The sequence below is a fragment of the Pangasianodon hypophthalmus genome, chromosome 5, assembly GCF_027358585.1.
Source record: "Pangasianodon hypophthalmus isolate fPanHyp1 chromosome 5, fPanHyp1.pri, whole genome shotgun sequence".
In the NCBI taxonomy this organism is placed as follows: domain Eukaryota; kingdom Metazoa; phylum Chordata; class Actinopteri; order Siluriformes; family Pangasiidae; genus Pangasianodon; species Pangasianodon hypophthalmus.
The window spans coordinates 1241002-1507500 of record NC_069714.1 but is presented as its reverse complement, the minus strand read 5'-3'; the positions used below and the strand labels follow the sequence as shown (position 1 = coordinate 1507500).

At 42.6% G+C, this 266499-nt stretch overlaps 8 protein-coding genes, 2 long non-coding RNA genes, 32 other non-coding genes and 4 pseudogenes across 46 annotated transcripts; 6 read left to right on the top strand and 40 right to left on the bottom strand.

Moving 5' to 3' along the window:
- Positions 1–730: 730 nt before the first annotated feature.
- On the bottom strand, positions 731–10675 carry itm2bb (integral membrane protein 2Bb). The gene is made up of 6 exons (XM_026911022.3): positions 10461–10675; positions 5036–5167; positions 3440–3655; positions 2650–2760; positions 2149–2299; positions 731–858 (listed from the first exon to the last, which is right to left on the bottom strand). The coding sequence occupies exons 1-6, from the start codon at positions 10539–10541 to the stop codon at positions 770–772; spliced, it is 780 nt and encodes a 259-aa protein (XP_026766823.1). The 5' UTR covers positions 10542–10675; the 3' UTR covers positions 731–769.
- Positions 10676–28302: 17627 nt separating this feature from the next.
- Positions 28303–45034, top strand: lcp1 (lymphocyte cytosolic protein 1 (L-plastin)). The gene is made up of 16 exons (XM_026911023.3): positions 28303–28498; positions 34112–34183; positions 35436–35599; positions 36236–36359; positions 36845–36977; positions 38863–38944; positions 40018–40183; positions 40488–40630; positions 40777–40872; positions 41435–41630; positions 42011–42089; positions 42168–42282; positions 43032–43165; positions 43351–43471; positions 43823–43947; positions 44599–45034. The coding sequence occupies exons 2-16, from the start codon at positions 34117–34119 to the stop codon at positions 44729–44731; spliced, it is 1878 nt and encodes a 625-aa protein (XP_026766824.3). The 5' UTR covers positions 28303–28498; positions 34112–34116; the 3' UTR covers positions 44732–45034.
- Positions 45035–47451: 2417 nt separating this feature from the next.
- Positions 47452–56285, bottom strand: cnot11 (CCR4-NOT transcription complex, subunit 11). The gene is made up of 7 exons (XM_026911003.3): positions 55646–56285; positions 53984–54148; positions 53632–53784; positions 51106–51311; positions 50674–50876; positions 49154–49250; positions 47452–48303 (listed from the first exon to the last, which is right to left on the bottom strand). The coding sequence occupies exons 1-7, from the start codon at positions 55959–55961 to the stop codon at positions 48106–48108; spliced, it is 1338 nt and encodes a 445-aa protein (XP_026766804.1). The 5' UTR covers positions 55962–56285; the 3' UTR covers positions 47452–48105.
- Positions 56286–56490: 205 nt separating this feature from the next.
- Positions 56491–60667, top strand: rpl31 (ribosomal protein L31). The gene is made up of 5 exons (XM_034304297.2): positions 56491–56542; positions 56835–56941; positions 59628–59753; positions 59957–60069; positions 60594–60667. The coding sequence occupies exons 2-5, from the start codon at positions 56835–56837 to the stop codon at positions 60623–60625; spliced, it is 378 nt and encodes a 125-aa protein (XP_034160188.1). The 5' UTR covers positions 56491–56542; the 3' UTR covers positions 60626–60667.
- Positions 60668–61519: 852 nt separating this feature from the next.
- Positions 61520–61601, bottom strand: trnas-aga (transfer RNA serine (anticodon AGA)). Its single transcript has one exon. It is a non-coding gene; the product is annotated as a tRNA-Ser (tRNA).
- Positions 61602–61795: 194 nt separating this feature from the next.
- On the bottom strand, positions 61796–61878 carry trnal-cag (transfer RNA leucine (anticodon CAG)). Its single transcript has one exon. It is a non-coding gene; the product is annotated as a tRNA-Leu (tRNA).
- A 1684-nt stretch (positions 61879–63562) lies between these two features.
- trnas-aga (transfer RNA serine (anticodon AGA)) lies at positions 63563–63644 on the bottom strand. The gene has a single exon. It is a non-coding gene; the product is annotated as a tRNA-Ser (tRNA).
- A 196-nt stretch (positions 63645–63840) lies between these two features.
- Positions 63841–63923, bottom strand: trnal-cag (transfer RNA leucine (anticodon CAG)). The gene has a single exon. It is a non-coding gene; the product is annotated as a tRNA-Leu (tRNA).
- A 1714-nt stretch (positions 63924–65637) lies between these two features.
- Positions 65638–65719, bottom strand: trnas-aga (transfer RNA serine (anticodon AGA)). Its single transcript has one exon. It is a non-coding gene; the product is annotated as a tRNA-Ser (tRNA).
- A 196-nt stretch (positions 65720–65915) lies between these two features.
- On the bottom strand, positions 65916–65998 carry trnal-cag (transfer RNA leucine (anticodon CAG)). The gene has a single exon. It is a non-coding gene; the product is annotated as a tRNA-Leu (tRNA).
- A 1714-nt stretch (positions 65999–67712) lies between these two features.
- On the bottom strand, positions 67713–67794 carry trnas-aga (transfer RNA serine (anticodon AGA)). Its single transcript has one exon. It is a non-coding gene; the product is annotated as a tRNA-Ser (tRNA).
- A 196-nt stretch (positions 67795–67990) lies between these two features.
- On the bottom strand, positions 67991–68073 carry trnal-cag (transfer RNA leucine (anticodon CAG)). Its single transcript has one exon. It is a non-coding gene; the product is annotated as a tRNA-Leu (tRNA).
- Positions 68074–69787: 1714 nt separating this feature from the next.
- trnas-aga (transfer RNA serine (anticodon AGA)) lies at positions 69788–69869 on the bottom strand. The gene has a single exon. It is a non-coding gene; the product is annotated as a tRNA-Ser (tRNA).
- Positions 69870–70065: 196 nt separating this feature from the next.
- Positions 70066–70148, bottom strand: trnal-cag (transfer RNA leucine (anticodon CAG)). Its single transcript has one exon. It is a non-coding gene; the product is annotated as a tRNA-Leu (tRNA).
- A 1714-nt stretch (positions 70149–71862) lies between these two features.
- Positions 71863–71944, bottom strand: trnas-aga (transfer RNA serine (anticodon AGA)). Its single transcript has one exon. It is a non-coding gene; the product is annotated as a tRNA-Ser (tRNA).
- Positions 71945–72140: 196 nt separating this feature from the next.
- On the bottom strand, positions 72141–72223 carry trnal-cag (transfer RNA leucine (anticodon CAG)). The gene has a single exon. It is a non-coding gene; the product is annotated as a tRNA-Leu (tRNA).
- A 1714-nt stretch (positions 72224–73937) lies between these two features.
- trnas-aga (transfer RNA serine (anticodon AGA)) lies at positions 73938–74019 on the bottom strand. The gene has a single exon. It is a non-coding gene; the product is annotated as a tRNA-Ser (tRNA).
- A 196-nt stretch (positions 74020–74215) lies between these two features.
- On the bottom strand, positions 74216–74298 carry trnal-cag (transfer RNA leucine (anticodon CAG)). Its single transcript has one exon. It is a non-coding gene; the product is annotated as a tRNA-Leu (tRNA).
- A 1714-nt stretch (positions 74299–76012) lies between these two features.
- On the bottom strand, positions 76013–76094 carry trnas-aga (transfer RNA serine (anticodon AGA)). Its single transcript has one exon. It is a non-coding gene; the product is annotated as a tRNA-Ser (tRNA).
- A 196-nt stretch (positions 76095–76290) lies between these two features.
- Positions 76291–76373, bottom strand: trnal-cag (transfer RNA leucine (anticodon CAG)). The gene has a single exon. It is a non-coding gene; the product is annotated as a tRNA-Leu (tRNA).
- A 1714-nt stretch (positions 76374–78087) lies between these two features.
- Positions 78088–78169, bottom strand: trnas-aga (transfer RNA serine (anticodon AGA)). The gene has a single exon. It is a non-coding gene; the product is annotated as a tRNA-Ser (tRNA).
- Positions 78170–78365: 196 nt separating this feature from the next.
- On the bottom strand, positions 78366–78448 carry trnal-cag (transfer RNA leucine (anticodon CAG)). The gene has a single exon. It is a non-coding gene; the product is annotated as a tRNA-Leu (tRNA).
- Positions 78449–80162: 1714 nt separating this feature from the next.
- trnas-aga (transfer RNA serine (anticodon AGA)) lies at positions 80163–80244 on the bottom strand. The gene has a single exon. It is a non-coding gene; the product is annotated as a tRNA-Ser (tRNA).
- A 196-nt stretch (positions 80245–80440) lies between these two features.
- trnal-cag (transfer RNA leucine (anticodon CAG)) lies at positions 80441–80523 on the bottom strand. Its single transcript has one exon. It is a non-coding gene; the product is annotated as a tRNA-Leu (tRNA).
- A 1714-nt stretch (positions 80524–82237) lies between these two features.
- On the bottom strand, positions 82238–82319 carry trnas-aga (transfer RNA serine (anticodon AGA)). The gene has a single exon. It is a non-coding gene; the product is annotated as a tRNA-Ser (tRNA).
- Positions 82320–82515: 196 nt separating this feature from the next.
- trnal-cag (transfer RNA leucine (anticodon CAG)) lies at positions 82516–82598 on the bottom strand. Its single transcript has one exon. It is a non-coding gene; the product is annotated as a tRNA-Leu (tRNA).
- Positions 82599–84312: 1714 nt separating this feature from the next.
- Positions 84313–84394, bottom strand: trnas-aga (transfer RNA serine (anticodon AGA)). Its single transcript has one exon. It is a non-coding gene; the product is annotated as a tRNA-Ser (tRNA).
- A 196-nt stretch (positions 84395–84590) lies between these two features.
- On the bottom strand, positions 84591–84673 carry trnal-cag (transfer RNA leucine (anticodon CAG)). Its single transcript has one exon. It is a non-coding gene; the product is annotated as a tRNA-Leu (tRNA).
- Positions 84674–86387: 1714 nt separating this feature from the next.
- trnas-aga (transfer RNA serine (anticodon AGA)) lies at positions 86388–86469 on the bottom strand. Its single transcript has one exon. It is a non-coding gene; the product is annotated as a tRNA-Ser (tRNA).
- A 196-nt stretch (positions 86470–86665) lies between these two features.
- On the bottom strand, positions 86666–86748 carry trnal-cag (transfer RNA leucine (anticodon CAG)). Its single transcript has one exon. It is a non-coding gene; the product is annotated as a tRNA-Leu (tRNA).
- A 1714-nt stretch (positions 86749–88462) lies between these two features.
- On the bottom strand, positions 88463–88544 carry trnas-aga (transfer RNA serine (anticodon AGA)). Its single transcript has one exon. It is a non-coding gene; the product is annotated as a tRNA-Ser (tRNA).
- A 196-nt stretch (positions 88545–88740) lies between these two features.
- trnal-cag (transfer RNA leucine (anticodon CAG)) lies at positions 88741–88823 on the bottom strand. The gene has a single exon. It is a non-coding gene; the product is annotated as a tRNA-Leu (tRNA).
- A 1714-nt stretch (positions 88824–90537) lies between these two features.
- On the bottom strand, positions 90538–90619 carry trnas-aga (transfer RNA serine (anticodon AGA)). The gene has a single exon. It is a non-coding gene; the product is annotated as a tRNA-Ser (tRNA).
- A 196-nt stretch (positions 90620–90815) lies between these two features.
- trnal-cag (transfer RNA leucine (anticodon CAG)) lies at positions 90816–90898 on the bottom strand. The gene has a single exon. It is a non-coding gene; the product is annotated as a tRNA-Leu (tRNA).
- Positions 90899–92713: 1815 nt separating this feature from the next.
- On the bottom strand, positions 92714–113447 carry LOC113524355 (TBC1 domain family member 8). Its single transcript, XM_034304259.2, has 20 exons — positions 112584–113447; positions 108717–108827; positions 108454–108572; positions 107973–108201; positions 106786–107008; positions 106120–106327; positions 105163–105339; positions 104946–105071; positions 104684–104810; positions 104339–104547; positions 101956–102073; positions 101157–101442; positions 100591–100696; positions 100324–100422; positions 98262–98330; positions 97923–98139; positions 97626–97691; positions 97338–97424; positions 95065–95165; positions 92714–94740 (listed from the first exon to the last, which is right to left on the bottom strand). Exons 1-20 carry the CDS (start codon positions 112708–112710, stop codon positions 94372–94374), a joined length of 3174 nt encoding a protein of 1057 aa, XP_034160150.1. The 5' UTR covers positions 112711–113447; the 3' UTR covers positions 92714–94371.
- A 5097-nt stretch (positions 113448–118544) lies between these two features.
- On the top strand, positions 118545–136018 carry LOC113524329 (leucine-rich repeat flightless-interacting protein 1-like). Of its 4 annotated transcripts, XM_053233841.1 has the most exons (15): positions 118546–118766; positions 118981–119073; positions 119298–119390; positions 119559–119738; positions 120850–120942; positions 121146–121238; positions 121410–121589; positions 122010–122093; positions 122296–122388; positions 122664–122807; positions 123026–123118; positions 123286–124500; positions 124895–124971; positions 125110–125262; positions 134558–136018. In XM_053233841.1, the coding sequence occupies exons 1-12, from the start codon at positions 118677–118679 to the stop codon at positions 123328–123330; spliced, it is 1281 nt and encodes a 426-aa protein (XP_053089816.1). In that variant the 5' UTR covers positions 118546–118676; the 3' UTR covers positions 123331–124500; positions 124895–124971; positions 125110–125262; positions 134558–136018. The 4 variants fall into 4 exon arrangements, with proteins under 4 accessions (XP_053089818.1, XP_053089816.1, XP_053089817.1 ...); XM_053233842.1 differs by having other exon boundaries at positions 123286–124971; positions 135074–136018; XM_053233840.1 differs by having other exon boundaries at positions 123286–124971.
- Positions 127358–137359, bottom strand: LOC113524323 (histone-lysine N-methyltransferase PRDM9). Of its 2 annotated transcripts, none has more exons than XM_026910525.3 (7): positions 137119–137359; positions 136645–136729; positions 136371–136527; positions 134166–134437; positions 133069–133136; positions 132713–132903; positions 127358–130137 (listed from the first exon to the last, which is right to left on the bottom strand). In XM_026910525.3, the coding sequence occupies exons 2-7, from the start codon at positions 136717–136719 to the stop codon at positions 129035–129037; spliced, it is 1866 nt and encodes a 621-aa protein (XP_026766326.3). In that variant the 5' UTR covers positions 136720–136729; positions 137119–137359; the 3' UTR covers positions 127358–129034. The 2 variants fall into 2 exon arrangements, with proteins under 2 accessions (XP_026766326.3, XP_026766327.3); XM_026910526.3 differs by having other exon boundaries at positions 137162–137358.
- A 1810-nt stretch (positions 137360–139169) lies between these two features.
- trnas-aga (transfer RNA serine (anticodon AGA)) lies at positions 139170–139251 on the bottom strand. The gene has a single exon. It is a non-coding gene; the product is annotated as a tRNA-Ser (tRNA).
- A 4742-nt stretch (positions 139252–143993) lies between these two features.
- Positions 143994–144075, bottom strand: trnas-aga (transfer RNA serine (anticodon AGA)). The gene has a single exon. It is a non-coding gene; the product is annotated as a tRNA-Ser (tRNA).
- Positions 144076–154042: 9967 nt separating this feature from the next.
- Positions 154043–155343, top strand: LOC113524356 (uncharacterized; annotated as a pseudogene).
- Positions 155344–184597: 29254 nt separating this feature from the next.
- Positions 184598–186222, bottom strand: LOC113524351 (uncharacterized). Its single transcript, XM_034304284.2, has 4 exons — positions 185855–186222; positions 185682–185759; positions 185407–185535; positions 184598–185320 (listed from the first exon to the last, which is right to left on the bottom strand). Exons 2-4 carry the CDS (start codon positions 185740–185742, stop codon positions 185088–185090), a joined length of 423 nt encoding a protein of 140 aa, XP_034160175.2. The 5' UTR covers positions 185743–185759; positions 185855–186222; the 3' UTR covers positions 184598–185087.
- A 66-nt stretch (positions 186223–186288) lies between these two features.
- On the bottom strand, positions 186289–195336 carry LOC128318303 (uncharacterized). Its single transcript, XR_008301755.1, has 5 exons — positions 195250–195336; positions 193938–194307; positions 186581–186775; positions 186456–186500; positions 186289–186375 (listed from the first exon to the last, which is right to left on the bottom strand). It is a non-coding gene; the product is annotated as an uncharacterized LOC128318303 (long non-coding RNA).
- On the top strand, positions 187162–189883 carry LOC113524342 (uncharacterized; annotated as a pseudogene).
- Positions 195337–195340: 4 nt separating the features above from the next.
- On the bottom strand, positions 195341–197400 carry LOC128317006 (uncharacterized). The gene is made up of 5 exons (XR_008301754.1): positions 197159–197400; positions 195838–197046; positions 195607–195752; positions 195469–195516; positions 195341–195359 (listed from the first exon to the last, which is right to left on the bottom strand). It is a non-coding gene; the product is annotated as an uncharacterized LOC128317006 (long non-coding RNA).
- A 32598-nt stretch (positions 197401–229998) lies between these two features.
- On the top strand, positions 229999–251152 carry LOC128318409 (uncharacterized; annotated as a pseudogene).
- Positions 251153–255968: 4816 nt separating this feature from the next.
- LOC128318301 (uncharacterized) lies at positions 255969–257160 on the bottom strand (annotated as a pseudogene).
- Between the last annotated feature and the right edge of the window lie 9339 nt (positions 257161–266499).

Below are 266499 nucleotides of genomic sequence, written 5' to 3'. Positions count from 1 at the left end.
TCAACACACCATGAAGACAGTTTAAGACTTTATTATTATTATTATTATTGTTATTATTATTAATATTATTAATATTATTATTATTACTACTACAGAAAGGCTGTTATATAAATTAGCATTACACTTACTCTGGTTCATCTACACACATTTTGTTTTTCTGATTATGAAGGTTATATTAAGATTAGGCGAGAAGTCTAGAAATAATTTTCCTTCAATTTTATTATTCTCAACTGTTAAAGCCACAGGCACAACATGGTTCAGTGGTATAAAAATGACTTTAATTTTTACCTTCATGCCAGAATATCCTTTGTTAATTTGAAAATATACACATACATTCGATCTAGATCTGAATTTATTCGAATATAGATTTCTAAAAGGCTCATCTTTTTTCTAATTCATATCGAAAATATGAAATGTGTTACTGAATATCATCCAATACCAAGAGAACAAATCAACAATAAAAAAAAAAATGAACTACATAAAGATTATATCAACCAGATGAAACATGCACACACACACACACACACACTCTCTCCACACACACACACACACTCATTATTTTATAACATGATACCCATGAACAAGAATTAGAGAAGCTTATCGCATAATGGAAACTGAAGCAATCATTACATGATCCACAGCATGAACATGATTTTATGTGCAACAGGAAAAACTGAAAATGAAACAAAAATATCCCTTTCTTTCGCTTGTTTTTTTTTTTCTCTCTCTCTCTCTCTCTCTCTCTCTTTCAATCTTATTTTCTTTCTCATCACAGCTCACAGATCAGGGTCTCCATGGCGAAGTGGTTCTCGAAATGCCGGATCTTGCGACAGTTCAGAGCTTCACGTTTCTGCAGACCTGTTTATCAGAAACAGAAACAGGATATCATGTGTTTTTGCACGTGTTTCTGTGTGTGTGTGTGTGTGTGTGTGTGTGTGTGTGGGTGTGTGTGGGTGTGTGTGCCAGAAACAGATATGTAAATAACCTTTTTGACTATCATGCTATGATAGAATCTGTCAGTGTTTGCTGTGCTGTACCCTAACACACTGATATCGCTAGTAACACACGTCTCCCCCCGTCGTTTTCTGACACGTTTTGGTCACTAAAACCGTTTTTTCGGAAAAACCAGGTGAGTCAATCAACATCAGGTCACATTCCCCTTACTATTCCTATTCCTATTAAATGTGAAACTAAACCATGTTGAATTAAGGAAGTGGCTCGAAATGCTTAAAAAGAAAAAGTATACATAATGAAACTTTATACAGAGTTGCATTGCTGTCATGCAAGAAAAGAAAATCCCCATTAGCATGTCGTTATACGAGAAAAGGGTCTCATTATTACAAGAAAAAAACGTCTCTTTATTACAAGAAAAATATCCTGTTACAAAGAAAACATCTCGTTAGTACGAGAAAAAAATTGCGTTACTACGAGAAAAATATCCTGTTACTACAAAAACATCTCATCACTAAAACCACCTACTTACGAGAAAAACATTTCTTTATTACAAGAAAAATATCCTGTTACAAAGAAAACATCTCGTTAGTACGAGAAAAAATTGCGTTACTACGAGAAAAATATCCTGTTACAAAGAAAACATCTCGTTAGTACGAGAAAAAAATTGCGTTACTACGAGAAAAATATCCTGTTACTACAAAAACATCTCATCACTAAAACCACCTACTTACGAGAAAAACCTCTCATTAAAAAAAAACATTTCTTTACTACAAGAGAACCATCTTGTGAAGATGAGATAAATACTGTATGTTATAAAAACACATAACTGATCTAGTTTTTTTTTCAAATATAGCCCACATGATTACATAATAAGGTTCTGACAAATGGCGGAGTTGACAGAATTTGTCAAATTTTACATCACACTTGGCTTAAGGTACAACGTCAGTGATCAGGTAGATGATGCTGTCATTAGTGAAGCGTGAAGAAATGCTAGCTGTGAGATCAGACCTCTGAGACACAGCTTGTTTGGCACAAAAAAAAAACAAGACAGCTTATCACCCAAAGCATGGCGAAGCATGGTGGTGGCAGCATCACTCTATGGGGCTGCTTCTATTCAACTGGGACTGGGGCTATAGTCACGATAGAGGGGAACATGGATCATGTGTGTGTGTGTGTGTGTGTGTGTGTTCCTACCCAGTATGGTGTCTCGGCGCTGCAGTCTGTACGTGTCTTTGTTTCGGCACACTTTGTAGATGTAGGAACCCAGGGGCTCGATGTCATCCAGCTTCTCCGTCACAATCATCTGCTCGTGCACCAGATACGTCTGTGGCAGGTAGGTGCCGGCCTGGAAACACACACACACACACACACACACACACACACACACACACACACAGCACAGATTTACACAAGGATTTTCAAGCCCAGTGTCACTACTGCATACATTAAATACAATTATAATGTAAATATAATGAAATGCAAATTTAGTACCTGCCCTCCGGTTTTACATTAATTTACACTCAATATTTATTCTTAAAGCCAAATCCTACACAGAGCATGTCAGCAGTTTGCACATGTACACATCCACCTTCAGAATATTTTTATTTATTAGTAGCTTATTTCTCCGATGTGACTGAGCCATTGCAAGTCCAGGACCTAAAAAGCAAAGTAAATAAACAGTAAATATTCTTTCACCTTGAGCTTGGCCAGCAGATCCATTAAGTCGTGAGGAGGCATGACCACGGACGTGTTCAGGGGAATCACGTAGCATTTATCCAAACTCAAATCCAAATACGCTGTCAGCCTCTGAGAATCACATAACACACACACACACACACACACACATATATATATATATATATATATATATATATATATATATATATATATATATATATATATATATATATATATATATATATATATATATATATATGACCTATTAATTACAGAAAGTTATTATATAATATTAGTATGTATATTATATTATAATTCTTATTGTGATAATTAGGCTAAAGTTTCGTAATATATTATATCTGTCCTGACAAGACACATTTGAAATAAATTATAAAATGGACAACAAGCAACAAGAAGGGGAAAAAAAAAAAAAAAATCATCCTTGGGTATAAATTTTGATAGTTCAAATTCAATTCAATTTACTGTATATATAGTGTTATATATATATGTGTGTGTGTGTATATATATATATATATATATATATACATAATATTTAAAAAATTAACTTAATTTTAAAATTCTATATTTATTTAAAGGGATTGTCTGATTGCTAGGAATTTTAACTTTTATTTACAATCACCTCAATTCATGGCACCGAAAGACACTGTATGTGCTAATAATAATAATAATAATAATAATAGTAGTAGATAAGGAATCAAAACGATTTGAACAGTGTGTTGTGTTGTGTGCCTGTGTGATACATGTGTGTGTGTGTGTGTGTGTGTGTGTGTGTGCGGATGTTCCTCACCCGTTTGAAGTCGTGCACGATGACGGCCGGGTCGCTGTCGCTGAAGTTGGGCACCGGGACGTCGATGAGCTCCACCTCCTCGTCCTGCAGCACTCGCACGATCTCGTCAATCCTACGCAAGCCCACTGCAGGTTCCTCCACCAGGTCATCGTTCTCTTCCTGGATCCTGAAGTTCTCCTCACGGTACTTCACGCCGCACACAAACACCTGCCCTTCCTACACACACACACACACACACACACACAGGAAAGACCACATGACTCAGACATCGGGATTCTTGAGAAGGTACAGGTCAGGTTCATGAACATTGATTATTGCAACTAACTTTTATCTCACGCAGGATTTCATAACAGTTCAGAAAAAGTTATTATTATTATGATGATAAAACATAAGTAAGGAAGAAATAATCAATGACTTAGTGGTATGAGACTCTGATTATTTTCCTATACAAGTGTTTTATTCCTCTTACACCACTGCAACTTGCATTCATTTATTAATGAAGGACGTCATACTTTTTATCCGTTTATAGTCCATCCACAAGACAAGCTAGTTCCTGTTTTCACGTACATTATCGCAGCTATAAACAGTTGTTGTGTTTTTCTCTCTCTCTTGAAGTTAATAAGACAATAAAAAAACAGCTTATCATGTTACCAAGAAAAACCCCAAAGCGTAAATTCCTGAAGACTTTCCCATGGAGGAAAAATGACTGACTGTTACAAAGCACTGACACTGGAGACTCCTTCCATAAATGTGAAATAAACGTCTCTTTACAGAAAACCTCACCACATTAAACAACACACTTTTAATCACTTTATTAATACCCTTAGATTATTAAGTCACTGTGTAAGTTATAACTACGGAAACAATAATGATTAGAATGAGTGCGTTAATGTTCGATTTGGATTTTTTGCACTACTTCTCTTTAAACTGGGTGAAGATGCTTTTCTGCTCACCACAAATGTAAAAAACGCTTATCTGAGTTACTCTAGACTTCCTGTCAGCTCAAACCAGTCTGCTCATTCTCCTCTGATCTCTCTCATCAACAAGGTGTTTCAGCCTGCAGACCCTGCGCAAACAGGATGTTTTTTTTTTTTGCTCTTGACCTTGATTTTATGCATTGTGCTGCTGCCACGTGATTGGCTGATCGGATATCTGCATAAATAAGCACGTGTACAGGTGTTCCTAATAAATTGGAAAGGGAGTGTATAATGTATTAAGCAACAATGCGTTAGGAGTGGCTCCCATTTGAATTGAATACAAAGCAGTACGTAAGGAGAAAACGCTGCTTAGCATTTCATCATGTTAACTGTTGAGTATGTTTTTTTATTCGCAGTTGCTCATTAGATACAAGGACAAGAATGCCGTTTAAAACGTTTAACTCTGGTAGCATATACAGATAACTAGGCAATTTACACTAAATTCACTGCCACGTGTGCAGTAAAGATGCATATTCAAGCCAGGTTTTTTTTCTTTCTTTCTTTCTTTCCTTCTTTCTTTTGTAGATGTAGGCACATTTGTGAAAGACTATAATATACTCTCTATAATATACTGAGAATATCAAACCCATAGGAGAAAAGTCTCATGCAGTGACCTCACCTCCAGCACGTAGTACCTGTACAGGTAAGCTCCGCCCACAACCACACCCGACAGCACGAGGGCCAGTCCCAGGTAGAAGCACCAGCACCACGCCCTTGAAGGCTGGCCCACAACCTGCGCCGCCTCAGGGTCCTAGAGACAAAAACAAACACGTAACATATTCCTGCAGGTCAGGGCTCACTGTGTAGAACAAATTCACACCAGAAAGTCACGGTGAAGTTGCGAAATTTATCTATTCATTCAACAGAATGCGAGAAGTGTGTACAATAAAAGCTTCTAGCGCTTATATAACCCCGTGGCCGAGTGTCTGTCTGCTCCTGGTCCGTGGCTGGAGGCTGAAAAATGGAAGCTTTGTTTGGCAGAACAGTGTGACACACCCGTATGTAAACAGACCCGATCCAAAACAACGGCCAATTATGCGTGTGTGCGGAATCTGCATTAAAGCCTTCAAGTACGTGTTCCTGATCATGTTGCAATAATCTGCAATAATCCATAAAGAAGGCATGCCTGGACATGGGAATGACGACTGAGCCCAGCCTTTACAAAACCCAACCCAATCTTTCATTCTCTCTTTCTCTCTCTCTCTCTCTCTCTCTCTCTAGATCCAGTTTTTAAAATGTCTTTAGAAAAAAAAATGTTTCCATGAACTGCCTGAAGAATCTGTGAACACTTTAACTTATACGCATTTTTTTTTTTAGGTATTCCAAAAAATGTCTTGATTTTCGCTATCATGTGTGCCTCATTATACATATTTGTCCTTCGTTTTGACGTAATAAAACCGGTTACATTCATGGTCCGTTGATTATCTAACACTGTAGATAATACTAGTCTGAATATGTTGTTATATTAGACTTAGATTAAAACCAAACTTCACTTATTTTATAAGCAAAGCAAACAATATGTATCAGTAGGTATTTTCTTGTACTGGATTAATTCAATTCAATTTTATTTGTATAGCGTTTTGACAATATATATTGTAATGTAAATAACTAGAGTTAGATCCTTAATGAACAAACCAGAGGTGACAGTGGCAAGGAAAAACTCCCTGAGACTACATGAGGAAGAAATCCTACGAGGAGTCGAGCGATTATAAATCATAAGGATAGTGCGATTATAAATCATTACCCTTCTACAATGGTATATAATGGTATATAATGGTATATAATGGGTTGAAAGGATGTTCAGTACGAGCAGCAGGGTCTTTATGACTACAGCAGTACACTGTCCAGGTCAGAGTTTCCACTGAAGAACAGATGAGTCTTGGGGTTTTTGGGAAGTATGAATTCTTTGGGTATCTACATGAGACCATCCACAACAGCAGAAAGTCAACTAGGTCGGAGCTTGATTTATTTTAAATCAGCGTATTACTGATGTGTTTATGTATAAAATGGTTTAAATGGAATATGCTTCCCTTCCTTCTTATTTTAAGAATAAGAAGAATAATAAGAAGAATAAGAATGTTCACATCCTGAACATTCTTCTTCTTCTTCTTCTTCTTATTATTATTATTATTATTATTATAATGGTGAGGGAACGACTCTACAGCTGCGATAACACAAGTGAGAACAAGTGAGAACTATCTCGGAAGTCCCACAACATAACATAACTATAAATGGCTAAAAGTGCAATGCATTGTTTATTAATTAATTAACTTAAAAAATTATAAGAGTGGCAAATGTGGTAGTATGCCACGTTGTGTTTTATTCATCATATAAACTTGAAATAAAACATTAAGCTTGACAACAAAACAGCAATCCACTGCCAATGACACTGTAACTAAAGTATTTAATATCTAACATATTAATTACGTGTATAATATTAATCACAGAAATGGCAATTTATTAAAAAAAACCCTCTCACATTGTTTTAAACAAGGTTCTATAGCTTCCTTTTGGTTTCAGTCTTTGTGTTTTTAACATTTTAAGGAAGTAAAGTTGTCATCATGAAAAAAAAATGAATGTCAAGGCATTTTTTTTAGTATTATTATTATTAATAAGGTCTGTATTTCAACTCCTCGTTTTTTTCAGACTGTTAATATTTTTCTTACTACGTACTTAATAGCCATCACCACGTCAGTATTAGCAGCTAAGTAACTTTTGTGTAACGCTGAAAAATTATGTGACTTAAACACAACAGAATAATAATTCAAATTGTTTCACAAAGCAGCTTTACAGAAATAAATACATTCAAATGAAATTAAATCAAAATAAATTGTAAATATGTGAATTTATCCCTATATTTCTAACTATAAATGTATATGAATGTATAACTACATGCTGATTGTGTTTGTCTGTCATACACAGTGTACCAGAGGTGGAAGTGAGTAAGCACAACTGCTTTGTTTTTTGTTCTGAAGTCTGTAAACGTGAGTTTTTGTTTGAGTTTCACTCACAAATTTCAAAAGAAAAATTTTGTCTATAATCAACAAATCAACCCTCATTTGTCTATAATCATATATTTATATATATATATATATATAAAGTCATAAGGTGACTTTTTAGCATCAGGCAGCTTCATGTAGACGTAAACGTCTAATGAATCTAAACTCTAACAACATGCAAGACAACACAAATGAGACCTAATACACAGCGGTGTAATCGATCTGCTGCTACACACACTTTATATTTAAAAGGCAGCTAGCTATGAACTAGTCAGCTAGATTATTATTATTATTATTATTATTATTATTATTATTATTATTATTATTATTACGCTAGATAACACTTGAGTGATTAGCTATAAAGCTGTTTTTAATTATCACTTGGCTGATGTTCTCCCACGTTCTTTGGTTCCTTGGTTCCGTGGTGAAGAGAAGCAGACATCTTTTTATTTTGTGAATCTTTCTTGAAATGATACTTTCATAGGCTACTTTGAGCAAATTGTAGCCTTTTATACTTGAAGCAATTTGAAGCTATACTTCAACGTTTTAAACTTTTTCCCAGAGTACATATTTAGATGATTAATTCCACTTGAAGTTCAAAGTTTTCTACCGAAACAATTACACACACACACACACACACACATATATATATAAACATATGTACACACCCACAAACACACACACACACACTATATATACATATATATATATATACACACACCCACAAACACACACACGCACGCACACAAAAAATCCACCATCATCATTTTCTACTATGTTTCTGATAAACATTGTTCACACTGTATGTGTGTGTGTGGGTGTGTGTGTGTGTGTGTGTGTGTGAGAGAGAGCGAGAAAGAGATACGCATGCAAAAAACTTGCCCTAACAGGTTTTGCATTTCAAAAGCGTCCGGTATTTCAGCGTCGAGTCAGGAAAGCTGCTTTGCGTGTAACTGAAACTGCTGTGTGTGTGTGAACAGCTCTCACAGACGCACGACAACATGGCGGTCTCAGGAACGAATATTTAACAAGTTCCCTTAGGACTAAATACAACTCTCGCTTTTTACGTAAAGACCTGGACACACACACACTCGCACACACTCACACACACTCACACAATCGCATGGAAACAATGTTCTTATACATACAGTAGCTAAAAAATTCCCAATTTATAACATGACTCAATCCAATAACTTCCTGCTGGAATGTGTTAAACATTAACACCCAGATAAGGGAAAGGCAAATCAGACATTCATGCCTTTCTCAACAACTTGTGTGTGTGTGTGTGTGTGTGTGTGTGTGTGTTCGTTCATCTCGTGGTAAGTGATTGACTGATTGAATGATCAACCTAGAATCTTTTTTTTTTGTTTAATTAACAGTCTACTATATAAACAATGCAATAATAAAATCAATAAAATAACAGCTTTTACACCGTATCTAGTAGAACTAAAGTCCAAATGGGTTCTGCTTAGAACCTTTAGAGTACTAGAACCTTTTTTTTTCTAATAACCTAGCACCAAGTCTATAAATTTTTATTAAAAAAAAAAAAAAAAAACAGAATAAGACTAAAAATGTCATAAAAAGTTACGTTTAAAGGCTCATTTAAAAAGGTTACATCTAAAAACATTTAAAAAAAAGTTAAGGTTAGTTTTAAAGGCTCTTGTATAAAAATGTTAGTTTTAAAGGCTCTTGTATAAAAATGTTAGTTTTAAAGGCTCTTATATAAAAATGTTAGTTTTAAAGGCTCTTGTATAAAAATGTTAGTTTTAAAGGCTCTTATATAAGAATGTTAGTTTTAAAGGCTCTTATATAAGAATGTTAGTTTTAAAGGCTCTTATATAAGAATGTTAGTTTTAAAGGCTCTTATATAAAAATGTTAGTTTTAAAGGCTCTTATATAAGAATGTTAGTTTTAAAGGCTCTTATATAAAAATGTTAGTTTTAAAGGCTCTTATACGAAGGGAAGGTTTAAAAGCTCTTTAAAATAAATGTTAGTTTTAAAGGCTCTTATATAAAAATGTTAGTTTTAAATGCTCTTATATAAGAATGTTAGGTTTAAAAGCTCTTTAAAATAAAGGTTAGTTTTAAAGGCTCTTATACGAAGGTATGGTTTAAAAGCTCTTATTAAATAGGTTAGGAATAAAAGTCAAGGTTCTGTGTAGAACCTGAAGGCAGAGTGTTTTCTTTTCAGGAAAGTTCCCCAGAAAGAAACCTTCCTGAAGCTAGAAGGCTCCTTGTGAAGCTTCGCTCTTTAATTATGATATAATGTATAGCGTAATGAATCCCACACCCTGTATGGCGCACTACGTGTTAGATAAGGAGCGTTAACTTTATAGTAATCTTTGATGAACGTTCACGATTAGAGGGTTCCTCAGGGATAATTTCGTGGTTCTTAGCTTCCTGATGGGGTTCTACCTGTCTGAAAGCGTTTAATATTCACAGCTTTATATAGAATTTTTTTTTAAAAGACGCAAATCTTTAAAAAGAGTTCTGGATTTGTTTTTTTTTTTCGCCTTGCAATCAGGAAAAAAAAAAGGTACTAGACTGTACCTTTAATCGTTGCTGGGGTGGAACCCTTATGTTTTGTAAAATACAATAAAGGCACCAAAGATATACGCTTGAAGATATCACCTCATGAACAAGAGAGTGTGTGAGTGTGTGTGTGTGTGTGTGAGTGTGTGTGTGTGTGTGCTATGAGAAGCAAATCCATCTCCCTTCTTGCTATTTTAACTGTATAACAATTCTACAATTAGTGGGGGGAAAAAAAAGCAGAGAAAAGCCTGACAGGCAGCATCCCAAATCACTCCCTACTCCCTACACCCTACACCAGTGCACTACATGGGCTATGAAATGAAAGCACCCTACAGAGAAATCAGACAAGACATGCGGCAGGATCAAAGTACAGCATTAAAGTAAAAGCTTAGCTCTTTCTCCTTCATCCAGAGATCAAAGAGAACAACATGAAAAACATCACGCGTTTGTTTAGTCTGCGTCTGTCTCTGATGTGCGCCGAGGAAAATGTTTGTTGTGGAAACAAAATCGTTACCTTGTCATCGGGAATAAGAGTCTCGCTGTCCTTCTTCACCTCCTTTTGGGCAAGAGCGGAATTAAAGGTCACTTTGACCATGATGGATGATTTATTTAGAAAAGATCAAAGACAAGAAAGAAACCGCGCGTCTCTTCTCCTCTCCTCTTCTCCTCTCCTCTTCTCCAGCCAGCGACAAGCTTCTGCTGTGACGCAGATATGAACACGAGCACACACACACACACACACACACACACACACACACACACACACACGGAAGTTGAAGGTTGTAAGCTTATGACAGGTCAGCAGAGGGCGCATCTCCAACTTTATATAATATTATTTAAATATCTTATTTATTTATTTATTTATTTATTTATTTATTAGAGCCATAAATCCTTCCATTCCTGAACTATTCATCGACACACACACATACACACACATATATGTTCACTTGTTGTTTTTTTTTTTTTTTTTTGGACATATTGAGGGTTTTTTTTAATTATTATTATTATTATTATTATTATTAAACCCATCCACTTCATCACTGCTAATAATTACTACAACTCGATAATAACTAGAATAAATTGGATTATGTCCAATTTAGAGTCGTGATTTCCAAATCAGGGACCTTCGGGCTCTGCTTCAGAGACTCCTGATGGTCCCCGAACCCCAACTTGAATATTAAATAGATTAAGCCCTTTACTCCAGTTAGGATTCTCTGGGGTGTACTTGTCTCGCCATCTTCACCTTTGAAGGATATGTCGATAAATAGAATTCTGTAACCGCTAACTAACCACCAGCAGCATGGCATTTCAAATCTACACTATATGGCTAAAAGTATGTGGACCATCACACCTGTTGAACGTCTCATTCCCGATTTATCCCCCCTGTGTTTGCTGTTATAGTTATCTCCACTCTTCCGCGAAGTCTTTCCACTAGATTTCAGAGCGTGGCTGTGGGGATTTGTGTTCATTCAGCTACAAGAGCATTAGTGAGATCAGGCGCTGATGTTCTGGGGTTCAGTCGGTGTTCCAGTTCATCCCAAAGGTGTTCAGTGGGGTTGAGGTCAGGGCTCTGTGCAGGACACTCGAGTTCTTCCACTCCAACCTTCACACACCATGTCTTCATGGAGCTCGCTTTGTGTACAGGGGAACAGGTTTGAGTCTCTTAGTTCCATCCATACCCCTTATCCTACACAGGGTTGCTGGAGGCTATCCCAGGTAACTCGGGGCACAAGGCGGGAGATACCCTGGACGGGGTGCAGGGCACAATCTCACACACTACAGGCCATAAATACCAATCAGAATACACTGCATGTCTCTGAACTGCGGGCGGAAGCCAGAGTACCTGGAGGAAACCGCTGAAGCGCGGGGATTCCACAGCCTTGGAGGTGTGAGGCAATGGTGCTAACCACTAAGCCACCTTGCCCCCTAGTTCCAGTGAAGGGAAATTGTAATGCTATAACATACAAAGACATTCTGTACAAATGTGTGCTTCCAACTTTGTGGCAACAGTCTGGGAAAGAACCACATACGGGTGTGATGTTCAGGGGTGCACATACTTTTGGCCATATAGTGTACTTAGATAATAATAATAATAAAAAAAATTACATATTAGAAGTAATATTATTTTCCCAGGAAGGTGCATAATATAATCAAGTACTCATAAAATCAAAATTGGTGGGTTTTTTTTTTATTTTTTGCACAAAACTCTTTAGCCTGTAGACACAAATACACAAAGAGTAAAACTGTGTTTTGTAGATATTCAGATTTTAATTGGACTGTTTTTCATTTCTGTTGAAAAAGGTTGAATTTTTTTTTTTTTTTTATGATACTCCTCTAATTTGCATCCAATCACAGGCTCTCGAGAACACATTATACTCTTTGTCTAATTGAAGTGAACTTAAGATAAAGAACGGTAGAATGGTTCCACCAGTTCCTGAAAAAAGAGATAGAGGAATATTTCTCCCGTGTGTCACTATGCCTCTGAAGCGGCCTGTAATATGGGTGCTGACAGAAAAAGGTACAGGATGTACAGAGCCTCCAGAAAGTACTCACTCACACACCTTGTCTCACACACACACACACACCTCCCAGTGATTATTTCTGTTTTTTTGTTGTATTGCAACATCAAATTTAATCGTTTCATAATGGAATTTTTGCTAATAAATTGAAATAAATTATTTAGATCTCCTCAGGATTATTTCAAAAAAAAAAATCTAAAAACTTCCGCAGTGTGAATTGTCCTTTTTGCAGCAATCTACAGCTTTTATTTGTCGCAGACGTGTTTTCAATCCAGAACCAACAGGCTGAAGAACCGTTTCTACCTGCAGGCCATCACGATCCTGAATAAACTGTAATCCAGGCTTTATTCCGTCTTCCTCTCTGTCACTCCTGTCATACCTCCACTACCTCCCACACACCGCTCACCTCACTGACAGCTCAAGGACATTCATGGACAATCTCTTCACATTCACGTTCTCTCACTTTTTGGGGATGTTGCAGTATTTCTAAGGACACTATTATCACTTCACTGCTGCTAAGGACTAAGTCCTGTCTCTGTGCAATATACTGATATATTGATATACTGATCATATTTATTACACACTACACATACTACTACATCCAATTAAATTGTAAATGTAAAAAAAAAATGTAAATGCTACTTTTTACTGCTGCTTCATCTGCTTTTTATACTCTCCTATGTCTATAGAGGACTGTTCAGACACTACAACTGCACATATTCCAGTGTTTACTGTTAGTAGGATCTGTACTTTACTTACGTACTAACTAGGCATGCATACTATACATAATAATATATTCTGCATATTTTGTATATATTGTATTTTTAAATAATCTCTTTAACCCACTTTCCTCTCCTCCTCCGTTTATCTATCTATCTATCTATCTATCTATCTATCTATCTATCTATCTATCTATCTGCATCTCTGTGTTCTATCTATCTATATATATAGATATATATATATTTGTATTGCCAGCTCTAGAGTACCTGAGCCTCATCACAAGCATTTCAATGTACAATTGTCATTAACATTTTGTGCACATGTCTAATAAACCCGAAACTTAAAACCATAAACTTTGCACATTTTGATTTTTGCCATTTTCTTCCATTCCTCAATGCAGATTTTCTCCAACTCTGCCAAACTAGATGGAGAATGTTGGTGGACAGCAGTTGTCAGGTCACAGATTTTCAACTGGGTTTAAATCTCTGCTTTGACTCAGGTTCTCCTTAACAATTTGCTCATATTTGGTTCCATCCATTATTCCTGTGATGGCAACGAGCATTCTAGTTCCTCCTGCTGAAAAGCAACCCCAGAGCATGATGCTACCACCACCATGCTTGATCACAGGTTTGTGCCAGACATTATGCTCTGGCTTTAGACCAATTGGCTCAACTCTAGTCTCATCAGATCACAAAATCTTTTTTCCAAATTAGATTTTCTAACATGGACTTTCTCAGAGATGGCTTCCTTCTGGCCACTCTCACATAGACAGAACTGTGACAAGCCGATTATGTTGTTGAGGTCTGCACAGGTTCTCCTAATTCAGCCAGTGAGCTCTGTAACTCCTTCGGTGTTGTAGCGGTGTTGTTGACACTTCTCTAACACTTGCTCTTCTTGCCAGAGCACTGAGTTTGGCCTGATCTTAGTAGTGTCTGATTTGTACCATTATTTTTTTTCCTACTCTGTTATAATAGATTTCACAGTACTCCTAAGAAGGTTCAAAGCTTTGCCTAGGTTTTAATAACCTTCTCCATCTTTTTTTCCCTCACGAATCTTCATGGGCAGTTCCTTGGTCTTCATGATAGCAGGACTGATCTGAGAAGTCAGAGATATTAATTGTGCAAGCATACAGTTGGACACAGGTGGGATTTAAAATTAAAACTCTTTTTTTAAAATATTTAGTTTTAAACACTAGTCCTGGATGAAATTGCTAAAACTTATCAATTAAGCAGTTTTTAGATTTTTTTTATTTTCAAATAATTCTGAGGAGATCTAAATACTTTATTGCATTGAATGTTGTCGAATGTCCACAAAACATGTTAGTTCATGTTATCACTTACATTATAGAAGCTATAATCCAGGGGTATTAAAGTCGTGGTAGGTGACGAATCAGATTACACTTATATCAAGTGGGCTGGACCCAAAACAATCAGTCCAACAAAAAATCAACAACTTCTCTTAAACGTGTTCATGCAAAATGCAAATCAAAAAACATAAAAGTTGCGATTGCATTAATATTCCCCCCTTCTTGCGAAGAAACCACTAAAATGGTTCATCTGGGAAGAGACATGCTTACAGCGTCACATTTTTAGCTTACTAATCAAGAATTACTTCTCATTAGCACTTTATTTTCAGTAGTGGAGTTTCAGGTCCTGAGTATATTGCTCTATTTTGCCCCCTAGTGCAGGATTACTCCTATATTACTATATAAATTATATAAATTATAAATTATTATATATAGACACTACTATAAATTTGTGACCGTCCACTTATAAGCTTATTTCCTTATAAACTAATAGACAATCAGCTAAGATGACTTTTTACTTTTTAATGCTTAACCATCAATGGTTAGTTCATGGCTACTCAAGATCTAATATAAGACAAATATATTTTATAGCTATTTTATTTTGAACAAAATTGTAGGGATATTCTTCATTTAAAACTAGCATGGGAACGTCTTTTTTTAAATTTAAAAAAATATTTTAGAAATAATATTTACAAATCTAAATAAAATAGCTATACAATTTATATACTACATATAATACTTATATAATAATACATTTTCTAGTGTTTTGTTAAAACTCAGGCTAATCTTAACAATCATGCATTTGCTAACTCTTAGCAATTAATTTTATAGGTAGATTAATTCGAAAAAAGGTTCGGAGACACGATTAACAAATGGGGTTGCGAGAGAAACTCACAATCTTCTCTTTCGTATTACTCATTCATTTTACAAAGTAGTATTCGAAATATTGCTCTAATTACAAAGACGGATTTTGCGTGCTAGTATTTTGAAATGTTACTGAGAGTCGCTTTCAAACAAGCCACATTTACATTTTTTAAATGCATACCAGTCTTCTAGATTTTCTGGATTAGTAAATACTATTGAATGTAAGGTCAGAGTTTTCGATTTGAGACACGACTCATGACAACAATCACGATGACGGCAGAACGTTTTGACAGATCTCGAGAGATCGCTAGTTTGTTAAATGCTGCTGTGCATGAAATTGCTAACCATTTTACAGTTAGACTTGGAAAACACAAACAGGGATGTTTTGACCCTGACGTGGCATCTAACGAATGCAGGTTTTAATCCTCCGGATGTACATAAATAAGGCAGACCAATGTGTGAACAATGGCACTCACATTGCTGCTGCTTTGCATGCGCATTCAGAATACTGCTAAGAATAGACCAGATCCCTCTGCTTCACACCGGGCCACATCACACCTACGTATATCAAAATGGCCTGTCATGTTTTATTCCTTATGTATCTCTGGAAGCTGGATGTGACAGTGGAAAGAGAGGCACTCTTTCTTTCAAACACGCTTCCTGACTTTTTGAAAAACTGTGTCTAGAAATGTGAGTTCACCTTCCCACTAGTCAGTGCAAGGAATAACCCTTTGGTTTTAGGCATGTATGTTCCAGACATAATACAATGTTTAAAAGTTACTGTAGTCCTAAATTATAAATGTGGAATTTAAAAAAAAAAGTAGGGTGGCCAAGAGTTGGGGTAACATTTTATAAATGTATACATTTCTGTGAAAATTCACTGTGGATTAATCCAAAAATAAAGCCAGATATATATAACCAAAGTTTATGAGTGTGACTGCAGTGAGAAAATAAATGCACTGAATCAACATCCATTTTAAATCTTGTCACCAGGAAAGTCTTAGGGTAGACACAAAGGATAAGCTTATATATGTTGCTCTTTGTTTTAAACTCGATTCTTGGCTATATTTAATAAAAAATGAGTTATTCCACCCGTCACTGCATATTATTATTATTATTATTATTATTATTATTATTGTTACAATTACTTTGCATTTCTGTGAATAAGTTTACTAGGTAGCCTACATTCCTGCACCTCCCCACTCCAGGACTCCCAAAAGAAGTGTAATAGAAATACTTTATTTAACAAATATTAATCATTTTTTTTTAAAATGAAGTAAATAAATAAAAACCTAAATACACACATACAGTACATACTGTACATACTGTCACATCCACCAGGGACATCACACCTTCAATACGTCCCTTAAGGTTAGCCTTTGGCACCACACCTTCAATACGTAAGGTTAGCCTTTGGTCTGTGATTGCCATGCGTGTGTTTGACCCTTGTCTTGACGTTGAATACTCTTTGCATTTGCCCTGTTGTATGGAAGTTTTGTGCATCTCTGTGTTCTACCATTGCCTGCCTTCTGGAGTTTGTAATAAATCTCTTGCACTTGGACCATCACACGTCTCCAGAGTCCTCTTTGTTACACATACATCCTCCGATAACATATAATTAATTTCATTTGTTGAATTAAGGCAGCTTGTTACAGCTCCCTGAACCAGTCAGTTCCCCTGCTACATTTATTTTTTAATAGCAGCCACCAATATATTCGCTACAACAGGGAGTTACTTGATTGAATTATCCAGAAGAGTCACTGAAGACCTGATGTCTATCCAGGGCAGGATTATTTCTGTGCTAGTAACTATTTGTGAGCCTGACACAGGGTGCAACAGAAATAGGATGTGCTTTATATCTAGACATCCCCAAGCTGTGTGCGACAAGGTTTCTAGATATTTTGCCCACTTTTCTAGTTCAGTCCACGGCTCCTGTCTCTTGAAAATTAGTCCCCTTTATCTTACAGGACTGTACCCATGTGTTGGCTTAAGGATGTCCCTGTCTTGAGAAGCCCCTTGATCTTATCAAACCCTAGAAGCATCCAGTCGGCTCAGAACCTCTCAAAAATGTGTTGTGTTGTCATCAGGAAGGCTTTCGGCATTATGAAGACCCAGTGGCCATTCGTTTTCTTGCAAGGTTTGGAATTCCACCTCTCCTTCATTGTCAATAGTGGTTGCTTCATGCGCCATCCTCCACAACATATGCCTCCTGGGTGTTGGGGATGATCTTCCACCTGAGGAACCTGAGGTTCAAGACAGCTCAGAACATGAAGAAGGAATCCAAGACACAATATAGTCTAATTACATAGTAATAACAAATTTCATTAACATTTCTAAACCGTTCAGTTTATGCTCAAAATGCAATCTACAGCAATCAAAACACTGTAAACACATCTCAGAATACACTCAATCCACCAAAATTTCAACACTAGTGTTCTTGTAATGAGAATATTTCATCAATCACAGCACAATCAAACAAGAAACAATAACAACTGTTGGCAAAATTAGAAATCGTACTGCAGCCAGCCACTAGAGGGCCTCAGAGACATTTTGGCTTCAATTTTGAATCCCTGTTATGAAGTCCACTTGTATTTACAGTCATCTGTACATTGCTTTGGATCAAAAAACATACAGACAAGTAACATTGAACGTCATCGGAATGACATCCTGTTCTGCCATCTTTGTCAAAACTTTCAGAACTTTGGTCCAGAGCACTGAATTATGGGATTGCCTTGTCCGAGAAGGATACATGTGATGCGGCCTTGAAATCCAGCCAAAATAGGGCACCTCTTAGGGCTGCCTTCTGATTGGGACACACAGTTTGTCTTACATTCTTGACAATAATTCATTCAAATAGTTAGTTTGTGGAGTCATGAGGAAGGATTTCTGCTTTTATGAACAAACAAATCATAATCCATTATTTTATCATTCTATTGATAATTCTAATGTTTCATTTTTCATGTGCTATACTTCGATATGCAAATGATATTCACATGCATATGCAAATGATATTGGGAGGATTCTATGAATATGCAAATGAGTCTACACGTCATCTGGTGCCTTGTAGCGACTTTTTTGCGTATGCATGAGCCACTTTCCCCTGAATAGAGCTGGCAGCACTTTTTCTTCAGTGGGTTCGCAACCCATCAGGAGGAAGAAGAACGAGCTGCAGAAGAGTTTCCTGTGAGCATACTGCTGAACTGTCTACATGAACGTTGCTGCCACAGCGGTAGTTAGAGGTTTAAAAATAAATGCGTCTGTGGTTTTTCTTATTTTGAAGTGGTTAAGCATCTTTGCGCTGCTTTAAAACCCCAGGTCAAGTTCAAATGAAACTTGTTCGTCTAACAGTGAGCATTTTTAGTGTACAGTAGGATATATTATGATACTAAACACACTAACTAGTGTACAATAAAATAGTATATTTTCAGTATTTGCTGCACTGTATATTTTATGTGGTGTAATCTGGGATGCGGGTGGAATAATCGTTTCTGATTGCTCAGAAGGTGTTGATTAATTTTCTATTACAGCGACTCTGGTTGTACTGCAAGGCAAATCCCAGGTTTATATTAACACGCTCATTCTAATCTAATATTGTTAGATAGTTGTTGATATGGTGAGGTTTCCTGTAAGAAGATGATGATCTGAGAATTTTGCACACAACAGTCTCTAGAGTTTACACAAAATGGTGCAAAAAACAAAAAATATCCTGTAAGCGGAGGGTCTGCAGGCTGAAACACTTTGTTGATGACTGGTTTGAGCTGACAGGAAGTCTATAGTAACTCAAATAATCACTCTTTACAACTGCGGAGAGCAGAAAAGCATTTCCCTCTGACCTCTCGTATCAACAAGGCGTTTCCACCCACAGAACTGTCGCTCAAACAGTGTTTTTTGTTTTTCGCACCATTCTGTATAAACTCTAGAGACTATCATTGGTGAAAACCCCAGAAGATTTATGAAACTCTCAAACCAGCCCATCTGGTACCAACAACCATGCCATGGTTAAAGTCGCAGTTACAGAGATCACACTTTTTCTTCATTCTGACGTTTGATGTGAACGTTAACCGAAGCTCTCGACCTGTATCTGCATGAGAAATGCATGCTAACTAGATGAGGTGAGAACGTGTTATTCATCAAAGCTGCGTACAGTCACCTCCGATGGTAAAAGGAGCGTATGCAAATTGGGTAGACAGGCTATTTAAAATCTGATGTTGTGTTTCTTTATTAATTTATTTCAGCATTTTGTTTTTTATTTACATGAAATAAAAATTTGTTCAGCATAGAAATTTGAGAAATCAGGTAATTCAGACCTAATTCAGTTGAGGAAAATGAAAACATAGTTATAAATAAACCACACCTCTGAGTTTTCTACCTCATTTTGACCTTAAAACAACTTGATACAAAAACCCAGAGCACATCTTCATACCTGTCTATATATATCTTATATATGTCTATTAGTGTGCGTTCCCTGTCTTTCATCGCCCGGCCTCGTGGGGTAAATAGGGGGATGCTCTTCAAAAAGCAACCCTGGCGCATGAGCTAGGTTTGAGTTACATGTCTCCAGCAGATTGGACTGTGCCTGTCCATACACCAGATTGACAGCGGTCCACCCTGCGTCCTCGTCTAGGTGTCCCACTGCCAGAAGCGAGGTTTTGATTACCTCCATCAGAGAGGTTGAAAGCTGCATATTGAAGCAATCATACCAATCCTGCTATAAGTAACAGTCACCTCGTGGTTAGGCATATCAAGAGAAAATAAAGATGATTGCCAGACTTGAAAATCATTTATGCGCAATGCAAGGAGAGTGTCTCATAGATGAAATGTCGGCCAACAAATTGACTTTTTGTGAAGGGCACAAACACAATCTGCTACATTAGAAACTCTGTTAGAAGAAGATAATAACTGTATACTGTTTTGTCACCCTTAACAGCATCGCTGAGTGTATTGCCAGCTGTAAGCCAAAATCAGAGGTTTATATTAGTGTGCGTTCTTATTGTTATTATTGTTATAACACCTAATTCACAGGGACGCCACATAATCTCAGCTGTAAATAACTTGCGATAATAAACTTGTCTTATTAACTTCAAGAGAGACAAAAAAAAAGAGAGGCTGGTGAGGGAATGACGCATGCGATAACAGGAACTAACTTGTTTCACAGACTTTCCACAGCTTTAAAATATTACTATATGGATAAAATTGCCACCAGGGGGCCCCATAAGAATGCATATCGCGAACCTGATTGTAGGTAGCAATGATACACAATAATGAGTTCTTTTTTGTAAAAGAAAAGAATTAAACAGGCAATGGCACAACACAAATAGTTGACGTGTGTAAAAAAAATTGCAATTTTACACTACACTTCCATATGTGTAACATTTACAAACACTTACTCAAGTTTTACATTTTTGTAATCTTAACCTTAATGATTTGCCTCATACAGCTATGTCACTTCACTTACCACTGATTCTCACGATCCTAATTTTGAAATGACATGTCACTCCCCCAAATGAGACATCACAGATGTAGCACTTGATCAGTTTAACACTTTATTTCCGTTTACTTATTTATTGTGTGTGTGTGTGTGTGTGCTCTATTTACTTTCTATTCCATTTATAATAAATTAATGTTTCTATTTTTAAAAAAAAATGCATAATGTGATTTTTTTTCTAATTACAAAACAACCTAGAAAATTCTTCAAAATGTTATTTTTGTACTTTTTTTAATAAACTGACAAGAGTAATTGTGTGTGTGTGTGTGTGTGTGTGTGTGTGTGTGTCTTAAGATAAGAAAAACTAAAGAAAGCATCACCTCCACAGGAAACTAAAATCATTAAATGAAAGATTTAGGTAGCAGAGAGTTGAAATAAGTCAGGTAGCTGGTCAGTAAAATGAGCCTGCAGGAACACATACACACACACACACACACACACACACAGATATACACAGACTGATGACTCGGCATTTTTGTGGCTATGTGAAAACAACAAATGAACTCGGACCCCTCTAAAACAGCCCACAAGTGTTTCCACCACTGGTGACTACTCATGTGTAGTGCTGTAAGACAATGAAACGTCTGTGTGTCTATTTGTCTGTCTTTCTGCCCGTTTCAGACCATTTAACACATACAATTCTCCAAGTGACCGAAAAAGAATAAAGAAAGACACTTGTTCATTGTATGAGAGTGAAGTGAAAGAAGAGCATGCAGAAGTGCTGCAGTTCCTCAATTTCTCTATATTTTCCAAAACAATGCCTCTGTGCAGAGACGGAGCTCCCTGTTGAGAATTAAAGTACAATGAACTACAGTAAAGCAGACCTGCACACTGATCTGCTCAGGAAGGCACTTTCCTATCTGTCACACACACACACACCTTGAAGTTGAGGGTGGAGCCACCTTTCTTCAGGCGCTCTACAACTGCAGGTTTAGATGGGCTGATTGGGGCAAGTGAAGGGGAATGTGATCGGCATGAACCCTGGAAGCTCAGAACAACTGAGAGAAAAGCAAGAGACCATCCTTAATAATGTTTTCATGATGTTCACTGACACAACATAGATCTTGCGCATGAATACAGGACAAAAACTTGCTTTTAAGGACTCTGTCCTATTTTGCGTTATTTTGCAACTCAAACTTTTAGTTAATTGTCTAAAGAAAAGAATACCGGACACATTGCATGCTTCCAGCATTTGCAAATCCACAACAGTTTGTCATCTCCCTGATGCCTCACAGACTCTGTCTGCAGTTGCACCGAACCATTGCAGCCAACACACACACACACACACACACACACAAGGCCAAGTTCTAATTCTGTTCAGCAGTATGTTCTGTGTCCCTGCAGCCAGTGTCTCCCTCCAAGTGTCCTTTGAGGCTTATGAATCTTTCCTTGTCCATTCTTTCCTGAGCTCAATAGCTCACTGGCTCATTTTCCTAATTTAGCTCTGTTAAGCTTTTCATTACTTTGCAGGATTTCTGGATATGGATTTATAAGTGGTAACCACTTCTGCTTTTGTTTTGACCTACTCATGAAGAGATGCAGAAAATAGGGCACATATGTACTCGGCACATACACCGATCAGCCATAACATTATGACCACTGACAGGTGAAATGAGTAATATTGATTATCTTGTTACAATAGCACCTGTCAAGGGTTGAGATATTAGGCAGCAAGTGACCAGTTGGTTTTCGAAGTTGATGTGTTGGAAACAGGAAAAATGGGCAAGCTTAAGGATTAGCGAGACTTTGACAACGTCCAAATTGTGATGGCTAGACGACTGGGTCAGAGCATCTCCAAAACAGCAGGTCTTGTGGGGTGTTCCCGGTATGCAGTGGTTAGTACCTACCAAAAGTGGTCCAAGGAAGGACAACTGATGAACCAGTGACAGGGTCATGGGCGTCCAAGGCTCACTGATGCATGTGGGGAGTGAAGGATAGTCTGTCTGGTCCGATCCCACAGAAGAGCTACTGAAGCACAAACTGCTGAAAAGTTAATGCTGGCTATGATAGAAGGGCGTCAGAACACACAGTGCATCGCAGCTTGCTGCGTATGGAGCTGCGTAGCTGCAGATCGGTCAGAGAGCCCATGCTGACCTCTGTCCACCACCGAAAGCTCCTACAATGGGCACAGTCCTGGGGAAGAGATGGCACCAGGATGCAGGGAAAAAGCCGGTGGAGGCAGTGTGATGCTCTGGGCAATGTTCTGCTTGGAAACCTCGGGTCCTGGCCTTCATGTGGATGTTACTTTGACACATACCACCTACCTAAACATTGCTGCAGACCAGGTACACCCCTTCATGGCAACGGTATTCCCTAATGGAAGTGACCTCTTTCGGCAGGATAATGCGCCCTGCCACACTGTAAAAATTGTTCAAGAATGGTTTGAGGAACATGACAAAGAGTTCAAGGTGTTGACTTGGCCTCCAAATTCCCCAGATCTCAATCCAATCGAACATCTGTGCGGTGTGCTGGCCATCAAGTCCAATCCATGGAGGCCTCACCTCGCAACTTACAGGACTTAAAGGATCTGCTGTTAACGTCTTTGTGCCAGATACCACAGCACACCTTCAGGGATCTAGTGGAGTCCATGCCTCAACGGGTCAGGGCTGTTTTGGCAGCAAAAGGGGGACCAACACAATATTAGGCAGGTGGTCATAATGTTATGGCTAATCGCTGTATGTACATATGAGTTGGTGGTATGTTAATTCATGCTATGTGGTAATGAATTAGACTATGGTGTTGATTTGTGTTCTGTGGTGTTGAGTTGGACGATGGTGTTAATTCATCCTGGGTGGTGTGAAATGCAGCTCGACTGGATTCAGGTCAGGTGATTGACTTGGCCACTGCAGAACATTCCCCTTTTTTGCCTTAAAAAAGTCTTCGGTTTCTTTCAAAGTATGCTTCAGGTCTTCGTCCATCTGCAGTGTGAAGCTCCATCCAGTGGGTTTTGAAGCATGTGGCTGAATGTGAGCAGATAATATAGTGCTATACACTTGAGAATTCATCCTGCAGCTTTTCTCAGCCATCACATCAGCATATACAAGGGAACCTCAGGAAGCCTCAGTGTTTGTCTTGTCTTTGTCAGATCGTTGTTTCATGTCTGTTTTCCGTGCAGCACCTGTGGTTTGCTCTGTTCCCGGTTCCTGCTCTCTGGTGGATTTGCCGTTCAGTTTCTGGATTATTGGACTGTTTACCACCCGTTGTCTCTCGGTTGGATTTTCACCCATTGCAGCCAAGTGCTACTGAGGAAGCCTGCCATCACTGCACCCACAACTTTCTGTTTTCAATAACTCTGTTTGTCTGGTTTACACTAAAATAAAGCATCATCTAAATTCGCAATTGAATCCATCTTGTTTTTGATTACAGAACGATCTGACCTTACTATGGATTCAGCGAGTGCCTCTGACGTCAGCGAATTCCTGTCTAACACTGCTGCGCGTTTAGACAGACAAGAGGAGCAGATGGTTGCTACGGGTTGTGCGGTGCAAGCCTTGGTAGCGCAGGTATCCGAGCTTACTGCCCAGCTTCAACATCTGAGGACCGAGCCAGCGACATCACCCACTGCGCAAGCTCCACAGCAGTTACCCCCTCAATAACCGCTCACAACGCAACACGAGCCATGCCTAACACCTCCCGCCTCATACTCTGGTGAGCCTCGTCTCTGTCGAGCCTTTTTAACCAGATGCGCATTGTTTTTCTCTCTCCAAACCCAGACTTTTTCTACCAAGTGGTCTAAGGTGGCTTTGGTGTTGACGCTGCTGTCTGGAAAGGCAGCTTTGTGGGGGACAGCGGTGTGGGAGAACCGACATCCGTGATGTTCCTCATTCCAAGCACTCACAGAGGAGATGAAGAGAGTGTTCAAACGGGCTGTGACGGAATGTGAAGCGGCTCGGATGCTCGGATGCTTTACTTGCTCTCTGCTCCAGAGAGGGAGGCCATGGAGAAATATATTTCTGATTCTTTGGCAGCTGGGTTCATCCGTCATTCCTCTTCCCCTGCAGGTGCCGGGTTCTTTTTTGTGGAGAAAAAGGATGGATCTCTGCGGCCGTGTATTGATTATCGGGGGTTGAACAGCATCACGGTAAGGAATACTTATCCCTTGATGGATGTGGTTTCTGACGGGGTCCCCAGTTTGTTTCCATATTTTGGAGAGAATTTTGTCGGCTACTGGGGGCGAGTGTTAGCCTTTCTTCTGGTTTCCATCCTCAGAGCAACGGGCAGACTGAGCGAGCCAACCAGGATCTTGAGCGGGTGTTACGATGTTTGGTTTTGCAGAACCCATCCTCTTGGAGTCAACAGCTCTCTTGGGTGGAGTATGCACACAATTCATTACCAGTGTCGTCCACGGGCCTCTCTCCGTTTGAGTGTAGCATAGGGTACCAGCCCCCCATTTTTCAGAGTCTGGAATCCGAAGTCGCGGTCTCGTCTGCCCACGCGTTTGTCCAGAAGTGCCACCGCACCTGGAGAACTGCTCGTCAGACGCTTCTCCGGGTGGATGCGCACACCAAGGCTCAGTGATCACCACTGGACGAAGCCTCCCGTCTACGTTGTCGGTAAAAAAGTGTGGCTTTCTAGTAAGAATATTCTGCTCCGATCCCTGTCTAGTAAGTTGGCTCCTAAATTCATTTGCCTGTTCACTGTCACTAAGATTCTTAGCCCAGTAGCATTCCGCCTCATCCAGCGTACAGGAGAATCCATCCCATTTTTCATGTATCCAAATTGATACCCGTTTTTCACTCTCCTATTAATCTGCCGGCCCCTGAACTGTCTGGTTTACACTAAAATAAAGCATCGTCTAAATTCCCAATTGAATCCATCTTGTTTTTCATGACACTTCACTGGCAGTGACAGCACCTTAGACTTCATATTGAGAGTTAATAACACCAGATCAACTCTAGACCCTTTATCTGCTTACTTGTAAGTGAAGGTGTACACGTCGTACTTTGTACACAAGACATACACTTGGCTATGAGTGTTTGCGTATACATATATACTTACATATATTGTATATGTATATTGTATATTATTATATTACATAATTTGTATATTAATACACAATTGTAACACAACACTGAGTGCAGCCCAGGCTTCCTTCACCCCCGACTTCAGTGCCAGACCTCACGAATGCTCTTGTAGCTGAATGAACACAAATCCCCACAGCCACGCTCCAAAATCTAGTGGAAAGCCTTTCCAGAAGAGTGGAGCTTATTATAGGTTATATATATTATATATTATAGGTCGGGAATGAGGAGGCGGGAGGCAGGCTTGGGACAACTCAAATGGGTTTATTATTCTATTTTCCTTACTTTCGCTTTGCAGTGGTTTTATCACTCTAAATCTGGAATGAGATTTTCATCAAGCACGTACGGGTGTGATGGTCACGGTGCACATACTTTTGCTATATAGTGTAGACAAACATGCTTTTTCAGTGAGTTGGTTGAGGGAAAATATATTTTATTCATTTAGAAGAGGGGGGGAATTTGCTGAGGTGTTTTACCAACTTTCAGTGCTGCAATGTCTCACTTCAGACTGAGTAAGAACTTTAACATGATTAATCATTTTGAACTAGATCGCTAAGCTACTTAGTTGAGTCAGACTTGTCAGCGTGGTGTATCTCGACCACTATTGGCTGTTGTGTCGCACAGTGTCACTCCGACTTCCTGTTTTAAAAGGAAACACATCAACATATAGAGTCAAATCACAGCTAAGAAGCTATTTGATGGGGACTTTAGTGAGTTGGGCCAGGTGTATGAAAGTACCTGAACAACCCTAAACACTGGAAATTCAACCGGGGTGGGGAATTCAGGTGGAAGTGAAAGAAGGCACATTAAAATATGGATTGAGTATTAAACATAAACACTGATGTTAGCTCACAGTGTGAAGGGGTGTGTTTAGGGGGAACAGCTGGATGTCTTCAGATGACATTACCTAATAAGTAATATATAAATAACTCAATTAGTAGTAATATAAATAGTATAGCTATAATTGCAGTTATATATTATTGTATAGGCCTGGTCCAAATCCAATCCTGAATTGTTATGGAAAACGTTCTTTATAAACTAGTAATAACTTGAATGCCTGTATTTGGTCAGAAAGATTGGTGTTACATTTTTTTTTTTATGGTTTCAAATTAAATTTCAGATGTTATTTATTTTATCTTCACATTTTTTTTTTATGATGTTGGGAAAGACACTTTGCCCCACTGTGTTTAAATTTGAACACTGAACACCAAACCAGAAACAAAATAAACCGTCAAAAAGTTGACGGGTTGCCAGATTGGCCTCAATTCACTCAGTTTTTTTTCTGTATATAATATTGATATTAATAAACTGAGTTTGAATGAAATTGTGTTGAAATTGTGTTAAATCTTAAGAATGGAAGTAATTATAGCCTACAGTAACATACTGTGCTCCCTGTCCTGGATTTGAGTATTTAGTGCAGAGATAGTACAGGACCTAACCTGAGAAAAACTCAGCTGTGTTAAATTCATATATAAACACTTCAATAAAACACTTGGTGGTGTGTTGTTATAGGAAACTAATCAACGATGGGGTGGTGTGATGCAGCCCGAAGCAATCTTTACTGTTACCACCCCGAGGGTGATTATTTCAACAGCACAAGAGTATTTCAAGAGCATTTTATTCCTCTTATACCACAGCAACATGCCAACGATTACAGTCTTTTAATTATATTATGATTAAATGCTGTGGATGATCCACAAACAAGGTAATTCCTGTAATCACTTACGTATCTGTAAACTCCGAAAGCACAAACGCTTCTGTCCTGGAGACTTTCCCTGGTGGAAAACGTTCATAGTGACTTTCATCATTCTTTAAATAATAAGTTGTTACTATAACTATGTATTAGAAGGAGCGCATTCATATAAACCTAAGGTTAATCAACACATTCTGACCAATCGGACACAAGAATTCAGCAGCGCTGTGGTATATTTGTAACTCAAATGTCTCTACTGCCAGGTTTATAATGAAGTCAACTGATCAGATGGTTGTGAGTTCAAATCCCAAGGCTGGGCCCTTGAGCAAGGCCCTTAACTACTCAGTATAAGTGAGATAGATGCCAGAAATATAAATGGTTATCTGTTACATCCTGAACTGTGCTTTCACTATAGTTTTTCACTATCGAACATTTCTTAAACGCAGGGTCGGGGTTAACTCATAATGACAGTCTGTGTATTGAGGCTTGTTTGTTAGTTCCTGTTTCAAAGAGAGTCACATGGCAAGTACTTTTGAGCAATCATAAATGTGTATGGACACTTTTTTAAAAAAAAATAAAAAAAAAAAAAGTCTAAATGTGATTTTTTTTTTTTTTTTAAATGAAGCTTTTGTTGGACAAAAAGAAACGGTAGACTGCTACAGAAACGTCCTGTGAAACGCTGATGCCCATCAGCAGGGTCTTCAAGCTGTGGCCCAGACGAAATGTCTTCAAACAGTGACATTTTGTGAAAGTGTCACCTTTCCCTAGCAGATTACCTTATAAAGCCATCATGAGCAACGTTCCTGTTTTCGCATGATTGTCACTTCCTTCCTCTCATTTGAATAGATCTGTCGTTCCTCACTGCTCTGCACACTGCTTGTGTAAAGCAGAGTAACAGAGAGAGAGAAAGAGAAAGAGACGGACCTCACGCTTACCTTTCTCAGGTAAGAAATCTGCTGCATCTGTCCATAGATTAATGTGCAGGTGTTTGTGCGTGTATGTGTGGTGTGTGTGCATGTATGAGTGTGTGTGTGTGTGTGTGTGTATGGTGTGGCAAATCTTGAAAGATCATGCATAGCTCAGTAATGGTGCACGGATTATCAATCATTCTGTGTGTTTTGTACATGTACAGTTAACTTTCTCAGCCATTAGATCATCGCGCTCGTCATATTTTACAGCTGCTTTTACTTCTTTTTTTTTACCATGCACTTTTATGTTACTATGACTTCATTCAAAGGTCATAAAGGCCTTGGCCTCGTCACTCATGTGTACTATCATGTGCGCTTACGAACACATCTAACAAGCACACACACACACACACACACACACACTCAGTTGATTTCCAAAATATCTTGACGAGCTACAAACTTCACAGTTTTACATAATGTGTGTGCATGTGCATGTGCGCGCGTGTGTGTATGTGTGCGTGTGTGTGTGTGAGAGAGAGCTGTGTAAAGTAGAAGTTAAAGCTTTTCCGTGCAGTCAAAGTGCAGCAGGAAGTTGCGGTTTTAGCTCTCTGCTCTCTCGACATGCATCTCCTCTCTGATCTTCTTTAGAGCCGTTGCCGTGGAGAAACATTACATACGTTCAAAAGAAACATTACGAACAGACAGAAAAATGACCGAAGATAATAAATAGGGTCAATTTGAGCTTCTCTTAGGGGTGGAATGGTGTGAAAATGTATGACGTATGAGATCCATTCGCTCCAATATAACTTCACGTTAACAAAAAAAAAAATGTTCACTTCCCATGTCAGTAAAGTGTGATGAAAACGAGTGAGAGCGAGTGCACGGGGCACAAACTGCCTCTATTCGGTCGTTTTGAAGCACTCTGTAATCCACATTTCTTCTTTTTTCAGCTCAACATTTCATATTGAAATGTTTTAGACGCTGTTAGAGAGTGTTAGATTACTTTTCCTCACAACACCGTTGCTTTAGTTCCATCATTCTGGACTTTTTTTTTTTTTGGCAACTCAACAGAGCCAGCAGGATTAGCAAACACAATTCACACATTTAGTGAATTTGAGCTGATTGTAAAAAACATGCTGTGACTGTAGGAGAAGGATGTTGTCTAAAAAAAAAAATTAAAAAAAACGAACATGGCACCTCAGTTTTATCGAGCGTATGCAAAGGTCTTGTTTATTATCTGACCATTTATGGATGAATACAAACGTGGCGGTGAAAAGGAAGCAGATTAGCATATGAACACCAAAAAAAGTGCCATAGCATGAGATTTAATCTGCATTTTCACAGAAAAGGAGCCTCTACTAAGTTTAAAGCTCCCATGAAGAGTTAACACGTGTTGTATGGATACAAAAAAAAAAAGGGGGGGGGGGGGGAGGGGTCGATTCGGTGGGATCTGGCAACCCAAATAAGTAACATTTTTGATATTTGAAATGCTTTTTAAATGTAATATTGCTGCACTCACACTTGGCACCTCCACTGCTCATTAACACAGTTGCTATGGAAACAAACCCGGAAGTTGGCCGGAAGTTCTCGCAGCCAAACTGGGCATTAGTCATGAATTGAAACAAAAAAAAATATATATATATATAATTTAAAAAAAAGTGATTAAAGCCATTTAAAGCCCATTAAACAGGTCTTAGTAGCTTTTCCACCAATGCAGGAGTACTACATCAATGTATTATTATTATTATTATTATTATTATTATTATTATTAATATTATTATTATTATTATTATTAATATAAGGCACATTTTCTGAGTTTTTCAGGATGATAAATTAAGTCAACTGGCAGAAAAAAAGCTATTATATTACAGATATTACAGATCTTACCAAAGCAGCAGATTAAGACCAGTAAGGTTTTGGTGAGAGGCCTTTCAAAGGGTTTTGTTTTCCTTCATGTGTCTCCATAAAGTCGAGAAGCAGAACCACAGGCTTTCGCTTCTGCTTTGGCTCTGTGTTCGAAATATTTTGCCACCTTCCTTAAAAGGTGATGGGTTTTTTTTTTAAGGAATTAAACTAAGGACAAGTGACATTTTATCACCATTATATGACAACTGGGCATGTGCTCTTGTGATATGCTCTTATGGTAGGAACAAAACGAACAACATGGCATACATTTTTATCCATTTATAATTGTTACAGTCACGATCATATAATCATGGTAAAATATTAGGCAGTTATCATGATCAGATTAGAATATATTCAAGTTCTTGCAGTTCATGTGCCCATATATGACCGCTGTGTTCTCCACATGGAGGAATAATATCACGTCAGGAAATAGTCAGGAGAAGTCACGAGAGCAGCTGATTTCCTCTTCATGGAATCCTGGAGAAGGAGAAATAAACACAAGAGCCCAGTCTTTTAGCTTTCAGATGTCAAATTTGCCATTCAGTTGGAAAATAACTGAGCAAAGTAGTAGAACTCACCATTTATACTTGCTAAGATTTGTTGGAAAGCTCCATTTCCATGGTTCTCTCACCGCAGCTCCACGGAGCTCTTAAAGCAGAACCCAATCAAATGATCGAATCAAGGCTTCATCAGTGGCTCACTTGGGATTTGAACTGACAACCTTCTGCTCACTGCAAGGATTTCTGCAAAAGTCCAGAGGTCCAAACTACACCATGGAAAAAACACACATTACTCATGACCCCATGGCCAAACACTAAAATAAACTTTGATTATGTCATTGAGTTACGGCTTCAGTTTGCTGAATTTGCCATTTGGTTGGAAAATGAGCTGTTCTCTTATTTCACGAAGAGATGAAGTGCTTGTATTTTGTATAGTCAAATCTCACTTCATGAACTTAGATTTTATACAGTTTATGTTTTTTTTTTTTAGTTGTAGAAGTAACCAGCTAGCAGACAAAACATTACAGTAAATATATATTCTTTCTCAACAAACCAAAGGGATAAATATACAGATGTCACGCTAACGCAAAGACTGAAAGGCATTAAAGTGAAAATGTGCAAAAGATCAATGATTAATATAGACAGAGTGACACACCAGAGTTCACCAGTGCATGTTTCCTGTGGTCTAGTCATGCCATTAAAACAGTATACAGACTATTCTCACATTGCTTTTCTCTGAGAGGAACCGAATGCTACAGTTATTGGATGGAAGGGTCTGCATAAGCGTCAAAAGAAGGTTATTTCTAAAATAAATAAATAAATAAATAAATAAATAGAGCGGTCATCTGACCTTGTGTAGAGTACAAACTTGGCTACTCATATTCTAACAGCACTGATGTTGCTAGAGTTGACTAGTATGTGACGTAATTTCAATTTCAATAGAGTGAAGTTTATTTCGGATGGATTTCTATGGAGTTTATTCGTATTTTTATGGCATATCTCACAGCTGGTGAGGAATTTAAAACACGAATTAAAGCAGATGCTTGTGCACAACTAAAAGACGTCATAAAAGTGTAGTTGTTTGTTCTTTTTTAATTAAGTTTGTTGTATTTTGTTGGTATTTGGGTGAAGTGGCCTATTTATGAACATCCACAAGACCAGGTTGTGAGAAATGGGACTGGACGTATAACACTGCGAAAGCATCGCCTTATCCCTGTCCGTGTTTAGGGAGGTGGCAGTAAATCTGTGGTTTTTTTTTTTTTTTTTTTTTGGACCAAAATAGGTTTGAAAATGCCACTGCGCTGACATATTTCGAATGTCACACAATGGGGTCTGACACCAACGTCACCGCTCCACCTACGCCCACTAATTTATAATCACAGAAGTGGCAAAAGCGTGCAAATGGAAAAGAAAAAAAAAGTCTTGTGTTCAACAAAAAAGCAACACGCTGGCATGAAAATAGAGCCCTTAATTTTCCTTTTGAATTTAAACTATTAACTCTGAGGCAGTTGCTGGCAGATGCTTTGATAGAAGAACACTAAGAACTTTACACTGCATTATATAAGATTATAAAACCTATTTCTAGACATTTTTACTCAATCAGTGTTATCTGCCAATGAAACAAGACTATTTCAAGCTTGAAATTAGCAAAAATTAAGTATAATAATCTTTTTATTTATTATATTTTTTGTAATCTTATAATAGAAAATACTAGATAAATTTGTCCATAGTCAAGATTTTTTCACTTACTGTCATTTTTTTGAAACTTCACATACTGAAACTTAGCATAGAAACATGCAGTATGAGAAATAGAACCACTTTTTTTTTCTACTTCATTCCTCCCTCTTGTAATTACACACTTTTACATCTAGATTTAGTGTAGAATAATGTATAGTAGTCATGATATGCTTAAGATGAATAATAGAATAATAAAATGTGACTTTAAGGCATTAAAGGTGAGAAAATAGAACCAAAGCAAAACCCACTTCAAGCTTCAAAGCTAATAAATCAGAATTGAATCCAGTTATAACTCAGTTGCACAGTTCAAGGCTCAACGCTGTCATCAGCGGGTCTCTTTCAGTCCTGAGATTTAAACTGAACAACATTCTGATCACTAGCGCACAGCTCTAACTGCTAAGATGCCACTTCCTTAAACTGCTGAACGGTCGTTGCATTGCTTGGTAATAAAAAAAAATTCCCCTATGTGAAAATAAGTGCCTTTTTGCAAGACTTGAGAAACTTGTTCGCTGCAAGAAAAGCGGAAACACACACACACACACACACACATTACTCATCATCCCATGACCAACCACTAAACTTCAGCCTTGAATGATGTAATTACATAAGTGCTTCTTGTTTCATACTTAATCTTTCAGATAGGAATGTACACTATATGGCTAAAAGTTTGTGCACCCCTGACTATCACATCCATATGTGCCCCCTTTGCTGTTATAACACTATAAGTTCCACTCTTCCGCGAAGTCTTTCCACTAGATGTTGGAGCGGGGCTGTGGGAATTTTGTTCATTCAGCTACAAGAGCATTAGTGAGGTCAGGCGCCAATGTTGGGTAAGGAGTCTCCAGTTCCAGTTCATCCCAAAGGTGTTCAGTGGGGTTGAGGTCAGGGCTCTGTGCAGGACACTCGAGTTCTTCCACTCCAACCTTCACACACCATGTCTTCATGGAACTCGCTTTGTGCACAGGGGCATTGTCATGCTGGAACAGGTTTGAGTCTCTTAGTTCCAGTGAAGGGAAACTGTAATGCTACAGCATACAAAGACATTCTACACAATTGTGTGGCAGCAGTTTGGGGAAGAACCACATATGGGTGTGATGGTCATATAGGGGGTGCACATACTTTTGGTCATATAGTGTATTTGGAGACCTTGGATGAAGACATGTTTAGCATAAATTAATAAAATCCTCATAAACCTTCAGTTATATATATATATATATATATATATATATATATATATATATATATATATATATATATATAATATAATTTATTTAATATTAAAAATAGAACAAACTATTAATCTATGATAACTATACCTTAATTTTTTCCCTAAAAATACCATTTATGAATGACATTAAAGACATGTTAGATACCCCTGATTTAGCACTAAACTGCCAAACACTCTGCCAGATATTTCATTGGTTTGAATTGACTCATTAAATTTTTTTTTCTCCAGTATGTTACCATTAAAGGACATGTTTTAATATTAACAATTGTTTATTTACAGAAAAGATGGCCAGTACAGGACCAATTTCAGCTGATGAGATAGAGGAGCTGCGGGAAGCCTTCAGCAAAGTCGGTAAGTGAGGACTTACCTACGTACAGCAGACAATTACAGCTCAAACTGTGTGTAGCAGTGTGTAAAGTTTTCATAGTCATTACATATCAGACATTTTCCTTTTTGTAAGAAAAAGGAACTTTCAAGCATTAAAACTGGCATCTTTTTTTTTATAGGTTCCTATAAAGGTTTTTTTTTTATAGGTTCCGTATATCACAGTATCTGCTTAAAAGTTTTCAAAGACGTATCAGTTTCATATGACATGATAGTTCCATCACAATATGTTTAACCTTCAGTAGTTTATTCCAAACACCGAAAGCATTAGAAACCATGCTTTCTCTCGTCTTCACTTCTTTAATGTGTTTGAATCCTGTAGCATAATTAAATAAAATCTGGAAATATGTAGAACTACTTCAGAGTTCCAAATCGCAGTATGCTGTCATATCGAACGCTACAAACTACAGTGTATAAATACAAAAGTATAAATACAAAACTCTCTCCATCTTTCTGAACTGCTGCTCATGTTGCATCACGCTGTGGTGTGACACACTCGGAGGAAAGCGCTATCTGCCCTCTTCCGCATACACAAGCTCATAGACGCCCACTCCATCACATCAGTCTATATATAAGTGCTATATATAAGTGCTATATAAATAAAACTAAATGAATGAAATCAGAGTTCATATCAGGAGCTCATACGCTGCCCAAAAATGTTGCCTACTGATGGTACTGAATATCGATTTAATGATAATCTTGTGCGGTACATCGTATGTAAGGAAACATGTGGGGGCGTGCTGTTATAGGAAAATAATACACCGCAGTGAGGTGTGATCACTTTTACCAATCCAAAGTGGATTATTTTCCAATAACAGCGCATCGTGAACTGCTTTATAGAGCGGAAATTTGTCAATGAATATTTATTTTTTAAATTTTTTTAAAGAACAACACATTGTACTTTTTTATCTACTTGTACAGTAGTTACATTTAACGTGGATCGTCCGTCAAACACATTAGTTCCTGTCAACACTTACGTTATAGTCGCTATAAACAGTCAAACATTCTGAAGACTTGTAGAAAGTTTAGAGTTACAGCTTTACCTCTGACTCTTACAAAGCGCTGACACTGGAGACTCCTTCCATAATTGTTAAAAACGTCACTATATCAACGATTAAGATTTTTCTTTGCTCAATAACAACTCATTTTTAATCTGTTATATATGACTGATTATTGCCACCTGGCTAGTATTGGGTGTGACCTTTAACCTTTCCTCTAGATCTGGACTCTAATGGCTACATCAGCACAGATGAGCTGAACGAGCTGTTTAAAGTGGCTAACCTTCCTCTGCCGGGATACCGAGTTCGCGAAATCGTCCAGGAGCTCAGTCAAACCATGGACCAAGACAAGGACGGCAAGATCACGTTCGACGAGTTTGTAAAGGTAAATGAGGACGAGTTTAAACAATTCCTTTCATACAAGAAAAACGTGGTGTTAAGTCGTATTTCATTAGGATCAGCAGTCAACATCTGAAGTGTTTATTACAAAGCAGAGACAAAGATAGGAAAAATACTTTTCACTGCTAACTTTTTTAAACCAGTCATGTGTAGTAGTATTCACTAGAATTCAGGTAATTTAAGGTTGTTGAGGAAATTAACCTACTAGTAAGTGCTATACTATTCACTAACTACAATGAAACTAATAATGTAAGCTGCATAGGTACAGTTAAGCAGTTTATAAAGACATGTGCTTTAGGATGTTGTATATAGAGACTTACAGAAACTTTGAAATTCACACTCTTGTAGCCTATTTAGTATATTTCTAATAATCTATGACACTACAGTAACACAAACTACACATGAAGAGCAGCAAAATTAAGAAGATATCTGGATTTTGCAGAAGATGTTTAACTATATTCCCAATAAAGCGTTACAAATAATCTCCTCCTGTCGTGAGTGTGTGTGAGAGAATTCTGCTAAAAAGCGCAATATAGCATGTTTTCATACATTTAGATTTGAATAGAGAGAAGTCAAAGGGCTTGGACTGTCTTCTTATTTAAGAAGTTATCCCTCGTTCCAGGTCGTTCACGGACTGAAGAGCTCCGAGGTGGCCAAAACTTTCCGCAAGGCCATCAACAAGAAGGAGGGGATCTGTGCTGTAGCGGGAACCTCAGAGCAGACTGGCACACAGCACTCGTACTCAGGTCTGTGACACACACACACACATACACACACACAGAGCGGTTTAACTGTCTTTGTGGTGTATTTCCTTTGACTTGTGTTTTACTGCAGCAAAACAAACACTATGCTTAACCCTATACTCATAGTCTTTAACCTCATTAACCGTAACCGATACACTCAAAAGGAATTATTTACCTTTTTTAAAAAAAGCACTCATAAAGGTCTGAAAACCTGCGCATGTACACGTACACACACACAGTCTGACCCAACAATAAAATGAATTGCTTTTAAAAAAGGAATAATCCGGTTAATTGAAAACGTAGCAATATATTTTGTATCATGACACGATGGTCTACATGAACTTTAATGCAAATTTACACATTTTTGCATTAAAAATTTTGCCTTGAGCAGACTGTGAGCTCTAGTTTCTGTTTAAATATGAACACCTTTTGTATGTATATTTAAGAATAACTTTCCTGTGTGTGTGTGTTTGTGTGTGTGTGTGCAGAGGAGGAGAAGGTGGCATTTGTAAACTGGGTCAACAAGGCCTTAGAGAAAGACCCCGACTGCAAACACGTCCTCCCCATGGACCCGAGCTCAAATGATCTGTTCACAGCTGTGGGAGATGGCATTGTACTCTGGTACACACACACACACACACACACACACACATGCACACACACACACACAAAATGAATCAAGTTCACATACATAACAAAAGGTGGAGTTTTTAACGTTACCAGGAACAATAACATGTTTCAAAACTTTTAGCTGCTACACTGGGTTTAACGTATTGAGTTGGCAAATCAGCTAAATAGTATTTTAGCTATTTAGAAAACTGGCTAGTTAGAAGATGATGTGATTCAGATGTTGTAGAAAATGGAGTGTGTGTGAATCTCCAGAGAAATTGCTTTAATTTTATTAATTAGGGGGCCAAGCACTGAAGGTAGATTAACCCTATTGTTATTCTATGTTTTTTATTCTTCTTCTTCTTCTGGCTAGGGTGTCTATGGCAGCATAAAACTGTAAAAAGGTGTGAAATTTGACACACTGTTTGGGGAGGTTCTAAGGAACATTCTGACCAAATTTTGTCCAAATGCTGCCAACGCTTTAGTGCCACCACCAGGTCAAATTTGGGCCTAATTTGGAAGTACATTTATGGTCATAACTTTTGAACCATGTGTCCAAAATTTAAAAGCCAGGCATCACTCATCCCTGGGTTAAGATGAGTTCAATGCATCCTATGACAATTTCCGCCTATTAGATTTTCCGCCATCTTGGATTTTGTCAAAAACATTTTTTTTGCTACTCCTCCTACAAATTTTGTCCCATCATCACCAAATTTGGCAAACATCATCCTCAGAGTAAGCCTCACAAAAGTTATCAATAGAATTTTTAATATTCCAAAGGGTTAACCCGTAACATGCCAACGAATCTGATGCCAAAGCCGCCAAACAGGAAGTGAGGCTGTATCTCAGCAACGACTTTGTGCACTGACACAAATCTTGGTAGGCATCTTCAGGACCATGACCCAAGGCTACGCAACAAATTTCATGTAATGTGCTGACAAATGCAAAAAAAAAAAAAAAAGAATGCGAAGGTGTTTATCAGCAATGTATCTACGTATCATCACAAAACTTTCTAAGTATCTTCAGGACCATACCCTGAATGTACCCAAGAGGTTTTGCGACTGTGCCACCTTGTGGTCAAGAACTGTAACAACTTTCAATTTTTTCCTTATATCACTTGAAGAGTTAGTGAGAAATTCACAGTTCATTTTTCCTATAATTCTCTGGGGTATGCACAAGCGAATGCACACCAACATCTGAAATTCAAGTGTATTCCCTGTCGACCATCTCGGATTTTGTTAAAAACTGTTTTTTTGCTACTCCTCCTACAAACTTTCTCCAATCATCACCAAATTAAGCTTCACAAAGAATTTTGAATAGTCCAAAGGCTTTGCCCGTAATGGGCCAACAAATCTGATGGTGAAGCTGCCAAACAGAAAATGCAACAAATTTCATGACCTACTGGTCAAAAGTAACAATAACATGCTAAAAAATGCTTATATCTAACTGCCATTTTTGCTTCTCCTTCTCCAAATTTTGTCCAATCTTCACCATATTTGGCTCACATCACCTTGACACCTGTCTAAACAATGCTGTGCCAATGCCACCCTGCTGCCCATTTGTTCATCTAGTCCTTTCCTCCTACAGTCAGAGAATTCCACCACTGTCTGTGGTCAAAACATACACATCATGAGTGAAACTACAAATCACTCTTGAATCCCTTTGCCTAAAGTTATGGCTCTGCTTTCCTCTGATTGCCTCGGCAACAATTGTAGCATGTCTGTGAATGTGTGGCTCACCGAGTCTGGGTGCTTGGCCCCCGAAAATGCTGCTTGCAGCTTTAATTATTATTATTGTTGTTGTTGTTATTGGTAGTAGTAATATTAGCAGTAGTAATGGTAGTAGAAGGAAATGTTTGTTTATTATTATAATATTAACATATTGGTTCTTTTTACAGTAAAATGATCAACTTGTCTGTCCCCGATACCATCGATGAGAGAACCATCAATAAGAAGAAGCTCACACCTTTCACCATCCAGGTAATGAAATCCTGAGACAAACTTTCTTTGACCTTTAAGAAATCCTCACACAAAATAGAATCCTATCCAACTGTGGGCTTTCTTTATTATTTCTTTAAGCATTGTGATGATGGGGCACAGTGGCTCAGGGGTAAGCACTGATGCCTCGCACTTCTGGGGTTGGGGGTTCAATTCCTACCTCTGCCCTGTGTGCATGGAGTTTGCATGTTCTCCCTGTGCTTCAGGGTTTCCTCCCCCAGTCCAAAGACATGTGTTGTAGGCTGATTGGCATCTCTAAATTGTCCGTAGTGTGTGAACGGGTGTGTGTGATTGTACCCTGTCATGGGTTGGCACACCGTCCAGGGTGTCCCTGTGCCCCGACTCCCCTGGGATAGACTCCAGGCTCCCTGTGACCCTGTGTAGGATAAGCAGCATGGATCAGAGAATGGATGTTGTGATGATATGTCCCTTCTTCACATAAGTTATTTTGCTACTACTAGGAGCACAAGCCAAAAGCTAATGATAACAAGAATTACCTTTAAATCTCACATGGAATCTGAAGACTTTCACTATTAAAAAATTACATCTTAACAAGTGAAAAAAAATTACAATAAACCAAATTAAGTAATAAAAAAAAGTCTAGAAATAGGATTGATAATCCTATATTTGGTTTATCGTAACCTTATAATAGGAAATACAAGATACATTTGATGATATTCAAGTTTTTTTTCCTAGCTAAGATGTCATTTTTTGTATGAGCTGCTGCTTTAATCATAAAGACTATCTTGCCAGAACTCTCATTCACAATAATTTATATTTTCACTGAACATATTTCTTCTACACCTGTATACTGTAATGATTTATAATCCCTCTATCTGGTGTCACCCAGAAGAAAGCGGGTTCCTTCTCCAATCGTTTTTCTTCATCACTGTCGCCTCTGGCTTGCTCATTAGGGATTTAAATTTATATCCAGATTTCTGTAAAGCTGATACAATTGTTAAAACTCTACTGTATGTCTGTGAGTTTCATTTCGTAGACTTTCTGCTCACGGTGTGTGTGTGTGTGTGTGTGTGTGTGTGTGTGTGTGTGTGTAGGAGAATCTAAACCTGGCTCTGAACTCATCTTCGGCTATTGGCTGCCATGTTGTGAATATCGGAGCAGAGGACCTGAAGGAAGGCAGGCAACATCTGGTTCTTGGTCTTCTGTGGCAGATCATCAAAATCGGCCTGTTAGCTGATATCGAGATCAGCAGGAACGAAGGTGCGCACAGCTAAACACACACACACACACACACACACACACACACACACTCCAAAACCAACAAAACACTTATCTATGAGGATTGAACAAACGCCCTATTTAATTAATTAATTAATTATTACAATAATTGCCTATTCTTTTCTGGTAGTTGTGTGATAAACGGAGTAAACTATCTGTCTAACAAACACTAGCTGGTTAGATAGATAATATTAGATAACATTATTCCTGTTAAATGTAATGATAGACTGTATACACAGGTGTCAGCACATGCCTAGTATACATACTATGTTATGTGTGTGTGTAGCCTTGATTGCTTTGCTGAGGGATGGCGAGAATCTAGAGGATCTGATGAAGCTTTCCCCTGAAGAACTGCTCCTGCGATGGGCCAACTACCATCTGGAGCAGGCCGGCTGCCCAAAAATTAACAATTTCAGCTCTGATATTAAGGTAAACACACACACACACAGAGAGAGAGAGAGAAAGATAAGAAAAGGACTTTCTGGTTGGACAAAATATCATCTGGGCTTAAAAAATAGATTATTATTATTAATTTTCTTTTAATAGCTGAAAGTGTGTGTTACTCCTGTTCCCAGGATTCCAAGGCTTACTACAACATCCTGAACCAGGTGGCTCCGAAAGGAGATGAAGAAGGCATCCCTCCCATCCCTATCGACATGTCTGGACTGAGGGTAATGTAATATGAACGTAATAAGAGCCACAAAACCAGATCAAGGATACATCAAATTCAATTCATTCAAATTCAGTTCAATTCATTCAACCTGAGAATGTAAAAAATAAAACAAGCACAAAGAACATGAAACAAATGCGTACAAACACATTATAGAACTTATACAATCGCTGTGTCTGTTTCCTGTTTATTACACTGAAGCATCATGGGGCAGTGCACTAAATCCCTGAATTCACACTCCTGAGTAAAGACTATTAGTGACGATAACTTGTCCAGTTGCTTCAGAAAATACATATAAAAAGGACCGAGATGACTGAAAACCTTTACTGTTTATCTGTGATGTACTGGTATTACGGTATAGCTAGATAATCTGGAAGAAATCTGAAATAGATTAACATCATTACCATCCTGCTATATCACAATAGACGTAAAAAGAAATAACAATGTCAATGTGATGCATCGCATATTTGCTTATAATGACACAAAAGTCAGCTTTAAACCATATTGGTTTCCAGAACCAAATAATCAAACTCTCATCATATGACATTTCTGCTTGTCTACAGGAAAAGGATGACCTGAAAAGAGCAGAGCTCATGCTGGAGCAGGCCGATCGCCTCGGCTGCCGTCAGTTTGTCTCAGCGACTGATGTTGTGCGAGGAAATCCTAAACTTAACCTGGCCTACGTGGCCAACCTTTTCAACAAATATCCTGCTCTGAAGAAGCCAGAGAACCAGGACATTGACTGGAGCTCCATCGAGGGTAAGTTCCTGCCCAAAACTAGCAGCGATGCCAATGTGTTTGATCACTACAAGGCAAAAAATATGACTCTTATGTAGCTGGTAGCGTCGCCGCCTCACAGATCCAGGGTCTCCAGCTTGATCCTGAGCTCGGGTTACTTCCTGTGTGTTCTCCCACCTCCTGTAAACATGGTAGTAGGTCGATTAGTGACTCCAAACTGCCCCTAGATGTGAATCTGTGTGTGTATCTAGGGTGTATTCCTGCTGTGTGCCCTTTGTTTCCAGGATTGGCTCTGGATCCACTGCGATCCTGATCAGGATAAAAGACTTACTGAATAGCATACAGTGTGGTCCATCAGTTATTGATAATTTTGCAATCTTCTCTTTTTTTCTTTTCATCAGGTGAGACCAGGGAGGAACGCACTTTCCGTAACTGGATGAACTCCCTTGGAGTCAATCCTCGTGTCAACCATCTCTATGTGTAAGAACACTCAATTTTCCCACCAACATATCAGCTAAATGATGGAAGGATGGAGGATAAACTGTGTGTGTGTTACAGGGACCTGGCTGATGCTCTGGTCATCTTCCAGCTCTATGAGAAGATCAAAGTTCCTGTAGATTGGGACAGAGTAAACAAACCTCCATATCCCAAACTCGGCAGCAACATGAAGAAGGTGAGCACAGAGTCATCTATAACGAACTGAATTTATAGCCAGAGTTACGTTAGTATCACCCAGAAGAGGATGGGTTTACACTTGTTTCAGCACAATGTTGCTCAAACACTTTATTCAACCAGTTTCTAAATGATAAAAGAAAACCTTTTTGATGTAAAGGTGGCCATTTGTGAATATCAACAATTTAACATGTTTCTTTTGTTAATTAAAGGCATGTTTTTTAAATCTGTGTATTATTAGCCTTAGAGTATGTAGATCGCACCCCATGCAAGTCCCTGTGACCGTGCCGTTACTATAGAAACAATAAAATATCAGACTGAGCACCTTAATGTAAACCTGTGATTTTCAGCTGAACTACTGTCAGAGCTTCTGACCAATCAGAATCAAGAATACAACAGCGCTGTGGTATAAAGCGACATCACGTAGCGGAGTGCACTAAGTGAATAAACATCACATTTTAGATGTTAAGACATGAGAGCAGTGAACACAGTTTCTAAACAGGGTGTTCAATTAAGTAATTTTAGATTAGTCTAAGGATTTCTTAAACAGGTAAAGAGTATTATTTCTTGGTTTTAAATAATACATTCTTGACTAATAAGGATAAATTTAGTAAACTGGTGTATTTGATAACTGATGAGCTCAGTTCATCAAACAAAATGGACTTTTTTAGTTAATTTGATTTGAATTTGTGATTTGTATTACAATTATTGCTCACATACACTGTTTGTTGCTATGGTGTTGATTGGCAGCTGGAGAACTGTAACTACGCAGTGGAACTGGGGAAGAAAGAGGCGAAGTTTTCCCTGGTGGGAATCGCCGGGCAGGACCTGAACGAGGGCAACCGCACACTCACTCTCGCTCTGCTCTGGCAACTCATGAGGAGGTGAGATTTTTCACACTGAGCGAAAACAAGTGTGTGTTCTGCTCAAAATGAGTCTTTCTATTGGAACAATACTACTAATGATTTTCGAACATCAATTTTTATACTAGTCGTCTCCAATGAATCGTCATTGTGGCTCATTTGGTTGTTAAAAATGCAAGCTTTCTCACATTGGCTTGGTTCCTCAGGTACACTCTGAACATCCTGGAAGAGCTTGGAGATGGGCAGAAGGTCAACGATGACACCATTGTCCAGTGGGTGAACAACATGCTCAGGGAAGCCGGAAAGAACACCATCTCAGGTTTCAAGGTAGCAAATCGAACCTGCTTCGTTATTACAAGCGTTGAGAAAAGATGAGTTACTGTGAGGTTTTGTTGGTTTGAACCTAAAATGAGGTTCTGGTTCTTTGAAGCAAAGTTTGGATAATAAGCTAATCAACCTTATGTACAGTTTAGTTGGTTAAAAGTAGAGGTGATTTGAACCTTTCCCTGCAAATGTGAATAAACTAACTGTAAGTAAAGATTTGTCAGTTTAATTTAAAGCTGTGGTGAGACGCACCTTTGAAATCATGTTATTAGCTAATGCTTATTAACAAACATCCCAAGGTTTAGCAAAGCTTTGTGCAAAGTTGTGACGGTTCCTGATCTGTGGTTCCTGCAGGATGGATCCATAAGCAGTAGCTTGCCAGTGCTGGACCTCATCGACGCCATCCAGCCAGGCTCGATTCGCTACGATTTGGTCAAGACTGAAGATCTTACTGATGAAGAGAAACTCAACAACGCAAAGTACGTTCTTATAACCAGTTTTATCAGCCACTGTTTTTATGCAAATCTTGAACTGGTGCTGCTCCATGCCACTGTGATGAGGGCAGTCTGATCAGAGTGGATGTGTTTATCATCATCATGGGAATGGAATGGGAATCGTTCAGTGAGTCATTTGATTCAGCTCACCGATTCTTTCACCTCCCAAATGGCTCATTGCCATTTATTTTTCTAAACTGGACAAAGTTTGCAATAATTTGACCTGTGATTGTTCCTCTTTGCCTAACTTGTCTAGTTAAATAATAGTAAAATCAGCAGAATGCTACAAATCTCCATTGCGAAACCCTGAATTCATGTTATTGTGCCTGCTTTGTCTGTACTTCTTTAAGAAGATTCAACTCCATTTCTACTAACTGATCATTTCCCCTAATACACTGTCTTCAGACGATTACAATGGACCAAATATAACATGATTGTTTATGATAAGTTAGCATTAGATTAGACAATTTAAAAAGATCTTGCCTTTCAATTCTCAACCCTAGCAGTTTTAACTTTAGTTTTTCATTTGTGTTTCATTTGTCTTCCCACAGCTTGAGTTACAAAGTAGGTTAATATTAAAGAATAATCAAATGAAAACATTTATCAAGTTTGACATTTATCCTATGTACGTTTTAGGTATGCCATCTCCATGGCCAGGAAGATCGGAGCTCGAGTTTATGCACTTCCTGAAGATTTAGTGGAAGTCAAGCCCAAAATGGTGATGACGGTTTTCGCCTGCCTCATGGCCCGAGGAATGAAGAGAGTTTAGATCGAGGAGCTAACCGAGGGAAAGAAATTTACATTTGTTGTGTCTGCTTACTATTTTATGAAACTTTTGTGTGGAGATCGCAGGACTGACTGTACCATTCGGTATTCTTTTTCTCGCTAATATTACCTTTGTCCAATGCTAACTTTCTTACATAGCGTAACAGAGATGTATTAGTGACCTTGAGAAGCATAAAAACATTTCATGCACTCCCCATACCAATCACGTAGAGGTGATGTGTTTAATGCACAGGCTGATATTTTTCAGGAAATCAGTAAAAATAAAACTGATAGTTTTCTATTAAAATGTGTGTGACTCTTAATCCTGTGTGTATTGACGCTCAAATACTGCAACTACTGACCAAAAACTAACACAAAGATTAAACAGAGGTTAATACACACTTTTTTTCAGCAACTGGTACCCAGGACTAGTGATGCACTATTTATTTTAAATAACTCTGTAATAGCTTTAGTTTGGGCTTGCTTGGAGTTAGCGTTCTTGTAGGCTAGTTTGAAATGTAAACGGCCATTACGTTCATCTTTACAGACTACTAAAACTTAATGCCCCTCCCATGAACCTCTAGGTCACCAGGAGCTTAATGCTCCCAGTAGGGCCACCCTTGGTATACAGGGGAGTAAGCAGACAAAGGTTCCTAATGACCCCCCGTGGATTAAGTGTACCCTGCAAAACTAGGGTTAAGTAGCGGCTGTTTACATCTGCCTTACATCCACACACAGTAAGGGCTCCATTACCAAACTTCCTGATCAGCGGTGGTTTCTTTCCTACTATGGAGGTCCAACAGGAGATAGGCCTCAGATGGGTGTGGGTATACTCACTAGTCCCAGGCTGAAGGCCTTAGACTTGGGGTTTTCCCAGTGGACAAGAGAGATGCCTCGAGTACATTCTGAGTCTCCAGAAGGAAAACTTGTGCATATGCAGTAAATCGCAGTTAGGAGTATTCAGCCTTCTTGGAAAGAGTAGAGCAAGTGCTGAGTACCTTCTACTGAGTCCATAATGCTCCTGGGGGACTTCAGTGTTCAAGCTGAGAACAATGGTGATGCTCTGAAGGGCATGATTATTAGGAATGGCCTCCTGGATCTGAACTCTATTGGTGAAATGTTATTAAACTTCAGTGCAAGCCAAAGATTGCCAAGTGTACTTGGGACCAGAGTGCCTTGAGCCAAAAGTCAATCTTCGTTTTTGTGATTGTATCATCAGACTTGTCATACACTATATGGCCAAAGGTTTGTGGACACCTGACCAGTCACATCCATATGTGCTTTGTGAACATTCCAGATTTATTCCCGTGTGTTTGCTGTTATAATAAGCTCCACTCTTCTGAGAAGCTTTCCACTAGATTTTGGAGCGTGGCTGTGGGGATTTGTGTTCATTCAGCTACAAGAGCATTAGTGAGGTCAGGCGCTGATGTTGGGATGTCGAGGAGGTCTGGGGTGCAGTCGGTGTTCCAGTTCATCCCAAAGGTGTTCAGTGGGGTTGAGGTCAGGGCTCAAGTTCTCCACTCAAGTTCTTCCACTTCAACCTTCACACACCATGTCTTCATGGAGCTCGCTTTGTGCACAGGTGCATTGTCATGGCATTGACAGGGCATCAGCCAGATTAAACGCAGGAAGGCCTTCAGATGTCTTGGGGACATCTGGCAGAAGGTTCAGGAGAGATGACTTTAACGTTCATTTTTGAAAGGACTTCTTCTGTGTACCAAGCGAGGTCGGGGTCCCTAATCGTAGAGGCAGCTGCAGGAAGCTGGCTGTCACGGTGGTAACCCTAGGATACGCTGGTGGACACCAGCAGTGAGGGAAGCAGTCAAGTTGAAGGAGGCCTTCCACGTGATGCTCACAGAGAGCTCTGTTGATTTACCTGAGAGGTATACGATAGCCAGGAGGGCTGTGCCAAAAGCAGTTGCAGAAGTGAAACCTTGGGCATGGGAGAATTTTGGAGAGGCCATGGAAAAAGTCATATGGGTGGCCTCAACGATGTTCTGGCAAACCGTTTGCCACCTCAGGAGGGGGAGATGAGACCATGCACAAGCTCTGCTAATCAGGTATGGCCCAGACCTCTACTGGGAATACTGCTGAGCAATGAAAGGAGCACTGTGAAGAACTCCTTCACCCAGTGGGCACGTCGTCCATTCGGGGAGGCAGAGGCAGAATAGTCTGGAGTTTTGGAGTCCGTCAATATTGCTAAGGTTTCTATGGCAGTTAGAAACCTTCATAGTAGCAAGGCTGATGGGGTGGATGAGATTCAGTTAGAGGCAATACGCATCTTCTCTAAATAATACTCAGTAATTCTGTTTAAATTGCACCTTTTTTTTGAGTAAAAAGTGCATGTTTACCATCTGATGTGTTTTATTTTTGTAAGGAGTATAACAGTTTCTTACTGTGGGAGGTATTCTATGGTCTATGATCCCCGGATATGACCACCTTGCTGAAATACACTGTAACGCCACATATATGCAAATGTGTAAAAAAAAAAAAAATCATTAAATTTCAAGACAAAGAATGTAGCCTATTGACAGCAAGACGGTTCAAGTCAAGTCAAGTCAATGTTACCATCCATTACAAAACACACATGATTTAGGGTTTTCATTTCACGATTATTTTGCATCCAATATATGGTACAGTAAAATATACAGTGAATTTGAGGGGGGAAAAAAAAGCCTAAATTATGTGTTTATGAGTGCATTCATTAGCAATCTCCAGAGTCACTATTTTGCTTTTTTTTTATTATTTTCTCCCTTTTTTCTTATACATTATAGGTACAACATGGTAGTTCATTGCTGAAGCAGTTTGTACAAGGGTCATGAATTATATAATATCCCTCTCAAAGAAAGGGCTATCGACTTCCTTCCTATTACACAGAGGGTCTAAAGACTCTCTCTTTAAAAAAAAAAAAAAAAAAAAAAAAAAAAAGAAAATACTTGGAAGAATAAGAAGGAGAAGAAAAACAGTACACAAGTGTTGGGTTACAGTTTGTTCATCTTCCATCTCTCTAGCTCCCTTCTTTTCAGTGTCAGTGGCAGGTTAAAACAAAGTCAAGACGAAGGTCAAATCGAGGTCCAGGTTTGGCTGAGAGTAAGTTCTTGGTTGCTTTCAAAGTGATTTTTGTAGGGAGCTAAGCTATACACGTCACAAACAGCACTGAGGCTAATTTAGCACCCTTGTTAGCAGCTTTAGCTTAATGTTTTCTCGGATCTTACTTTCTGGAAATACGGCTGAGATTAGGGCTTTGGGGAAACAAAAAAAAATTTCAGCCTCATCAGGCCTCAATAATGAAGGTCCAGGATCAACCGAGACGGAGATGATTGCCAGTTCACCTGCCACAAGGGCTACGTCAGTCCAGATCAGCATTTTCAGAGAGGACTATTTGGCTGCTTTGCCCTCCGCCGGCGTCTCTCCGTTATCCAGCGTCTTGAGGAGGCGGAAGAGACCGGCGGCCTCGCGGATTCGGCTGAACTCGATGCAGAACGCCTGCACCTCGATGAACAGGTCCTGCACATTGATGATCTTGTTGCGGATCAGCGACTGAAGAAAAACGCACACCAGACGCACTAACCGATTCTGGAGAAGAGAAAGAGAGAGAGAGAGAGAGAGAGAGAGAGAGAGAAAACAAGACTATTATAGACATTTGACCTTGCTTTGACCCTGATCCTGTTTGACAGTATATCGTCTCCACCACCTACAGTCACGGGAAAAAGAAAGTACACCCTCCTTCAATTCTATGTTTTTTATTTATCAGGGCCTAAATAACAATTGTGTGGCCTTACCAACTTCTATAAACAAACAAATAACCTCAACATGTATTAATTTTTCCCAAAAGGTAACACCAACGTCCAGTAACCAGGTGGGAAAAAGTAAGTACACCCTCTAATTCAGTGACATGTAGAACCACCTTTAGCAACAATAACTTGGAGTAAAGGTTTTCTGTAGGAGTTTATCAGTCTCTCACATCGTTTTTGAGAAATTTTGGCCCCCTCTTCTTTACAACATTGTTTCAGTTCATTGATGTTTGAAGGCATTTGTTTACACACAGCTCTCTGAAGATCCTGCCACAGCATCTCAATGGGGTTGAGGTCTGGACTTTGACTTGGTCATTCCAACATCTTGCTGTGTTTTACTTGTTTAGCCTTTCAGATGTCGATTTGCTGGTGTGCTTGGGATCGTCGTCTTTGTTGTCCTGTGGTTTCTGTATGTTGGTTTACTTTTTTGGGAAAAAAAAATGACTACATATTGAAACCTTTTGTGGTTTTTTTGTTGTCACCTGAGGTTGTTTGGTTGTTTACAGAAGGTGGTAAGGACCACACGATTGTTCTTTAGTCCCTGATGAATAAAAACATAGAACTGAAGGAGGGTGTACTTTCTTTTTCCTGTGACTGTAGCAGCAGAGGCACAAAACTAAAGAGTCACTGACCTGCATGTACTTGTCCTTGATTTGCTCGCAGGTCGAGATGCAGTTGGAGATGTACAGGTGGATGAACTCGGGCGGAAGATCCACCGCCGTCGTCAACCTGAAGCACAGACACCACATGACGTCCCAGTTAGACTCAAACTACACAAACAACACACTGAGGGACCGCGATGAGTAACGATAAGACAGTACACAAAATATGCAAAAACAACCCGCAATAAAAATATCACTAATCACGCAGAACTATTCCTCTATTAAAACACAGGATATACACCGATCAGCCATAACATTATGACCACCTGCCTAATATTGTGTTGGTCCCCTTTTTGCTGCCAAAACAGCCCTGACCCATCGAGGCATGGACTCCACTAGATCCCTGAAGATGTGCTGTGGTATCTGGCACAAAGACGTTAACAGCAGATCCTTTAAGTCCTGTAAGTTGTGAGGTGGGGCCTCCATGGATCGGACTTGATGGCCAGCACACCCCACAGATTGAGATCTGGGGAATTTGGAGGCCAAGTCAACACCTTGAACTCTTTGTCATGTTCCTCAAACCATTCCTGAACAATTTTTACAGTGTGGCAGGGAGCATTATCCTGCTGAAAGAGGTCACCGCCATTAGGGAATACCGTTGCCGTGAAGGGATGTACTTGGTCTGGAACAATGTTTAGGTAGGTGGTATGTGTCAAAATAGCATCCACATGAAGGCCAGGACCCAAAGTTTCCCAGCAGAACATTGCCCAGAGCATCACACTGCCTCCGCCAGCTTGCGTTCTTCCCATAGTGCATGCTGGTGCCATCTCTTCCCCAGGTAAGTGATGCACACGCACCCGACCTTCCACATGATGTAAAAGAAAATGTGATTTATCAGAGCAGGCCACGTTCTTCCATTGCTCCATGGTCCAGTTCTGATGCTCACCTGTCCATTGTAGGCACTTTTGGCAGTGGACAGAGGTCAGCATGGGCTCTCTGACTGATCTGTAACTACACAGCTCCATACGCAGCAAGCTGCGATGCACTGTGTGTTCTGACACCTTTCTATCAGAGCCAGCATTAACTTTTCAGCAATTTGTGCTACAATAGCTCTTCTGTGGGATCGGACCAGACGGACCAGCCTTCACTCCCCACGTGCATCAGTGAGCCTTGGGAGCCCGTGACCCTGTCGCTAGTTCACCGGTTTTCCTTCCTTGGACCACTTTTGGTAGGTACTAACCACTGCATACCGGGAACACCCCACAAGACCTGCTGTTTTGGAGATGCTCTGACCCAGTCGTCTAGCCATCACAATTTGGACGTTGTCAAAGTCTCTCTAATCCTTAAGCTTGCCCATTTTTCCTGTTTCCAACACATCAACTTCGAAAACCAAATGGTCACTTGCTGCCTAATATATCTCAACCCTTGACAGGTGCTATTGTAACGAGATAATCAATATTACTCATTTCACCTGTCAGTGGTCATAATGTTATGGCTGATCGGTGTAGTTTCTCTGCTGTACGAGTGCAAACTGTGAGGAAGTCGCGTACCTGTTGACCACCTCCATGGAGTGTAAGGACATGTCCATGTTGACTAGGACAGAGAAGTATTCTGTAATCTGGCTGGAGGACATGAGCTTCAGCAGCATCTCGATGGCCACCAGCGGGTTGTTTTCCACCAGATCAGGCAGTTTCGCAGGAGTGAGGCCGATGTGGTACACCAGCTTCGGGTCTTTCTCCAGCTCAGCTAGCAGCTAAGAAAAGGAGAACGACACGGCAAATCTAATCAGCAAAAAGACACACTCTAACACGTAGCCGAGTCCTTTTTGGTCTATTACTAGTCTTTATATAGTAGTAAAAGAAAAAGAAAAGTAGTATTAGTTTTTGATTAATAAAGAAATATGTCCTTAACTTTGTCTCTGTGTTTAAATTTTTATCCAGTGATACTGATTTCACATCTCAGACGCTAGATAAGTGCGGTACCTGAGTTTGCTGAGGTGCCGAGAGCGGGCTTTTGAAGGCTTTAGCCATGATGCGTTTGGTCTCGAGGCCGGTGGCAGCACGAACGCACATGGAGCGATCCCACTGCACACGGTGCTCCGGCTCAGCCGGACTCAGCCACGCCAGCTCAGCCTCACTCGCCTGGAATAACGGAGGAGCCGGCCGGATCAGCTCGGGACGGAAATGACCTGGACGTGGAGGAAATAATCAATAAACACAGGCTCTCATTAGAGTCCAAGAACTACTGACAAATGGATGCCAATTTGTGATTAGTGCAAGTTTGACCAATCAGTTTCAACTTATTGCTAGCGATGAAGGCTCTGATGTTTCACCTGACTAAAAACCGTAATGCTTTATATTAAGGTTCCCATTAACTAACATTATTTACTTTAACAAAGCATGAACTTCAGCATTAATAAACCTAATGCTGATGTAACTAACTAACTATTTATTCAATTCCGAAATATTGCTCAGAAGACACGAACAGAAATGTAAGCTCAAATGTGGGCTGTTGGTGGCACTAGAGGGTTTAAGCAGCAGACACGGAGGTGAGAAATTTCTCTACCGATTTATTTTTGCTGATTGGGGAATAATAAGTCTGACAAAAGCCTCCATAATCTTAATGAATTCTAAACAAAGTGGACCAGTTGAACTTCTCTGCAATTCATAAGAATGATAACATGCTTGTTTTAACTCGTTTGTTACGTGTTCGTGATGGTCTAAAACGCACTGGCTGGCAACAGACGCATCGTTTGTTTGTTGGTTTGTATTTAAGTTTATTGCCATACAAGCTCCAATGTCTATTTCATACCAATTACTCAACAATCAGACATTAATCAAACATTTCTGTACAACATGACAACTCTATAAAACATTCTTTAAATTTACTTCTGATAAAAATGTTAAAGGTTTTCCTGCATCCATCTTACAAAACGAGTCTTTCAAAGTTTGTCCTGATAAAAGGTGTTGTTTCATGACATTAAAAATAGAGCAGACCAGAAAAATATGTTTTTTAGTCATGAGAGTGTTACAATATAGGCATTTTGGTGATTCTTCGCCCTTCAGTAAATACCCATGGGTCAGTCCGGCATGTCCTATGCGGCACTTTGTGTACGCCACTCGATCATGTCAAGATTTATAAGTGTAGATGTATATATTTCCAACTACGGGGTTTATTTCAAATAATTTATCATCTCGACATTTTTCCCATTCCGCTTGCCATTTGTCTAAAATATAATGACTGATTAAGGGCTTAAGGTCGGAAGTTGGGATTTTGCACTTTCTGATTATTTCCACAAGGTTTTTTTTTTTCTTTTTCAGCCGTGTCTGCTTCTTCATCGCCAAAAACGCCACTATGTCCCAGAATCCAGCAGAATGCTGTACCATGCTGTATTATTATGTGTTACTTTGCTGTAATTGTGTCTTCGTGACTGATTTGCTTTAACTAAAATGTCAGTAATTATTGGATGATGTGTCTTCAAAGATGCTAGTGCTTGAAGGCAGGATTTTGAGTCAGTAAACACTACGAAGTTCCCTTCGTTTGCATTTTCAATTTGTTCTGCTGTAAAAATGCCACTTTGGCCTGGAATACGAATAGTGTTGTGGTTGATTACTGCTGCTGCTGCTGCTGCAGATACCTGACTGTCTACTTTTGATCCATCTGTGTATATAGGATTATAGTAAGGAAAGCGGCTTCTTATGTCAAAGACACATGTGGAAAAGTTTCAGCCTTCTTATTACAATCAGTTCCAGAGTAACGTAGAACTTTTCCAATCTCCATGTGGGAATTGAACAGAAATGAGTCTGATTAAAGTGTCAAGATTTATGTCCAAGTTTCCTATATGAAGGTCTGACCCGGTTTCCAAAGGGTCTGATATAGCTGGGTCTGGCCTTGTACAGATTCTGGGTAGAAGGTTGGTTCTGGTTCTGCGTACTTTAGGGCTAATTTCAGGCATCTAATTTGAAGAGACGCATCGTTTGACCTATCAAAGAATATTTTTTTTTTGTTGTTGTCATGGTCTACAGATGCTACTCGCTATATTTTGTATGATAAGCAGCCTAGGAGGATTTTGAAGAAAGAAAGGAAAAAAAAAAGTAAAATAAAAGGTTACATGTTTACATGTAAAATTCATGAAGCAGATTGAAAAGCAGTAAAATATGAAGACTGAAGCTGTAGTGATGCAGTGATCCAGAGATTTGGACATTTAAATATATATTCATTCAAACTCCAGTCTTCCAATCACAAGCTAAGAACCCAATCACTAAACTTTGCTTTCATTAAATATTTCATTAAGGTCTATAGATTATGTAGCACTATAGATTATGACTTTTTAACAACTCTTACTTGCGATAAAGTCCTCTTATTAAGCTTTACTTGCTCACTGTGACTCCTCTGTCTAACATTTCTTCAAGCAAAGAAATTCCAGTGTAAATACACAGATTGTGAAAGAATTAAAGAACGGAGAATCAGAAAGCCGAGAGATCCACGATAAATGGAAGTGCACTTACTCTCCAGAGGTGGGCGTGGCCCTGTGACCAGCGATTCTGTGATCTGATTGGCTAAAGAGCTGTCAAAGCCTGAGTGGGAGGAGTCAGGGTCGGGGTCGCTGAGGAGGCTGGGGAAACTGGCTTTGCTCTGGGTGGGAAGCTCCGACTGACGCTCTGGATCACACAGACACACACACACACACACACACACACACACACACACACACACACACACACACACACACACTTAGGAAAACATTTTTAGTGTTTTCTGCAACACTGAAAAAAGGCATTTCGTTCAGTCCTGACTAAATCCATCCTCCACTTCACTCTGTCAGCTCTGACAATCTGCTCACGGAAAAACGTTGCTCACCGGCGAGGGCGAGCTGTAGTCCGCTGATGTCGACGCTCTGCGGCGCCGAGCTCACGTCCATGCAGGAGATCTGCCGTGGCGTTTTCTTAAAGAGCTCCCGAGGAGGAGCGAGCATCAGCTGGGAGAGGAAAAACTTCTCAGGCTGAGTGACTGGGGGAAGGAAACCTGGACAAATGGTAAAAACAAACCTGTGACTTTTTTGTGATATGATTTAAAAAAAAAAAGAAAAAAAAAAATCCAGCTACATACGGCTACGTGAAGTGATGCAGGACAAAGCCAACGCAAATGGTGTGACACCAGAAACAAAGCAGTTTTATAACTCTCAGTTACGTCTCTCTGTTTAACTGATCTGAAGTTTTAAAGCAGTGGAGCTCAGTCTTTTTTACTGTGTGTGTGTTACACAATATCAAGTCCACAATCCTGATAAACTGCTACATATCTGTAACACACACTTCTGAGCCTAAACATTATGACCACCTGCCTAATACGCTGTTGGTCCTCAGAGTGCTGCTGAGGCATGAACTGCACAAGACCTCTGAAGGTGTGTGTGGTATCTGGCACCAGGACGTTAGCAGCAGATCCTTTAAGTCCTGTAAGTTGCGAGATGGAGCTTCCATGGATTGGACTTGTTTGTCCAGCACGTCCCACAGATGTTTGCTCGGATTGAGATCTGGGGAATTTGGAGGCCAAGTCAACACCTTGAACTCTTTGTCATGTTCCTCGAACCATTCCTGAACAATGTTTACAGTGTGGCAGGGAGCATTATCCTGCTGAAAGAGGCCACTGCCATTAGGGAACACCGTTGCCATGAAGGAGTGTAACTCCTTGCAGCAATGTTTAGGTAGGTGGTACAAGTCAAAGTAACATCCACATGAAGGCCGAACGTTGCACAGAGCATCACACTGCCTCTGCCAGCTCGCCTTCTTCCCATAGTGCATCCTGGTGCCATCTCTTCCCCAGGTAAGCGACACACACGCACCCATCCGTCCACATGATGTAAAAGAAAACGTGATTCATCAGACCAGGTCACCTTCTTCCATTGCTCCATGGTCCAGTTCTGATGCTCACCTGTCCATTGTAGGTGCTTTGGTGGTGGACAGGGTCAGCATGGGCTCTCTGACCGATCTGCAGCTCCATACGCAGCAAGCTGCACTGCACTGTGTGTTCTGACTCCTTTATATCAGAGCAGCTTTAACTTTGTCAGTAATCTGAGCTACAGTAGCTCTTCTGTGGGATCAGTGCATGCTGGCTGCAACGACGCGGTCTGTGTTAAAGTCGCTCAGGTCGTCACACAGGCCCCTTTCTCCCGTTTCTCCTGCATCCCGACAACCGACTGCTCGCTTACCGTCTGGTAAAATCATCTGGCTCATGTTTACACACACAGTATTGAAGACAATGATAAAACATGCCCATGATGATGACGCTGAGACCTGAGAGGCGCCTGTCACAGTTACACTAATAATAATAACAATAACAATAATAATGATGATGACGATGATAATAAGAGGTACTTCTCATGGTTACGTATTATTATTATTATTATTATTATTATTTATATTATTACCCACTGGAGAGGTGCCTGTCATGGTTACAGTAATAAGGATAATGATGATGTTATTGTGATCTATGATGATTATGATGATGATTTATATCATTACCCACCGGAGAGGTGCCTCTCGTGCTCGTCCTTGCCGGGGCTGAGCAGGTGCGCGAACACGGCGCAGAAGGGGTTGGAGGCGAGCGGCTCGGTGCGGTACATCTCCCACAGCAGGTAGAGCGCGGCGAGGCGCTGAGCGGAACCCGGAAGCAGGTCTGCGTGCTGCAGCAGGAGCACGAGCACGGAACCCACCCGGAAGTGCTCGGCTTTACCGAAGCAGTGGTGGAAGGCGCTCGCGAGGCTCTCAAACGAGCTGCCGGCGCAGGCCTCCTCCGAGAGCAGGCCCAGGAGTGTGGTCAGCTCCTTCGGCGCCAGAGTCATCCCTCTCTCCCTCTCTCTCTCTCTCCTTCTCTCAGACAAACAAACAAACAAACAAACAAACACAGACTCGAGTTTTTCGGCTCACGCGGCGACAACAGCAGCCAGGCTAACGCTAGCTATTTATTTTAATTAGCGACGATTCAGCAAACTTCATCATCACTAAACACTTGACTACGATCTTAATAACGCCTTAGCAACAACGCAAATATCCCCAAAAAATGCCGAAACCAAGCGTTTACTTTCACACCTTAACCTGATCGGCTCAAAAGCAAACAAACGGCTCGCCGTCTCCCACAATCCCTTGCGGCGGCGTGCCGAAATGCCTCATGGGAACTGTCGTTCAATACGATTACATTTTTTTTACATTCTTGTTTTTTTTTAATAAATATACATATTTATATATATGTATATATTATTACATTTATAGTTCAATTGTCAACATGCATTTTTTTGTTACAACGCTATTCGTTTGTTAAAAAATAAATAATAAATATTTCAACCCGGAAGTAAACCGTTCCTAACCCCCTTTTTGTATTACCCACAATCCTTTGCTTCTTCCTTTTCGAAGTTCGTCGAACAGAGTGAGTACTGCTAAGCTGAACCTCGTTCACAAATCCACTTTCATCTGTAATGTTTTAATAAATAAAACTACGCCTTTTTACTCTATACATGTTTATAAGGTGTTTAAAGTGGCGCAGCTTGAAATATTGGTGCTTTTTGATGACGGATTTTTGTGTTAAAGCCGGATGTGTTGGATGCTAGTCAGGGCGCTAGCTAAGCACAGGCTGTAGCGCTTCAGCACTGCGTGTGTGTTTATAGTCAATAATACTGTGTTTTTTTTACTCTTTTTTTTCTTTTTAATAAATAACTCAGATGGCGCCGCTGAAGAAAGGAGGCGAGAAGAAGAAGGGGCGCTCCGCCATTAACGAGGTGGTGACCCGGGAGTACACCATCAACATCCACAAGCGCATCCACGGCATGTGAGTGCGGAGCTACACACATACACTGTCTGTCTGTTTCTCTCTCTATCTATCTGTTTCTCTCTCTATCTGTTTCTCTCTTTTTGTGTCTCTCTCTCTGTCTTTCTCTCTCCATGGGGGCACTAACTTTAGCTCGCCCTGCAGCACACCCTCTGCTGTGTTAGTGCAGGAGCTGAAGATGCAGTTGCAGTGCAGTAAACTCCTGTGTGTGTGTGATCACACTGTGTGTGTGTGTGTGTGTGTGTGTTGCCAGTGATTGTGATGGTGACCTGGAGCTTGGAGCTTCGTTCTCATTGATCCTGTGATAAATTATCACTCGTGTCTCTCTGACGTCACTGTAGAGGCGTTTAATAGGATGAGTTTCGTTACCGTCATCTAAAAACAAAACCTCCTTGATCGTCTCGCGCACTAGTTACGTTACGTTACATTTTTCTATTATTACTTCAAGTAATTCATCTTTCCTTTGCCCCTTTTTCCCCCCTGTTGTGGTAGAACGGTGATGAGACGTTAGAGTTTCTCTCTCTGCTGCCACAGTTCCCCGAACCGCTCTCTTCTTTTCAGTCTCGTATGTTTGGGTTGCGGTTCTTCGTCTCCACTGTATTCATGAGTTTTGTGTAATTCTATACCGTCCCGTGATTGGAGGATTTTAGATTGTGTGTGTGTGTGTGTGTGTGGCAGTAAAATTCTTTTAAAAGGGGTTATTATTTTACACTCTGCGGCAGTAAAATCGGCTCGATTATCGTACGGCGTAAATCCGGCTGTAGGAGTTTTTGTGCTCGGAGCACCGTATGCACCGTATATACACCGCACGCGCGATTTTACAGCGAAGACGAGGCGATCCTGCGCCATCGAGATGTTTAAAAACTTCTGCTGCGATCTGTTTTATTCAGAACTCTGCAAGTTTCTCGGGTCCAGATCTTAAATCTCTCCGGTGCTTCGTCTCGGAAAAAGCCCAGAGTTTGATAAACACACACATAAGATCTGCAGGAGTTTATATTTGAGTTAATGAAGAGAAGTGACGTATAATGCAGATCAACTGCTTTGTTCACGTTTGATCGTGAAAACGATTCATTAGTGGGCCTTTAATTTAGCCTGAAATCAGCGGAAAACAAAGTAGATGATTCCCGAGTTCTGAGTTGGAATTCCGAGGTGAACGATCGCGCCGTTGCACTTCTCCGTGTCGGAGGTCGGATATTTCTGAGTGCAGTAGATTTTCACAGCTGGCCTGTTCTGCGTGTTTATAAATCCAGCTTTTATCTAAATATAAAAGTTCCTAGTTTTGATCATTCCCAGGCGAAGACGGGCGAAATCGTGCGTCTTTGCTACCTCACGTGTGAACGCTCTTGTTGTTAGTTGTGCTTTAAAGAACATTAATTCCCGCTCCGTACGGGGAAACAGTGGCTTCAGCGGCACAAAGCGGTTTATCACTAAAGACACTTCACATCCTAGACACTCCCTGTTTGAACTGTTGCCTTCTGGTTAATTAATGCAAGAACAAATAGACTCAAGCACAGTTTTTATCCAATTGCAATAACTGCTCTGAATGCTGCTAAAAAATAACATACAGTATTTCAATCTGTATCTTGCTGGATCTGTAAAACGGTGGAGGTATGTGTAGGATATAAAAATGTTGAACATGATTCTACATATTGCATGTGTGTGGGTATGCTCATGTGCAGTTTAAGGTATGTTTATTCTTATGTATTCATATTTTTAGGAATTCTAAAGTATTTAAATTATTATATTTTATCATTGTTGTCATATTAAATTATTTAGGCACTGACTGAAGAGCACTTTTAAATTTCGTTGTACCTGTGACAGTGACAATAAAGGCATATTCTATTCTATTCTATTCTATTCTATTCTATTCTTTGGTTTTTTGTGGCCAGAGGTCGGAAATGACGAGTTATCCGAAATCCCACTGGTACCGCTGTCAGGAGGTCGTCGAACGGCATTGTGGGTAACGTAGGAAGCCAACGTGAAAATGGATGAACTTGTCTGAGAAAAAGTGACATGAGGGAGGAAAGTGCTTAATAGTGCCGTTCTGGTATAAAAACAGTAGAACCTGCGGGTTTTTTTTTTTTTTCTCTTTAAATAAAGCATCATCTTGATTACATCAGTAGAGTCCTGAATCACACCGTGCGTTAGTGTGAGTCTCGTGGAGACGTAGTGTGTTAATACCATGATGTGCCGTAACCTCTGAATACTGACATGTGGAATGGGAAAACATGGTTTTTGGGAAAAAAAAAGTTTTTTGCTTTCAGAAATCGCAGATTGCTTTACGGAGTGGAAGGGCAGAGCGTCGTCAGGTTAGGAGCTCAGCACAGCGTGAATGTTTTGGGTTTTAAACACTACAGTTCGCTGATCCCCACACACACACACACACACACACTTCAGCTCGGGAGGGGCAGTTAATTAGCGGGTTACCTGAATCAGGTGTGCTGGAGCAGGGCAGGGTGCTGCAGGGCCGTAGTGGACGGTGTAGGATTTGAGAGGGAGCCGTGGATTAAACAATCAAAGTTACTACGTGAACTCCTGTGTTTACGAAACGGTAGCGTGAAAACGTTGACGCAGACTGTCGATATCTGTTAATCAGGTTTTTCACGCCTCTAGGAGGATCTGTTAAACATCGTCTTGTGTGAGAAGGTGAGATGAGTTGTTCTAAAACTGATCCTCTGTCCTGCAGCTCCTTCAAGAAGCGAGCCCCTCGCGCCATTAAGGAAATCCGCAAGTTCGCCGTGAAGGAGATGGGCACGCCCGACGTTCGCATCGACACCCGCCTGAACAAGGCCGTGTGGGCGAAGGGAGTCAGGTAACACACACACACACACACACACACACACACACACACACACACACACACACACACACACACTGCACCCAGAATAACCTCATCTCGACATCATGCTCCATCAGAGTGGTGGACTACAGGCCTTCCTGTGCTCAGGGAGAGTCACCCAGATATATAACGATGACTTTTTGTTTGACCCTGTGTGTGTGTGTGTGTGTCATCAGGAACGTCCCGTACCGCATGCGTGTGCGTTTGTCCAGGAAGCGCAACGAAGATGAAGATTCACCCAACAAGCTGTACACACTCGTCACGTACGTCCCCGTCACCACGTACAAAGGTGAGCGAGCCGAGCACACGCTGCTGAATTATAACTCGTTTGAACAGAGTCGGGTTTGAGGTCGTGATACAGAAATAACCGCACAGAGCTGGAAAACTCAGTGGAGCGTCTCACAGGGATCAGGGATCATCTCTTTACTGGCTTGTGTAGTCGGATTTCTGCTCTGTAATGATGTGTAGTGTTAAAATCGCTTTGTATTGAATTCTGACCCGAGGTGTCTTCGTGTTCTCGTGCGTGCGTGCGCGTGTGTGTGCGTGCGCGCGCGTGTGTGTGTGTGAGGTTTTTGATGATGTCAGTTGTTCTGAGATGAGCTTTTGTAGGTAACCGTCATGTCAGTCATTTTGTTAATATTTATGGGATTGCAGTTAGTTTGTGTCTTTCGTGACTCCCAGAGTGGAAATTAGTGTCAACAGCAGCAGAGTGAATATGAAGGAAGTTTGTACTGGCTTATAGTTTTTTAAAAAAGAAAAAAAAAGTCAGTTGTCTAAGATTCTCTAATTTGGCTCTTTTCTTGTCTTTTGCAGGTCTCCAGACTGTCAATGTGGATGAAAACTAATGTACACCTCATGACAAATTGTAATAAAATTCTGTAAAGAAATTGGTTTTGCATTGTTTTTTTTTTCCTGGAGAAAAAAAAAGTTGCCACCTCACAGCACTGGCATCTCTAATCTCTATAGCTTCGCGGGTCAGTAGGAGAGTCAACTTTGCACAATAACAATAAAGTAATGAGTACCGAGCCAAAGAAATGAAGTTTGTGCATATCCAGCTTGGGAGGAAACTGAGGTCAGAGTCCACTATGATGTGGTTAAGGGCCCAACAGTAGCAGCTTGACAGTACTGGGGCTTGAAGCCCCAACCTTCTGATCATTAACCTTAACTGTTCATATATCTGTGGGCAGTGCATTATAAGCGACAGCGTTTTATAACAGGGCTTTGACCCAGTCGCTCCAGAAGAGCAGCAGTTTTTTTTAAGGGAGACTTACCACTCTGTTGTTTGTCATAGAAGCATCAGTAACAGCTACCACAGGGATCCTTTTGAAGACTACCCTGAAGTACGTCTGTTACACTGAAAATAGACGGACATTAACTGCTTCCCTGCGTGTCGATGCGTCTCATTCACAGATGTAGAAGTTTTAAACTAACTAGGTCGAGTATGGTTTAGGACCAGCTTTATACCCTGCCTTTATGTTCAGCTTGTGCAACAAGCAGCCGGCTCGTCTGGACCTGAATGAAAATGATCTGATCTCACTTGGTTGGGCTGAAAGACTTTATCTCGGCTTGGCTGAGCAGGACTCGATCTGATCCGATCCGGCCTGGTCAACCAGGACTCACCTGTTTCATGTGAGGGAGGGGTTTCTCCACGCCTTTGTCTTTCTCCTTGCCCAGGTCCTTCAACATCTGCTTCAGCTGCTCTTCGTAGCTTTTAGTGTTTAGGCAAACCAAACGCCAGACGTAGTCGGCAGGATTCGAACCTGCGCGGGGAGACCCCAATGGATTTCTAGTCCATCGCCTTAACCACTCGGCCACGACTACAGGCACTGCCTGCTCTGTAAAACTGTAAATTCGCTGCAATGACCGGTCTTCTCCCATCAGCAGGCAAACAAACTCGAACCCGACCTGAAGCGGCCTAGACTATGCAGGAAGGCTTCAACGGATCTCTTTCAACCTCTTAACACGCGACGATGGACTTCGGTATGGGAAGTCCACCAAAGCGCAGCAAAGGCAAATGTCAGAAGTGGGATTCGAACCCACGCCTCCAGGGGAGACTGCGACCTGAACGCAGCGCCTTAGACCGCTCGGCCATCCTGACACACGGGCCACAAGGCCAGCCGAGTCGCAGACCATGCCCGGGTCAAGGCAGTGTAGTTGGTTCACTGTGCACCCATCTATGGGCGGTGCTGTAAAATCAAGCCAGTGCTGTGAACTGAACCACAGAATCGAATGCAATGACCAGTTTTTACCCATTCAGAATTTATAGGCTTAAAGTTAAGGACCGTGCTCAGGCTTGACGTCAACAACGCTGCAAGGCAGCGTAGTTGGTTCACTGTGGAACCATCTATGGGCAATGCTGCAAAGTGAACCCTAGCACAGACGCTCGGCAACGACCAGTTTTCTCGACCTGAACGCGGTGCCTCAGACCACTCGGGGCTTGAGGCCACGCGCGTCACGGACCACACCCGGGTCTTGTGTTGACCACAAGAGCAGGCAACCAACTTGGTTCACGGTTCAAATACCTATGGGCATTGCATTAAAAGCAACCGCTACAGTGTTGTATAACAGGGCTCTGACCCCTAACCACCAGCATAGGGCGGGGTCCAGGGTAACAACCACCACAGGTCTCCTAGTAGGTGCAGCGTTGGCCGTAAACTACTGTGTAATTCTGTTCGAAAGTGAACAATGCCGCCATGTGCAGAGTGAAAATCCGTTTGGTTTTCTTCCTATTGCGTTAGGACGAGCTCTTCAAATCGGTAGGCGTTCATTGCTCTTATGGAAAAAAGGAGATGCCTTAAATGAATTAAAGACAAGGAATGTGCGGTAACCTGAAATGTGTGGATTTGTGAAATGCGTTTGAATATCTTTAGCCTAGGTAAGCCTTTGGCTTTGAAATGTAGCAGAAATGCAGCTTCTGTAACAGAACACGTAAAACGAAGAGATTAGAAGACTACAAATGGTCTAGTTTGATATCAGCTGCTGATAAACTCTTTCCTGGGGTAGTGCAAAATGTCGTCACCACAACATTTTTTGAATGTTTACCATAAATGTAATTTACGTAGATTTACATTTATATCATCAAATGCAGATTAGGTTTCCGGGCCATACGTATTTGTCTTTGCTATGGATCACTACTGAAATGCTGTTGAATTTGTAGCATGACAAGTTAAACAGCAGAACGGAACAGGCACATACCAGTATAAAATATCTACTAAATACCAGTATAAAAGGAGAGGATCCTTTTGAAGACTACCCTGAAGTACGTCTGTTACACTGAAAATAGACGGACATTAACTGCTTCCCTGCGTGTCGATGCGTCTCATTCACAGATGTAGAAGTTTTAAACTAACTAGGTCGAGCGTATGGTTTAGGACCAGCTTTATACCCTGCCTTTATGTTCAGCTTGTGCAACAAGCAGCCGGCTCGTCTGGACCTGAATGAAAATGATCTGATCTCACTTGGTTGGGCTGAAAGACTTTATCTCGGCTTGGCTGAGCAGGACTCGATCTGATCCGATCCGGCCTGGTCAACCAGGACTCACCTGTTTCATGTGAGGGAGGGGTTTCTCCACGCCTTTGTCTTTCTCCTTGCCCAGGTCCTTCAACATCTGCTTCAGCTGCTCTTCGTAGCTTTTCCCCTCTCCTGAGGAACAATTGCAAAAACCAAACCGATATAATCCCCACCGGTTCTCTGATTTGGCTCTTTTCTTGTCGCCATACAAGCTTCAGAAACAGCTACCACAGGGCAGGGTTCAGCCGCCCTTAGGCAAACCAAACGCCAGACGTAGTCGGCAGGATTCGAACCTGCGCGGGGAGACCCCAATGGATTTCTAGTCCATCGCCTTAACCACTCGGCCACGACTACAGGCGCTGCCTGCTCTGTAAAACTGTAAATTCGCTGCAATGACCGGTCTTCTCCCATCAGCAGGCAAACAGAAACTCGAACCCGACCTGAAGCGGCCTAGACTATGCAGGAAGGCTTCAACGGATCTCTTTCAACCTCTTAACACGCGACGATGGACTTCGGTATGGGAAGTCCACCAAAGCGCAGCAAAGGCAAATGTCAGAAGTGGGATTCGAACCCACGCCTCCAGGGGAGACTGCGACCTGAACGCAGCGCCTTAGACCGCTCGGCCATCCTGACACACGGGCCACAAGGCCAGCCGAGTCGCAGACCATGCCCGGGTCAAGGCAGTGTAGTTGGTTCACTGTGCACCCATCTATGGGCGGTGCTGTAAAATCAAGCCAGTGCTGTGAACTGAACCACAGAATCGAATGCAATGACCAGTTTTTACCCATTCAGAATTTATAGGCTTAAAGTTAAGGACCGTGCTCAGGCTTGACGTCAACAACGCTGCAAGGCAGCGTAGTTGGTTCACTGTGGAACCATCTATGGGCAATGCTGCAAAGTGAACCCTAGCACTGACGCTCGGCAACGACCAGTTTTCTCGACCTGAACGCGGTGCCTCAGACCACTCGGGGCTTGAGGCCACGCGCGTCACGGACCACACCCGGGTCTTGTGTTGACCACAAGAGCAGGCAACCAACTTGGTTCACGGTTCAAATACCTATGGGCATTGCATTAAAAGCAACCGCTACAGTGTTGTATAACAGGGCTCTGACCCCTAACCACCAGCATAGGGCGGGGTCCAGGGTAACAACCACCACAGGTCTCCTAGTAGGTGCAGCGTTGGCCGTAAACTACTGTGTAATTCTGTTCGAAAGTGAACAATGCCGCCATGTGCAGAGTGAAAATCCGTTTGGTTTTCTTCCTATTGCGTTAGGACGAGCTCTTCAAATCGGTAGGCGTTCATTGCTCTTATGGAAAAAAGGAGATGCCCTAAATGAATTAAAGACAAGGAATGTGCGGTAACCTGAAATGTGTGGATTTGTGAAATGCGTTTGAATATCTTTAGCCTAGGTAAGCCTTTGGCTTTGAAATGTAGCAGAAATGCAGCTTCTGTAACAGAACACGTAAAACTGGAAGAGATGAGAAGACTACAAATGGTCTAGTTTGATATCAGCTGCTGATAAACTCTTTCCTGGGGTAGTGCAAAATGTCGTCGAACTGAGATCCCGACAAGGGAGTATACACCACAACATTTTTTGAATGTTTACCATAAATGTAATTTACGTAGATTTACATTTATATCATCAAATGCAGATTAGGTTTCCGGGCCATACGTATTTGTCTTTGCTATGGATCACTACTGAAATGCTGTTGAATTTGTAGCATGACAAGTTAAACAGCAGAACGGAACAGGCACGTACCAGTATAAAATATCTACTAAATACCAGTATAAAAGGAGAGGATCCTTTTGAAGACTACCCTGAAGTACGTCTGTTACACTGAAAATAGACGGACATTAACTGCTTCCCTGCGTGTCGATGCGTCTCATTCACAGATGTAGAAGTTTTAAACTAACTAGGTCGAGCGTATGGTTTAGGACCAGCTTTATACCCTGCCTTTATGTTCAGCTTGTGCAACAAGCAGCCGGCTCGTCTGGACCTGAATGAAAATGATCTGATCTCACTTGGTTGGGCTGAAAGACTTTATCTCGGCTTGGCTGAGCAGGACTCGATCTGATCCGATCCGGCCTGGTCAACCAGGACTCACCTGTTTCATGTGAGGGAGGGGTTTCTCCACGCCTTTGTCTTTCTCCTTGCCCAGGTCCTTCAACATCTGCTTCAGCTGCTCTTCGTAGCTTTTCCCCTCTCCTGAGGAACAATTGCAAAAACCAAACCGATATAATCCCCACCGGTTCTCTGATTTGGCTCTTTTCTTGTCGCCATACAAGCTTCAGAAACAGCTACCACAGGGCAGGGTTCAGCCGCCCTTAGGCAAACCAAACGCCAGACGTAGTCGGCAGGATTCGAACCTGCGCGGGGAGACCCCAATGGATTTCTAGTCCATCGCCTTAACCACTCGGCCACGACTACAGGCGCTGCCTGCTCTGTAAAACTGTAAATTCGCTGCAATGACCGGTCTTCTCCCATCAGCAGGCAAACAGAAACTCGAACCCGACCTGAAGCGGCCTAGACTATGCAGGAAGGCTTCAACGGATCTCTTTCAACCTCTTAACACGCGACGATGGACTTCGGTATGGGAAGTCCACCAAAGCGCAGCAAAGGCAAATGTCAGAAGTGGGATTCGAACCCACGCCTCCAGGGGAGACTGCGACCTGAACGCAGCGCCTTAGACCGCTCGGCCATCCTGACACACGGGCCACAAGGCCAGCCGAGTCGCAGACCATGCCCGGGTCAAGGCAGTGTAGTTGGTTCACTGTGCACCCATCTATGGGCGGTGCTGTAAAATCAAGCCAGTGCTGTGAACTGAACCACAGAATCGAATGCAATGACCAGTTTTTACCCATTCAGAATTTATAGGCTTAAAGTTAAGGACCGTGCTCAGGCTTGACGTCAACAACGCTGCAAGGCAGCGTAGTTGGTTCACTGTGGAACCATCTATGGGCAATGCTGCAAAGTGAACCCTAGCACTGACGCTCGGCAACGACCAGTTTTCTCGACCTGAACGCGGTGCCTCAGACCACTCGGGGCTTGAGGCCACGCGCGTCACGGACCACACCCGGGTCTTGTGTTGACCACAAGAGCAGGCAACCAACTTGGTTCACGGTTCAAATACCTATGGGCATTGCATTAAAAGCAACCGCTACAGTGTTGTATAACAGGGCTCTGACCCCTAACCACCAGCATAGGGCGGGGTCCAGGGTAACAACCACCACAGGTCTCCTAGTAGGTGCAGCGTTGGCCGTAAACTACTGTGTAATTCTGTTCGAAAGTGAACAATGCCGCCATGTGCAGAGTGAAAATCCGTTTGGTTTTCTTCCTATTGCGTTAGGACGAGCTCTTCAAATCGGTAGGCGTTCATTGCTCTTATGGAAAAAAGGAGATGCCCTAAATGAATTAAAGACAAGGAATGTGCGGTAACCTGAAATGTGTGGATTTGTGAAATGCGTTTGAATATCTTTAGCCTAGGTAAGCCTTTGGCTTTGAAATGTAGCAGAAATGCAGCTTCTGTAACAGAACACGTAAAACTGGAAGAGATGAGAAGACTACAAATGGTCTAGTTTGATATCAGCTGCTGATAAACTCTTTCCTGGGGTAGTGCAAAATGTCGTCGAACTGAGATCCCGACAAGGGAGTATACACCACAACATTTTTTGAATGTTTACCATAAATGTAATTTACGTAGATTTACATTTATATCATCAAATGCAGATTAGGTTTCCGGGCCATACGTATTTGTCTTTGCTATGGATCACTACTGAAATGCTGTTGAATTTGTAGCATGACAAGTTAAACAGCAGAACGGAACAGGCACATACCAGTATAAAATATCTACTAAATACCAGTATAAAAGGAGAGGATCCTTTTGAAGACTACCCTGAAGTACGTCTGTTACACTGAAAATAGACGGACATTAACTGCTTCCCTGCGTGTCGATGCGTCTCATTCACAGATGTAGAAGTTTTAAACTAACTAGGTCGAGCGTATGGTTTAGGACCAGCTTTATACCCTGCCTTTATGTTCAGCTTGTGCAACAAGCAGCCGGCTCGTCTGGACCTGAATGAAAATGATCTGATCTCACTTGGTTGGGCTGAAAGACTTTATCTCGGCTTGGCTGAGCAGGACTCGATCTGATCCGATCCGGCCTGGTCAACCAGGACTCACCTGTTTCATGTGAGGGAGGGGTTTCTCCACGCCTTTGTCTTTCTCCTTGCCCAGGTCCTTCAACATCTGCTTCAGCTGCTCTTCGTAGCTTTTCCCCTCTCCTGAGGAACAATTGCAAAAACCAAACCGATATAATCCCCACCGGTTCTCTGATTTGGCTCTTTTCTTGTCGCCATACAAGCTTCAGAAACAGCTACCACAGGGCAGGGTTCAGCCGCCCTTAGGCAAACCAAACGCCAGACGTAGTCGGCAGGATTCGAACCTGCGCGGGGAGACCCCAATGGATTTCTAGTCCATCGCCTTAACCACTCGGCCACGACTACAGGCGCTGCCTGCTCTGTAAAACTGTAAATTCGCTGCAATGACCGGTCTTCTCCCATCAGCAGGCAAACAGAAACTCGAACCCGACCTGAAGCGGCCTAGACTATGCAGGAAGGCTTCAACGGATCTCTTTCAACCTCTTAACACGCGACGATGGACTTCGGTATGGGAAGTCCACCAAAGCGCAGCAAAGGCAAATGTCAGAAGTGGGATTCGAACCCACGCCTCCAGGGGAGACTGCGACCTGAACGCAGCGCCTTAGACCGCTCGGCCATCCTGACACACGGGCCACAAGGCCAGCCGAGTCGCAGACCATGCCCGGGTCAAGGCAGTGTAGTTGGTTCACTGTGCACCCATCTATGGGCGGTGCTGTAAAATCAAGCCAGTGCTGTGAACTGAACCACAGAATCGAATGCAATGACCAGTTTTTACCCATTCAGAATTTATAGGCTTAAAGTTAAGGACCGTGCTCAGGCTTGACGTCAACAACGCTGCAAGGCAGCGTAGTTGGTTCACTGTGGAACCATCTATGGGCAATGCTGCAAAGTGAACCCTAGCACTGACGCTCGGCAACGACCAGTTTTCTCGACCTGAACGCGGTGCCTCAGACCACTCGGGGCTTGAGGCCACGCGCGTCACGGACCACACCCGGGTCTTGTGTTGACCACAAGAGCAGGCAACCAACTTGGTTCACGGTTCAAATACCTATGGGCATTGCATTAAAAGCAACCGCTACAGTGTTGTATAACAGGGCTCTGACCCCTAACCACCAGCATAGGGCGGGGTCCAGGGTAACAACCACCACAGGTCTCCTAGTAGGTGCAGCGTTGGCCGTAAACTACTGTGTAATTCTGTTCGAAAGTGAACAATGCCGCCATGTGCAGAGTGAAAATCCGTTTGGTTTTCTTCCTATTGCGTTAGGACGAGCTCTTCAAATCGGTAGGCGTTCATTGCTCTTATGGAAAAAAGGAGATGCCCTAAATGAATTAAAGACAAGGAATGTGCGGTAACCTGAAATGTGTGGATTTGTGAAATGCGTTTGAATATCTTTAGCCTAGGTAAGCCTTTGGCTTTGAAATGTAGCAGAAATGCAGCTTCTGTAACAGAACACGTAAAACTGGAAGAGATGAGAAGACTACAAATGGTCTAGTTTGATATCAGCTGCTGATAAACTCTTTCCTGGGGTAGTGCAAAATGTCGTCGAACTGAGATCCCGACAAGGGAGTATACACCACAACATTTTTTGAATGTTTACCATAAATGTAATTTACGTAGATTTACATTTATATCATCAAATGCAGATTAGGTTTCCGGGCCATACGTATTTGTCTTTGCTATGGATCACTACTGAAATGCTGTTGAATTTGTAGCATGACAAGTTAAACAGCAGAACGGAACAGGCACATACCAGTATAAAATATCTACTAAATACCAGTATAAAAGGAGAGGATCCTTTTGAAGACTACCCTGAAGTACGTCTGTTACACTGAAAATAGACGGACATTAACTGCTTCCCTGCGTGTCGATGCGTCTCATTCACAGATGTAGAAGTTTTAAACTAACTAGGTCGAGCGTACGGTTTAGGACCAGCTTTATACCCTGCCTTTATGTTCAGCTTGTGCAACAAGCAGCCGGCTCGTCTGGACCTGAATGAAAATGATCTGATCTCACTTGGTTGGGCTGAAAGACTTTATCTCGGCTTGGCTGAGCAGGACTCGATCTGATCCGATCCGGCCTGGTCAACCAGGACTCACCTGTTTCATGTGAGGGAGGGGTTTCTCCACGCCTTTGTCTTTCTCCTTGCCCAGGTCCTTCAACATCTGCTTCAGCTGCTCTTCGTAGCTTTTCCCCTCTCCTGAGGAACAATTGCAAAAACCAAACCGATATAATCCCCACCGGTTCTCTGATTTGGCTCTTTTCTTGTCGCCATACAAGCTTCAGAAACAGCTACCACAGGGCAGGGTTCAGCCGCCCTTAGGCAAACCAAACGCCAGACGTAGTCGGCAGGATTCGAACCTGCGCGGGGAGACCCCAATGGATTTCTAGTCCATCGCCTTAACCACTCGGCCACGACTACAGGCGCTGCCTGCTCTGTAAAACTGTAAATTCGCTGCAATGACCGGTCTTCTCCCATCAGCAGGCAAACAGAAACTCGAACCCGACCTGAAGCGGCCTAGACTATGCAGGAAGGCTTCAACGGATCTCTTTCAACCTCTTAACACGCGACGATGGACTTCGGTATGGGAAGTCCACCAAAGCGCAGCAAAGGCAAATGTCAGAAGTGGGATTCGAACCCACGCCTCCAGGGGAGACTGCGACCTGAACGCAGCGCCTTAGACCGCTCGGCCATCCTGACACACGGGCCACAAGGCCAGCCGAGTCGCAGACCATGCCCGGGTCAAGGCAGTGTAGTTGGTTCACTGTGCACCCATCTATGGGCGGTGCTGTAAAATCAAGCCAGTGCTGTGAACTGAACCACAGAATCGAATGCAATGACCAGTTTTTACCCATTCAGAATTTATAGGCTTAAAGTTAAGGACCGTGCTCAGGCTTGACGTCAACAACGCTGCAAGGCAGCGTAGTTGGTTCACTGTGGAACCATCTATGGGCAATGCTGCAAAGTGAACCCTAGCACTGACGCTCGGCAACGACCAGTTTTCTCGACCTGAACGCGGTGCCTCAGACCACTCGGGGCTTGAGGCCACGCGCGTCACGGACCACACCCGGGTCTTGTGTTGACCACAAGAGCAGGCAACCAACTTGGTTCACGGTTCAAATACCTATGGGCATTGCATTAAAAGCAACCGCTACAGTGTTGTATAACAGGGCTCTGACCCCTAACCACCAGCATAGGGCGGGGTCCAGGGTAACAACCACCACAGGTCTCCTAGTAGGTGCAGCGTTGGCCGTAAACTACTGTGTAATTCTGTTCGAAAGTGAACAATGCCGCCATGTGCAGAGTGAAAATCCGTTTGGTTTTCTTCCTATTGCGTTAGGACGAGCTCTTCAAATCGGTAGGCGTTCATTGCTCTTATGGAAAAAAGGAGATGCCCTAAATGAATTAAAGACAAGGAATGTGCGGTAACCTGAAATGTGTGGATTTGTGAAATGCGTTTGAATATCTTTAGCCTAGGTAAGCCTTTGGCTTTGAAATGTAGCAGAAATGCAGCTTCTGTAACAGAACACGTAAAACTGGAAGAGATGAGAAGACTACAAATGGTCTAGTTTGATATCAGCTGCTGATAAACTCTTTCCTGGGGTAGTGCAAAATGTCGTCGAACTGAGATCCCGACAAGGGAGTATACACCACAACATTTTTTGAATGTTTACCATAAATGTAATTTACGTAGATTTACATTTATATCATCAAATGCAGATTAGGTTTCCGGGCCATACGTATTTGTCTTTGCTATGGATCACTACTGAAATGCTGTTGAATTTGTAGCATGACAAGTTAAACAGCAGAACGGAACAGGCACATACCAGTATAAAATATCTACTAAATACCAGTATAAAAGGAGAGGATCCTTTTGAAGACTACCCTGAAGTACGTCTGTTACACTGAAAATAGACGGACATTAACTGCTTCCCTGCGTGTCGATGCGTCTCATTCACAGATGTAGAAGTTTTAAACTAACTAGGTCGAGCGTATGGTTTAGGACCAGCTTTATACCCTGCCTTTATGTTCAGCTTGTGCAACAAGCAGCCGGCTCGTCTGGACCTGAATGAAAATGATCTGATCTCACTTGGTTGGGCTGAAAGACTTTATCTCGGCTTGGCTGAGCAGGACTCGATCTGATCCGATCCGGCCTGGTCAACCAGGACTCACCTGTTTCATGTGAGGGAGGGGTTTCTCCACGCCTTTGTCTTTCTCCTTGCCCAGGTCCTTCAACATCTGCTTCAGCTGCTCTTCGTAGCTTTTCCCCTCTCCTGAGGAACAATTGCAAAAACCAAACCGATATAATCCCCACCGGTTCTCTGATTTGGCTCTTTTCTTGTCGCCATACAAGCTTCAGAAACAGCTACCACAGGGCAGGGTTCAGCCGCCCTTAGGCAAACCAAACGCCAGACGTAGTCGGCAGGATTCGAACCTGCGCGGGGAGACCCCAATGGATTTCTAGTCCATCGCCTTAACCACTCGGCCACGACTACAGGCGCTGCCTGCTCTGTAAAACTGTAAATTCGCTGCAATGACCGGTCTTCTCCCATCAGCAGGCAAACAGAAACTCGAACCCGACCTGAAGCGGCCTAGACTATGCAGGAAGGCTTCAACGGATCTCTTTCAACCTCTTAACACGCGACGATGGACTTCGGTATGGGAAGTCCACCAAAGCGCAGCAAAGGCAAATGTCAGAAGTGGGATTCGAACCCACGCCTCCAGGGGAGACTGCGACCTGAACGCAGCGCCTTAGACCGCTCGGCCATCCTGACACACGGGCCACAAGGCCAGCCGAGTCGCAGACCATGCCCGGGTCAAGGCAGTGTAGTTGGTTCACTGTGCACCCATCTATGGGCGGTGCTGTAAAATCAAGCCAGTGCTGTGAACTGAACCACAGAATCGAATGCAATGACCAGTTTTTACCCATTCAGAATTTATAGGCTTAAAGTTAAGGACCGTGCTCAGGCTTGACGTCAACAACGCTGCAAGGCAGCGTAGTTGGTTCACTGTGGAACCATCTATGGGCAATGCTGCAAAGTGAACCCTAGCACTGACGCTCGGCAACGACCAGTTTTCTCGACCTGAACGCGGTGCCTCAGACCACTCGGGGCTTGAGGCCACGCGCGTCACGGACCACACCCGGGTCTTGTGTTGACCACAAGAGCAGGCAACCAACTTGGTTCACGGTTCAAATACCTATGGGCATTGCATTAAAAGCAACCGCTACAGTGTTGTATAACAGGGCTCTGACCCCTAACCACCAGCATAGGGCGGGGTCCAGGGTAACAACCACCACAGGTCTCCTAGTAGGTGCAGCGTTGGCCGTAAACTACTGTGTAATTCTGTTCGAAAGTGAACAATGCCGCCATGTGCAGAGTGAAAATCCGTTTGGTTTTCTTCCTATTGCGTTAGGACGAGCTCTTCAAATCGGTAGGCGTTCATTGCTCTTATGGAAAAAAGGAGATGACCTAAATGAATTAAAGACAAGGAATGTGCGGTAACCTGAAATGTGTGGATTTGTGAAATGCGTTTGAATATCTTTAGCCTAGGTAAGCCTTTGGCTTTGAAATGTAGCAGAAATGCAGCTTCTGTAACAGAACACGTAAAACTGGAAGAGATGAGAAGACTACAAATGGTCTAGTTTGATATCAGCTGCTGATAAACTCTTTCCTGGGGTAGTGCAAAATGTCGTCGAACTGAGATCCCGACAAGGGAGTATACACCACAACATTTTTTGAATGTTTACCATAAATGTAATTTACGTAGATTTACATTTATATCATCAAATGCAGATTAGGTTTCCGGGCCATACGTATTTGTCTTTGCTATGGATCACTACTGAAATGCTGTTGAATTTGTAGCATGACAAGTTAAACAGCAGAACGGAACAGGCACATACCAGTATAAAATATCTACTAAATACCAGTATAAAAGGAGAGGATCCTTTTGAAGACTACCCTGAAGTACGTCTGTTACACTGAAAATAGACGGACATTAACTGCTTCCCTGCGTGTCGATGCGTCTCATTCACAGATGTAGAAGTTTTAAACTAACTAGGTCGAGCGTATGGTTTAGGACCAGCTTTATACCCTGCCTTTATGTTCAGCTTGTGCAACAAGCAGCCGGCTCGTCTGGACCTGAATGAAAATGATCTGATCTCACTTGGTTGGGCTGAAAGACTTTATCTCGGCTTGGCTGAGCAGGACTCGATCTGATCCGATCCGGCCTGGTCAACCAGGACTCACCTGTTTCATGTGAGGGAGGGGTTTCTCCACGCCTTTGTCTTTCTCCTTGCCCAGGTCCTTCAACATCTGCTTCAGCTGCTCTTCGTAGCTTTTCCCCTCTCCTGAGGAACAATTGCAAAAACCAAACCGATATAATCCCCACCGGTTCTCTGATTTGGCTCTTTTCTTGTCGCCATACAAGCTTCAGAAACAGCTACCACAGGGCAGGGTTCAGCCACCCTTAGGCAAACCAAACGCCAGACGTAGTCGGCAGGATTCGAACCTGCGCGGGGAGACCCCAATGGATTTCTAGTCCATCGCCTTAACCACTCGGCCACGACTACAGGCGCTGCCTGCTCTGTAAAACTGTAAATTCGCTGCAATGACCGGTCTTCTCCCATCAGCAGGCAAACAGAAACTCGAACCCGACCTGAAGCGGCCTAGACTATGCAGGAAGGCTTCAACGGATCTCTTTCAACCTCTTAACACGCGACGATGGACTTCGGTATGGGAAGTCCACCAAAGCGCAGCAAAGGCAAATGTCAGAAGTGGGATTCGAACCCACGCCTCCAGGGGAGACTGCGACCTGAACGCAGCGCCTTAGACCGCTCGGCCATCCTGACACACGGGCCACAAGGCCAGCCGAGTCGCAGACCATGCCCGGGTCAAGGCAGTGTAGTTGGTTCACTGTGCACCCATCTATGGGCGGTGCTGTAAAATCAAGCCAGTGCTGTGAACTGAACCACAGAATCGAATGCAATGACCAGTTTTTACCCATTCAGAATTTATAGGCTTAAAGTTAAGGACCGTGCTCAGGCTTGACGTCAACAACGCTGCAAGGCAGCGTAGTTGGTTCACTGTGGAACCATCTATGGGCAATGCTGCAAAGTGAACCCTAGCACTGACGCTCGGCAACGACCAGTTTTCTCGACCTGAACGCGGTGCCTCAGACCACTCGGGGCTTGAGGCCACGCGCGTCACGGACCACACCCGGGTCTTGTGTTGACCACAAGAGCAGGCAACCAACTTGGTTCACGGTTCAAATACCTATGGGCATTGCATTAAAAGCAACCGCTACAGTGTTGTATAACAGGGCTCTGACCCCTAACCACCAGCATAGGGCGGGGTCCAGGGTAACAACCACCACAGGTCTCCTAGTAGGTGCAGCGTTGGCCGTAAACTACTGTGTAATTCTGTTCGAAAGTGAACAATGCCGCCATGTGCAGAGTGAAAATCCGTTTGGTTTTCTTCCTATTGCGTTAGGACGAGCTCTTCAAATCGGTAGGCGTTCATTGCTCTTATGGAAAAAAGGAGATGCCCTAAATGAATTAAAGACAAGGAATGTGCGGTAACCTGAAATGTGTGGATTTGTGAAATGCGTTTGAATATCTTTAGCCTAGGTAAGCCTTTGGCTTTGAAATGTAGCAGAAATGCAGCTTCTGTAACAGAACACGTAAAACTGGAAGAGATGAGAAGACTACAAATGGTCTAGTTTGATATCAGCTGCTGATAAACTCTTTCCTGGGGTAGTGCAAAATGTCGTCGAACTGAGATCCCGACAAGGGAGTATACACCACAACATTTTTTGAATGTTTACCATAAATGTAATTTACGTAGATTTACATTTATATCATCAAATGCAGATTAGGTTTCCGGGCCATACGTATTTGTCTTTGCTATGGATCACTACTGAAATGCTGTTGAATTTGTAGCATGACAAGTTAAACAGCAGAACGGAACAGGCACATACCAGTATAAAATATCTACTAAATACCAGTATAAAAGGAGAGGATCCTTTTGAAGACTACCCTGAAGTACGTCTGTTACACTGAAAATAGACGGACATTAACTGCTTCCCTGCGTGTCGATGCGTCTCATTCACAGATGTAGAAGTTTTAAACTAACTAGGTCGAGCGTATGGTTTAGGACCAGCTTTATACCCTGCCTTTATGTTCAGCTTGTGCAACAAGCAGCCGGCTCGTCTGGACCTGAATGAAAATGATCTGATCTCACTTGGTTGGGCTGAAAGACTTTATCTCGGCTTGGCTGAGCAGGACTCGATCTGATCCGATCCGGCCTGGTCAACCAGGACTCACCTGTTTCATGTGAGGGAGGGGTTTCTCCACGCCTTTGTCTTTCTCCTTGCCCAGGTCCTTCAACATCTGCTTCAGCTGCTCTTCGTAGCTTTTCCCCTCTCCTGAGGAACAATTGCAAAAACCAAACCGATATAATCCCCACCGGTTCTCTGATTTGGCTCTTTTCTTGTCGCCATACAAGCTTCAGAAACAGCTACCACAGGGCAGGGTTCAGCCGCCCTTAGGCAAACCAAACGCCAGACGTAGTCGGCAGGATTCGAACCTGCGCGGGGAGACCCCAATGGATTTCTAGTCCATCGCCTTAACCACTCGGCCACGACTACAGGCGCTGCCTGCTCTGTAAAACTGTAAATTCGCTGCAATGACCGGTCTTCTCCCATCAGCAGGCAAACAGAAACTCGAACCCGACCTGAAGCGGCCTAGACTATGCAGGAAGGCTTCAACGGATCTCTTTCAACCTCTTAACACGCGACGATGGACTTCGGTATGGGAAGTCCACCAAAGCGCAGCAAAGGCAAATGTCAGAAGTGGGATTCGAACCCACGCCTCCAGGGGAGACTGCGACCTGAACGCAGCGCCTTAGACCGCTCGGCCATCCTGACACACGGGCCACAAGGCCAGCCGAGTCGCAGACCATGCCCGGGTCAAGGCAGTGTAGTTGGTTCACTGTGCACCCATCTATGGGCGGTGCTGTAAAATCAAGCCAGTGCTGTGAACTGAACCACAGAATCGAATGCAATGACCAGTTTTTACCCATTCAGAATTTATAGGCTTAAAGTTAAGGACCGTGCTCAGGCTTGACGTCAACAACGCTGCAAGGCAGCGTAGTTGGTTCACTGTGGAACCATCTATGGGCAATGCTGCAAAGTGAACCCTAGCACTGACGCTCGGCAACGACCAGTTTTCTCGACCTGAACGCGGTGCCTCAGACCACTCGGGGCTTGAGGCCACGCGCGTCACGGACCACACCCGGGTCTTGTGTTGACCACAAGAGCAGGCAACCAACTTGGTTCACGGTTCAAATACCTATGGGCATTGCATTAAAAGCAACCGCTACAGTGTTGTATAACAGGGCTCTGACCCCTAACCACCAGCATAGGGCGGGGTCCAGGGTAACAACCACCACAGGTCTCCTAGTAGGTGCAGCGTTGGCCGTAAACTACTGTGTAATTCTGTTCGAAAGTGAACAATGCCGCCATGTGCAGAGTGAAAATCCGTTTGGTTTTCTTCCTATTGCGTTAGGACGAGCTCTTCAAATCGGTAGGCGTTCATTGCTCTTATGGAAAAAAGGAGATGCCCTAAATGAATTAAAGACAAGGAATGTGCGGTAACCTGAAATGTGTGGATTTGTGAAATGCGTTTGAATATCTTTAGCCTAGGTAAGCCTTTGGCTTTGAAATGTAGCAGAAATGCAGCTTCTGTAACAGAACACGTAAAACTGGAAGAGATGAGAAGACTACAAATGGTCTAGTTTGATATCAGCTGCTGATAAACTCTTTCCTGGGGTAGTGCAAAATGTCGTCGAACTGAGATCCCGACAAGGGAGTATACACCACAACATTTTTTGAATGTTTACCATAAATGTAATTTACGTAGATTTACATTTATATCATCAAATGCAGATTAGGTTTCCGGGCCATACGTATTTGTCTTTGCTATGGATCACTACTGAAATGCTGTTGAATTTGTAGCATGACAAGTTAAACAGCAGAACGGAACAGGCACATACCAGTATAAAATATCTACTAAATACCAGTATAAAAGGAGAGGATCCTTTTGAAGACTACCCTGAAGTACGTCTGTTACACTGAAAATAGACGGACATTAACTGCTTCCCTGCGTGTCGATGCGTCTCATTCACAGATGTAGAAGTTTTAAACTAACTAGGTCGAGCGTACGGTTTAGGACCAGCTTTATACCCTGCCTTTATGTTCAGCTTGTGCAACAAGCAGCCGGCTCGTCTGGACCTGAATGAAAATGATCTGATCTCACTTGGTTGGGCTGAAAGACTTTATCTCGGCTTGGCTGAGCAGGACTCGATCTGATCCGATCCGGCCTGGTCAACCAGGACTCACCTGTTTCATGTGAGGGAGGGGTTTCTCCACGCCTTTGTCTTTCTCCTTGCCCAGGTCCTTCAACATCTGCTTCAGCTGCTCTTCGTAGCTTTTCCCCTCTCCTGAGGAACAATTGCAAAAACCAAACCGATATAATCCCCACCGGTTCTCTGATTTGGCTCTTTTCTTGTCGCCATACAAGCTTCAGAAACAGCTACCACAGGGCAGGGTTCAGCCGCCCTTAGGCAAACCAAACGCCAGACGTAGTCGGCAGGATTCGAACCTGCGCGGGGAGACCCCAATGGATTTCTAGTCCATCGCCTTAACCACTCGGCCACGACTACAGGCGCTGCCTGCTCTGTAAAACTGTAAATTCGCTGCAATGACCGGTCTTCTCCCATCAGCAGGCAAACAGAAACTCGAACCCGACCTGAAGCGGCCTAGACTATGCAGGAAGGCTTCAACGGATCTCTTTCAACCTCTTAACACGCGACGATGGACTTCGGTATGGGAAGTCCACCAAAGCGCAGCAAAGGCAAATGTCAGAAGTGGGATTCGAACCCACGCCTCCAGGGGAGACTGCGACCTGAACGCAGCGCCTTAGACCGCTCGGCCATCCTGACACACGGGCCACAAGGCCAGCCGAGTCGCAGACCATGCCCGGGTCAAGGCAGTGTAGTTGGTTCACTGTGCACCCATCTATGGGCGGTGCTGTAAAATCAAGCCAGTGCTGTGAACTGAACCACAGAATCGAATGCAATGACCAGTTTTTACCCATTCAGAATTTATAGGCTTAAAGTTAAGGACCGTGCTCAGGCTTGACGTCAACAACGCTGCAAGGCAGCGTAGTTGGTTCACTGTGGAACCATCTATGGGCAATGCTGCAAAGTGAACCCTAGCACTGACGCTCGGCAACGACCAGTTTTCTCGACCTGAACGCGGTGCCTCAGACCACTCGGGGCTTGAGGCCACGCGCGTCACGGACCATACCCGGGTCTTGTGTTGACCACAAGAGCAGGCAACCAACTTGGTTCACGGTTCAAATACCTATGGGCATTGCATTAAAAGCAACCGCTACAGTGTTGTATAACAGGGCTCTGACCCCTAACCACCAGCATAGGGCGGGGTCCAGGGTAACAACCACCACAGGTCTCCTAGTAGGTGCAGCGTTGGCCGTAAACTACTGTGTAATTCTGTTCGAAAGTGAACAATGCCGCCATGTGCAGAGTGAAAATCCGTTTGGTTTTCTTCCTATTGCGTTAGGACGAGCTCTTCAAATCGGTAGGCGTTCATTGCTCTTATGGAAAAAAGGAGATGCCCTAAATGAATTAAAGACAAGGAATGTGCGGTAACCTGAAATGTGTGGATTTGTGAAATGCGTTTGAATATCTTTAGCCTAGGTAAGCCTTTGGCTTTGAAATGTAGCAGAAATGCAGCTTCTGTAACAGAACACGTAAAACTGGAAGAGATGAGAAGACTACAAATGGTCTAGTTTGATATCAGCTGCTGATAAACTCTTTCCTGGGGTAGTGCAAAATGTCGTCGAACTGAGATCCCGACAAGGGAGTATACACCACAACATTTTTTGAATGTTTACCATAAATGTAATTTACGTAGATTTACATTTATATCATCAAATGCAGATTAGGTTTCCGGGCCATACGTATTTGTCTTTGCTATGGATCACTACTGAAATGCTGTTGAATTTGTAGCATGACAAGTTAAACAGCAGAACGGAACAGGCACATACCAGTATAAAATATCTACTAAATACCAGTATAAAAGGAGAGGATCCTTTTGAAGACTACCCTGAAGTACGTCTGTTACACTGAAAATAGACGGACATTAACTGCTTCCCTGCGTGTCGATGCGTCTCATTCACAGATGTAGAAGTTTTAAACTAACTAGGTCGAGCGTACGGTTTAGGACCAGCTTTATACCCTGCCTTTATGTTCAGCTTGTGCAACAAGCAGCCGGCTCGTCTGGACCTGAATGAAAATGATCTGATCTCACTTGGTTGGGCTGAAAGACTTTATCTCGGCTTGGCTGAGCAGGACTCGATCTGATCCGATCCGGCCTGGTCAACCAGGACTCACCTGTTTCATGTGAGGGAGGGGTTTCTCCACGCCTTTGTCTTTCTCCTTGCCCAGGTCCTTCAACATCTGCTTCAGCTGCTCTTCGTAGCTTTTCCCCTCTCCTGAGGAACAATTGCAAAAACCAAACCGATATAATCCCCACCGGTTCTCTGATTTGGCTCTTTTCTTGTCGCCATACAAGCTTCAGAAACAGCTACCACAGGGCAGGGTTCAGCCGCCCTTAGGCAAACCAAACGCCAGACGTAGTCGGCAGGATTCGAACCTGCGCGGGGAGACCCCAATGGATTTCTAGTCCATCGCCTTAACCACTCGGCCACGACTACAGGCGCTGCCTGCTCTGTAAAACTGTAAATTCGCTGCAATGACCGGTCTTCTCCCATCAGCAGGCAAACAGAAACTCGAACCCGACCTGAAGCGGCCTAGACTATGCAGGAAGGCTTCAACGGATCTCTTTCAACCTCTTAACACGCGACGATGGACTTCGGTATGGGAAGTCCACCAAAGCGCAGCAAAGGCAAATGTCAGAAGTGGGATTCGAACCCACGCCTCCAGGGGAGACTGCGACCTGAACGCAGCGCCTTAGACCGCTCGGCCATCCTGACACACGGGCCACAAGGCCAGCCGAGTCGCAGACCATGCCCGGGTCAAGGCAGTGTAGTTGGTTCACTGTGCACCCATCTATGGGCGGTGCTGTAAAATCAAGCCAGTGCTGTGAACTGAACCACAGAATCGAATGCAATGACCAGTTTTTACCCATTCAGAATTTATAGGCTTAAAGTTAAGGACCGTGCTCAGGCTTGACGTCAACAACGCTGCAAGGCAGCGTAGTTGGTTCACTGTGGAACCATCTATGGGCAATGCTGCAAAGTGAACCCTAGCACTGACGCTCGGCAACGACCAGTTTTCTCGACCTGAACGCGGTGCCTCAGACCACTCGGGGCTTGAGGCCACGCGCGTCACGGACCACACCCGGGTCTTGTGTTGACCACAAGAGCAGGCAACCAACTTGGTTCACGGTTCAAATACCTATGGGCATTGCATTAAAAGCAACCGCTACAGTGTTGTATAACAGGGCTCTGACCCCTAACCACCAGCATAGGGCGGGGTCCAGGGTAACAACCACCACAGGTCTCCTAGTAGGTGCAGCGTTGGCCGTAAACTACTGTGTAATTCTGTTCGAAAGTGAACAATGCCGCCATGTGCAGAGTGAAAATCCGTTTGGTTTTCTTCCTATTGCGTTAGGACGAGCTCTTCAAATCGGTAGGCGTTCATTGCTCTTATGGAAAAAAGGAGATGCCCTAAATGAATTAAAGACAAGGAATGTGCGGTAACCTGAAATGTGTGGATTTGTGAAATGCGTTTGAATATCTTTAGCCTAGGTAAGCCTTTGGCTTTGAAATGTAGCAGAAATGCAGCTTCTGTAACAGAACACGTAAAACTGGAAGAGATGAGAAGACTACAAATGGTCTAGTTTGATATCAGCTGCTGATAAACTCTTTCCTGGGGTAGTGCAAAATGTCGTCGAACTGAGATCCCGACAAGGGAGTATACACCACAACATTTTTTGAATGTTTACCATAAATGTAATTTACGTAGATTTACATTTATATCATCAAATGCAGATTAGGTTTCCGGGCCATACGTATTTGTCTTTGCTATGGATCACTACTGAAATGCTGTTGAATTTGTAGCATGACAAGTTAAACAGCAGAACGGAACAGGCACATACCAGTATAAAATATCTACTAAATACCAGTATAAAAGGAGAGGATCCTTTTGAAGACTACCCTGAAGTACGTCTGTTACACTGAAAATAGACGGACATTAACTGCTTCCCTGCGTGTCGATGCGTCTCATTCACAGATGTAGAAGTTTTAAACTAACTAGGTCGAGCGTATGGTTTAGGACCAGCTTTATACCCTGCCTTTATGTTCAGCTTGTGCAACAAGCAGCCGGCTCGTCTGGACCTGAATGAAAATGATCTGATCTCACTTGGTTGGGCTGAAAGACTTTATCTCGGCTTGGCTGAGCAGGACTCGATCTGATCCGATCCGGCCTGGTCAACCAGGACTCACCTGTTTCATGTGAGGGAGGGGTTTCTCCACGCCTTTGTCTTTCTCCTTGCCCAGGTCCTTCAACATCTGCTTCAGCTGCTCTTCGTAGCTTTTCCCCTCTCCTGAGGAACAATTGCAAAAACCAAACCGATATAATCCCCACCGGTTCTCTGATTTGGCTCTTTTCTTGTCGCCATACAAGCTTCAGAAACAGCTACCACAGGGCAGGGTTCAGCCGCCCTTAGGCAAACCAAACGCCAGACGTAGTCGGCAGGATTCGAACCTGCGCGGGGAGACCCCAATGGATTTCTAGTCCATCGCCTTAACCACTCGGCCACGACTACAGGCGCTGCCTGCTCTGTAAAACTGTAAATTCGCTGCAATGACCGGTCTTCTCCCATCAGCAGGCAAACAGAAACTCGAACCCGACCTGAAGCGGCCTAGACTATGCAGGAAGGCTTCAACGGATCTCTTTCAACCTCTTAACACGCGACGATGGACTTCGGTATGGGAAGTCCACCAAAGCGCAGCAAAGGCAAATGTCAGAAGTGGGATTCGAACCCACGCCTCCAGGGGAGACTGCGACCTGAACGCAGCGCCTTAGACCGCTCGGCCATCCTGACACACGGGCCACAAGGCCAGCCGAGTCGCAGACCATGCCCGGGTCAAGGCAGTGTAGTTGGTTCACTGTGCACCCATCTATGGGCGGTGCTGTAAAATCAAGCCAGTGCTGTGAACTGAACCACAGAATCGAATGCAATGACCAGTTTTTACCCATTCAGAATTTATAGGCTTAAAGTTAAGGACCGTGCTCAGGCTTGACGTCAACAACGCTGCAAGGCAGCGTAGTTGGTTCACTGTGGAACCATCTATGGGCAATGCTGCAAAGTGAACCCTAGCACTGACGCTCGGCAACGACCAGTTTTCTCGACCTGAACGCGGTGCCTCAGACCACTCGGGGCTTGAGGCCACGCGCGTCACGGACCACACCCGGGTCTTGTGTTGACCACAAGAGCAGGCAACCAACTTGGTTCACGGTTCAAATACCTATGGGCATTGCATTAAAAGCAACCGCTACAGTGTTGTATAACAGGGCTCTGACCCCTAACCACCAGCATAGGGCGGGGTCCAGGGTAACAACCACCACAGGTCTCCTAGTAGGTGCAGCGTTGGCCGTAAACTACTGTGTAATTCTGTTCGAAAGTGAACAATGCCGCCATGTGCAGAGTGAAAATCCGTTTGGTTTTCTTCCTATTGCGTTAGGACGAGCTCTTCAAATCGGTAGGCGTTCATTGCTCTTATGGAAAAAAGGAGATGCCCTAAATGAATTAAAGACAAGGAATGTGCGGTAACCTGAAATGTGTGGATTTGTGAAATGCGTTTGAATATCTTTAGCCTAGGTAAGCCTTTGGCTTTGAAATGTAGCAGAAATGCAGCTTCTGTAACAGAACACGTAAAACTGGAAGAGATGAGAAGACTACAAATGGTCTAGTTTGATATCAGCTGCTGATAAACTCTTTCCTGGGGTAGTGCAAAATGTCGTCGAACTGAGATCCCGACAAGGGAGTATACACCACAACATTTTTTGAATGTTTACCATAAATGTAATTTACGTAGATTTACATTTATATCATCAAATGCAGATTAGGTTTCCGGGCCATACGTATTTGTCTTTGCTATGGATCACTACTGAAATGCTGTTGAATTTGTAGCATGACAAGTTAAACAGCAGAACGGAACAGGCACATACCAGTATAAAATATCTACTAAATACCAGTATAAAAGGAGAGGATCCTTTTGAAGACTACCCTGAAGTACGTCTGTTACACTGAAAATAGACGGACATTAACTGCTTCCCTGCGTGTCGATGCGTCTCATTCACAGATGTAGAAGTTTTAAACTAACTAGGTCGAGCGTACGGTTTAGGACCAGCTTTATACCCTGCCTTTATGTTCAGCTTGTGCAACAAGCAGCCGGCTCGTCTGGACCTGAATGAAAATGATCTGATCTCACTTGGTTGGGCTGAAAGACTTTATCTCGGCTTGGCTGAGCAGGACTCGATCTGATCCGATCCGGCCTGGTCAACCAGGACTCACCTGTTTCATGTGAGGGAGGGGTTTCTCCACGCCTTTGTCTTTCTCCTTGCCCAGGTCCTTCAACATCTGCTTCAGCTGCTCTTCGTAGCTTTTCCCCTCTCCTGAGGAACAATTGCAAAAACCAAACCGATATAATCCCCACCGGTTCTCTGATTTGGCTCTTTTCTTGTCGCCATACAAGCTTCAGAAACAGCTACCACAGGGCAGGGTTCAGCCGCCCTTAGGCAAACCAAACGCCAGACGTAGTCGGCAGGATTCGAACCTGCGCGGGGAGACCCCAATGGATTTCTAGTCCATCGCCTTAACCACTCGGCCACGACTACAGGCGCTGCCTGCTCTGTAAAACTGTAAATTCGCTGCAATGACCGGTCTTCTCCCATCAGCAGGCAAACAGAAACTCGAACCCGACCTGAAGCGGCCTAGACTATGCAGGAAGGCTTCAACGGATCTCTTTCAACCTCTTAACACGCGACGATGGACTTCGGTATGGGAAGTCCACCAAAGCGCAGCAAAGGCAAATGTCAGAAGTGGGATTCGAACCCACGCCTCCAGGGGAGACTGCGACCTGAACGCAGCGCCTTAGACCGCTCGGCCATCCTGACACACGGGCCACAAGGCCAGCCGAGTCGCAGACCATGCCCGGGTCAAGGCAGTGTAGTTGGTTCACTGTGCACCCATCTATGGGCGGTGCTGTAAAATCAAGCCAGTGCTGTGAACTGAACCACAGAATCGAATGCAATGACCAGTTTTTACCCATTCAGAATTTATAGGCTTAAAGTTAAGGACCGTGCTCAGGCTTGACGTCAACAACGCTGCAAGGCAGCGTAGTTGGTTCACTGTGGAACCATCTATGGGCAATGCTGCAAAGTGAACCCTAGCACTGACGCTCGGCAACGACCAGTTTTCTCGACCTGAACGCGGTGCCTCAGACCACTCGGGGCTTGAGGCCACGCGCGTCACGGACCATACCCGGGTCTTGTGTTGACCACAAGAGCAGGCAACCAACTTGGTTCACGGTTCAAATACCTATGGGCATTGCATTAAAAGCAACCGCTACAGTGTTGTATAACAGGGCTCTGACCCCTAACCACCAGCATAGGGCGGGGTCCAGGGTAACAACCACCACAGGTCTCCTAGTAGGTGCAGCGTTGGCCGTAAACTACTGTGTAATTCTGTTCGAAAGTGAACAATGCCGCCATGTGCAGAGTGAAAATCCGTTTGGTTTTCTTCCTATTGCGTTAGGACGAGCTCTTCAAATCGGTAGGCGTTCATTGCTCTTATGGAAAAAAGGAGATGCCCTAAATGAATTAAAGACAAGGAATGTGCGGTAACCTGAAATGTGTGGATTTGTGAAATGCGTTTGAATATCTTTAGCCTAGGTAAGCCTTTGGCTTTGAAATGTAGCAGAAATGCAGCTTCTGTAACAGAACACGTAAAACTGGAAGAGATGAGAAGACTACAAATGGTCTAGTTTGATATCAGCTGCTGATAAACTCTTTCCTGGGGTAGTGCAAAATGTCGTCGAACTGAGATCCCGACAAGGGAGTATACACCACAACATTTTTTGAATGTTTACCATAAATGTAATTTACGTAGATTTACATTTATATCATCAAATGCAGATTAGGTTTCCGGGCCATACGTATTTGTCTTTGCTATGGATCACTACTGAAATGCTGTTGAATTTGTAGCATGACAAGTTAAACAGCAGAACGGAACAGGCACATACCAGTATAAAATATCTACTAAATACCAGTATAAAAGGAGAGGATCCTTTTGAAGACTACCCTGAAGTACGTCTGTTACACTGAAAATAGACGGACATTAACTGCTTCCCTGCGTGTCGATGCGTCTCATTCACAGATGTAGAAGTTTTAAACTAACTAGGTCGAGCGTACGGTTTAGGACCAGCTTTATACCCTGCCTTTATGTTCAGCTTGTGCAACAAGCAGCCGGCTCGTCTGGACCTGAATGAAAATGATCTGATCTCACTTGGTTGGGCTGAAAGACTTTATCTCGGCTTGGCTGAGCAGGACTCGATCTGATCCGATCCGGCCTGGTCAACCAGGACTCACCTGTTTCATGTGAGGGAGGGGTTTCTCCACGCCTTTGTCTTTCTCCTTGCCCAGGTCCTTCAACATCTGCTTCAGCTGCTCTTCGTAGCTTTTCCCCTCTCCTGAGGAACAATTGCAAAAACCAAACCGATATAATCCCCACCGGTTCTCTGATTTGGCTCTTTTCTTGTCGCCATACAAGCTTCAGAAACAGCTACCACAGGGCAGGGTTCAGCCGCCCTTAGGCAAACCAAACGCCAGACGTAGTCGGCAGGATTCGAACCTGCGCGGGGAGACCCCAATGGATTTCTAGTCCATCGCCTTAACCACTCGGCCACGACTACAGGCGCTGCCTGCTCTGTAAAACTGTAAATTCGCTGCAATGACCGGTCTTCTCCCATCAGCAGGCAAACAGAAACTCGAACCCGACCTGAAGCGGCCTAGACTATGCAGGAAGGCTTCAACGGATCTCTTTCAACCTCTTAACACGCGACGATGGACTTCGGTATGGGAAGTCCACCAAAGCGCAGCAAAGGCAAATGTCAGAAGTGGGATTCGAACCCACGCCTCCAGGGGAGACTGCGACCTGAACGCAGCGCCTTAGACCGCTCGGCCATCCTGACACACGGGCCACAAGGCCAGCCGAGTCGCAGACCATGCCCGGGTCAAGGCAGTGTAGTTGGTTCACTGTGCACCCATCTATGGGCGGTGCTGTAAAATCAAGCCAGTGCTGTGAACTGAACCACAGAATCGAATGCAATGACCAGTTTTTACCCATTCAGAATTTATAGGCTTAAAGTTAAGGACCGTGCTCAGGCTTGACGTCAACAACGCTGCAAGGCAGCGTAGTTGGTTCACTGTGGAACCATCTATGGGCAATGCTGCAAAGTGAACCCTAGCACTGACGCTCGGCAACGACCAGTTTTCTCGACCTGAACGCGGTGCCTCAGACCACTCGGGGCTTGAGGCCACGCGCGTCACGGACCACACCCGGGTCTTGTGTTGACCACAAGAGCAGGCAACCAACTTGGTTCACGGTTCAAATACCTATGGGCATTGCATTAAAAGCAACCGCTACAGTGTTGTATAACAGGGCTCTGACCCCTAACCACCAGCATAGGGCGGGGTCCAGGGTAACAACCACCACAGGTCTCCTAGTAGGTGCAGCGTTGGCCGTAAACTACTGTGTAATTCTGTTCGAAAGTGAACAATGCCGCCATGTGCAGAGTGAAAATCCGTTTGGTTTTCTTCCTATTGCGTTAGGACGAGCTCTTCAAATCGGTAGGCGTTCATTGCTCTTATGGAAAAAAGGAGATGCCCTAAATGAATTAAAGACAAGGAATGTGCGGTAACCTGAAATGTGTGGATTTGTGAAATGCGTTTGAATATCTTTAGCCTAGGTAAGCCTTTGGCTTTGAAATGTAGCAGAAATGCAGCTTCTGTAACAGAACACGTAAAACTGGAAGAGATGAGAAGACTACAAATGGTCTAGTTTGATATCAGCTGCTGATAAACTCTTTCCTGGGGTAGTGCAAAATGTCGTCGAACTGAGATCCCGACAAGGGAGTATACACCACAACATTTTTTGAATGTTTACCATAAATGTAATTTACGTAGATTTACATTTATATCATCAAATGCAGATTAGGTTTCCGGGCCATACGTATTTGTCTTTGCTATGGATCACTACTGAAATGCTGTTGAATTTGTAGCATGACAAGTTAAACAGCAGAACGGAACAGGCACATACCAGTATAAAATATCTACTAAATACCAGTATAAAAGGAGAGGATCCTTTTGAAGACTACCCTGAAGTACGTCTGTTACACTGAAAATAGACGGACATTAACTGCTTCCCTGCGTGTCGATGCGTCTCATTCACAGATGTAGAAGTTTTAAACTAACTAGGTCGAGCGTATGGTTTAGGACCAGCTTTATACCCTGCCTTTATGTTCAGCTTGTGCAACAAGCAGCCGGCTCGTCTGGACCTGAATGAAAATGATCTGATCTCACTTGGTTGGGCTGAAAGACTTTATCTCGGCTTGGCTGAGCAGGACTCGATCTGATCCGATCCGGCCTGGTCAACCAGGACTCACCTGTTTCATGTGAGGGAGGGGTTTCTCCACGCCTTTGTCTTTCTCCTTGCCCAGGTCCTTCAACATCTGCTTCAGCTGCTCTTCGTAGCTTTTCCCCTCTCCTGAGGAACAATTGCAAAAACCAAACCGATATAATCCCCACCGGTTCTCTGATTTGGCTCTTTTCTTGTCGCCATACAAGCTTCAGAAACAGCTACCACAGGGCAGGGTTCAGCCGCCCTTAGGCAAACCAAACGCCAGACGTAGTCGGCAGGATTCGAACCTGCGCGGGGAGACCCCAATGGATTTCTAGTCCATCGCCTTAACCACTCGGCCACGACTACAGGCGCTGCCTGCTCTGTAAAACTGTAAATTCGCTGCAATGACCGGTCTTCTCCCATCAGCAGGCAAACAGAAACTCGAACCCGACCTGAAGCGGCCTAGACTATGCAGGAAGGCTTCAACGGATCTCTTTCAACCTCTTAACACGCGACGATGGACTTCGGTATGGGAAGTCCACCAAAGCGCAGCAAAGGCAAATGTCAGAAGTGGGATTCGAACCCACGCCTCCAGGGGAGACTGCGACCTGAACGCAGCGCCTTAGACCGCTCGGCCATCCTGACACACGGGCCACAAGGCCAGCCGAGTCGCAGACCATGCCCGGGTCAAGGCAGTGTAGTTGGTTCACTGTGCACCCATCTATGGGCGGTGCTGTAAAATCAAGCCAGTGCTGTGAACTGAACCACAGAATCGAATGCAATGACCAGTTTTTACCCATTCAGAATTTATAGGCTTAAAGTTAAGGACCGTGCTCAGGCTTGACGTCAACAACGCTGCAAGGCAGCGTAGTTGGTTCACTGTGGAACCATCTATGGGCAATGCTGCAAAGTGAACCCTAGCACTGACGCTCGGCAACGACCAGTTTTCTCGACCTGAACGCGGTGCCTCAGACCACTCGGGGCTTGAGGCCACGCGCGTCACGGACCACACCCGGGTCTTGTGTTGACCACAAGAGCAGGCAACCAACTTGGTTCACGGTTCAAATACCTATGGGCATTGCATTAAAAGCAACCGCTACAGTGTTGTATAACAGGGCTCTGACCCCTAACCACCAGCATAGGGCGGGGTCCAGGGTAACAACCACCACAGGTCTCCTAGTAGGTGCAGCGTTGGCCGTAAACTACTGTGTAATTCTGTTCGAAAGTGAACAATGCCGCCATGTGCAGAGTGAAAATCCGTTTGGTTTTCTTCCTATTGCGTTAGGACGAGCTCTTCAAATCGGTAGGCGTTCATTGCTCTTATGGAAAAAAGGAGATGCCCTAAATGAATTAAAGACAAGGAATGTGCGGTAACCTGAAATGTGTGGATTTGTGAAATGCGTTTGAATATCTTTAGCCTAGGTAAGCCTTTGGCTTTGAAATGTAGCAGAAATGCAGCTTCTGTAACAGAACACGTAAAACTGGAAGAGATGAGAAGACTACAAATGGTCTAGTTTGATATCAGCTGCTGATAAACTCTTTCCTGGGGTAGTGCAAAATGTCGTCGAACTGAGATCCCGACAAGGGAGTATACACCACAACATTTTTTGAATGTTTACCATAAATGTAATTTACGTAGATTTACATTTATATCATCAAATGCAGATTAGGTTTCCGGGCCATACGTATTTGTCTTTGCTATGGATCACTACTGAAATGCTGTTGAATTTGTAGCATGACAAGTTAAACAGCAGAACGGAACAGGCACATACCAGTATAAAATATCTACTAAATACCAGTATAAAAGGAGAGGATCCTTTTGAAGACTACCCTGAAGTACGTCTGTTACACTGAAAATAGACGGACATTAACTGCTTCCCTGCGTGTCGATGCGTCTCATTCACAGATGTAGAAGTTTTAAACTAACTAGGTCGAGCGTATGGTTTAGGACCAGCTTTATACCCTGCCTTTATGTTCAGCTTGTGCAACAAGCAGCCGGCTCGTCTGGACCTGAATGAAAATGATCTGATCTCACTTGGTTGGGCTGAAAGACTTTATCTCGGCTTGGCTGAGCAGGACTCGATCTGATCCGATCCGGCCTGGTCAACCAGGACTCACCTGTTTCATGTGAGGGAGGGGTTTCTCCACGCCTTTGTCTTTCTCCTTGCCCAGGTCCTTCAACATCTGCTTCAGCTGCTCTTCGTAGCTTTTCCCCTCTCCTGAGGAACAATTGCAAAAACCAAACCGATATAATCCCCACCGGTTCTCTGATTTGGCTCTTTTCTTGTCGCCATACAAGCTTCAGAAACAGCTACCACAGGGCAGGGTTCAGCCGCCCTTAGGCAAACCAAACGCCAGACGTAGTCGGCAGGATTCGAACCTGCGCGGGGAGACCCCAATGGATTTCTAGTCCATCGCCTTAACCACTCGGCCACGACTACAGGCGCTGCCTGCTCTGTAAAACTGTAAATTCGCTGCAATGACCGGTCTTCTCCCATCAGCAGGCAAACAGAAACTCGAACCCGACCTGAAGCGGCCTAGACTATGCAGGAAGGCTTCAACGGATCTCTTTCAACCTCTTAACACGCGACGATGGACTTCGGTATGGGAAGTCCACCAAAGCGCAGCAAAGGCAAATGTCAGAAGTGGGATTCGAACCCACGCCTCCAGGGGAGACTGCGACCTGAACGCAGCGCCTTAGACCGCTCGGCCATCCTGACACACGGGCCACAAGGCCAGCCGAGTCGCAGACCATGCCCGGGTCAAGGCAGTGTAGTTGGTTCACTGTGCACCCATCTATGGGCGGTGCTGTAAAATCAAGCCAGTGCTGTGAACTGAACCACAGAATCGAATGCAATGACCAGTTTTTACCCATTCAGAATTTATAGGCTTAAAGTTAAGGACCGTGCTCAGGCTTGACGTCAACAACGCTGCAAGGCAGCGTAGTTGGTTCACTGTGGAACCATCTATGGGCAATGCTGCAAAGTGAACCCTAGCACTGACGCTCGGCAACGACCAGTTTTCTCGACCTGAACGCGGTGCCTCAGACCACTCGGGGCTTGAGGCCACGCGCGTCACGGACCACACCCGGGTCTTGTGTTGACCACAAGAGCAGGCAACCAACTTGGTTCACGGTTCAAATACCTATGGCCATTGCATTAAAAGCAACCGCTACAGTGTTGTATAACAGGGCTCTGACCCCTAACCACCAGCATAGGGCGGGGTCCATGGGTTTGAATATCTTTAGACTTGGTAAACCTTTGGCTTTGAAATGTAGCAGAAATGCAGCTTCTGTAACAGAACACGTAAAACTGGAAGAGATGAGAAGACTACAAATGGTCTAGTTTGATATCAGCTGCTGATAAACTCTTTCCTGGGGTAGTGCAAAATGTCGTCGAACTGAGATCCCGACAAGGGAGTATACACCACAACATTTTTTGAATGTTTACCATAAATGTAATTTACGTAGATTTACATTTATATCATCAAATGCAGATTAGGTTTCCGGGCCATACGTATTTGTCTTTGCTATGGATCACTACTGAAATGCTGTTGAATTTGTAGCATGACAAGTTAAACAGCAGAACGGAACAGGCACATACCAGTATAAAATATCTACTAAATACCAGTATAAAAGGAGAGGATCCTTTTGAAGACTACCCTGAAGTACGTCTGTTACACTGAAAATAGACGGACATTAACTGCTTCCCTGCGTGTCGATGCGTCTCATTCACAGATGTAGAAGTTTTAAACTAACTAGGTCGAGCGTATGGTTTAGGACCAGCTTTATACCCTGCCTTTATGTTCAGCTTGTGCAACAAGCAGCCGGCTCGTCTGGACCTGAATGAAAATGATCTGATCTCACTTGGTTGGGCTGAAAGACTTTATCTCGGCTTGGCTGAGCAGGACTCGATCTGATCCGATCCGGTCCGATCCGGCCCGGTCAACCAGGACTCACCTGTTTCATATGAGGGAGGGGTTTCTCCATGCCTTTGTCTTTCTCCTTGCCCAAGTCCTTCAACATCTGCTTCAGCTGCTCTTCGTAGCTTTTCCCCTCTCCTGAAAAACAATTGCAAAACCAAACCGATATAATCCAAATCCTCATCAGTTCTCTAATTTGGCTCTTTTCTCTTCTTTTGCAGGTCTCCAGACTGTCAATGTGGATGAAAACTAATGTAATGTGAAGTATGATGCGCTGTTTTATCGGAAGATTTTATGTAAAAAAAAAAAACAAGTAGTAAACATGTTTTGGTGTAAGCATTTATTTTAATATTGGAAATAAAATAAAAATAGTAGATACGAGGGTTAAAAAAACATTGTGTTAAGTATTTAAGATGTGACAACCAATTAAAAAAAAACTAGGATGGTATATGAAACTTTTCTTATATGAAAGAAAAGTTGAAACTATGTACATTCAGCCATGAAAACAGTGTTGAAGGCACAATGTGGAGAAAGTGCAGAGTTTTTTTTTTTTTTTAAAGAATTTCTTTACAAGATAATCATACACAGGAACAGGAGATAATTTACCATTATTGTACAGAATTTTGTAATGCTTCACAGAAACAGTCACTTAGCATTGACATTAAAAAAAAAAGAAAAAAAAAACACTTCATTTTGGACTTGTTTTGAAGATTGTGGAAAAAAATAAACAATCAAAAATAAAAAGACAGCAACTTTTATTTCCTCACATCAGTGGTGTGTGTGCTACATACAAGAGTGTGGTGTTTAATCTTTAAGGCACTGTTTTCTCTTTTTAAGATGCAATTGTCATCACTGACATAAGAACATCACATTTTAAATTCTTTGGCCCCATGGTTTAGTGGTTTATTTAATTAAGGAAAGACCAGCTTCCCTCTAATGGTCCAGAAACAACCAGGTGATGATGCAGATCATTTCCGTCATCACTGGGCCAGTAGGATCCTCTTCATGGTCCTCCAGGGATACCAAGAGGATCAGATACTCTACTTAAATCTCGTTTTAGTCCCTTCCCTGTACAAATCATATTAGCAAGCGATGTGTCACTTACAAACCCCCCCCCCCCCCCCCCCCCACATTCCAATGAGAAACAGTAGTAGCCAGAACGTATAGCCTACAGCCCACTATACGATTTGTACACCGTTGATTCCCACGTATTTAATTAAGGTGTATTCAAAAACCGTGGCCAAGCCTGTTGAGGTACGTTTGTACATACGGGGTTTCACAGTAACTGCCAGGCAAGCGGCAGCTCACCGTACAACCCCTCTTGCCTCCTAACCCTCATACACCCCCCATACACCCTCCCCCGCACCCTCCCAAAAGCTCCTGGTGATAATCGCAATACAGTTTCTACCTTATGCAGGTGAATTGTGCAAGGACTATATCAAAAACATTAAACCCTCTGCAGACTACACATTGTTCCCCCTTCAGGGCTGGCAGATCTCCAGCTGTCGTGTGATCAGGGAGAGCTGGCAGGTCGGTCAGTGGTAATTTGCAAATGACCAACTTGACCAAAAATGGGGTAAAAACAATAAGAGTTCTGAGCAGGAAAAATAGTAATGTATGCAGTGCAGTCGTGCTCCAGTAGCCAGGTCGGGAACCACTGTACAATTAAACCACGACCATCTCTGAATAAAAGGTAAAAGATGTTAAAAGACCAACCCGAGCTGGTCCATATCTCAGCTGGTGCTGTTCAACAACAGCAGCCAAGACTCTTTTAGAATTCAGTATGGAATTTAGAATCATTCTGTGATCTTAGAGATCTAGAAGGACAATACTGATCTAGAATTCTCTCTGATTGTACTTCTTTTCTTTCATAGTTCTAGAACTGAGCTGAATGTGAGGAACTACAGAACTGAGATTGAATCACTGCAGGACTTAAACGACTAATGGTCGATGAACCAATATTATTTCATTCTTTCTTGGAACATCAACTGAGAAAACTAAATTTTTTTTCCCCTATTTCGAAGGACTTTATTGATTCTAATACTTTTATTCCAGCGTACAATCTTTTTTACGTCTTCTGTTTCCTCAGGGATCAGCTGAAACATCATTTTTGTCTCGATATGGCACATACTTTAGCCTCTAGCCTATCCCTGGTGTTTTCTTCTGTCTCACTACAAACCATGGATTGAGCAAAACCCAAGAAAATGGCTACATAATCACAGCTTCCTGTTACTCAAGCATCTACAGAGACCAGTCTAGGAAGGTCCAGGTCTCAGCTGACACTGTGCTGGACCATCAGCAGTCCTGAACGCTGCTGATACTGCTTCTCCTTCGCCGATGCAATCTTCCCACTGAGATCCACTGGAGTCTCCAGGAAGTTTACAAGTACCTGCTCGGTCAGCAGCGAGGCCAAGATCTGCTCAAAACTCACTGTCCAATCAGTTTCTGCATCTGACACGCTTCCTCTCCCAGAAACAGAGGCTGTTTGGTCCGATTCCTTCGGTTCGGCTCCCTTGTGCCGGGCCTCACCAATCTGCAGCACTAAACTGGTGACCACAGCAATGGCTTGGAAGAGTTCGTTTTCCCCGGGGATGCCGTGGAACATGCTGCAGAGCGTCTTGCAAAACTGCACAAACTCTCGCTGTTGGAGAAAGAAAAATGGTCACTTTTCCTTCTGTAAAAAAGCTATGTGGAAGACATTAACTGCTTCCCTGCGTGTCGATGTGTCTCATTCACAGATGTAGAAGTTTTAAACTAACTAGTTTGAGCGTATGGTTTAGGACCAGCTTTATACCCTGCCTTTATGTTCAGCTTGTGCAACAAGCAGCCGGCTCGTCTGGACCTGAATGAAAATGATCTGATCTCACTTGGTTGGGCTGAAAGACTTTATCTCGGCTTGGCTGACCAGGACTCGATCTGATCCGATCCGGTCCGGTCCGATCTGGCCTGGTCAACCAGGACTCACCTGTTTCATGTGAGGGAGGGGTTTCTCCACGCCTTTGTCTTTCTCCTTGCCCAAGTCCTTCAACATCTGCTTCAGCTGCTCTTCGTAGCTTTTCCCCTCTCCTGAAAAACAATTGCAAAACCAAACCGATATAATCCAAATCCTCAACAGCTTTCTCAGAGTAATTGTAATTTATTTGCATTGGATTGGGCGAAGAGCTCCATGACGTTTGTCTCTCCCTTGGGAAGCCTTTAAAATTCAAATAAAAATTTTTTTTTCAAGCTAATAAAAAAAAAAAACACAGATGAGTGCTAAAGCAGGATATGAGGCAGCGGTGCCAAGTCCAGACCTGGAAGTCAGGCACAGTTATTTCTCTGCTCTAACACATCTGCACAGGATTTGTGTGGAGTACCAAGAACGGCTGTGTTTTACTTGTTCACAACTGTCTGTGTTCTGTTCAAAACTGAACTGCTGTTCATTATGATCTGTGTGAGCTGTGAAAGCTCAATGAGGAGACACTCACATATAAATCGAGCATTTACAGGTTTATTTGTACAATAAATATTATTAATTAACTAGCAGCCCTATTTAAAAATTGAATTTTGACACTTGCGGGAAATGGTAGCTCAGTGGATAAGATGTCATAACCTTCTGCTCAGAAGGCCAAGTTCAAATCCCAGCACCACCAAGCTGCCACTGCTGGGCCCTTGGGGAAGTCCCTTAACCCTCAACTGCTCAGCTGCATAAATGAGATAACTGTAAGTTGCTCAAGCTAAGGGTATCTGCCAAATGACAAATGTGAATGTACACTATATTACCAAAAGTATTCGGTCACCTGCCTTGACTCACATATGAACTTAAGTGCCATCCCATTCCTAACCCATATGGTTCAATATGATGTCGGTCCACCTTTTGCAGCTATTACAGCTTCAACTCTTCTGGGAAGGCTGTCCACAAGGTTGAGTAGTATGTTTATATGAATTTTTGACCATTCTTCCAAAAGCGCATTGGTGAGGTCACACACTGATGTTGGTCGAGAAGGCCTGGCTCTCAGTCTCCGCTCTAATTCATCCCAAAGGTGTTCTATCGGGTTCAGGTCAGGACTCTGTGCAGGCCAGTCAAGTTCATCCACACCAGACTCTGTCATCCATGTCTTTATGGACCTTGCTTTGTGCACTGGTGCACAGTCATGTTGGAAGAGGAAGGGGCCCGCTCCAAACTGTTCCCACAAGGTTGGGAGCATGGAATTGTCCAAAATGTTTTGGTATCCTGAAGCATTCAAAGTTCCTTTCACTGGAACTAAGGGGCCAAGCCCAACTCCTGAAAAACAAGCCCACACCATAATTCCTCCTCCACCAAATTTCACACTCGGCACAATGCAGTCCGAAATGTACCGTTCTCCTGGCAACCTCCAAACCCAGACTCGTCCATCAGATTGCCAGATGGAAAAGCGTGATTCACCACTCCAGAGAACGCGTCTCCACTGCTCTAGAGTCCAGTGGCGGCGTGCTTTACACCACTGCATCCGACGCTTTGCATTGCACTTGGTGATGTGTGGCTTGGATGCAGCTGCTCGGCCATGGAAACCCATTCCATGAAGCTCTCTGCGTACTGTACTTGGGCTAATCTGAAGGTCACATGAAGTTTGGAGCTCTGTAGCAATTGACTGTGAAGAAAGTCGACGACCTCTTTGCACTATGTGCTTCAGCATCCGCTGACCCCTCTCCGTCAGTTTACGTGGCTTACCACTTCGTGGCTGAGTTGCTGTTGTTCCCAAACTCTTCCATTTTGTTATGATAAAGCTAACAGTTGACTGTGGAATATTTAGGAGTGAGGAAATTTCACGACTGGATTTGTTGCACAGGTGGCATCCTATGACAGTTCCACGCTGGAATTCACTGAGCTCCTGAGAGCGGCCCATTCTTTCACAATTGTTTGTAAAAACAGTCTGGATGCCTAAGTGCTTGATTTTATACACCTGTGGCCAGGCCAAGTGATTAGGACACCTGATTCTGATCATTTGGATGGGTGACCGAATACTTTTGGTAATATAGTGTACCTTCAGACAACTCTGAACCCTTGAGTTAACATAAACATTATTTTTTTTTTGGAAACAAAATTGTCCAAATCATCCTCTTTTCCAGGAAACTTTGTACTAAAACTCAACATTTACTACTGAAGGTCACCGTGGTTACTCTGGATATATATATATATATATATATATATATATATATATATATATATATATATATATATTTTTTTTTTTACATCAAATTTTACTTAATGTTGGGTACCATTGGGCAGGTTGACGCAGAGAGGTCTGTTGGTGGAAAGGATGGGAGCCTTCACAGGAGAAGGATTGCCTTCGTTCTCAGTCAGGGCTACAAGCAACAAGAACAATGGATGAAAAATGTATTTGCGGTTTTAAGGGCTTTCATTATAAAAATACATTTCTAGTGGGTTCAGTCAATTTATTTGTGTATCTTTTCTATGAGAGACTGAGAAATATGATTTGACAAAAGTTGTATTAATTTAATCTTAGTAACAGACTTGTGATGTACAGCTGGAGTAATTAAACTCACCGGGTGGAATGTGGAGACGATAGAGAAGCCGGACTTTCTCATTCAGCTCTTCACAGTACAGAGTGTCTACACAGAGAAAGAGAGAGAGAGAAAGAGAGAGAGAGAGACAGGAGAGTAAAACCTGTTTATTATGATAATCTCCTTCATTCTCAGTCACATGAAGAAAGAAAAAACAGCGTCTCTGCTGTTGATTGGTTGTGTGATATGATGGAAGGAATAAAACACAATGAAACATGCTATTATAGGAAAATAAGCAGTTATGGGGTGTATTTATATCACACACACACACACACACACCTATCCAGCGGGCAAACTGGCTGAATGTGATGTGGTTTTGTCCATCTTGGTCCAGCAGGTTGAAGGTTCTCTGTGCCATTGTATCTGTGTGTGATCCACACTGCCAAGGCATCAGCAGCTGGTAGAGGCTCTTAAACTGGGCTCGGTCCAGTTGGTACTGTTCAAGAGAGGCAGAACACACTCCGTCTCCCCAGTACAGGTTAATGAAATGTTCCGTCTGAAACACACACACACACACACACACACACACACACACAGTCCATTTATTAAAAGTGATTTTATTTTTTCATACAGGAGACAGGCAAACAATCATTAATTACATGGCAATATCAGACACACCTTAAAGAGGTCGTAGAGTTCTGATAGATTCTCCTGAGAGAGCGAGACACCAGGCGAGACAAGACGCAGCTACGGAAACACAACATCATATAATATATAACACGCAAATAAATAACATAATCATCCTATAATAAAATAATATAGATATTCATAAGGGAGTGAAGAAAAAAAATTTTAAAACCAGGCATGTCTGGTGCAAGTTTGCGCGTGAGAAAATTGCCATTTATCACACAAGTGTAGGCAATGGACGCTGATTAATCCCACACATACTAAATTTCTTTGCTCACGCATGGCCACTCTTATTTACATAAAGGTAAATTAGCGTCGCCATGCGTGAACAAAGAAATACGGTAAACAACTTCCCTGTAAAAAAGCCCAGTATCTCGCTTGTGGCACTTTTTATCAACGTGGAGTACGGCGAAAGAAATGAATATGAAATAAAACAAGCCAGCTTTCTCCAATACAGCTGAAGCTGAAGTGCCTCTGTGCTGTTCTGCACAACGACAGGGGGCCTCATTTATCATTCCTTTATTAAAGTTGTGTGTAAATGTTGGCGTAAACCAAACCGAACTAAAATTTCCAAGAGGCTTACAAAAGTTTTGGAAACGCTGATTTTCTTTGTACTCATGTGCATACTTGTGTGATCACTTGTAAAGTGCAAAGAGCGTTCCTGACACAGCTCACTTTCATTTCATGACACCCGCAAACCTCCAAAAAAAGGTCGAGTGCACAGACCACTGCACGAAATGAGCAATCAGGGTAAAGCTTGAAATGGAAGTCATTTTAATTGACCTCTATGGCAATAAATATATTTAATAATATATAATATTATTAGCAATAAGGGAGTGTATTTGTTTAGGACTTACAGCTCTGCGCAGACAGACCGGCCCGTCCTCTGTTTATACGCCGGCATTTCTTTAGTTATAATTAAATGATTTGTTTTATTTGTCTTAATTTATGGGTTTGTGTTGGCTGGCTTTCTTTATTTTTCATATTCTTTAATTAATGCCAATCATATTAATTATTTTTGACCTACTGAACTAGCATGAGGATGTGTTTTTGATAGAGACTCCAGAGCGCCTCTGTAATGATGGCATCTGCTAAACGCTGTAAACGTAATAAAAATCAGCAATTTCAACTCAACAGTATATTCCATATATAAAAATGCAGGAATCCATGCAAATTATATAATCTGAAGTCGATCAAGTCGAGGATTACATTAGTTAGTCTTCTTATGCGTAAGTTTACACACACTCAGGAGCACGAGTAGGATACAAACGTTTTTCAGAATTTACAGGATTTTCCAAATTTCCAGGAATACCGAATTTTTGTTATGTAAACATTCATATGAACGATTTACGCATAAATCCGTTCGTATCCAGCTTGATGACTGAGGCCCAATGTGTATTCCATTACATTCAAGAAGCTCAAGCATGTGCTACATTACCTGTACATTAACTGCCTCGAAAGTGAGTGATTTAATGCATAATCTATTCTCCAAATTACAATTAGACGACATGTGTTGGCGTGAAAATTGCTCATTACTGTTATTTAATTATTTATTTTTACGATTAATCACATATTATCTTACTACTGCAATTAACTTTTCTTCCTGTTGGTGGTGATGCATGTGTTTGTATGTTTGATCCATGCAATAAGGAATAAAACACCTGAGGACATGTTGTTATAGGAAAATAATCAACGATGGGGTGGTGTGATGAAGTGGATCCCCGAAGCTGATTATTAGATTAATAGATTACCTATTAGAAGAAGCGCATTAATATAAACCTGCGATTTGTCTCCTACTCCTGTCAGAAAGGCTGTTACAGAAAATTGACAAACACCTTCTGACCAATCAGATTCGAGAATTCAACAGCACTGTGGTATGAAGCGTAATAAGAAACAGAAATACTGATCGTACCGCAAACGCTTTATTGAAGGTAAATATTTGAATATTGGCTCCTCAAATGGTTATTTGGAAATATGGTACATAACATCAGTGTGTGTGTGTGTGTGTGTGTGTGTGTGTGTGTGTGTGTGTGTGTGTGTGTGTGTCTCTCACTGTGTTCTCTTTAGAGGTGTCCTCGTGGGCCTGCAGCACTTGGATTCTGTGTCTCGATCTCATCCTTTCCAGCTGCTTTACTGTCAGGTCCCCAAATTTCTACACACACACACACACACACACACACACACTTTAATAATCTGTCTCTTTATATCTGATCAGTAATAAAAACCTTATAAACTTTAAATAAAAAAACAGTAATTTTTTTTTTATAGATGTTAATTTATGGTTGGCACCACACACACACACACACACACACACACACACCTCATATGCATCACTGATGAGAGTACTGATTTGTATGTGTCCTGCAGGCCCCGTCTCTTCAGAACTCACACACGACCCCTCATCGTCTCGGACACGCTCCAGGAAACTAAACACACACACACACACAGTTAAAAATCTGTGATGTGTGAAGTCAGTTATTCTTTACCACTGTAAAACATTAAATTATATTCTTTTAAATTACATGTACATCTTGGAAAAAAGACTGTACTAAAATATAATAAATGTATAAAAAGAAATTCAGGAAATAAATATTTTGTTTTATTTGCTTTATTATCCAAATTTATTGTCAGACTGAATGCTTACATACTAAATTTAACTAAATTTAAAATTTAGTTTAATTGACAAAAAAAAAAAAGGTCGACATAAACATAGACATGCTCCTATATTTGTAATTAAACAAGGATCATAACTATTATGCAATATCAGTGTTGATAAGGATAACAATTAAAATATCACACCATCTCTAGTGCACACTGAGAGCCCAGATGGCTTAAACAGCAAGAGTGATGTTGTGAATAAATATGTGTGTGTGTGTGTGTACATACCTGGTCAGTATCATCAGAGACTGACCATCGTCGGTGCTAGCACAAATTTCATCAACGTTAGCATCAAGCACAGCAAGGCCCAGCTGGAAAATGATTTTGACGCCGTGGCAGAAGAAGCAGTCAAGGATGCGCAGGCCGCTACGGAATGGAACAGCGCTGAGGAACAGAGCGAGGAACCAGGAGAGCGAGAGCGATGAGAGAGCGGAGAGGTCCGGGACGCGCTCGGCCAGGTGCGGCAATCGCTCACGGATCAGCTCCTCAAACACTGAGCGGTCCACCTGAGCACCTGAGACAGAGACAGAGAGAGAGAGAGAGAGAGAGAGAGAGAAAAGAAAACATCCAAATTTCTCTCTCTTTTATAATGAGTCACTTTCCACACGTCTGAACAACAGCCAACATACCCCTACTTTTACCACTACATAAAATTTAATCAGATGCACCTAATCTCACACACACACACACACACACACACAGATTTGTCTTACTATCCTTGTGAGGTCCTTCCACTGACATAATTATTAATGTAGCTAATTAATGCCATGCCTACACCTAAATCTGACTCTGACCTTTAGTAAGAAAATGGAAACCTTTTGGCTCTTTCACGGTTTTTAAATAAAAGCTGCAGTTAAAATAAAAGCTGTTAAACCTCATCACCGCCCCCACCCCAACAAACGCAGGGCACAGCAGAGAAACACACAACCGTGCAACGCTGTACTGGTAACACCGAGCAAAACCACAAATTGAGCAGCTCTGTTATAAATACCTCGACATTGTGCTTTTCACACATACGCACACTCACCAATGACTCTGCGGTTGAAGTAATCGGGCAGCATTCTCTCACACACTGTGACCAGCAGCCAGAACGCTTCTTCCTCTCTCGTGTAGAGCAGCAACACTGATGCTAAAATGTTCATAGACTGGACACACAAGCACATGAGACCAAACCCATAAGAAGCAGAGAACTGAACAAGGTTTCTTGTGGAGTCATGTCTCAATATTATAACTGCAATGTTTTCTTTCAATCACAGTTGAGGTAACCTTTTTTACTCAGCAACATCGCCACTTCGTCCAGTGCACTCAGCAACTGGAGAGTGGAATAAAGGTGAAAAATCACTGCAGCATCTCCTTCCTGTCTGTGACGAGCAAGGTGATACCAATCGTCAGCTAACAGCACACCACAGAGAACATCCTCCAACAGAAGTACATCTAGCATTCAATAAATCCAGAAGAAGCACAGATAGCACACAACAAGGACATCTTCACTGTCTACATAAACGTGACAATGGCTTTCAATACTGTGGGATCCAGCAGTTGTCTGCCAACGGCTAAACAGGTTTAAACATTTTACCCAGTTTAAACATTTTCACGCGACTGCATGGTATGGAAGCAGGAGTCCTCGTAAGTGGGATATAATACAAGGTAAAACAAGATTTCTGCCATTCACAAACTATAATATTCACACATTCGTGTTCTTCTTGCTCATTCACCCTCAGCCATACAAAAGGTCTGTGGTGTACTAGGTCTAATAAGTCTAACTCAAGCTCCTTTCAAGACACCAAAACACTTAGCACTGCATGACTCTATAGTCTACAGTTATAGAAAAGAAATGATTTATAATCGCACTACCTGGAGTGATGAGGATGGGTTCCCTATCTGAAACTGGTTCCTCTGAAGGTTTCTTCCTCATGTTGTCTCAGGGAGTTTTCCCTTGGCACCATCACCTCTGGCTTGCTCGTTAAGAATATATTTTTTTTTTTGTCTAACAACAGTCTTCAACTTCCTCAGTTCACCATAGATTCAGGTTCACTTCTCAAGGTTCTGCTACCTAGGAAGCATCTTGCCTAGTTAATGCAAGGCCTTTATGGCCTTTGATCAGCTGCATTCCAGGATCTTTGAGAATAACACACAAACGTTTACCCAGTTGTGTGGCTCTCTATAGTGCTGAGGCCTGGACACTACATCACTCCTACATCAGGCATATTAAAGCGTCTCACATCTGCTTCCTTCAGAAAATTACAAACCCCACCTGGGCAGACTGCAACCTCTTGACAGCTTACAGGTAACAATAGCTAAAGGACATGTTTACTGGGTTGGATATGTGATCTGAAAGCCAGAAAGACATCTGCCCCAAATCCATCATAGTCATCTACAAAAAACCCAAAGGACAAAAAAGCTCAGCTACAAAGACTGAGATATTCCTTGCTGCAGAACCAAAAGTCCAGCTGGACCGATCCAACTCCTAACCTAACCTTACCCATGAGACGCTGTACAACACAGAACAAAAAAAAACACACACACTTATCCAGCCTGAAACACACACTGTTGATATGGAGCTTTATTAGCTCCTCTGAAATCACCACTCAACCCTTTCATGCATAAATTATTTAACCCTAACTTCTTTTTTTATTATTTACAATTTCAGGTCATATAAATTTTGACTTTTTCTAAATATCACTTTTATTAACAAGTAAATTGGTTGCCCATGTATAGGAATACCAGAAGTAGAAAAAGGGTAATACATTATACTGGAAAAAAAAAATCCTATGTGGTTATAAACAAAATTAACATATTTAATGTTGATGACCAAAATGATAGACGACAACATTTTAAACAAAACATATGAATGTTGACATATTACAAAATGTATACAGTTTAGGACTGTTGTACAGTGCAGTAAAAAAAAAAATAAATAAAAATCTTCAAAAAAAAATTTGCTAAGATGTTTATTAGAGTCTAGCAGAAAATTATTATTATTATTTTTTTAAACAGCCTTAAATCAACTCTTCATAATTTTAGACGCTGCTCATGAAAGGGTTAAACCCAAAACAATCAGACCCGGCATTCACCTGCAGCAGGATGTCGAGTCTGGTCAAGCAGGCTTTATTAAAAAAATAAATAAATAAAAAGCTAGAGTATTATTTTGATAGTATAAACTCTCCTGAGCAGTAGTATGAATGTGTACTTGGGGGGTGGAACAGGTAGAACAGCAGAGTGGAAAAAATGAAAGGCCACCAGACAGATCTGTTTAGGAGTCTAATGGCTCATGGGAATTAACTGCTCATGAACCCACGTTAGACGTGGCCCAGATACGCCGTAGCCTTCTTCCAGATGCTGCAGGGCTTCGTTATACACCGATAGAACAGATATAACCAGAGCCAGACTCTGTGTGTGTGTTTGTTTACCTGGCAGTAGCCGATGCCCGGGTTGCGGAAGGCGTAGGCATTGAGTACGCGGCGCAGCGCCGCGATGCCCGTCTCGCTCTGAAACGCGGCGTGTTCAGGCAATGAGCGCCGCAAGTCTCTCTCGATCTCGTCACTCGTCTGCTCGTTTGTCCTCTCCGCCAGCAAATCAGAGTAAGCGCGTGAGTGGGTGTTCAGAAAGGACCGTGCATCTGGAACACACACACACACACACACACCTTTCTTTATCGCTTCTTTTTCGATTTCCTATCTCACTCACACACTTGCTCCCGCTTTATAGCATTCTTTCTCTCACACACAAATTTTTTACTGGTCTAGCTCTCTTACCTGAAAAGGTGAGCCACATCTCTCCACGCAGCGACTCCGGGATGCCCGCAGCCACCAGTTTTCGCGTTTTCTCAGTGCGGAACATGTGCACGCCGCGGCCGAACTCCTCAAAGTGCTCATCCCACAGCTGAAACACAGAAAGAACATGCAGCAGAGAGTTCAATGGAGAAGAGAATTTTCCAAGATGTAACAAAAAGTAGAATTATAACAAAAAAAGTGTAATAAATGATTCCCTTGGCCCAGGGTTGAGTCTGATACTCACGCTCCTGAGCTCGGAGGATTCTGATTGGCTGGTATGGAATGTGGTGATTAACGCTTCCTCGAGAATAACGGGATGGAGAGTGTCGTCCGTGTCGTAGCAAAATGTATAATATGGAGTGGAGGAAATCTGCATACACAAACAAACAGGCACAATTACACGGAAAAAGTCTTATTTTTGAAATTTGCACGATAACATGATCCACATTGCTCTACCGTACCAGAGGCTTTTTGCCGTTGCTGTGCCAGCGCAGCGCTCGGAGACGGGCATTCAGACTTTCCACCAGCTGGTCTCGTCGCGCCACTTCGATCAGCTGGAAAGCCCGCTTCGAGCGCACGCTGATGATCACAGGGTTCGGCAGCGCGCCAGTGCTCTCTGCTTTCTCCACAGACTGCACCTGAAAGCACATGTAACACCTGTTATAATCCGTTAGAGCTGCAGCCCTTCTAACACATGCATATTAGAAGGAATAAAACACTTGGGGTCATACTGTTATAGGAAACTAATGAACGACAGGGTGAGCAACTGTGTCAAACTGTTTCATTTCTCTTACACATCAGAAACTATGTTGTGGAACATCCAAGAGACAAGTGATTTCCTGTTCTCACTTTCATCTTAGCAGCTATAAACAGATGTTCTCTCACCAGCATCTCATTTCTCTCGCTCGAAGTAGGCAAAAAAAAAAAAAAAAAAAACGCAGCTCGTCATGTTACTGAGAAACCAGAAAGTGTAAACTCCTGTGTCCTGAAGACTTTCCTGTGTACACTGGACACTCCTTCCACAAACGTTACATAAAACTCTCTTCACAGAAAACTTCTCCACTTCAACAACTGGAGCATTTTTTTCACTAAGTAACATCAAGTTTTTTTCAAATACGTTTATTATGAGCCAATTTATGTGGAGCATCTGCACCGTGAATGAGCTGTTACTATAGAAACGATAACGTATTAGAATGAGCACATTACTATAAACCCATCAAGACAGACACATCTTCAGTGCTACTGTCAATTAGACGCCAAGTAAAGACCAAATACACTTTTAATACAAAGTCCCAAGAGATCATAATTACATTTCCATGCAATTACGTTATTAATGCTACAATCTTCTTCAAAAGTATAGAAAAAAGTCGTAGTTTCTCTTATTTCCAGACAGTGATTCGGTCGATTGTTGTCCGTACCTCGGCGAGCGGGATGAGGAGGGTGCAGTTTCCCTCCTGAAGGCTGCTGAAGGCCATGTAATTTTCCGTAACATAGAGATTCCCAGGGGTGTGACATCGGGCGTGAGGCGTCCAAGCTGCGCATCGCATCACTTCCTTTAGCGTCTCAGAACGCGGGAGGCCGAAGAGTGACAGCACGTACTGGCACAGGGCCTGCTGCTCCAGTGCCCTAAAACACACACACACACACACACACACTTACTTTATGGCCTAGATTAGTAAGCATGCCTAGCTTCACTGCAGCCATTTTATAAATATACAAGTGCCACTGTTCACACACAGTTAGGTTAATATAGCTCGACAGTGCGTGCACACACTTGGACCACACATTAGCATACACACTCGCTGGTTGATCTCACGCACTGACGCACTGCAAAGCGGGGAAGACATTTTTACTTCACTCTCTTTCTGTTTACTTATTTCTGTTCCTTCTTCAATCTTTCTCTTCCTTATCTTTACATCCTTCCTTTCCTTTGGAGGAAGTGAAGCAAAAACAGAAGCCGCACACTGAAGTTGCTTGCACAAGTATGTGTGTACGTCTGGTCAGTGTCACATTCTGATACTAAGAGAAACGTGTGTGTGTGTGTGTGTGTATGTGTGTGTGTGTGCGCGTGGGGGTCGTGTTACCGTTTAGTAATGTTGGAATCCGGTTCCATTTTGCCGTTATCAAACAGTCTTCGCAGCGCCATATCGCCCAGCTGAGTCATCACGGTCATCACTTCATCGACATCAAGGAACATGGAGAATTCACGCTGCTTTTGGCGCGTCCGAACTCTGATCGCATCGTTGATGAGACCAAAAGTGGCGCGCTCCAGAGCCGTGACGTCTGCCCACGGGATCAACAGCTTCACTGCACATGAAAGGAATGAAACAAAGTCTGGATTGAGGAGCTGGCAAAGTTTCTTTTCAGATAACAAGTGACCATGGAGCCATACATTTAAAAAAAAAAAAAAAAAAAAAAAAAAAAAGTTATGATAACATTGTAACATACAATAAAACGTTAGAAATCTACTTTGATATAAGTATTCGATACTAGCATTTGCCTAACCTGATTAGACCCCCTGTGTCTGAGGGTTCTGAAGGACGGAATCTAAAAACAGGCCAAATATGGACAAATATACCAATATTATATTATTTTATTCAACCCCTCTGTATATGTTGCGTATAAAGCTGCAACTAATTAGTCGACATAATCGATTGCATCAACTATGAACAATTATCGGTGCGTATTTTTATATTCTTAAGCAATAACGTTGTAACGTGTGCACAGGTGTCTATTCCTGGGTAGAATGTAGTACAGTAGTAAAGCCCTGGGGCAGCAGCAGCGAGGTAAGAAAATAACAAATAAAAAATGTATTAAAGTAAAGATCTCAAAGTTTCTCATTAGCAGAACCAGTCAAAACCAGATTTTTTTTCCAAGAAAAAGGAACACGACGCCTACAGTATAGCTAAGGCAGTTTTAAAGAACACTAAATTCAAACGTACTGTACAGGCATCTTGTTTACATAATACAAAGACAAACTGAGCTATCAGTCCGGATGCAGAAATAAGGTTTAAAGTTTTAAAGTTTTAAAAGGTTTAACGCAAATTTGCAACCCTTAAAAGCATGACCGGGGGCCAGCGGTACTTTCCGTGTGCACCTGCAACAACACGGAAGAAAATGCATATTTCCTCCAACCATAGATAACTAGCGCATTCGGAAAATGCATTAGGGGGAAAAAAAATCATCATTTACGAATGTGTACCATTTACCATACTATTAATAAGTACTACCTACCATTATTGGGAGTATTGAGAGAAACAAGGGTGCTCACCCTCTTTTCCGAGCAGGAACGAGTAGAAAGCCAGGTGATTGGTGGAGAGGTAGATCCAGCCCTGACGTGGCACTCGACCTTTCCAGCAGCAGCAGGAGTAATGAGCCACCAATTTTTCTTTCAGCGGGAGGCCAAATCGCTGCTCAAATCGCACCATGGCCTCGCGGAAACGGGTTGGGTCATCATCCAGCGCTGCCTGGCCAACCAGTACTTCCTCAGCAATCAGGCCCTGAGATTTAACACACACATGCTAGCTCAGTCTTAGCCAATTCTTTAACAGCAAAACAGTAGTGTAATGTCTAAAAAAAACTCAAATTACTGTAAAATCAGATACTAGCTAGCAAACTGGCTAAAACTACCTAGAAGGTTCCACAGTTTGCTGTACATTAGCCATAATGTGTGTGTGTGTGTGTGTGTTGTAGTGAAGGTGACACCTGTAAGTGTATGTTTGTTAAAAATCTGAATCTGAGTGAGAGAGAACCTTGACTTTGCCCTGTGCAAAGCTTGCAGCATCCTGCTTGTTCTCAAATACCGACATGTACGGCAACAAGTTCTGGTCCAGCCATTTCCAGTGTTTCTGAATTTCTTCAGCTGTGGCTCCTGCACACACACACACACACACACACACACACACACACAAACACTTCAGATATACATACACATTATTTAAATTGTGTCCAAATCGTGTAAAAATTATAATATTTTTATTGCAATGATAATATTCATATTAATAAAAATTCGTACCGCTAGCGATGACCCAGCTGCTCTGCGAACCCGGAACTTGTAGAAGGATCCGAAATGGAGCGACTCGTGCGTTTGAGTCCAACACAGTGTCCAGTGCTCCCACCAACATACCTACACACACACACACACACACACACTTTTTCCATAAGGCTCACAAATAAGTAAGTCAGCCAGAAACCATGGGCCGCACCACCCCACTGTTGCGGACAATGACTTTTTACTTCTTTTTCCTCCCGTTTCACTTTGCATTCATGTTACAGGTGGTGCTGAAACTTCGTCAGTATTCAAACCAAAGAAATGGAAAAAAGACTAAATAAAAAAAGCAACCACATGCTACAACTACACTAATCCCTTCAGCTATAGCCACCCGGAAAACAAGACAGACAGAACATCAGACAGAACTTCAGACCGTGAAAAAGACCATGAAACTCAACCTGAGAAAAACCATGAGACAGACAGAACATAAGACAGATCATGAGACAGAACTTCAGACAGACAGACCGTGAGTCAAACAGACTACCAGACAGACGAGCAGATCATGATTCAGAACTTCAGACAGACAGACCGTGAGTCAAACAGACTACCAGACAGACAGACGAGCAGATCATGATCCAGAACTTCAGACAGACAGATCGTGAGTCAAACAGACTACCAGACAGACAGACGAGCAGATCATCAGACAGACACACAGACAGACAAACAATCAGACAGAAAGACAGACCGACTATCAGACAGACCAGCAGATCATCAGATAGACAAATAGATAGACAGGCAGTCAGACTTTCAGACAGGCCATTGGACAGACAGACAATCAGAGTCAGCCAATCAGACAGACACAGAGTCAGAAAAACAGTCAGTCAGACAGGTGTCAGACCTTCAGATAGACAGACAGACAGAGATTCAGGTATACAGTCAGATAGACAGACAGTTAGAAACACAGACAGTCAAACAGGCATCAGACCTTCAGACAGTTAAAGTCAGTCAATCAGAGAGATATTCAGGCATCCATGTAGAGAGATAATTAGCCAGACAGACAAACCATCAGAGACAAATCGCTACACAGTCAGAAAGACAGACAGGCATCAGACCATCAGAAAGACAGAGACAATACCTCAAAAATGTATTACAAAAATGTATATTTTTTGTAAAAAAAAAAAAAAAAAAAAAAAATGAGGCATTAATTATTCAGTCACTCAGTTTAATTACTGATGTCAATACAAATACACAAGGTTTGCAATTCGAAATGTTTGTGCAGTTTCTCTGAAATTTTTCAGAACAAGTGTGACTACATTCCGATAAGATCTCCAGTTTTCTCTGCACCAAAACTGTGTAACTGTATGACTGCATACGTGGGTAAATTATATACACCGCACACACGTGCACGCACACACACACACACACACACACGCCACTGGCTTTATACAAGTTACAAATATAACACATTCAAGCTCTAGCTATATGTTACAGATATTGTAGCTAGCTTCTAAAGAATATGTAAGGAATAAGACACTTGAACAATGGGCTAGTGTGATGTGTCCTGATGTGAAGCGGAGTTACTGTAACCATCCTGACATTGATTACTTTTTAATAAAAGTACATCCTGAAGTGTTTTATTCCTATTATATCACAGTAATTTGCCTCTGTCACTGGTTGGTGTGTGTATCAGGGATCCAATCACGTCACTGACCGTATCACACCACAGGACGCGTGTGTTTTTAGTCAGAAAAAAGATTAAACATGTGGGGAAAAAAAATCGGATTCAGAAGGCCTCTGATCACTTTTGCTCATTCATGACCAGAAGGCACACTAGGTCAGATTTATTGGCTAATAGGAGTCACGCTGTTCGCATGTGGGCTTTCCTAATTTGACATTTCCGCTCTTCAAAGCAATCTAAAATCTTGAAATGTGAGCATTAAACAGCTCCGGGGGTGTGTGTGCATGTGTGTGTGTGTGTGTGTGTGTGTGTTGGGGTTTGGCACGGGACCTTGTTTTCATAATAGGAGCTCAGGTGCCTGTAGCTTATGGATTAAGGAAAAGACGGAAAGGATGAAAATAGACTTATGGCCCCACCTTAACTGAATACTCTATATAAATACAAAACTCTATATAATAATAACAACAACATCAACTGGCACAATGCGGCATTAGCATACAGGCACTGAAAGACCTGCAGGAGCTACAATATCAGGACAACTAAAGATGACCACAGAGATGCTCTGGACCACGACATCTCCAGCAAAGTCCCAAAAAAAAAACCTCTCCATGTCCAAACACCTTTAGATAAGCAAATGCAGAGTATGGAGATGATTCTCCCCCAAGAAAGCCCCATTTCTATGGGTTGGACCCTGATCAAGAAGTAACAACAACAACAGTAACTCTTAGGCGAACATTGTAGACCAAATGGTTAGGAAAGACATTTAAGCCTGAGGTTCCAGGAGAATAAAAGCATTAAGTCCATGATCGTTTCTCGGGGGAAAAAAGAGCTATGGGAGGAGACCAAGAAGAAAAGGGCTCCTGTTTGACTTTTTCCAGAGGTACAAAACTGACATTTAGCTTTTCTGAAAGGAAAAGAAGGAATGAGCAATCGAGAGTGAAAGAAAGAGAAAGAAAGTGAACAACCAGTTCTCTTTTTTACACTTTTTTTGTTCCTACACGCTCTCCCTCGTCATGGAGAAGTGTGTGGACTTTCGGGAATGCAAACGCTGGACAAAAGTCACTTGCTGAGAAAAAAGGGTCTGTAAACATGTAGCATAAAGTGTCACCACATGTCCACCAAACACAGGAACAAAAAAAAGTTTTTTTTTCCCCGTCACAAAACCACAGTCAGCTCAGTCTACTGAGGGTCACGGCTCGCTATCTTAAACAAATACACTTGCCCCTGCCGCAACAGGTGCGAGTCCAGCTGCTGTGTGAGACTGAAACAGGAAGATGGAGAAACTATTTCCCAAATTTGGTTAAAAATAACCGTTAACAGCTTTTGCACGTAGTCTCTGGATTCAGTAGTTGAGTATAAGCTTAACCAATAAATGAGTAAACATTAAATCACATGCTATAGGCAATACATTTTATGGCCTTTTTTTTCCCATCTTTGCAACATACACACTTCCTCCTCACGGGACTGTTTACATTATACAGCTTACCAAGAAGCTCAAAGCAAAGAACGAAAGAAAGAAAACACAGGTTTTCCTTATCTGGAAATATGAGTTTGGAGCTCTCCTTCACACTCTCTCTCTCTCTCACTCTCACACACACACAGCTTTTTTTTTTAGTCTGGAAATGAGGGCAGCTGTTGTGAACATGAAACAGTAGACTTTCAAGAATACAATTCTCAGGATGCAAAACCCCATTGGAGTGCCAAAAAAAAAAAAAACACCTTTTCGCAGTAGAGCCTTTGTTCAGATTCGGCACTGCGTTCTCACATGGATGGATGAACGAACGTGTGTTTAAGTGCGTGTGTGTGTGTGATATTTGCATAGATACACAACTAATCCTGTTCTGCAATTTTATTCCCAAGCCTTTGACACAACAGCCCCTTCTCCTACTCCTTCTCAGCCAAAAAGAAAACAAACAAACAAACAATATATTCATAGACCCCATTCTATTTGTTTTCACCTTTATATATATATATATATAATACATACATACATACATACATATGTGTGTGTGTGATTATATATATAAATATATAATCACACACACACACACACACACACACACATGTATGTATTTATATATATATATATATATATATATATATATATAAAAAGTCTGATAAGCTTCATATCTTCAGTATGCCTGGAGCTGTCATGTCACACAGCTGCATAAATAAAGACCATTTTCAGCAGGTTTAACTGCTTCAAAACCCACCTGTGAATTTGCCCCCGGTGTCTCCATGTCCCCTTCTTCGCTGCAGCAGGAAATAATCATTAGATTTGTCCGTGATCCAGAGATTCAGCGCATTTTTCAGCGAAACCTCGGCCGGATTCAGCCACATCTCTCTCCACACACCAGCGCGCCGGAGGAACCCAGCCGCCTACGTCACGCCCCGATACCGGAAGTAAATTCCCCGCACTCCTTTCACTCGGAGGCATTGTTTACAAACCACTTTTAGGGCATTTCGAGTGATTTGCGCCCAGTTTGACTCCCAGTGTGTGGTGTGGTGAGGGATATAATATATTTTTTTCCCCCGGAAGAGTACCTTGTTTGTTTTTTTGTTTGTTTGTTCGTTTGTTTGCTTGTTTGTTGTTATTGCTGATTCTCGTACAGTCGCGGTCTATAAAATCTCACTGCTTTAAATCTTCCCTAACTACCGATATCAGTCTGCTTATTCCCCGATAATACTCCCTGACCTTACACAGATAAAGCCTCAACTTTGCCTCCATCAGATATTCAGTGCTTCTGTAACTGCCTGGCTAGGATTCATTAGGGTTTAAGGAGTCGACTCCTAAACTCAGGATTCGGCTCCAAACTGATTCAGCTGAAGTTGTTTGGTGAAAGAAAGCAGGAGATTCTGTCTGTCTCTGTCCTGTCTGCCAAACATCTCCAATAAACACAAACAGTCTGACAATATTCTGGAAATCATTCTGGAAAACACTGTCACGAATGCTTAATCATCTTAAATCTGCCTTTTCGAAGGAGATGAGCCGATTTAAACTTTACACGGCTAGATTAAATGGCTTCAGTGTTTGATATTAATTAATGCTTTCTTGTCATTCGTACCAGAAGTCATAGTAGTGCATCATGTCATTTTCTGACCTGTGGGTTTAAGTATTGGGGAAAAATCAATGTTGAACCGACTCTTAGAATCGATTCCCAGACAATCGGAGTCGACACCTAAATTCATGGAAACGAAGCCCAAGAGTTTTAAACAGAACCGAAAGCCCGGATGTGAGGAGGCTCTTGGATTGGTCCAGATAACCAACGGGAGAGAAGACATGTATTATATTATATAAGACATGTATTGTATTATATAAGACATGTATTTTATTTACCTCAGAGAGAAATTTACCTCAGAATAAAATTTACCTCAGAGAGAAATTCTCTTCAGACTGAATTTAGTCACATTAAATATTAAAGACATTTTTCGCTTATTGTTGATGCCATAAATGCTGCTGTATCTGTCTATTTTCCTGATAAACAGCAATTTTATCTGTTCTGCATTTGGATTCTACTGAGTCGGAGGAAGAGAGATCTACAGGATCGCTTAAATCTCTGTCTTGACCCCAGAACCATTTTAACAGGATAGTATTTTATACACTTTTTGGTTGTTATATATATATATATATATATATATATATATATATATATATATATATATATATATATATATATATATATATATATTCTAAGTAAATAATTTACAAACCCATTATGTATTTTCCAGTCTTTAATAAAAAAATCACACAATAAAATAGGTTCTTATTGTGATTTATTTATTGCAACAATAATATAAAATGGATTCCATACTGATACTGTTAAGTCAATGAATTAATACTTTTTTATGCATATATAATTTAATGGGTTTTTTTTAATATATATATTTAATTAGCCCAAATGATAATATTTTCTCCAAGTTTATTGCATACTGGTGGAAAGAAGTAGCTCTATATTGCAGCACTGTATAAATAAGTCTGGATGTGATTTGTTTAGAAATATTTTTAGGTGTTACTGTAGTTATATTACATATAATAGTCATTTTAAGGACAGAAGGAGAGGAGGATAAAATCAATAAAAAAGAAATGATTAAAGAAATAATGAAATAAAAAGTCTGGTCTTGTAAACATCATAAAAAGAGCAGATTTCCATCTTTCATGATTGCTGATGATGATGATGATGATGATGAAGGTTATAGTTATAATTATAACTCCAGTTATAGCTCTAGTTAAGGGTTGTAGAAGGTGATGGTTATATTAGGAGCAACGGTGATGTAGTGAAGTGAAGGCATCTGCGTGTCTTCTGGAGTGTTTCCTGTCACTGTGACGCAACAGAAGAAGCCGCTGGGAAAAGCTGGAGAACAGAAAGGCGGATTTATCTGAGCTCTCTGCCTGACAGGCTGCGTGTAACCGCTGGGTATCAGCGCTGCAATGCAACAGTCAGGGAGTTTAACTCGCTCTCGGGCGGCAGAGCTTCCACTGCGCCCCCTGCTGTATGCGGCTGGAGCTGCAGCCACAGCCGCAGGAGTTTATTATTATATCAAGAAGCGAGGCGATGGAGAGAGAAGAGCAGAGCGCGCGGACACAACTCTCACCGAGGGTACACCATCTCTCTCTCTCTCTCTCTCTCTCTCTCTATCTCTATCTCCATCTCTCTCTCTCTCTCTCTCTCTCTCTCTCTCTCTCTCTCTCTCCATGTCTCTGTTTGTTTCTCAGTCCTCACAGTTCAGTTCCTTCTTTTGTATTTTCATCCAAATCACATTTCCGATATTTCAGCTCAGTATAATTTTTCAGCCCCTCATAAGCATTTGACTGAAGTTTTCTAAAAACAAGGACTTACACCAGGATCAGAAGAACAAAACACTTACAGTGTGAAATCCAGAGTAGAGCAGTAGTACTGATGTTATGTTCTTCCCACTCTGATGAGTGCAGGTTCCTGTGGTATATTTGTGTGTTTGTGTGCTTGTGTTTAGACCCAGTGCAGGTGGTGTGTGCAGATTCTGCTTTGGTGGAGTCAGACATGATGTCTGATGCAGATGTCACACAGACTGACAGCGCTGTCACTGAGGTACTCACCAAACCACAATCACTTACGTCTCTACTTCTACATCTCATCGCTCTGAGTAGAACAGTCTGTTACAGCCATATTTCCAGCACATCCTCTGGGGCAACACCAAAAACAAACATTGTTGTTCTTTCCGTCGTTAGGGGCGGATCATTGGTCCGCATGTTTGATTTTATGCCAGATGCCCTTCCTAATGCAACCCTCCCATTTTATCAGGGCTTAGGACCCACACTGAGAGTACATTCCCAGTGGCTTGGTTAGTTCCCTGCCCCAAGAATCGAACCCATTGCCGCAGCAATGAGAACGCGGGATTCTCAGCCGCTAGACCATATTTTTGACCAGCTATCTAACTAACTTTGATAGCTAAGTATTAAAATACTAGGTAAATACTAGGAGCTAGGTATTAGCTAGGTGTTAGTCGTTGTCCTGGATTACAGTTTAGGTTAAATATGTAATAAGACTCACAAGCTTCAGTTAATGTTCACATCAAACATCAGAATGAAGAAAGTGTGATCTCTGTGACTTTGATTGTGGCATGGATGTTGGTACCAGATGGGCTGGTGTGAATATACCAGAAAGTGCTGATCTTCTGAATTTCACACAAACAGTCTCTAGAGTTTACACAGAATGGTGCGAGAAACAAAAAACACTGAGTGAGCAACAGTTGTGTGTGTGGAAACACCTCTTTGATAAGAGAGGGTCAGAGCGAAATGTCCAGAGCTGCCAGGAGGGATATAGTAACTCAATCACTCTTTAGAACCATGGTGAGCAGAAAAGCATCTCAGCATGCACAAAACATTAAACCTTGTGGTGGATGGGCTACAACAGCAGAAGACATTGGGTTCCACTCCTGGCATCCAACAACAGGAATTTGAGGATATCATGGGCACAGACTCCCCCAAACTTTACAGTTGAAGATTAGATAAAAAAATCACCTGGTCTTTCTCCAGTCTTTCGCAGGAGATCAGCAGTTTCTGAAATACTCAAATCGGCCCATCAGGTACCAACAACCATGCTACAAGTCACAGAGATCACACCTTTTTCTTCATTCTGATGTTTGAGGTGAACATTAATTGAAGCTCTTGACCTGTATCTACATGATTTTATGCATTGTGCTGCTGCCACGTGATTGGCTGGTTGGATAATTGCATGAATGTGCAATTGTACAGGTGTTCCTAATAAAGTGGCCGGTGAGTGTATATCCTGGTTCACTGATACTAATGAAACTACACTGTTTTGTCTAAAGAGATGAGGCTCCATCGCTGCTCCAGTGTTTGTGGTGTCTGGTGTTACAGTCAATTTAACAGCACTGTATGTTTTACTTTGGTTTTAAAATATAGTACAAGCAATTCTACACAATTTTACACATTTATTAAGTACACAGCCCATATCCAACAAACGCAAGCTAGCTTTTTGTCTTTTACACCTGTCTCCAGAAAATCTCAGGCTATTTGCATAACTGATGTGATAGTTCATTCTTCTTTAGTACTGTTTTGTCTCCCTGAATGCTTTGTCAGTCCTCAAAAATATCTGAATGTGTCTGTAAAAGTACACACTCAAAATAGCTCTGACAACATTTGGATGGTGCACTTTCAGGATTCTCTGACCGAGGCTGAGGAGAGGAATCAGAAGGACGTGGGGTCCAGTGCTCCGGTGGACAAGGAGAAGTCCAACCTGGAGGACAGAGTGAGGGAGTTGGAGGAACTGCTCTGTGAGACACACAGAGAGTGTGAGATAAAAACCAAGGTGAGCAAAAAAAGTCTCATATAAGTACCATACATATGAGTACCAAACAATATAGCAAATACTGAGGAAAACATGTCTGCAATATGTTTTAAAAATTGTTAAAAATTCACCTAGATAAAGTTGTAACTGCTGTCAGAAGCAAATGCATTTCTTTCGCATTAAACCTTCCTTTCCCCTTCAGTAAATCTGCTTTTCTCTGACCATTCCTTTAGTTTGAAAAACAGAAAAAAAGTCTCCCTTATCCTTGTAACAAGGGGTCAAAAATAATAAATAGTACAGCTACAGGCTGATTTATACTTCTGCATTAGCGTGTCTTTGCGTTGAGATGCAGAGAGGTGGTTCACGGGTAAACGTAGCATAGCAGACACATGCTAGCGTGCAGTCCTCCCAAGAGTTAACTATGATCATGTTATTGTATAATGGACTTATTAATGGAAAGCTACAATCATGATATGGTGTTACTAACAAATATATAAATTGCAAGGCTTTGTAACAGCTGTAGTTCATTATAATGGCCAGTTTAATCCTGCAGGATCGCACACTTTACTTTTTTTTCTAATGGACTCCCAATTAACACTTCAGAAATGCTTTAAGTGAGAATTCACTTGGTTTATAATTAACCACGGAAGGTTTTTTTTTTCCTCAGCACTTTTCAAAACAAAATGATGTCCTTGTTATCTTCTATTTATTATTCCTACACTGAAACACAGAACTTGCATTGTTTTTCAGGTTTTCTTTGCTGTGTAATTAAGTAAATTCTGTGGTTCTGTGGTTTATGCAACAGTGCCTCCTAGAAGACACACTCTTGTTATGTGCAAGCATGAATACTTCCCTGTGGGAGCATCGGCACGCAGCCTCCTGAAAAGCTCGCAGAGACTCACATGCAGAAGTATAAATCAGGCTTAACCTGTATTTATTGGCACCTTTGCCTGATGTGTAATGTTGGAACAAAATTATACAACTGAATATATCAGGTTTAATTACATCACAGCAGCTGTTTAACACACATTTTCAAAAAGTGGAACTGAAGAGCCTCCCTGTGGATGTGAACATTAATTACTAAAGTTTAAACTTCTTCTGCACCATGGCTGTGTTTTAGGAGTGTGAGCGAGAGCGGGAGGCTCACAGTATCCTGAAGTTGAAGTATGATCAGATGACAGAAACTTTAGCGCACAAGGAGGAATCACTAAAGGTAAATTTTTTTCTCATGTAACGACAACTGCTAGTGTGAAGTGTGTGTGTGTGTGTGTGTGTGTGTGCATGGTTGTGCAGATCCTTGTTTAGTCATGTTTGATGACATTTTGTCCTTTGTCCACAGAACATTTCAGGCAGTTCTGACAAGTGATGAATCAAGTCCTCAAAAGTGTCAGAATTTGTGTGTAGAAGTAAATAAAGCCAACAAGCTTTGGTTGTAAACACTTCCAGGTCTCTCTGGCTGATGCTGAGGAGAAATACAAGCTGGTGATCGAGTCCTGTGCTCAGCTGGAGTCTGACCTGATGTCCCAGGTGAACACACTGAAAGCCTCAGTGCAGCACCATGTGGAAGAACTCCTTGAGACACACAGGAAGTGTGACGAGATAACATCGGTAAGTGAGAATCTTTGCATTAAGCATTTCATTTAGAAATAATGAGAGGATCTGAGATCTTTATGCTTCTTGATGAGTTATACCACATACTATATTTACTTCAACTAAATAAAAATTGTATTTCTAGTTTATTATTGAATGGATGTGGCCCACTGAGGTTGTGAAAAGTAAGTACTAAATTTTAAACCTTTTCTGCTCCATGGCTGTGTTTTAGGAGTATGAGCAGGAGCGAGAGGCCCACAGTATCATGAAGTCACAGTACGAACTGATGAGGGAAACTGTAAAACAGTGCGATGAGTTACTGAAAGTAAGTTTTTCCTCTCACTAAGTCATGACTTCTATAATACTGCTAGAGTAATTTTTATTTAAGATGCAACAAAAAAGTCACTTAAGTCCATGTGGTTTCAAGTCCTTACTTTCTACTTGACCAAAATTCACTTTACTTTGAATTTACTCCTTTTTCACTGAAGTGAAGCAGCCCAGATAATTTAAATAAATTTAAACCTCTTCTGCTCCATGGCTGTGTTTTAGGAGTGTGAGCAAGAGTGCAAAGCTCATAGTATCCTGAAGTCAGAGTACAATCAGATTCAGGAAACTTTAACCCACGATGAGGAGTCACTAAACGTAAGTATTTTTTAAGTGTGTGTGTGTGTGTGTGTGTGTCCATTCTTGTTTAGTCATATGTTCTTGGACATTTGGTCTCTTATCCTCAAAACATTTCAGGCTGTTCTGATGAGTCATTAAAATTGAAGTAAATAAATCCAACAATTTTAACAAAAGCTTTTGTTGTAGAACTTCCAGGTCTCTCTGGCTGAAGCTGAGAGGAAATATGAGAAGGCGATGAACATCAATGCTCAGCTGGTGAACGAGAACTCCAAACTGATATCCGATATAGACTTACTGCAAGGCTCAATGCAGCAGCAAGAGGAAGAGCTCAATGAGGCATACAGGAAGTGTGGCATGATGATGATGGTAAGTGAGAAAATCCTTGCATTAAGCAGTTCCTTTAGAAATAATGTGAATACTAACAGTCAGCCTCATTTATCTTTTTTTTTTTTTGGTAATGATGTAATTGTTTGTGTAAGCCATACCAAACTAAACATTTTGCACCAGATTTACAAAAGTTTCAGAAACGCTGATTTTCTTCATACACGTGTGTATGTTGTTCAACTGTAAAGTGCAAAGAGCGTTCCTGACACAGCTCATTTGCATTGAGTGACACCCACAAAACTCCATAAAAGGTCAAGTGCACAAACAACTGGAAGTATGAAATGAACAATAGGACTAAAGACTGAAAGGCAGAAATGGAAGTAATTTTGACTATTATGTGAACAAAAATATTTATTGATATATATAATTAACAATAATAAGCGTGCGCTAAATGTTCAATCAGTTGAGGCATTTGGGGTTTATTTGGCTCGCTTTCTTTATTTGTCATATTCTTTAATTAACCTCAGTCCCTGACTTAGTGAACTAGCATTAGACTTCAGAGCACTTCTGTAAGTTGGTCTGGATGAGGGCGTCTGCTAAATGCTGTAAACGTAATAAAAATAAGCAGTTTAAACTGATGACATAATCCATAGATAAAAGTGCAGTAATCCATGCAAATTATATAATTTGAAGTCCATCAAGTCAAGGATTACATTAGTTAGTCTACTTATGTGTAAATTTATACACACTCAGGAGCATGAGTAGGATACAAACATTTTTCAGAATTTACAAAGTTTTTATGAATAAATCCATTCATATTCAGCTTGATAAATGAGGCTCAGTGTTAGTGCTGCATGATGAGTTACACCTCATGCTACTGTATATGTTGTTGTTGTTGTTCCTCTTTTGGCTGCTCCCGTTAGGGGTCGTTGGTCCGCGTATTTGATTTGGCACAGTTTTTAAAGCCGGATGTCCTTCCTGACACAACCCACTAGTCCTCCAGGGACCCCGTTCTACTGTACATGTACTTGAACAAAATAAAAATTGTATTTCTATTTTGAGATGCTGGGTTTTTTAAAGGATATGGCCCATTGAAGATATGAAAAGTAAGTACTAAAGTTTAAACCTCTTCTGCTCCACGGCTGTGTTTTAGGAGTATGAGCAGGAGCGGGAAGCTCGCAGTATCATGAAGTCACAGTACGAAGCGATGAAGGAATCTGTAAAATGGTGCGAAAAGTTACTAAACGTAAGTTTTTCTCACTAAGTCATGACTTATATAATACTGCTATAGCAATTTTTATTTAAGATGCAACAAAACAGGTCACTTCAGTTCTCAATTTTTACTTGACCAAAATTCACTTTACTTTGAATTTCCTCCATTTTCACTGATGTGAGGCAGCCCAGTTAGCAGTAAAGCTAAAACATCTTCTGTCCATGGCTGTGTTTTAGGACTTTAAGCAAGAGCAGGAGGCTCACAGTATCCTTAAGTCACAGTATGAAGAGATGACAGAAACTATAACACACAGAGAGGAGTCACTTAAAGTAGGTTTTTCTAAGTGTGTGTTTGTGTGTGTGGCTCGCTTACTCATGTTTTTTGGGACATTTTGTCTCTTATCCCCAAAACATTTTAAGCTGTTCTGACAAGTGAGGAGTCCTCAGAAGTGTCTGAATGTGTGTGTAGAAGTAAATAAAGCCAACACGCTTTTGTTGTAGAACTTGCAGGTCGCTCTGGCTGAAGCTGAGAGGAAATACAAGCAGGCGATGGAGTCCAGTGCTCAGCTAGAGAAAGAGAACACCCACCTGATATCCGACTCGGACATACTGCAAGACTGTGTGCATGAGTTGGAGGAAAAGCTCTTTAAGATCCGGCGCAAGCATGATAAGTTAGCAAAGGTGAGGGAGAAAATCAAGTTGCTGTGGATATTCGCTACTTATTTAGGGTAGACGTTTTAGTCCTAGATTTTATTTTTGGAATCCTGGAATTTGAAAATGTTAAAATGTACGAACACTAGTGTAATGATATGGCATGTCATATCATGTCTTTAATACGAGGTACTCAATTCATTGCATTTGTGTATTGAACAATACATTCAACAGACTGCATATTTGTCCTAAAATACCACTTATATTACACTCCCTTGAGTCACGAAAGCAGGGTTGCCAGGGTTTTACGCCAAAAATACACTAGTTCTAAATGTGTCACAGTGAACTTGTTTTCCACACAAAACGTAGAAAAAGAAGAAAAATGCATAACCACATTTGAATTTTGTTACACCCTTACACTGCATCTGTTTAATACACATTATGTTTTAGGATCGTCAGCAGGCAGGGAAGGCTTACAGCATCCTGCAGTCACAATACGAAGAAACATTAAAACAGCGTGACGAGTTACTAAAGGTAAGCTTTTTCTCTCATTAAGCCATGAATGCTATAGGACAGCTATGCTAATTTTTTAAATGAGATGTAATAAGAAGTCAATGTAGTTTCAAGTCCTCAATTTCTACTTGACCAAAATTCATGTTACCTTGAATTTACTGAAGTGAAGCATCCCAGTTAGCACAAAAATTTAAATCTCTTCTGCTCCATGGCTATGTTTTAGGAGTGTGAGTGTGAGCGGGAGGCTCACAATATCCTGAAGACACAGTACAATCAGTTGAAGCAAACTTTTACCCACAATGAGGAGTCACTGAAGGTAAGTTTATATGCCTCTGCCACTTGGTGGTGGAGGCATTGTGTTTTCCGGGTTGTCCTTCTGTCCGTCCAAAATTCTCATTGCTGCGATGTCTCAAGAATGAGTGATTGAATGTTTGTAGGATTTATATGGAATATATTACAGTTACCAGCAGATGCTCTGATTAGATTTTGGAATTGATCCAAACAAAACATTTCAGGCTGTTCTGACAAGTCCCTGTAGTAGTTAAAAAAAATAATAAAAAATCAAAAAAGCTTTGGTTGTTGAACTTACAGGAGGAGAAATACGAGCCAGTGATGGAGTCCAGTGCTCAGCTGGAGTCTGACCTAATGTCCCAGGTGAACACACTGCAAGCCTCAGTGCAGCAGCTGGAGGAAGAGCTCCTTGAGACACGCAGGAAATGTGACGAGATAACGACAGTAAGTATTAAGCAGTTTCTTAAATAATAATGATAAAAATATTATTATTTGTGCTGCATGATGAGTTACACCACTGGCTGTTTTTACTTAAACAAAATAAAAATTTACATTTCTAGTTTACAATGTTGGGTTTCTTTTTTATTGAATGGATGTGGCCCATTGCAGATGTGAAAAGTATGTACTTGAGTTTTAACCTCTTTTGCTTCATAATGTTTTAGGAGAGGGAGAAAGAGCAGGAGGTTCACAGTTTCCTGAATTTGCAGTACCAAGAGATGAGGGAAACTTTAAAACAGTGCAGTGAGTTACTAAAAGTAAGTTTTTCCTCTCACTAAATCGTGACTGATATAGTACACCATGTGTCTAGTTATGGATCAGAAAAGTAAATACAGTACCTCATTTCACACGTGGATATTTAGAAGCAAATATTCAAGCTTCTATATGATTATCTTACTTACAATTTAAATCTGTATTTTCACAGAACCATCGCATAGCTCTTGGATCTGAGGAGCCTGTGGATCTGTGAACCCCAGGTACCTGCCAGTGGTGGTGTTTAACACCTGGATATCTTCTCATGCATGTGCGCGTATGACCTTTACCACAAAGTCATATGATGATGTACTACTTACTATAACTCGATGTAATAGTCACTATGGTTTCTGTAACCTACTGGCCAAGTGCCTACTAGCATTCTCTTTCACCCCTTCGTGATGTCGGTCCAACCAGCAGCCCCTGCACTTCACTGCCGGGCTCTGTGCAGTTTTCTCAATGTGGGTAGTGGGGGGGACTGGCACCATTTAGGGTGATTCACAGGGCGGATCAAGGGTGCTTGGGTGTTTGTTAGGGCCCTGGGAGCTCAGTTCTAATCACCTGTAACCCCGAGGTGGCCTGTCGGCCTGGGATCAATTCTGAAGCCTGGGTTCACTTCTCCAGGGTCTTGGGCCCAAAGACCAGTCCAGGAACGCAGCGCAAACTGTGTAGGGCCATTTTTTTGGGCAGTCATCACTATGTCTGCACTTGATATTGGGACAGCAGACATCAGAACATAATGGTGAAAGCACCAGCGATGAGATTCAGGGGTCCACCGGAGGCATGCGGTCCAGACTGAGCCCATCAGCTCTTATTAGCTAAGGATCTCACCACGGGGCAACTGTTAGCCTTGAAGCTTAGTGGTATCTGTGAGTTGCTTGATGCTGAACACTTACCAAATGCTGCCAGAGCCAATGATGAAAAGTGTTGCTTGGTTATTGGTTCATTTCCTGGTTAAAAATATTCCGGATGCAGTGGCAGACATACCGTCCTTGTGAGCTTCAGTTGAGCGCCACTCGGGGGGCTCGAACCTAGGGCTATCAGGAGGGCTTTATAGTAGTGGCTGAGCCACTGTTATTCAATGGAGGGAGTACATTCTGATCTATTAGTGCTGTTAGCTTCAGTCGTGTGAGGGGAAATTGGAGGAGAACACCACTCTAATCCCTTAGAGCTGTTGCAGTCAAGTGGGTGGGCCAATGGATGTTATTCGTAGGGGAACAAGAAAAACAATGTTTATGTTAGGTAATAACAGTAAGTACTGCATCATTGTTGTCTTATAACTTTGTGATAAAGGTCTTGGCTTATATGCACAAGAGAATATCCAGGTGTTAATCATACTGCCCCTGGTGGTAAGGAGGGGTGAAATGGAAGTACCACTAACATGCAGGTGCTCACGATAAAGGATGGATGCAATAAACACTCGATTTTATCAAATCTGCACTAGTTTCATCATCTTTGACAGAATTATTGAACTTATTACATTAATTTTTTAATCAGCACATTCTTCTGTTAGACCACTTAATATTACTGCGTTAAATATTTTGGCTTACAAGACAGCTACAAGTTACTATTGATTTCAGCCATCCAAAATTTCTGAAGTTTCACTGCATCGTATGTGAAGTATAGAGAGAGATCCATGATATTGTCCACAATTCCACAACATGGAGGAGTTTATCTCCTTCGTTTTTAAAACTTTCCCTGGAGCACACAGTGTAGTCCTGCTCTTTTACACCATTCCTATAGCACTGTGCCCTGATATGATCGTGCAGTGTGTGTTCCAGCACGAGAGATTGGATCTGATCATGGTTCTCCTACAGAGATCTGTGGTGTGTGAGAGACAATTCAACTATCTGTGCAGGTAAATACATTTACATTGCAGTTTCCACACTGTGTGTGTGTGTGTGTGTGTGTGTGTGTGTGTGGATGGTCTCTGAATCTATGGATAATGTCTCGTTGTGTGTGTGTGTGTGTGTGTGTGTGTGTTTTGTGTGTACAGCCACCACGAATGGCCCATCCACAGGTATGTTTTTCCTGCATGGAGGCAGAGCCCATGGTCGTAGATAATGTCCCATTCAATAAGTATGAGCTGGAGCCGTCTCCTCTAACACAATACATTCTGGAGAGGAAGTCACCACACACCTGCTGGCAGGTAACACACATGTACAATGCACACACACACACACATACCCTCACTGTGTTTCAAATGGTACCCTACACCCTAGCAGCATTCTCTGAATGTCATTCTGCAGGACGTTCCTTTCTGTGTCCATTATGAGCCTTACGGTACTATTTGAACCAGAAGGCAGCTATTGGTTTGTTAGACCAGTTATTCATCTGTCATGGTGCAAAACCCATGGTGATCCCATCTAAGCAGAGATTGGCCTACTGGATGACAGAGGTCATCACCCCAGCCTATGAATGGTAGGATGTCCAGCACATGCCATCTCACAAGAAGCCTTTCATCTTCATGAGCATCACTGAAGGGTGTACCGCTCTAGGACATCTACACTGCAGCTACCTTGGCAACACAGTGTACCTTTTCCAGGTTCTATAATTAGATAATGAGTAAAATTAGGTTTAGTAGGCAAAAGATTGGATCTATTTAATGTACTAATTCTATCTAAACTACCATACCAACACTGAAGAAGGTGTGTATATAATTAGAAGGTATGTTTAGAAGGTGTGTTTTGTAATTACATTCAAAGTTTCCTTTGTTGGTCCTGATCCTTGAAGTGACGTCTAGTCATCTGTTGGAAAAGTATGGTGGAGGATTGCAGAGAAAGAGTCTTTTGACTCCATTCTGCACAGTTCATCTTAGATACTGGAGTCAAGTTGACTTCTCCAGAGATTCCAGATGAAAGTGTGTGACTGTGTGGACAGATATCAGAAGGAATCAAGCCAAAGATCCAGACGTAGCCTTGGTTAAGGCAGCTTATCCAGGGATCATGGACAAAGCTTTATGACTCACTGTGCACAATTTTTCAGATGAATTCACACTGAAGGTCCAAAGTTCTCATGTTTTTTTTTTTGCAATGGTGGAGACTTGACTTGTCTATGTGGGATCAGTCAGCTATAGAGCTGAAAACATTGAACTCTGAAGTTGATCAGAGATCAGATCTGATCAGAGATAAAGTGCTGTTGATTGGTTGTTGTTCAAAGGGAAGTCCTGTTCCAAAGGTCCAAGCATGATTTTTCAATGCCTATGACCTAGTTATTGAGTTCCATGTGCCTTTGATAAAATCAGAGGTATTACAGGTTCATGGAGCCTGCAATTCCACAATCATAAAACCAACACAGGCCAGGAAAAAGGAGGTTATGAGGGTCCTGAGCAATGCCACCTAGAATGTAGTCAGTTATTAACAGGTGCAAGCAGGATGTTGACATATGTGAATAGAGAAACCCATGCCATCATGAGCAGATTAAAAGGAGAGAGAATTACGACTTGGCCAATAAAGCACAGTACAAGTACACTTTCACATACAAATGTAACTTGTTTATCCAGCTTTTCATGGTCACACCACATGATAATTTTTAAGACCCTGGACAAATAATGTTGATGAAAAAGTGCTAAATTTACATAATTCCATGTTCTTATATAAATGTACAGCACTGTGCAAAAGTCATAATTTTGTTTTTAATACAAATTTTGTCATAGATGTTTATTTTATGACTTCTGTCTTATTGAGTCATTAAAGAAATTTTAGATTCCCAAACATTACTTTTCAAACAAAAAATTAAATGTTACAGAAAAAAAATGTCAACCAGGTCCGTAAATATTTGGACAGTGACAATCAGAGGGACTCTGTGTATAAAAAAAAAAAAAAAAAAAAAAAAAAGGTTGTAATTCCTAAACAGTTCATGCAATATTTTTGTTAAACCCCTTGAATTAAAGCCAAAAGTCTACACTTCAATCACATCTTGATTGCTTCATTTCAAATCCACTGTGGTGATTTAAAAAGACAAAATTACAAAAATTGTCACTGTCCAAATACTTGGTGTGGTCAAGCACTGGTTCTTTCAAAGAAGGGTGGAATCAGGAGAGTGAGTGGTAAGGACCTGCACCTGTGGGGGATCTTCCTAGCAAGTGTTGTGTTTCAGTGAGCGGCAATGAGAATAAAATCGGGACCACTTTCCATTCAGAATGCTGTCTGTTGGGTTCTACTACCAATAACAGCTGCTAGGGCGACAGTCAAACTCTCCAGAAGAAATGTGGCAGATTCTCCAAGATGCTTAGTAAAGCAGCCAGTTTCCTTATAAAATTGCATAAAATGTACCTGAGACTATTGATGCAGTTTAAAAAGCAAAGGTGTTTGGGGAAAAAAAGAATTTTGCACAGTACTGTATGTGTATACAACATTCTAAATGTTTGAACAATCACCAAATATATGCTTGATTTTTATATTTTAAAATTTGCACTTTCAAAATCTTTGTCAAAATATAGCCTACATGCCTAGAGATATAGATAGAGATGGAGTGTTGTGTGTAATCTTGTGTAAATCTGAACATTTTAATCCAGCGCAGCATTAACTTCCACTGTTGCATAGTGGACACCCAGTTACCACAGGAACTTACCAATGTTTAGAACTGCAAAATTTTCCAGGTCCATGGCTGCAAAACAAACCCAAACCTTCAAACCTCCTCTACCACCATGCTAGACAGTTGGTATGAGGTGTTTGCGGTGATACGCTGTGTTTGGTTTTCACCAAACATGGTGCTCTGCATGATGGCCAAATATCTCCACTTTGGTCTCCTCAGTCCTAAGGATATTGTTCCAGAACTTTTGTGGTTTGATCAGATGCAATTTTGCAAACCTAAGTTGTGTTATCATATTGTTTTTGGTGAGAGCCACCATTCCCTTGAAAGGCATACTTGTTCAGACTTTTTCTGATTGTGCTTACAGAGGCAAGTAGGTGACATGATGTAGGTCTTGGGGTTTTCTTTATATCTCTGAGCAAACGATCAGAGCTTGGACTGAATTTACTGGGATGCTCACTCCTGGGAAGATTGGCAACTGACTTGAAGGCTCCCCATTTGTAAACAATCCTCCTCACTGTAGAATGGTGAATTTAAAATTGTTTGGAGATAGCCTTATAACCCTTCCCAGATTGAAGAGCAGCAACAATTGATTCTCTGAGGTCATTGCTGATGTCCGTTCTTCTTGGCATGACGTAGAGACACACCTGATTGCTCAAGAAAACCAAACTGCCAAAAGTTCTGCTTTTATAGAGGTATTCACACTTCTTGATGATTAACTAATCCTATGCATTTCATTAGTAACACCCTGCTGCTAATTACTCTCTTAATGAATGTGGAAGTAGGAATGGTGTACTTATTTTCTTCTGCCTGGTTTCTGAATGTCGGTTTACTTTTTGGGGAAAAAAATGACTACATATTGAAATCTGATGTGTTTTTTTTGTTGTCACCTAAGATTTTTTTTTGTTTATAGAAGTAGGGGAGACAATTGTCATTTACGCCCTGATAAAATTAGACATAGAATTGAAGGAGGGTGTACTTTCTTTTTCCCATGACTGTATATACAAATGGGTTTGGACCACAGGCAAAAAAGAGTTTTGGTGGACTGAGATACTGGCACTTTTTCTACTCTGTTTACGTGTATTTTGAGTTTAATGGAACAATCTGGTGTCTCGGGGACCTCTCAGGATGTATGTTCCATTGGCTCTGCTTTAGTGTTGTGCTGCACTATAGTACAGTGACAGTGATGCTTTTAAACCATCTCCACAGTATTTCTGCATTTTATGTTATGGCTATTTAAGGTCAAAAGCAAAGGATAAAATAAGAATAATTAAAAATAACATTAAATATATTGCTTACTACAGAATGTCAAAATAAATGCAAAAATACAGTTTACACAGATTATTTTAAGCCAAAATCTTTTATTTTTACATTTCTATTTTTACATCTTAATTTGACAAATAATTTAAATAATGCAATGGGTCTGTGTTAGTGCACTTGTGTGTCTTGAATGTAAGTGAATAAGTAAAACTCTTCCCACACCGGGAGCAGTGATACGGCTTCTCTCCTGTGTGAATACGCTGGTGGACATGAAGACTACTCTGCTGAGAGAAACTCTTTCCACACTGTGAGCAGTGATACGGCTTCTCTCCTGTATGAATGCGCTGATGTCGTTGGAGATGACTCTGATGATTAAAACACTTCCCACACTGTGAGCAGTAATATGGTTTCTCTCCTGTGTGAATGCGCTGGTGTCGTTGGAAAGTACTCTGATGGGTAAAACTCTTCCCACATTGTGCGCATTGATGCGGCTTCTCTCCGGTGTGAATGCGCTGGTGTAGTTGGAGATTACTTTGAAGGGTAAAACTCTTCCCACACTCTGAGCAGTGAAACGGTTTCTCTCCTGTGTGAACACGCTGATGCACTTGGAGGTTACTCTTTTGAGTGAAACTCTTTCCACACTGTGAGCACTGAAACGGCTTCTCTCCTGTGTGAATGCGTTGGTGTAGTTGGAGATGACTATGATGATTAAAACACTTCCCACACTGTGAGCAGTTATACGGCTTCTCTCCTGTGTGAATGCGCTGGTGCTGTTGGAGATCACTCTTTTGAATAAAACTCTTACCACACTGTGAGCAGCGATACGGCTTCTCTCCTGTGTGAATGCGCTGATGTTTTCGGAGAACACTCTTATGATTAAAACTCTTACCACAATGCGAGCAGCAATACGGCCTCTCTCCAGTGTGACTGCACTGATGTGCTTTGAGAGCACTCTGATTATCAAAACTCTTTCCACACTCTGAGCAGTGGTGAATTTTCTTCTGCATTTCTTTCTGAGAAGTGTTAGAACTAAGAGTACTAGATGAAGTTTGCTGATCACTGGAGCCATTTGTGGTCACCTGAATTTCCTTTTTAATCTCTCCTGATTTTTGCTGTCTCTCATACTCCTCGTAGTGGAAGCTCTGGACGTGTTTGCTGAGATCAGTTTGAGACGTATAGGAAAGTGGACACAAGGAGCAGGAGAAGACTTGCAACAGGCCATTGTTTAATTCTGGAGCAGTGAAAGAAAAAATATATTAGAAATGCATATATATATATATATATATATATATATATATATATATATATATATATATATATATATATATCTATTGTTAGGAACTCCTAACAGGAAAACTGTAATAATGAGCAAGATGACACTCCTAAGCAGTCTCCATATTCTCTAGGTAAAGTAACAACGATACATGTAGCTGATAATCCTATCTGGCAGGATGAAATAAGTAAGTAAGAGGAGGAGTGGGAGGCATTTTTGGTACATATACTGGTGGATTCCAGCAGTGGGGGGTGGAAGGGTATCTGGGTCACAACAGAGTGGCCTGTTTGTGCTTGCCCACAGTTCCCTCTGAAATTGTCAGTAACTGACCCAGTTTTGACAAAATAGTCATAAATGTGGTAAATGGATAATCTCAAAAATGGATCACTGTTGAAATGTTCATGTGTAGTGAACCATCATGGGGGACTGAAAGACTAGCAATTTCATGGTACATATGTTCATAGCAAGTGGCCGTTTAGCCATAGTCTCAAGCAAAAAAAACAAAAAAAAGCTGTAACCATTTTCATTTTGCTGCATCAATATTTTAAGTAGACTAAAATGCTGAGATTTATTTCTCTGTCAGACCGTATTGTTCAGCTGGCTCAGTCTGAAATTAGTTTGCTATTATGTTAACATTAACAGCAGTGTCATATTTAGCAGGTATACCATGTATGTTATGATTGACAAAAGCTAGAACGTTAATCTGGTACACCTGTCCCAGGAATGAGAACCTCAAGAAGCACGTGTGTTCTGGAGCAATAGAAGCTGCATGGCATGAACAACATCTTCATGAAGTTCAACATATTCTAATGGAGGACTTGTACAAAGTAAATCCAAAAAGGGATGGACACTACAATCCTTTTTCAAACAAGAAGATACTTTCAGTAGAATTCCTTGCTCTGAATGATGGGGTCTACTCTCTCGATCGCATCTCTGTGCTGAAGAGGACAAACTTCTTGGATCAGAGCAGCTATTTCTTTAGGGTCTGTGATTGATAAGGCCATGAGCCCCAAGAAGGTCGGGGGCCAACAGCGGAACTATTGTTGGTACCCCTGAGACAAAGATCTAGACCCACTGATCACTATGGCCATTAGGTGAGATTTTCGGTCATGAAACGTCCTGCCAGCAATTCTTGCTCTTCACTGGCAGGCTCTGATTTAGGGCTGCTTTGAATGCTTCAGCCTGTGCCATGCCTTAGACTGTGTGTTAACCATACTGTCAGAGTTTCCCAAATTCTAGCCCTGCAGTTAGAAGGGAGGCTTCCATCAACTCTGGAGCAGAGAGGTCAGCTTCTACCATCTGGAGTAGCTTCTTCCACTAGTTGAGAAGTGCACATCAGATGCATGGTGGTGATATAAGCCCTCACCTGCCAATCGTCTGTACATCTTCACTTGATACTGGGACCTCAGAGCATACCATTTTGTCTGATGAAACCATCAGGAATGTGATGCAGGGGTACACAGGGAGGTTCAGACCAAACTTCTCAGTGTCCAACATATTAGCCAAAGCTCTCAACACAGAGCACTGGCATGTGGAACACAGCTACTGGAAACCTGCCACATGGAACCTAACTGTCCATGTAAAACTTGCACTGAATTACCTAGAATTCTGTGGTGACCAACCACCATTTTAAGTGTGGCTGTCATGACAGATTAGAACCTTGCCAGTTGTGTCTGTGAGCTGCTAAGTGCTGAACCTGGTCCCACACCTGATGCTGCCAGAGATGTTGAGGAAAAGTGCGGCTTGGCTTTTGGTTCATTTTCTGACTGCAAAAAAACTTTCAGATGCAGTGACAGTCATGCTGTCCTCATGTGTCTCAGTCAAGCACCACAAGGAGCTCAGACCTCAGGCGATCAGGGGGATGTGTAGTGACATCTGAGCCTCTGTGTGTGGAGGACATCTGAGCCTCTGTGTGTGGGGGATCAGGGGGATGTGTAATGACATCTGAGCCCATGTCTACATTTTTACACTCTTGGTTTTTTTTTTTCCTCTGTCTGTTGGCTAGCATCGAGCCCTAATGTTTGCATTTTGCAGACTGGCCAGGTTGGATGTGGATGCCTCCAGGAACAATGTCTAGGCCAGCTACCAACCGTTGTGGGATTTGCATAAGCATGGCCCCACATTCGGTGCAGGGGATGCAAATGGTTGTGTCTTGCAAATTATTGATACAGACACATAGGATGTTCGGGGACTGGCTGCATGAGCATAGAACCTGTGTGGTCCCCTTAGATCAATAGCCACAATTCTGCACACTGAGAGCAGTGTATGAGAGGTTTATGGCCCCATGAAAAGGTGAGGCTGACATGTTAGGCAATGTAGGAAGAACCTTTAAGTTTATTAGGGCTGTTAGCTCTGGATGTGTGAAGGAAGGGAGGGGAGCACAACTCCAATCCCATTTGAACCAGTGCACCTAAATGGGCAGCACAATGGATGTTCAGTTGGTGGGAGGGCAAGGAAAAGAGGCACATGCTAAAATCACTAATAATAACAAAAATAAAAAGGTTAGACTTTAATAAAAATGGTTAAACTTTACCATTTGCGTGGCACTTTTTGTTCCTGCGGTAGTCATATGTACGCCCGAGATTTTTGGCATACTCCTCATCATACCACACCAAGAGCTCCTGTCCTGGGTTGATGGGTCGACAGCAACGGTACATAATCCCACCCCGATACTTAAATGCCACAAGATTCTGCTCTTCATCATTACGAGCACAATTCACATACCTAAAAGAATGAAGCAAATTGGAGTTAAAAAAAGTTTAAAAAAGCCCACAGAAGTTAGAGATAGTGAGAAAGCAATGGGAGATTATCAGTGATAAGAAATAAGAAAATAGAGATAAATAAGAAATTCTAAAAACCCAAAGGCCTAACAACAAGGATTTTCCTCACCTCATCCAGTTAGCATGCATTTCTCTCTTGGCATCTATGTATTCTTCACACTGCCCACTTCTGTATATCTGCAAAAAGAATACATGTTTCCTTTTTATCACTTAACTTGTGCATTTTTTCTATGTTCAGTCTAAGCACTTCTGCCTCATAAACCACTTAAGCCTGTTTCTTGTTCTCATTTTAAAAAAATGGCACTCCCACTATCTTTTGGAATACAATATAAGAGTTTAGGGCTGATATAAGAAAAACATTAGCCACCAGTTGAGCTGCGAGTGGCCCTTGAAATTAAAAGTAGGCCTGCCTCAGCTTAGGCCTGGATTACACTACTTTAGGAGATTAGGATGAAACATGAGCTAAACCATGGATGTCAAAAATGTGGATGAATTTGTGGATGCCAAAAATGAAACCTTTTATTGACGTTTATTTTTTTTGAAAGACAAGGGGTGCTTATCCCTGCTAGCCCATTAATACCAGCTGCCCATGGTCTTTTATGGTCTTAAACTGCACAATATACAGTATGACCCCATGGTTATTATTACAGCTTCAAAGTATTCAAAAGTAGCATGTCACTGTGCGAAAATATAGTTAAACTACCTTGCGATATTAAACTGCAGAGTAAGTTAGTATGAGTTATCACTCAAAAATATGCTAAATGAGCATTTTTCCCAATAAAATGAAATCCCAATAAAATTCCCAACTAACATCAGAGCAAGCTAGTATTAAAGTGAACTCCTATGCAAAATGCATAAAGGTTGGCAGGTCTAGTATTTTAATATAATTAGAGTAAACATCACTAGATATTGTGGCAGTGTAAGAACACAGAGGAACAATTAAATCGGTATACTGCACAAGACTCGTCTAGATCAATGTTAAGCTCCTTCTGCTGGATTGAGTTTAGGGTGAATACTTGTTTGAGTGCCAGTATATTATAAGCATTTTGAAGCATCTCAAAGTGTGTAGCAAGTAACACTGCCCCCAACTTCTTCAGTACTATACTGCAAAATGTAAACCCTGAAAAAAAAGAGGAATTACCTTATAATATATAATATAATAATAATAATAATAAATATATATAGAATAAATGTATAATAGCTCACCACCCAACAGTAGCCACTGTTCATAGCTTCCTCTCTGTCTACCAGCTCTCCCTGGTAGGGTCCGAAGTGTGCACCAACTGGAACAGTCTCCCCCTTATTAAACACTCCCAAGCCTGCATCAGGAATACCGGACTTCCGAATCTCTAATCCAGGAGGAAGAGTTTGTCTGGCTCGGTCAGGGACTCCCATGGGAACAGGGGTATCAGTGATGAAGAGTGCCGGACCATGAACCTCACACTTGTTATAGAAGAAGGATTTGCAAACCTCACAGTCTGCAAGGAGAGAAAATGTGATGCCCAAATTAGTTAATAAACTGCAATAAATACAATTTTGTAATAAAAGAAAGTTCATCCTCCTTTAATTCTGTTTATTTATCAGAGCTTAATTTTCAGGGTTCAGCACCTGGCAGTGTGGTGTGCCCACAACAATCTTGCACTCAACATCCAGAAGACCAAAGAGTTTATTGTGGACCACCAGAGGACAAGGAGAGGCCACACACACACACACACACACACACACACACACACACACACACACACCCACACCCACCCATCCACATGGAGGTGGAACGTGTGACCAGATTCAAGTTCCTGGGTGTCTCTTTCTCTGAGGATCTTTCCTGGGCACTCAACACCTCCACCCTGATTAAAAAGGAGCAACAGCACCATTACTTCCTTAGGAAGCTAAGGAAAGCTCACTTATCCCCCCAGATCCTACTGAACTTTCACCGCTGCACTACTGAAAGTGTCTTAACAAACTGCATCACAGTGTGGTACGGCAATTGCCCTGTGTGGCAGCGGGGGTGTGGTCGTGCTTCAGGCAGGTTGAACCAGAAGGTAACATGTAATGCTTCTCACCTGTATGTTATTACCCTGAGATTACTTGTGTGTCTTTTTTTGTGCCTTCAGAGTCTCAAGTCACGAGCTAGAAAAGGAGAGAGAGAGAGAGCCAACCAGCCCAGAGTTGTGTGTGCACGCGTGCACGTGCGTGTGCTTAGAAAATAAAACCGCTGAAAAGGGAACTTAAAAGATAAAGAATAAAGTGCCTTTTGAGTTGTTCCAAGCCTGTCTCCAGCTTCCTGATTCCCTGCTCGAACCTGGCAAGTTTTACACACTGTCTCAGATCAGAAGGCCCTCCAGCGGGTGGAGAAAACTGCCCAATACATCACTGGTATCCTTCCAAAAAGACATATCCCACCCCAGCCATGGTCTGTTTACTCCTCTACCATCTGGGAAACACTACAGGAGTCTTCACAGTCGCACTAGCAGATTCAGGGACAGTTTCTTACCATCAGGTATCAGCTTCCTGGATTCTGAACTCAGGCACTGAATTGTACACCCCATTCTGACCCATGTTTAAAAAAAAAAAAAAAAAAAAAAAAACCTGTACTGTACAATATTAATGCTATTAATGCACTCTTAAATACCATAGTAACTTGCCCTTACACCTCATTCTCACTTGCATCCTTGCATATTACTGATTAATTACTACATGATGCTATCAGTATGGTCACCGGATATATATACACACCTCATTTCTCTGTACAATGCACCTTCTATATTTGTACACCCTGTCATAACTGCATTTCATTGGCTATGTACTTGTACTCTCCACAATGACAATAAAGTTGAATCTAATCTAATCTAAATTACAGTTGTGTGGTCCTCACCTCAGGTGACAACTTACTTTTTCCCCACCTGATTACTGGATGTCGGTTTAGTTTTTGGGGAAAAAAAAAAAGACTACATATTGTTTTTTTGTTGTCACTTGAGGTTATTTGTTAACCACACAATTGTTATTTAGGCCCTGATGAATAAAAATATAGAATTGAATGAGGGTGTACTTTCTATTTCCCATGACTGTGGTGGTGGTAAAGTAATGTTTTTCCCCCAAAAGGTTCCAGATTTCTCAGGAATGTCAAGTAACAACATAAACAAGGATGCCAACATGGTTCGCGAGATAGTCTTAGCAGGCAGAGAGAAAAAAAAACAAGACACAAGACAGAAAAACACTACCATATAATATTACATGTTAATATTAAGCTCTTCTATTAAGCTAATTATATGTCAAGTGGCTGCAAGCTGGTCAAAATGCAGCACCTCTCATGATTACATTGCAAAAATGCTACCATCTCTATTATTTTTTTTTCTCCCCATGCACCATGGTGAGACTGTTACTGAGCTCCAGAGAGGCCTGATGTCTTACAGAGATTGTCTTCATGATCAGCTTCTTCCTCTTTAATGGAGATAACGTCGGGTCTGTTTCTGCGATTGTTTCCACGGTTGGAGATGTTCTGCTCCAGCGTCTCCTCTTTCTTCACACAGACCTCTGTCCCTCCATCTGAAGTCTCCGTTTTCACATCCTTATGACAAATCAACAATAACTCTTAGTCAGATTCAGAGTAGTAACATACAAAAGACAAACCTTATCCTCACGTTATTGATTTCTGAGATTTTTAGTGACATTATTGAAGCTTTACCTGTGAGGGAGCAGGAGCAGGATCAGGAGCCTGAGACTCTCTGGAGGAGCGCTGTCTGCCTCCTGCTGAACTCATTATAGCAGGTCTGAAAAGACATCAACAATAATAATAATAATCATAATAATCATCAAACTATCTTAAATATTTAAATAAAGGAAAATTCGAGGAATATTTGAAGCTGTTCTTACACATGTAAATCTCAAAACATGAACATGTTTATATGTTTGATTTTGATTGCTGTAAGCAGTTCATAAAGCATGACTTAGAACAATTTATGGTTATTTAAATACTTTAAAAACACAGGCCACTTCTACTAAAAACACCTCGCTAAGGCCGAACTACAAATCTCTCGTCACTAGATAAATAGTGCACTACATAGGGTGTACATGTCATTATTTCACGCCTTATGTAGTGCACTTAAACAGTGAAGTGCAGAACCATTTAGGATTCGGCCACAGCTTCTGTTTACCTTACCTCAGGGTTTTAAATCCTCAAACACACACACACACACACTCACACAATGACGAGCTTTTATTTCGAGCTGGATCAAATCCAATTGTGACTCTGTAAAACTCTGTCAGAAATGATTTAATGTAGAAATGATCAGCTCGGTAGCATAACTCAGCTGCTCAGGCGAGAAACCTGCAGCCTCTTTTTGTTCTTCTCTGTTTTCTGGAGGTTGGAGAAGCAGCTACTGGGCGCGTTACTGCCACCACCTGGACTGGAGTGGAGCTGCTGCTGCTCCTTCTTCAAGTTTTATGGCAAACCAACGTTAGGTGCATTCCCTCCACCTACTGGGCTGGAGTGTGGAACATTGATAAGGGAAATAATTAAAAAAAAACAAACAAACAAAAATATCTAAATCTTCTTAAACAGTCCTACTTTCTTTAGATATCTCAGTAATGCACTATATATTTTATACTGATCCGAACCATTATGCAGCAGATTTTAAGTCATCAATTTCCTATTCCCATTTCTCTTAATTCTTCCATTCCCCACAAACTCAACCCTAACAGTCATACCAATGATCTTCTTATCAACATTCTTATGAAAGTCTTCAGTTAATATGAAAACTGAAATGTTACACACTTGTCTTCCCAAATCCGCTTTATTTCAAATGCTCAAAAATTACATGTCAAGAATATTACTTAAGACAATCAATCATTTAACAATTTAAGTAACAGACAATTTAAAAAAGTTACAATCAAACCCAAAATGCTCTGCCTTTCCACTCTGTGATGGTCTGCCCAGATGCTGGACAGCACCATTTTCCCCCTCACCTGGTTGCATTGTGGACCATATCCAGGTCTTACATTGCCTACAAGAGTAGGAGACGCATTAGTTCGCTGTTCAAATACCTATGGGCAGTGCGTTAAAAGCAACCCCTGCAAAGCTATGATTAGTCCGCAAGCACGTGCACACAAAAGTGTGACGTTGGCACCGAACAACCAATTGCATACAACGACATGGATAGAGCGAGATCCATTTATTTCCTGCTCCCCAGTGGAGAAATAATCATGCACAAATACGAAGAATACAAAAATGTATTACAGGTGCCACTGTAACCAGATAATTATGGCTAATCAGTGTATAATTATATATGTTGCTTTTATTTATTAGGGTGAAGCAAATGATGAAGATACACCATCTGTGTGCTCTCAGAGAGTTGTGAACAAGTGCTTCAATCCCTTTACATAAAGTACAGTCAGTCCTGTGTTTGTACAAACTCATACCACTTTCTGTGATTTGATTAATCTACAGAAAGCTTGTAATGACGATATTTATTTGTTTAGGTGGAGCTGGTTATGTGGTAGCACTCGCTCCTTTCTGATAGTGGCTACATTGAGCAGGATAGCACATGCAGCCACTATCTGTGATGGCCACTCTGGTGACACTCGTATGTGACGAAGACACAAGCATGCCTTTAAAATCCCATTTAGCATCCAAGCTTGTGATCGTACATTCAAGATCACAAGTCATCTGCAGATGAAATGTAGAGTAGGTCAGTGTCATGTGTTAACATTACTATTAATTGAAAGTTTCATGTCAAGATTCATCTCACTGAAAAGACAAATCAGCTCACATATACAATAGGCCTACTTGAATAATAAGGCTGTGAGAGGACTTTCTATTCACAAAATAAGCCAAGTAAGTATCAAGGAAAGCCAGGGGATTTTGTCCCTATCCCTAAAAACTCTTTCTCTGCAAAGTGCTCTTCTTACAATTTGCGCCGAGATGTCCACAGGATTACGAAGAAATGGTGAAGCCAAGTTACTATGGCTGATGAACACCGGTAAAAGCCGAGCCACTCTCATATTGCCTAAAACCCAGGGTTGGCACAAACTAAACTGAAACTTACCTGTCTAGCCACCTCCTAAACCGGCATAGTATAGGCCCCAGGAAAGCAGCAGTTTTGAATATGGACTCATACCGGGATTTTGAACTGCTCCATTGTTTGACATGTATGCTTGGGTAACAGACACCACAAACCATGTTTCAGCCACCCTTTGACAAAAGGAATCTGACGTAGTCGGCAGGATTCGAACCTGCGCGGGGAGACCCCAATGGATTTCTAGTCCATCGCCTTAACCACTCGGCCACGACTACAGCAGCTGTCAGGCTCAGCGTGGAACAATGCCTGAACAGTTGGTTCATTGTGAAACCATCTGTGGGCAGTGCTGTAAAATCAAGCCAGTGCTGTAAATGGACTACAATGACCAGTTTTGAACCTGAATGCAGGCAGTGCGTTAAAAGCAAACTCTGCAGTGTTTAACCACAAGTTCTCCAGGAGAACAGCAGTTTTTGTTAAGGACGTACCTGGATTTTGAACTGCTCCACTGTTTGTCATACAAGCTTGGGTAACAGACACTGCAAAAACAGGTTTCAGTCGCCCTTTGACCAAAAAAAAACAAAAAAACATTTTTTTAAAAATTCATACGTAGTCGGCAGGAATCAAACCTGCATAGGGAGACCCCGATGGATTTCAAGTCCATCCGCTTAATCACACTCCAGTGATCAGACTGTCAAACTGTTCAGAACAATTTTTTACAAGTCATGACAATTATTCCTAACAAAAGTCCTAACAATTCCGAATGGTACTCAGGGGAAAATACAGGGCAAAACAGCCATTGCCTGGAACATAGTCACATGACAAAGGATGTGATTAAAATAACAAAAAGAGAAAAAGTGGTCCCCGGACCCATTCATGATCCCGACTGCCCGGAGTGAAGAGAGTTTAAAAAAAAAAAAAAAAAGTGAAAAAATAAGCTGCCAGAGATGGCTTTTTCTGATGAGCGTGAAAACTTGGTACGGAAATTCGGCACGAAAACTTGGTTGGGCGTCTGAGCAGTCAAATACACTTAAAATTTAACAAAATTCCTGTCCTGCCTAGTATTTCATTTAAAGACAACTAATTATGTCTTAAGTGAAGGTAAACAGCTGGAAAAAGTTGGTTGGGTGTCAATATATTGGATTCAAACAGTAAAAGAGAAAACTCCACACTGCTCTTAACCGAATAACTCCTATGTCTGGGGTCAAACTGACCCCAGAGCAACTTCGACATCTCTGATAAATATGCTAATCATATTTTTAAACCTTGAATCTTTCTGACTTTTGCTGAATTTATTAGATGAATTCATAAACATGCACATCTTGTGTTAGAGTTTTTGAAATGCGTGTACACATTTTGACCCAACCTGTGATGTCTGGGGTCATTTTGACCTGTTGATTCTCATGGATTCTGCAGGAACCCAAGAATTCAGAGAACTCATCATGGGGAAGGGCAAATCTATAAAGAACATACACACACACAGTACAGTACAATAGTGCTTTCTGTATGAGCATTGTGATTCTCAGTCTACAAGAATAATTACCACAACATACACTGTGAGTGAAGTGTTAACACAGTGTTTGGATGATGTGAGTGATTTGGAAAAGGAAATGTCAGAAACTGTGGACAGTGTTTTCAATGATCCTGACTACTATACATGTATACAGTATATATGCATTGTTCCTGTTTCTTTATTGTTCTGATATGAGGTGTTTTGGGGAATTAATATATGAAAAACTTTTTTGACTGGTAAAACTGGCCCTAAGTGTAATAAAATGTTATTGTTTTCCTAAATATCTGGTAAATTCATGTGCTTCAAGACTTAACAAATATTAAACACACTGAGAATATAAAAAGCTCAAATAAAATGTTTGTTAATTTTGTACTCAGTTGTGATTTTGCAGGTGTAATATGTGATTTTTCTATTTAGACAGAGCAATTAATTAAATATGCAAATAAAATATTTAAATAGTAGAAGAAATATTTATTTAAAATATTGGTCAGAAGGGACAATGTGAGTAAACAAGAAACCACTGGGGAGGGAGCTGGCCTAGATGACTTGTGTCAAAGCATCGTTAAGCGCTACAAGATGCTGAGGAGCCAGAGCCAGATGTGATTTATGTTGACAGGGATTGCTGCAGTGAGACAGGTGTGTGACCTTCAATCCTTTCCTACCTCAAAAATTGTGGTGATATTTGCTCCATTTTCTGTGTTTTTGTGATTTGTGTAATCATTATATAACTTGTGTTAGGAGTATGTTAGTATTTATCTGTTTCTGTCAAGTGACTTTTTCCGATCATCTGCCATATTTATGACCATCAGCAGGGAAAACTAGTGATGGGGAATACAAAAACACAAACAGAGATTCCAAGAGAACACGATCATTGGATTTGATCCACACCATGTCCCAGAAAACATTCTATCTAAGGGAAACATGTTATTAGGCATTCAGTGGGCAGTCCTTACAGGTGTTGACCTTATACAAAGGCTTAGAGGTGATATTCTCCTCAACTCCAACTATTAGCTACCTCACACTTGCTTATCACTAAATGGTTTTGTAAATTACAAATGTAATTAGTCTACAGACTTACAGAGCTCTAATGAACAGCCCTCTTCAACCAGCTAAGACCATAGCACAGACCCTAACAATCAGTTAGACTTCTACTGCCAGTCAAACTACATGCTGTTTTTATCTGTAGTATTTATCATTGTAAGCTAAATACCATCAATTTAAAAAAACTGACTTGTGCTGTAGCTTGGAATCAACTATTACTATTTGTATTGTATAAAGTGCTATATAAATTGACTTGACTTGAACCATACCAAGCTAATTGATAGAATACTGATCATACATAATATAATCAATGCATCTTTTTATCCACAGGCTGTTCATGACTCATGGCCAGGCTGCCCAGAGCCCTGATGTCAAAAGGGTTTCAGAATGCATTGCCCTCAAGCTTTTTAAAGAATGCAAGGAAGCAAGAAATTGGCCTAAAGACAACAAGGGAAAAACCTTTCCCATTCCCTAGTAAATTGTGAAGACATTCAGTCACATCAAGCAGCTGCTTGAAGACTGCATAAAGCTTCTGGACCGGACCAAACTTGGTGCTAGAAACAATAAACACTGCAGTGTCTTCTTGGTGAGATGGATTTCAGCTTCCTAGGTTTATGTCAATAGTAAAAAACTGAATATATATGTAATATATTGTTATGAGCAATGGTACTTTAGAAATATAAACGTATTGAACTACAAGTTGATTGTATTAAGAAAACTGTATACATTTAAATTCTGATGATTAAAAAAGTAATTTTAAAAAAAACCTTTGCAATTGTGCTTTTCTGAAATTGAAAATATTTGTGTGTTTTTTCCAGACTGCTTGACAGACAGAAGAGAACTGACCAGGACACTTGGCTGCAAGGAGTGGAGCTTCCCCAGCAGGGCAGTTTGGCAAAGGATTCACTGCCAAAAGCTAGAGGGCTCCCATCTTCACCTGTGGAATATGCACATGCTGTCATTGAGTTCCAGGAGCCTGAAAATTGTGAGGGTGAGGCAGTAATTCGACCAACGTAATTGTGTAAGAACAGCCCTCTTTCTGGGACTGCAGGGTCTTCCATTGCACACACAGACACTGGGGTAGGAACTGCAACTAGCTCCAGTCACGCAGCATACGAACATCTTTTTTGGCCTGGGGTCCAGCACTGTCCTGGCCTGGGTTTTCTGACTGGTTGTCCGATCAGCAGGGTCATCAACCATCAGCTCCAACACTGCTGTCTCAGGATTGACAACATGCCTGGAGACTGTGAAAGGCATGAGGGGAGCCAACAAAGGAGTGGCAATCAAAAGAAGGTTACCACTATCAGTGCAAAACATGGTCAGTCGAAAAGCAAACTTACTGGCCATACCCAGGTTAAAGGAAAAAGGTACTGTCCATCATCTGGGCAGACCATCACAGAGTGGAAAGACTCTCTTTAAACGCTATAAATGTTTTAATTTATTTCAAGCTTTCGTTGTAACTTGTAAGCTGTCCGTGTAATTACTGAATGAGGACACTTGAGAAGTCTGCATATTACTCTACCTCACACACACACATACACAAACTATGGACAAGAAGATTCTACTCTATTTTATTCATTATATTCTGTTTTATTATGTATCACTGTTGCACTGTGGGATGAGGCACTAAGGAAAAACATTTCACTACATTAATACATCACATGTATGTATGTATGTATGTATGTATGTGACAGATAAAGAACCTTGAACCTTAATTTTTATGGAAGTAAGTGAATATGTTTAGAGAACAGCTCTTTAAGTGAAAGAATGATCTTTGATAAGTAATAATATAAATGGTATGTCAGTTGGAATAAAGTGTATTTGGAGAAATAAGTGTAAAGTAAGTGTTAGTCTTTCAGTTTTATGAAAGTGTGTACAAAGAATTTTATATTAAGTGAAAAGACATTCGTGTTGACAAATCGGAATATTATTGGTATGTGTTTTGAACTTTTGGGAAAACAAGGTGAAAGAGTGTTGACCTTTCAGTAACTTGTTTCAGTGAAAAGTAGAAAAGTGAATAAAAGAAGTGAAAAGACTTATGAAAGCAATAAATGATTTTCCTTTATTTTTCCCTTCCTTTTGCCCCACCACTAGCAGTCCATTTTGGCCTGTTATATATATATCTTAACATGCAACAATGGACTTCAGTATGAGATCAATACACCATCACTAAAGTCCAGCAAAGGGATAGAATGTCAAATGTGGGATTCAAACCCACACCTCTAGAAGAGATTTCAACCTGAACACAGCACCTTAGAACACTCAGCCATTCTGACATGCTGGCATGGAGGCCAGTTGTGTTGTGATCCTTTCCCAGGTCGTATGTTGCACACATGCAGGTGACACACTTGGTTCTCTGTTCAATTACCTATGGGCAGTGCATTGTCATACAAGCTTGGGTAACAGACACCGCAAACCAGGTTTCAGCAGCCCTTTGACCAAAAAAAAAAAGAAAGAAAACTCTAGCGTAGTCGGCAGGATTCGAACCTGCGCAGGGAGACCCCAATGGATTTCTAGTCCATCGCCTTAACCACTCGGCCACGACTACCACACCTACTAAGTTCACCATTGAACAATACCTGAACATGCTTTGATGCACTTCATTTCAGAAATTACAGGCTTCAGTTAGGGACCGTGCTCAGGTTTTACGCCAACAACACAAGAAGGCAATGTAGTTGGTTCAGTGTGCAACCATCTATGGGCAGTGCTGTAAAATCAAGCCAGAGCTGTAAAATGAACCTTAGAATCAAAGCAATGACCAGTTTTCACCCATCTTCTGGCAAACAGAACCTCAGACCTACTCTTCAGTCTTCTGACCTGTGCTGGGAAACCTCAATGGATTTTTTTTCAATATCTGAACATGCAACAATGGGCAACCCCAAGGTTGCGTGCAGTAACTGAAGGTGAGATCAGTTGTCCAGGGAGATCGCAAGATCCTGACATGGGGATGAATCACCTGGGATGAAGCAGTTCAGTTTTGCTGGGATTAAGTTTCAGCTTATGAGCCATCATCCACCATGAGATGTCTGCCAGACATCTTGAGCCCTGAGCAGAAACATGAATGTCTGAGGGAGGGAAGGAGAGGATGAGTTGATTGTCATCTGTATAGCTGTGATATGAAAACCCATGTGAGAATATAACCACAACAAGAGATCGAGTATAGAGGGAGAACAGAAGAGGACCAAGTACTGAGCCTTGTGGGATCCGAGTGGAGAGTCTTCAGGAAGCAGATGTGGATCCCCTCCATGTCACCTGATATGACCGACCTTCCAGGTAGGAAGCAAAACCACTGCCATGTGGCACCATGAATTCCAAGAATCATGAGGGTGGACAAGAGAGTCTTGTGGTTCACTGTGTCAAACGCTGTTGAAAGGTTGAGAAAGATGTAGACTGATGACAACCCAGTAGACCAAGATGGCGGCGCGTGCACAACGCGAGGCTCAGCGTCTCTTCAGTTTTTGCAAATTGGCAGCGATATTCCTGCTCATTTCGGGTTTGTTCATTCAGAACAGCTTCTCTTTAACATCCTACACCCGACAAGAGCTTTTGGATATTAGATTGCAGTATTCCGACGGTTTTATCAGCAATCTTCGTCTCATCCCTGAGCTCAGAAGAACACCCGACGCTACGCAGGCTACCCGGCCGACCGGAAGCTCTCGAAGGCGGCGCAGAGACCGTAAACAAAGACGGGGGAAGCGTGGAGGTCTAAGAACTAAGCTAAAGCTAACACCACACCGGCTTTCTCTTCCCAGCATTTTCCTCGCTAATGTGCGGTCACTGGCAAGCAAAATGGATGAGTTACGACTTCGAATCACCAACGACAAGAGACTTATGGACTGTAACGTCATGTTATTCACGGAAACATGGTTACACAGCGGAATACCCGACAATGCTATTGAGCTAGCCGGACGCCTCACTCTCAGGGCAGACAGAACAGCAGAACTTTCCGGTAAAACAAAAGGCGGTGGTTTGTGCATTTATGTCAACAAGGCTTGGTGTACAAACTCTGTCATTGTTGGAAGACACTGCTCAGCTAACCTTGAGTTTCTCATGGTGAAGTGTAGACCGTTCTATCTGCTGAGGGAGTTCACTTCAACTATAATAACAGCTGCATATATTCCCCCAGATGCTAATGCTAAGCTTGCCATGAACGAACTGCATGTGGCTATTAGCAAACAACAAACTGCACACCCAGAGGCTGTATTTATTGTGGCGGGTGACTTCAACCACTCCAACCTCAAGATAGTACTTCCCAAATTCTATCAGCATGTCTCCTGCCACACGAGAGGGGATAAAACTTTGGACCATGTCTACACCAATATTGCTGGAGCCTACACAGCAACCCCCCTCCCCCACCTGGGACAATCTGATCATCTCTCTTTGTTCCTCACCCCCAAGTACTCTCCACTCATCGGCCGTGTGAAGCCATCAGTGAGGACCATCAAAGTGTGGCCAGCAGGGGTGGACTCCGTACACCAGGACAGGTTTAAAGACACAGACTGGAGTATGTTTGCCTCTCAGGCTACCTGTGGCTCTCACACAAACATTGACTCTTACTCCCACTCAGTACTGGAATATATCAACACCACAATTGACAGTGTAACAACGGAGAGACAGATCACCACGTACCCCAATCAGAAGCCTTGGATGAACAAGGAAGTGTGGCTCCTGCTGGAGGCCCGTAACAATGCATTCAGATCAGGTGACGCACAGGCCTATAGTACATCCAGAGCGGACCTGAAGAGGGGCATCAAGAAGGCCAAGCTAGACTACAAGCTGAAGGTGGAGGAACACTTTGTCAATTCCGACCCCCGATGCATGTGGCAGGGCATTCAGGCCATCACAGACTATAAGCCCAGTAACTCCACACCGGCAGTCATGAATGTGTCCTTCCTCAACGAGCTAAATGACTTTTACGCCCGCTTTGATAAGAGCAACAAGGAAAAGGCTGCCTATACAGAACCCTCTGATGACCATCAGACCCTCACACTCTCCTCCGCTGACGTCCATAATGCACTGAGCAGAATCAACGCACGCAAGGCTGCTGGCCCTGATGGCATACCTGGACGTGTGCTCAGAGCATGCGCTGAGCAGTTGGCAGGCGTCTTTACAGACATCTTCAACCTGTCCCTTGCCCAGACAGTAGTACCAGCGTGCTTCAAGACCACCTCCATTGTGCCAGTGCCGAAACACTCCTCTCCAGCGTGCCTAAATGACTATCGCCCTGTAGCACTCACACCCATTGTGATGAAGTGTTTTGAGCGACTGGTCCTGGCTCACCTCAAGACTTGCCTGCCCCCCACACTGGACCCTCACCAATTTGTCTATCGAAGCAATAGAAGCACAGAGGATGTCCACAGCACTGCACTGTGTGCTCTCCCACCTGGAGAACAAGAACACATACGCAAGGATGCTGTTTGTTGATTTCAGCTCAGCATTCAATACAGTCATTCCCTCCAAGCTAATCACTAAGCTTGGGGATCTTGGCATCAGTCCCTCCCTCTGCACCTGGATCATGGACTTCCTGACCAACAGACCTCAGAATGTTAGGTCAGGCCACAACTGCTCCACCACCATCACAGTCAACAATGGTGCACCCCAGGGCTGTGTGCTGAGCCCGTTCCTCTACTCCCTGTTCACTCATGACTGCAAGCCTGTGTATGGATCTAACTCCATCATAAAGTTTGCAGATGACACCACGGTGATTGGGCTCATCAGTGACAACGATGAGTCTGACTACAGGGCAGAGGTGGAGCACTTAGCTGCATGGTGCGCTGACAATAACCTGCTTCTCAACACTAGCAAAACCAAGGAGCTCATTGTGGACTTCAGGAAGGAGAAGAGCGTGCCACATGATCCCATCCACATCAATGGCATGGCTGTTGAACGTGTCTCCAGCTTCAAGTTCCTAGGGACCCACATCTCAGAGAACCTGTCCTGGTCAACCAACACCTCCAGCCTGATCAAGAAGGCCCATCAGCGCCTCTTCTTCCTGAGGACACTAAAGAAAAACTGCCTCTCCACTGACATCCTGAGCAACTTCTACCACTGTGCGATTGAAAGCATCCTTACCAACTGTATCACAGTCTAGTATGGGAATTGCTCTGTCGCAGACCAGAAGGCACTGCAGAGGGTGGTGAAAACCGCCCAACGCATCACAAAGACTCCACTACCTGCTATTGAGGTGGTCCAGAACGGCCGGGCGCGCAACATTCTTAAGGACTCCTCCCATCCTGCCCACAGTCTTTTCCAGCTCCTCCCCTCCAGGAGGCGCTACAGGAGCATCAAGACCAAAACCAGCAGGTTTAGGAACAGCTTTTTCCCTACAGCTGTCTCCCTACTAAACTCTGTCCCCCACTGAACTGTATATAACTATATCTAACTGTATATACATATCTGTATATATTGTTCATACCTCATCTCTGTACTTGTACATATTGTTCTTACCAGGTCTTTCAATTGCCCATCTGTACATTAGTATAGCACATCTGTAGATTAGTTCATACTACATCTGCATATTAGCATTAGTATAGCACATCTGTATATTGTACATATTACATCTGTATATTCTTGCACTATCTCTCACTGCCCTTGTCTGTACATAACTGCTCTTAACTGTACATTCTGTTTATTTACTACTGATTATACATACTGTTTATACTGTACATTCCATTTATTTACTACTGTTTATACATACTGTTTATAGTGTACATTCCGTGTATTTACTACTGTTTATACTGTACATACTGCACTTGCTGCTTTTTGCACTACTGATTAGATGCTAAACTGCATTTCGTTACTCTGTATTTATACATGTGTAATGACAATAAAGTTGAATCTAATCTAATCTAATCTAATCTAATCTAATGTAGGAACTTGGAGATCATCAAACTGAAGAAACTGACTGTCTCTCCAACCACACACAGGACAAAGACTTTCCTTTACTCCCAACAGACCTAAGATGGCTCCACCCTGTCTAGGCTAAACGACCATTCAGGGATACTAATGGAAATCGGAATGCAGAAAACCCCAAAAAAGGCTGTAAATTACCCCTCAGTGGAGGTGACCTCGAATTGACCATCCTTAACAGAGGCCTTTTGTTTGGATTAGGGAACTGGCTGAGCTTTATCACACTCTACACCACACTACATCCTGCTGAGGTTGGAATGACCTCTTGTACTCAACTTACTCCATGCCTAAGACTCCTCCCCTTTTTAAGAATGTTCTTTACTTTCTTTGTATCTGCTTTATCTTATTTCAATGTAGTCGCTGGGTTTTGTATTAAGTCTGTATGGGGAACATGCCTTCACACATGCTGTATCAAACAAGAGGGCAAGAGTCTAAGGTTAACTTACAACTCCGCTACGGCAACTTCTCACATGGTGGGAAGTCTGGTGCTACCTCTGAAATCATGTATTCAAACCAGCATTACAGTGCAACCCCACTATTAATGGAATTATATAATATTAAACCTGTGTCATTCTGTAAACACGCCATTATACCCAGTAGCTAATTGTCACCCGTATGTATGTCATGAAGCTGTTGATGATTTGCAATTCTCAGTACCTCATATCATACGTTTATTATAAGTATTAAAGGTAAATAAGACCACATTACAATGGACATTGAGAAGGAGGTGACCCGGGAGGGGCCACTTGCAAATTAGCTGGAGGGCCAGCCAAGCCGCTCTTCAATCATCTCCAAACCGACCTGCGGTTGGTTGAAGACCTTAAGAGAACGGCTCATCTAAACTAGCATAAAAACCACATTCCCAAGCAAGCAAGACACACAGAAACGCAACACCACAAGAACAAAGAACAGAGCCGGAGCAGGAGCTGGAACAGGGAAAGAACCTGCACCAGAAGATTCCAAGACTTGCATCACAGAACATCGCTTGACCCGACCCTTCGCCTATACATCCATCCCCCCTCTCTGGCGACGATCAATAACTTCTCTAACATCCTCCAACTCCGGTCCGACTAGAACCTGCTGACAAACACCAACTACTTCCATTCACCACCTAGGCAAAGCAAGTATTGATACTTCCCAACTTCATTAAGCTGGTGCAGTAAAACTAAAACTCAGGTCAGGGTCTCGTGATTTGTCATGATTATGTCTAAGAACTCAACTCTGATTATTCTCACTGGTTCTTCTCATTGCATATTCCTACATGTAAGAATGTGTATGTCTGTGTGTGTTGGTTGTGTGTAGTAGTTCAGTATATGTGTATAGTAGCTTAGTATAATAATGTCTCGTCTGATGTTTAAAGGCCAGTGTCTTGTGTCTCTGTGCTTCAAATTTATTGCCTTAAACTGCCGATCTTGTTACTGTGCTCTCAATATAGTGTTTCACTATATTTAAGATATTAACTATGTTCAAAAAAAGATGGTGGCATGGCAGTAGCTTGCAGCGGCCTCTCCAGATCCAAAATGGTGCTTTTAGTGTTTTTAGTTTTTAGCAGGACCCTTCGATGTACATGAACACCAAAGACAACTGTGTTCATGTATACGACCGCCAGACACTAGTACAGTACAGAAATCATGCAGCAACCAGTCTGCATGATGTATTTAACAAACTTTGCGACCTCGGCTTACTGCGACCCCGGCTACATAGACCAGGCCCCCAGTCCTCGGCGTTGCCTGATGCCGGTGACCGGGAGAGAGGACATCGGAAGCTGTGCTCGAGGAAGCGGAAGCGCGGTAAGCGGGCGGGTGTCTGCGCTAGGCTAAATGCTAACCCTAGCCGGCCGGCTCTGCCGTCCATTTTTCTATCAAATGTCTGCTCCCTGGACAATAAACTGGACTACATCCGATTCCAGCGGACTACACGGCAAGAGCTCAGAGACTGCTGCGTCCTTGTTTTCACGGAGACGTGGCTCAGCGACAGAGTTCCGGACGCCGCCATCCAGCTAGACGGGCTAGCTGCGTTTCAAGCGGACAGAAATGCAGCTCTGTGCGGTAAGACTCGCGGTGGTGGTGTGTGTGTTTATATCAACACGGAATGGTGCAAGAACTCTGTGCTGGTTTCCAGCGTCTGCTCATCGCTAGTGGAGTTTGTGACTGTAAGGTGTAGACCATTTTATTTACCATGGGAATTCACCACTGTTTTCATTGTTGGAGTGTACATTCCGCCTAGCGTTAATGCTAAGGAGGCGCTATGTGAACTCTATGGGGCTATTAGTGACCTGCAGAATGCTCACCCTGATGGATTATTTATTATCGCTGGAGATTTCAACCATGTGAATCTCAAACCAGTGCTCCCTAAATTTCATCAACATGTGGACTTTGCTACGAGAGGGGTAAACATGCTGGATCTTGTTTACACAAACATACCCGGCTCGTTCCGCGCGGAGCCCCGCCCCCACCTCAGATACTCGGACCACATCTCTGTTATGCTAATTCCAGCATACAGACCACTCGTCAGACGCTCGAAACCGGTTCTGAAACGGGTAAAAACCTGGCCAGAAGGAGCCATCTCTGCTCTTCAGGACTGTTTTGAGTGCACTGACTGGGATATGTTCAGGGAGGCTGCAACCAACGGTGATTCTATTAACTTGGAGGAGTACACATCAGTGACCAGCTACATTGGAAAGTGCATTGATGACGTGACCATCTCCAAGTCCATCACTACACGCTCCAACCAGAAACCATGGATGACTGAAAAGGTGCATGCACTGTTAAATTCCAGAGACTCCGCCTTCAGAGCAAGGGACAAGGCGGCCTTAAGAACAGCAAGGGCCGAACTGTCCCGAGCCATCAGAGAGGCAAAACGCGCACATGCCAAGAAAATCCACAGTCACTTTCAGGACAGCGGAGACACTCGGTGCATGTGGCAGGGCATCCAGGCGATCACAAACTACAAGACAACATCACCTGCTTGTGACAGTGACGCCTCCCTCCCAGATGTGCTAAATGACTTCTATGCCCGGTTTGAAGCACAGAACAACGTGATGGCAAGGAAGACCACACCTCCTACCAACGACCAGGTGATCTGTCTAACCACAGATGAAGTGAGGAACACTCTACACAGAGTCAACCCACGGAAGTCTGCTGGACCAGACATCCCTGGCCGGGTGCTCAGGGAATGTGCAGAACAGCTAGCAGACATTTACTGACATCTTCAACATCTCCCTGAGCAGCACTGTTGTTCCCACATGCTTCAAGATAACGACCATCATCCCAGTGCCTAAGAAGTCTTCGGTGTCCTGCCTCAATGACTACCATCCCGTTGCACTCACACCCATCGCTATGAAGTGCTTCGAGAGGCTTGTCATGAGGCACATCAAATCCCACCTTCCACACTCACTGGACCCACTGCAGTTTGTGTATCGTCCTAACCGTTCAACAGACGATGCCATCACCACTACTCTCCATCCGGCTCTCACCCACTTGGACAACAAAGACACATACGTTTGAATGCTGTTCATTGACTTCAGTTCACCATTCAACACAATCATTCCTCAGCACCTGATCGAGAAGCTGAGCCTACTGGGTTTGAACACCTCCCTTTATAACTGGATCCTGGATTTCCTGACTGGGAGACCTCAGTCAGTCCGGATCGGAAACAGCATCTCCAGCACCACCACCACACTGAGCACTGGAGCCCCTCAGGGCTGCGTACTTAGCCTGCTGCTGTTCACTCTGCTGACTCACGACTGCGCAGCAATGCGCAGCACAAACTACATCAAAGTTCGCAGATGACACGACCGTGGTGGGTCTCATCAGCAAGAACGATGAGTCAGCATATAGAGAGGAGGTGAAACATCTATCAGCCTGGTGTAAAGCCAACAACCTATCTCTGAACGTGGACAAAACTAAAAGAGATGGTTGTTGACTTTAGGAGAGCACAGAGCGACCATTCTCCACTGAACATCGATGGATCCTCTGTGGAGATCGTGAAGAACATCAAATTCCTTGGTGTTCATCTGACGGAGAACCTCAACTGGTCACTGAACACCAGCAAGAAAGCCCATCAGCAAGAAAGCCCAGCAGCGTCTCTACTTCCTAAGTAGGCTGAGGAAAGCCCATCTGCCACCCCCCATCCTGACCATGTTCTACAGAGGGACCATCGAGAGCATCCTGAGCAGCTGCATCACTGCCTGGTTTGGGAATTGCACCATCTCGGATCGCAAGACCCTACAGCAGATAGTGAGGACAGCTGAGATGATCATTGGATTCTCTATCCCCTCTGTCACGGACATTTACACCACACACTGCATCCGAAAGGCCAACAGCATTGTGGACGACCCCACACACCCCTCTCACACACTCTTCACACTACTGCCATCAGGGAAGAGGTTCTGAAGCATTCGGGCTCTCACAACCAGACTGTGCAATAGTTTTTTCCCCTCAAGCCATCAGGCTTCTCAACACACACAACTGAACTGGAACTAAACACACACACACACACACTCAACTTCATACATTCATTAAGTTATTACAAACAAATTGGCTTGTTCTACTGTTTACATTCCACCACTGCTACCGCCGCTGCTCGGTTCTTTTTGCACATCACTGGCACTGCCACTTGTAATACTTGTAAATTTGCACATTGCACTGTATATAGATATATATACACAGTAGGTTACGGGTTGCTGCTATTTTGTGTTTGTGTACTTGTCCTGCACTGTCTCGTGTTGTCTGTTCTGCACTGTTTTGTTTTGAACTGTTTGCACTAGGTTGCACACGATTCACTTTATGTGGCTAGGACAACTTAGTCTAGTCCTCAGCTCTGTGTTTTGTAACTCTATGTTGTGTGAGGTGACAATGTTATGTAGCACCAAGGTTCTGGAGAAACGTTGTCTCATTTCACTGTGTACTGTGTCAGCTATATATAAGTTGAAATGACAATAAAAGTCTCGTGACTTGACTTATTGTCGGTGGCCACGGAGGTAATATCCCATGCACAATTAATAAATACACTTGTTTCAACTTATCGCTGGACAAATAGTTGATCAGCTATTAAAATATTAAGTTTACAAATTTCCCCTTCTGAGCTGACCTGCCAATGTCCTACATATTTTGGTGGAGAATACATCAGCTTAACCTAAATGAGCTAAATTCCTTACAATGCTTTACTGCCAATTAGTTGGAAGCCCAGCCTGTGAGAACCATCAATAAGCCTAGCCAACTGTTCACGGTAAATCATTAACTGATGTGTGTTCTCTCTCCCTCTTTACCCAAGCAAACCATCCACCAGAGTAAATAGCACAATCTGGCCCAGCCTGGTTAAAACTGAGCCACGAGACATACAGCAGGTAATCGTCAGTGTCGTGCGTCTCCCTCGTAGAATTACTCTTGATAAACGATTCAAGGTTGTACAGTCAATCCTAACAGGGATTTCCTTTATTTGTCACACTGATTGTCGCTTCTCACCTTTACCTCCCCTCTCTACTTACAATCATCTTTGACAGTTAACTCCCAACACACACCTAGTCCACACTAAGCATTAAGCTTCTAATTCTGTAAAGGTCGGTGCCAGTCTCCTGTTCTAGTGTCCCATTACAGAGTACCATGATGTCTCGGGCAGTCAACCTCATGGCCCACTGGGAAGCCTTGGAGGCATGGCTGAGCGTCATGACAGTCTCCTACCCAAGGTGGCCGATGAGCTTCGACACCAGAATCAAGGACAGCTAGATGACAGCATAAGAGAGCTCATGGTGCACAACCCCAGTCAGAGCTACAGCCATAAGGAGCTTGCCAAGATCACCAGCTCCCTAGCTCACAACTTCCTCACCCAGCTGAAGCTGAGCAACACCAAGGCCATGCGGCTCAAACAAGAAGTTGAGGATCTCAGGAAGCAGACCAAGGAATTCCAGCAGGACACAAGGCAGACTCAGCAGCGCCTGGAGGAAACTGACAGGAGGGAGCAGGAGGCCAAGGACGAAATAAAGAGGCTCCAAGTGGATTTGGAGGATTTGCAGGTGGATGCTGAGCAACGGGAACAGCGGGCCAGGGCCGCCGGACAAGACCTGGAACAGGAACTCCAACATACTAAAGTGCTCCTGGAGGAGGCCAAGTCCGAGTTCGAAAGGAAGAATTCCAAAATTAAGGCTTTCGAGGGTCATCTGGAAACAGCCAGAGTGGAAACTGAGGCACTGATTCAACAGCTCGAGCAAACAAAGGATGAATTGGATATGGTCAGAGAAGAGCTGAAGTGCACAAGGCCTGCCCTGCAAAGCCTCACCAAGTTTCACCCAGGAACATCCCACCGGCGCTGTGGGGACAACACACCACCGAGCGCACCTAGGCAACACCCCCGGGATAACGCCTAGAGACCTTGATAAAATGGCAAAGAACATTAATAAGTTCACCCCAAGTCCTGAGTGGGGATATGACATCCATGCCTACCTAACAGGACATTGACTTTCATCTTCAGATGATGCCCCAGGTCACCACCAGAGACAGGTTATACCCGCTGAGGATAACATCCAGCCTTGAGGTCCGGAGTTTTAGACCGCCAGCAAGAGCAGGTCAAAGCCGACTACCTACTCCTGCGAAAAGCATTAATAAAGGAGTTTTCTGACCCAGAGTCAGAGCAAGGACTGTTGGCTGCACTCGATCTTCAGCAGGCAAGGCATGAAAACCCCCAGGCCTACTACCACCGACTACACCGAGCCTATTTTGGGGCACGGAATGAACCAGAAATGGAGGAGGATATCAATTTCAAGACCCTCTTCCTCCGAAACCTGCACCCAATTGTGAGCTACCATCTGGGCGTCACGGCATGCCCACACGCCATGACCGCCCAACAACTACGAGACTTAGCCCACAAGGCATACTCCAAACAAAAAAAATAGCCACAGACTAGACCACTAAGTCTGCCACAGTCATGGCTGTTCTCCCACAAAACTCGGTATTGGCATAGGAAGGTGAAGAACATTTCCTGACAACTCACAGATAAGACCAGGTCTGAACCCACACAAAGACCGGAAGAAAACCCCACATCAGAGTCTGAGTAGCTGCTGAGGATACTAAGAGAGTGCATAAAAGTAAATAAATAAATAAATAAATAGAGATATCTCAAGGAAGAACCGAAAGATGAGCCCGACTCAGAATGACTAGACAAGGTTTCAGTGGCCCAAACTAACGCCGGACCACCATTCACTGCAAACACCCCAACACCCAGCAACTGCAACTCTCAGCCTCAGAATGTCACCTGCACTTGTTCCAACTACGCATGTCTCAGCTTTACATGCTAAACTAGCCATACTCGTGCTACCCCACTAGTATCACCACAATTAGCTTCATGTAATGTACACCGCTTCCACCCAGGCAAATAGTCAGGAGACTTCCACGCGAGTTAGATATGATACGCGACCGAGCACACTATCTTGGCCATCTAAAAATAGGAGAAATTTCATAAACATATACAGAGCTAAACTAACCCAGAGTCAGTACCAGCCTCTAGCTCATTAGTTACTTCCCTACAATTATGAGTTAACCCTTTTTGCACTCCTCTGTCACTCATCTGCCTCTGCTTTCCCTCCTTTCCACCACTATTACTTTTCCCACCCTGTTGTGTTTTCACTGTATCTGTGTTTGTATACAAGAGTCAAATGATCACAGGATTGACTCCGTACAGCCAACCCCTATATACCATCTGGAACAAAATTCCACCCTTTCATTCAAATAGTATGGTAAACAAAATCCCAAGTAATTAACCCATCTGAATTGTTAGTCAGTCCCATGCAGCCCTGCACCAGCCATAGACAGTTGTGGAGTTGTCATCTTGTGCCGTGGGTGTTTGTCTCTGCTTCATGTTTTTCAGCGCTCACCAATGTTTTTACTTCGAAACATTGCCAATCAAAGGGGGGAATGTATGAAAACTGAAGATATTGACTGTCTCTCCAACCACACACAGGACAAACAAAGACATTCCTTTACAACAAACAGACCTAAGATGACCCCTCGGTGGAGCTGACCTCGAGTTGACCAACGCTTAAAGCGGCCTTTTGTTTGGATTAAGTGTCTGGTTGAGCTTCTCCCAATCCACACCACGCTACATCCTGCTGAGTTTGAAATGACCTTTTGTACTTAACTGAATCAGCAAAAGAACTCTATGCCCAAGGCTCCTCCACTTTTAAGAATGTTCCTTCTTTCTTTGTGTTCTGTGTATTTCAGCATAGTCTCTGGTTTGTGTATTAAGTTTATATAGGGAACGTGCCCTCACCACATGCTGTATCAAACAGGAGGGCAAGAATCTAAGGTTAACTTACAACTCAGTTACGGCAACTTCTCACATGGTAGGAAGCCTGGCACTACCTCCAAACATATATTAAAACCGACATTATAACGCAACCTTACTGTTAATGAAATTACATATTAGATCTGTGTCACTCTGTAAACACACCATTGTATCCAGAAGCTAATGGTCGCATGTATGTATGTCGTGTTTGGTATCTGCATGTTTGTTTCCATGTGCCGAAGCTGTTGATGGTTTGCAATTCTCAGTATCTCATATCACACAGTTATTATAAGTATTAAAGGCAAATAAGGCCAAGGTACCATGGACATTAAGAAAGTTGTGACCCAGGAGGCGCTCCGTGAACTGTATGGGACTATTAGTGAACTGCAGAATTTACACCCTGACGGACTGTTTATTGTTGCCAGAGATTTAAACCATGCAAATCTCAAGTCATTGCTCCCTAAATTCCATTAGCATGTGGACTTTGCAACAAGAGGGAAGAACATGCTGGATCTTGTTTACGCAAACATCCTCAGCGCATACCAGGCAGAGCCCCGCCCCCACCTTAGGTACTCAGACCACATCTCTATTATGCTCATCCCAGCATATCTGAAGTGAGCCAGGTAATTATGTACACGCCCCCGAGAAATGGCGTAAAACGGCAAGCTTCATCACAGAATTTACTCACTTTTTCTGCGCGTTTGGATGATGGCACGCTACACAGATGAAGAAGCACTACGGCTGGTTCTGGAAAGTGACGAAGAGATTTCTTTCTCCTCAGAGGAAGAGCGCGACTCGGATGATGAACGTTTGCATTTTGAAGAGCGAGTGGACCCAGCGGAGGATATCAATCCTGATGAGTAAGCCCATTATTATTACCTTCATGATTTAAAATGTTAATTTGATTTATTTACTGTATGGTAAAATGCGTGCTATGTGGTAATTGTGTTCCTTTTTTCTATAAATTAGTACTAGTATCAGTGAACTTCTCAATAATGTTAATAAATGTAGTTTGTTTACTTAATGCTTACTTTTTTTATTTCAGACGTCAGAAAAACAGTGCAAAAGAACCTGTGGCAAAGAGAGCCAAAGCAGATAAGCAGCCCACTCTGTCATGGAACACAGAGACTGATGTTGACATGGCTCCACAGGCTCTGAGATTCCTGCCCACAAGGGAACCTGGACCACAGCTAGACCCAAGACCCTGTGAGGCACACACTCCCGTGAGTCTCTTCAAAATGTTTTTTTCTGCAACTGCTGTGTCAACTCTGTCGAAACACCAATGCTCAGGCTGCCAGGGCACGTGCAAAGGGCCATAAATATAAATGGACAGCCGTCAGCATCAGTGAGCTGTACTGCTACATTGGGCTACTCTTCTACATGGCCATGGAGAAGTTGAGGTCCATCAGAGACTACTGGCGGCAGGATAGTGTTTTCTCTTTTCCTTTTCCTGCCACAATCATGTCAAGGGACAGATACTGCACCATTTCATGGAATCTGCACGAGTCACCCAGATGCAGACAAAGACAACGACCGAAAGAGGGGCACAGCTGAAAACGACCGTCTTTTTAGGATCAGACCCCTCATGGACACTATCCGGCATGCATGTAAGGCCATCTATCATCCAAGACAAAATTTGGCAGTGGATGAAAGAATGGTGGCATGCAAAGCAAACACAGGAATGACTTGGTACATGAAAGCCAAACCAACCAGGTGGGGCTTCAAGTTGTTTGTTCTTGCAGACTCATCAAATGGATATACTGTAGATTTTGCTGTGTACACAGGAAAGAACAACTTTCCCAACAGGCCATGGACTGTCATATGATGCTGTGACATCTCTGTTGGACCGTAGAGTTTTGGGCTCTGGGTACCATGTATACATGGATAATTTTTACACTAGTCCCACGCTTCTAACAGACTTGTTTGCTTTGAAGTTTGGTGCATGTGGGACTTACAGAGACAACAGGAAGGATTGCCTAACGGAACGAGAGCTAACTCACTCACCAAAAAATCTGTGAGGGGCTCACAAAGCTATTTTTACACTTATTGGACATTGCTGCCACCAATGCCTTTATTGTACATAAAGAGCTTTATGGCACCATGAGCCACAAGGAGTTTATGGAAGAACTAATTGCAGAGCTCTGTGGTTTGTCACAGAAAATAATACCAAAACGGACCAGTGTTGACCATGTGCCAGTTCCAGAAGCTGAGCAGGCCTCAGATGCCACTGCTAGTCGCCAGATCTGTGTGCTTTGCAAAGCAAAGCATGGTAAGAGGCAGGACACTCCTTGGAAATGCCAGGCATGTGATGTTCACTTGTGTGTTCAGCTGAAAAGGAACTGTTTCCTAGAGTGGCACAAAGATGTATAGCTGTATAGCTGTTCAATTCTGTGGGCTTCAAAGAGTGGGCTTTTACTATATTCTAAATAAACTACAAACAAAAAATATATAAATTTCTTTTGTCCTCACATTCTTTTTCATAGCACTTTCCTCTTAGCCACATTCCTGACTGAAAGGCTCATTATGCAGGTCATTATGCAGGTCTTTGTTTTCTCAGGTGTCAGTCACATTATTATTCGTGATCATTCACGCCCTCTTGCATATGCCCTTTCGAAACAAAAAGTGTCTTAGAAAATTTAAATCAGTATGTTGTTTTCTGTGAATGAGTGAACAAGATGATTATCACATCATTTTGATGCAAAAACTCTAGGCTACAAGATCCAGTTCTCAAAAGTCTTGTGAACCAATGTTCTGTACGTGTTTTATGGCCTTATTTCAGTGACTTAAATTTTTAGTTTTTCACTAACCACGCATAAATGCCGTTTTCTCAAAAACAATCATGTATAAACATGCTGTTCACATATTATTGTAGCCCAGTTTGTGCTGATTACAGTGTTATCAGACTTTAGCCATTAATATGTTTAAAAGCAACTTAAAAAAGCACAAATGTCAGGGCATGTCAAAATGTGTCCAGGGCCGCAAAACACCCCCAGAGGGTTAAATGGGAATAATTTTTATTTTTGGAGAAAATATTCTGTGTAGAGTTTTAAATACGCTGAAGGAGTTGGTTTCATTGACTTCATCAGGCTTCATTTTGATGCTGGTATAATCATTGTAATTGTATGCTCAAACCAAATCCTGTACCATGTCAGCATATTTTCTAGTTTTAAAGGCTGTGAAATATCTCCACATCCTGGTCTTCAATGTTCTGTTGAACCCTTCACAAAATGATGCTTTTGGTCACGTAAGTGAACAATGTCATGTTTTAATTAATGTTTGGGGAGGAAAAAATAAAAAAATAAAAAACACCACACAACCATTCCCAGACAGATTGGTCAGATCAACTAAATCAGCTTGCCATTGTTCAGTGTTTACAGAAGCTGTTTGTTAAATTTTGCAGATACTGGTTTATGTAGTTTATCCTGTTCTGGTAACCTTTTTTTTTTTTTTTATTTCTGCATTAACTCTTACCCATTTTCTCAACAATAGGGTCTGACAGTGTAGAATATAATCAGTCATTCAGTCATTTTGAAGCATCAGGGTGAGAATGACCACAATCAGGTATAAATTGTTTTTTTTGGTTACAAGTCTCAGAAAACCAATGAGATGTGAAAGGTTTTACATTTTTATGCATTGTGTATTCAGTCAGGTAATTTATGACCATCAACATTCTCCTTTTAAAGCACACAATTACATAGGTAAAAATGTATAATACTTGTCTAGTTTTGCACTGAAATGGTTGATCAAACATTAAAAAATTGCTGCACACAAGTGTCTAAAAGATACACAGTATTTATAGCTAACAAAGAATCCCGATGTTTAGTAAATTCTCATACATTAGTCATGAACCTTTCTAGTCTGTAAATAGTTTTTACAGTTTCTTTTTCATCTCCTGGCAATCAAGTGTAGATAATATACATCAGAACTGAAAAACATGGGTGATGGAGCTGACTCGGGTGATCAAGCCTGCATCCATGACAGCTGTCTTACAGATCTTGATCAATTATTCTGTCCAGCAGTTCTGCTGTCACTGCACAGATGAAGACCAGTGTTGTGGTTGTGCACCCATTAATTTCATCATTTGTTGATCAACAGATAAAGTTTCTTTTTCCCAGGGTTTCACCAATGTTTTCGCCATCTTCTAACCCAGAACAGGCCACATCACCATCAGTGGTAGCAACCGAGTTGTAAGACAAAGGTCTGAATTCATGAGCCATACTCAATTACCGATGATTTTGTTGATACATTGGGAAAATGTACAAGTTTTAAGAGGAGAAGGTGGGGTTTCTGATTAACACTGAAAGTGTAGCAAAAGGTAACCTCATGAGACTGTGTAGACTCTTCTCCAACTTTTGGAATAATTCATGAGTCTGCTAAAAAGTGTGTTTGTAGATCATGCCAGCTGGTTCGTTCATATCTCACCTCGTAATTCTGTTTATTATCAAATGCGCAGTCACCTCAGTGATACTTGGTTTTTGGAGAAATTTGTTTTTGCTCATGCTGTAGGTGTGGTGATGTAACTGAAATCCATCCTTATAATGTGGCCAACATTTTTACACCATTTATAAAACTTTTCCAGTCACATTGATCAAAAGAATGCAAACTTTTTTTTTTTTTTTTTTTTTTGAGAGACTGGGGTCCTGGATGGGATTAACAGGAAAGTGGTGAATATGGTACCTTCTACAATCAACCTGTGATGGACAGAATGGTGACCTGGATATCCAAAAGTTGGACAATCCAATTCATCCAAACATGAAGCCCATTCTACAGAGTGCCCATCAGTTCTACAGATGAATGGTTTGGTGCAGTGAGGACTCAGTGAGAGAATGTGTTGAAATTAGTGAGAGGATATTATACATGTCCGATTTCATTGCTATATCATCAGAATGATGTTAGACTTCATCCTATATAGGGTTTTTAATTTGGTCTTCGTCAATTTTCCAAATTATGAATTATTTAACTGATCAGTTGCAAAAACAGGCTTGACTGAAATTTTTGTATGAGAAAAATATGTCATCTGAAAGAGCAGGCTTCAGCTGAAGTTAGCTTCTGTGGCATCAATAATACACATGTTTAGGAATGAAAACAGGCAATCTGAGGAACTGAGGAATTCTAGGCAACAAGGCAGAAGTTATATGATCACCAGCCACATAATCAGAAGTCTTTACTAGAAGCAATGAATAGTGGTCATGAGGACATCACAATTGAGACAAAACAGGTGTGATGCAAATGTAGGGTTGTGGCCTAAAAGAGAAAACTGGATGCCCAGTGAGAGCCCCCAACAGCTTGTTCATTAGACTTATAATTTACTATATCACTGTATAGAGAGATTTTACAGTATTGTTTCTTTTATTAGTAACCTAATAAGAAATTTGTTTCCTTTCTTTACTTGGAATATTTTTCTTTTTACATAAAAATCTTCTCTGTTGTGCATGGAACATTGGTGTTTGCATAGTCAGAAGCACTAAATAAGTCCTGTCTAGTCTTTAAAGAAACAACTTGTACTTAATGTGTCAGTGTTTAGGCTTATCGAAGGGTGCAGTCCTTCAGTGAGAATATTCTAATGATTGTGTATGTTTTGAGGTGTGTGGCTTGATATTTTGAGTGTTATGGTCCTTTGAACAAACATTATAATATTATGAAAATTATCATCACACTTTTGGGAAGTGCATTAGAAGTTTTGAGAACAAGATTAGTGTGTAATGCTTCCCCCTTCATCCATGCCCAAAAAAAAAAAAAAAAAAAAAAAAAAAACTTATGCCACTGTTCCCTAGCGCTTTTATACTCCTCATTCCCAAACATTGCACCTGAGAGCTATTGATGGTTAATTAGAGAGAGCAAGAGCGAGAGAGAGAGAGAGAGAGAGAGAGAGAGAGAGAGAGATGCACACACACACACACACACCAAATAATACTTAACATATATATGGTGTGCACTCATCCTTTAATATTTTAGCCTTAAATTATGTGTATTTTTATGTTTTGGTTCAGAACCCGTACACCAGAGGAGTGGAATAAAATCAGTGTAGGGGTTTAACAGTTATTAGTAGGCCTGGCTGTTCTGAAGTCAGCAGTAATTAGTGGGTAAATCAAATTAAATAGTGTCACCTGGTGAACATTAAGACAGAGTTTAAAGAGTGGGCATTTCAAAACTCATTTAGCCATAAACAGTAAAAGAAAGCAGAAGTTTGATAGGGCTCCTGTTAAGGCTAAAGAAAAAGAAAAAGAAAAAGAAAATCAGCCTATATATAATCATGCAACTTAACTTTTGAAATGTATTTATGTAGTATATTGAAAAACCATCAAAGTACTTTACAGCTGATATAACTGCTTAGAAAAATGGTAAATAAGTAAAAGATAAGCATATAAATAGCATATAAGAATGTAAAAGGATACATAAAATGCAAAACATTTAAAAAAAAAAAAAAAAGAAGAGTAAAATGATTAAAAAAAAAAAACATAAAAGAAGCTCTGAATGCTCAACAATGCTATGTGTGCCTTTAAACAGACTGAATATGATATCATGGACCTCAAATTTGTGATCTAGCTGGATAAAGGTTTTTGCCATGAACCGCTACCACAAGCAATCAAATCTCAGTTACTAATAAATTTCTAACTTGGCATTAGCCGTGTGCACAAATTATTTTAAACTATCTGCTATCAAACCACTGATTATAAAATCTGACCTTGCCCCTTGACAACTGTCAAATTACAGGCCAACATCAAACCTCTAATATCTCTAAGATCCTATGAAAGTTTGTAGCTCGGAACTTAAGCTCATATTTACACATGATTCACATACATGAAATCTTTCAGTCAAGGTTCTTTTTGTGAGTTACAGGATTCTTTTATTGCCACACAAGTGTTGGTGGTAATTTGGTTCACTACAGTTCAATAAACAACACACTAAAAGTGCAAGACAGGACAAGAAAATAAAGCATGCATGAATGAATGAATGCAATTAATGCTGCATACGTGCAAAAATTAGGCAAAGAGTAAATGTGCAAACAAGTTGCAGTAGTACTGATGTGCAACCAGTTAACTGCAGCAGTGACTGTAGTTGAAGTTTACCAGTGTGTATGTGTGTGTGTGTGTGTGTGTGTGTGTGTAATATATTACACACACAGTATATAATGAGTTGAAGAGCATATAAGAGAGAGTTTTCTGATAGCAGAAGGAAAGAAGCTTTTTCTGAAGTGACATCTGATGTCAAGTGTCTGTATCTGGAGGTACAGTATTTTACATAAAGGGATTGCACTGTTGGTAGATCATATCTGTAGGATCCTAAGTTGCACAAGCAGAATACATGTCTCCCCCACCCCCAGAGATTCCAATCAGTGAGCCACAGGAACCAGAAACAATGAATCCTCATTCCTTTAACAAGTGCACCACATTACCTTACAACTCCTGAAAGGACAATGACTTAAAATGATGCACCATGATTTTGAAAACTTGCTGCCTTTTTAATATCAGTACTCATGTGTCATGCCTATATCGACCAGTTCGTTATGATGCTTTTGAATATTTAACAAGTATCATAATGTTAATGAGTGTCTTGACAACAGCAAATATGTGAAGTTTGGGTGTGTGTGTTCATTGGATGATTGTCTGAAAGATGAGAGTAACGAAATTCAGGTAGAATGTTGTTTTATATATATGTATTAACAGTTTGGTCCACGCTCGGACAGAAAAGGCTTGAAATTACATGACTACATAGGTAATGGGTGGAGAACGTCGCTACACCGCGCCCTCAGATCATGCTGACTGGAGCAAGCACTTTAGGGTCAGCCCAGCTATAATGGGTTAAAACCTTCAGATACCATGGAAACAGTGAGTTCTCATCAACACACTACTCCAGGAGAGTTCTTGTAGACCAATAGCTTCAAGAGAGATCTCAGCCTTCAAGATTAGAGAAGTGGTAGCCCAGTGGTTAAGTTGGACCTCTGATTGGAAGGTTGCCAAGCTGCCACTGTTAGGCCCTTGAACAAGGCCCTTAACCCTCAACTGTTCAGTTATATAAATGAGATCATTGTAAGTCACTCTGGATAAGGGCATCTGCCAAATTCTGTAAATGTAAGATTAAAGTCCTCTCTCTCCTCCACTGACTCTGAGCCTCAGCTAAGTCTTCCCTGTAAAATCTCTTCAAACAATGATGCAACAAAGGAATCCCCAGCTAAAGCAACACAAATGCAAGTACCATACCTCCAGACTCTAGTCTAAGCTGGTGCATTTAATAGAGCCTTTCTTAAATTAAATGAAGGTCAAATTAGTATTGATGGTTCACTCAGGTTGTGACCCAAGAACTACATATAGTGGGAAACTAGGGAGCCATTCATTCTCTGTCTAAATCATTCTCACCTCTGTTTGTGTGCGTGTGTGTATTTGTGTTAGATTAGATGTGTGTGTTAGAGTAGATAAATAAAGTCTCGTTGATTGTGAAGAGAAATGTCTTGTGTCTCTGTGCTTACAATTTACTTCCTTAAACTGCCTGAACTTGTTACTGTTCTCATAATTTGGGTTTAACTACAACAGGAGGTAATTACTGGTGGCCATGGAGATAATATCGCTGTCAGACTTAAGATACATTAAGCTGAACTTATCGCTGTACAAACAGTTGATCAGCTGTTGAAATATTAAGTTTGCAAGATTTCCCCCTCCGAGCTGATCAGTTTAATCTAAGTAGCTAAATTCCTACACATCTGATTATTTTTGAGGCCTTGCACACAATGCCTTCCAGCTTCCTGTGTGTAAGTCAGTGTTACTGTACCAGACAGTGATCGAGGATGTCAGGATACTTCAGGTCATTGCTGAGTAGAACTGTATCAGCAGCTGCTTCTTTACTCTGTACCTCTTCAGTATCCTAAGAAAGTAGACATTCTTTTGGGCCTTCATGATGACGGCTGTGATCTACAGGTGCCACATAAGCAAACTGCTAATGATCCAGCCATGTCTCCATTACACAGAGGGCAGAGCATTCTCTACAGCTTCTGGTATTTTGTATTAGAAGCAGAAATTTGTCCATTTTGTTTTTAAGTTAAGTCTGTATTGTGAGCAGCCATGGTCTAAAGGGCTGTTTTCTGAATTTGGACCAAAAGACCACAAGGTGCCAAGGGTCTTGTCTTTGTCATAGCTCAGTTGTGCTTTTTACCAATATTATCTTGACTAATGTTATCTTGCATTGGATACTGAGGTTGCAATTGCATCAGCTGCAGAACCCAGTGCAAATACTGACTGGTGGTGTGAATGTGACAGCTGTCGTCCTACGTGGACCAAAGATTGTGGTATATGTTGCCATGAATGGGATTGTGGATAGTCTCTGCTGGACCAACTAACAGTCAGCTCTGGATCAACTTGTCATGCAACACACAAACTTTGATGCACACACGGACAGTGGGGTTCTGACACACGGACACGGACACACACGGACAGTGGGGTTCTGGAAACTTAGTTTCAAATTCCAAAAATGAACTGAAGCAGGCATCCATATGATTAATTTTGATTTACAACAAATATAGAGATGTTTAGGCTGCTAATAACACCCCTTTGGGTTTCATTATACAGTAAATGATAGGGCAGTGGCTGTGGGAAGACATTTTTGAAGCTGCTCGCCTGACTGCTTGAAGATTGTGGCTGTCTGGTTGATGGCCAGTCATTTCTATTCAATTCAATTCAATTTTATTTGTATAGCGCTTTTAACAATGGACATTGTCACAAAGCAGCTTTACAGAAATAAATGGATTCACAAAAATATATTGTAAATATTTAAATTTATCACTGTGAATTTATCCCTAATGAGCAAGCCAGTGGCGACGGTGGCAAGGAAAAACTCCCCGAGATGATATGAGGAAGAAACCTTGAGAGGAACCAGGCTCAAAAGGGAACCCATCCTCATCTGGGTGCAACGGATAGTGCAATTATAAATAAATCCCTTCTATTGTGTACTATATGGACAAATAGTGCAATTGTGCAACCAATAAATTCATCACAGTATTTGCAAGAGGTCCGGCTGGTTAAAATCTATCCACTGTCCACTGATGGAGTCCTGAGTACGAAGCTGCTCGTGGCAACTGCAGCCCCAAAGCCACTACAGCAATCGCAGTCCCAAGCCATTACAGTACAGCTCCCCATATGTGATCCCCAAGCCATCTCCACAGCCCCCAGGTGGCACCATCCCCAGCAATCCAAACAGTTCTTCAGGCAGTCCATATGGGGCCACCCCCAGCAGCAGCGAGCGAACTCAACCGATGAGAACTCCAACCAGAAGTAGGGCATCAGGATGGGTCAGGCAGCGAGGAGGAGCAGAAGGGGTCAGGATCACTGGCATCACTGGCATCTCAGAAGTAGCATGTGTAGCTCGACAGAGAGTGAGGGAGAGAGAGAGATGGAGAGAAAGGAAGAGATTGTTGGGTGAGCTTTTGTCCTCTAATGGTTAAGCACGATGTACTTTGCATGCAGAGTGCAAGCAGGGACTCCGGCAAGACTAGCTATGACAGCATAACTGAAAGGGAGAGCCAGAAGCTAACACAGACATGAGGGCACCCTGGGACATAAGGCAGCCAGCCACTCCACCGTCGACAAACCTGAGTGAACGTGTGAGAGTGGGGGGGGCGACAGCATCCAAACATCCCATTTCACCACAACACTCTATGCCTGTGAAACCCTCCAGACCTGCCCCTGTACCTAAGAAAACTATTCACAAAAGGCTTGACTAAACAAATATGTTTTCAGCCTAGACTTAAACACTGAGACTGTGTCTGAGCCCCGAACACTAAGTGGAAGGCTGTTCCATAACTGTGGGGCTTTGTATGAGAAAGCTCTACCCCCAGCTGTAGCCCGCATTATTCGAGGTACCAACAAATAGCCTGCATCTTTTGATCTGAGTAGGCGTGACGGATCATAAAAGACCAAAAGTTCGCTCAGGTACTGTGGCGCGAGACCATTTAGTGCTTTATAGGTCAATAGTAGTATTTTATAATCAATACGAAATTTGATTGGGAGCCAATGCAGTGTGGATAAGATAGGGGTGATGTGGTCATATCTTCTGGTTCTAGTAAGGACTCTCGCTGCTGCATTCTGGACTAACTGGAGCTTGTTTATGCATCTACTGGAACATCCAGACAGTAAGGCATTACAATAATCCAACCTAGAGGTAACAAAAGCATGAACTAATTTTTCTGCATCGTGTAGTGACAATATATTTCTTATTTTAGCAATATTTCTGAGATGAAAGAAAGCAATCCTAGTTATATTATCTACATGAGCTTCAAAAAAGAGACTAGAGTCGATAATCACACCAAGGTCTTTTACTGCTGCACATGATGAAACAGAAAGGTCATCCAGAGTTATTATGTAATCAGAAAGCTTACTTCTAGCTGCATGTGGTCCTAGTACAAGTACTTCTGTCTTGTCAGAATTAAGTAAGAGAAAGTTAATAAGCATCCAGTTTCTAATGTCTTTTACACATTCCTCAACTTTATTAAGCTGGTGTCTGTCATCTGGCTTTGCTGAAACATACAACTGTGTGTCATCAGCGTAACAGTGGAAGCTAATACCATGCTTACGAATAATTTTGCCCAGAGGTAGCATATATAAAGAAAAGAGCAGTGGGCCTAAAATAGGAGCCTTGCGGAACACCAAACTTTACCTTAGCATGAGAAGAGAAGTCACCATTTACGTTTACAAACTGATAACGATCAGTCAAATAAGACCTGAGCCAGGAAAGGGCTGTTCCCTTAATGCCTACTACATTTTCTAGTCTATTGAGGAGAATAGCATGATCAATGGTATCAAAAGCTGCACTAAGGTCAAGCAGCACCAGCAAGGAGACACAACCCTGATCAGAGGCCAGTAGTAAGTCATTTACAACTTTTACCAGTGCTGTCTCTGTGCTATGATGAGGCCTAAATCCTGACTGATACATTTCATGAATGTTATTCCTATGTAAGTATGAGCATAGCTGCTGTGCTACAACCTTTTCAAGGACCTTGGAAATAAAGGGGAGGTTTGATATTGGCCTGTAGTTGGACAGTTGACAGGGATTGAGGTCAGGTTTTTTAATCAGGGGCTTGATAACTGCTAATTTAAAAGATTTAGGTACATAGCCAATGCTAAGGGAAGAATTGATTATCTTTAAAAGAGGTTTGATTGTTTCAGGAATTATCTGTTTGAGGAAACGAGTAGGTAAAGGATCTAGCATACAGGTTGATGATTTTGATGATGAAATTAGTGAAATTAGTTCAGTCTCTTCAAGGGGACTAAAGCGTTGTAGTTGTTTATCTAATATTATCATATCATCTACAGGGTTAGTTATAGAACTGTCCGGTTTTAAATTAATAGTCTGAATTTCTAGCCTGATATTTTCAATTTTACCATTGAAAAAATTCATGAAGTCATCGCTGCTATATAATGATTGTGTGCGTGTTTCTATTGTGGTCTTATTCCTAGTTAATTTTGCTACAGTATTAAATAAGAATCTAGGATTATTTCTGTTATCTTCAATTAGGGTGGAGAGATACATTGATCTAGCAGCACTAAGAGCTTTCTTATAGCTCAATAGGCTCTCCTTCCATGCTATTTGAAATACTACCAAGTTAGTTTGACGCCATTTACGTTCTAGTTTTCGAGTGGTCTGTTTTAAAGTTCGTGTGTGATCGCTATACCAGGGTGCTAGCTTTTTCTCCCTAATTATTTTTCTTTTAAGTGGAGCTACCTTATCTAGTGAGTTGCAGAACGTTGATTCTAAACATTCAGTTGCCTGGTCAAGTTCTTCGGGATCAGACGGTGATCCAATCATGGTTGATAAATCTGGGAGATTACTGATAAAACTCTGTGCAGTTGTTGACGTGAACGTACGTTTGACACGGTACGTTTGCAAGGTGCATATACTATGATTAATACACATTTTAAATGAGATGAGGTAATGATCTGAGATAGCTTCAGACTGTGGACATGAGACTATATTTTCTATATTTAATCCGAATGTTAGTATTAAATCAAGAGTGTGACCACCACTATGGGTGGGTCCTATTACATTCTGATTAACCCCTACAGAATCTAGAATGGACACAACTGCTGTTCTCAGAGGGTCATCTGGATTATCAAAATGAATATTAAAGTCTCCAACAATTAATGCCTTGTCTAAAGAAACAACCAGGTTAGAGATGAAATCCGCAAATTCACACAGGAATTCAGAATATGGCCCTGGGGGTCTGTAAATAATAATTACTGGAATCACCTGGGTAGACTTATTTTTAGTGGCTACGTATGTTATGTTAGAATAAAGAACTTCAAATGCGTTGAATTTATGACTAGGTTTTTGTGTGACGGCTAGATTATCATTATAAATGACTGCGACGCCTCCTCCTTTGCCAGTTAGACGGGGCTGATGTATGTAACTGTACCCGGGAGGACTAGCTTCATTTAATGCTACAAACTCGTTTGGTTTAATCCACGTTTCTGTTAAACACAGTACATCAAACTCCTGATCAGTAATGGTTTCATTAACAATAAGCGCTTTAGACGTAAGAGATCTAATATTCAACAGTCCTAGCTTCAGATCAACGGTGCTGGCTATGCATTCGGTATGGTTTAATTTTATGTTAGATTACTAAAACAAACTGTCTGAGTATGTCTAATTTTGTTTAGCTCGGGGAACAGACACAGTCTCAATACGGTGGAACCTAAGTGACGACTCAGTGCAGCTAGCAGACGGTCGGTTTAGCCTGCTTGTCTGCTCCCTGGCCTTGGCCCTGGATTGTCACCGATTAACTAGGCCTGTTCTGAGACTATGTGCTATGCTGCAAGAAATGAGAGCAGCACCTTCCCGAGTGGGATGGACACCGTCCCGCCCTAACAGGCCAGCCTTGCCCTCAAAGTTAGTCCAATTATCTATAAAGCCCACATTGTTTTCGGAGCACCACCTGGACATCCAGCAGTTCAGCGACCATAACCTGCTGTAAGCTACATCGCCATGCCGCATTGGGATGGGGCCAGAGCATACTACAGCATCGGACATCGCCTTCGCTAATTTACACACCTCTACCAAGTTAATCTTAGTAACCTCAGACTGATGAAGGCGTATATCATTAGCTCCTACATGAATAACTATCTTTGAGAACCTGTGCTTGCCTAAGACCCTAAGATTACCTGCTATGTCCGGGACCCTGGCTCCCGGTATACACCTAACTAAAGCTGCTGGTGCCCCTAAAGGCCTAGCTAATTTCACGTGCCGCAAGATAGAGTCACCTATAACCAGAGCTCTTTCAGGTTTCTCAGCGGGTGCTTCACTGAGGAGAGCAAACCTGTTGGACACGTGAAGCGGAGAGGAGTGGTGCTCCTGTGGGCGAGCCTTAGCGTTAGCTTTGGCTTTGCGATTATGCCGCCGAGTCGTCACCCATTCGCCCCGCTGTGAGGGCTCTAATGCCGGAGTTGGGGGATTACTAACTCCGCCTAAGGCATCCAGACTTTCCCCTACAGAAACTACGCTGCTCTCACTCTCACTAACCCTCTCTAGAGACTGGATGCGCACCTCTAATGCAGCAATCTTCTCCGTCAGAGAGCTAACTAACATGCATTTATCACAAATAAAGTTAATACTAACGACGGAGGAAGAGTGACTAAACATCCTGCACTCAACACACTGAACAAGCTGAATGTTAGACATGTTGTTTAACGCACCTTAGTCGAAGATTTGTTGATATTATTGTAGACGGCGTGGATCCGGTGTGAATGGCCTCCGCTCGCTGTCTTAACAAAATACAAAAGCGCACTTCGAGAGAAAAAAAAAAAAATGAAAATACGGTAGAAGAGAACGTGAAAAATACAACAGATGAAAACGATAGCGCGATATTATTGATTTAAAAAAAGAAAGAAACAGTATAGTTAAGACGCCGATGCAGGCAAGAAACTCCCGGCAAAACAATTCGAAAACAGGAAGTGATTTCTAATGGCTAAAATGCACTTGTGAAACTGATGGTATGGAAATCAATGTATTAATCTAATGCTTTCAAATGTAATGTCATACTCTAATCAAATTGGCCAAAGATGTACAACTCTCAAACCAAATTGGAATACTAAACTCAGCAACACTCTCAATGTATAGCAAAAGCAAGATGTGCAACTGAACTTGGTACATTATTCAAACAATACAAAGCTATACAGTATAAATATTGGAGCAGTGCTACAGAGACCATACAGTTTAATCAATGTGACTGGGAAAAGTTAGGTAAACAGGACTGTCTGCATGTTCAGGATGGATTTTTCACCAGAGGCCTACAGGTTTGGACTATGAAGGGGAGGCTGAAGTCGGGGTTTCGCAGAACTGGTGAGCTCGTCAGTGCTTGTTTCAGGTCCTCGAATGCTTTCTCGGCCTCCCGACTCCAGTGCGCCTGATCTGGCTGGCCTTTCCTGGTGAGATCTGACAGGGGAGAGGCAATCGAGGAAAAGTTGGGCACAAATCATCTGTAATACCCAGCGAACTCCAAGAAGGCATGTACCTGCATTTCTTGGGGTTGGCGGTCAGCCCAGACTTCCAGAGCTCCCCCAGGACCTCCTTAACCCTCCGGGGTCTGAGGGCGTTTCGGGCCCTGGAGAAGTTTTGACATGCCCTGACATTTGTGCATTTTCCATTTGCTTATAAAAGTATAAATGGCTAAAGGCTGATTACACTGTAATCAGCACAAACTGGGCTACAATAATATGTGAGCAGCATATATGTACAAGTTTGTATTTTGGAGAAAATAACAGTTGTGTGGTTATTGAAAAAACAAAACAAAAAAAAGTTACTGAAATAAGGCCATAAAACACATTCAAAACATTTGTCCCCAAGACTTTTCAGAACTGGATCTTGTAGCCTAGAGTTTTTTGCTTCAAAATCACGTGAAAATCATCCTGCTCACTCATTCAGAGAAAACAATATATTGATTTAAATTTTATAAGACACTTTTTGTATAGAAAGTCCATATGCAAGGAGGCATGAATGGTCATGCATAATGCAGTGATTCACACCTGAGAAGACAAAGACTCGCCTAAGCTGCATAATGAGCCTTTCAGTCAGGTATGTGACTGAGAGGGAAGTGCTACAAGAAAGAATGTGAGGACAAAAATATTTTTTTTGTAGTTTATTTAGAATATAACCCTGAACAGACGATCATGTTCAGATGTGCCCCTCTTTCTGTCATTCAATGGAGAGGGAGAGGGAACGGGAGGTCCTCTCTCCTGGAGACTTTTCCCAGCACCCCGGAGGTTTGAGAGCGAAAAGTCAAGTTTATGGCTATCTGGATGACTAGAGCCTCAGGCACAGTGCACTGGTTCTACAGGGCCAGTCACTGTGTGGAGAACATGGAGAGAGAAGGGGTATGTTTAAAAAAAAAAACAGTACTTTGTTCTGGATCTTTTCAGCTCAGACTGCGGTGTTTTTCATACCGTGTTGGATGTGCCGCTTGTAACGTGGAGGGAAAAGATGGGTGAGATTGACTATAAAATTACTTCGCTCTTTCGCAGCTGTCGTGAGTGGAACGAAGCCCTGACCAATGGAAAAAAAAATGTGCCATTGTTGAACACGTGCGCACACTCGCATGCAACACGGATCGTATTACGAGGGGTGGGAGAGGGGCTCGGGTTCTACTTCGTTTTATGGTATAAAAGAAGACTTGACCGAGAGAGAGAGAAAGAGAAATATGGAAAACTGCTGCGAATGTGTGCTCAAGAGAATCAGGCCTACCCCAATCGTGTTGAGGGCGAAAGAAGAAGACGGGATGTCCGACCATCCTTCATCTCCGGAGGAGAGTTACACCATTCCTTTGCTGCCGACCCCTCCCCCGACCCCTGAGTTCTCGCAACAGCTTTCACCCCCTCGCTCCGAGGAACCTGTCGTCTTGGGGCACGAGGAGACTGTCGTCTCGGAGCACGCTGGCGAGGATCCTGCGCGGATGGACGTTCAGGACACTCCTTCAAACGAGAACTCACCCTGTGGATCGGATGACCCATTGCGGACGTTCATCAAAGATTCCTGACGCGCCGCTCTCATGCTGGTTGTGGAAGGTCGAGTTTTTCAAATGTCTGGAATCAGCGGTGCTTCATTTACTCAACAAGGCTCTGACCATGTACGCCGAAGCCAAATGCAAATGCTGTCAGATCAGCCATCCTAGCCAGAGACAACACACATGCTTGCTCGACCCAGCCGACGACATCAGAGCGGCTTTCACGGTGTGGTGTGGAAGCTGTGGAACCCACTGTCCATCGAAGCCGTTGAGAAATATATGGACAGCTACGGATTTTACGAGATGCGCGAGGGCGGCGAAATTAGGACAGCAACACAGATTCTTTTGCTGGGGTATAGATCAGGAGGATCGATCTACGAGCGCATCTACCGAATGTACGATGATCTCAAACCTGATGAGGAGAGAATAGAGCGTTTCGCAAAGCTAGTCACCGAGTGCCGATATTCCTGTTTAACTTGATTTTATTCCATGCCATCATATGCATTTATTCAGTGTGTTTTTTGCTGCTACCTCTTTTTACATTTTATTCTATACTATTATATATTCAATTATTCAGTGTGTTTTTTGCTGTGCTGCTAGCTATTATATACGCTTGTAGTTTGATTTTATTGCTGACACCTATATGTATATAGTTTTTGCACGCGTGTGTTTTGATTTTATTCTATACTATTTTATATTCAATTATTCAGTGTGTTTTTTTGCTGCTACTATGCGGTACTCTGCGTCATTCGTCTTGTTTATGATAAAACATTTAATAATGTTTGTGTGTGTGTATATAAAAAAAAAAAAAAAAAAAAGTTGAACAAAAAGTCTGAATAAAGAATCACGCCTTTCTCTGTGTGTATAAAAAAAAGTTGAATAAAAAGTTGTAGTAATGCCGAGCCAACAGTTTTGTATCTTTGTCTTTTGTAGGGAATTTAGCTCATTTAGATTTTGACTTGGTTTGGTCTTATTATGACATAAAGATCATTTAATGTAAACAGTAATATTGATTATCTTGGGGAATTTTATCAAACTAAGTTTGGAGAGGCGTCTTATTCACTCTGGCAAGTCATTACTATCGTGGCCGTCGACAGTAATAACTTCCCTTGAGGACAACCTTTATAGAGCACGGTACTACTGATCGGGCGCCTTAGGAACTCGGATGGTGAGCAGAAAATCACAGCACATCACCACCTTGAACATAGACGAGACTTTATTATACTAATCTACTACAGACACAGGCTAAACTACTACACACATCCTAACTATTGCACACATATCCTAAACTACTACACACAACCAACACGCACACTGACATGCACATTCATACATGTGGGAATATGACATGAGAAGAACCAGTGATAATAATCAGAGAGTTGAGTTCTGAAACATACGCATGACAATTTTACTAGACCCTGACCTGAGTGAGCCATTGTTCTATATCAGCATTAGTCAATGAAAGAGTTTTAGGTTTACTGCACCAGCTTAATGAAGTTGGGAGGTATCAATACTTGCTTTGCCTAGGTGGTGAGTGGAAGGAGTTGGTGTTGGTCAGCAGGTTCTAGTCGGACTGGAGTTGGAGGATGTTAGAGGAGTTGTTGATCGTCACCGGAGAGGGAGGATGGAGTCTGGACGGCTGGGAGAAAGGTCGATTCAAGTGAGGTTCGAGGATGCCGGTCTTGGGACCTTCTGAAGCAGGTTCTCTTCCTGTTCCAGCTCTGTTCGGGTTCTAGATCAGCTCGGGTTCCAGCTTCAGCTCCAGCTCCGGCTCGGTTCTTTTCTTGGTCAAGGCGTTCTGTGTTTGTGTTTCTCTGTGTGTGTTTCTTGCTTGGGCATGCGGTTTTTGTTAGTTTAGATGAGCCGGCCTCTTGAGGTCTTCAACCAACCGCAGGCCGGTTTGGAGATGATTGGAGAGTGGCTTGGCTGGCCCTCCAGCTAATTTGCAAGTGACCCCTCCCAGGTCACCCCCTTCTCAGTGTCCATTGTAATGTGGTCTTATTTACCTTTAACGCTTATAATAAATGTATGATATGAGGTACTGAGAATTGCAAATCATCAACGGCTTTAGCACATGAAGACAAGCATGCAGATATCAAACATGACATACATACGTGTGACCATTAGCTACTGGGTATAATGGCACGTTTACAGAGTGAAACAGGCTTAATGTTATATAATTCCATAAATAGTGGGGTTGTAATATAATGCTGGTTTGAATACGTGATTTGGAGGTAGCACCGGACTTCCCACCATGTGAGAAGTCACCGTGGCTGAGGTGTAGGTTAACCTTAGACTCTTGCCCTCTTGTTTAATACAGCCTGTGTGAATGCATGTTCCCCATACAGATTTAACACAAAACGTAGTGACTACATTGAAATAAAATAAGGCAGATACAGAGAAAGAGAAGAACATTCTTAAAAAGGGGAGGAGTCTTAGGCATGGAGTAAGTTGAGTACAAGAGGTCATTCCAACCTCAGCAGGATGTAGTGTGGTGTAGAGTGTGATAAATCTCAGCCAGTTCCCTAATCCAAACAAAAGGCATCTGTTAAGGGTGGTCAATTCGGTCAGCTCCACGGAGGGGTAATTTACACCCTTTTTTTGGGGTTTTCTGCGTTCCGATGACTGTTATCATCCCTTAATGTTTACGACCTGTCGTTTAGCCTAGACAGGCCGGAGCCATCTTAGGTCCGGTGGGTGTAAAGGAATGTCTTTGTCCTCTGTGTGGTTGGAGAGATAGTCAGTTTCTTTTTAATTTGTTAGTCTCGATTCCTACACTTTATTAACAGTACCTGAAGACATGAAAATAAGCTGCCCAAGCTAACATTTGCTTTTTTCTGTCGCATGCGGCTGCTCGCTCCTCACTCCCTGCGAACATGAAAATCCCCTTACAGCTACCTACTACTGCCATCTAGTGGGTAGGTGAACCACAAATTCGCTTTACTACAAGAGTCGGAATAAAGAATCTCACCTCTCTCTGTGTGTATAAAAAGAATTCGAATCTCAATCCTCGCCTTTTTCTCTCATTTCGGTTCAGCCATGTCTGAGAAACGTGCGATGAAAAAACCGTATTACGATCCGTCCGACCCCGGTAGCTTCGGAGGGGTAGAAAGACTGCGAAGGGCTGTGCGAGACAAAAAGGGGAAGCCGCCGTCTGTGGAAGGGGTAAAAGATTTTTTATCAGAGCAGGACACTTATACTCTACACAAACCAGCCAGAATACATTTTACTAGAAAAAGAGTTTTTGCCCTACGTCCCTTGAACCAATTTCAAGCCGATCTGTGTGATATGCAGGCTTTATTGGATTATAACGATGGGTACAATTATTTATTAACGGTCATAGACGTATTTTCCAAGAAAGCTTACGGCAGAACTCTCAAAAGAAAAACATCCACGGTAAAGGATCTAGAATCCGTTTTCTCCGAAAGCCAGACACCTGTAAAGTTACAGACCGACGCCGGAAAAGAATTTTTTAACAAGGCTTTTGAGGGTTTGATGAAAAAACACGGCATCGTGCATTTTTCCACATCCAGCGAACTCAAAGCTGGATGAATGGGTCGAATTCGACAGGAAGCTGGCCGATTACCCCGCTGATCTACGAGCGGGGTTTTATCACATGTTCTGTTACTGCGACGCCGTTCGCCCTCAACTGATAGGCGACGCTTACGCCCCACTGATGAGGGTGGTCGACGTGTGCGAAGCGTAAGGGGACGTGGTCACGTCGCGTTTCGACCTGCCGTATTATTTACCGGTGAGCAAACGGCACATCGAGAACATAAAGGTCGAGATAAAAACGGATCAGAACCAAGAGGTAGAATTCACCTTCGGGAAGGTCATCGTGATGCTTCACTTTAGACTGAAAACATACGGTGTATAAATATATAAAACCCATCCTTTAACGCGAGTGTCATTCAATCTCAGGCCGGAGAGGACGAAGCTACGTTCAGGGGTGTCGGAGAATGAAATAAAAAATAAAATGGCTCGGGTACTAGCGATGGAAGACCCTTATAGATTCGTCCGTTACTACGAAAATCAGGCCGGAGGCGATTTAGGAGGATTTTACGGAGCCCCTGTAATGTACGGCCGTGGTATCGGCTCGATATTCTCAGAACTGTTTCGTTTCGTATCACTCCTGATGAAAAAAGGGTTCGAGATAGCCAGACCCCATCTTAAAACGGCCACCGCCCGTATCGCTACGGACGCGGTCGGTAGAGTCGTGGGGAAAATGTCGAGCTTTGACGATCGGAAAAAACAAGAGGGGTCAGGGGGCATCGTGGTTTTGTCGCGAAGGGTGAGGAGACGACCTCCGGGGGAGCGCCTATCATCCAGTTCTAATAAACGTTCGACAGGTAAGAAGAAGAAAACAGCTGGCAGAAGCGGTCGCGTGAAGAGGAAACCCTCCCGGAGCTCCGATATATTTTAACCAACGTAGGTGAAATTCAAACAAAAAAAACATGGCTCTCTTGCATCAGAAATCCCCCGAGTGCATGCTGCGCGAGCTGGATCTATTTTCTGCACCTATGACTCAGCTTTCGATTGAGGATACAATATACAACGAAATCTCCCATCGAGTTTTTCATCCCCGGAGATGGGGGAAAAGTATCTGAATCTGAACAACACCATGCTACATCTCTGGGTGAAAATCACCAACGCCGATGGTACGGACCTGGCCGACGGGGCAGCGGTAGGGCTCATCAATTACCCTCTGAATACGATATTCAGTCAATGCGATGTCATTCTGGGGGACCAGTTAATCTCGCAATCGAGTGGCACACATCCCTATCGAGCAGTGATCGAGACTCTGCTCAACTTTTCACGCGATACGCTCGAAAGTCAATTCACAGCGGGTCTATTCTACAAAGACACTTTGGGATCGGTAGATTCTATAATGGTCGTTAACGGCCCGAACAAAGGACTAAACAGGAGAGACGATTTCACGAGCAATTCGAGAGAAGTACATCTGCTCGGTCCTCTTCACGCCGACACATTTTTCTGTGAGAGGCTTTTATTGAACTTGGTCGACCTGAGAGTCAAACTGACATGACGCGTTCTGTCTCATGGGAGAGCGACTCGGGATTCCGGCTGAACGTGCTGGGAGCCTCTCTCTTTGTGAAAAACGACCGTAGCCCCTGCCGTGCGGTTAGCGCATGCAGCGGCCCTGATGAAAGCCGAAGCTCTCTCTCCCCTCTCACGCGTCATCGTGAACACAGGGACAGAGTAGGTTAACTCTAGGATATGTAACCAGGAGAATCTATTTCTCGGAACCACTCCTCCTAAATACGTGGTTTTAGGTATGGTGCACCACGAAGCGTTCACGGGGAGAAGAGATCTGTCCCCATTTAACTTTGTACATAACGACGTAGAATACCTGGCTCTGTGTCAGGACGGCAGACAGATCCCCGCCAAGGCTTTCCAGCCCCAATTTAACAACAGACAATCCGTCAAAGTTTTACATGTTCATATCTACTGGGAGACATCTTAAAGATTTACCTCTGAGTATTAACCGCGACGATTTTAACGCCAACTACGCTCTGTTCGCTTTTAATCTCAACCCGGCCGACGACAGCAATGCGTTGTCAGTCGTATTGAGCGGTAATTTGAGACTGGAGATGAGATTCAGAGTGCCTCTACCAAACACGACCACGCTTATCGTCTACGCTTGTTACGATTCTATTCTAGAAATAGACTCTAAAAGAAAAGTGCTGGTGGATTATTACTAAACGCTAAGAAATCATGGATAATCTTCAGCTAGAGAGTCTTTTACGTCGTCTTCCAGGAAGAGTGTTTTGCGGTGTGTGGGCTTCCGATCACTTACCCTCTCTAAATCATTCCTTCTCTACTCAACACTGGTTGGCTTTTACCCTAGAAAAAGAGGGGGAAGCTACCTTTTTTGATTCTTGCGGATTTCCCCCTGACTTTGCGCATTACCCTTCGAGCATCCTGCAGTTTTTGGAAAAACGCTCCGAAAACATCAAGTACCACACGGATCAATTGCAACATCAGCTGTCTACCGTATGCGGTCATCACTGCGTCTATTATCTTTACCACCGCGCCAGAGGCTTATCTTTCGAACGAGTATTGTCTCTGTACGATGAGGACGTGATAAAAAATGATATTATGGCGTGTGACTTTGTGAAAAAAGGTGGGGTTAACAATAAAAGCGGTTACTGCGGGGGACAGGGTGGTTGTTCTTTATCTGCTTATGAATACAAGTTGTGAAAAATGAAAGACTGTACGCATAATGATTCGATTAATAAACTCTTTATTGATGAAATAATTGTCTCAGTCATTTATTATTATTGCGAATACTCGATCCATCGAGGGGACAGAACGATTCGTTTATCGCTCCTGAGCTTCTTAGAGGTGAGAGGTGCCGAGGGTGTGATCCAACGGCGGGATAACGATACCGAGGTCCTTTTACGATGTGTTTTTAAACCGATAATGGTACCCTCCTTCAGGGAGCGGTATTGTTCACGAGCGTGCGGGTTATTTACTGAAGATAAAGGGACGTTCAGTTCCGATAGAGTATTAAGAAATTGCGCCCAACCAGCGGGAGGGGGTGTTTTTTTTCTTATAGGAGAGAGAAAGATATTTGAATAAATCGATCATATGAGACCCTTTCGCCGTCTCACCCTTATAAACAAATTCCCCCTTCGAATTCCAACCCCTGCCGCTCTCCTTTACTTTCTCGACGATGTACGTGGCGTTCTTGCAATCCTGAGGGGGTAGAGCCATGAGCAAGGGAGCGTTCCTTTTTATACGAGCCGTCACGACGTTTTTGGGACGTACACGGTCGAGTGCTGGTGAGGAAGCAGACCGCTCCTCAACTTGTATCTGTCTGGGCACCTCGGGGTGAGGTCGATTGATTAAATAGCTGTGAGGATCTCTGGTAGCATCTTCGAAACATTCCAGGAAATAACCCTTTTGCGAGGGAAAGATCTGATGGGCTAATACACTCGCCTGTAGTTTATTCCGAGGGTTTTTAAACAATACCAGATAATTACTGTTCAGGCTAATGGTACGGTTGTGTTTACCTCGCTGAAACACGTTTTGAGTCAGCATCATGACGCTCATGTTTCTGTGGTGTCTGTACTGAGTGACCACTTCAGGATGTTCGGACGCTTGAAAGATAACGTTGTCCAGAATGATTAAATGGTTTAAGTCGTGAGGAAACAGGTTTTGATCTTCGAAAGAATCAGGAAGCCCTTTGACAAATTTTATCTTTTTATTCATCTTTTGCAATTCATCATACATAGGCTGGTAAGAAGTGTAGACCCATACAATGTTTTCGGGTACAACATTCATGACACGTTCAGAACATTCCAGTACACTCTTTACAAAACAGGTTTTCCCACAGCCACTAGGGTCAGCTATTATACAAGAGAAAGGACAGATGAACCTGTGTTCAAAATCTGTTTCTTCTCTAACCTCAAGATGTGACATTTTATTTATTTGCCTCTCCAAAAAAATAAAGAAAAAAAAAAAAGAAAAAACAAACAAATAAAAATATAGATTAATATCCGAATGGCAGAGTAGTACCGTCCAGAAAGAGTTGTCTTTTGTTGTATACAACCCGAAACTTTTTCTGAAATGTCGAGTTTTTTAACGAGAAACCCTTTTTATCACGAGTTATCCCGTGCTGAGGGATCTCGATACCGCCCGCCTCCCCTCCCTCCCCGGAGATCCTTAGGTAATCCTCCACCAGATCTCTGACACTGTCAAAGTTGACCCTCTCACAACATTCTAGTGTCTGTGTGATGCCTTTGACCCGCATCACCACTTTTTGTTTTATTCTTTGTCTGATAGGCATAACTCTTGGGCCCTGCTGCCGCAAACTCCTGTATGCTATCTCCGGCCAATTCGTCGGTCAGCTCGCCTAGGTAATTACTCAATTCTAAAGGAGTCTCCCCCTCCTTGACCACATAAATTAAACTATCTGTGTCTGTGTAAAGAACTCTGTCCCTCAACCTTTCCAGGTAGCCGTACAGTTTGAGAAGCGCGTAGGCGGTGGTGAACGCGGCTATGAACACATTACTCCTTTTGCCCGGGGGCTGAACGCAACGGTCGCTGAATCTCCACCTGATCAACGCTCTCTGGTCGTCCAGAACAAAGTAATCGATCACGTATTTACTGGAAAACAGAGCTGAAAAACTTTTCAGGTTCCGAGACTCGGTGCGGAGCAGATCGTCTCTCTGAGCAAACTTCCCCCAAAGACTACTGAGACAGAGCTTAGCCACCTGTCTCTTGACCGGATTCACCTCTATCTTTTCAGGGTCTAATCGGACCCCCAGATGTTCCAGATACTCGCTGACGTACCTCTCCCTGCTGACCCGATCCTTAGCTTCGGGCGGGTAACCGGATGCTTCCTGCTTTCCTTTTAAAAACACGTGTACGTACCTCGTAAACACAGAGTCGCTGCTTTTATCGAAGTGTCATACCTCCGTGATTTTAGCCACTCTGTAGAATTTAACAAAGCCTTGGAGATGGGCTACAGTGACCCACACACCCGTCAATGCTCTGGCGTCATCGTTGTGTGAGCAAGGGTCTCTCTGCATGCATGATTCTGTGAATGTTCGACACGGCGGAAAGATTAATTTACCGTTCTTGCTTTTGTACAGTAAAACAGGGAAAAAGAACCAGCGAGGCGGGTAGACCGTGGCTCTGATGAGACCGAAGTAGTTTCTAGGGTCTCCAAAATCTTTGTGTATGATCATAGGGTGATCTAAGGGGTAAGAGCATGCGCTGTTAACATATGGATACAGAGAGGTAACGTCTACGTAGAGCACCTTTTCCCCGGGTCCCGCTGTGTGTCTCAGCTTAAGAGCGCTCGTTCGACCTCCGTAAAGAGCGGCGCGAGGGACCAGAGGCTCTGAAGGATTAAACGTACGGAGAAACTCTGACACGCTCGCAAGATTTTTTCATCTCGACCAACTCGCGTTCTCTCACCACTGTCACGCGGATGCCGTGTTCGGACTCTAACATCCTCACTCTCTCCTCGCTGTTCAACCACAATTCGCAGAAACCGATGCCTCTCAACGGGCACGTCTCCGCTGGGTCGAAACACGAACAGCTGTGGTAAAAGCACCCGCGATATTCCCACGCGTACTTTTCTCCGTCGATCTCGGCGTAACCGCCTACAAAAAAAGGACCGATCTGCTTTTCCCCCATATTTAGAGTGTGCTGAATAAAGATTTTTTTCTTTCGCCATCACCCATTCTAACCATTGGATGGATGCACCCGAGCATAACCATAGGGGCAGGGTATGGCCAACGTCTTAGGATATAATTTGTGATAAACACTTTCATGCAGGCTGACGCTATGGTGATCGAATCGAACGGGTCCACCCCCGTCTCTCCGAGAAACTGATCGGAGGCGGGTGGGTAGGGTCCTACGTACTCGAGACGTCCGGCTGAGCTGAATTTGAGGAAAATACCCCTTGGTCTGATCGGCGAAACCTAAGGCTTTTGGGAAATCGCTAAGACGCATGTGTAGGAAAGATAGAAAGTCTATGAATTTTAGCTCGTAATGAGGGTCTTCAAAACTGAGAAATTTACTCCCTGTCATGAGAATACACTCAGGCGATAACCCCTCTTTCAGCATACCTTTCAAAACCAGATAGCCGTCGAACACTTTGGCGTTGTGAGCGATAAAAACGTTACATCTGTAGCGCTCATTTCTGGAATACGTAAGAAAACGCACCCATGACCGTAAAACCATTCCTCTTCACCTTTCAATGTTTTTCCACATTTTTTAACGAGCTCGCAGAGACTGACCGACCTACCCATTACGAAGTTCCTCTTACCTTCTTTGCGACGGGCGAAACACGTTGGGGAACGGCACTTTCTGAGACAGTCCGAGCTTTCTACGGGATCGTGCTCTTGCATGGGGCACTCCCTGTCGTTGCATGTTACAATAGCCTCGACAACTATGCGCATAGGAGCAATTAAAACCCTTGTAACAATTACAGATGAATCACGTACCTATAAAGGCTTGAGGTTTATCCCGTAATAATGGTTAACCAGTAAAAACAAAAACAAAGATCGGGAACGGTCGGGGAAATCTGTTTCGAAATGCGAGAGGGTGCTAGACGTTCTGTAAAACACTACGATTTTACGTTCTAAAATATCTTTGAATCTTCGCACGTCGCTAAAGGTGACGGGTGTCTGCTCGTCCAGACCAACGGCTCGTTGCCACTCTCTAGCCTGTCTCTCGCACTGCCCGTCTGTGAAACTGCCGTTACACTTGTGAGCTAGACTGATGGCGAAGCTGAGCTGATCTCCGCGGTCCTCTGTAACGTACAGGTGACGTCTTTTTTTACGTATGATTTCGCAGTCTAATGTTTTATCCAACTTATGTTTTCCACCGCCTCTAGGGTTCCGCGCCACCTGAACAATCAGGTTCGCTCGCCACAACCCCCGTGTTCGACTGTACTATCCGATCGAGCATATCTTCAAAAACGGGTAGAGTATTTTCACCCGTGCCGTCGGCGACTACCGATGCGTGAACTCTTACATTTTCGCTCTCTACACTTAACTGTACCAAGTCCCCCATCCCAGCTACGACTCTCGCGTCATCGACCAATTCCCGAATGAGACCGATCACGTTTTGATAAAACGTAGCAATATCAGGCTCGTCCCCCGGTGTAGGGATTAACACGCGTCCATTTTTATGGCATTAAAATTCTTGTGCGTCAGCTCCATGTTCCTCCTCGTCTTCGACCATCGCGCATCCTCCTCCTCCCACCTGCACCTCTTCTCTATCTGCTCTGGTCCCAACCCCTCCACCCCCTCCTTCTCCCAATTCTCTCCCATCGCCCACGACCCCTCCTTCTGGTCCTTCTTCCTCTATTCCCTCCCCCTCACCCTCTGCACCTCCTTCTACCCCCTCCTCACCATACGGCCCTCTTTCTCCTTCTTCTACATTTATAGAATGAATCGCGGCTTCGATTTCCAGAAATGGATCATCGTGCCTATTTAGACCGAGGATTGCATTTTCTATCGCCTGTAGAGGATCTTGCTGAATCATTGAGGCGTTATCGTATATGTCCTGCCATATGTCTATGCGAAAGGAGGGGCGGATAAGCCGTAGCCCCTCTACGCTTAACCTTAATTCGGCAAGGACCCGCTCTAAAGTCTGATCCATTTTTTTTTTTTAAATATGTATTTGTTTTATAATGTTTATATTTACAGTATTTTATAGTGTTATGTTTTTTGCTTATTTTGTATGCTTTTACTTTTTATTTAGACCCCTCGTTAAATGTCACAACTCAGGGTTAGATGATTTTTTTTTTATTTTTCTTGCACATTTTTATTATATAATTTTCTCCTATCTATAACCCAGCATTCACAACATCAAAAATATTTTCCTGACGCTAACATACATTCAAAAACCTGCATTCACAACGTCAAAATATACCTCGACACAGACATACATTTCAAACCTTTCACACAAAACCTTTTTCCACATGTGTTAGAAAACATGGCGCTGTAGTCGCGAATCAGGTCACAAATCAAACCGCTCGTTATTTCGGCGAGCCGCAAGAATCCGCTGTCACAGCACTGACGGAGAGGTGGCGCTACTCTCAGCCGACGGACCCATTCAGGTCTCGCTTCCTGGTTAGAGATGTTGGCTGAAAAAAAAAATCCCTATCAAAATCTTATATGTATAGGTATATAAAGAAGAAATGTAATCTAAATATATACATAGACAACATACCGTTAAACCGTCGTTGAGGAAACTTGCGTTTAAACAGAGGTCTAGTGGGACTCTGGCGCTCTCTCCGACATCGCTCTGCTTCCTGATTCGGTTCGGGGCCGTTATCCGATTGGGTCTCCGGTTCGGTCTCTGATTGTTTTAAAAAAGAAGGCTCGTATCAAAAAATTTATTCACACACACTAAATATATTTTATATATATATATATATATATATATATATATATATATATATATATATATATATATATATATATATATACACACATATAACACACTGTTAATCACGCATTGAGATCCACGTCCCACTTCCCTGGTTGAACACATGGGTGAACACATGGGTGATTCGACTGAGTCTGTAGGGGATTAAAAGAATGTCTAATGATCTGTCATTATACATACATATATATATATATATATGAATAATAAAATATTGAAATAAAATACATACCTGTAAACAACCTCTTCACTAGTGACGGACTCTTACTGACTAATTTCCGTCCCTTCGCTCGCCGGGGCGCGTCACAGGCTTTTACGATGGGTGTCACGCTTGTGACTTGCGCCCTTACTGGCCTCCAAGTTGTTGATCTTTCTATTACGCCATCTCCGCTTCTCGGAGGAGAGGACGGAACGCGGCGATCTCGCAAGATCGCTGTTGTTGATCTTTCTATTACGCCATCTCCGCTTCTCGGAGGAGAGGACGGAACGCAGCGATCTTGCAAGATCGCAGGTGAAGCCCTGGTTAGAATCAAATCCAAATCATTGGCGATACTGTTGCTTCCTGATCCTCTCGCAAACTCATTAGGATTAATACCACGTGTAAAATCTGTCACGCGTAGTTAAAAAAAAAAAAAAAAAAAAAAAAAAAAAGTTTTTCAGAGCTAAATAACAGAGGCCAAAAACAAAAACGGAGAGATACGGTACCTGGGTCCGTCTTAGTGAGGCTAATACCCTCTAGTTCTTCCGCTGTAACTTTAGTAAAGAGAAAAACATATTTAAAAAAAAAAGTACAGAAGGGTTAAAATAAAAGGGAAATTAATAGAAAAGCTTACCCTGATACTCAGGCACCTGGTGAATTTCAGCTTGAACTTTTAAAGCTGAGAATACATAAAGTGTTTATTTAAACAATGTTTTTAAGAGAAAAGAAATACTTTATAATTCCAATAAGTTTTCTTACCATGAACCATCATGTTGATTCCCGAATTTCTTCACGGAAAATGTTAGACTGTCTCGTTTCTTATATACCCTAAAGTTCTTTTCCCACCGATACACCTGCCACAAGTTCTCGAGCAACCATATACACCTGACGCCTCATATCATCGCTTTAGAGGGTGGAGGGGTAGACTGTCACGAACCGCCATCAACACGTGCTCTGCGGAGAATCAGAATGAATGAATCCTGGTACATGAATTAAAATATAATTTTCAAGTGACAAAGGGGGGGAGAGAGAAAGGAGGTTGAAGCGTGTGAACGGACCCCTGCACCTCTGAGGAGGGGGTGCTGTTTACGCCATTTTGCGTGTGGTCCCTTGTGCCGAGGTCTTGAGGTGGCAGATACTGTTGGACACGGTACATAGTGGGTCTGGGTCCTCACTGGTAGCGTGGGAGGAAAGTGATCAGAGGAGGGGTGTCTTGCTTGGCAAATTCCACCTGGTTAGGAATGACTCACCTAGGGCTCTACATTAGGAGACAACACTACCTTGCTGTGAGTCTAACTGAAACCAGAGATACTCTCTCCTCATTTCAGTAAGCCCAGTCGTTGAGTCATTGATACCAGCCTGCAACTGATAAGAAATAGTTGTTTCCAAAGGTCCCAGCCATAGAATTTTTCTTTCAGTCTTTTGTTTTGTTCATCTCCTCTCTCTGTTTCTTCTTACTGCCTCGATTCACTGCTGTATGCTTTACTGCCAATTAGTTGAAAGCCAGGCCTGTGAGGCCTAGCCGACTGTTCATGGTAAATCATTAACTATGTGCCTTCTCTCTCCCTCTTAACCCAAGCAAACCATCTACCAGTGTAAATAGCACAATCCAGCATGGCCTGGTTAAAACTGAGCCGTCAGTGTCGTGTGTCTCCCTCGTTGAATTGCTCTTGATAAATGGTTTGATTGACTGACCTCAAGGTTGTACGAAGTCGATCCTAGCAGGGATTTCCTCCATTTGTCACACTGATTGTCGCTTCTCACCTTTACCTTCCCTCTCCACTTACAATCATCTTTGACAGTTAACTCCCAACATACACCTATTCCACACTAAGCATAAAGCTGTAAAGGTCGGTGCCAGTCTCCTGTTCTAGTGTCCCATTACAGAGTACCGTCAGAGTACAGAGTATGTCTCAGGCAGTCAACCTCATGGCCCACTGGGAAGACTTAGAGGCGTGGCTCAGCGTCATGACAGACAGTCTCCTACCCAAGCTGGTCGACGAGCTACAACACCAGAATCAAGAACAGCTGAATGACAGCTTAAGAGAGCTCATGGCGCACAAACCCAGTCAGAGCTACAGCGGCAAGGAGCTCGCCAAGATCACCGGCTCCCACCCCCCTCACCCAGATGAAGCTGAGTGACACCAAGGCCATGCGGCTCGAACAAGAAGTTGAGGAACTCCGGAAGCAGACCAAGGAATTCCAGCAGGATGCACGACAGACTCAGCAGCGCCTGGAGGAAACTGACAGGAGGGAGCAGGAGGCCAAGGACCAAATAAAGAGGCTCCAAGTGGCTTTGGAGGATTTGCAGGTGGATGCTGAGCAACGGGAACAATGGGCCAGGGCTGCCGGGAAAGACCTGGAACAGAAACTGGAGGAGGCCAAGTCCGAGTTTGAAAGGAAGCATTCCAAAATCAAGGCTTTTGAGGGTCATCTGGAAGCAGCCAGAGTGGAAACTTAGGCACTGACTCAACAGCTCGAGCAAACTAAAGATGAATTGAATATGGTCAGAGAAGAGCTGAAGTGCGCGTATGAACTACAGCGAGAACTAAAGCTCGAAACCCGGTTACACCGGATGCCTCAAGCCAGCAGAACAGGATCCCCGAACCCAGAACTTCCCTATGCAGGAAGGATGGACGGCCTGCCCTGCAAAGCCTCACCGAGTTTTACACAGGAACATCCCACCGGCGCTGTGGGGACAACACGCCACCGAGCGCACCCAGGCATCGCCCCCGGGATAACGCCTAGAGACCTTGATAAAATGGCAAAGAACATTAATAAGCTCACCCCAAGTCCCTAGGGGGGATACGACATCCATGCCTACCTACAGGACATTGACTTTCATCTTCAGATGATGCCCCAGGTCACCACCAGAGACAGGTTATACCTGCTGAGGATAACATCCAGCCTTGAGGTCCGGAGTTTCTTAGACCACCAGCAAGAGCAGGTCAAAGCCGACTACCTATTAATGATTTTCGCAGGAGTAAAGGAGTTTTCTGACCCAGAGTCAGAGCAAGGACTGTTGGCTGCACTCGATCTTCAGCAGGGAAGGCACGAAAAACCCCAGGCCTACTACCACCTACTACGCCGAGCCTATTTTGGGGCATGGAATGAACCAGAAATGGAGAAGGATGTCAATTTCAAGACCCTGTTCCTCTGAAACCTGCACCCAATGGTGAGCTACCATCTGGGCGTCATGGCATGCCTACGCGCCATGACCGCCCTACAACTACGAGTCTTAGCCCACAAGGCATACTCCAAACAAAAAACTAGCCACGGACTAGACCACCAAGTCTGCCACAGTCATGGCTGTTCTCCCACAAAACTCGGTACTGGTATTGGAAGGTGCCCAGTATCACGGCCCTGTCAGGCCCTCCAGCCACTCCAGCAAATATTTCAGTGAAGAGCGATGTGAACCCCAAACTAAGTGAGAAAGAGATCATTATACTAGTGTCAGACCCAGGTACCCAACCAACCACTGGAAAAGAAAATGGGAGAAACAACCTGAACATCAAAAGGTGGTCAACAATGGCACCCAGAGTTAAATCAAGGCGATCAATGGAACTTGAAACAAAATTAAGATTATCACGGGACAGGAAAAGCTAATCCTCAGATCATGGATCAAGAGGCACCCGAGCTCCGACAAGCTAGGAAAGGGGGGAACCAAAACAATTCAATTTTATTTGTATAGCACTTTTAACAATAAACATTGTCTCAAAGCAGCCTTACAGAATATAAGAAACAAAAAACATGCAAACAGTCCTAGATGTTAGACAAAATTATCCCTAGTGAGCAAGCCTGAGGCAACTGAGGCGACTGTGGCAAGGAAAAACTCCCTTAGATGATATGAGGAAGAAACCTTGAGAGGAACCAGACTCAAAAGGGAACCCATCCTGATTTGGGTGATGCTGGAGAGTGTGATATGAACAATGTCCTTTCTGCATTTATGTATAGTCATGTAGAATTTTATGCGTATGTTAATTTGGAGGTTGTTGTCTTCCTCAAAGTCCACATAGGGTTGGCAGCATTGCTTTGAATACCCAAATCCTCACGAGGCAGAAACCAGCTGGAGCTGGTCCATCTCTGGATGCCTCAGGATCCTCGTAGGGTTGGCCTCTGTCTACTGGAGCTGGCACAATCTCTATGTGCCTCGGGATGGGTAGAAGAAGGGAAACAAGTGGAAAGGAATTAGCGTAGCTGCTGTTCATATTATTAGTAAGCCCTAAATCATAATTTGCAATTAATCAGATGTACTGAAGTACAAGGTTGTGGTATGTATTAAGTGTGTTCCTAGCTAAAGATATATGTCTTTAATCTACGTTTGAACTGGGAGACTGTGTCTAAACCCCGAACACTGTCAGGAAGGCTATTCCAAAGTTTAGGAGCTAAATACGAAAAGGCTCTACCCCCTTTTGTAGACTTTGATATTATGGGAACTACCAGAAGTCCGGAGTTTTGAGATCTTAAGGAGCGTGGTGGATTGTGACGTGTTAGAAGACTGGCTAGATACGTGGGAGCTAAACCATTTAGAGCCTTGAACGCAAGTAGGGCTAGTTTATAATCAATTCTAAACGTAACAGGTAGCCAGTGCAGGGATGATAATATTGGGGTTATGTGATCTTTTCTTGACCTAGTAAGAACTCTGGTGGCTGCATTCTGGACTAACTGTAGCTTGTTTATTGAAGATGCAGGACAACCACCTAGCAATGCATTACAAAAGTCCAGTCTGGAGGTCATGAATGCATGAACTAGCTTTTCTGCATCAGATACAGATAAAATGTTCCTAAGCTTGGCAATGTTTCTAAGGTGGAAGAAGGCTGTTTTAGTAATATTGGAAATATGATTTTCAAAAGACAAGCTGCTGTCTAACATTATGTCCAGGTCTTTCACTGTCGAGCTAGTAGTAATAGTACATCCTTCTAAATGCAATTTGAATTGTGAGAGCTTTTGTGTACTGGTTTTTGGACCAGTAAGTAATATCTCTGTCTTATCTGGATTTAGTAATAGAAAATTCAGTCATCCAATCTTTTATATCTTTAACACACTCAGTTAATCTAGACAATTTATCTATTTCATCTGGTTTTGATGAGATGTATAACTTGGTATCGTCAGCATAACAATGGAAACTAATCCCATATTCATCTACGAGAATATTATGATCTATAGTGTCGAATGCAGCACTAAGATCAAGTAAGACTAATATTGAGATGCAGCCTTGGTCCGAAGCTTAAAAACAAGTCGTTTGTGATTTTTACTAGCGCAGTTTCTGTGCTATGATGGGGCCTGAAACCTGACTCAAATTCTTCAAGTATACCGTTTTCCTGTAAGAAGGAGCATAATTGAGCAGACACAACCTTTTCTAATATTTTAGATATAAACAGAAGGTTTGAAATTGGTCTGTAATTTGATAATTCATTAGGGTCTAGTTTAGGTTTCTTAAGAAGAGGCTTAATAACTGCTAACTTGAGAGGTTTTGGGACGTGACCTAAATATAATGAGGAATTAATAATGTTGAGAAGAGGCTCTCCAGCTGTATGTATCACTTCTTTCAGCAATCTAGTTGAGATTGGATCTAACAAACACGTTGAATTAGCCGTGCTGACAAGTTTATAAAGCTCTTCCTGTCCTATACCTGTAAAGCATTTTAGCACTAAATGTGGAGCTTTAGGCTGGACTAGATCACAGGATGCTGTCACATACATCCAGTATTTTGTTCCTGATACTGTCAATTTTTTCGGTGAAGAAATTCATAAAAGTCCTCACTACTAAACTGTAATGGAATACTCTCTTCAGATATCTGATGTTTTGTTAGTCTAGCCACTGTACTAAATAAGAATCTGGGATTGTTTTGGTTTATTGCTATCAGTTTGCTCAGATGCTCGGCCCTGGCACCTTTTAGAGCCTGTCTATAGCTAGACATTCTGTCTTTATACGCAATTCTAAAAACTTCTAATTTAGTTTTTCTCCACTTTCGCTCGAGGTTACGGGTTGCTCTCTTGAGGGCGTGAGCATGACTATTGTACCATGGTGCAGGTGTTTTATCTCTGACCTTTTATAATCAGATGGGGGCAACAGTGTCTAGTGTGCTGGTGAAAATAGCGCCTATGCTGTTAGTCACTTCATCTAGATCATCTGCATTTAGGGGTCTAGTGAGAAATCGAGACCGATCCGGCAGATTACATGTGAATCTGTCTTTAGTGGTCGGAATAATATTTCTACCGAATCGATAACGTGGAGGGACATGGCTAATATGTTCTACAGGTAGAGTGTACACTAAGAGGTGATGGTCTGTGATATCATCGCTTTGAGGTAGAATATCTATATCAGTGACGTCTGTTCCATGTGATATAGTTATGTCAGAGTGTAGTCTATAGTGTAGTCTATGATTAAAACAATGAGTTGGTCTAGTAATGTTTTGTTTAACCCCAAATTAATTTAATAGGACTCGCATTTATGGACTTAAGTCGTCATTAGCATCGTCAACACGAATGTTAAAGTCTCCTACAATCAACGCTTTGTCGAAATTAATCAGCAGGTCTGAGAGTAAATGTACAAACTCTAAGAAAATCAATGTATGGCCCTGAGGGTCTATATACGGTGGCCAGAGCAAGATACAATAGGGATTTTTTATGCATGTCGGGGAGTGCAACATTGAGGACAAGCACTTCGAATGAGTTAAACCTGGGTCCTGTTTTCTGAGTAACGGTAAGAAAATTGTTATAGATAGTTGCAACACCACCTCCACGACCAGTTTGACGGGGCTCATGCTTATAGGAATATCCTGACGGAGTAGACTCATTCAGACCAATGCATTCATTTGGTCTAAGCCAGGTTTCAGTAAGGCAGAGTGCATCAAAACTATAATCTGAGATCATTTCATTAACAATAAGTGCTTTCCATGTAAGGGATCTAATGTTGAGAAGCCCAAACTTTAGAAATTGTTTTTGTTTACTTATTTGGCCTTTTTCAGGTTTAATGGTGATTAGATTATTTCGAGAACTTTTAGTGAATTTATTCTTTGATCTCACTATTCATGGAATAGACTGAGTTTCTATAAGACGAGCTGTGTATGCACTTGTATCAGTCTGGTGAGTTGAACAGTAGCTATTATAATTGCGATCTGAGGTATGATTTACCAGTCAGATGGTGGAATGTGGAATAGGAATGTGGCATGATGAAAACCAGTGATCATCAGAAGGTTGAGTTCTTAGACTCAAAGTATGAGAAATCACTAGACCCTGACCTGAGTGAACCATCAATATGTCGGCATTAACTTGTGAATTGGTTAAAGAGTTCTTAGTGTTACTGCACCAGCTTAATGAAGTTGGGAGGTATCAATCCTTGCTTTGCTTGGGTGGTGAATGAAAGTAGTTGGTGGTCAGCAGGTTCTAGCTGGACCGGAGTTGGAGGATCTTGGAGAAGTTGCTGATTGTCACCAGAGAGGGAGTCAAGTCAGGCGATGTTCAGCGATGCAAGCCTTGGTGTCTTCTGGTGCAAGTTCTCTTCCAGTTCCAGCTCTGTTACTTGCTCCAGCTCACTTACTTGCTTTGGCATGCAGTTTTTATGCTAGTTTGACTGAGCCGGCCTCCTAGGGTTTTCAACCAACTGCGGGTCGGCTCGGAGACAATTGGCGGCCAGTTTGCCTGGTCCTCCAGCTAATTTGCATGTGACCCCTCCTGGGTCACATCCTTCTTAATGTCCATTGTAACTTGGCCTTATTTGTCTTTAATACTTAGTATCTCATCACACAGTTATTATGAGATTTGCAAACCATCAACAGCTTCAGCACATGAAAACACGCAGACACCAAACATGTGACCATTAGTTTCTGGATACAATGGTGTGTTTACAGAGTAAGAACAGGTCTAATATTACACAATTTCATTAACAGTAAGGTTGTGTTATAATGTCTGTTTGAATACATGATTTCAGAGTGGTAAACCTGGTACTACCTATGTGAAAAGTTGCCGTAACCGAGTTGTACGTTAACCTTAGATCCTTGCCCTCCTGTTTGATACACCATGTAGTGAGGGCATGTTCCCTATATAAACTTGATACACAAACCAGGGACTACACTGAAATAGGATAAGACAGAACACAAAGAAAGAAGCAATACCTTTAAAGTTGAGGAGCACTGGGTATGGAGTTCTTTTTGCTGACTCAATTGAGAACAAAGGTCATTCCAAACTCAGCAGGATGTAGCGTGGTGTGGTTTGGGAGAAGCTCAGCCAGACACGTAATCCAAACAAAAGGCCCCTTTAAGTGTTGGTCAACTCGAGTTCAGCTCCAGTGAGGGGTAATTTATACCCTTTGATTGGGGTGTTCCTGCATTCCGATGACCAATAGCATCCCTCATGTTCGGCAGATGGTCATTTAAACCCAGACGTGCTGGAGCCATCCTAAGCCAGGTTGTTGTAAAAGAACGTCTTTGTTCTGCATGTGGTTGGAGTGAACATTGCTCTCCTCGGTTGATGATTCTTGAGTTCCTACAGACAATAAAAGTACAAAAAAATACAATAAGGAACAAAGCAGGAAGAAGAATAAAAGCAAACAACACAATAGCAAAAGTCAGTTTACAGTATGAATAAGAGAACCCATGTGCAACAAGAACAGTTAACAATAAAAAGGTTTCACAGTAAAATGAAGCAGTGCAAGTGGCAGTAGTGTAAAGTGTCAAGTAGTGATAGTGTCAGCACAAAGTGTAGTGTTTAAAGTGACAGTGCTTATTAATCCAATTAGTATGAGGTGTGTATGATAGTCCATTTGGTAAAGAGCAGGGGGGCTGATCTTATCCCGATGACCCTGGTGGAATAGGTAGTGGATGATTTCTATTGATCAGTCTAATGGCCTGGGGATATAAACTGTTCCGGAGCCTGGATGTTCTGGCCGTAGTGCTCCGGTACGCGAGTCTTGATTTTAAAGTTCAAATGTTTCTCAAATTTTGATACATCATCAAAGGTGACTGCTGTGTTTTCAGGTAATCCCACATGTTGGATTTGTTTAGTGATCTTCTCAATTTGAAAATTGTTTTTTTCAGGGTTCAAAAGGGTAATGCATAATGCAAAGCACATGTCTCTGTTGTGAAAGATGTATAGATGTCTCATTTATTTCCTGAACTGAACATTTTACCTGCTTTCCTTCTTGCTGCAAGGTGGTCAGACTATTTGAATTACTATTTCAAGGGTCATATGAGTAAAAATTAAAGTTTATTCTGAATGGCGTTTTTGAGCATGGTCAGAAAAGACTCAATTCAATGGACCCATTGACTAATTGGTAATTTCAGCTGGTTGAGCGCCTGAAACTGAAATGTAATTTGGACATTTCTGTGCCATATCTTTCGTAGAGTATTCTTAACAATTTTACATTCATTGTGATACAACTATACAAAGTTTCTAGGGTCCTGTACAGGGAAGGAACAATTTCCCTACCCGAATTGTTTTGAACTGTATTATCAAGATGAACAAAACTTTCCAATAAAGCGGCCTTTAGTTGGCAGAATTCTCTCAATGCACCGTTGAGCTTGTTCTATGGCATCACTCTCATTTAAAAGAGAACAGAAATCATAAAATGTTTAAGAGAGCTTTATGCACTGAACGAATGGTTGAAATAGAATGAAATGGAAGACAAAGTATACATTATCATCTCACCTGAAGCATTTGAATCTTCAGCAATGATAGTTGAGGTGTCTTCAACTTCTGAATATGACAAAATATAAAATGTATATAGTAAGTGAAAGATTTACAGTATGGAGTATTCATATTCGTCTTACTTATGTTGTGACTTACGTGTAGTTTGCAGGATTGTTCTAATCTGTGGTACTACGGCAGCTATTGGTCTTTGGATAGATTGATTTATGTTCCAGTGATCTAGGATTCACATGACCTTGAGTGGACGTTTCAGGAAACTCATCAAAAATTAATCACAATGTTGTCTAAATCAGAAAAACAAAAAAATATTCTCTTAGTAACAAGTTACTTTTAAGCTCACAACACTTCTAAGAGATAAATTGAAATTACCTAGTTGGCTCGAGCTCATTTGTTACGTTTTGTTAGACACTAGAATCAGATGAGCATAGTTTGGTCCTGCTCTGTAATAAAAATTGATTGAAAATTAAACTTTAGCTATAAACCTATACCTGAATACATAATGACTGGTTAAGTAGATGGAACTTACCAATGTTCTGAATATATGTTAAAATATTCTAAAGGTTATCATCAAAATGTAAAATGACTGAAACATTCTAATACAAATAAATGGAATGAAATTAAAACATTTAAAAACGAAACTTCTTACCTGTTGAAGTCCAAGGTCTTTAACCTTTGTTGGATTTCCGAAGATGTGAAGTCTCTTGGCGGACTTCCAGAATGCGAAAGCTTTGTAAGTATTTAGCCTTTATAGGGTGTTTCCCAATATATTTATGGTGGGAATCTCAGGCAATTGGAAGTTACATGTTTCCCTCACTTACACATGTTTTTAACATAAATCATTTAAACACATTAGCGGCATTAAGCCTCAGGGGTCAATTAAGCATATGGTTTTTAACATGCAGGCTGGGGGTGTGTTGTGGGAGGGTGTGTGTTCGTCAATGTGTGTTCATGTTTGTATATGTGGGGGCACATTCCCTTACATGTTTTTCACTTCTGAGTTTCAAAACAAATTAAACACACATTAAGATTTTCAAATGAAGCATTTCATCATTAGCCTTTGACATACCATGATTACCTTTGACCTAGACCTGTCAAAACCAAAGTTATGAAATATACCAGGTATCTGTCACCTTGTGGACCTCCCTGCTCAGCCAAGTCCATGTTTGTTTTGTCCAAAAGGTGTGCGACTTTCATGGCCCTTTCTTTAATAAGAGCAGCCTTAAGGTCCTCCGCAACTTGGACTTTTGCTGCCTGGGAAAGCCTTGGATTCTTGGTCTCAAAGACAAAGAAAAAATAAACATAACATGCATTGTGGGGAAAAAACACACTGTTGAAATATATAGGCTTCTAAATCTCTGTTGTCCCACTGGCTAGCCACTACATTTTGATGTAGCCTAAGGACTGTAAATAATTGCTAGGAAATTTGATCAACTCTCTCTTTCTTGGAATCAATAGTAGGCTAATTGAGATTTTATACTTGCCCAATGTTAGTTACTGAGCTGCACAACTCCATACTGTGTAAAGTCTTGGCATCTGGGGATGCACTTCTCTTCATTCGCTGCCCTCTTTTAGCAGTGCCTAGTATTAGAAAGGCATTTTTTCTCAACTATCTTTGTCTGACAAAATAAAATTAAAATGGACATCATATATTTGAACTGGCCAACTACCTAAAGAAACAACATGCACAAACCTCCAAACAGCAGTACTTTAGCAGCATGTGTCTTTGGTCCTTTTGTGCTGGGACAGTTGATTTCAGTCCTCCCTTCATCATTGTTGAGATCAGGCTGACTGGTCACCTGGGCAAACTGACCCATTCTTTTATCTTTAACAGAAATGTTGTAGACTTTCACACTTCTGTCAGTCATCATATGAAATTGGGCAAATTTGAATTTCTCCATCAGAGACAAGATTTGTAGTGAAAGTTTGAACATGCAGCTTGCAACATACAATACAACCACAACATTTGCTAAGAGAGTTATTTAAACTTAATTAGTTAGATATGACACTAGCATGCAGCTGGTGATGAAAGCTTCCTATTGGCTAGGAGAAATTAACAGGGCAACAATAGATCATTAGTCCATTTTGTCAATTTATTTTGTACTAATGAGATCACATGAAAGGGAAATCCTGCATACTCATGGCATGCAAACGAAGACTCAAGAATGATCTAAATTTGAAAGACAGAATTGGCTGTGCCCAAAACAACAAAGTAAAGCCTACAAAATTAACAGGTGAAAAGATAACATTAGAATATTTGTAAAGTGCTTCATTTGGAGTAGCCTAATTTTTTTAAAAAAGAGCCAAAGCTGGAAATTGCTCCAAGTTTTTGGTACAGGCCTTGCAAGACTACATTTTAAATGACAAAGACTTTTAAACAAAAAATAATGGGCAAACTTTCTAGACCGGGATCTGGTCATGGCTAGTAGCCCTAGACCAGACAAGTTACCCTTTTGATTTCAGTAAATTGTTCTGTCTTTGGTTGTTTTTCTAATTAGGATTTTTTGTATTTATTGCAGCCACATAATATATATTGCAAAAGCTACAAGGAATTTATTACATTGGATGGTACTCTTCCTAGAACATCTGCCTACAGAAGGAATGAATGTGAAATAAGGACAGAAAAACTGAAGTATGCCTTTTTCCCTTAATGGTCATTAAACAGATGAAAAATTTCTCACAGGCTCATTCTACAGAAGAACATGTGGTCAATAGCTGTGGGAGAAAAGGGTTTTAGAGATGAAAAGGTGTTGTAGCAATTAATGAAGATTAACCAAAGGTGCAAAGATCACTCTGGAGAGCAGGGGTGTTGAGGCCAATAGACTTTATTCTTTCAAGAATCAAGCCAAGCAGTTCTCTGCAGACAAATGCTACTCAACTCCTCAGAAGTGCATTCTTATATACATTTACATGAAAAACGTCTACATCCTGTTTTTAACAAGACACAATATTCCCATGTATGTGTATCCTATTTCCATATTATCCCATATGCTTATCTTATTGTTTAAGGAAGCCTTACTCACTTAAATGTACAGCTTGTTCCTGCTTTCCCACCTTACGCAGGATATACATGCATATGTAAGGTCACATAGGTCACTTTTGGGCCTCACTGTCTCAGCACCCAGTTCCAGTCAGCAAGCTCTTTACTGTGATACTGGGTACAATGATACATTTTGCACTATATAGGTTCCATACGTCTAACAGTGAGGATTAACCATTTTTCAAATATGAGTACACATTTTGTGGTTAACATTTTGTAGTTAAAATATTCTATAGGGAGAGGACCAAAGAGGATCTCCAAGGGAAACTAGACCTGAAAATCAGCTTATGTCCCTGAAGGTAAATGAGAAAAATTAAAAGTATTGATTTATATATTTCCTTACTATCACAGACAATGAACTTTGTTCTGAAAAAATTATTTGCATAATATTTTTGTATTTGTACTGTAAAGAGAAGATAACTTATCAGTTGTTTGTCTTCTATCACAGATGCCATGTAATGATCTTATTTATCCTGGTGCTTTCCTCACAAAAGCACAAAGCCTGCTCTTGCTCATTTCATTTGTGCTTAGGCACAATCTGACTAGCGTAGCTCTCCAAAATCATCTTGAAATTTTCAATGAACATTTCCCTGGCTTTGTACCTACAACAAAATATCTTTTGATCAAGCATATGGAGTATTTGGCCATTATGAGCCACACTTTTACTGTATTAAGTGTGAGAGCTACCTAGGACATAGAGAGGTGGCTCCAAAAAAAGTGGTTGTTTTGCAAATATGACTTTGATGTCAACTCAAATCTAAGAATTGGCTCTTATTTCCTTGTGCTGTCTCTGTCAGACCAAATAGGTGTTTTTAGACACTTTGGAGAAGCCTACAATACATTTAAATAGACAACAGCCACTTGAAGGTATGATTTATGATGTACATTGTGAAGCAGAATATCAGAAAGTCAGAGTGAATATGGGCAAATATGAGTGTGACATTTGTCTACATACTGGTGGTGGCCCATACACCTGGGAGACACCAGAACCACCACTAAGGACAGAGACAGAACATTTTGAATGTCATGTTGGGGATGCCAGCTGAACCAGTAATGGGTGTGAAAGGCCCATCACTTCTGATGCAACTTCAGAAGTTTAACATTCAGTGCATTTGTAAAAAAAAAAAAGAATACTACATACTTTTCGTCAAACTGCATTTTGACAGTTCTAGGTGAAAGGTCGTCCAATCAGAGTGCGCAATCCCTCCCCTTTTTTTATCCAATCAGAACGCGCCGTGTCAGGAAGTCCCGCCCCCTTTCGACCAATTAAATTCTTCTTTTTTTCCGGATGTCCCGCCCCGATCCCCCCTCCCTAATTTTTGTGGGTCCGTTCACGTGCATCTGTATTCCCCCCCCCGGTCTGGGGTCTGTGCAAATTATCCGGCCAGCGCGCGAGGTCGGATTTCAAGCTGCTAGTCTCACGCCATTCCACTCTTAAACTTTTTTTTTTTTCCCCGTGTATTGTGTGATTTCGGATCTTTTATTAGTACTTTATTTATTTTTGAAACATAAACGGTATCCCTGTTATATACAAAAAGAGGATTAATAGCCTATCACGGGTGTTCTATTATCAGTGAGACTATTATTTAGATTTTTCAAGATTCTGACAAAGATGGCCCGTGGAAAACCAACGCGTATCTTCGCTGCACTCAAGCACCACCGGCGGGTCCGTTATGCGAGGAATGGCCTCTGGATTTCTGCGGACAGGGTGGACGATGGAGTTATGTGTTTAGATATGAAATAGGGGAATTGTAGCTTTATCAGGTGAAGTGTGGAGAGAGACCGGGGGTCTCGACGTGTCTAGCCTCATTATCCTCTAACGACTGGGGTGTGTTAAAGAAGGTTTTCAAAACAGGTTTTCCCACAGCCACTAGGGCCAGCTATTATACAAGAGAAAGGACAGACGAACCTGTGTTCGAAATCTGTTTCTTCTATAACCTCGAGATGTGACATTTTATTTATTTGCCTCTCCAAAAAAATAAAAAATAAAAAAACAAATAAATAAATAAAAATATAGATTAATATCCGAACGGTAGTACTGTCTGGAAAGAGTGGTCTGTTGTCGTATACAACCCGAAACTTTTTCTGTTGTTGTTTTTTAACGAGAAACCCTTTTTAAACCCTGCCTCCCCTCCCTCCCCGGAGATCCTTAGGTAATCCTCCACCAGATCTCTGACGCTGTCAAAGTTGACCCTCTCACAACATTCTACGGTCTGTGTCATGCCTTCACCACTTTTTTTTTATTCTTTGTCTGATAGGCGTAACTCTTGGGCCCCGCTGCTGCAAACTCCTGTATGCTATCTACATTTACATTTATGGCATTTGGCAGATGCCCTTATCCAGAGCGACTTACAATAGTGCTTTGAAGTCTATCAAAAATACATTCTGATATTGGCTTGCTAATATCAGATAACTCTGTTGGGGAGGTGTTTTTTTTTTTTTTTTTGTGAAAGTACTAATTTAAGTATTTTATGAAGAGGTAAGTCTTTAGACGTCGTTTGAAGACTGCCAGTGACTCAGCTGTTCGGACATCTAGGGGAAGTTCTTTCCACCAGCTTGGTGCCAGAACAGAGAAGAATCTCGATGTATGCCTTCCTTGTACCCTGAGAGATGGTGGGACCAGTCGAGCAGTGCTAGAGGATTGAGTGCGGTGCCGGTCTGTTTTTGGCTTTGTAGGCAAGCATCAGTGTTTTAAATCTGATGTGGGCAGCTACAGGAAGCCAGTGGAGGGAAGGCAGCAATGGGGTGGTGTGGGAAAATTTAGGAAGGTTGAAAACCAATCGTGTAGCTGCATTCTGGATCAGTTGCAGAGGACGAATGGCGCTCAGAGGCAGACCTGCCAGGAGTGAGTTGCAGTAGTCCAGTCTTGAAATGACAAGGGACTGAACAAGCACCTGTGTAGCCTGTGAGGAAAGAAATGGACGAATTCTTCTGATGTTATAAAGGAGAAATCGACATGAGCGTGTTAGATTAGCAATGTGAGAGGAGAAGGACAGTTGATTGTCCATGGTTACCCCAAGGTTGCATGCAGTATCTCCGTCCAATTCGTCGGTCAGCTAGCTGAAAAACTTTTCAGGTTCCGAGACTATCTCGGTGCGGAGCAGATCGTCTCTCTGAGCAAACTTCCCCCAAAGACTATTGAGACAGAGTTTAGCCACCTGTCTCTTGACCGGATTCACTTCTATCTTTTCAGGGTCTAATCGGACCCCCAGATGTTCCTGATACTCACTGACGTACCTCTCCCTGCTGACCCGATCCTTAGCTTCGGGCGGGTAACCGCACGCTTCCTGCTTTCCTTTTAAAAACGCGTGTACGTACCCTGTGGACACAGAGTCGCTGCTTTTATTGAAGTGCCATACCTCCGTGATTTTAGCCACTCTGTGGCCCATCTCCAAGTCTTTGTTAAATTCTAGTGACCCACACACCCGTCAATGCTCTGGCGTCATTGTCGTGTGAACAGGGGTCTCTCTGCATGCATGATTGTGCGCATGTGCGACACAGAGGAAAGATTAATTTACCGTTCTTGCTTTTGTACGGTAAAACAGGGAAAAAGAGCCCACGAGGCGGGTAGACCGTGGGTCTAGGGTCTCCGAAATATTTGTATATTTAATAGGGTGATCTAAGGGGTAAGAGCATGCGCTGTTAACGTATGGATACAGAGAGGTTGACGCAACCCTGGGAAAGTATAATCACATCGTTTTTATAATAACGCAGAGCTTCCTTCCTAAAGTTAAAAATGCCCCGCGCAGCCACGGCGTACCATTCGTGAAAATCTTGACGCTCCCGCTCCGACATGCGTTCTAACCCATAATCGGAGGGGAGTGGGTAGGGTCCTATGTACTCGAGACGTCCGGCTGAGCTGAATTTATGAGGAAAATACCCCTTGGTCTGATCGGTGAAACTTAAGGCTTTTGGGAAATCGCTAAGACGCATGGGTAGGAAAGACAGAGTCTATGAATTTTAGCTCGTAATGAGGGTCTTCAAAACTGAGGATTTTACACCCTGTCATGAGAATATGCTGAGGCGATAACCCCTCTTTCAGCATACCTTTCAAAACCAGATAGCTGTCGAACCCTTTGGCGTTGTGTGCGATAAAAACGTTACGTCTGTAGCGCTCATTTCTGAAATACGTAAGAAAATGTTTAACGCACCCATGACCGTAAAACCACTTCTCTTCACCTTTCAACGTTTTTGCATACACCAGAAAAGGTACGTGCACACCGTTCTCAGCGGCGAACGTTTCAAAGTCATAAAAAATCAAATCGGGATCGTCGGCGCTCACGGGGAGAGGGCGAATTTTCGCACGTCGCTAAAGGTGACGGGTGTCTGCTCGTCCAGACCAACGGCTCGCTGCCACTCTCTAGCCTGTCTCTCACACTGCCCGTCTGTGAAACTATCATTACACGCGTGAGCTAGACCGACGGCAAAGCAGAGCTGATCTCTGCGGTCCTCTGTAACGTACAGATGACGTCTTTTTTTACGTATGATTTCGCAGTCTAATGTTTTCTCCAACTTACGTTTTCCACCGCCTCTAGGGTTCCGCACCACCTGAACAATCAGATCCACTCGTTCGCTCGCCGCAACCCCCGTGTTCGACTGTACTGTCCGATCGAGCGTATCTTCAAAAATGGGTAGAATACTTTCACCCGTGCCGTCGGCGACTACCAAAGCGTGAACTCTTACATTTTTGCCCTCTACACTTAACTGTACCAAGTCCCCCCTCCCAGCTACGACTATCGCGTTGTCGACCAATTCCCGAATGAGACCAATCACGTTTTGATAAACCGTAGCGATATCAGGCTCGTCCCCCGGTGGAGGGATTGTTAACACGCGTCTCATTTTTACGGCATTAAAATTCTCGTGCGTCGTGACATCGATTGCTTTCATCAGCTCCATGTTCCTCCTCGTCTTCGACCATCGCGCATCCTCCTCCTCCCACCTGCACCTCTTCTCTATCTGCTCCGGTCCCAACCCCTCCTTCTGGTCCTTCTTCCTCTATTCCCTCCCCCTCACCCTCTGCACTTCCTTCTACCCCCTCCTCACCATGTAGCCCACTTTCTCCCTGTTCTGCGTTTATAGAACAAATAGTGGCTTCAATTTCCAGAATTGGATCATCGTGCCTATTTAGACCGTGGATTGCATTTTCTATCGCCTGCAGAGGATCTTGCTGAATCACTGAGGCATTATCGTATATGTCCTGCCGTATGTCTATGCGAAAGGAGGGGCAGATAAGCCGTAGCCCCTCTACGCTTAACCTTAATTTGGCAAGGACCCGCTCAAGTCTCATCCATTCTTTTTAAAAATGATGTATGTATTTTTTTTTAATGATATATGTATTTATTTTATGTTTTATAGTGTTTATATGTTTTATAATGTTTATAGTGTTTAAATATTTATAGTGTTGTATAGTGTTATTTTTTTTTTTGCTTATTTTGTATGCTTTTACTTTTTATTTAGACCCCTCGTTAAATGTCACAACTCAGGGTTAGATGATTTTTTAATTTTTCTTGCACACTTTTATTATAAATTTTCCCCTATCTATAACCCAGCATTCACAACATCAAAAATATTTCCCTGACGCTAACATACATTCAAATACCTGTTTTCACAACGTCAAAATATACCTCGACATGGACATACATTCAAACCTTTCACACACATGCTTTTCACACGTGTTAGAAAACGTGGCGCTGTAGTTGCGAATCAGATCGCGAATCAAATCGCTCGTTATTTCGGCGAGCCGCAAGAATCCGCTGTCACAGCGCTGAGGGAGAGGTAGCGCTACTTGGCTGAAAAAAAAATCCCTATCAAAATCTTATATGTATAGGTATATAAAGAAGAAATGTAACCTAAATATATACATAGACAACATACCGTTAAACCGTCGTTGAGGAAACTTGTGTTTAAACAGAGGTCTAGTGGGACCCTCGGGCTCTCTCTGACATCGCTCTGCTTCCTGATTCGGTTCGAGGCCGTTATCCGATTCAGTCTCCGGTTCGGTCTCTGATTGTTTTAAAAAAAGAAGGCTCGTATCAAAAACGTATTCACACACACACAAGCACATTTATATATACATTATTTTAATATATATATATATATATATATATATATATATATATATAAAAACACACCGTTAATCACGCATTGAGATCCACGTCCCACTTCCCTGGTTGAACACGTGGGTGAACGCGAGCGTGATGTGGCTGAATGTTTAATGATCCGTTTATATATATATATAAATATATATATATAACATGTGATATATATAACACGGGGAGCTGCTTGAGGTGGTTGCACGGGCAGTCACTAAGCTTAGCATTGACTGGCCCGCTGAGTCACGGCCTGAGCCTCAGGGCTCTTGACTGGAGGAGCGTTTTTTGCGCAGTAGGCCGCCACCTCCGCCCCGGAGCCTGCCCTTTTTTCCAGACCTCCACACTGAGGTGTCGAGGTCCTGGAATAGGCCATTTTCGGCCCGGTTGTTCAGCCCCACGTCTTCCCATTACGCTAATGTGGCGGGGCTGGACTACTCCGGTTACAGGGCGATGCCCAGGGTTGAACAGACGCTAGCCAGCTATCTGTCCCCTGCTGCTGCATCGTCCCTGAAGGCTCCGGCGTTGCCTACCAAGCCGCTGCGGACCACCTCAGCGCTGGTAGGCAAGGCGTACACGGCAGCAGGTCAGGCCGGTGCGTGTCTGCACACCATGGCGGTGTTACAGGCGTACCAGGCTGACCTGCTTACAGAGCTGGATGAGCAGGGGGAGAGTACGTCTGAGCAGGTAGCTGAGCTCAGGCGGGCCGCTGACCTGTCCCTCTGCGCCACCAAGGAGACCGCCCATGCTATCAGTCGGTCTATGGCAGTCCTGGCGGCGGAGAGGCATCTCTGGCTGACCCTGTCCGATATGAAAGAGAAGGACAGGGTCGTGCTCATGGACGCCCCGCTTACTCCCTCGGGCCTGTTTGGCGACGCGGTAGACTCCGTCGTCGAGAGATACCAGCAGGCCCGTGCTCAGGCGGCGGCGTTCCAGCGGTTCCTCCCCCGTCGCTCTCTAGCTCGTGGGGCTGCCGGGCGGGGGCAGCCCCCTCCGTGTACGGCCCCCTCCTACAGGGAGGCCCAAAAGCAGAGCGTCGCCTCCCGTGCTCCCCCGAGGCGGGAGCAGGAGTCGCGACGACGCTCTGGGCCCGGCCCTTCGGGCACTAAGGCAGATCTGAGGACCGTCCTCATGTCCAGAAGGGCCGCGGCTAAGAAGCCCTGATGGTTTTGGCCCAGGGCTTCCGAGGGCGGGCCCCTCTGGGGCGACGCGGCGTACACCTCATCTTACGGTGCCCGGGTCCCCCCAGTGCCCTCAGGAGGTCGATCTGCCAACCCTGCCACCTATGGTGCTTCAGGGCGCAGCGGTCTCCGGCGAGCGCCTCTCCCAGTTCTCGCCTGGCAACGTAGCGGGTCTGGGAGGCACTGTGGTGGGTCCCGAGCAGGCTCTGGTATTGGAGCAGGAAGTACGTACTCTCCTGAGGAAGGAGGCCATCGAGGTGGTCCCTCCTCATGACAGGGAGTCAGGGTTCTACAGCCGGTACTTCATTGTTCCCAAGAAGGGGGGAGGGCTGCGTCCCATTTTGGACTTGCGGCAATTGAACCTCTCAGTCGCTCGACTGAAGTTCAGGATGCTTACGGTCACTCAGGTCGTGTCTCAGATCAGGTCCGAGGACTGGTTCGTCACGATCGACCTAAAAGATGCGTATTTCCACATCTCCATCCTTCCCCCGCACAGGAAGTTCCTGAGGTTCGCTTTCGGGGGCGAAGCTTACCAGTATCGGGTTCTTCCCTTCGGCCTAGCACTCTCACCCCGCACCTTCACGAAGTGCGTGGATGCTGCCCTGGTTCCTATGCAACTACAGGGCATCCGCATACTGAATTATATCGACGACTGGTTGATTTTAGCTCATTCAGAGCAGACGGCGGCTCGGCATCGAGATGCCGTTCTCGCCCATATGAAGGAACTGGGGTTAAGACTAAACGCCAAACTAAAACTCTACGAGGAAACTGTACGCCCTGAAGTGGAAACTTTTCACTTCCTGGTGCGGAGACCGCCGGCTTGACCCTGTTCACTGCCCAGTTGGTACAGTGCTGGAGTTCTTGCAGGCCCGCCTCTCCGCGGGACTGACCCACTCCACCCTGAAGGTGTACGTGGCGGCTACTGCGGCCTGCCACGCCCCTCTTGATGGCCAGTCAGTGGGCAGGCACCCCTGGGTGACACGTTTCCTCCGCGGTGCGCTGAGGATCAGGCATCCAGCTCGATCTCGGGTCCCCTCGTGGGACCTGGCCGTGGTTTTAGAGGCTCTCTGCAAACCCCCCTTCGAGCCCATAGAGGAGATTTCGGACCATCTTCTGACGTTGAAAACTGCCTTTCTCTTGGCAATTTCCTCTCTTAGGTGAGTGGGGGATCTTCAGGCCCTCTCGGTGGCCCCTTCCTATTTAGACTTTGCGCCTGGTTTGGCCAAAGCATTCTTGTAGCCCCGAGCGGGGTACGTACCGAAAGTCCCCTCCTCGGCACCACGGCCGGTCATGCTGCAGGCTTTCTGTCCTCCTCCCTTTAGGGAGCCCGACCATCGGAAGCTCAATTGTACGTGTCCAGTGCGAGCACTGGACGCGTACGTCCACAGAACTGCCCTGTGGAGAAAGGCGGACCAGTTGCTTGTTTGCTTTGGTCCCCCTAAGAGGGGTTTTCCTGCTTCTAAGCAGACCCTCAGCCGGTGGATTGTAGAATCCATTTCTCTGGCTTTCGAGTCCTCTGGTCTCCCCAGTCCCCTGGGGGTCAAGGCTCACTCTACCCGAGCGGTGGCGGCCTCTAAGGCCTTTCTGGCAGGTGTGTCCTTACAGGACATCTGCAACGCGGCGGGATGGTCCACGCCCCTGACCTTTGCCAGGTTTTATGACCTGGATACCCGAGCCACTCCCGGCTCCTCTGTCCTTGTGCCTTAGGCTTGCCTCCTCCTGGAGGCAGGGACTTGTAAGTCTGGCGGCGTGGGTATACTCGTTCCCATAGCGTTTCGTGACGCAGCTCGAGTTCCTGAAGGGGAACGTCTCCAGGTTACGTATGTAACCATGGTTCCCCGAGGGTGCCACACTTCCGGCGTCCCTGCGGCGCTTGCTTCATTTTCCAGTAAGCTAACGCAGGGCTTGCCGCTCGGGCTTTTATGCTTCCGGGTCGCTACGTCACCCCGCCCGTGACGTCTCGCCCATCCATTGGACGGATTAGACACGTGATTCAGAGCGCGGTCACGCGGGGGCATTCCCATAGCGTTTCGTGACGCAGCGTCTCGTTCCCTTGGGGAACCATGGTTACATACGTAACCTGGAGACGTTTTTCACCAGAGCTAAATAACAGAGGCCAAAAACAAAAAAACACAGAGAGAGATATGGTACCTGGGTCCGTCTGAGTGAGGCTAATACCCTCTAGTTCTTCCGCTGTAAATTTAGTAAAGAGAAAAACATATTAAAAAAAGTACAGAAGGGTTCAAATAAAAGAGAAATTAATAGAAAAGCTTACCCTGATACTCAGGCACCTGGTGAATTTCAGCTTGAACTTTTAAAGCTGAGAATACATAAAGTGTTTATGTAAACAATGTTTTTAAGAGAAAAGAAATACCTTATAATTTCAACAAATTGGTGAGAGAGAAAGGGGGTTGAAGTACTTGAACGGACCCACAAAAATTATGGAGGGGGATCGGGGCAGGACAGCCGGGAAAAAAAGAAGAATCTCATTGGTCAAAAGGTGGCGGGACTTCCCGACACGGTGCGTTCTGATTGGATAAAAAAGGGGAGGGACTTCGTGACGTGGCGCGCTCTGATTGGACGACCTTTCACCTAGAACTGTCAAAATGCAGTTTGACGAAAAGTGTGTAGTATTATCTCTGCTATCACCAATATACTTTGCATTATTTCAAGAAAACTAAGTTAAAATACTTTTTTTACTTTATTATTAAAACTCAAATGATAGACAGACAGAGACAATCTATCTTTTCAGCTAGACACTACTGTATATCCTATGTTGTCACATGTAATAAGGTATGGGTATATATTAAAATACAAATGACTGGACAAGAAAATATGAACTGTTTCCTTTTAATTATTGATTTTCATGTTTTCAGAAACACTAATGGAGAAAAAAAACAGTTCCCTTTATGCATTCTTTTTTTACCCTACATTTTTAAGCATCTGGAACTTACAGGACCTTCAGACTTGAATGAGAATGAAAAATACAATGTCAGTCATTCACTCCAGGAAATGCAAGGCTTATCATATATCAGACATGCCTAATAGTACTTATTGTTTAACCATGGTAATTTAATTTATGAAATATAGATTGTTTTGGAAGATGTGTGTAATGAAGCAAAGCATAAATATATATACTGATTGAGTGCTGTATTACAGGACAAATAACAAAAGCACCAGGCCTACAGCTATATCATTTATCAATAGTGAAACTGAAAATATGGATGTTCAGCACTTTTTCACCAATCCTTTGCCAAAGCAACTCTGCTTCTTTAAATCACTAAAAAGACTGGCGAAAATACAAAGTAAACAGCATGAAAGGACATACAAACCCTGCAATGGACTAACGTAATTGCAAGGGGACTCCAGTCAATCCATCCTTACTGTTCTTTTGCATTCAAGAGCCACAGTGTGAAGGCAGTAGGGTCAAAACAAAAAACACCACTTTTCCATTGTTTGTCATATTGTGTTTTGAGCACTGTCCAGTTTGTGCAGAAGTTATCACTGAAGACAAGTCAACTCTGAAAGCTATAGTAACATTTCCGGGAGATTGAGTTTTGAGTCCTGGAGTTTTAAAAGTGATTTCTAGCCAGCAAAAGAAAAAAGAAAGAAAACATGAAAGACATTATGAGCCTGCAGCTAATGATTGAAGAAAAAGTAGGCACTGATGACATGCTGCAAAAGCTATTTTTACACCCTAAAGGTGTAAAGACCATAGAAATATACCATCAAAGGACAATGGAGGATGTTCTTTATGTGGATGCAAATGGGAGCATAATTCAAAAAGCGAGAGGAACAGAAACTCAGTGAACTGGCTGTATGAAACCCATTAAAAGGGGCCTCACCACTCCCAGTTACAGCCTTCTTAACCTGTGATCACACAGCAGCATCAGTGAATTATTTCCTGAATGCGTTTTACACTGATTATCTGAAAATGTATAGGAAAATGTTGAATAGGCCAAGTAAGGTTACATGTTTTGTATTCATTGTCTTAATGCAATCAGTATCACTTACAATGACCCTGGATACCTCCTACACATAATTTCCCTTTCACACACAGGCAAAAAAAAAACCTAAATGAAAAGATTAAAAAATTATTGACATCCTCCTTCTCCTGACTGATAACATTTTCACTTTGACTGCTAGTTTTTATAGACAGCTTTAATGACAAACCCATGTACATATAATTAAAAGGAGGGAGAGTGATGGTTAATTGTGTCTAAATGGCCTGTGTAGCCAAGCCTGTAACTAAAAAACACACAATACAAACACTAATATTTAATGGCATTTATATATTTAGTTGTAAATTATAGTTAAAACATTTGCAGTTGTTTTGTAAAAGGTGTCATTATGTTTGGACTGAGTTCTCGTTGCTTTTACAATGTTTTCACCACCCTTGTGTGTACTGTATGTGTACTTTACTACAGTACTAGAAAAGTGCTGAGCACTGTCACTGATGCATACAAGTATATTGTTAAATAAAGATTAACCACATCCAGAGCCCCCCTCCAACCACAATCACAATTAATTAGTAATATGTGCCTGTGTTGTAAAACACTGTTACCTGCATTAAGTAGGTCTTTAGTAGTCATTAGATTTGTGTGTATGTTTAGGTGCTGGATCTCTGGGAGAAGAACACAACCAAAAAGGTAGTGGCTATAATATAATCTGATGGCCAGGCAGAACATACACTTAGGCACAGTGAATTCCTCATGCTGAACCCTTACGAGTGGCTTGTTGGAGAGGTTGGTTGTGGTTGTTTTTAACCTTTAATTTCTCTAATATTACTACACCATGGACAGCAGTACTGTGGGTTACAATATACAATGTCAAACCTGCAATGATTAATGAATGTACTTGTAACTTCATCTGCGTTATAAAAATTGTCTTACTTTACAGGCAGTTATCAACAAGAAGTTACAAGGAAATGATCTGTTCAACCTGAACCACTCTACCACAAACGGCATTTTGACTGGAAAACGAGAGGAGGCCGCTAGGCGGTCCTTAAGAAGACTTATTTTGAAATTTATGAAATGGAATATGTAGTTGAATGTTACAAATGTGCACAGTGTCTCTTTTCTGCACAAATAGGTTCATTTTGAAGAATATGGAGGGTTGATTGGATTTTTCAATACAGGTGCTCATTGGAAACTTTTGGTAAAATTTAAATTAATTTATTAATACAATTAATAGTGTTATTAGTATTATCACAGCTGTACATTTTATATTCAAGGGAGACACCCAATTTAAAAAATAGGGAAAAAATAGAAGTAAAAAAAATAGGTTTTTAATTCTAGTGATCGTAGGTCTCTCTATTTGAATAATACATACTTATCTGTTCTTGACAATCAGATGGCTTTAGAGATTGTGGAGAAATTCCCTGCTATCCCAGCCAACATCAACACTGTGAAGAACAAGACAGGGATTCGAGAATTGCACACAAAAGTGGCTACATTCATCCTTCAATCAAGTACAAAGTATATTAATTTGGCATTATTACGTGCAAATAATTAAGGCACACATTATTCCTTTGGAGTTATACTGAGATTAAATTGGAGCAAGGAAAGACTTACCTAAATAACTAATTATTTAAAATTAGACAAAAGGTAATTTTCAAAATATGTTCATAAACTTTCCATAGTTTAAAATATGCTCTTTAAATATGTTGCACATAGATAAGGCAATGTCCCTTACCTAAGAGATCCATATAAATGAATTAGTTGCATGTTTTCTCTTGAAGAATGCTGCTTAAATTGTTACTATTTATTATACTGTTCTTTTTGCTTTTATGTTGATAGTTATAAATTTTAAAATTTTATTTTTCTTGTATTAGAGCCACTGAAGGATTTTGTACGTTTTGTTCATTGGCCAGCTTGCTATCAGCAGGAAAAGAAGATACTGAGTGGGTCAGTTTTATACAGAAGTTTTCATGATCATAAATGTCTTTATGGTCCTAATATTGTATCTTTTAGTAATTTTTTTTTTACAGATTGAATGTGATGTGCAATTGCCATAAAAAGTTGCCATAGATACTGCATACAAATGGAGTCACTGTGAACTGATGGGAGTGGGTTTGACTGTCTCCCAATTTGAAATGTCCTTTTTATAATGGATTAAAAAGTGCCTCCTGGCTCAATTATATTGACAGATGATGTGACTTTGAAGAGCAATTACTTAAGTTATTAATTTCTATTGTGAGCATAGAGTAGCTCACTGAACCAAAGTGAGTGGGTTTAAGATTTTAAATGTCCATTTTACTTCAGCAGTAAAATGTGTAGCAGTGTACAAACAAATAGTCAATAGCACTACTTGTATTGTTCTCTGCTTGATTATCACTTTTCTTGTATTTCCTCATTTGTAAGTCACTTTGGATAAAAGTGTTGATTCTACTTCTTGTAACTCAATTTACCTGAACAACCCAACATAATAAAGAAGAAAAAGAAATGAGCAAAGTAACAGTATTTGGATAGCGCCAAAAGAGAAAACCAAGAGCAGAAGAAAAGGAGTGAAGGATAAATGGCCAGCTGAGGCAGCAAAAGCTCAGGTAAAACAGGAGAAAATAGCTGCAAAGAACACAAGGAACACTGGAGACTGAATCAAAAAGAGAGAGAGAAAAAAAGGTTCCTTACTGTTCAGAGCTCCTGAGTGGTTGTCCTACAGGCCCACTGGTATAATAATTGATTTTCCTATGCAGACTGGACAGATTGGCCTAATATTTTGTATAAAAAGATTGGTCAGAAAATATAAGCAAATAACATTCTGAATTTGAATAATTAACATTAGTTGTTACCCAAATTTAAAACAAAACAGGAGAGTTAAAATGGTCTACAAACAAATGTAACATGTTTGGGTCAAACAAGGTTTTAGCAACTATCACTCAAGGCTGTCTCCAAGGGAACAGTGACCCTTCCCCACACTTTTGCACTAGATGAGGTGCAGAGAAGAGACTAGACAGATTTAAACAACAGGTCAAGAGGGTGAGAACTATATAAGAGTATTTAAATCTTCTTGACCTGTCATCAAAAACTGTACTGCCTAGGCTGTATGACAAGATAAGAGCTGATATAATGGACAAAATCAAGAGAGCCTCTGCTGTATGTCTCACAACAGACTGCTGGACCTCTGTGACTACCTCAGGTTACTTGGCTGTGACTTGCCATTTCACAGAAGATTTTCAGATAACCTCCTATCTCCTGGATTGCGTCGTCTCGACAGACACAATGTGCTCACCTGGCAAGGCAGCTGAACAGGGTTACAACTGAATGGGATGTGAGTGACAATCACAGAAAATGCCAGCAACATTGTTTGAGAGAACACCTCCACTGGTACCACATACCATGTTTCTCCAATATGCTGAACCTCAGTGTCAGAGCTGCACTGAAAGAGGTCCAAGACATATTGCAAAAGGTCAAGGCCATAGTTGAAGACTTCCATAGAAGCACAGTTGCTTCAGACAAGCTCAAGAGCACACAAACAGGAGCAGTCAGGAGCAATTGTGTTTAAAGCAGGATGTGGCCACAAGGTGGAATTCAACATTGTACATGTTGAAAAGATGAACTGAACTCAAGGATCCAATGATCTCTCACTAACGCATCTCTGCCAACCTTGTCGCCAGAGGAATGGGAAATTGCCAGGTCACCACCAAACGAGTGCAGAAAAGTAAGTAGTTTAATATTTTTTTTATTAACATTTATATTAAATCCAGATTTTATCTCCTTAATGATGGATGTCTACCTATAGACTTATTTTTTAACAGAGGATGTATAATATTGATATTGTCTTTGTTATAATAAATTGTATTTAAATAATTGTTCATCTTCATAGGTTTGTGACTGCTTCCAAAGACATTTTGATGACAAGAGGTCTTCAGAGGATTGTTACCCAGTATCAAAGAAATCCCTCCAGCTTTGAACCTGTTCAAAAACTAATGGACACACTGTTGTCAGAAATGATAAGAAGGTTTGGCAGAGTGGAGCTCACTAGAAGCTTGCTGATGCTACTTGCTTGGACCCGAGGCTCAAAAAGCAAGCCTTTGTCAACCACCAGGCAGGGCGCCGGACACAGCAGGTAATCTTAGGGACTTAGACAAGCACAGGTTCTCAAAGATATAAGAATAACATTGCTAATTTACACAACTCTACAAAGGCGATGTCCGATGCAGTAATATGCCCTGGTCCCATCCCAATGCGGCGTGGCGATGTAGCTTACAGCAGGTTATGGTCGCTGAACTGCTGGATGTCCAGGTGGTGCTCCGAAAACAATGTGGACTTTATAGATAATTGGACTAGTTTTGAGGACAAGGCTGGCCTTTTAGGGTGGGACGGTGTCCATCCCACTGGGGAAGGTGCTGCTCTCATTTCTTGCAGCATAGCTAATAATCTCAGAACAGACCTAGTTAATCGGTGACAATCCAGGGCCAAGGCCAGGGAGCACACAAGCAGGATAAACCAACCATCTGCTAGAGTCGTCACTTAGGTTCCACCGTATTGAGACTGTGTCTGTTCCCTGACCCTCCAAATGTAGAAATACTCAATTAGGTTACTAAAACAAACTAACAAAATTAAATCAAACCAAATGCATAGCCAGCACCGTTGATCTGAAGCTAGGACTGTTGAATATTAGATCTCTTACATCTAAAACGCTTATTATTAATGAAACCATTACTGATCAGGAGTTTGATGTACTGTGTTTAAGAGAAACATGGATTAAACCAAACGAGTTTGTAGCATTAAATGAAGCTAGTTCTCCCAGATACAGTTACATACATCAGCCCCGTCTAACTGGCAGAGGAGGAGGTGTTGCTGTCAGTTATATATATCGCACAAAATCCTAGTCATAAATTGAACGCATTTGAAGTTCTTTATACTAACAGAACATACGTAGCCACTAAAAAGAAGTCTACTCAGGTGAATTCACTAATTATTATTTAAAGACTCCCAGGGCCATATTTGGAATTCCTATGTGAATTTGCAGATTTCATCTCTAACCTGGCTGTTTCTTTAGACAAAGCATTAATTGCTGGAGAATTTAATATTCATTTTGATAATCTAGAAGACCCTCTAAGAACAGCAGTTGTGTCCATTCTTGATTCAGTAGGGGTTAATCAGAATGTAATAGGACCCACTCATAGTGGTGGTCACATTCTTGACTTAATACTAACATTCGGAGTAAATATAGAAAATAGTCACATTTCACATCTCAGATCATTACGTCATCTCATTTAAAATGTGTCTTAATCATAATATATGCACCTTGCCACGTCACCATGTCAAACATACTTTCACGTCAACAACTGCACAGAGTAAATGAATGTCAATCAGTAATCTCCCAGATTTATCAACCATGACTGGATCACAGTCTGATCCTGAAGAACCTGAGGTAACTGAATGCTTAGAATCAAATGTTCTGCTACACACTAGATAAGGTAGCTCCACTTAAAAGAAAAATAATAATAGGAGAGCCTTTTGAGCTATAGAAAAGCTCTTAGTGCTGCTAGATCAATGTATTTCTCCACCCTAATTGAAGATAACAAAAATAATCCTAGATTCTTATTTAATACTGTAGCAAAATTAACTAGGAATAAGACCACAATAGAATAAGACCACAATAGAAACACGCACACAATCATTATATAGCAGTGATGAATTTTTTCCAATGGTAAAATTGAAAATATCAGGCAAAAAAATCAGATTATTAATTTAAAAGTGGACAGTTTTAAAACTAATCCTGTAGATAATAATATAATATCAGATCAACAATTACAATGTTTTACTCCTCTTGGAGAGACCGAACTAATTTCACTAATTTCATCATCAAAATCATCAACCTGTATACTAGATCCTTTACCTACATGTTTCTTCAAACAGATAATTCCAGAAACAATCAAACTTCTTCTAAAAGATAATCAATTCTTCCGTTAACATTAGCTATGTACCGAAATCTTTTAAATTAGCAGTTATCAAGCCCTTGCTTAAAAAAACCTGACCTTGATCTGTCAGCTGTCCAACTATAGGCCAATATCAAACCTCCTCTTTATCTCCAAGATCCTAGAATCCTAGCACAGCAGCTATGCTCATACTTACATAGGAATAACATTCATGAAATGTATCAGTCAGGATTTAGGCCTCATCATTGCACAGAGACAGCACTGGTAAAAGTTGTAAATGACCTACTACTGGCCTCTGATCAGGGTTGTGTCTCCTTGCTTGTGCTGCTTGACCTTAGTGCAGCTTTTGATACCATTGATCATGCTATTCTCCTCGATAGACTGGAAAATGTAGTAGGCATTAAGGGAACGGCCCTTTCCTGGCTCAGGTCTTATTTGACTGATCGTTATCAGTTTGTAAACGTAAATGGTGACTTCTCTTCTCATACTAAGATAAAGTTTGGTGTCCCGCAAGGCTCTGTTTTAGGCCCACTGCTCTTTTCTTTATATATGCTACCTCTGGTCAAAATTATTCGTAAACATGGTATTAGCTTCCACTGTTACGCTGATGACACACAGTTGGTATGTTTCAGCAAAGCCAGATGACAGACACCAGGTTAATAAAGTTGAGGAATGTGTAAAAGACATTAGAATCTGGATGCTTATTAACTTTCTCTTACTTAATTCTGTCAAGACAGAAGTACTTGTACTAGGACCACATGCAGTTAGAAGTAATCAGGTCTGGAGGGTTCACAGGCATAGAGTGTTGTGGTGAACTGGGATGTTTGGATGCTGTCGCTCCCCCGCTTTGCGTTCTCTCAGGTTTGTCAATGGTGGAGTGGCTGGCTGCCTTATGTTCTAGGACGCCCTCATGTCTGTGTTAGCTTCTTGCTCTCCCTTTTATTTATGCTGTCATAGCTCGTCTTGCCAGAGTCCCTGCTTGCTCTCTGCACACAAAGTACATTGTCCTTAACCATTAGAGGACAAAAGCTTACCTAACAATCTCTCCCTCTCTCTGTCGAGCTACACATGCTACTCCTGAGATGCCAGTGATCCTGACCCCTTCTGCTCTCCAGACCTGCCTGACCCATCCTGATGCCCTACTTCTGGTTGGAGTTCTCCTCAGTTGAGATCGCTCGCTCGCTGCTGCTGGGGGTGGTCCCATATGGATGGCCTGAAGAACCGTTTGGATTGCTGGGGATGGCGCCACCTGGCGGGCTGTGAAGATGGCTTGGGGATCTCATATGGGGAGCTGTACTGTAATGGCTTGGGACTGACATTGCTGTGGTGGCTTTGGGGCTGCAGCTTGGTACTCAGGACTCCATCAGTGGACAGATTTTAACCAACCGGACTTCTTGCGAAAACTGTGATGAATTTACTGGTTGCACATTTGCACTATTTGTCCATACAGTACACAATAATAGAGGGATTTATTTATAATTGCACTATCAAGATGGGTTCCCTTTTGAGTCCTGTTCCTTCCTCATTTTGTCTCGGAGTTTTTCCTTGCCACCGTCTGACGTGCTCATTAGGGCTAAATTCACATATTTACAATATATTTTGATATTATATCCATTTATTTCTGTAAAGCTGCTTTGTGATAATGTCCATTGTTAAAAATAAAATTGAATTGAATCAAGACAGAAGATCGTCAGAGCAGCTGCAGCACATGTTAAGCCAGCTCAGAGTGAAGAGGAGTGTTCTCCAGATTCTGGTGCCAGTGCCAGTGCAGGGGACATGTTTTGGGAAGGCTTTGATGAGAGGGTAGCAAGCTTGAGGCCCTCTGCTACCACCACTTCAAATACCTCAGACGGAGATGTGGACCTACCACGCGGAGCCACTCTTACCCATGTGTCAGACCGTCTGGCATGGTGGAGGAGATGTTCATCTGTATACAAAAGCCTCTCTGAGGTCATGAAGGCTAGACATTGAATTGTAGCCACATCTGTGCCATCAGAGAGAGTTTTTTTCTAAGACAAGGCAGATTATCTCAGACAGAAGAAACAGACTCAGCCCATTCAGCTCTGTTAAGAATGGTTCTTATTTCTATTTTTGTATTTTATCTCTGCTTGTATTTTTATTTTCATTGTATCATTTTAATTTGTATTTCACTGTATCTTAATTTATGTAAAGCACTTTGAGATGCTACTTTAAAGGCACGATATAAAATAAAGTTTATTAACATCACTAGGACATAACCATTCTATCCAAAGACCAATAGCTGCTGTAGTACCACAGCCTAGAACAATCTTGCAATTTACACAAGTATGAATATTTCATACTATAAAGTCATTCATTTATCATATGCATTTATATTTTGTTTTTCATATTTAGAAGTTGAGGACATCCCAACTATTAATGATGATGAATCAAGAAGAAAATAACATCAGAAGTCAATAACGAACTAAAGATAAACACTGCATTGAATGAATTCTTCCAACTAAAGACTGCTTTATTGAAAAGCTTTGGACATCTTGATTATACCATTCAAAGTGGTCCAAGTACGGAATTTGTCCCATCATTGTACAGTACCCTTGAATCCTTGAATAGGTGCGTCACAGTGAACATAAATTTGACAAGAAAATTCTACGATAGAGATGGCACAAACACCCAAAATACAATTCATTTACAGATGCTTAAAAAAATTAGAACATTCTATGCAGATAAATCCCATTTTAATAGATGCAGCGAATTGGCTGAACAAATGTTTGGCATTATCTCCTGAGCTTCAATATTGTCTCAACTCCAGAAATCACTCAGGAACATAGACCATTATCTCCTCAAGATTTGTTTTATGATCTAAATCAAAGTCTTATGAGGTTAAATGACAGGCTGGAAAACTTATTCGATCCCCCTGCCATTGTTCTACAAAATTCAGGAATTGATAAATGAACATGACCCTCCATTGCCTAATGTTTAAATGGAAAATGTTGCATCTCTTAATAACCATAATGCGCAAATAGATATTGATGAGGAAAAAACATGCCATCTCCTAATACCCAGAATTCACAAGCTGATAATGGGTTAGAATTAATATTAGATTAATTAATCGTGACAGATTCAATAACACTTAGATTAGGAGAAGAAGGGATTTCTTAGATCACTAATAACAGCTTTGCAGAATTTTATAATTATGTTTTAGAGATTTTAAACAGATGTGTGATAGATGTGGCAAATGAAATAATTGCACCAAAGGATGTTGTCACAGTTGAAATCAGAGGCGATTCGTTTAATGTTTAATTGCACCATTCAGTTGGTCAATGGTCCCATCAAATTGCAATCTTTTCTGACCATGCTCAAAAATGCCATTCAGAGTAAACGTGAATTTTTATGGATGACACCCATGAAATAGTAATCCAAATAGTCTGATCACCTCAACATGGTGCAGCTAGAAGGAAAATAGGTAATATATTCAGTTCAGAAAAAATTAGATATCTATACATTTTTCACAACAGAGATGCATTTTGCCTTGTGTGTTACCCAAGTTTTGAATCCTGAAAAACATACTATTTTCAAATTGAACAAATCGCTAAACAAATTACCTGTAAAGACTCCAGTCACCTTTGCCGATGTATTTAAGATTTGAACCATAAAATCGTAATTGTAATCATATACACTTCTGCCAGCAAAGCCGGATACACTTTCAAACTAGCAAGAATCCCCATGAAAAAAGCAATTTACTTGTTCTTGCGTGACAACCACTATTGTGGGATTAAATGTATAACTGGTCTTTTAAGATCAAGTTTTGTCTGTCATTTCTGTCACTCAGGGTTTGATGTTTCATGGTGTGACAGCAGCCCCCACACCGAAAAAACACAGCGCTCCTCACACGGCTGCCGGCTAGCCTCCTACCCAAAATCGCAGATGATCTATGACAACAGAATCAAGAAAATGTAGGAACTCGGAGATCATCAAACTGAAGAAACTGACTGTCTCTCCAACCACACACAGGACAAAGACTTTCCTTTACTCCCAACAGACCTAAGATGGTTCCACCCTGTCTAGGCTAAACGACCGATCAGGGATGCTAATGGAAATTGGAATGCAGGAACCCCAATAAAAGGGTGTAAATTACCTGACAGTGGAGCTGACCGCGAGTTGACCACCCTTAACAGGGGACTTTTGTTTGGATTGACTATGCATAAGACTCCTCCACTTTTAAGAATGTTCTTTTCTTTCTTCGTGTCTGCTTTATCTTATTTCAGTGTAGTTGCTGGGTTGTGTATTAAGTCTGTATGGGGAACATGCCCTCACACATGCTGTACCAAACAAGAGGGCAAGAGTCTAAGGTTAACTTACAACTCAGTTACGGCAACTTCTCACATGGTGGGAAGCCGGGCGCTACCTCCGAAATCATGTATTCAAACCGACATTATAATGCAACCCTACTATTAATGAAATTACATAATATTAGACCTGTCACTCTGTAAACACCCCATTATATCCAGAAGCTAATGGTCACACGTATGTATGTCGTGTTTGGTATCTGCATGTTTGTTTCCACATGCTGAAGCTGTTGACTGTGTGCAATTCTCAGTATCTCATATCACACAGAGGGGTCACATGCAAATTAGCTGGAGGGCCAGACAAGTCGCTCTCTAACATCCTCCAACTCCGGTACGACTAGAACCTGCTGACCAACACCAACTACTTCCATTCACCACCTAGGCAAAGCAAGTATTGATACCTCCCAACTTCATTAAGCTGGTGCAGTAAACATAAAACTCTTTTCATCGATTAATGCTGATAGATATTGATGGTTCTCTCAGGTCAGGGTCTAGTGATTTTTCATGTTCATGTCTAAGAAATCAACTCTGATTCTTCTCATTCCATATTCCCACATGTATGAATGTGTATGTCTATGTGTGTGTTGGTTGTGTGTAGCAGTTTAGTATATGTGTGTAGTAGCTTAGTGTAATAAAGTCTCGTCTATGTTCAAGGTGATGTTATGCTGTGTTTCTCTGCTCACCATCTAATTTACTAAGGTGCCCGATCTTGTTACTGTGCTCTTAATATAGTGTTTCACTATATTTAGGATATTATTGCCGGTGGCCACGGAGGTAATATCCCATACACAATTAATAAATACACTCGTTTCAACTTATCGCTGGACGAATAGTTGATCAGCTGCTAAAATATAAAGTTTACAAATTTCCCCTTCTGAGCTGATCTGCTAATCTCCTACATATATTGGTGGAGAATACATCAGCTTAACCTAAACAGCTAAATTCCTTACATATTGGTGGAAAATGCGGGCACCTTATACTAAGAGTCTGAGCAAGACACAGTGTCAACTTGAGTGCTTGTCTGTTCTATAATTCCAGAAAATAGATCAGAGTGAATAATGAGTCTTTAATAGGCCTGACGCGTACATACAGACAAATATCGCGCAAAGTTCCCCATCCGTGGTTGAAAGTTGTAATGACACTTTCAGCACATGAGTATAAAGGTGCCCAAATAAGTCTAGGCTGTGTCTGATGAAGAAATCTCAGTTACAGTGCTATAAGTAAAAGTGATTAAGTTAATCTGTTTCTGACGAAGTTAACCCGTTTCTGACGAAGAAATCTCAGTCACAGGGGTATAAGTGAAACTGCAGTAATTAAGATAACCTGTCTCTGATGAAGAAATCTCAGTTACAGTGTTAAGGATAGAACTGAGCAATGTTCCTCTTTTCTTCCTCAAAAGGCCTTATTATTGTTTAGCTAGATTAACGTCATTGCGTGTTCCAATGTCATTCAACTAGGCTATGTTAACTCCCTAGGGTTTAACCATTAGAGTAGCTTGCATTAGAGTGCGTGCCATCCTTTCCTGTGAAACGAATATATATATATATATATATATATATATATATATATATATATATATATATTATAAATATATCTCGGCGATACTGCTTATCAGCAGCCGAGAGTGATTTAAATGGGAGTTTTTGAAATTACAAGAGTGCATAAGAAATGTGCCTCGGCAGTGAAGAAACCCTGCCGTGTAGAGTTGTTGATAAATAATTACGGCACAGCAGACATAAACACGAGTTGTTATGACAAATGTTTACAGATGCATTAGGAAGCTCTCCCAAGGTTGAACCAATGCTATTCTAGTGGCTAAGCTAACCAGCCTAGTGGTCGTCCAGCGAGCTAGGCTAGGCTGCGCTATCCTATTAGCTTTTAGCATTAGCAGTTAGCATCATCTAGCCTTATCACCTTAAGCATAGCTGGTGTACTAATAAAGTGGCATAGCCTCTCACACTACATCCATTGTAGGCTCTCTCCCTACCTTTTATACCTTCCTTTCTTTTACTTACTGCCTACCTCCTTCATGGCCATTACCTCTTAAATAGAAGATGAAACAGAGAGAAATAGAACTTAGGAACTGTTAAACACCCCACTCCCAATTTGGTCCTTGAGTAAACTATCCTTCTACTGTTGCTTCTTCTGTGCCTTTTAGTACTTTAGTACTCTTTCGGCTATCTACGCCCCACATCTCTTCAGTTGTTGATTATTGAACGGGTTACTTCCTTATCTTGTCACTGTCCCTCCTTCTCTATAATTTAGTCACACTTAATACTTTATCTCTTCCCCATCCAGTCATTTTCTTTTAGCCCTGCCCTTCTACAGCTTTCTCTCTTTTCCTTTAACCAGGATATCGCTTAGTGATTGTTTCCTCCCCTACACCTCAGTGTCTCGTCCCTAGGTTGGGGGTTCTGAAGTGGTCATTTCTTCCTCTGGTGAGTTTTTGGCAGCTAGCCCACCTGGCTCTGAATCACCCCACCACACCTCCTGGGAGGCAGGCCTCCCACCACAGCCACCGGTCCAGGGTGTCAACACCACCCATAGACACCAGCCACTGGACACTCCAATTTGCTGGGTCAGCCCACCACCTCTGAGGAGGGGGTGCTGATTATGCCATTTCGAGTGTGGTCCCTTGTGCTGAGGTCTTGAGGTAGCAGATACTGTTGGACATGGTGCATAGTGGGTCTGGGTCCTCACTGGTAGCGTGGGAGGAAAGTGATCAGAGGAGGGGTGTCTTGCTTGGCAAATTCCACCTGGTTAGGAATGACTCACCTAGGGCCCTGCATTAGGAGACAACACTACCGTGCCACGGTTCTAATCGAAACCAGAGATACTCTCTCCTCACTTCAGTTAGCCCAAGGTCTCTTCTTGTCACTGGTTCTTTGTTTTCTTTTTCTTTTCTTCTTTCTCTTGTGCTCTATATAACACCACTCTAGAGTTTCACTATGAGTCATTGACACCAACCTGCAACTGATAAGAAATAGTTGTTTCCAAAGGTCCCAACCACAGAATTTTTCTTTCAATCTTTTGTGTTGTTCACATCTCCTCTCTCTGTTTCTTCTTACTGCCTCTATTCACTGCTGTATGCTGTAGGAATCGAGATATCAAACTGAAGAAACTGACTGTCTCTCCAACCACACACAGGACAAAGACGTTCCTTTACCCCCAACAGACCTAAGATGGCTCCAGCCTGTCTAGGCTAAACAACAGGTCGTTAAACATTAAGGCATGCTAACTGTCATCGGAATGCAGAAAACCCCCAAAAAAGGCTGTAAATTACCCCTCGGTGGAGCTGACCTCGAATTGACCGTCCTTAACAGAGGCCTTTTGTTTGGATTAGGGAACTGGCTGAGATTTATCACACTCCACACCACATTACATCCTGCTGAGGTTGGAATGACCTCTTGTACTCAACTGACTCCATGCCTAAGACTCCTCCACTTTTAAGAATGTTCTTTTCTTTCTTTGTATCTGCCTTATCTTATTTCAATGTAGTCGCTGGGTTTTGTATTAAGTCTGTATGGTGGAATACGCCTTCACACATGCTGTATCAAACAAGAGGGCAAGAGTCTAAGGTTAACTTACAACTCAGCTGGTTAGCCCATTAGCGTCCCTAGCCCGTTAGCCCAGCTGCCACAAATTTGTTCACGTTTCTCACACAGATTATCTCTGTCATACTACTGCTGTAAAACACTATGTCGGTTGTGTGTCTGCCTTTGAGTGCAGGTGAGGATACATTCGAGCTGCACTCAGTGGATCTGGAGTTGGAGGCCGTGGAGAAGCAGATCCGCGACCTACAGGTGAAGCAGGCCCAGCTGCGACAGCGGAAAGCCGCGCTGGAATCATCCCGGATTGACGCTCACCTGTCTCAGGTAAACTCGCGGCGGGAAACAAACACTCCCACAACCTCAACTCCACGTACTTCTCTGCCCAGGCCCAGTGCACCAAGGACGCAGCCCGCCCAGGTTTCGTTCACTCCGGCGCCGGGGCACCACGGAGCCTGGATGCAGCAGCAGCAGAAGACACGAGCCAGGACCCGGGCGAGGACCTCTCCCCCTCCACCGCCACCCGTTTTTGAGATCTCGACCCAGAACCGCTTCGCTACCCTTTGCGAGTGGGAATGCGACGCTGTGATCATCGGAGACTCCATCGTCCGGCACATCCGTGCTACCACGGCTAAAGGTAAGGTGCGCACTCGCTGTTTTCCTGGTGCTCGTGTACTCCATGTCGCTGCACAGGTACCCACGATACTGAATAAGAACATCGTCGGAGCTGTGGTCCTCCATGCTGGCACGAACGACACCAGGCTGAGGCAGATGGAGATCCTGAAGAAGGACTTCAGAAGCCTGGTCGAGAAGGTACGCAGCACATCGCCCACGACGAGGATCATCGTGTCAGGACCGCTTCCCACGTTCCAGCGAGGAATCGAGAGGTTCAGTAGGCTATTTGCTTTTAACGAATGGTTACAAGTCATGGTGTCAAGACCAGAAATTACCCTTTGTTGATAACTGGAATATTTTCTGGGAGCGTCCTAGGCTCTACCATACTGACGGCCTGCACCCAAGCAGAGCTGGCGCAGCGGCCCTCTCGGACAACATTTCCAGGACACTACGCACCATCTGACTGCTAAGTCATACCTCAGATCGCAATTATAATAGCTACTGTTCAACTCACCAGACTGATACAAATGGCTTAACCCAACCGTCTGCTAGCTGCCTAGAGTCGTCACCTAGGGTACATAGCATTGGGACTATGTCTGTTCCCCGTGCTGTATTAAAATTAAGAAAGTCTAAAGTCTGTTTTAGCAATTTAATAAACATGGCTACATTAGATAATACTGAGAGCGCAGACTGCACCTCTACTCTAAAGCTAGGTTTGCTAAATATCAGATCTCTTGAGTCTAAAACGCTCTTAGTTAATGAACTGATCACGGATCAGGAGTATGACGCGTTATGTTTAACAGAAACTTGGATTAGGCAGAACAAATATGTTGCATTAAATGAAGCTAGTCCGCCCGCTTACAGCTACATACATCAGCCTCGTTTAACCGGTAGAGGAGGAGGCATTGCAGTTATTCATAAGGATAATCTGACCATCGTACAGAAACTAGGACAAAACTTTAATTCATTTGAAGCACTTTATAGTAACATAAGTGCAGTCGCTAATGATAAGTCATCACAGTCCCTTCCATTAGTTATTATCTACAGACCCCCAGGACCGTACTCTTAGTGAATTTACAGATTTCCTATCAAACCTAGTTGTTTCTGTCGACCGAGCGTTAATTGCCGGAGACTTTAACATTCATTTTGAGAATATAGGCAACCCGCTGAAGATAGCGTTTACATCCATACTTGACTCATTGGGAGTCAATCAGTGTGTTGTAGGATCCACACACAAAGCAGGTCATACGTTAGACTTAATATTATCTTTTGGAGTTAATATAACCGATATAGTGATAATCCCGCAGTCTGAGGCAATATCAGATCACAGTCTGTGTCACAGTAGCATTGTACACACAGAACCGCGCTACCGATTTAGCCGTACAATAACACCTGCGACCACGCAGAGCTTTATTAATCACCTACCAGAATTATCCGCTAGTATAGGGTCACCATCAGACCCTTTAGAAATCAAACAGGTGACAGAATTTTTAGAGTCGACATTCCGCTGTACCTTAGATAATGTAGCCCCACTTAGAAGAAAAACAATTAAAGATAAGAAACTTGCTCCGTGGTATAGTGACCACACCCGCTCTCAAACGGAACGCCCGAAAGCTAGAGCGTAAATGGCACCAGACCAAACTCCTAGCATTTAAAATAGCATGGAAAGACAATATTTTAGCCTATAAAAAAGCTCTAAGGCTAGCTAGGTCCACTTACTTATCAACACTTATAGAAAATAATAAAAGTAATCCTAAATTCTTATTTAACACCATAGCAGAATTAACTAGGAATAAGACAGACAGAAATTTCCACAATAACAGCATATAAGTAACGATTTCATGAAATTCTTTGATAGCAAAATTAAAAACATTAGGCAGAAGATACAGGCCCAAAGTCCAAATTATACAATAGATCCATAGATCAGAGCTTAGAAAGTTTTACTCCTCTTGAAGAGAATGATTTAATCTCGCTCATCTCTTCTGCTAAATCATCAACCTGTCTATTAGATCCGGTACCAACACATCTTCTTAAGCAAATAGTTGGAACCGTAACTGAACCCCTGCTTAAAATAGTTAACTCCTCACTGAGCAATGGGTACGTTCCAAAATCACTTAAATTAGCTGTTATTAAACCACTAGTGAAGAAACCAGACCTTTACCCTAGCGACCTAACTAGCTATAGGCCGATTTCAAACCTTCCCTTTCTAAAATACTAGAGAAGGTAGTAGCACAGCAGCTAATTTCATATCTACAAAGTAATAATATCTATGAACTTTATCAGTCAGGTTTCAGACCCCACCACAGCACAGAGACAGCATTAGTTAAAGTAGTCAATGACTTGCTATTAGCCTCTGATCGGGGTTGCATTAGTCTATTAATTTTACTCAACCTTAGCACAGCGTTCGACACTATCGACCATAATATCCTTCTTCACAGACTGGAAAAGGTTGTAGGAATTAAGGGCTCAGCCCTCGACTGGTTTAGATCTTATTTAACTGATCGTTATCAGTTTGTAGATTTAAATGGTGACCACTCAGCACGTTATCGAGTAGAATATGGTGTTCCGCAGGGTTCAGTCTTAGGCCCACTGCTTTTCATGTTATACATGCTCCCTTTAGGTAACATAATCCGTAAACATAATATTAGCTTCCATTGTTATGCTGATGACACACAGTTATACGTCTCAGCTAGGCCAGATGAGAATAGCCAGTTAAAGAAAGTTGAGGCGTGTGCAATAGACATAAGAGACTGGATGCTAAGCAACTTTCTCCTGCTAAACCCGGAAAAAACAGAGGTTCTGGTACTGGGACCACAAGCCACTAGAAGTAAGTTTAAAGATCACACTGTTACTTTAGACGGTCTCTCTGTTTCAAGTAGTCTAACAGTAAAAGATCTCGGTGTGATTATAGACTCTAATCTCTCATTTGAGGTGCATGTAGATAATGTAAGCAGGTTAGCATTTTTCCACCTCAGAAATATCGCTAAGATTAGAAATATACTTTCGTTAAGTGATGCTGAAAAACTAGTCCATGCATTTATCACGTCCAGATTAGATTACTGTAATGCTTTACTATCTGGATGTTCGTCTAGATGCATAAAGAAGCTTCAGATAGTTCAGAACGCAGCAGCGAGGGTCCTTACTAGGACTAGGCTCCCAGTAAGATTCCGCATCGATTTTAAATTACTCCTAACCTATAAAGTATTAAACGGTCTCGCTCCGCAGTATTTAAGCGAAATGTTAGTACCTTACATTCCGCCGCGCCTACTTCGCTCTAAGGATGCAGGCTGTATCAGTACCACGCATTGCCAAAACCACAGCAGGGGGCAGAGCTTTCTCTTACCAAGCCCCAAAATTATGGAATAGCCTCCCAGTTAATGTACGTGAAGCAGACACGGTCTCAATTAAGTCAATTAGGTCTCTGTTTAAGTCAAGGTTGAAGACTTATTTATTTAACCTAGCATTTAGCGACTAGTGTTTTGGACAAAGGAGTAGATCTGGGGGACTCGTGGATGTTGAGTGTTATGGTGATCTGGTGTGTTTGGATGCTGTCTTCCTCACTCTCGTTAGTCACTCAGGTTTGTGACGGCAGAGTGACTGTATGCCTTACATAATAGGGATCTCTCACGTCTGTGTTTCCCCCGGTTCTCCTTTTAGTTATGCTGTTATAGCTAGTCCTGCCGGAGTCCCCTGCACTCCTCATTAGGTTTTATCTCCACACGGTGACTGTGAGTGTACCTAACCACTTTCCTTCTCTTTCTGCCGAGCTACACTCCTGAGCTGCCAGTGATCCAGACCCCCCTACGCTCTGGACCAGATGAGCATCACTCCTGAGCTGCTGGTGATCCAGACCTCCCCCCCTTCACTCTGGACCTGTCCACCGGCAATGCTTCACACTGCCACCAAGACGCTTCAGCTGTTTTCTATGGACTACACAAATGCACATTGTACACACACATACGCGCACTACAGTGTAAACCCATATGAGGATGGGTTCTCTGTTGAGTCTGGTTCCTCTCAAGGTTTCTTCCTATCACCATCTCAGGGAGTTTTTCCTTGCCACCGTCGCCCTGCTTGCTCATCAGAGACGTTACACACACACACTTCACTTTACTTTTGTTTGTGTGAAGCTGCTTTGAGACAATGACCTTTGTAAAAAAAGCACTATACAAATAAAAATGAATTGAATTGAATTACAGCGACTTCTCACAGGGTGGGAAGTCTGGTGCTACCTCTGAAATCATGTATTCAAACCAGCATTACAGTGCAACCCCACTATTAATGGAATTATATAATATTAAATCTGTGTCACTCTGTAAACACGCCATTATACCCAGTAGCTAATGGTCACACGTATGTATGTCATGAAGCTGTTGATGATTTGCAATTCTCAGTACCTCATATCATACATTTATTAAGTATTAAAGGTAAATAAGACCACATTACAATGGACATTGAGAAGGAGGCGACCCGGGAGGGGTCACTTGCAAATTAGCTGGAGGGCCAGCCAAGCCACTCTCCAATCATCTCCAAACCAACCTGCGGTTGGTTGAAGACCTTAAGAGGATGGCTCATCTAAACTAGCATAAAAACCACATTCCCAAGCAAGCAAGACACACAGAAACGCAACAACACAAGAACAAAGAACAGAGCGGGAGCTGGAGCGGGAACAGGGACCAGAACAGAGCTGGAACAGGAAGAGAGCCTGCACCAGAAGATTCCAAGACTTGCATCACAGAACATCGCCTGACTCGAACCTTCGCCCAGCCGATGATCAATAACTTCTCTAACATCCTCCAACTCCGGTCCGACTAGAACCTGCTGACCAACACCAACTACTTCCATTCACCACCTAGGGAAAGCAAGTGTTGATACCTCCCAACTTCATTAAGCTGGTGCAGTAAACCTAAAACTCAGGTCAGGGTCTCGTGATTTGTCATGTTTATGTCTAAGAACTCAACTCTGATTATTCTCACTGGTTCTTCTCATTGCATATTCCTACATGTATGAATGTGTATGTCTGGGTGTGTTGGTTGTGTGTAGTAGTTTAGTACATGTGTATAGTAGCTTAGTATAATAAAGTCTCGTCTGATGTTTAAAGGCCAGTGTCTTGTGTCTCTGTGCTTCAAATTTATTGCCTTAAACTGCAGATCTTGTTACTGTGCTCTCAATATAGTGTTTCACTATATTTAAGATATTATTGCTGGTAGCCACGGAGGTAATATCCCATGCACAATTAATAAATACACTCGTTTCAACTTATCGCTGGACGAATAGTTGATCAGCTATTAAAATATTAAGTTTACAAATTTCCCCTTCTGAGCTGATCTGCCAATGTCCTACATATTTTGGTGGAGAATACATCAGCTTAACCTAAATGAGCTAAATTCCTTACAATGCTTTACTGCCAATTAGTTGGAAGCCCAGCCTGTGAGAACCATCAATAAGCCTAGCCAACCGTTCACGGTAAATCATTAACTGATGTGTGTTCTCTCTCCCTCTTTACCCAAGCAAACCATCCACCAGCGTAAATAGCACAATCCGGCCCAGCCTGGTTAAAACTGAGCCACGAGACAAACGGCAGGTAATCGTCAGTGTCCCTTGATACTTGCCCTTGATAAACGGTTCAATTAACTGACCCCCAGGTTGTACAAAGTCAATCCTAACAGGGATTTCCTTTATTCGTCACACTGATTGTTGCTTCTCACCTTTACCTTCCCTCTCCACTTACAATCATCTTTGACAGTTAACTCCCAACACACACCTAGTCCACACTAAGCATTAAGCTTCTAATTCTGTAATGGTTGGTGCCAGTCTCCTGTTCTAGTGTCCCATTACAGAGTACCATGATGTCTCGGGCAGTCAACCTCATGGCCCACTGGGAAGACTTGGAGGTGTGGCTCAGCGTCATGACAGTCTCCTACCCAAGGTGGCCGATGAGCTTCGACACCAGAGTCAAGGACAGCTAGATGACAGCATAAGAGAGCTCATGGCGCACAACCCCAGTCAGAGCTACAGCCATAAGGAGCTTGCCAAGATCACCAGCTCCCTAGCTCACAACTTCCTCACCCAGCTGAAGCTGAGCGACACCAAGGCCATGCGGCTCAAACAAGAAGTTGAGGATCTCCGGAAGCAGACCAAGGAATTCCAGCAGGACGCAAGGCAGACTCAGCAGCGCCTGGCGGAAACTGATAGGAGGGAGCAGGAGGCCAAGGATGAAATAAAGAGGCTCCAAGTGGATTTGGAGGATTTGCAGGTGGATGCTGAGCAATGGGAACAGCGGGCCAGGGCCACCGGACAAGACCTGGAACAGGAACTCCAACATGCTAAAGTGCTCCTGGAGGAGGCCAAGTCCGAGTTCGAAAGGAAGAATTCCAAAATTAAGGCTTTCGAGGGTCATCTGGAAGCAGCCAGAGTGGAAACTGAGGCACTGATTCAACAGCTCGAGCAAACAAAGGATGAATTGGATATGGTCAGAGAAGAGCTGAAGTGCACAAGGCTTGCCCTGCAAAGCCTCACCAAGTTTCACCCAGGAATATCCCACCGGTGCTGTGGGGACAACACACCACCGAGCGCACCTAGGCATCACCCCCCCGGGATAACGCCTAGAGACCTTGATTAATGTTCTTTGCCAGTTTATAAGTTCACCCCAAGTCCTGAGTGGGGATATGACATCCATGCCTACCTACAGGACATTGACTTTCATCTTCAGATGATGCCCCAGGTCACCACCAGAGACAGGTTATACCTGCTGAGGATAACATCCAGCCTTGAGGTCCGGAGTTTTAGACCGCCAGCCAGAGCAGGTCAAAGCCAACTATCTACTCCTGCGAAAAGCATTAATAAAGGAGTTTTCTGACCCAGAGTCAGAGCAAGGACTGTTGGCTGCACTCGATCTTCAGCAGGGAAGGCACGAAAAACCCCAGGCCTACTACCACCGACTACACCGAGCCTATTTTGGGGCACGGAATGAACCAGAAATGGAGAAGGATGTCAATTTCAAGACCCTGTTCCTCCGAAACCTGCACCCAACGGTGAGCTACGATCTGGGCCTCACGGCATGCCCACGCGCCGTGACCACCTAACAACTATGAGTCTTTGCCCACAAGGCATACTCCAAACAAAAAACTAGCCACGGACTAGACCACTAAGTCTGCCACAGTCATGGCTGTTCTCCCACAAAACTCGGTATTGGCATAGGAAGGTGAAGAACATTTCCTGACAATTGACAGATAAGACCAGGTCTGAACCCACACAAAGACTGGAAGAAAACCCCACATCAGAGTCTGAGTAGCTGCTGAGGATACTAAGAGAGTGCATAAAAAAAAATAAATAAATAGAGATATCTCAAGGAAGAACCGAAAGATGAGCCCGACTCAGAATGACTAGACGAGGTTTCAGTGGCCCAAACTAACGCCGGACCACCATTCACCGCAAACACCCCAACACCCAGCAACTCTCAGCCTCAGGATATCACCTGCACTGGTTCCAACTACGCATGTCTCAGCTATATGTGCCAAACTAGCCATACTTGTGCTACCCCACTAGTATCACCACAATTAGCTTCATGTAATGTACAACGCTTCCACCCAGGCAAATAGTCGGGAGACTTCCACGTGAGTTAGATATGATACGCGACCGAGCACACTATCTTGGCCATCTGAAAATAGGAGAAATTTCATAAACATATACAGAGCTAAACTAACCCAGAGTCAGTACCAGCCTCTAGCTCATTAGTTACTTCCCTACAATTATGAGTTAACCCTTTTTGCACTCCTCTGTCACTCATCTGCCTCTGCTTTCCCTCCTTTCCACCACTATAACTTCTTTCCCACCCCGTTTCCAACAGGTCCCTTTTCTCTGTGTTTGTATATAAGAGTCAAATGATCACAGGATTGACTCCGTACAGCCAACCCTATATACCATCTGGAACAAAATTCCACCTTTTCATTCAAATAGTATGGTAAACAAAATCCCAAGTAATTAACCCATCTGAATTGTTAGTCAGTCCCATGCAGCCCTGCACCAGCCATAGACAGTTGTGGAGTTGTCATCTTGTGCCGTGGGTGTTTGTCTCTGCTTCATGTTTTTCAGCGCTCGCCGATGTTTTTACTTCGAAACATCGCCAATCAAAGGGAGGAATGTATGAACTCAGAGATAATCAAACTGAAGATATTGACTGTCTCTCCAACCACACACAGGACAAACAAAAGACATTCCTTTACAACAAACAGACCTAAGATGACCCCTCGGTGGAGCTGACCTCGAGTTGACCAACGCTTAAAGCGGCCTTTTGTCTGGTTGAGCTTCTCCCTATCCACACCACGCTACATCCTGCTGAGTTTGGAATGACCTTTTGTACTTAACTGAATCAGCAAAAGAACTCTATGCCCAAGGCTCCTCCACTTTTAAGAATGTTCCTTCTTTCTTTGTGTTCTGTCTTATCCTATTTCAGCATAGTCTCTGGTTTGTGTATTAAGTTTATATAGGGAATGTGCCCTCACCACATGCTGTATCAAACAGGAGGGCAAGAATCTAAGGTTAACTTACAACTCAGTTACGGCAACTTCTCACATGGTAGGAAGCCTGGCACTACCTCCAAACATATATTAAAACCGACATTATAACGCAACCTTACTGTTAATGAAATTACATATTAGATCTGTGTCACTCTGTAAACACACCATTGTATCCAGAAGCTAATGGTCGCATGTATGTATGTCGTGTTTGGTATCTGCATGTTTGTTTCCATGTGCCGAAGCTGTTGATGGTTTGCAATTCTCAGTATCTCATATCACACAGTTATTATAAGTATTAAAGACAAATAAGGCCAAGGTACCATGGACATTAAGAAAGTTGTGACCCAGGAGGCGCTCCGTGAACTGTATGGGACTATTAGTGAACTGCAGAATTTACACCCTGACGGACTGTTTATTGTTGCCAGAGATTTAAACCATGCAAATCTCAAGTCATTGCTCCCTAAATTCCATTAGCATGTGGACTTTGCAACAAGAGGGAAGAACATGCTGGATCTTGTTTACGCAAACATCCTCAGCGCATACCAGGCAGAGCCCCGCCCCCACCTTAGGTACTCAGACCACATCTCTATTATGCTCATCCCAGCATATCTGAAGTGAGCCAGGTAATTATGTACACGCCCCCGAGAAATGGCGTAAAACGGCAAGCTTCATCACAGAATTTACTCACTTTTTCTGCGCGTTTGGATGATGGCACGCTACACAGATGAAGAAGCACTACGGCTGGTTCTGGACAGCGATGAAAACATTACTTTCTCCTCAGAGGAAGAGCGCGACTCGGATGACGAAAGTTTGCATTTTGAAGAGCGAGTGGACCCAGCGGAGGATATCAATCCTGATGAGTAAGCCCATTATTATTACCTTCATGATTTAAAATGTTAATTTGATTTATTTACTGTATGCTAAAATGTGTGCTATGTGGTAATTGTGTTCTTTTTTTTTTTCTATAAATTAGTACTAGTATCAGTGAACTTCACAATAATGTTAATGTAGTTTATTTGTTTACTTAATGCTTACTTTTTTTTTTTAATTTCAGACATGAGAAAAACAGTGCAAAAGAACCTGTGGCAAAGAGAGCCAAAGCAGATAAGCAGCCCACTCTGACATGGCTCCACAGGCTCTGAGATTCCTGCCCACACAGGAACCTGGACCACAGCTAGACCCAAGACCCTGTGAGGCACACACTCCCATGAGTCTCTTCAAAATGTTTTTTTCTGCAACTGCTGTGTCAACTGTGTCGAAACACCAATGCTCAGGCTGCCAGGGCACGTGCAAAGGGCCATAAAGATAAATCGACCAACGTCAGCATCAGTGAGCTGTACTGCTACATTGGGCTACTCTTCTACATGGCCATGGAGAAGTTGAGGTCCATCAGAGACTACTGGCGGCAGGATAGTGTTTTCTCTGTTCCTTTTCCTGCCACAATCATGTCAAGGGACATTTCATGGAATCTGCACGAGTGACCCACATGCAGACAAGGACAATGACCGAAAGAGGGGCACAGCTGAACACGACCGTCTTTTCAGGATCAGACCCCTCATGGACACTATCCGGCATGCATGTAAGGCCATCTATCATCCAAGACAAAATTTGGCAGTGGATGAAAGAATGGTGGCATGCAAAGCAAACACAGGAATGACTCAGTACATGAAAGCCAACCCAACCAGGTGGGGCTTCAAGTTGTTTGTTCTTGCAGACTCATCAAATGGATATACTGTAGATTTTGCTGTGTACACAGGAAAGAACAACTTTCCCACAGGCCATGGACTGTCATATGATGCTGTGACATCTCTGTTGGACCGTAGAGTTTTGGGTACCATGTATACATGGATAATTTTTACACTAGTCCCAAGCTTCTAACAGACTTGTTTGCTTTGAAGTTTGGTTCATGTGCGACTTACAGAGACAACAGGAAGGATTGCCCTCGGAATGCAGCTAACTCACTCACCAAAAAAATCTGAGGGGCTCACAAAGCTATTTCTACACTTCTTGGACATTGCTGCCACCAATGCCTTTATTGTACACAAAGAGCTTTATGGCACCATGAGCCACAAGGAGTTTATGGAAGAACTAATTGCAGAGCTCTGTGGTGTGTCACAGAAAATAATACCAAAACGGACCAATGTTGACCATGTGCCAGTTCCAGGAGCTGAGCAGGCCTCAGATGCCACTGCTGGTTGCCGGATCTGTGTGCTTTGCAAAGCAAAGCATGGTAAGAGGCAGGACACTCCTTGGAAATGCCAGGCATGTGATGTTTCCTAGAGTGGCACAAAGATGTATAGCTGTTCAATTCTGTGGGCTTCAAAGAGTGGGCTTTTACTATATTCTAAATAAACTACAAACAAAAAAATATATAAATTTTTGTCCTCACATGCTACTTTCATAGCAGTTCCCTCTCAGCCGCATTCCTGACTGAAAGACTCATTATGCAGGTCATTATTTGGGTCTTTGTCTTCTCAGGTGTCAATCACATTATTATTCATGATCATTCACACCCTCTTGCATAAGCCCTTTCGAAACAAAAAGTGTCTTAGAAAATTTAAATCAGTATATTGTTTTCTGGAATGAGTGAACAAGATGATTATCACATCATTTTGATGCAAAAACTCTAGGCTACAAGATCCAGTTCTCAAAAGTCTTGTGAACAAATGTTCTGTATGTGTTTTATGGCCTTATTTCAGTGACTTAAAAAAATTTTAGTGCCCCTTCAGGAACTCGAGCTGCGTCGAAACGCTATGGGAACGCCTTCAGCGTGACCGCGCTCTGAATCACGTGTGTAATCAGTCCAATGGATGGGCGAGACGTCACGGGCGGGGTTACATAGCGACCCGGAAGCATAAAAGCCCGAGCGGCAAGCGCCGCGCTAGCTTTGTCATTCAGCAAGCACTCTATGTCATATTGTTTGTCTATTTTGTGTTGTCTGAGGCATGCCTAAGGCCAAGGACAAATCTAAACATAAGGGCGAGAGCGGACAGCGTTTTAGGCTGTGTGTTTAGCTGGCCCGCTAAAACGCGGGTTGAACCGCAGGGGTCTAAGCTAGATGAGCGCTTCCTGCGCAGTAAACCGCCACCTCCATGCCAGAGCCTGCCTTTTTTCCCCGACCTCCACACCGAGGTGTTGAGGTCATGGAGGAGGCCTTTTTCGGCCCGTTTATTCAGTCCCGCCTCCTCTTACTATGCTAATGTGGCGGGGCTGGACCATCCTGGCTACAGGGCGATGCACAGGGTTGAACAGACGCTAGCTAGCTATCTGTCCCCTGGTGGGCATCGTCCCTGAAGGCTCCGGCGCTGCCCACCAAGCCGCTGCGGACCATCTCAACACTGGTGGGAAAGGCATACAAGGCAGCGGGTCAGGCTGGTGCGTGTCTGCACACCACGGCGGTGTTACAGGCATACCAGGCCAACCTGCTCAAATGCTCAAAGAGCTGGATGAGCACGGGAAGATGCCGTCTGAGCACGTGACAGAGCTCAGACGGGCCGCTGATCTTTCTCTCCGCGCCACCAAGGGGACCACCCACGTTATCGGCCGGTCTATGGCAGTCCTGGTGGCGGCAGAGAGACACCTCTGGCTGACCCTGTCCAACATGAAAGAGAAGGACAATCTTATGGACGCCCCACTGGCGCCCTCTGGTCTGTTCGGCGACGCTGTTAGCTCCGCTGGCGTTCCAGCGGTTTCTCCCTCGCTGCTCTCTGGCTCGTGGGGCTGCTGGGCAGGGGCAGCCCCCTCCGTGTACTGTGTCCTCTCACAGGGAGGCACACAAACAGAGCGTCGCCTTGGGCCCAGGGCTTCCGAGGGCGGGCCCTTCTGGGGCAGGACGGTGTACACCTCATTATACGGTGCCTGTCTTGCCTCAGTGCCCTCGGGAGGTCGATCTGCCAACCCTGCCACCTATGGTACTTCAGGGCGCAGCGGTCTCCGGCGAGCGTTTCTCCCAGTTCTCACCCGGGAACGTAGCGGATCTGGGAGGCTCGCAGCTTCTTTGGAGGCCTTTGGAGCAGCTAGTTTGGTCGTTCCCTGTCGGTTCGCCGCTCCAGGGCACCAAGCTAGCCGCTCTCGCCGTACCAGAGGTCAGTCTCGAGAGGCTGATCCCCTTAGTGAGCTATTTGGCAGCGTGGAAACTTCTGCCAAATGTGTCTCAATGGGTCCTGTGTACTGTAGCGAGAGGCTACCGAATTCAGTTCGGCTCTCCTCCGCCTCGCTTTTCCGGGGTTCTTCCCACTCTGGTGGGTCCCGAGCAGGCTCTGGTAATGGAACAGGAAGTACACACTCTCCTGAGGAAGGAGGCCATTGAGGTGGTCCCTCCTCGCGACAGAGAGTCTGGGCTCTACAGCTGGTACTTCATTGTTCCCAAGAAGGGTGGAGGGCTGCGTCCCATTTTGGACTTGCGGCAGTTGAACCTCTCAGTTGCACGACTGAAGTTCAGGATGCTCACGGTAACAGGTCGTGTCTCAGATCAGCTCCAAGGACCTAAGAGATGCATATTTCCACATCTCCATCCTTCAACACAGGAAGTTCCTGATGTTCGCTTTTGGGGGCGGAGCTTACCAATATCGGGTTCTTCTGTGCGCCCTAGCACTCTCACCCCGCACCTTCACGAAATGTGTGGATGCTGCTCTGGCTCCTATGCGACTCCTGGGCATCCGCATACTGAATTATATCGACGACTGGTTGATATTAGCTCGATTGGAGCAGGTGGCGGTTCGGCATCGAGATGTCGTTCTCGCCCATATGAAAGAGCTAGGGTTAAGACTAAAAGCCGAGAAAAGTGTGCTTTCTCCAGTACAGAGAATCACTTATCTGGGCACGGTGTGGGATTCGACCACGATGCAGGCATGCCTGTCTCCTGCCCGGATCGAGTCGGTCCTCACAGCAGTCGCGGGAGTAAGAGAAGGCCGGTCACTCACTGTGAAGCAGTTTCAGAGACTCCTGGGTCTGATGGCAGCTGTGTCCAACGTAATACCTTTTGGCCACGCATAAATGCCGTTTTCTCAAAAACACAATCATGTATAAACATGCTGCTCACATATTATTATAGCCCAGTTTGTGCTGATTACAATGTTATCAGACTTTAGCCATTAATATGTTTAAAAGCAACTTAAAAAAGCACAAATGTCAGGGCACATCAAAATTTGTCCAGGGCCACAAAACACCCCCAGAGGGTTAAATGGGAATAACAATTTTTATTTTTGGAAAAAATATTCTAGGACTGTTTTGAACACACTGACTGGCACATGTTCAGGAGAGCTGCAACTGACTTTGACTTCACCAACTTGGAGGAATACACGACATCAGTGACCAGCTATATCAGCAAGAGCATTGATGATGTCACTGTCACTTTTCACAGACATCAACACCTCCTTGTGCAGCACCATCATTCCAATGTGCTTCAAGGCAACCACCATCGTCCCCATGCCAAAGAAATCTCCAGTGTTCTGCCTCAACGACTACCGTCCTGTTGCACTCACACCCATCATCATGAAGTGCTTCGAAAGGCTCATTGTGAAGCACATCAAGACCCTGCTGCCCCCTCACTGGATCCCCTGCAATTCACATACCATCGTCAACAGATGACATCACCACCACCCTCCATCTAGCCCTCACCCACCTGGACAAAAAAAAAAAACACCACATGTTCGAATGCTGTTCATAGACTTCAGTTCAGCATTCAACACAATCATTCCTCAGCACCTGATTGGAAAGCTGAACCTGCTGGGCCTGAACACCTCCCTCTGCAACTGGATCCTGGACTTCCTGATTGGGAGACCAGGGTCAGTCCAGATTGGGAACAGCATCTCCAACGCCACCACATTGAGCACTGGGGCCCCTCAGGGCTGTGCGCTCAGTCCACTTGACTAGCCTTTTTTCAAACTGCCTTTTTAACTGTGAAAATAATATCAATGACTTTAACCATCTGGGGTCGACAAAAGCGCCGGCGCATTCTGTGGCATCTTCTCCTGATAACACCAAAAAGAACTTAAATTACTCTGTCAGTTTTGATTGTACAGATAAGAGCAATACATCATACGAATCTGTAAAGGGTCTACTTTTATTTGTATACACTCATAACAAAATGCTGTGCTTTTGTAGAATAAAGAAAATAAACAGGGTGCGTTCTGTCACCTCTCTTCACAGACACGTAAATAAAACACCCGTAGCATTTTGATGGCACGCTACACGGGTGAAGAAGCACTACGGCTCGTTCTGGACAGCGACAAAGAGATTACTTTCTCCTCAGAGGAAGAGCGCGACTCGGATGACGAATGTTTGCATTTTGAAGAGCGAGTGGACCCAGCGGAGGATATAAATCCTGACGAGTAAGCCCTTTATTATTACCTTCATGATTTAAAATGTTAATTTGATTTGTTTACTGTATGGTAAAATGTGTGCTATGTGGTAATTGTGTTCTTTTTTTCTATAAATTAGTACTAGTATCAGTGAACTTCACAATAATGTTAATAATGTAGTTTATTTGTTTACTTAATGCTTACTTTTTTTTTTATTTCAGACGCGAGAAAAACAGTGCAAAAGAACCTGTGGCAGAGAGAGCCAAAGCAGATAAGCAGCCCACTCTGTCATGGAACACAGAGACTGATGTTGACATGGCTCCACAGGCTCTGAGATTCCTGCCCACACGGGAACCTGGACCACAGCTAGACCCAAGACTCTGTGAGGCACACACTCCCATGAGTCTCTTCAAAATGTTTTTTTTCTGCAACTGCTGTGTCAACTGTGTCGAAACACCAATGCTCAGGCTGCCAGGGCACGTGCAAAGGGCCATAAATATAAATGGACAGACGTCAACATCAGGGACTTAGAGACAACAGGAAGGATTGCCTTAATAATAATAATAATACCAAAACGGACCAGTGTTGACAATGTGCCAGTTCCAGGAGCTGAGCAGGCCTCAGATGTCACTGCTGGTCACCGGATCTGTGTGCTTTGCAAAGCAAAGCATGGTAAGAGGCAGGACACTCCTTGGAAATGCCAGGCATGTGATGTTCACTTGTGTGTTCAGCTGAAAAGGAGTTTCCTAGAGTGGCACAAAGATGTATAGCTGTATAGATGTTCAATTCTGTGGGCTTCAAAGAGTGAGCTTTTACTATATTCTAAATAAACTACAAACAAAAAATATATAAATTTTTGTCCTCACATTCTTTTTCATAGCATTTCCCTCTCAGCCACATTCCTGACTGAAAGGCTCATTATATGCAGGTCATTATGCGGGTCTTTGTCTTCTCAGGTGTCAATTACATTATTCATGATCATTTACGACCTCTTGCATATGCCCTTTCGAAACAAAAAGTGTCTTAGAAAATTTAAATCAGTATATTGTTTTCTGTGAATGAGTGAACAAGATGATTATCACATCATTTTGATGCAAAAACTCTAGGCTACAAGATCCAGTTCTCAAATGTCTTGTGAACCAATGTTCTGTGTTTTATGGCCTTATTTCAGTGACTTAAATTTTTATTTTTTCACTAACCACGCATAAATGCCGTTTTCTCAAAAACAATCATGTATAAACATGCTGCTCACATATTGTAGCCCAGTTTGTGCTGATTACAGTGTTATCAGACTTTAGCCATTAATATGTTTAAAAGCAACTTAAAAAAGCACAAATGTCAGGGCATGTCAAAATTTGTCCAGGGCCGCAAAACACCCCCAGAGGGTTAAATGGGAATAACAATTTTTATTTTTGGAGAAAATATTCTGTGTAGAGTTTTAAATACTCTGAAGGAGTTGGTTTCATTGACTTAATCAGGCTTCATTTTGATGCTGGTATAATCATTGTAATTGTATGCTCAAACCAAATCCTGTACCATGTCAGCATATTTTCTTGTTTTAAAGGCTGTGAAATATCTCCACATCCTGGTCTTCAATGTTCTGTTGAACCCTTCACAAAATGATGCTTTTGGCCCCGTACCCCATAAGTGAACAATGTCATGTTTTAATTAATGTTTGGGGAGGAAAAAAATAAAAAATAAAACACCACACAACCATTCCCAGACAGATTGGTCAGATCAACTAAATTGGCTTGCCATTGTTCAGTGTTTACAGAAGCTGTTTGTTAAATTTTGCAGATATTGGTTTATGTAGTTTGTCCTGTTCTGGTAACCTTTTTTTTTTTTTATTTCTGCATTAACTCTTCCCCATTTTCTCAACAATAGGGTCTGACAGTGTAGAATATAATCAGTCATTTTGAAGCATCAGGGTGAGAATGACCACAATCAGGTGTAAATTTTTTTGGTTACAAGTCTCAGAAAACCAATGAGATGTGAAAGGTTTTACATTTTTATGCATTGTGTATTCAGTCAGGTAATCTATGACTATCCTTTTAAAGCACACAATTACATAGGTAAAAATGCATAATACTTGTCTAGTTTTGCACTGAAATGATTGATCAAACATTTAAAAAAATTGCTGCACATAAGTGTCTAAAAGATACACAGTATTTATAGCTAACAAAGAATCCCGATGTTTAGTAAATTCTCATACATCAGTCATGAACCTTTCTAGTCTGTAAATAGTTTTTACAGTTTCTTTTTCATCTCCTGGCATTCAAGTGTAGATAATATACATCAGAACTGAAAAACATGGGTGATGGAGCTGACTCGGGTGATCAAGCCTGCATCCATGACAGCTGTCTTACAGATCTTGATCAATTATTCTGTCCAGCAGTTCTGCTGTCACTGCACAGATGATGACCAGTGTTGTGGTTGTGCACCCATTAATTTCATTATTTGTTGATCAACAGATAAAGTTTCTTTTTCCCAGGGTTTCACCAATGTTTTCGCCATCTTCTAATCCAGAACAGGCCACATCACCATCAGTGGTAGCAACCGAGTTGTAAGACAAAGGTCTGAATTCATGAGCCATACTCAATTACCGATGATTTTGTTGATACATTGGGAAAATGTACAAGTTTTAAGAGGAGAAGGTGGGGTTTCTGATTAACACTGAAAGTGTAGCAAAAGGTAACCTCATGAGACTGTGTAGACTCTTCTCCAACTTTTGGAATAATTCATCAGTCTGCTAAAAAGTGTGTTTGTAGATCATGCCAGCTGGTTCGTTCATATCTCACCTCGTAATTCTGTTTATCAACAAATGCGCAGTCACCTCAGTGATACCTGGTTTTTGGAGAAATTGCTCATGCTGTAGGTGTGGTGATGTACTGAAATCCATCCTTATAATGTGGCCAACATTTTTACACCATTTATAAAACTTTTTCAGTCACATTGATCAAGAGAGACTGGGGTCCATTGGCCATGCTGGATGGGATTAACAGGAAAGTGGTGAATATGGTACCTTCTACAATCAACCTGTGATAGACAGAATGGTGACCTGGATATCCAAAAGTTGGACAATTCATCCAAACATGAAGCCCATTGTACAGAGTGCCCATCAGTTCTACAGATGAATGGTTTGGTGCAGTGAGGACTCAGTGAGAGAATGTGTTGAAATTAGTGAGAGGATATTATATATGTCCGATTTCATTGCTATATCATCAGAATGATGTTAGACTTCATCCTATATAGGGTTTTTAATTTGGTCTTCGTCAATTTTCCCAAATTATGAATTATTTAACTGATCAGTTGCAAAAACAGGCTTGACTGAAATGTTTGTATGAGAAAAATGTCATCTGAAAGAGCAGGCTTCAGCTGAAGTTAGCTTCTGTGGCATCAATAATACACATGTTTAGGAATGAAAACAGGCAATCTGAGGAACTGAGGAATTCTAAGCAACAAGGCAGAAGTTATATGATCACCAGCCACATAATCAAAAGTCTTTACTGGAAGCAATGAATAGTGGTCGTGAGGACATCACAATGGAGACAAAACAGGTGTGATGCAAATGTAGGGTTGTGGCCTAAAAGAGAAAACTGGATGCCCAGTGAGAGCCCCCAACAGCTTGTTCATTACAGACTTATAACTTACTATATCAGACTATAGACACACTTTTTATTTGACAGTATTGTTTTTTCTTTTATAAGTGTAACCTAATAAGAAATTTGTTTCCTTTTTTTACTTGGAATATTTCTTTTTACATAAAGATCTTCTCTTTTGTGCATGGAACATTGGTGTTTGCATAGTCAGCAGCACTAAATAAGTCCTGTCTAGTCTTTAAAGAAACAACTTGTACTTAATGAGTCAGTGTTTAGGCTTATCGAAGGGTGCAGTCCTTCAGTGAGAATATTCTAATGATTGTGTATGTTTTGAGGTGTGTGGTTTGATATTTTGAGTGTGTTCTGGTCCTTTGAACAAACATTACAAAAACTATCATCACACTTTTGGGAAGTGCATAAGAAGTTTTGAGAACAAGATTAGTGTGTAATACTTTCCCCTTCATCCATGCCAAAAAAAAAAAAAAAAGAAAAAACTCATGCTGCTGTTTCCTAGTTCTTTTATACTCCTCATTCCCAAACATTGCACCTGAGAGCTATTGATGGTTAATTAGAGAGAGCAAGAGCGAGAGAGAGAGAGAGAGAGAGAGAGAGAGAGAGAGAGAGAGAGAGAGAGATGCACACACACACACACGCCCACACCAAATAATACTTAACATATATAAATATGGTGTGCACTCATCCTTTAATCTTTTAGCCTTAAATTATGTGTATTTTTATGTTTTGGTTCAGAACCCGTACACCAGAGGAGTGGAATAAAATCAGTGTAGGGGTTTAACAGTTATTAGTAGGCCTGGCTGTTCTGAAGTCAGCAGTAATTAGTGGGTAAATTAAATTAAATAGTGTCACCTGGTGAACATTAAGACAGAGTTTAAAGAGTGGGCATTTCAAAACTCATTTAGCCAAAAACAGTAAAAGAAAGTGGATGTTTGAGAGGGCTCCTGTTAAGGCTAAAGAAAAAGAAAAAGAAAATCAGCAACCTATATATAATCATGCAACTTAACTTTTGAAATCTATTTATGTAGTATATTGAAAAACCATCAAAGTGCTTTACAGCTGATATGCTGAACTGCTTAGGAAAATGGTAAATAAGTAAAAGATAAGCATATAAATAGCATATAAGAATGTAAAAGGATACATAAAATGCAAAACATTTAAAAAAAAAAAAAAAAAAAGGGGAGAAGGAGAAAAGTGTAAAAAATGAGTAAAAAAAACATAAAAGAAGCTCCAAATGCTCAACAATGCTATGTGTGCCTTTTAAACAGACTGAATATGATCTCATGGACCTCAAATTTGTGATCTAGCTGGATAAAGGTTTTTGCCATGAACCGCTACCACAAGCAATCAAATCTCAGTTACTAATAAATTTCTCACTTGGCATTACCTAAGTACCCAATTTAATCTATCTGCTATCAAACCACTGATTGTAAAATCTGACCTTGCCCCTTGACAACTGTCAAATTACAGGCCAACATCAAACCTCTAATATCTCTAAGATCCTATGAAAGTTTGTAGCTCAGAAATTAAGCTCATATTTATGCATGATTCACATACATGAAATCTTTCAGTCAAGGTTCTTTTTGTGAGTTACAGGATTCTTTTATTGCCACCCAAGTGTTGGTGGTAATTTGGTTCACTACAGTTCAATAAAAAACACACAAAGTGCAAGACAGGACAAGAAAATAAAGCATGCATGAATGAATGTAATTAATGCTGCATACGTGCAACAATTAGGCAAAGAGTAAATGTGCAAACAAGTTGCAGTAGTACTGATGTGTAACCAGTTAACTGCAGCAGCAGTGACTGTAGTTGAAGTTTACCAGTGTGTATGTATGTATGTGTGTGTGTGTAATATATATTACACACACAGTATATAATGAGTTGAAGAGCATATAAGAGAGAAGAGTTTTCTGATAGCAGAAGGAAAGAAGCTTTTTCTAAAGTGACATCTGATGTCAAGTGTCTGTATCTGGAGGTACAGTATTTTACATAAAGGGATTGCACTGTTGGTAGATCATATCTGTAGGATCCTAAGTTGCACAAGCAGAATACATGTCTCCCCCACCCCCACAGATTCCAATCAGTGAGCCACAGGAACCAGAAACAATGAATCCTCACTCCTTTAACAAGTGCACCAGATTACCTTACAACTCCTGAAAGGACAATGACTTAAAATGATGCACCATGATTTTGAAAACTTGCTGCCTTTTTAATATCACTACTCATGTGTCATGCCTATATCGACCAGTTCGTTATGATGCTTTTGAATATTTAACAAGTATCATAATGTTAATGAGTGTATCGACTACAGCAAATATGGAAAAGTGTTTTGCGGTGTGTGGGCTTCCGATCACTTACCCTCTCTAAATCATTCCTTCTCTACTCCGGCTTATTTCGTGGTAAACACTCATCCCTCTCACGTGCCCAGGGAACACTGGTTGGCTTTAACCCTGGAAAAAGAGGGGGACGCTACCTTTTTTGATGCTTACGGATTTCCCCCGGACTTTGCGCATTACCCTTCGAGCATCCTGCAGTTTTTGGAAAAATGCTCCAAAAACATCAAGTACCACACGGGTCAATTGCAACATCAGCTGTCTACCATATGCGGTCATCACTGTATCTATTATCTTTACCACCGCGCCAGAGGCTTGTCTTTCGAATGACTATTGTCTCTGTATGATGAGGACGTGATAAACGATATTATGGTGTGTGACTCAACCCCAGTTCATTTAACACTTCCCTCATTTTATCGTTCAAATTGTCTTCGGCCGTTTCTCTGACCGTAGGTCGAGTCAGTCCGTTTAACCGACGGGGCAAGACGAGAAACATTTTCCGAGCTTTCTTCAAAGTTATTTTTTTTTTTTTTTACTGTCTACTAGAGAGCCCTCCGATAAGATTCCCAATCAGAGGTATGACGGTCGAGAGCAAAGGTAAAAGAAACCCACCAGTCTGTTTCTTCAGAACCCTATGTTTGCTCTTTAAACAGTTTTTTTCATCTGCCAACAACCTGATAATTTTTCTCCACTTTTTGAGTTTTTTGTATTACAAAAGGGTTAAGGGGATGTTACCCTTGAGAAGGTTTCAAGATCTCGCACAGGGTTCTGCTGAAGTCAGCAGAGCCGTGTTCGAGAATCTCTACGTTTCTGGGGAGCAGCGTGGTACAGAGCTGCGAGCAAGGGAGCGTTCCTTTTTATACGAGCCATCATGACGTTTTTGGGACGTAAACGGTCGAGTGCTGGTGAGGAAGCAGACCGCTCCTCAACCTGTATCTGTCTGGGCACCCCGGGGTGAGGTCGATGATTGATTGATTGATTGATTGATTGATTGATTGATTAAATAGCCGTGAGGATCTCTGGTAGCATCTTCGAAACATTCCAAGAAATAACCCTTTTGCGAGGGAAAGATCTGATGGTCTAATACGCTCACCTGTAGTTTATCCCGAGGGTTTTTAAACAATACCAGATAATTACTGTTCAGGCTAATGGTACGGTTGTGTTTACCTCGCTGAAACACGTTTTGAGTCAGCATCATGACGCTCATGTTTCTGTGGTGTCTGTACTGAGTGAAAATTTTAACCACTTCAGGATGTTTGGATGCTTGAAAGATAACGTTGTCCAGAATGATCAAATGGTTTAAGTTGTGAGGAAACAGGTTTTCATCTTCGAAAGAATCAGGAAGCCCTTTGACAAATTTTATCTTTTTATTCATCTTTTGCAATTCATCGTACATAGGCTGGTAAGAAGTGTAGACCCATACAATGTTTTCGGGTACAACATTCATGACACGTTCAGAACATTCCAGTACACTCTTTACAAAACAGGTTTTCCCACAGCCACTAGGGTCAGCTATTATACAAGAGAAAGGACAGACGAACCTGTGTTTAAAATCTGTTTCTTCTATAACCTCGAGATGTGACATTTGTCTTGTTGTATTCAACCCGAAACTTTTTCTGAAATGTCGAGTTTTTTAACGAGAAACCCTTTTTATCCCATGCTGAGGGATCTCGATAACGCCCGCCTCCCCTCCCTCCCCGGAGATCCTTAGCGTCAGATCTGGTGGAGAATTACCTGTCAAAGTTGACCCTCTCACAACATTCTAGGGTCTGCGTGATGCCTTTGACGCGCATCACCACTTTTTTTTTTTTTTTTTTTTTTATATTCTATGCTATCTCCGTCCAATTCGTCGGTCAGTTCGCCTAGGTAATTACCCAATCCTAAAGGAGTCTCCCCCTCCTTCACCACATAAATTAAACTATCTGTGTCTGTGTAAAGAACTCTGTCCCTCAACCTTTCCAGGTAGCTGTACAGTTTGAGACGCGTGTGGGCGGTGGTGAACACGGCTATGAACACATTTCTCCTTTTGCCCGGGGGCTGAACACAACGGTCGCTGAATCTCCACCTGATCAACGCTCTCTGGTCGTCCAGAACATCAAAGTAATCGATCACGTATTTACCGGAAAACAGATAGCTGAAAAACTTTTCAGGTTCCGAGACTATCTCGGTGCGGAGCAGATCGTCTCTCTGAGCAAACTTCCCCCAAAGACTATTGAGACGGAGCTTAGCCACCTGTCTCTTGACCGGAATCGCCTCTATCTTTTCAGGGTCTAATCGGACTCCCTGATGTTCCAGATACTCACTGACGTACCTCTCCCTGCTGACCCGATCCTTAGCTTCGGGCGGGTAACCGGATGCTTCCTGCTTTCCTTTTAAAAACACGTGTACATACCCCATGAACACAGTCGCTGCTTTTATCGAAGTGCCATACCTCCGTGATTTTAGCCACTCTGTAGCCCATCTCCAAGGCTTTGTTAAATTCTACAGTGACCCACACACCCGTCAATGCTCTGGTGTCATTGTCGTGTGAGCAAGGGTCTCTCTGCATGCATGATTCTGCGCATGTGCGACACAGAGGAAAGATTAATTTACCGTTCTTGCTTTTGTATGGTAAAATAGGGAAAAAGAGCCCGCGAGAAACTGATGCCTCTCAACGGGCACGTCTCCGCCGGTTTGTAACACGATGAACAGCCGTGGTAAAAGCACCCGTGATATTCCCACACGTACTTTTCTCCGTCGATCTCGGCGTAACCGTCTACAAAAAAAGGACTGATCTGCTTTTCTCCCATATTTAGTGCGTGCTGAATAAAGATTTTTTCTTTCGCCATCACCCATTCTAACCATTGGATGGACGTGTGTGAGAATCTTTTACGCACCCGAGCGTAATTGTAGGGGCAGGGTATGGCCAGCGTCTTAGTCATATAATTTGTGATAAGCACTTTCATGCAGGCTGATGCTATGGTGATCGAATCGAACAGGTCCACCCCCGTCTCTCCGAGAAACTGATCTCTGAATTTCACGCAGCCACGGCGTACCATTCGTGAAAATCTTGACGCTCCCGCTCCGACATGCGTTCTACCCCATAATCGGAGCCGGGTGGGTAGGCTCCTACGTACTCGAGACGTCTGGCTGAGCTGAATTTATGAGGAAAATACCCCTTGGTCTGATCGGTGAAACTTAAGGCTTTTGGGAAATCGCTAAGACGCATGGGTAGGAAAGACAGAGTCTATGAATTTTAGCTCGTAATGAGGGTCTTCAAAACTGAGGATTTTACACCCTGTCATGAGAATATGCTGAGGCGATAACCCCTCTTTCAGCATACCTTTCAAAACCAGATAGCTGTCGAACCCTTTGGCATTGTGAGCGGTAAAAACAGCGGTGAGCGTTTCAGTCATAAAAAGTCAAATCGGGACAGTCGGCGCTCACGGGGAGAGGGCAAATGTAACACCTGTGGTCGGTTTCCAGCTCCCTCATTAACACCTCCCCACAGATTCTACAGTTGGCTTAGTGCAACGATGACCATTTCCTACACGGGTGTTCGCTCCTGTGTTGTAACACTGGCCGCATCTAGCACGTTTTTTAATGAGCTCGTAGAGACTGACCGACCCACCCGTTACAAAGTTCCTCTTACCTTCTTTGGTGATGGGCGAAACACGCTGGGGAACGACACTTTCTGAGACAGTCCGAGCATTCTACGGGATCGTGCTCTTGCATGGGGCACTCCCTATCGTTGCATATGTGCCAATAGCCTTGACAACTATGCGCATAGGAGCAATTAAAACCCTTGTAACAATAATTACAGATGAATCGCGTACCTATAAAGGCTTTGAGGTTTTTCTTATCCCGTAATAATGGTTATCCAGTAAAAACAAAAACAAAGATCGGGAACAGTCGGGGAAATCTGTTTCGAAATGCGAGAGGCTGCTAGGTGTTCTGTAAAACACTGATTTTATGTTCTAAAATGTCTTCGAATTTTCGCACATCACTAAAGGTGATGGGTGTCTGCTCGTCCAGACCAATGGCTCGCTGCCACTCTCTAGCCTGTCTCTCGCACTGCCTGTCTGTGAAAATATCGTTACACGTGTGAGCTAGACCGGCGGCGAAGCAGGGCTGATCCCCGCGGTCCTCTGTAACGTACAGGTGACGTCTTTTTTTTACGTATGATTTCGCAGTCTAAAGTTTTCTCCAACTTGCGTTTTCCACCGCCTCTAGGGTTCTGCACCACCTGAACAATCAGATCCACTCGTTCGCTCACCGCAACCCCCGTGTTCGACTGTACTATCCGATTGAGCATATCTTCAAAAACGTGTAGAATATTTTCACCCGTGCCGTCGGTGACTGCCGACGCGTGAACTCTTACATTTTCGCTCTCTACACTTAACTGTACCAAGTCCCCCATCCCAGATATGACTCCCGCGTCGTCGACCAATTCCTGAATGAGACCGATCAAGTTTTGATAAAACGTAGCGATATCAGGCTCGTCCCCCGATGGAGGGATTGTTGACACACGTCTCATTTTTACGGCATTAAAATTCTCGTGCGTCTTGACATCGATTTCTCTTTCATCAGCTCCATGTTCCTCCTCGTCTTTGACCATCGCGCATCCTCCTCCTCCCACCTGCACCTCTTCTCTATCTGCTTCGGTCCCGACCCCTCCTTCTGGTCCTTCTTCCTCTATTCCCTCCCCCTCACCCTCCGCACCTCCTTCTACCCCCTTTTAACGAGGGGTCTAAATAAAATGTCACAACTCCGGGGTTAGATGACTTTTTTTTTTTTATTTTTCTTGCACACTTTTATTATATAATTTTCCCCTATCTATAACCCAGCATTCACAACGTCAAAAATATTTCCCTGACGCTAACATACGTTCAAAAACCTGCATTCACAACGTCAAAATATACCTCGACACGGACATACATTCAAACCTTTCACACAAAACCTTTTTTCACACGTGTTAGAAAACATGGCGCTGTAGTCACGAATCAGGTCGCAAATCAAATTGCTCGTTATTTTGGCAAACCACTGTCACGGCGCTGACGGAGAGGTGGCGCTATTCTCAGCCGACGGACCCGTTCAGGTCTCGCTTCCTGGTTAGAGACGTTGGCTGGAAAAAAAATCCCTTTCAAAATCTTATATGTATAGGTATATAAAGAAATGTAATCTAAATATATACATAGACAACATACCGTTAAACCGTCATTGGGGAAACTTGCGTTTAAACAGAGGTCTAGTGGGACCCTCGCGCTCTCTCTGACATCGCTCTGCTTCCTGATTCGGTTCGGGGCCGTTATCCAATTCGGTCTCTGGTTCAGTCTCCGATTGTTTTAAAAAACGAAGGCTCATATCAAAAAATGTATACACACACACTATATATATTTTATATCTTTTATTTATATATATATATATATATATATATATAACACACCATTAATCACGCATTGAGATCCACGTCCCACTTCCCTGGTTGAACACGTGGGTGAACATGTGCGTGATTCGGCTGAATCTGTAGGGGATTAGAAGAATGTTTAATGATCCGTTTACAGGTATGTCTTTTATTTCAATATTTAAACAACTTCACTAGCGATGGACTCTTACTGACTAATTTCCGTCCCTTCGCTCGCCGGGGCGCGTCACAGGCTTTTAAGATGGGTGTCACGCTTGCGACTTGCGCCCTCACTGGCCTTGGAGTTGTTGATATTTCTATTACGCCATCTCCGCTTCTCGGAGGAGAGGATGGAACGTGGCGATCTCGCGAGATCGCTGGCGAAGCCCCGGTTAGAATCAAATCCAAATCATCGGCGAGACTGTCGCTTCCCGATCCTCTCACAAACTCATCAGGATTAATACCGCACGTAAAATCTGTCACGCGTAGTAAAAAAAAAAAAAAAAAAAAGCAGACTACCTACTCCTGCGAAAATCATTAATAAAGAAGTTTTCTGACCCAGAGTCAGAGCAAGGACTGTTGGCTGCACTCGATCTTCAGCAGGGAAGGCACGAAAAACCCCAGGCCTACTACCACCGACTACACCGAGCCTATTTTGGGGCATGGAATGAACCAGAAATGGAGGAGGATGTCGATTTCAATACCCTGTTCCTCTGAAACCTGCACCCAATGGTGAGCTACCATCTGGGCATCATGGCATGCCCACACGCCATGACCGCCCAACAACTACGAGACTTAGCCCACAAGGCATACTCCAAACAAAAAACTAGCCACGGACTAGACCACTAAGTCTGCACAGTCATGGCTGTTCTCCCACAAAACTCGGTATTGGTATTGGAAGGTGCCCAGTATCACGGCCCTGCCAGGCCCTCCAGCCACTCCAGCAAATATTTCAGTGAAGAGCGATGTGAACCCCAAACTAAGAGAGAAAGAGATCATTATACTGGTGTCAGACCCAGGTACCCAACCAACCACTGGAAAAGAAAATGGGAGAAACCACCTGAAAATCAAAAGGTGGTCAACAATGGCACCCAGAGTTAAATCAAGGCAATCAACGGCAGAACATTTCGCGACAGTTCACAGATAAGACCAGGTCTGAACCCACACAAAGGTCGGAGGAAAACTCCACATCAGAGTCTGAGGAGCTGCTGAGGATACTAAGAGAGTTCATAAAAGAGATCTCTCAAGGGAGAACTGAAAGACGAGCCCGACTCAGAATGACTAGACAAGGTTTCAGTGGCCCAAACTAACGCCGGACCACCATTCACCGCAAACACCCCAACACCCAGCAACTGCAACTCCCAACCTCAGGATGTCACTCAACTCTCCCCAGTGGCATACAGTAAGATTATCACGGGACAGGAAAAGCTAACCCTCAGATCATGGATCAAGAGGCACCCGTGCTCTGACAAGCTAGGAAAGGGGGGAACCAAAACAATTAAATTTTATTTGTATAGCACTTTTAACAATAAACATTGTCTCAAAGCAGCTTTACAGAAAATAAACAAAAAACATGCAAACAGTCCTAGATGTTAGACAAAATTATCCCTAGTGAGCAAGCCTGAGGCAACTGAGGCGACTGTGGCAAGGAAAAACTCCCTTAGATGATATGAGGAAGAAACCTTGAGAGGAACCAGACTCAAAAGGGAACCCATCCTGATTTGGGTGATGCTGGAGAGCGTGATATGAACAATGTCCTTTCTGCATTTATGTATAGTCATGTAGAATTTTATGTGTATGTTAATTTAGAGGTTGTTGTCTTCCTCAAAGTCCACATAGGGTTGGCAACATTGCTTTGAATACCCAAATCCTCACGAGGCAGAAACCAGCTGGAGCTGGTCCATCTCTGGATGCCTCAGGATCCTCGTAGGGTTGGCCTCTGTCTACTGGAGCTGGCACAATCTCTATGTGCCTCGGGATGGGTAGAAGAAGGGAAACAAGTGGAAAGGAATTAGCGTAGCTGCTGTTCATATTAGTAAGCCCTAAATCATAATTTGCAATTAATCAGATGTACTGAAGTACAAGGTTGTGGCATGTATTAAGTGTGTGCCTAGCTAAAGATATATGTCTTTAATCTACGTTTGAACTGGGAGACTGTCTGAGCCCCGAACACTGTCAGGAAGGCTATTCCAAAGTTTAGGAGCTAAATACGAAAACGCTCTACCCCCTTTTGTAGACTTTGATATTATGGGAACTACCAGAAGTCCGGAGTTTTGAGATCTTAAGGAGCGTGTTGGATTGTGACGTGTTAGAAGACTGGCTAGATACTTGGGAGCTAAACCATTTAGAGCCTTGAACGCAAGTAGGGCTAGTTTATAATCAATTCTAAACGTAACAGGTAGCCAGTGCAGGGATGATAATATTGGGGTTATGTGATCCTTTCTTGACCTAGTAAGAACTCTGGTGGCTGCATTCTGGACTAACTGTAGCTTGTTTATTGAAGATGCAGGACAACCACCTAGCAATGCATTACAATAGTCCAGTCTGGAGGTCATGAATGCATGAACTAGCTTTTCTGCATCAGATACAGATAAAATGTTCCTAAGCTTGGCAATGTTGCTAAGGTGGAAGAAGGCTGTTTTAGTAATATTGGAAATATGATTTTCAAAAGACAAGCTACTGTCTAATATTATGCCCAGGTCTTTCACTGTCAAGCTAGTAGTAATAGTACATCCTTCTAAATGCAATTTGAATTGTGAGAGCTTTTGTGTACTGGTTTTTGGACCAGTAAGTAATATCTCTCTTATCTGGATTTAGTAATAGAAATATATCACTCATCCAGTCTTTTATATCTTTAACACACTCAGTTAATCTAGACAATTTATTTCATCTGGTTTTGATGAGATGTATAACTGGGTATCGTCAGCATAATGGAAACTAATCCCAATTCAATTCATTTTTATTTGTATAGTGCTTCTTTATAAAGGTCATTTTCTCAAAGCAGCTTTACACAAACTAAAGTGAAGTGTGTGTGTGTGTGTGTGTGTGTGAGACGTCTCTGATGAGCAAGCAGGGCGACGGTGGCAAGGAAAAACTCCCTGAGATGGTGATAGGAAGAAACCTTGAGACTCAACAGAGAACCCATCCTCATATGGGTTTACACTGTAGTGCGCGTGTGTGTGTGTACAATGTGCGTTTGTGAAGTCCATAGAAAACAGCTGAAGTGTCTTCATGGCAGTGTGAAGCATTGCTGGTGGACAGGTCCAGAGTGAAGGAGGGGGGAGGTCTGGATCACCAGCAGCTCAGGAGTGTAGCTCGGCAGAAAGAGAAGGAAAGTGGTTAGGTACACTCAGTCACCGTGTGGAGATAAAACTTAATGAGGAGTGCAGGGGACTCCGGCAGGACTAGCTATAACAGTGAGGAAGACAGCATCCAAATACACCAGATCACCATAACACTCAACATCCACGAGTCCCCCAGATCTACTCCTTTGTCCAAAACACTAGTCGCTAAATGCTAGGTTAAATAAATAAGTCTTCAACCTCGACTTAAACACTGAGACCGTGTCTGCTTCACATACATTAACTGGGAGGCTATTCCATAATTTTGGGGCTTGGTAAGAGAAAGCTCTGCCCCCTGCCGTGGTTTTGGCAATGCGTGGTACTGATAGACAGCCTGCATCCTTAGAGCGAAGTAGGCGCAGCGGAATGTAAGGTACTAACATATCGCTTAAATACTGCGGAGCGAGACGGTTTAATGCTTTATAGGTTAGAAGTAATATTTTAAAATCGATGCGGAATCTTACTGGGAGCCAGTGTAATGTAGATAAGACTGGCGTGATATGCTCATACTTCCTAGTCCTAGTAAGGACCCTCGCTGCTGCGTTCTGAACTATCTGAAGCTTATTTATGCATCTAGACGAACATCCAGATAGCAAAGCATTACAGGAATCTAATCTGGACTAGTTTTTCAGCATCACTTAGCGAAAGTATATTTCTAATCTTGGCGATATTTCTGAGGTGGAAAAATGCTAACCTGCTTACATTATCTACATGCGCCTCAAATGAGAGATTAGAGTCTATAATCACACCGAGATCTTTTACTGTTAGACTACTTGAAACAGAGAGACCGTCTAAAGTAACAGTGTGATCTTTAAACTTACTTCTAGTGGCTTGTGGTCCCAGTACCAGAACCTCTGTTTTTTCTGGGTTTAGCAGGAGAAAGTTGCTTAGCATCCAGTCTCTTATGTCTATCGCACATGCCTCAACTTTCTTTAACTGGCTATTCTCATCTGGCCTAGCTGAGACGTATAACTGTGTGTCATCAGCATAACAATGGAAGCTAATATGTTTACGGATTATGTTACCTAAAGGGAGCATGTATAACGTGAAAAGCAGTGGGCCTAAGACTGAACCCTGCGGAACGCCGTATTCTACTCGATAACGTGCTGAGTGGTCACTGTTTACATCTACAAACTGATAACGATCGGTTAAATAAGATCTAAACCAGTCACACCAGCCCTTAATTCCTACGACCTTTTCCAGTCTGTGAAGAAGGATATTATGGTCGATAGTGTCGAACACTGCGCTAAGGTTGAGTAAAATTAATAGACTAATGCAACCCCGATCAGAGGCTAATAGCAAGTTATTGACTACTTTAACTAATGCTGTCTCTGTGCTGTGGTGGGGCCTGAAACCTGACTGATGAAGTTCATAGATATTATTACTTTGTAGATATGAAATTAGCTGCTGCGCTACTACCTTCTCTAGTATTTTAGATAGAAAGGGAAGGTTTGAAATCAGCCTATAGTTAGTTAAGTCGCTAGGGTAAAGGTCTGGTTTCTTCACTAATGGTTTAATAACAGCTAATTTAAGTGATTTTGGAACGTACCCATTGCTCAGTGAGGAGTTAATTATTTTAAGCAGAGGTTCAGTTACGGTTCGGTTCCAAGTATTTGCTTAAGAAGACGTGTTGGTACCGGATCTAATAGACAGGTTGATGATTTAGCAGAAGAGATGAGCGAGATTAAATCATTCTCTTCAAGAGGAGTAAAACTTTCTAAGCTCTGATCTATGGATCTATTGTATAATTTGGACTTTGGACCTGTATCTTCTGCCTAATGTTTTTAATTTTGCTATCAAAGAATTTCATGAAATCGTTACTTTTATATGCTGTTATTGTGGAAATTTCTGTCTGTCTTATTCCTAGTTAATTCTGCTATGGTGTTAAATAAGAATTTAGGATTACTTTTATTATTTTCTATAAGTGTTGATAAGTAAGTGGACCTAGCTAGCCTTAGAGCTTTTTTTATAGGCTAAAATATTGTCTTTCCATGCTATTTTAAATGCTAGGAGTTTGGTCTGGTGCCATTTACGCTCTAGCTTTTGGGCGTTCTGTTTTAGAGAGCGGGTGTGGTCACTATACCACGGAGCGAGTTTCTTATCTTTAATTCGTTTTCTTCTAAGTGGGGCTACATTATCTAAGGTACAGCGGAATGTCGACTCTAAAAATTCTGTCACCTGTTCGAGTTCTAAAGGGTCTGATGGTGACCCTATACTAGCGGATAATTCTGGTAGGTGATTAATAAAGCTCTGCGCGGTCGCAGGTGTTATTGTACGGCTAAATCGGTAGCGCGGTTCTGTGTGTACAATGCTACTGTGACACAAACAAAACGAAATCAGACTGGGATCTAATATTGCCTCAGACTGTGGGATTATCACTATCGTTTATATTAACTCCAAAAGATAATATTAAGTCTAACGTATGACCTGCTTTATGTGTGGATCCTACAACACACTGATTGACTCCCAATGAGTCAAGTATGGATGTAAACGCTATCTTCAGCGGGTTGCCTATATTCTCAAAATGAATGTTAAAGTCTCTGGCAATTAACGCTCGGTCGACAGAAACAACTAGGTTTGATAGGAAGTCTGTAAATTCACTAAGAAATTCAGAGTACGGTCCTGGGGTCTGTAGATAATAACTAATGGAAGGGACTGTGATGACTTATCATTAGCGACTGCACTTATGTTACTATAAAGTGCTTCAAATGAATTAAAGTTTTGTCCTAGTTTCTGTACGACGGTCAGATTATCCTTATGAATAACTGTGACGCCTCCTCCTCTACCGGTTAAACGAGGCTGATGTATGTAGCTGTAAGCGGGTGGACTAGCTTCATTTAATGCAAAATATTTGTTCTGCCTAATCCACGTTTCTATTAAACATAACGCGTCATACTCCTGATCCGTGATAAGTTCATTAACTAAGAGCGTTTTAGACTCAAGAGCTCTGATATTTAGCAAACCTAGCTTTAGAGTAGAGGGGCAGGCTGCGCTCTCAGTATTATTATCTAATGTAGGTATGTTTATTAAATTGCTAAAATAGACTTTAGTCTTTCTTAATTTTAATACAGCACGGGGAACAGACATAGTCCCAATGCTATGTACCCTAGGTGACGACTCTAGGCAGCTAGCAGAAGGTTGGGTTAAGCCATTTGTATCAGTCTGGTGAGTTGAACAGTAGCTATTATAATTGTGATCTGACGTATGACTTAAACATGTCCTGGAAATGTTGTCCGAGAGGACCGCAGCTCCAGCTCTGCTTGGGTGCAGGCCGTCAGTATGGTAGAGCCTAGAAAGCTCCCAGAAAATATTCCAGTTATCAACAAAGGGTCTTGACACCATGACTGTAACCATTCATTAAAAGCAAATAGCCTACTGAACCTTTCGATTCCTTGCTGGAACGTGGGAAGCGGTCCTGACACGATGATCCTCATCGTGGGCGATGTGCTGCGTACCTTCTCGACCAGGCTTCTGAAGTCCTTCTTCAGGATCTCCGTCTGTCTCAGCCTGTTGTTGTTCGTGCCAGCATGGCGGACCACAGCTCCGATGTTCTTCTTATTCAGGATCATGGGTACCTGTGCAGCAACATTGAGTACACGAGCACCAGGAAAACAGTGAGTGCGCACCTTACCTTTAGCCGTGGTAGCACGGACGTGCCGGACGATGGAGTCTCCGATGATCACCGCGTCGCATTCCGACTCGCGAAGGGGAGCGAAGCGGTTCTGGGTCGAGATCTCAAACGGGTGGCGGTGGAGGGGGAGAGGTCCTCGCCCGGGTCCTGGCTCGTGTCTTCCGCTGCTGCTGCATCCAGGCTCCGTGGTACCCCGGCACCGGAGTGAACGAAACCTGGGCGGGCCGCATCCTTGGTGCACTGGGCCTGGGCAGAGAAGTACGTGGAGTTGAGGTTGTGGGCGTGTTTGTTTCCCGCCGCGAGTTTATCTGAGACAGGTGAGCATCAATTCGGGATGATTCCAGTGCAGCTTTCCGCTGTCGCAGCTGGGCCTGCTTCACCTGTAGGTCACGGATCTGCTTCTCCACGGCCTCCAAATCCAGATCCACTGAGTGCAGCTCGAATGTATCCTCACCTGCACTCAAAGGCAGACACATAACCGACATAGTGTTTTACAGCAGTAGTACGACAGAGATAATCGGTGTGAGAAACGTGAACAAATTTGTGGTAGCTGGGCTAACAGGCTAGAAGCGGGTGTTCTGGAAAACAAATAAAACTAGCGATATAAAAAGCGATATAAAAAAAAGCGTTTCGAATGAGAATATTATAGAATACTATGAGCTACTATAGATACTATAAAAAAGTTATGATATAATACTGGATTAATATAAAATCGAGAAATTTTAGGTCAGCTTGAACACTGCTAGTGCACTTCCTCTCTTTGCATTAATGTTTGCAAAGACACATTGATGGAGGTATTAGCATTACAAATTGAAGCTTTGGAACCTGATCTGTTTGAGCATCCCATGTCTTCTAATGATGTTACCCAAGGGAAGCATGTAAATTGAGAACAGCAGAGGTCCTAAAACTGATCCTTGTGGAACCCCATATTTCGCTGGCATTACACTGGATAGTTCTCCATTTAAATCTACAAAATGGTATCAATCAGACAGGTAGGATCTAAACCATTTTAATGCTTGTCCCTGAATACCTATGTGATTTTGTAAGCAATCTACAAGAATATTATGATCCATAGTGTCGAATGCAGCACTAAGATCAAGTAAGACTAATATTGAGATGCAGCCTTGGTCTGAAGCTAAAAACAAGTCATTTGTGATTTTTACTAGCGCAGTTTCTGTGCTATGATGGGGCCTGAAACCTGACTCAAATTCTTCAAGGATACCGTTTTCCTGTAAGAAGGAGCATAATTGAGCAGACACAACCTTTTCTGGAAGGTTTGAAATTGGTCTGTAATTTGATAATTCATTAGGGTCTAGTTTAGGTTTCTTAAGAAGAGGCTCAATAACTGCTAACTTGAGAGGTTTTGGGACGTGACCTAAATATAACAAGGAATTAATAATGTTGAGAAGAGGCTCTCCAGCTCCACTTCTTTCAGTAATCTAGTTGGGATTGGATCTAACAAACATGTTGTTGAATTTGCCGTGCTGATAAATTTATAAAGCTCTTCCTGTCCTATACCTGTAAAGCATTTTAGCACTAAATGTGGAGCTTTAGGCTGGACTAGATCACAGGATGCTGTCAGAGGTTGAACATCCAGTATTTTGTTCCTGATGCTATCAATTTTTTCAGTGAAGAAATTCATAAAGTCCTCACTACTAAACTGTAATGGAATACTCTCTTCAGATATCTGATGTTTTGTTAGTCTAGCCACTGTACTAAATAAGAATCTGGGATTGTTTTAGTTTATTGCTATCAGTTTGCTCAGATGTTTGGCCCTAGCAGCTTTTAGATCCTGTCTATAACTAGACATACTGTCTTTATACACAATTCTAATTTAGTTTTTCTCCACTTTCGCTGGAGGTTACGGGTTGCTCTCTTGAGGGTGTGAGTATGACTATTGTACCATGGTGCAGGTGTTTTATCTCTGACCTTTTTTAATCAGATGAGTTAAACCATGGTCCTGTTTTTTGAGTAACGGTAAGAAAATTGTTATAGATAGTTGCAACACCACCTCCATGACCAGTCTGATGGGGCTCATGCTTATAGGAATATCCTGATGGAGTAGACTCATTCAGACCAATGTATTCATTTGGTCTAAGCCAGGTTTCAGTAAGGCAGAGTGCACCAAAACTATAATCTGAGATCATTTCATTAACAATAAGTGCTTTCCGTGTAAGGGATCTAATGTTGAGAAGCCCAAACTTTAGAAATTGTTTTTGTTTACTTATTTGGCCTTTTTCAAGTTTACTGGTGATTAGATTATTTCAAGAACATTCAGTGAATTTATTCTTTGATCTCACTATTCAGGGAACAGACACAGTTTCTATAAGACGAGTTGAACAGTAGCTATTATAATTGTGATCTGAGGTATGACTTACCAGTCAGATGGTGCGTAGTGTCCTGGAAATGTTGTCCGAGAGGACTGCTGCGCCAACTCTGCTTGAGTGCAGGCCATCAGTACGGTAGAGCCTAGGACACTCCCAGAAAATATTCCAGTTATCAACAAAGGGTAATTTCTGGTCTTGACACCATGACTGTAACCATCCTTTAAAAGCAAATAGCCTACCGCCGCGAGTTTACCTGGGACAGGTGAGCATCAGTCCGGGATGATTCCAGCGCGGCTTTCCACTGTCGCAGCTGGGCCTGCTTCACCTGTAGGTCGCAGATCTGCTTCTCCACGGCCTCCAGCTCCAGATCCACTGAGTGCAGCTTGAATGTATCCTCACCTGCACTCAAAGGCAGACACACAACTGACATGGTGTTTTATAGCAGTAGTACAACAGAGAAAATCGGTGTGAGAAACGTAAACAAACTTGTGGTAGCTGGGCTAATGGGCTAGCGATGCTAATGGGCTAACCGGCTAGAAGCAGGTGTTCTGGAAACAAATAAAACTAGCGATATAAAAAGCGTTTCAAATGAGAATATTCTACAATACTATCAGCTTCTGTAGATACTATAAAAAGTTGTAATGTAAGACTGGATTAATATAAAAAATCGAGAAATTTTAGGTCAGCTTGGCGGAGGTCGTGACAAGCGAACCATAACTAGCCATACTCGTGCTACCCCACTAGTGTCATCATCAAAAGCCTCATGCCCGAGCAAGTAAGTGAGCTGGAACCAGAACAGAGCTGGAACCGGAAGAGAACCCGCGCCAGAAGATCCCAAGGCTTTCATCGCCGAACATCGCTCGACTCGACCCTTCGCCCGGACGTCCAGACTCCATCCTCCCTCTCCAGCAACGATCAATAACTTCTCTAAGATCCTCCACCTCCGGTCTGACTAGAACCTGCTGACCAACACCAACAACTTCCATTCACCACCCAAGCAAAGCAAGGATTAATACCTCCCAACTTCATTAAGCTAGTGCAGTAACACTAAAAAAAACTCTCTAACCAATTCACAAGTTAATGCTGATATATTGATGGTTCACTCAGGTCAGGGTCTAGTGACTTTTCATGCTTATGTCTAAGAACTCAACCTTCTGTTTCTCACTGGTTCTTCTCATGCCATATTCCTACATGTATGTCTGTGTGTGTTGATTGTGTGTAGTAGTTTAGTATATGTGTATAGTAGCTTAGTGTAATAAAGTCTCGTCTATGTTCAAGGTGATGTTGTGCTGTGATTCTCTGCTCACCATCTGAGTTCCTAAGGTGCCCGATCTTAGTACCGTGCTCCAGAAGGGTTATCCTCAGAGGAAGTTATTACTGTTGACGGCCGCGATAGTAATGACTTGCCAGAGTAAATAAGACGCCTCACTAAACATTTCGCTGGACAAAATGAGCAGTCAATTGTATAAACTTATTCTGATAAAATTCCCCCAGGATAATCAATATTACTGTTTACATTAATGACCCTTACTTCCATAATTGCAAGATCAAACTAAGTCGACATCTAAATGAGCTAAATTCCTTACAATAGTTACTAAATTTGGCTTCATCTTGGTTGAGCACATGTTGGAGGGGTACATTTTTTTGTGTGAGAGAGATGTTTTCCAGCTATTGTATGAAAGGTGTTGATGTAATTATCAAGTGACAGGATAGCTAAAGTGTTTTTAGGAAGGAACTTGGTTCTAAAGATTTTCATGCAAACAGACATGATGCTTATGCAAAAGCATTGATTGCACTTTTCAGAATTTCATTTCTGAAGGTTAAACAAACCTTTCTCAAAATGTCAGTCATTCAGCCATCTCTTCCTTGAAATCAAAGACTTTGTCAGAAACCGTACTGTACCACTTGATATTCTTCTCTTTCTTTAGGCATCATACTATCTGCACCATAAAACTTGGGCCCAGGATATGGTCCTACATAGTTCTGATGTTCTAATATGTTCCAGAAATGGGATATGGGATGGGAAAAATAACCTTTCTTTTTTTCTGAAAAGCCCATGGCTTTTGAGAGGCTGCTCATCTGTAAGAATCGATGTAAGGCTCATCTGTAAGGCTATCGATGACCCGCACCTGGCCCCAGCAGTTCTTTAGCCTGTCATCTTCTTTCTGCTCCCAGCCAAAGTTCCCTTCCCAAGCAACCTGGGAATGCACAGAAGACAAAGGGTTAGCGGAGAGTGCTCACCTCTAGTGGGGATGGTGGGTAGGCTGGGAGGGGTCATCTTGTGTAGGCCATATCCCGCAAGCCAGGGTTTGTCCATGTATCGAGGGGCAGTGGGGTCTGGCTCGGTAGGCATCGATTCGTCCCTTGGCATCCCATAAGAGGAGCGGCTTTGATTTTGTCTTCCCTTCCCTGGGGAGTGCACTTCCTGTCATCAGGCTGGCGGTTGTCGCCAGAATTCACGCCGGTCTCCCGTGCTCATCTCCAGGGTAGCCGCCACTCACTCCAGAACCTCCAGCATCTCCCGGGAGATGCAGGCTCCCCGCATGCCCACAGACTTTCTCTCCTCAGGTGGCAGAGCCCTCACGAATCGGTCCATGGCTGAAGCCACCTCTTGGTGATCTGCAGTAGCCTATCCATCTGGCCACGAGGGATGGCTTTTGTGTCTTAGCTCCAGCGATGGAGCTCTGTTTCAAGTTTCAAGTGGAGTTTATTGTCATTTCAGCCATATACAAGTACATAGTGAAATGAAAGAATGGTTCTCCAGGACCAAGGTGCTACATCAGATGACACAGAACAACACAGAACTACAAGGGACTACATAAACTATACACAAAGTGCACAAGTACAAAACAGTACAAGACAGTACAATGACTGCGGGGACAGACAATGGGCACAGTAAGTCCCAGTGCAGCGCCGACCAGTACACAGTTCTGCTTAAAAGTGAACCTAGTGACAACAGTGCAAATAGTACAAGAGTACAATACAAGTAGCTGAAATAGTGTAAACATAAGAGTAGCAGCCTATGTACAGTATAATGTAATGAGTATTGTAGCAGCATAAACATGTGCAAAAACTTGCAAAAAAATTGCAGAGAGGATGGAGGATGCTCAGCTGCGTGTGTGTGTATATATGTATGTGTGTGATCCTTCAGTCCAGTTTCTGAGTATTGAGGAGTCTGATGGCATGGGGAAGAAACTATTGCATAGTCTGGTCGTGAGGGCCCGAATGCTTCAGTACCGTTTACCAGACGGCAGGAGGTTACGGAGTGTGTGAGAGGGGTGTGTGGGGTCATCCACAATGCTGGTGGCTTTGCGGATGCAGCGTGAGGTGTAAATGTCGTGATGGAGGGAAGAGAGACCCCGATGATCTTCTCAGCTGTCCTCACTATCCGCTGCAGGGTCTTGTGATCCGAGATGGTGCAATTCCCAAACCAGGCAGTGATGCAGCTGCTCAGGATGCTCTCGATAGTCCCTCTGCAGAACATGGTGAGGACGGGGGGTGGGAGATGTGCTTTCCTCAGCCTTCGCAGAAAGTACATGCGCTGCTGGGCTTTCTTCGTTATGGAACTGGTGTTCAGCGACCAGGTGAGGTTCTCCGCCAGGTGAACACCAAGAAACTTGGTGCTCTTGATGATCTCCACGGAGGAGCTGCCGATGTTCAGCAGAGAGTGGTCACTCTGTGCTCTTCTGAAGTCAACAACCATCTCTTTAGTTTTGTCCACGTTCAGAGACAGGTTGTTGGCTCTGCACCAGTCCATTAGCTGCTGCACCTCCTCTCTGTATGCTAACTCATCGTTCTTGCTGATGAGACCCACCACGGTCGTGTCATCGGCGAACTTGATGGTGTGATTTGATCTGTGCATTGCTACACAGTTGTGAGTCAGCAGAGTGAACAGCAATTGACTGAGCACAGAGCCCTGTGGGGCCCCAGTGCTCAGTGTGGTGGTGTTGGAGATGCTGTTCCCGATCCGGACTGACTGAGATCTCCCAGTCAGAAAGTCCAGGATCCAGTTACAGAGGGTGGTGTTCAGGCCCAGCAGGTTCAGCTTTCCAATCAGGTGCTGAGGAATGATTGTGTTGAATGCTGAACTGAAGTCTGTGAACAGCATTCGAACATATGTGTCTTTATAGTCCAGGCGAGTGAGGGCCAGATGGAGGGTGGTGGTGATGCCGTCAACTGTTGAGCGGTTGGGGCAGTAAGCAAATTGCAGGGGGTCCAGCGAGGGGGGCAGCAGGGTCTTGATGTGCCTCATGACGAGCCTCTTGAAGCACTTCATGATGATGGGTGTAAGTGCAACGGGACGGTAGTTGTTGAGGCAAGACACTGAAGACTTCTTTGGCACGGGGACGATGGTGGTGGCCTTGAAGCAGGTCGGGACAACGATGCTCAGGGAGGTGTTGTTGATGTCCGTGAAAACATCTGCCAGCTGGTCTGCACATCCTCTAAGCACCCTGGCAGGAATGTTGTCTGGTCCAGCAGCCTTCCGCGGGTTGACTCTGTGTAGAGTCTTCCTCACATCAGCCGTGGTTAGACACAGCACCTGGTCATTGGGAGGAGGGGTGGTCTTCCTTGCCGCCACACCATTCTGTGCCTCGAACCGAGCATAGAAGTTGTTCAGCGCGTCTGGGAGAGAGGCATCACTGTCACAGGCAGGTGATGTTGTCCTGTGGTTGGTGATGGTCTGGATGCCCTGCCACATGCGCCGCATGTGTCTGCTGACCTTGAAGTGGCTGTGGATTCTCTGAGCGTGTGTGCGCTTTGCCTCTCTGATGGCCTGGGACAGTTTGGCCCTCGCTGTTCTTAGGGCCGCCTTGTCGCCTGCTCTGAAGGCGGAGTCTCGGGTCCTCAGCAGCGCACGCACCTCTGCAGTCATCCAAGGCTTCTGGTTGGAGCATGTGGTGGTGGTCTTGGAGACAGTGACGTCATCAATGCACTTGCTGATATAGCCGGTCACTGATGTCGCATATTCATCCAAGTTGGTGAAGTCGCCATCAGTTGCCGCTTCTCTGGATATGTGCCAGTCAGTGTGTTCAAAACAGTCCTGAAGATCAGAGATGGCTCCTGCTGGCCAGGTTTTCACCTGCTTCAGAACCAGTTTGGTGCATCTGATGCCGAGGTGGGGGCGGGGCTCCGCCCGGTACTCGTTGGGGATGTTTGTGTGAATAAGGTACAGCGCATTATTCCCTCTTGTTGTAAAGTCCACATGCTGATTGAATTTAGGGAGCACTGACTTGAGATTTGCATGGTTGAAATCTCCGGCAACAATAAACAGTCCGTCAGGTTTTGAATTCTGCAGCTCACTAATAGCCCCGTACAGTTCACAGAGCGAGTCTTTAGCATTAGCGCTGGGGGAAATGTACACTCTGATTATGAGGACAGTGGTGAATTCCCGTGGTAAATAAAATGGTCTGCATCTAACAGTCACAAACTCCACCAGCGATGAGCAGTAACTAGAAACTAGCACTGAGTTCATGCACCATTCCGTGTTGATGTAAACACACAAGCCACTGCCGTAAGCCTTACCACACAGAGCTGTGTTTTCTGTCAGCACGAAACGAGGCTAGCCCGTCTAGCTGAATGACGGCATCCGGAACTCTGTCGCTGAGCCACGTCTCCATGAAAACAAAGATGCAGCAGTCTCTAAACTCACGCCGTGTAGTTTGCTGGAGTCTGATGTAATCCAATTTATTGTCCAGGGAGCAGATATTGGAGGGCAGGATGGACGGGAGAGCCGGCCGGCTAGGGTTTGTTTTTAGCCTAGCACGGACCCACTCCCTCTTGCCGCGCTTCTGCTTTCTCGCGCACCGCTTGCGACATCCCCTCCCCTGGCCACCGGTATCAGACGACACCGAGGGCTGGAGGCCTGGTCCCCGCAGCAAGCCGAGATTGTGTTGCTTCTCCAGCAGGTCATCATGCAGAGTAACTGTAGTGTTTCTGAAGTTTAGAAGTGTCTGGAGGTGGTATACACGAACACCGGCAGCTCCGATGTCCATGTGCTGTTAAAAGTCGGGCTAAAGACAAAAATAGCACCATTTTGTATCCGGAGTGGCCGCTGCGTGCTACTGCCACACCGCCATCTTGGATCTGCCGCTGCACTGGTAGGGGAGAGGCCACAGCACAGGAGGATCTCACTCTTCACAGGGTCGTACTGGGCCACTTCCTCTGGCATGAGGGCATGGTAGTTTCTCTTGTGAAAACAGCCCTGACTGGAGACCGTGCTCTTCTGCTGTTTGTGCTTTCAGGTCAAAAATAAATATTTGTCTAAAATAATAAATATCAAGGGCATCTTGAAAACTCTAAAAAGTACTTGCTGTTACCTGGACACATTCAGGAAGTCAGGATAATTGTCCTGCTTGTTTTTCCTTGAAAAAACAGGTTTTGAAATGGAAAGATGACTGAAATTTCTGTGGTGGGTGTATTTCGAAAAATCTTTTTCTACATTGTATTTACTGGCTGACTTAAGTCATAAATCACCAATAAGTTTTTTTGGGGGGAAATGGTTCTTCACAAAAAGAAGCAGGGCTTCCTTAAATAAAGTTTATATTTATTTTTGTCATCAGTTCATTGTACAGCAGTTGCCAACATATGACAAAATTTTTTCAGGAACTTTTGACATTGCCTCTATACAATTTTCCAGAAGCATTTTGATTTTCCACTATTGCTAGGTCCACATACTATACATGAAAAGGGTTGTTGCCGTCTAGCATCAAAAACAGGCACATTTTAATTTTTTTCTGATCCTAAAAGAAAACAAAAACTATTTACATATAAATATGTACAGACAGTCTTAGAATCCAAGTTAAGAAATCAGGTAACAAAACACGCTTATCATACACAACCTTGAACATTTTTTCAACTGTGATTCGCTTCTCAAGTGAAAACCTTTTGTATCTTGAA

What these genes read in the sequence shown, in the direction of transcription:
- LOC113524355 (XM_034304259.2), bottom strand. Translation starts at nt 112,710, where the DNA reads ATGTGGCTGAATCCGGCCGAGGTTTCGCTGAAAAATGCGCTGAATCTC. An exon ending in CACCGGGGGCAAATTCACAG is followed by an intron (nt 108,828 to 112,583) that starts GTGGGTTTTGAA and finishes GTGTGTGTGTAG; the next exon opens with GTATGTTGGTGGGAGCACTG. An exon ending in AATCCTCCGAGCTCAGGAGC is followed by an intron (nt 104,811 to 104,945) that starts GTGAGTATCAGA and finishes TCTGTGTTTCAG; the next exon opens with CTGTGGGATGAGCACTTTGA.
- lcp1 (XM_026911023.3), top strand. Translation starts at nt 34,117, where the DNA reads ATGGCCAGTACAGGACCAATTTCAGCTGATGAGATAGAGGAGCTGCGG. An exon ending in CACACAGCACTCGTACTCAG is followed by an intron (nt 36,360 to 36,844) that starts GTCTGTGACACA and finishes GTGTGTGTGCAG; the next exon opens with AGGAGGAGAAGGTGGCATTT. An exon ending in TCGACATGTCTGGACTGAGG is followed by an intron (nt 40,873 to 41,434) that starts GTAATGTAATAT and finishes GCTTGTCTACAG; the next exon opens with GAAAAGGATGACCTGAAAAG.
- cnot11 (XM_026911003.3), bottom strand. Translation starts at nt 55,961, where the DNA reads ATGACTCTGGCGCCGAAGGAGCTGACCACACTCCTGGGCCTGCTCTCG. An exon ending in GCCACGCCCACCTCTGGAGA is followed by an intron (nt 51,312 to 53,631) that starts GTAAGTGCACTT and finishes CTCCACGTCCAG; the next exon opens with GTCATTTCCGTCCCGAGCTG. An exon ending in TCCATGGAGGTGGTCAACAG is followed by an intron (nt 49,251 to 50,673) that starts GTACGCGACTTC and finishes TCTGTGCTTCAG; the next exon opens with GTTGACGACGGCGGTGGATC.
- LOC113524323 (XM_026910525.3), bottom strand. Translation starts at nt 136,719, where the DNA reads ATGAGTTCAGCAGGAGGCAGACAGCGCTCCTCCAGAGAGTCTCAGGCT. An exon ending in ACAGTGGCTACTGTTGGGTG is followed by an intron (nt 133,137 to 134,165) that starts GTGAGCTATTAT and finishes TTCTTTTTGCAG; the next exon opens with ATATACAGAAGTGGGCAGTG. An exon ending in CAAAAAGTGCCACGCAAATG is followed by an intron (nt 130,138 to 132,712) that starts GTAAAGTTTAAC and finishes TCACTGCTCCAG; the next exon opens with AATTAAACAATGGCCTGTTG.
- LOC113524329 (XM_053233841.1), top strand. Translation starts at nt 118,677, where the DNA reads ATGTCCCAGGTGAACACACTGAAAGCCTCAGTGCAGCACCATGTGGAA. An exon ending in ACAATGAGGAGTCACTGAAG is followed by an intron (nt 122,389 to 122,663) that starts GTAAGTTTATAT and finishes TTGAACTTACAG; the next exon opens with GAGGAGAAATACGAGCCAGT. An exon ending in AATGTGACGAGATAACGACA is followed by an intron (nt 122,808 to 123,025) that starts GTAAGTATTAAG and finishes ATAATGTTTTAG; the next exon opens with GAGAGGGAGAAAGAGCAGGA.
- rpl31 (XM_034304297.2), top strand. Translation starts at nt 56,835, where the DNA reads ATGGCGCCGCTGAAGAAAGGAGGCGAGAAGAAGAAGGGGCGCTCCGCC. An exon ending in CACAAGCGCATCCACGGCAT is followed by an intron (nt 56,942 to 59,627) that starts GTGAGTGCGGAG and finishes TCTGTCCTGCAG; the next exon opens with CTCCTTCAAGAAGCGAGCCC. An exon ending in CCCCGTCACCACGTACAAAG is followed by an intron (nt 60,070 to 60,593) that starts GTGAGCGAGCCG and finishes TGTCTTTTGCAG; the next exon opens with GTCTCCAGACTGTCAATGTG.
- LOC113524351 (XM_034304284.2), bottom strand. Translation starts at nt 185,742, where the DNA reads ATGTGTTCACCCATGTGTTCAACCAGGGAAGTGGGACGTGGATCTCAA. An exon ending in ATCTCAATGCGTGATTAACA is followed by an intron (nt 185,536 to 185,681) that starts GTGTGTTATATG and finishes TAAAACAATCAG; the next exon opens with AGACCGAACCGGAGACCCAA. An exon ending in TCCTCAACGACGGTTTAACG is followed by an intron (nt 185,321 to 185,406) that starts GTATGTTGTCTA and finishes TTTTTTTTTCAG; the next exon opens with CCAACATCTCTAACCAGGAA.
- itm2bb (XM_026911022.3), bottom strand. Translation starts at nt 10,541, where the DNA reads ATGGTCAAAGTGACCTTTAATTCCGCTCTTGCCCAAAAGGAGGTGAAG. An exon ending in TCGTGCACGACTTCAAACGG is followed by an intron (nt 2,761 to 3,439) that starts GTGAGGAACATC and finishes TGTGATTCTCAG; the next exon opens with AGGCTGACAGCGTATTTGGA. An exon ending in GCGCCGAGACACCATACTGG is followed by an intron (nt 859 to 2,148) that starts GTAGGAACACAC and finishes TCTGATAAACAG; the next exon opens with GTCTGCAGAAACGTGAAGCT.